Below are 288,358 nucleotides of genomic sequence, written 5' to 3' on the forward strand. Positions count from 1 at the left end.
AGTGGTTAAGGAGAAAAACAGGCAAGGAAAAACAGTGACTATAAGTGATGGAGGTTAACAAAATACATGTTAAAACCAACCACTAACACTCACACAGAAGAATAAAAGTAACCCAGCAGCAGTAACACATTACATGATATTTAATATTTGTGCAGAAACTTACTTCCAAACTCCAGTCTGGTTCCTCCACCAAAGTCAAACCAAAGTGATACAAACTCATTGAGCCACCGTACAAAAACCTCTGACTGTAGAGAGACACGGCTCTCTCACTTTGTCAGAGAAAGCAACAACTACAAGCCCTCAAGATGCCGCTTTAAAGCAATAATCTGGAATAAATGCCTTCTTTTCTGTTTCTAATGAACTTCATTTTAATAAAGTTGAAATGACCTCAAATTAAAGAAATTTAACCGATCATTTGGATTCAGTTTTTCATAGTCTGCTCTGATTTCATTACTTAGAGATCACTGTTGGCTTAAAATCAGATATTAACACGGAAAGTCAAGCACGGCAGTTTGTTTCATGAAGTGCAGATAATATGAAAAAGTGAATATTAATCTCACTGATTGGTAAGAACATGAAATAATTAAACTTACTTCCAAACTCCAGTCTGGTTCCTCCACCAAAAGTCCACCACAGTGATACAAACTCATTGAGCCGCCGTACAAAAACCTCTGACTGTAGAGAGACACGGCTCTCTCACTTTGAAAACAACAAACTCACTGAGATCAGCCTCAGGTTTTAAAACTTAATAAAAACTGACTGATATATTATTACTAGCCATCAAACTATGTCATGTTTTGGATGTTTTGTGTTGTTACTAATTATCAGACTATGAAAAAATGATCAATAATAATTGTAATATTTTTTTTTGGCAGCGGAAACTGATTTTTTCAACAGTGAAATATAACACAATGATTTCTCTCATACAGCCCTTTTCATCATTTTCATAATTCACAATTATGAAACTAAAACATCATATCATCTGCATACGGTGATATCTTATGAGTGTGATTTCTAATTTTCTTGCTTGAAATACTTTCATGTGTGTTTAAAGCCTCTACAGGGGGCTGAAGTACTGAGGCCAATAAAACAGATGACAAAGGACATGCCTGATATTTACACTATATTACCAAAAGTATTCGCTCACCTGCCTTTACTCATACTATGAACTGAAGTGCCATCCCATTCCTACCCATAGAGTTCAATATGATGTCGGTCCACCTTTTGCAGCTATTACAGCTTCAACTCTTCTGGGAAGACTGTCCACAAGGTTGAGGAGAGTGTTTATAGGAATTTTTGACCATTCTTCCAAAAGCGCATTGGTGAGGTCACACACTGATGTTGGTCGAGAAGGCCTGGCTCTCAGTCTCCGCTCTAATTCATCCCAAAGGTGTTCTATCGGCTTCAGGTCAGGACTCTGTGCAGGCCAGTCAAGTTCATCCACACCAGACTCTGTCATCCATGTCTTTATGGACCTTGCTTTGTGCACTGGTGCACAGTCATGTTGGAAGAGGAAGGGGCCCGCTCCAAACTGTTCCCACAAGGTTGGGAGCATGGAATTGTCCAAAATGTTTTGGTATCCTGAAGCATTCAAAGTTCCTTTCACTGGAACTAAGGGGCCAAGCCCAGCTCCTGAAAAACAACCCCACACCATAATTCCTCCTCCACCAAATTTCACAGTCGGCACAATGCAGTCTGAAATGTACCGTTCTCCTGGCAACCTCCAACCCAGACTCGTCCATCAGATTGCCAGATGGAAAAGCGTGATTCATCACTCCAGAGAACGCGTCTCCACTGCTCTAGAGGCCAGTGGCGGCGTGCTTTACACCATTGCATCCGACGCTTTGCATTGCACTTGGTGATGTGTGGCTTGGCTGCAGCTGCTCGGCCATGGAAACCCATTCCATGAAGCTCTCTGCGTACTGTACTTGGGCTAATCTGAAGGTCACATGAAGTTTGTAGCTCTGTAGCAATTGACTGTGCAGAAAGTCGGCGACCTCTTTGCACTATGCGCTTCAGCATCCGCTGACCCCTCTCCGTCACTTTACGTGGCCTACCACTTCGTGGCTGAGTTGCTGTTGTTCCCAAACGCTTCCATTTTGTTATAATAGAGCTGACAGTTGACTGTGGAATATTTAGGAGGGAGGAAATTTCACGACTGGATTTGTTGCACAGGTGGCATCCTATGACAGTTCCACGCTGGAATTCACTGAGCTCCTGAGAGCGGCCCATTCTTTCACAAATGTCTTGTTTCACAGTCTGCATGCCTGAGTGCTTGATTTTATACACCTGTGGCCAGGCCAAGTGATTAGGACACCTGATTCTGATCATTTGAATGGGTGAGCGAATACTTTTGGTAATATAGTGTATATCCAGAGAAGACGACATTTGACTTAACTGAGAGGTTTTTTAATCTACAGTGTTGAAGCTAAACAATCTGGGTGGCCATGGTAACTGTTGACGCACAGGCTACGTCATGAGTCATCATTCCTACAGGATCCTGGTGTGGACAAAATTGCTGCATTCATATGAAAGTGACAATGGAGCTGACATACAGTGTGTGTCAGGGCTGGGTGTCAGAGTTGGACCCAAAAGCACAATCTCGAGTCAGAGGTAAAAAAACTAGTCCTTTATTCCGAAAACGGGGTCAAAAATCACAAAAGCAGACAGAATCTAAGCAGAATATCCAAAAGGGCTAGGCAAAATCAGTGTCCAATAAACGAGAAGGAGAGTCAGAAAAAAACAGGACAAACACTGGGAAAAAAACGGCTTGAACGTGAAGGCACAAAGGGCTACAGCGAACTGGCACAGACAGCAGGGAACACACTGACTAAATACACGAGGAGAGGGGAGACAACAAGGCACAGGTGTAACACATTAGAGCGGGGCAGGCAATCACACAGGAGTGAAACTTGACAGGAAGTGATCTGAAATGAGAGGAGAGTTAGACAATAAAACAGGAAGTGCAGAAAAATAAAAATGAAACGAAGAAAACATAATTTAAGGTGCTGGGTGAGACATGACAGTGTGTGCTGTTCAGAGGGCGACGTGTGTACAGAGAAATAAGGAAAATCAAAGATATAGGAAAGTATTTCTCAAAATCTCCCAAATCCAGGTTTTTTTGTTTGTTATTTTTTTCTCCTCTGTGTGTGTTTCACTTCACACAGATCAGACCCACATTCTGAATGCGTTGTGTGTGACCCTGCCTGCTCTCCAAATTATTTCATCATCTGAGCTTGACAGGGTTTGGTTTGAGGATTATAATACAGCAGTACCTTAGCCAGTCTGCTGATTCCATGTGATGTCTGTCTGGAAGTGAGCAGGAAGTGACAGGAAAACACAGCTGTCAGCCAGACAAAGACGCTTATCCCTGGTAGGAGATAAGGAGACTTTACTGAGGTGTCTAAGAATACCAACAGGGCGTCCAACCCATGGGACCACAAGGTTGGTTTTTCCTCCCCTCTAACACACACAACAGGAGCATTTCCTAAATTAGCGCCCCCTAACAGCAGCAGGAGATATGCTGAGAGCCATGGTATGTTAGAGTCAGAGTGAGGCTGAGATTAAACACAGAGGGAGTAGGATTTTCCTATAAATCAATTTGTAGACTCACACAAAACTAATCCTTTCCATTATGACTTGTGAGCCACTAGCAGTGTGTGTGTGTGTGTGTGTGTGTATTAGTGTGTGTGTCAGCAGAGACTCTGCCCTCTGGCTCTCCCAGCCAATCACAGTGCAGCACAGTGCCAGATCAATAGCACCACGTCCAATAGGAAGCTGTGAAAATCATGAAAAAAGGAAAACTAGTGAGGCAAAACGAGTGGACAAAGCTGCTTCCACAGCGAGAGTGAAGCTGTGGTTGGCTTTCACCTGCTGGCCAGCACTGAGGGAGAGGAGGAGGATGAAGAGCAACACGCTGCTGGTCTGTTTGCTGTTAGACAGGAAGGAGCTGGCAGGTCAAATTTTTCTTCCACGATGGTGACGTTCAATTTTAGCGGATGTTTCATTCCATTGCCATCCAAGGAAAGGAAGACTGGCAACTGGTGCTTAGCTCAGCCAGGGAGGAGGAGCCAACTTTGAATGTTATGTTTACAAACCACAACCAAAAAATCCTACTCATTCTGCCTTTCATGGACTGATAGTTACACTTCTGCCGACTTTTCAGTCATTTTTAATCGAACAGGTGCCGTGACAATGAGTCAGCCAGTTGATCTTTATCTACAACCAACTTATATTAACAGTTCTATTTAAATACAGGCTACTGCTCTCCAGTGTCAGCGCCAGAACAAACATCTGTCTTTTCATAAACTCACTGGCAGATGTTTTATTTCGGCTGGGGGTGTGTCACTCCAATTTAACGTCAGCTCCGATTAATGTGGCTAAGCAGTAAAAGTAACAACAGTAACCAGTCACTTTAAGGCTGAACAGAGTTATATAATTTCAACCCCACCTTTCGGGGGCCAGTGCTAATCACCTTTTCAGGCTGTTATCAATTTACCTCTGAAATAAAGACGACAGTTTTCACAGATGTGTTGATTTATCAAATGTTCATTTCAATGTACAGATGCAAACAAATTCACAAATTAATTAAATCAATGGCCTAGGAAACTCAGAAAGAATAAACAAAGTAATAACGATTCATAAGCTAATTAATAACTGATAACATTAACACATTAATAACAAGAACAAAGTTATAGCCCGCACATTCATTCATTCATTCATCTTTGTTGGGCCTTAGGAGCGAGTTTGGTTAAATGGGGAGTAATCGATGATTATTAAGATAATTATTGATTACTCAGATAATGAAATGTTATCAAAAAAAAATCGTTTAACAATAACGGGGCACCACCCTGGAATCAGGGACCAATTAACCAAATAAAGAGCAGTCTCAACAAAAAGGGTGTTCCTTTAGGAATATGATATCTGAGAGATATCAGGTTCCTAAAGTGAACGCTGAAGGTTAAATTCGAACACTGACCCTCTCAACCAGCCCTTAAAACAGTACCTGTGCAAGAAAATGGCAAACAACTTCTCGTTGCAGTATAACAGAGTTTATTCACCTTCACAATATCAATCAAAATCAATAATGATTATGGGAACAAACATCTAATATCGGTTATTCTATGAAACAACTATGTACACCAAGCAATTGTGAGTGTGCGTATGTGTGGGCGTGTATATGTGTGTGTGTGTGTGGATGTGTGTGTGTGTGTGTGTGTGGGTGTGTGTGTGTGTGTGTGTGTGTAGTGGGGGAAGGTGTGAGAAAAAGGGAAAGGAAGATGGCGGACGTTGCCACCAAAGGGGGGGTGGTCAGAGGGAGTGACCACCAGGTTTGAACAGAACAATGGTTAATGGTGGCCGCCGGCTCAACACTCTCCTGAGCGAGTGTTCAACTTGAGGCTAGTCACCAAATTGTCTGTTACGTGCAGGGTTAGTAAAAGGGAAGAGATAGGGGACAGAAAAGTAGAAGACTCTAGTAGTAGGGGGAAGAGACGCAGTAGTTGCCTTTATCACTCAGAGAAACAGCAAACAAGCTATGCTCGATCTGCAGTGTCTCTGGCCTTTAGGGGATAAATGCAGCCCACTGGTCTCACCCACAGTGGCAAACTATGCTAACAAATGTGCAAGCAAAACAGCAGCAACAATACAAAACAAGTTTATCAACACTCTACTTTCGCTAACTCTGCCCAGACTTAAGCCTCTTACTTGGCTCGCTCTCCGGAGCGAGTGCGGTGTGTGTTGAAGTCCGTCCTGGGATCTGGCTCAGGTCCTTAGAGCACAGATGCTGACGGGCGTCTGCTCGCTCTCCCGGCGGGTAGACGGGGCTGGTCCTCGATGAAGTAGTGGAGGGAACAGCGGAGTCGACTTGGTTGAAGGAGCGGGGCGTCTGTGGTCCCTTCACTTCTGCAGGAAAATGAGAGCACTGGGTTGCGCAGTGGTCCTCTCGTGGATCCTCTTTGGAGCTCAAGGAAAATCTCTGCTCGTCCGGTGAGGTGGAGGTCCTGTGGCCAAGCCGACGGGTGTCCGTATGAAGTACTTCCGATAGATGCAGGAGCTGCAGCTGGAAGCACTGCCTGCAGGTCGTTCCCAGGCTTATATAGCCCAGGTGACATCATGGGACCCCCTGTGGTTTCAAGTGGGGTCTTGTCCAATGCAAGCAGGGAGTTTGAATTTGGGGAATTTCACACCTGGGTGTGAATACAGAATGGCCTGATGGGAAGTGGAGTCTGTAGTGGACTCCCATTGTTTGGAGTGAATGTCCTTTTGTTCCTTCTCAGGCTTTGGAGTTTACATGGAGGCCTCAATTTAGGCTTTGCCTTTGTGTGCAGGCCTGCCTTTGTCTGCGTCACGGAGGCATGCGGCCCAACATTCCCCCCTTTGGTTTGAAGGTGGGGTGCAGACCACAGTCTTCAGAGCAACTCAAGGGCCGAGTAGATCTGTCCATTGACAGTAACCTGAGGGTTACACAGTCCATGTCTCTGGGGAACACAAGGGCAGAACAGTCCATGTTTCCTGAGGAACAAAAGGGTCCAGCAGTCCATTTTCCTTGAGGAGCAAGAGTTAAACAGTTCAAGTTGTTCATTGAGTTCATAGAGGCTTTGTTGTCTGGGCAGAGGCAGAGGCATGGTCTGGGCAGCTGGCAACTACTTCTGAGTTCTATAATAGGCACACAATCATTTCCTAAGAAACAAGAAAATCAATTGGAGAAGAGGAAAAGGGAGAGAGAAGAGTTAGAGGGACAGATTGTTAGTAGGTGCCAGGCTTACCCCTGGAGGACATTGGGGTTAGCTGGTGGTATGGGCGCAGACTGGTAGGTGAAACGTGGCTGTACCACGAGGACGGAGTCCAGTCTGGCCTGCAGCTGTCGGATGTATTGGTACATGATGTGTGCGACGATCGCCGTGGCGATCCAACCACCAAGGAGGAGCCCAATGGCTATTAAACTGATGGGGAAGTGTTCTTGATAAGGTGACGACCTGTTCGGGTGACTAGGGATTGTGGTGGTAAGCCCAGTTGGTTTGATACTGAACTTTACCAGTTTCGTCCCTTCAGCCAGGAGCTGCTGTTGAAGGGGGTCGTCGATGGTAAGGTTGTGACCTCTGAATGCGTCCATGATCTCAATTTCTGCGTCATGTTTGTCAGGACTGAGATAATGGAGGATTAGGTCGTCTATGTGTATGGTGGCTCCCTGAGGGACCGTTAGGAACACTGTTTGGTTAGGAAGGGTTAGTTTGGTGGCTGTATCATGACGGTCGTAAGATATCAGGGCTTCAGTGGCAGGTGTGCTCACGAGCCATCGATCTCCAGCTCGCTCTACCTTGGTCTCTGTACCCTCGTCTTTTATGGACATGCTACCTTGGCACTTCTGCTCAGGGGACTCGGTTCTCAAACCACAAAGGTAGTTGTTCACATCTCTAACGAAGGGGTTGCCTGGGCAAACCCAATGAATTTCCTTCGTTCGGGTACACATGTCGAGGTTGGGAATAAGGTAGAGTGAGGGGTCATCGTCATGGTATGCGAGTGTTGGTGGTGTTTTGAGGTGTACATGGGTGTTGCCTTTCCAAAACCCAACATTTGCTACGGATTTTAGCCGATATATGTGTTGTCTCTCTATGATGGGTAGGTTGAGGATAAATCCTATTTCTAGGTTTTGAGGGTTTACATGGATTGGAACTGCGCTGCCAAGACTATATGCCAGATGTGTCTGTGAGGAGTGCACGGTAGTGGTAGTAGCGGATCTGAGGATTTGTTCGACAAGGTCTAAGGAAACCAGGTAGGCTGGGATCCTTCCGCTGCTCAGGCTGTTGACCGTGGAGCTGACTTCTCTGATGAGGTCCTGCATTAGGTCTCTGACTACTCTTACGTAGGTTATGTCATCCTTAACTACTTCTGACAATGTCTTTAAGGCGTGCAAAGTGTTATTGATGAGAGACGAGTGCATATTTACAGTTACTATGGTACCCTGGAGAGTTTTCCCTAGAGCCTGTAATTGTTCTTGCTGGAGGGCGAGCCTCTGTTGGATTTCTGGCATTTCTTCATCCAGTTCGCCCATGTGTCTCTGCAGAGCGCTGACACTGACAGAGTTGGCTGCTGAGAGGCCGACAGAGAACAGGGATCCAATGGCTGATGCTGCGGCGAGCAAGCCGCCAAGGAATCGCTTTGGTCGTTGTTTAATACTGAGATCTTCCTCAGTGACGAGGAACTTGTGCAGCTGTTGGAGGGTGTAGGCAGTGGTCTGCTTAGCATGTTCGACAGTGTCATATGTTTGGGTTCCACTGAGTCTACCCTCGGTCAGTTGTGGGGGTAGCCTAATGTGTTTGCGGTACACATCCCAGGGATCTAGGCGTACGTAGATCCTTTGGGTGTAGAGGCTACACCGAGTGATGAGGAGACCAGGAACCTTTTGTAGGATAGTACCGGTAGGCGGACCAAGTTCGACTATCTCGAGTGATAGGATGGCTTGTAGACTGAGGAGGGTGCCGAGGATCCAAGGGAGTTTCATCCTAAAAGACAGACCAGAGTTGATTACTTTATGGTGAAATTGGGGGTAGTGTTAGGGGTTGTTGCATGCTGGTAGTGTGAGGGGAGGCATGCAACTATTCCTATTGGTGTTATTTCATGCGTCCTCCTCCCGTTCGGGAGTGGAGGCAGCTTCATCCTCTGAGGGTGGAGGCTGCCCTCCATTTTTTTGGAGTGAGAACGGCTTGAAGGCTTTGATTTGGTTTGCATGGACCCATTTGTATGCTGGGGTCTGGCGTGGCTTGGATGTTCGGATTCGGTAGGCTACTGGGGAGAGTTTGCCTACTATCTCGAAGGGGCCTGCCCAGCTTGGTAGGAACTTTTTGGAAGTTCCTACAGGCCTGGCGAACCTGAAATACAGGACCTTGTCGCCTACTTGGTACTCACGGTGAGACGCTTTCCTGTCATAGTAGGCTTTAGCTCCTTTGACACTGGCTTCCAGATTTTGCTGGGCCCATGCAAATGTGACCCTGAGATGGTCACGTAGGTCTGCCACATACTGGTGTGCAGTATAGGCAGTGGTGACGCTGACGTCCTCTGGGCGATAGAGGAGGTGCAGTGGGAGTGTCATCTCCCTCCCAGTCATCATTTCAAAGGGTGTGACCCCAGTGGAGCGGTTCGGTGTGGACCTGATGGCCATCAACACCAGAGGGAGTTTGACGTCCCAGTCTTTCCCATTGCTGCTAACATACTTTTTGAGCATGTTGATGATGGTGCGATTGGTGCGTTCAACTTGGCCAGATGACTGGGGGTGATGGGGAATGTGGAAGCTGACTTTCACTCCCAAGATTTCGTACATGGTGGTCATGACGCTTGAGGTGAAGTGGGTGCCTCGATCCGAGTCAACGGAGAGGGGCAACCCCCAGCGGCTGAACACATGGTTCAGCAGCAGGGCTGCAGTTGTTACGGCTGTGTCGTTGGGTGCTGGGAGGCACTCGACCCATTTTGTGAACGCACAGGTCACTGTCAGAAGGTATTTGTTACCTCTGGAGGATTTGGGGACTGGCCCGATCCAATCGACTTGGATGTGGGACCACGGGAACGTGATTCCTTTGCTTTGCAAAGGAGCTCTACCCAGAGGTCGGGATGGCTGGAACTGGCAACAGACCAGGCATCCCTTGACATAGGCTTGGGTGTCCCGTGCCATGCCTGGCCAGTGAGCAACCTGTTGGAGAGTTTTTAGTGTGGCCTTGTAACTCCGGTGGCCCCCCACAGGGGAGTCGTGGGCGTGGGCCAACATTACCCCCCTATGGTCGGTTGGGACGACCCAGCGGGTCGGCCCCTGGCCATCGGGAACATAGACCAACAAACCTTTCTCCAGTCTGAGGTTGGGTTGGTCACGGCGGAGAGCCTGTAGCTCTCTTGATTCATCTGGTGGAGGAGATGATGCCCCTGGAGTTGGAGGGTTCGCTATGTGTTGCCGGATGGCTTGAATAGCTGGATCCCGCTCCTGCATGGTGACCAGGTCTGCATCTTCGGGTCTCCGGCCCAGGTGCACAGGTTGCGTGCACGCTTGTGGGTTCTCTTGCCTTTCCCTTGCCTGCCGGCGGGTAATGGCGTTCACTGTGTAGGTTTGGGCAGTTGGAAGCCAACCTTCTTGAAACTCCCAGGGCGTGCCCTGTTCGGCACCTAACTTGGCTAAGCGGTCGGCTTCGTCGTTGCCATCTTTGTCAGGACCGGAGGTTTGGGAGTGGCCCTTGACCTTTTTCCAGTACACGGTCATTCCGTGTCCCAACACCAGGTGGTCACAGGCCAGGAAGAGTTCTGAGTGTTTGACTTCCTTATTCCTAGCATTTCTCATGCCATTTGCCTTCCAGATGGGAAAGTGGGAAATGAAGCTATGGCGGGCATAGTTCGAGTCGGAGCAGATTACCAGCTGTGCAATAGCCAATCTGGCAGCTTGTTGGAGCGTGATAAGTATTGCAGCGATCTCTGCATACTGGCTCGTTTTGTTCCCCAGTTGGTAGTTGTTTGGCTCGTCAATGGCGTGGTTGACCCAAACGATGCCAACTCCTGCTCGGGTCTGGCTCTCGTGGTGAAACGAGCAGCCGTCGACATAGACCTTTGGGAGGTCTAGGCAGGCATTCTCCTCGTAATGGAGATGGTTGGAAGGGAGTGACGGCGTGGTGAGAAGTAGAGGCTGGGAGCTTGGCTGCCCCTCGCAGTCGCAGTGTTGGCATTCTGCCAGGCCTTGAACCAGACCCATCTTGTGGTTCTGGGCATACTTGACCTCAATGTCGTAACCTTGCAATGCCATCATCCAGGAGGCAACGCGGCTGTTGGATACGCGTCCCTCTCTCAGCCGTTGGCTGTTCAGGAAAGTGACCGGTTGATGGCAGGTTTCAATGATCACCTTTTGGCCACCAATGTAGCTGCGGAAGTGTTCCACAGCCCATACAGTGGCAAGAAGAGCCTTTTCGCAGTCCGAGAATTTCAGCTCAACGCTGCTCAGAGGTCGGCTCGCATAGGCGACCATTCGCCTGTCCATGTCATATTTTTGTGCCAAGGCGGCGCTGAGGCAGTGGGGGGAGAAGCTTGCCTCTAGGTGGAACTCTTTGTCCTTGTCTGGGTACGCCAGACAGGGTGCCGAGCAGAGTTTTGCTTTCAAGTGACAGAACGACTGTTCTTGGGGCTCTCCCCATTCGAATGGTCGGTCTTTGCGAAGGAGTTCGTTGAGGGGTCTGGCTATCTCCGCATAGTCCTCAATGAACTGTCGGGAGTAGTTGCAGATACCAAGAAAGCTCCGGACCTCTGACACGGTTGTCGGGGTTTTGATGTCTTGGATAGCTCGAACTCTCCCTGCTTGGGGCTCGATGCCATTGGCACCCACTGTCAGACCCACATACTCAACCTTCGTGCGGCACCATTGGCCTTTGGCAAGCGCCAACTTGGCCCCTGCCGTGGAGAGCTGGTTGAGCACGTGTCGGATCTCTGTCAGGTGCTCTTCAAAGGTTCTGCTCCTCATGAGGATGTCGTCCACGTAGATGAGGTTTCCACGGGCCGCAGCATCACTCATGGCTTTATGGAGAAAGATGTTAAACTCAGCTGGGGAGTTTGAGTATCCGAATGGGCAACGGTTCCAGGTATACTGGCGGTTGCCAAAGGAGAAGGCCAGCTTGTACTGGTCGGCTGGGTCGACGCGCATGGTCCAGAAGCCGTTGGCCACGTCGACAGTTGAGAAGAAGTGGGCTCCCTTGACCTTTGCCAGTTCCTGATCCAAATGGATCATGGGCCAGCGGGAGAGGGGAACTTGTTTGTTCAAAGGGCGGTAGTCAATTGTGAGACGCCATTTCCCAGTTGGTTTCAACACTGGCCAGATTGGCGAGTTGTAGGTTGAGTTGCATTCCCTGATGATCTGCTTCTGCAGTAACGTATCAAGGATCTCCTGGATCGACTCGTAAGCGGCCAACGGAATTTTGTATTGACGTACAAATGTTGGCGGCGCGTTTGGATCAGTGGGGATGCGGACTGTGTGGAGGTCAGTGACCCCACAGTCATGAGAATCTTTCGAGAACATTGGCTGGAAGTCGTGAAACAACCTCCGAAGCGCGTCTCGTTGATCCTCTGTCGTTAGGGCATCTGCTTTCGCCAGCTGCTGTTCAATCTCAGATTCGAAACCGGGGTAAGGTTCCTCTGGTGGGGGGCGGGTTTCGTCCCCCTTTGAGGCTGCACTCCCTGACTGAGCCGTGAGGGCATACACGACCATGTCGCCCGCGCTACTGAGAGTGGCACTGCAGATTGCCTCACTCTGTAGCGCTTCATGGCGAACGATGGTGATCATTTTGGTCGGGTAAGTGAAAAGAACATTGTCCAAATTGTCGTGCCTGGTTAGGGAAGGAGGCACTTCTCCTATGACGGGCACTGTCAGCTCGAAGTCATGAAAGGAGCTGTCGATCAACATCCCTAGTGGTCGCCGCGCTGCCACCTGGACTGGGGCATGCGTCAGGTTTTGGACCAACAAGTAGGTGGACCGGTTGTTCAGCTCAAGCAGGGGTGAGCCGCAGACGGTAAGGTTGAGTTCCCAGAAGTGGGGTAAGGGTTGGAAGAATGCCTGTGAGCTAGGCAGCCTTTGCCCCCTACAGACTATGAGTCGGATGGGGACACCTGCTGTTCGTGCAGGAATGGTCAGATCAACTTCACTGGCAACTTGGCATGCCTGAGGAATGGTTTGGCCCGACATCAAGTGTTCTGGCTCGGTGGTCAGGGAGTAGGTTTCAGCATTGGCCTGAGACCACAAAACTTGGTTAACTGTGTCCAGTTGGGCACCAAGCCTGACAAGGAGGTCCGCTCCTACAAGGAAGAGAGTGCGGAGTTGAGGGGCCACGCTCACGAAGTGAGAAACCCGTTTCCTCCCAATCTGTATAGAGAGGGCGCACACCCCAATCGCCTTGAGAAGGGTTTGCGGCGACTCTGCCGACAGGAGGCGGTGGCTTCGCTGTGCAAAAGGTGGTGGAGATTCATGCTGACAAAGTTGGTCGTACAGGTCCTGGCTGATGGCGGACTTCTCGGACCAGAGTGCTAGGAGCACGTCCGGGATTGGAAGGCTATTGATGCGCACTTCCCCCACCACAGAGGGGCTGTACAAGGATGGATTTGTGTTTTTCAGCAAACAAAGGAAAGACTCATGGTCCTGGAAGGAATTTTGACTACCGGCCTGCAGTGACGGTGGGCTTGCGGGTGGTAAAAGAGAGACAGGGCCCGGTTCAGGAAGGGGCATGAGCCTTGGCAAGGGTTCTCGGGTCTCTCGAATGACGGCGACTCGGCCGTCAGAGACTGATGGGTTGCCTTGTGGGCCAAGTGGCCTTGGTGTGTCCACCTGAGCCCAAATGTGCCCCCGGCTGCAGTCAATAAGTGGGGCTAGCCGGTCCAGGAGGTCTTGACCGATGAGCAGTGGTTCTGTATCGATGATACAGATGTAGATGGGGTGCACAAGAGTCATTTCTTGGAAGGTGAGGTCCACCCAAGCACGCTTTGTAATGGGTGACCTATCTTGAGTGTAGCTAGTGATGCTCACATCACAAGCCTCAATCTGCAGCGGCTTACCAAGGGAGCGCATGGCTCTGGCCACTTCTGCAAAGGTTTTAGAACACATCAAGCTGATTTCAGAGCCGGAATCAAGCAGTGCGAGGGCGTTGACACACCCCCCTACCACTACTGCAGTGTATATGCGTCGGGCATTGTCCTTGCGGACAAGATCACCCAAGAAGGTCAGGAACGGAGGGCGCGGACTGTCCAGGGTGGCGGTTTCAGGAAGTGCTCTGGCACACCTCGGCCCCTCACCCCAACCAACGAAGTAGACTTTGGCGGAAGGGGTGGAGCCATCCTGGCTCAGTCATGCCGACGAGGTGTCGTGGCCTGGCTTCTTTGGTGAGTCTGGGGGCCCCTGCTGATTACGGGGCAAGTCGAGCTGCCTTATTGTGTCTGTCAGGCACGTCCGAAGTAGGCTTTCCATCTCCTGTTTCAAACTTCCTTGTCGGTGGTTGAGATTTCTTTCCTTTTCCCTTCTTGGCCCCACTGTTTGGGGCCACGCTCAAAACGAACCCTTCCTTTGGTCTGGGAGGGGTTCTGTTGTCTCAGCTTACCTTGAGTGGGGGGCTGCGTCTGATTACTACCCCCCTGGTTCTGTTGTCCACCTTGCCGGTGGCGTGGCCGCTGCCCCTGGAACTCTGTCTTACCGTTCCCTTTGGTGCGAGGCATCTCGTTGCCCTCAAGCGTCAAGGTGGGATTTTCTGAGGTCTGGATCCCCAGGACTCTGGCGTCGCCCTCTTGCTTCCTAGCAGGGCGTACCCGTGTCTCCCATGCCAGCTGAGCATACCTTTTGACTTCCTGTGTGGTCCAGTTCTGCTCTCGGCATCGCATGGTGACGTCGTAACGCACGCTTTCATGGAGGTTGTGGAGGAAGAGAGACCTGAAAGGTCCGTCTTCTTCCAGACCCGGTGCATTCCGTCCTTGAAAGTACGCACTTCTCAGGCGTCTATAATACTCTCTCGGGGACTCGTTTTTTCCCTGCATGATGGCAAGAGCGCCTAAAGTGGCAGAGGTCTCATCTGTATACAGTGAGTACTCTTCACGCAAGGCCTTACAAAGGTCTGGATAAGAGTCTCGGACATCAGTAGGCAGGGTTTCCATGAACACATGGACACTCCTGGCCGTGGTTTTCCATATTAGCTTGAGACGTTCCCGTGACGAGGCATCGGGTAGGTCAGCAAGGCAGCGCCTCACTTCCCGGAGGTAGTCATCAATGCTGGTATCTCGACTGCTCGGGTCGAAACGCTCTATGTCTTTGGCAAGGGACTCTAGCTGTCGAGTGCGCAAGCCTCTCTGATGATGCGAATGTGGGGAGTCGGATTCATCCGACGTTCCATATTCCCTCAGGTCGCCATGGTGACGACTTCTCCTCCCAAGTGGTGGGGAGGGAGTTCTGGCATGGCGTGGGCGCACACTTCGTGACGCGTGCCGCTCGTCAGCCAGGGGTAATCCAAAGCTGTTTCTGCCGCTCGGGGCGTGAGGGTAGCACCTCTCTCTTTGCGGCGGGGACTCACTCTGCTCGAAGCGCCTCTCTCTTCGCGGCGGGGACTCACTCTGCTCGAAGCGTCTCTCTCTTCGCGGCGGGGACTCCCTCTGCTCGAAGCGTCTCTCTCTTCGCGGCGGGGATTCCCTCTGCTCGAAGCGTCTCTCTCTTCGCGGCGGGGATTCCCTCTGTTCGAAGCGTCTCTCTCTTCGCGGCGGGGATTCCCTCTGCTCGAAGCGTCTCTCTCTTCGCGGCGGGGATTCCCTCTGTTCGAAGCGTCTCTCTCTTCGCGGCGGGGATTCCCTCTGTTCGAAGCGCCTCTCCCTTCGCGGCGGGGATTCCTTGTGCTCAAAGCGCCTCTCTCTTCGCGGCGGAGATTCCCTCTGCTCGAAGCGCCTCTGCTCGAAGCGCCTCTCTCTTCGCGGCGGGGACTCACTCAGCTCGAAGCGCCTGGTGCTGTGAGCAGGAGTGGACAAGGGTAAGCCCCCGGAGGATAGAGCACCCGCCCCTCTTAAGGGGGTTGACGGGAGTGCTCGATAGGGGTCTAAGGGAACCAGGTCCGAGGCTGCATCACTGGATGTCCTCCGACTCCTCGCCTGCCCTTCTGGGTGAGTGAAGGTGTCCCGCTCCCTTGACCGAGCGTCATAGAGCTTTTGACGCAAGACGTCCTCTCGTATTTGAGAGAGTTCCAGTTCACGCTGCAGCTGGGCGGTGTCATCCCGGTCAGTTGGTTCTTCTACACGTGGTCTCGGAATGGCCGTACTGAAGAGGGGTCCTTCTTCAAGGTCGGAACATGCGCTGTGCACCTCCCGAGTGGCAGTTGTACTTACCTGAGGAGGTAGGGGTTCCTGGTACCAATCCTCTGCCCTCGGTTGAGTGGTCTGGCTTGGTGCACGCACGCTCAATTTCTCTGACCGCAGCTGGGTGACTTCTGCCTGGTATTCTGCTACCAGGAGTTCAGTCTTGCGGCTGAACAGCAGGAACATTTGGCCCACTAGATTTGGGATGGTGCGTTCGGGCTTTCCAGCCGGGTTGTTGGCATAGTCAACAAGTTTCTGTAACTCACGGTTACAGGTGTCAGCATCATAGCTGTCTAAATTATCCCTCTCTTCCATGGAGAGGCGGAGAAGGGCAGCGACTACATCCTGCAGGTCTGAGTCGCTAGGCCCCTGGGGAGCCTCAGCTCCAGCCACGTGGGGTGCCTGGTCATCCATTTACTGACGCAGTAAGCACACAGTGCACAGTGGCTCAATTAACTTGTTGTTATAGAAGTTGCAAGGTGCTGAAGCAAATGCACAGGTGAAGGGTTCTAACCTGTGGCTTACAAGCTGTATTGTTAGGTTAGTTGCTCTTCCTACTACTAGCCTATTCAGATGTTAATGAGGTGCTTCGGCACCTCTGTGTTTAACACCTATGTGAGGAGTTAGGAGTCTACCAACAAAGCTCTGAGTGGAACACAAGCTTTTAACCACTAATACACACTGAAGGCACTTCACAAACCACAACTACAGATATGCTTGGTGAGTTGCAGGAAAATTGATCAATCTCTTGGAATGGAACTCCCTGGAGAATGAACAATGACAATTGTACGTTTGGATTGTTGCACAGGTATTGCAGTAAGGCTGGTAATTTGAGGGCCTCACACGGGGCACCAGTTGTTGGGCCTTAGGAGCGAGTTTGGTTAAATGGGGAGTAATCGATGATTATTAAGATAATTATTGATTACTCAGATAATGAAATGTTATCAAAAAAAAATCGTTTAACAATAACGGGGCACCACCCTGGAATCAGGGACCAATTAACCAAATAAAGAGCAGTCTCAACAAAAAGGGTGTTCCTTTAGGAATATGATATCTGAGAGATATCAGGTTCCTAAAGTGAACGCTGAAGGTTAAATTCGAACACTGACCCTCTCAACCAGCCCTTAAAACAGTACCTGTGCAAGAAAATGGCAAACAACTTCTCGTTGCAGTATAACAGAGTTTATTCACCTTCACAATATCAATCAAAATCAATAATGATTATGGGAACAAACATCTAATATCGGTTATTCTATGAAACAACTATGTACACCAAGCAATTGTGAGTGTGCGTATGTGTGGGCGTGTATATGTGTGTGTGTGTGTGGATGTGTGTGTGTGTGTGTGTGTGGGTGTGTGTGTGTGTGTGTGTGTGTAGTGGGGGAAGGTGTGAGAAAAAGGGAAAGGAAGATGGCGGACGTTGCCACCAAAGGGGGGGTGGTCAGAGGGAGTGACCACCAGGTTTGAACAGAACAATGGTTAATGGTGGCCGCCGGCTCAACACTCTCCTGAGCGAGTGTTCAACTTGAGGCTAGTCACCAAATTGTCTGTTACGTGCAGGGTTAGTAAAAGGGAAGAGATAGGGGACAGAAAAGTAGAAGACTCTAGTAGTAGGGGGAAGAGACGCAGTAGTTGCCTTTATCACTCAGAGAAACAGCAAACAAGCTATGCTCGATCTGCAGTGTCTCTGGCCTTTAGGGGATAAATGCAGCCCACTGGTCTCACCCACAGTGGCAAACTATGCTAACAAATGTGCAAGCAAAACAGCAGCAACAATACAAAACAAGTTTATCAACACTCTACTTTCGCTAACTCTGCCCAGACTTAAGCCTCTTACTTGGCTCGCTCTCCGGAGCGAGTGCGGTGTGTGTTGAAGTCCGTCCTGGGATCTGGCTCAGGTCCTTAGAGCACAGATGCTGACGGGCGTCTGCTCGCTCTCCCGGCGGGTAGACGGGGCTGGTCCTCGATGAAGTAGTGGAGGGAACAGCGGAGTCGACTTGGTTGAAGGAGCGGGGCGTCTGTGGTCCCTTCACTTCTGCAGGAAAATGAGAGCACTGGGTTGCGCAGTGGTCCTCTCGTGGATCCTCTTTGGAGCTCAAGGAAAATCTCTGCTCGTCCGGTGAGGTGGAGGTCCTGTGGCCAAGCCGACGGGTGTCCGTATGAAGTACTTCCGATAGATGCAGGAGCTGCAGCTGGAAGCACTGCCTGCAGGTCGTTCCCAGGCTTATATAGCCCAGGTGACATCATGGGACCCCCTGTGGTTTCAAGTGGGGTCTTGTCCAATGCAAGCAGGGAGTTTGAATTTGGGGAATTTCACACCTGGGTGTGAATACAGAATGGCCTGATGGGAAGTGGAGTCTGTAGTGGACTCCCATTGTTTGGAGTGAATGTCCTTTTGTTCCTTCTCAGGCTTTGGAGTTTACATGGAGGCCTCAATTTAGGCTTTGCCTTTGTGTGCAGGCCTGCCTTTGTCTGCGTCACGGAGGCATGCGGCCCAACATCTTCTAAACCGCTTATCCTCACTAGGGTCGCGGGGGGGTGCTGGAGCCTATCCCAGCGCACATAGGGCGAAGGCAGTGAAACACCCTGGACAGGTCGCCAGTCCATCACAGGGCAGACAGACAAACACTGACATTCACACACACAGTCACACCTAGGGGCAATTTAGCTTCTCCAATTCACCTGACCTGCATGTCTTTGGACGGTGGGAGGAAACCGGAGTGCCCGGAGGAAACCCACGCAGACACGGGGAGAACATGCAAACTCCACACACAAAGGACCTTGGGTGGGAATCGAACCCAGGACCTTCTCACTGTGAGGCGACAGTGCTAACCACTGCACCACCGTGCCGCCCTAGCCCGCACATCTCCTTGGAAAATCGTACAGGTACTGTCCGTGGTGCTGAATCTGCCTCAGCAGGTACTGTCTGTGGTGCTGAATCTGCCTCAGCAGGCACTGTCCGTGGTGATGAATCCACTGAAGCATTTCATTCTCTTTATTATAGAAATTAAAGCTCGATAAAATTCACAGAGGATCTTGTTTAGCTCTTCTTTCCTTACAGCTGAGAAATCAGCTGTTTGCCCAGTGTTTGTCAGGTAGTCTTGTAGACATCTGACGGCCCAAGATGTTGACCGGGCCGTAGCGGCTTCATTTCCTGACCTCTCCAGCTGATCCAGCTCTTCACTCGTCACTCTCGTATATCTCTCCTTCTTCTCTTCTGTCTTGTCTTCCTCGTTCAGCCATTCATCCAAACTTAGGTCGCCAAAGAAATCAAAATTGACAACAAATGGTCCATTATGCAGGCGAACAAAGCTGACAGCGGCTTTTGATGCGGGTTTCAGTGAAACGTTTCTTGTTGCCATGGAAACCACACAGACTCGGGCAGTAAGATGTGGGTGGAGTGATATTTTCAGTGGTGCGGTATTTTTCATTTGAGCACAGCTAGCCGTGCTGTCATGCTAATTTTTTCACATTCTAAATGTCGGATTTTCTTGCATCCATGATAACTTTGAGAGATTGACTGCCTGGGGCACACCGGCCAAATTGGCCGTGAGGGGTACAGTTATTTTCAGGGCACTATGGCCAGAGTGAGGGGCAACGACGGCTATGGCTGTTGTGGCCGTGGTATAATTCCCACCCTGATGGTGACAATAACACGCAGAAAGTAATGAAACACCCGCAAAAGAATACAGGACTCGCTTCACATGGGGATTGAACACTGGTTGCCATGTTGAGGGTTCCGTGTAGTGATGATCTATTCAACTGTTAAGCCTGAGCTTTGGAGGAACTGAACCCACAATGTGGTATTCGGTTGAAAAAACAAAGTCCTTTTATAGAATTGAATGAGGCACAACACAACAACAAAAAGATGACGAGGTCTCCTCGGAAAGGCTGGACGCGGCAGGCAGGGCATGGAGGGGCAGGCAGGGTCTAGAGGCAGAGCAAAAGAGCCAAGAGTCAAAAATAGGTTACAACAGAGCAGAGCAAAAATCAAAAGTAGGAGCCGGGACGTTACCACGCACGATACAGGACGAACTGGCAAAGAAGGGAGAGCTGAACCGGGGTTAAATAGGCTGCAGAGCGGTGGAGATAATTAACAGAATGAGATCCAGGTGCGTGTGAGGGAACAGGTGAGTGGGAAGAATCCAATGAGCGCACCAGGCCCAGAGGGAAAGACTGACAACAGAAACACAAGGGGAGGGGAAAACACATACAGACAGAGACAGGACAGAGGCGGCTCCTAACATTCAACAATCCTAATTATTATTTAAATGAGCAGAACGACTCCAACCTGTGGAGTCGTTTTTTGGTGGAAGATGACACAACTTGTTTCAGGACCTATAACATAGATTCTGTAAATGATCTTACAACACGATGCAATAAATTGTCTGTGGTCAGTGCATATTGAATTTTTTGTGATTGAACGAAAGGCAATATTTCTGAAAAATAACAAGAACAAGTTTAAAAGTTCCTTTGACCACTTTGAATACTTCCTCAAAATCTCTCTGAAAAATATAGTTGCATAAGTACAAGCATGAAGTCTCTAGTGTTTTAGTGTCTCTGCAGCTGTTGAGTCAGATCAGTTCCTCTCCAGCTGAGGGAGGTTTTTGTACGACATTGTTTCACTGTGTGAACGGTGTGCTGCTACTCTGCTGACAGTAGTAAACTCCTGAATCTTCAGCCTGGACTCCACTGATGGTCAGAGTGAAGTCAGTCCCAGATTGACTTCCACTAAAACGATTAGAAACTCCAGACTGACGGGTTGTGGCATATCGAATCAGGAGTTTAGGAGCTTCTCCAGGTTTCTGAAGGTACCAGTTGAGGTAGCTCCCAACACTTGTACTGGCTTTACATCTGATCGAGACAGTCTGTCCTGGACTAACAGACTGAGATCCAGGAGACTGAGTCACAGTGATTTCTCCTGATGAATCTGGAAAATATCCAAAAGAGCAGAAGGGTTATTGAGACAAATACAGCTTGGAGAAAGATGAGGAATATGAAAACAGAAGAGGAGGATTTCTTTAACATGGAGAACAGATGGAAGAAGGTGAATGCTGCTGGTCTCAGTGTTTCTCCATCACAGCAGAAGACGATTGTGGTAAAGCTGGTTGCATCTTGAAGCCAAGTTTTCAGAAGAGAGTCTCACCCTGAACAAGGAGCCCCAGGGTGCCCAGCAGGAGAATCTGTGACATCATCATTGTGCTGCCGGCGTGTCAGTGGCTCTGAAAGGCCTGGACAGCCACTGATCAACACTGGCCTCTTAACGGGTGGAGAGCAGAGAGGCAGGACACATATGCAAACACACACAACTATTTGAATGATCCTCCAGGGAACAGCGGACCCCCAAAACCTTGCTGAGAAGATAGAGGTGACTGTGAATAACAAAGGTCTTTCACATCTGAGCAGCAACAGAGAAAAACTGCTGAAGACAAGTGACTCATGACGAGGATAATGTAAATAAATAAAGAGCAGGAATCTCAGATCTTTAAAGGGAGAGGCAGTTTGCCAGGCTTTCAGATGGACTGAGAGACGGATCCATCTGATGAATAAACATGAGGTGGGTGGGTTTGATTGGTTTCTGTCCATTTCAGTGAGAAGACCAGAACATTGTGAGGAGAACAACAGGTGGAATATGCAGGGGGAAGCAGACAGGTGGAACTCTATGGTTGAGGCTCTGAATATGGAAGATGTGAGAAAAGTGAAGGAGGCCAGCAGAAACTTGGCTTGAGTGTGTGGGCGTTATGTGGGTGGTGTCAACCTCAGGGAATGCTGTTGATAGAAATGGAGAGAAGAAGCAGTGTTGAGAGAAAGATGATGGGAAGGCAAAACGGACTCCTGATGTTGGAGGCCTCTATAGAGCAGAGACATTTTGGGCCGTCTGGATGAGGCTTGGAGCAGCAGTCAGCTGCTTGGAGAAGAAGCTGATGCTCCTGAAGGATCAGGCTTTAAGGAGTTTCTGTCAGATGGTTTTTCTGTTCCAGCAGTCACTCACTCACACACTGTTTCACTTCCCTTTAAGAAGCCTCTCACGCACATCAGCACACAAACATGATAGGAGCTGAAATACTTCGCATCACACTGGAAATAAATAGAACAAATATTAAACTTTCTTTTCCATATCAGTGAATAAATATATTTTATATTCAAAAGTGGGGCTAAAATAGAGGGAAATCTGATTTTTAACACATTTTAAATTACTTTTGTTGAAAGAAAAGTAAAAGTAAAAATAAATTGATATCATGGTTGTTCTGCAGAAGTCTGGAAAAAAGGAGTCATCATATATCATGTTAAATTAATGTACACATTTAGAAACAGCCTGATGAGAGTAATGTGTGTCCCTGTTGGAGTGGGTCAATGGCTGTAATAAAAGGGAGGATAAATGATATGTGAGTTCTTAAATACCACTGCTTGCTTTGGGAAAACATCAGCAGGAACATTTTGTAGATTTGACACTGAACATTCAGAGTCACTGGGATGGTCCTTTAAGGCCTCATGTCTACTTATGAGAAGTTGTGAGCTAAACTGGCCAACTGTAATTGGCTGATCTGTGGTTCCAGCCAGGTGATGTCACCACCTGTTGTGCTCTGCAGCAGATGACATCACCTGGAACCAGCCAATACCATGTCACCGATTCAGTGTCCTGATGTCCACCAGCAGATGTCAGGCCTCACACACATTTGGGTTTGGGGTTTGGGGACTTTAAGATTCATTTTTTTTCTTTCCCTCATCTTTATCCACATTCTGCTCAAGTTAGTTTTCATTGAGCTCAGAATTTCAGGTTAAAAAGTGAAATGTACCAATCAGTATAGTATAACACAGCAAAGGAAGTAATGCTCTTTTCACTCTTTTCTGACATGTAAGTGGTTGACTTTTCTCAGTTTGTCCACAATGTGTAAAGTAAAGTGCAATGAAGCAGCTGTGAGTCAGAAATCATGGTGAAAGCAGGAAACAGGATTTAATCAATCATATGATATTAAACATGTATGCAGAAACTTTTTTCCAACAATCAGTTTTGTTTCCCCACTAAAAGTCCAGAGAGCAACTGAGTCATTGAAAACCTCATGGTTGTCTCGATGACACGGCTCTCTCACTGTAAAAACAATGACCTGACCGACATTCAGTTTACTTTGTGAAATTTAACTGATACAATAAAGTTAAAAATCTATCAAACTGTGCCACAATAAAACAAAACAGAGGACATTCTTGGAGTAAACATGTCAAGCCAAATGTAAACATAAACTGTCTTCATTAAAATGTCAGTAAAGAGTCAATGGAGAATAATGTGTGTCCCTGTTGGAGTGGGTCAGAGCATTTCCATAGAGAGCCACTTTGCATCAGCAGCACCATGCTCCAGTGCTCTGGGAGAGTTTATAGTCCTGAGAGTTGAAGACTGGATGACTGACAGCTGTCCTTCATGACAACAGAAGCCCCAGAAATCCTCCTCATCCAAACATGACTTTGAGCTCCATCCTCATCTGGACTCTCCTCTGCTGCTGCTTGACAGGTAAAGTCCAGAGAATCAAAGTCCTCTCCTCTATGAAGATCCGTCCCTCTGAAATGAAGCGGAGAAAAGCATGACGCTGCTTTGTGTTTTTGTCTGTGTGTCCTCAGAGTCCAGAGGCCAGGTCACAGTGACTCAGCCTGGAGCAGTGAGCGCTGCTCTGGGAGCCTCCGTCACCATCACATGTAAAACCAGCCAGGATGTTGATAGTGTGTTTGCAGTAAATGATGATGGTGATGTTGTTACTGGAGAGAGTATATATTGGTACCAACAGAGAGACGGAGAAGCTCCTAAAATGCTCATTTACTTGACTAATAATAGAGCATCAGGGATTCCAGGTCGTTTTACAGGCAGTGGATCAGGGAGTGACTTCACTCTGACCATCAGTGGAGTCCAGGCTGAAGATGCAGCAGTTTACTACTGTCAGAGTTACCACAGTGGTGATGTGTTCACACAGTGAAAAAGCGTCGTACAAAAACCTCCCTCAGTCAGACTGAACAGAAACTGAAGTGACTGCTGCAGCTGGAAGCTACTGCAGGGACTGATACAGTTCACTGAGGACACACACACACACACACACACACACACACACACACACACACACACAGGGTTGATGAGAACATATCATCTTGTTCATAGTGTCAGTGTCAGTTTTCCCTCTGAGCTTCAAACAGCCACCTCCCACCTCAACAAGCTGAAAGTTCCCCCAAATGAAGAGGACAGTTCCAGTGAAGAAGCCCAATCAGAAACATTCAAAGCACAACAACATGGAGCAAAGTGAGCTGCCCTGATGCCAACCCCCAAACCACTGCTGAATGACAGCTTGAAGTCTCTGAAAGTCCATTTTCATGTCATAGTGGAATGAATGGAAACCAATGGCTGTGATCAAAGGGAGGATAAATGATATGTGAGTTCTTAAATATCACTGCTTGCTTTGGGAAAAGATCAGCAGGAACATTTTGTAGATTTGACACTGAACATTCAGAGTGACTGGGATGGTCCTTTAAGGCCTCATGTCTACTTCTGAGAAGATGTGAGCTCAACTGGCCAACTGTAATTGGCTGATCTGTGGTTCCAGCCAGGTAATGTCATCACCTGTTGTGCTCTGCAGCAGATGACATCACCTGGAACCAGCCAATAGCATGTCACCGATTCAGTGTCCTGATGTCCACCAGCAGATGTCAGGCCTCACACAGATTTGGGTTTGGGGTTTGTGTGTGTGTGTGTGTGTGTGTGTGTGTTTGCATATGTGTCCTGCCTCTCTGCTCTCCACCCGTTAAGAGGCCAGTGTTGATCAGTGGCTGTCCAGGCCTTTCAGAGCCACTGACACGCCGGCAGCACAATGATGATGTCACAGATTCTCCTGCTGGGCACCCTGGGGCTCCTTGTTCAGGGTGAGACTCTCTTCTGAAAACTTGGCTTCAGGATGCAACCAGCTTTACCACAATCATCTTCTGCTGTGATGGAGAAACACTGAGACCAGCAGCATTCACCTTCTTCCATCTGTTCTCCATGTTAAAGAAATCCTCCTCTTCTGTTTTCATATTCATCATCTTTCTCCAAGCTGTATTTGTCTCAATAACCCTTCTGCTCTTTTGGATATTTTCCAGATTCATCAGCAGAAATCACTCTGACTCAGTCTCCTGGATCTCAGTCTGTTAGTCCAGGACAGACTGTCACTATCAGATGTAAAGCCAGTACAAGTGTTTATAGCAACCTCGCCTGGTACCTTCAGAAACCTGGAGAAGCTCCTAAACTCCTGATATATTCTGCTACAACCCTTCAGTCTGGAGTTTCTAGTCGTTTTAGTGGAAGTGGGTATGGGACTGACTTCACTCTGACCATCAGTGGAGTCCAGGCTGAAGATTCAGGAGTTTACTACTGTCAGCAGGGTCAAAGCTTCCCGTTCACACAGTGAAACAACGTCGTACAAAAACCTCCCTCAGCTGGAGAGGAACTGATCTAACTCAACAGCTGCAGAGACAGCAGAAGTTTCACTGCAGAGACAGTCATCACTTTCTCGCTGCTCGTGTGTGGTCTGTGTTTGCTACCTGTCGCCTACCTGTGTGGGGGTTTGCTACCTGTTGCCTACCTGTGTGGGGAGCCCTGGTTTACTGTTTACTGTTCTGGATTAAAACTGCCGATCAGATCTTAAAGGTGCTCTTCGGATCTGATCCCTCCTCGCCCTGAGTCGCTATACTCTCCTTGCTGGCGGCTCGGAGGAAGTTTTCCACCTTCTTTCTGTGCCGCCGGTTTTGGGAGTTGTGCTGACGCGCTAGCTAGCTAGCTGTTCTTCCTGCCGGTTGACCTCACCGAGGTAAGTGGAGACTTGTCTCGTGTGGTCGATTTTGCGGGGAAACGGTTGCCGGCTGTGGCTGGATCTCCAGAGTCTGTGACCGGCTTCTCATAAATTATAATACGGGTTTACCCCTGGAGGTCCGGGTGCTACACAGCTACTCGCCTGCTTGCGTGGGACGTTATGTGTGTGTGAGCAAGCATTTAGGCTCCGGCTCACTTGTGGTTGTTAGTGTGTGCTAGTTTTAACACCGTTATGCCCTGTGAGGACTGCCGAATCGCAAATAGGAGCATCACTAACCTCCGAGAGGACATTAAACGGCTGTCAGATGAACTCCGGAAAAAAGACTCTCTCCTGTCTGATTTCATGGACACTGCAGCGACGCAATCCAAAATCATTTCCATCATGAACTCACCCACTGCAGATACCATCCTCTGGGATCCATCTTTGTCCCGCTCCCGGCCCTCCTCCTGTTCAACTCCCAGCGCTAAGGCTCTCTGGTCGGAGGTGGTGTGTGGAGGTAAGAGGGTAAAGTCCCGAGTCACCTCTCCTCCCCAACTCAACCTCACAAACCGCTTCTCCATGCTACCACCCGATGTCACAGTTCACCCTGTTGATGTCCTCATGGCCGAGGATGATGCTGCTCCGGACCGTGCTTCTGCTGTGACGGTCCCTGCTGTTGCGGCCGTGCCGGTGGCTGCGGGGTCAGCGGCTATGGCGACAGCTAATGTTATTCCACCTCCAGCCGCTGTGAGTGTGATGGGGGCTCCGCTGTCTCCCGCCGCGGTCACGGCTCCTATTGCGGCGGCGGCTACTGCATTGGCCGTCCCGCCTTCCGCTGCCGCTGCGGGTCCTCCTGGAGCTGGCCGGAGGAAAGGCGGCTCTGCTGGCGCTGTCACCCCTCCACCTGATGCTGGTGCCAATCGGGCGGCTGCCCGGTCCACTGCGAGACAGAAGAACAGCCAGCCGGGCAAATCCTCCGCGAGTGGGCTCCCCTCTCCGCAGCCTACCGTGGTGCAGCCTCCATCCAGCACCACCTGCTCACGGGCCACCAACAACCACCACCGACCGGCTTCACCTCTGGCCCCCTCCAGCCCCCATCTCCCCCCCGCTGCTCAGGCTGCTAGCACAGCTAATGCTAGCAGCCTTTTCCGTTCTCAACCTCCACAATACATCCTGATAGGTGACTCCATGGTTAGGTCTGTTCCCATCCCAAATGGCATTACATATTCATTTTCTGGCGCAAAAATCCTGGACATACACAAACACATCCCCGCCATCATCGACCGTCACCCGTCTGCCCACACAGTCATCGTACACTGCGGTGTGAATGATCTCAGGTGCAGACAATCAACCAAACTACACGCTGATTACGAGCTGCTGGCTGAGACCATCGAAAGGCTGGGAAAAATTTGCATTTTCTCTGGTTTAATCCCCACCCTTAGACGAGGATCAGAAATGTTCAGCCGCCTCTATAGTGCCAATCAGTGGCTGTCCAATTTCTGTGCAGCATGTGGCTATGGATTCATCAATAACTTTGACTCATTCTGGAAAAAAACTCATCCGTATAGGTATGATAATCTCCATCTTAACAATAAAGGAATCTCTGTTCTAGCCTCTCACCTTTCCATCCATTTCTCCAGCCTTGCTGACTGACGCCATCACACCACTTCTAACGCCACTTTGCAACCCACATTCATCCCAGTCATCACAAATAATGGGCCAATACACAACCACTGTTCTTTTTCTGTTAATCCTCCCCGCTTTTCCTGTCAAAACTTGATTTATGTTAATATTCAGAACAATTTTTTTTTAACTTATATTTTATTGTTTTCAACAATTGAAGGAAAGAAAGACTGAACTTATTTAATGTTTTGAAAAGAAAAGGCCATTCAATGCTGTCGAAAGCCTTTTCGGCATCCAAAGACACCGCAATTGTTGGGTTTACTGTTGAAGTGGCATAATGCATTATGTGAAACAATTTTCTCATTATCTGCAATTTGACGAGATCTTACAAAGCCAATTTGATCGATGTGAACAAGCTTGGGTAGGATTCCGTCCAATCTCTGTGCAAAATTTTTGCATATATTTTCCTTTCTGAATTAAGTAGTGAGATAGGACGATATCCTCCACATTGCAGGGAGTCTTTACTAGGTTTAGGAAGAATTGTGATAATGGAGAAATGTGTTGAGTTGGGTAAATGGCCGATACCTTTGGCCTCATTGAAAACCCTTTGTAATTTGTCAACTAATTTGGATGAAAAAGTTTTGTAGAAATTGATACTAAACCCGTCTTCACCTGGAGCCCTACCACCCGCCATGTTGTTAATGGCATCTAAAATCTCAGCTTGAGAGATTGGTCTTTCAAGGGATGAGACGAGAAATTCTAGCTTTCTGAAGTCTATGAGCCAACAATTTACCAGCCTTATCACCATTTTCAAACTATTTGGATTTTAAACGATATAAATCAAATTCTGTCTTATTATTTAATAAATTCCTAATTTCTAACTTAGCTTTCATCATGTCAGTATATAATTGATCATTCTTTGGATAAACTTTGTGGGCTGCTTCCAGTTCAGATAATTTTTTTGTGTAGTCGTCTAATTTTTTAGCTCTCAGTTTTTTCTGAGTGGTTGCAAAGCTAATTAACCACCCTCTGCATGTCGCTTTATATGCTTCCCACACTGTTGTAAATAATTTGACTGATTCATTGTTTGTTTCAAAAAAGTACTGTGTTTCAGTGTTAATTAGGGATGAGCGAGTACACCACGATCTGTATCTGTATCTGTATCTGTTTAACCATCTACATTATCCGTATCTGTATCCGTACTCGGAGTGGGCGGGGCCGGAACCGGAAGTGGGTGGGGTTTAGCCCGGAAGTCGGCTGAGTTTGACCGGAAATGGGTGAGGCTTTTCCGGTAGGTTATTTTAAGCCTGAAATTGATATGGGTTGATCAGAAGTTGCTATATTTATTGTTTATTATATTTACAGAACAGCCTCAGAAGCTTCAGATCAAAGTTTTTGAGCAGTTTTTGAACAGTAAACAAACAATTTACAGAACAAGCTTTTTATGAACACAGAACATGAATATTCTTAAGTGCATCAATGAATACAACACATGCATTAGGCAATTATGAAGTACTAGAGAGTGTATATATATATATATATATATATATATATATAGATAGAGATAGACATATTTATATAGATATAGATATATAGATAGCTTAATTTGTAATATTTATACTACTACTATATTTATTTTTTATGAAGTACAGTGAGAAAGTGTCAGACTTGCCAAAATAAAATCAAAATAATAATATACTTTGTGTGTCGAGCTAATGTGTGTGTGTAAGTGGTGTGTGTGTTAAGAATGTGACTCTGTACCGCGTCCGGTACGAGCAAAGTTTTCCAACTAACTTTATATCAGAAACCAGCCGGTAAGAGGGAGCAGACGGTAAAGAAAAAAAAAAAAAAAGCGCTGTGTCGGCAGTGAGAGACGCGACGCCAGTCGCATTCAGCCCCAACTCCTAAGCCTAACTCTGCTCAAAAGCAGCGCGTCTGTTACCAGTCAAGTTTAGTAGAAACTCTACTGACTATCAGTGATTACAGACCGAGGGAAGAGCGAGCTGGGAAAACACCTGACCGCTACTGAAGAGAGACGCGACTGACACCTGAGTGAGTGACAGCTGAGGTTGTCCCTGTGTGTGTGTGTGTGTGTGTGTGTGTGTGTCAGAGATGGGGACTCGAGTTTGCAACTCGGACTCGAGTCGCACTTAAGTCGCACACACAGAGACTTCAGACTTGACTTGGATTTGTGCCCAAAAGACTTCAGACTCGACTCGGACTCGTGTTTTGGGACTCGTGAACAATCTTTGTTTTCTTTTTTTGGTGTAAACGTCTGACGAGCTTAATGTCATTCCCTCCCTTCGTCATGGTAACCATGGCAACCTATTACGCGTCGGGTGCGCTCCTCACGCGCCACGGCGCCAGTACCTCACAGGCCTGGACTGTACGTCGGGAGAACCGGGCGACTCGCTTGTGTGTGCCTGACTGTGGAGGAGAGGAGAGGAGGCGGAAGCAGTGGCGGTTCTGCGTATGTTGCCGCCCAAGGCGAAATTAGTGGCTTGCGCCCTTCATGTCACTACTCCATGTTACTACTCGGCAAGAACAAAGTAAAAACAGCAGCGCACTGACATAGTTTGTGTAACAAGTTCCCACTCCGCGCTATTTTCACTGGCTAACAGCAGCACACTGGCTTAGCTTGTCTATTCAGAGAAGAGGTATCACTTCGTCTTATTTTTCAATCTGTGTTATCACAGGCATACTACTGCTCATTCATTGGTAGCTGAATTGTTACGTCTGTTTGATAAGTAATTTACATTTTTAAAATAATAATAATAATAATTTAACATATTGTTAAATTAAAAAAAAGCCAACATGATGCAGGTCAAAGACTAAAAAAAAGACTATTGACTAAAACTAGACTAAAATACTTTGGATTTTCTTCGACTACAACTAGACTAAAATGCCAAGCCTTTTCGTCAGTTAAAATGTGACTAAACAAAAAAGAATACAAGTTGACAAAATATGACTAAAACTAATAAGGGCATTTGACCCACCAACAATTTGCTTGTCACAATTGTTTATATTGAGTGGCGTTGACATGACGTAAAAAATGGTTGGGTAGCCTAATGCTTTGCATTATTCTTTAGCAGACCGGACGGCAGCAAATGAAGGCTCATTCGAACCAGAAGAGACATGGGACTTTTATTTTTTAAAGACTTGAGACTTGACTTGGACTTGTGATCAAAGACTTGAGACTTGACCAAGTCTCACCCCACAAAGACTTGAGACTTGACTTGGACTCGTGACCAAAGACTTGAGACTTGACTTGGACTTGCAAAAAAAGACTTGTGAACATCTCTGGTTTGCCAGGCTTTCAAATGGACTGAGAGACGGATCCATCTGATGAATAAACATGAGGTGGGTGGGTTTGATTGGTCTCTGTCCATTTCAGTGAGAAGACCAGAACATTGTGAGGAGAACAACAGGTGGAATATGCAGGGGGAAGCAGACAGGTGGAACTCTATGGTTGAGGCTCTGAATATGGAAGATGTGAGAAAAGTGAAGGAGGCCAGCAGAAACTTGGCTTGAGTGTGTGGGCGTTATGTGGGTGGTGTCAACCTCAGGGAATAATGTTGATAGAAATGGAGAGAAGAAGCAGTGTTGAGAGAAAGATGATGGGAAGGCAAAACGGACTCCTGATGTTGGAGGCCTCTATAGAGCAGAGACATTTTGGGCCGTCTGGATGAGGCTTGGAGCAGCAGTCAGCTGCTTGGAGAAGAAGCTGATGCTCCTGAAGCATCAGGCTTTAAGGACTTTCTGTCAGATGGTTTTTATGCTCCAGCAGTCACTCACTCACACACTGTTTCACTTCCCTTTAAGAAGCCTCTCATGCACATCAACACACAAACATGATATGAGAAGAAAACCTTTATTATACACTGGAAACAAATATTTTTAAAATTTCTGTTCCACATCAGTTCATATATAGGCAATTACTTTATTTAAAGAACTTGAAGTTAAAAATGTACTGAAAATTACTTTTTTTAGTACTGTAGTAGAAAATCATATTTTTTCACTTTGAGATATTGGCTCTTCTGTAAAAATATGGAAAAAGACACATTGCGGTATTGTACACAATTATGAATGAATAAATTGAGAAACGTCCTGATGAGAGTAATGTGTGTCCCTGTTGGAGTGGGTCAGAGCATTTCCATAGAGAGCCACTTTGCATCAGCAGCACCATGCTCCAGTGCTCTGGGAGAGTTTATAGTCCTGAGAGTTGAAGACTGGATGACTGACAGCTGTCCTTCATGACAACAGAAGCCCCAGAAATCCTCCTCATCCAAACATGACTTTGAGCTCCATCCTCATCTGGACTCTCCTCTGCTGCTGCTTGACAGGTAAAGTCCACAGAATCAAAGTCCTCTCCTCTATGAAGATCCGTCCCTCTGAAATGAAGCGGAGAAAAGCATGACGCTGCTTTGTGTTTTTGTCTGTGTGTCCTCAGAGTCCAGAGGCCAGGTCACACTGACTCAGTCTGGAGCAGTGAGGGCTGCTCTGGGAGCCTCCATCACCATCACATGTAAAACCAGCCAGAATGTTTATGCTGGGAGCTACCAGTATTTAGCCTGGTACCAACAGAAAGATGGAGAAATTCCTAAGCTGCTCATTTATCGGGCTAATAATCGAGCATCAGGGATTCCAGGTCGTTTTACAGGCAGTGGATCAGGGAGTGACTTCACTCTCACCATCAGTGGAGTCCAGGCTGAAGATGCAGCAGTTTACTACTGTCAAAGTCTCCACAATATCAACAGTCAGTGGCTGTTCACACAGTGAAAAAGCGTCGTACAAAAACCTCCCTCAGTCAGACTGAACAGAAACTGAAGTGACTGCTGCAGCTGGAAGCTACTGCAGGGACTGATACAGTTCACTGAGGACACACACACACACACACACACACACACACACACAGTTGATGAGAACATATCATCTTGTTGATAGTGTCAGTGTCAGTTTTCCCTCTGAGCTTCAAACAGCCACCTCCCACCTCAACAAGCTGAAAGTTCCCCCAAATGAAGAGGACAGTTCCAGTGAAGAAGCCCAATCAGAAACATTCAAAGCACAACAACATGGAGCAAAGTGAGCTGCCCTGATGCCGACCCCCAAACCACTGCTGAATGATCCAAACAGCTGATCCCCCACACATCAACATCCATTCACTGACCACACAGCAAAACGTCACATACACATCAGTAACAATGTATGCTGAGGATAATACCAATAGTGCAATCAAATGTCTGTTAAACAGATTACATGCTACATTAGTGTTGTGTCACTGTTCAGTGTGCTTATGGCTGTGGGATAAAAACTGTTCCAGAATCGTGTGGTGCGTGTTTTGATGGATCTGTATCTTCTGCCAGATGGCAAAAGTTCAAAAAGGTGGTGGGCAGGGTGGAAAGGATCCTTGATTATGCTGTGTGACTTCTGCAAACAGCGAAGAAGAAGATTAATAGTGCCATTCCTTTAAATTTATGTCATTGTTCAAATTAGCACTCCCATATGCTGATGATATATATTTTTTATTTTTATAATTGTGAATAATGAGCACAATGAGAGCAAGTTTTCTCCAGTAATAAAAGCAGTAACAAAGCATATGAAAAATGCTTGGCCTAATCACTATTATGCCTGGGAAGCATTATTCTGAATTAAATGAAGCTTTCCTGAAGTTTGACACCCTCATTTACATTTTGAAATCTTACAGTATGTGTGCCAGCTGAACCTAAAATCCACTCCTCCATCCCTGTGCTTTAATATCAGTGTTTATCAGGAATAAAGACACAACTTATTTGTTAAAAAGTTTTTTTTATTATTATTTTAACATATATAGAGTATCTGCATTACAGCAAGAAAAATAACTGATTATTTAAAGATTTAATGAGAGAGAGAGAGAGAGAGAGAGAGAGAGAGAGAGAGAGAGAGAGAGAGAGAGAGAAAGATGAGGCAGAGTGCAGAGTGAGAGCAGCTGCAGAGTGAAACCAGTAGCAGAAGTCCCAGTGAGTCAGGTCAGTTACTGGGGACACTGGTCTCTCCTCAGTGTCTCGGTCTGTGGAGACTGGGAGCCCTGGGTGGCCTCACAGGTGACAGAGCCCAGCTTCCTCCACTGGTCTGCAGTGAGCCTCAGGGTGCTGCTCCAGCTGTAGAGGCCGTCCTTCTCCAGCACCCCGGGGCTCCTGCTCTGCTCCCAGCTGCTGCTGCTGCTGCTGCTGCCGTCCACCTTCCAGGCCAGCCTCCAGTCTGAGGGGAAGCCCTTGTTGGCCAGGCACATGAGCGTGGCCTTCCCCTGCTGCAGCTCCTCTCTGGAGGGGGGCAGCACCGTCAGGGTGGGAGGGGCGTCACCTAGGAGACACCAATCAGCTTAGAGGGCGGGAAATAAGCAGCTGGCAGTCAGTCAGCGGGCGGTTGGACACCTTTACTGTGTGAGAGTCCATTTTCCCCTTTAAGGACTTTCTGTCAGATGGTTTTTATGCTCCAGCAGTCACTCACTCACACCCTGTTTCACTTCCCTTTAAGAAGCCTCTCATGCACATCAGCACAGAGAGTGCTCATATGAACACAAATACATCAATATACATAACAGATGAAAATAAAGATATTTTATCAATCATCCCTTATGCTATGTTTCTTCAATTAATTTTATGAATAGAAACAAACTCAAAATTTCACAATTTTCAAACTTACGGTGAATTTATTATTTGTTTTCAGCACAAATTGTGTTTTGTAAAAAGTTAGAATGAATGCACACTAAAATAGTGGCAGTATTGAAGAATTCTGAACGGGAGCATCTATAACGGAAATAAATTTTTTTTAATTATTTTCAGCCACAAAATTAGAGTTACAAAATTCTGTTTATCAAAACTGATTTCAAGCAGCAAACACACAAAGTATTATATCAAATTATTATCATCCCATATGTTAAAAAAAATACATGAGATGAAATTAAGAATCTGAAATTTGGATACATTTTCAGATTTTGATCTTAATCCCCACTCTGTTCAAATTAGTTTTCATTCAGCTTCACATGTCACGTAAAAATACTAAAATAAAATCAATGTGGTCAAACAGTTTGAAGGAACCAAAGCTTTGAATTCAACTTTTTTAACTTTGAAGCTGGTCAGTTTTAAACATTTTTCACAATTTATAATGAAAAGTCGAAAGAAGTACTGAGTCAAACTAAGTGGTTAAGGAGAAAAACAGGCAAGAAGAAATAATGACTGTAAGTGATGGAAATGAACAAAATACATGTTAAAACCAACCACTAACACTCATACAGAAGAATAAAAGTAACCCAGCAGCAGTAACACATTACATGATATTTAATATTTGTGCAGAAACTTACTTCCAACATCCAGTCTGGTTCCTCCACCAAAAGTCCTCCACAGTGATACAAACTCATTGAGCCGCCGTACAAAAACCTCTGACTGTAGAGAGACACGGCTCTCTCACTTTGTCAGAGAAAGCAACAACTACAAGCCCTCAAGATGCCACTTTAAAGAAATAATCTGGAATAAATGCTTTCTTTTTTTGTTCTAATGAACGTCATTGAAAATAACTTAAATTAACTCAATTAAAGAAATTTGATCGATCGTTTGGATTCAGTTTTTCAAATTCTGCTCTGATTTCACTACTTAGAGATCACTGTTGGCTTAAAATAAGATATTAACATGGAAAATCAAGTACAGGAGTTTGTTTCATTAGTTGCAAATAATATGAAAAAATGAATATTTTTCTAATGGATTGGTAAGAACATGAAATAATTAAACTTACTTCCAACATCCAGTCTGGTTCCTCCACCAAAAGTGTACCACAGTGATACAAACTCATTGAGCCGCCGTACAAAAACCTCTGACTGTAGAGAGACACGGCTCTCTCACTTTGAAAACAACAAACTCTCCTCAGTCTCAGCCACCAAAACTGACCAGCTGATGGAACAATCAGCTAAACTATCAAACTGGACCAATTTTAAACTCTAATCAATTTGATTTTTGCAGCATCTTGTTAAACTTGTAAAGTGATATTCATGTATCTCCAAGTCAATAAAACAGAAAAACATTTTGAAAACATCTTTAGAATCATCAAACTAAACTTCATTCATTCATTTATTCATTCATTTTTTGCCTCTTTTCTGGACTCGGGTTGTGGCGGCAGCGAGCTGAGAAGGTCAGCCCAAACGACCTTTTCCAGGGCCACATCCAGCAGCTCCTCCTGGGGGATCCCAAGGTTTTTCCTGGCCAGCTGGGATACATAATCTCCTCCCAGCATGTCCTGGGTCTTCCCTATGGCCTCTTCCCAGGTGGTCGTGCCCAGAACACCTCCACCGGGAGGTGACCAGGAGGTGACCAGGAGCCGTCCTGACGAGATGCCTGAACCACCTCAGCCAACTCCTTTCAATGTGGAGGAGCAGCGGCTCTACTGTGAACTCCTCACACTATCCCTAAGGGTGCACCCGGCCACCCTGCAGAGGAAATTGTGCCGCTTGTACCTGCGATTTCATTCTTTCGGTTACAACCCGTAGCTTGTGACCATGGCCTTGGACTTAGAGCTGCTGATCCTCATCCTGACCACTTCACTCTTGGCTGCAAACTGCCTCAGTGCATGCTGAGAGGTCACAGGCTGATGAGGCCAACAGGACCACATCATCTGAAAAGAACAGGGACGAAATCCTGTGGTCAACAAAGTGACTGTGCATTGAAATCCTGTCCATGAAGATCACAGACAGAAGACAAGGAGCAGCCCCAAACTAAACTAAACTAACTGAAACATCATTGTAGATGTATCATGTCTAAGAATTTGTTTGAATTGGTTTGAAAAATCCTTGGTTTGTTAATATGGGAATCCTTACAGATATTGTTTGTCATGTCTTTTCTCATGATGGTGAATTAGATCACAATAACATTTTCAACACAGTGAATAAAGCCTAAATTGATGGAATATAACTGGATGAATGTGACATGAATATTGTGCTAATCCCAGGGTCTCATGCCCCTTTTCCACCAAAAAGAACCTGATGCTAGTTCGGTTTTGGTGCTAGAGCCGGTGCTTAACTAGTTCCAACAAGAAGCAGTTTGCTTTTCCATCGGCCACGAGCCAAGCGGAGCCAAATCAGAGCCACGTCAATACGTCAGCGGAAAACGTGATCACGTGGGTGTGCGAGACACTCACTTGGAATAACAGTAACCAACATGGACGACAAATGGACGTAGCGATGCAAATACTGCTTGTGTCTTTACAAGCCTACACTGTAATCAAGAAGTGAAAAACACAATTATTGCTGCCTACCTGTCATATTCGTGGCCGGAACGAATGACGACGAAGTTTAGCGATACGTTTATAGTGTTTGCTGTTCCCATTTGGGTCTGTAACCCCGCCCACCAATGACGTGGTGGGCCGCGTCATTGGTTCTTTGTCTGGCTCCTGTTTAGCCCCTGCTTGAAGTTGGTGCTTGCCTGGAACCGGTTTGGAACCAGTTTGGCCGGTGCTTGGGCGGTGGAAAAACAAAGAACTGGTGCTAAGTCAGGCACTGGCTCTGAACCAGCCCTGGAACCTCTTTGGTGCAAAAGGGGTGAGAGTCTTCTTAAGATCAGAGAGTTCTGCTGTGCCTGGAAAAATCCTCATGGACAGAGTGTTGTTCAGCTTCCTGAACTGAGGCTGAATGGAGCACAGCAAGATGTGCATGTCTGTGTGTGTGTGTGTGTGTGTGTGTGTGTGTGTGTGTGTGTGTGTGTGTGTGTGTGTGTGTGTGGCCCTGGGTCGAGGGAGGGCCCTCTAACCTGTAAATAATGTGCTGGGGGCTTTGGAGATCATGTGGTCCTGAGCAGGAACAAGCCACATGGTGGCGCTGGTTGGGAAGTCGACTCTCAGCAGGTTGGAGGTCGGCATGAAAAGGTCAAATATGAACAGAACTGGGTCCTGAGTCACGGAGCAGGATCAGTGATTGAGCGAGCTGACTTGTAGCTTCAACCTGGTTTAACAGGGTCACGGACGAGGCTCACCTCAAGCCCAGCTGGGTTGCCATGGTAACTGATGTCACAGAACTAACCTGCTGCGGCTCGGTTTTTGTCCAGGCTTTCTGATCCAAACAGGTAAAGGCTCAACCAATCAGCTGACCATCTATGTATTTTCTTTTTTTCAGACATTAAGGTTTATTTATTTACCTGACATGTTTCGGCGTTTGACTTCCGCCTTCATCAGAGTGTCACTGGGTGTTGGTGTGACGCATCTTTATCAGCTGTTGTTTTTTGGAAGGCGTGACCAACCTGTCAGATTTTGACAGGTCGGTCACGCCTTCTGCTGACCGCTCGCCCCCTGCAGGATGCCGCTCCAGGTGTGGGAGAGCCAGTGACACTCTGATGAAGGCGGAAGTCAAACGCCAAAACATGTCAGGTAAATAAATAAACCTTAAATGTCTGAAAAAAAGAAAATACATAGAAGATCTAAGTAAGAGAAGACATAATGAACTCAATCAAACAATCAGCTGACCAATCAGCTGTTTGGAGAGATGCAGTGATCATTCCTACAGGATCCCAGTAAGGACAAAAATGCAGTTTTCAAATGGAGGCAACAGTTGACCTTCCATACGGTGTGTGATGTTCAGAGGAAGACGGGAACACACCAGGAGAATCACTTTTGTCTTTAATGTAAACTGAAATACTTTATCAAGCGCTGTGATTGAATTTTCCGAGTTTGACTGAACAACAGCATTTCTGAACTCAAAAAACAGCTAAAAAAAAAAAACAAACAAACAGAAAGTCCACTTTGTAAATGTGAAAAAATGGGGAAAAAGTAGGAATGTCTTAAATTTCAAATGATTACAAAAAATTAACAAAATTTGTTCTGAATTTGTATCTGTCTAACAAAGTCTCTAGTGCTTTACTGTCTCTGCAGCTGTTGAGTCAGATCAGTTCCTCTCCAGCTGAGGGAGGTTTTTGTATGACGTTGTTTCACTGTGTGATCGGGGTGTAACCCTGCTGACAGTAGTAAACTCCTGAATCTTCAGCCTGGACTCCACTGATGGTCAGAGTGAAGTCAGTCCCAGATCCACTTCCACTAAAATGACTTGAAACTCCAGACTGAAGGGTTGTGGCATAATAAATCAGGAGTTTAGGAGCTTGTCCAGGTTTCTGAAGGTACCAGTTGAGGTAGCTCCCAACACTTGTACTGGCTTTACATCTGATAGAGACAGTCTGTCCTGGACTAACAGACTGAGATCCAGGAGACTGAGTCAGAGTGATTTCTCCTGATGAATCTGGAAAATATCCAAAAGAGCAGAAGGGTTATTGAGACAAATACAGCTTGGAGAAAGATGATGAATATGAAAAGAGGAGGATTTCTTTAACATGGAGAACAGATGGAAGAAGGTGAATGCTGCTGGTCTCAGTGTTTCTCCATCACAGCAGAAGATGATTGTGGTAAAGCTGGTTGCATCCTGAAGCCAAGTTTTCAGAAGAGAGTCTCACCCTGAACAAGGAGCCCCAGGGTGCCCAGCAGGAGAATCTGTGACATCATCATTGTGCTGCCGGCGTGTCAGTGGCTCTGAAAGGCCTGGACAGCCACTGATCAACACTGGCCTCTTAACGGGTGGAGAGCAGAGAGGCAGGACACATATGCAAACACACACAACTATTTGAATGATCCTCCAGGGAACAGCGGACCCCCAAAACCTTGCTGAGAAGATAGAGGTGACTGTGAATAACAAAGGTCTTTCACATCTGAGCGGCAACAGAGAAAAACTGCTGAAGACAAGTGACTCATGACGAGGATAATGTGTTGAGAAACACCATGGTGAGAAGCTGGAATAGTGACTCCAATGCTGAAGGAACGGCTGGAGAAGCAGCTTGATTTAGGACGTGGAGGATTTGCCGTCAGTGTGAATGGAACCAGGGGCAGGTAGCTAGGTGAGCGCTTTCTGAGCTGAAGAGCAGATCAGAAAGAGCAGGAATCTCAGATCTTTAAAGGGAGAGACAGTTTGCCAGGCTTTCAGATGGACTGAGAGACGGATCCATCTGATGAATAAACATGAGGTCGGTGGGTTTGATTGGTCTCTGTCCATTTCAGTGAGAAGACCAGAACATTGTGAGGAGAACAACAGGTGGAATATGCAGGGGGAAGCAGACAGGTGGAACTCTATGGTTGAGGCTCTGAATATGGAAGATGTAAGAAAAGTGAAGGAGGCCAGCAGAAACTTGGCTTGAGTGTGTGGGCGTTATGTGGGCGGTGTCAGCCTCAGGGAATAATGTTGATAGAAATGGAGAGAAGAAGCAGTGTTGAGAGAAAGATTATGGGAAGGCAAAACGGACTCCTGATGTTGGAGGCCTCTATAGAGCAGAGACATTTTGGGCCGTCTGGATGAGGCTTGGAGCAGCAGTCAGCTGCTTGGAGAAGAAGCTGATGCTCCTGAAGCATCAGGCTTTAAGGAGTTTCTGTCAGATGGTTTTTATGCTCCAGCAGTCACTCACTCACACACTGTGTCACTTCCCTTTAAGAAGCCTCTCATGCACATCAGCATACAAACATGTTATTATCTCAAAAACCTTTACATTCCACTGGAAATGAATAGAGCAAATATTTGACAATATTTTTTGGAAATTGTAATCAGTATCAGTTGTGAAAACTTATTTTATTTCAAGATGTGGAAGAAAAATAGAAGAAAACCCGATTTTAAATACAGGTTTGGATTTGACTATGTTCAAGGAAAGGTCAAAGTAAATGTACACTAATAAAGTGTTTGATTGTTTTTTTAATCTGAAATAAGCAGCAATGAGGTAGTATGTTAAAATCACTGGTTATTGATTAACATCCTGATGAGAGTAATGTGTTTCCCTGTTGCAGTGGGTCAGAGCATTTCCATAGAGAGCCACTTTGCATCAGCAGCACCATGCTCCAGTGCTCTGGGAGAGTTTATAGTCCTGAGCGTTGAAGACTGGATGACTGACAGCTGTCCTTCATGACAACAGAAGCCCCAGAAATCGTCCTCATCCAAACATGACTTTGAGCTCCATCCTCATCTGGACTCTCCTCTGCTGCTGCTTGACAGGTAAAGTCCAGAGAATCAAAGTCCTCTCCTCTATGAAGATCCGTCCCTCTGAAATGAAGCGGAGAAAAGCATGATGCTGCTTTGTGTTTTTGTCTGTGTGTCCTCAGAGTCCAGAGGCCAGGTCACAGTGACTCAGCCTGGAGCAGTGAGGGCTGCTCTGGGAGCCTCCGCCACCATCACATGTAAAACCAGCCAGGATGTTCATGTTGGTACTGACTATGATGATGATGCTAATGCTTTTAAGGTAGACCTTCTATTTTGGTACCAACAGAGAGATAGAGAAGTTCCTAAACTCCTCATTTACTTCGCTAATACTCGAGAATCAGGTATTCCAGATCGTTTTACAGGCAGTGGATCAAGGAGTGACTTCACTCTGACCATCAGTGGAGTCCAGGCTGAAGATGCAGCAGTTTACTACTGTCAGAGTTACCACAATATCAACAGTCAGCGTCTGTTCACATAGTGAAAAAGCGTCGTACAAAAACCTCCCTCAGTCAGACTGAACAGAAACTGAAGTGACTGCTGCAGCTGGAAGCTACTGCAGGGACTGATACAGTTCACTGAGGACACACACACACACACACACACACACACACACACGGTTGATTAGAACATATCTTGTTGATAGTGTCAGCGTCAGTTTTCCCTCTGAGCTTCAAACAGCCACCTCCCACCTCAACAAGCTGAAAGTTCCCCCAAATGAAGAGGACAGTTCCAGTGAAGAAGCCCAATCAGAAACATTCAAAGCACAACAACATGGAGCAAAGTGAGCTGCCCTGATGACGACCCCCAAACCACTGCTGAATGACAGCTTGAAGTCTCTGAAAGTCCATTTTCATGTCATAGTGGAATGAATGGAAACCAATGGCCGTAATAAAAGGGAGTAAAAATGATATGCGAGTTCTTAAATACCACGGCTTGCTTTGGGAAAAGAGCAGCAGGAACATGTTGAAGATTTGACACTGAACATTCAGAGTCACTGGGATGGTCCTTTAAGGCCTCATGTCTACTCATGAGAAGTTGAGTTCAACTGGCCAACTGTAATTGGCTGATCTGTGGTTCCAGCCGGGTAATGTCACCACCTGTTGTGCTTTGCAGCAGATGACATCCACTGCTCAAAAAGCCCACACTTGACCCCAATGTCTTGGCCAACTACAGCCCTATATCCAACCTCCCCTTCCTATTTAAGGTGCTGGAAAAGGTAGTGGCGGCCCAACTCCACAACCATCTCACATCCAACAGTCTTTATGAGAAGTTCCAGCCTGGTTTTCGCCCTGGCCACAGCACTGAAACCACTCTGGTCAGTGTGACAAACGACAAACGACTTGCTGATGACGGCTGATGCTGGCCCACCATCTCTCCTCATCCTCCTCGACCTCTCAGCAGCATTCGACACCATTGACCACCAGATTCTCCTACATTGCCTTCACTCCACCATTGGACTTTCTGACTCTGCCTTGTCCTGGTTCACATCATATCTTACTAACCGTACGGAACACGTCTCCCTGGGTGCAGCAAAGTCGGACACTCTCCCTGTCACCTGCGGTGTCCCCCAAGGATCTGTCCTTGGCCCCACCCTTTTCACCCTCTACATGCTCCCCCTTGGCAGTGTCATCAGCCGACATGGAATATCTTTCCATTGCTACGCTGATGACACCCAACTCTACCTCAAAACCGACCCCACCCCCTCTGCAGCCCTGTCATCATCCACACTTAACACCTGCCTCGAGGAGATAAAGGCGTGGATAACGGCTAACTTCCTTCAACTAAACAGTTCAAAGACTGAAGCCATTCTAGTTGGCACCCCACACCAGATCCGCTCATCAGCTGTCATCAGCATCACCTTTTCCAGTCTTGACATTCACCTCTCATCCTCTGTTACCAACCTGGGTGTGAGAATTGATCCTCACCTCACATTTGAGACTCACATTAAACACCTGTGCAAGACCTCCTTCTTTCACCTCAGGAACATTGCTAAACTCCGCCCCACGCTCACTCTGTCAGATGCTGAAAAGCTGGTCCACGCCTTTGTCTCCTCTAGGTTGGACTGAGATTGACCACTTCTCATTGGGATCCCCAGCAAGAACATCCAGCAGCGGCAGTATGTTCAAAACAGTGCAGCCAGGATCCTGATGCGTGTGCAGAAGCATGAGCACATTACACCCACCCTCAAATCACTCCACTGGCTCCCTGTTCAGCAAAGGATAGAGTATAAGGTCTCCCTACTGTCCCACCAGTGCCTCTATGGCACTGTCCCCCTTTACCTCAAGGAACTGCTTACCCCTCACTCCTCCACACGCCACCTCCGCTCTGGGCAAGCCAACCTCCTCAAACCTTCTAGGACCAGACTCCGAACGATGGGTGACCGTGCCTTCTGCTCCGCTGCTCCTAGTCTGTGGAATGCTCTTCCTGACCATCTAAGGGCACCACAGACTGTGGATGCTTTGAAGAAAGGCCTGAAAACCTTTTCAGTAAAGCATTTGGTTAGACTGTCTCCTACCCTAGCCCTCTGTGGCCTGTAAATATTGTCCAGCTGTTGTTTAGCGTTGTATTTTTAAACCATGTTGCTCTCCAGCCTCCTGTGCTTTTTTCTTGTTTTTCTTTTGCTTTTGTTAAGTTCCTACTAAGTACTATGTACTGTGTTTCTATCTTAGTTTAAATGCTGTATTAGTTTAAATGTTTTTATGCACTGTAAGCACTTTGAGATCATTTGTTTGATATAAAGCGCTACAAAAATTATTATTATTATAATTATTATTATTATTATCATTAGTATTATTGTTGTTACCATTATTATTATTATTATTATTATTATTGTTATTGTTATTGTTGTTGTTGTTACATCACCTGGAACCAGCCAATAGCATGTCACCGATTCAGTGTCCTGATGTCCGCCAGCAGATGTCAGGCCTCACACACATTTGGTTTTGGGGTTTGAAGACTTTAAGATTGATTTATTTTTTCTTTCCCTCATCTTTATCCACATTCTGCTCAAGTTAGTTTTCACTGAGCTCAGAATTTCAGGTTAAAAAGTGAAATGTACCAATCAGTATAGTATAACACAGTAAAGGAAGTAATGCTCTTTTCACTCTTTACTGACATGTAAGTTGTTGACTTTTCTCAGTTTGTCCACAATGTGTAACGAAAAGTGTAATAAAGCAGCTGTGAGTCAGACATCATGGTGAAAACAGGAAACAGGATTTAATGAATCAAATGATATTTAACATGTATGCAGAAATTGTGTTTTCCAACAATAATCAGTTTTGTTTCTCCACTGAAAGTCTAGAGAGCGACTGATTCATTGAAAACCTCATGGTTGTCTCGAAGACACGGCTCTCTCACTGTGAAAGGAATGACCTGACCGAAATTCATATATGTTTGTGAAAATTGGCTGATATAATTAAGTTTAAAATCTATCAAACTGTGTCACAATGACACAAAACAGAAGACATTCTTGAAGTAAACATGTCAAGCCAAATGTAAATATAAACTGTTGTTATTAAAATGTCAGTAAAGAGTCAATGGAGAATAATGTGTGTCCTTGTTGGAGTGGGTCAGAGCATTTCCATAGAGAGCCACTTTGCATCAGCAGCACCATGCTCCAGTGCTCTGGGAGAGTTTATAGTCCTGAGAGTTGAAGACTGGATGACTGACAGCTGTCCTTCATGACAACAGAAGCCCCAGAAATCCTCCTCATCCAAACATGACTTTGAGCTCCATCCTCATCTGGACTCTCCTCTGCTGCTGCTTGACAGGTAAAGTCCAGAGAATCAAAGTCCTCTCCTCTATGAAGATCCGTCCCTCTGAAATGAAGCGGAGAAAAGCATGACACTGCTTTGTGTTTTTGTCTGTGTGTCCTCAGAGTCCAGAGGCCAGGTCACAGTGACTCAGCCTGGAGCAGTGAGGGCTGCTCTGGGAGCCTCCGTCACCATCACATGTAAAACCAGCCCGAATGTTCATGTTTCTGGAAGCACCCACTATTTAGCCTGGTACCAACAGAGAGATGGAGAAACTCCTAAACTGCAAATTTACTATGCTAATACTCGAGCATCAGGGATTCCAGATCGTTTTACAGGCAGTGGATCAGGGAGTGACTTCACTCTGACCATCAGTGGAGTCCAGGTTGAAGATGCAGCAGTTTACTACTGTCAGAGTTTCCACTATATCAACAGTCAGTGGCTGTTCACACATTGAAAAAGCGTCGTACAAAAACCTCCCTCAGTCAGACTGAACAGAAACTGAAGTGACTGCTGCAGCTGGAAGCTACTGCAGGGACTGATACAGTTCACTGAGGACACGCACACTCACACTCACACACACACACACACACACACAGACCCTATCATCTTGTTCATAGTGTCAGTGTCAGTTTTCCCTCTGAGCTTCAAACAGCCACCTCCCACCTCAACAAGCTGAAAGTTCCCCCAAATGAAGAGGACAGTTCCAGTGAAGAAGCCCAATCAGAAACATGAAAAGCACAACAACATGGAGCAAAGTGAGCTGCCCTGATGCCGACCCCCAAACCACTGCTGAATGATCCAAACAGCTTATCCCCCACACGTCAACATCCATTCACTGACCACACAGCAAAACGTCACATACACATCAGTAACAATGTATGCTGAGGATAATACCAATAGTGCAGTAAAATGTCTGTTAAACAGATTACATGTTACATTAGTGTTGTGTCACTGTTCAGTGTGCTTATGGCTGTGGGATAAAAACTGTTCCAGGATCATGTGATGCATGTTTTGATGGATCTGTATCTTCTGCCAGATGGCAAAAGTTCAAAAAGGTGGTGGGCAGGGTGGAAAGGATCCTTGATTATTCTGTGTGACTTCTGCAAACAGCGTGAGGTGAAGATTAATAGTGTCATTCCTTTAAATTTAGGTAATTGTTCAAACATACTAGCACTCATTCCCATATGCTGATGATATTTTTTATTTTTATAATTGTGAATAATGAGAATGACACTTTGGCTATATCAGAGCAAGTTTCCTCCAGGAATAAAAGCAGTAACAAAGCACATGAAAGATGCTTGGCCTAATCACTACTATGCCTGGGAAGCATTATTCTGAATTAAATGAGGCTTTCCTGAAGTTTGACACCCTCATTTACATTTTGAAATCTTACAGTATGTGTGCCAGCTGAACCTAAAATCCACTCCTCCATCCCCGTGCTTTAATATCAGTGTTTATCAGGAAAAAGGACACAACTTATTTGTTAAAAAGATTTTTTTTATTATTATTTTAACATATATAGAGTATCTGCATTACAGCAAGAAAAATAAATGATTATTTAAAGATTTAATGAGTGAGAGAGAGAGAGAGAGAGAGAGAGAGAGAGATGAGGCAGAGTGCAGAGTGAGAGCAGCTGCAGAGTGAAACCAGTAGCAGAAGTCCCAGTGAGTCAGGTCAGTTACTGGGGACACTGGTCTCTCCTCAGTGTCTCGGTCTGCGGAGACTGGGAGCCCTGGGTGGCCTCACAGGTGACAGAGCCCAGCTTGCTCCACTGGTCTGCAGTGAGCCTCAGGGTGCTGCTCCAGCTGTAGAGGCCGTCCTTCTCCAGCACCCCGGGGCTCCTGCTCTGCTCCCAGCTGCTGCTGCTGCTGCTGCTGCCGTCCACCTTCCAGGCCAGCCTCCAGTCTGAGGGGAAGCCCTTGTTGGCCAGGCACATGAGCGTGGCCCTCCCCTGCTGCAGCTCCTCTCTGGAGGGGGGCAGCACCGTCAGGGTGGGAGGGGCGTCACCTAGGAGACACCAATCAGCTTAGAGGGCGGGAAATAAGCAGCTGGCAGTCAGTCAGCGGGCGGTTGGACACCTTTACTGTGTGAGAGTCCATTTTCCCCTTTAAGGACTTTCTGTCAGATGGTTTTTATGCTCCAGCAGTCACTCACTGACACCCTGTTTCACTTCCCTTTAAGAAGCCTCTCATGCACATCAGCACAGAAAGAGTCCTCATATGAACAAAAATACATCAATACACATAACAGATAAAAATAAAAAATTATTTGGCTGCTCCATAAAAATTATCACACATCAATAATGGCGTGTGTCCTTAAATATTTTAAAGAATAGAACTAAAATCTAATTTTTACAGTTTAAATAATTTACTGATTTGTCAGCATTAATTTTTTTTTTTTTTTTGTTAAAAGTCAAAGTCAATGCACAATACATTGTCTGTTTTAAAGAAATCTGAACAAGAGCATCTATAACTGAGATAAATGTTTGTTGAGCATTTTCAGCCATAATGATTTTCAAGCAACATTATTCTGTTCATCAAAACTGATTTCAGCCAGCAAACAAATTATTTTCATCCCATATGTGAAAAAAAATATGAGATGAAATTAAGAATGAGAAATTTGGCTACATTTTAAGATTTTAATCTTAATCCCCACTCTGTTCAAATTAGTTTTCATTCAGCTTCACATGTCATGTAAAAATACTAAATTAAAATCAATATGGTCAAACGGTCTGAAGGAACCAAAGCTTTGCATTCAACTGTTCTAACTTTGAAGCTGGTCAGTTTTAAACATTTTTCACAATTTATAATGAAAAGTCTAAAGAAGTACTGAGTCAAACTATGTGGTGAAGGAGAAACACAGGCAAGAAAAAACAGTGACTATAAGTGATGGAAATTAACAAAATCCATGTTAAAACCAACCACTAACACTCACACAGAAGAATAAAAGTAACCCAGCAGCAGTAACACATTACATGATATTTAATATTTGTGCAGAAACTTACTTCCAACATCCAGTCTGGTTCCTCCACCAAAAGTCCACCACAGTGATACAAACTCATTGAGCCGCCGTACAAAAACCTCTGACTGTAGAGAGACACGGCTCTCTCACTTTGTCAGAGAAAGCAACAACTACAAGTCCTCAAGATGCCACTTTAAAGAAATAATCTGGAATCAATGCTTTCTCTTCTGGTTGTAATGAACTTCATTTTAATAAACTTAAAATTTCCTCAAATTAAAGAAATTTAACCGATCATTTGGATTCAGTTTTTCAAAGTCTTCTCTGATTTCACTACTTTGAGATCACTGTTCGCTTAAAATCAGACATTAACATGAAAAGTCAAGTATGGCAGTTTGTTTCATGAAGTGCAAATAATATGAAAAAGTATATATTTTTCTCATGGATTGATAAGAACATGAAATAATTAAACTTACTTCCAACATCCAGTCTGGTTCCTCCACCAAAAGTGTACCACAGTGATACAAACTCATTGAGCCGCCGTACAAAAACCTCTGACTGTAGAGAGACACGGCTCTCTCACTTTGAAAACAACAAACTCACTGAGATCAGCCTCAGGTTTGAAAACTTAATAACAAATGACTGACATATCATCACTAGCCATCAAACTATGTCAAAAATTATCATTATTGATTACATATATTTTGAAAATATATTTAATTTTTTGGCAGTGAATTTTTTTTTCTTTACCAGTAACGTAAAACATGACAGTTAACATTTTTGGAGAAAACATGCATGTATCAACCGAAAACTACATATGACATAACTATGATCATTTTTAAAACTATAGCTTGAGGCTTGACAACCTGGGTTGCCATGGTAACTGTTGCCACAGAGCTAACCTGCTGCGGAGCAGGTTTTGTCCAGGCTCACTGATCCAAACGTGTAAACCATCCACCCATTCAGCTGCTTCCCTACAGGATCCCAGTGTGGACAAAAATGCTGCATTCAAATGAAAGTGTCAGTCGACCTGCCATACAGATTGTGCTGTTCACATGGAGACGTGTGTGCAGACCTGCAGAAGCACTTTGCTCTCCATCATTTGTCATATCAGAGATGGATGTTTTGGCAGCACTGTACGGCGCTGTATGCCTCCTTAACATCAGCAGACAGGAAGTCCAAGGTCTCATCCCCTCTAATGTTGCAGGTCACGTACTGGATGAAGTTCTTCAGGGTCTTGCAGCTTTTGACATGATTCAAATCTCCATTTATTATGAGGAGTGCTCTGGGATGCCGTGTCTGAAGGTCCGTGACGGTGGACTGAGTGACATCACCACTGCCGACGGTGAAACGTACACAAGTAAAACAATGGCGGCTGAAAACACCTGAGGCAGATAGTTTGGCCTCAACCCCACAGCCAGCAGCTGAACATCAGGCATACAGATGTTTCCATATCAACATGCTCTGGATTGGACCATTTGGAGCCCACTGGCAATAAAACAGGGCTTCTTGTAAACTTTGTGGTGTAACGTCTCGCCCTGCTTCCCTACATACATCTTTCTTTTTTCCTTCATTGTTTTATTGTTGAAATCCTTTCAGACAACTTGACTTCCTGCCCTGTGTGTGTTTGCTCCACTGTGATTATGCTGCCACGTCCTGATGAGTTTCACCTGTGTCCCATTACTTAGTGTATTTAGTCTCTGTGTTTCCTTTGCTTTGAGGCAGTCAGTCTTTGAATATTGTGTCAGTCACACCAGCTTTATCTGTACTGTGTTATTCTCTCAGTGTATTTTTGACCTGGCTTTAGTCATGGCCTTGCCAGACTCTGTTTCCCTGATGTTCTGCCTGTCAACCTGTGTGATGAACATCTGCAAGTAAACACTGTTGGCTGACTTTGCTGAGTCATGTAACTGAGTCCTTGCCTGCCATCAGTCTAGTCGCTATAAGGAAAATCCTGCTGACAAAAGGAATAGAAAATGAATATATATACAGTATAAGTAAAGATCAATGTAATCCCACAAATAAACCTATTTACTATGGCTTTTATTGTTTATATCCCTGTTTTTGTATTGCTGCTTGTCATACTGTATTTATATTTTCAATGTCCTAGTCCTTGATGAATTACTTTTCCTGCTGCAGTGATCTAATTTTGCTTCAGGGATCAATATTTTTATCCTATTTAACCGTATCTGGATCTGTCCATACGACATGTGATGTCTTTCATATGAACCCGCTCATGAATATATTAGAAAAACCTGGTTTGATGGAGCAAGTTGACAATGACCCTCACACTCCAGAGGCCTGTATCATGAAGCGGGATTGTTAGCGAGATAACTTCAGGCTCAACTCCGGATTTTCTGTATCACAAAGCTGGTTCACCTCTGATCGGGATAGAAAACCTGTCCTAATCCTTTCCTGAATGCTAGCCTGCTCCAGGACAGGCTAACTTTCAGGATAGGATTGAATCCTACATAAAGCACCGCCCCCTGGCCAATCAGCTGTATGCCAAACCGTGGCCTGTCCAATCATTGAGGATCCCGGAGAGCATTACGGCGTGAAAGGATTTTCCTTGACCGATGAAACACGTTAGATTTTGCCGACAACTCTCTGTATGAGAGAGAGGCTGTGATGCTGATGTGAAGCAGCACTTCAGCCTGGCTAACAGCTGCCTGCTATACACAGCTGACACTCTGTAGGAGAGGAAAACACACATGAGAGATCATTAAAGGAAATTTGATAATTAAAAGCATTTTTAGAGGCGTTTCACAACATTTTAGGGACATTTAAAATGGCACAATAAATTTGCTCTAAATATTTTTGGGGGGCAAATTATTCCTGTGTGAGAGAATGGGCCTGATTGGCAGCTGAGGGGTTACACCCGGGGGAATTCAACTATATCGGTCATACACGCAACACATCTGTGCAGTACAGTGCAGTGCAGTGCAGTGCATGGGTTTCAGCGTCAGATGTGGACTTGAGCCACTGATGTGTAATTTGCGCATTTATGCAGTTGGCAACTCGTTGCCAAGCATTCCGCCTTCTCTTGGCGGCAGCCGCGGTGTTCGATTTAGTGTGTAAATGTTGTTTTCCTCCTCATACTTTTACAGTAGGCTATAATACGCTGCTCCTCCGCCGTGACATACGCTGTGCTTTTTCCCCTTGTGGTTCATGTTTGTGATTGGTCTGCTGCCTCAGACTCCGCCCCTTATACGTGCGCGTTCACGGCTCTTGATGAGGCAAACCTGGATCGAATGAGCGAGTTTATAACCAGCGTCGTGATACCGGTTATCCCTGATCACCAGGATCTCGATTAGTGTAGTCGGATAGGTCTGGCGAATCCAGCGAAAACTAAGCTTGCTTCGTGATACAGGCCTCTGGTTTGCTGTGATCATGTTTCTTAGGTTTTGTGAGGCCAGCTGACGAGACGAGTTTGACTGATTGAACAAGAATCAACATCTCTCCTTCAAAGCTGATATCAAATTAAACTCACAGGAAGAAGCTGACATCACATCTGTGTTAGGGTTAGGTTTTACTAAAGAATACTTTGTATGTCTGAACTTAAATATAGTTTCCAACCTGTGCAATTCAGCGCCACAAAAACATTTTTGGGGGTATCTGTAGATCCAATGAGTTGAAAAACACGCAGGTTGTTTGAAGAACTAACATAGAATGTGTAAATGCTTTTAACATTAAAAAAAATAAATACTTTGTTCATTTGATAAAAGTTTTGTGCACCGTGTATGGGTTATTTTCTGATGTCTGAAAAGTATTTCTGAATAGAAAAACAAATAAAAGAGTAAAACGCGACATTTGACGTTAAATTACACACTCCACTTCTGTTCACCTCTGACAGATCAGTTCCTCTCCAGCTGAGGGAGGTTTTTGTAAGATGTTGTTTCACTGTGTGAACGGTGTGCTGCTACCCTGTTGACAGTAGTAAACTCCTGAATCTTCAGCCTTGACTCCACTGATGGTCAGAGTGAAGTCAGTCCCAGATCCACTTCCACTAAAACGACTTGAAACTCCAGACTGAAGGTTTGTAGCACCATATATCAGGAGTTTAGGAGCTTCTCCAGGTTTCTGAAGGTACCAGGCGAGATAGCTACGAACACTTGTACTGGTTTTACATCTGATAGAGACAGTCTGTCCTGGACTAACAGACTGAGATCCAGGAGACTGAGTCAGAGTGATTTCTCCTGATGAATCTGGAAAATATCCAAAAGAGCAGAAGGGTTATTGAGACAAATACAGCTTGGAGAAAGATGATGAATATGAAAACAGAAGAGGAGGATTTCTTTAACATGGAGAACAGATGGAAGAAGGTGAATGCTGCTGGTCTCAGTGTTTCTCCATCACAGCAGAAGATGATTGTGGTAAAGCTGGTTGCATCCTGAAGCCAAGTTTTCAGAAGAGTCTCACCCTGAACAAGGAGCCCCAGGGTGCCCAGCAGGAGAATGTGTGACATCATCATTGTGCTGCCAGCGTGTCAGTGGCTGTGAAAGGCCTGGACAGCCACTGATCAACACTGGCCTCTTAACGGGTGGAGAGCAGAGAGGCAGGACACATATGCAAACACACACAACTATTTGAATGATCCTCCAGGGAACAGCGGACCCCCAAAACCTTGCTGAGAAGATAGAGGTGACTGTGAATAACAAAGGTCTTTCACATCTGAGCAACAACAGAGAAAAACTGCTGAAGACAAGTGACTCATGACGAGGATAATGTGTTGAGAAACACCATGGTGAGAAGCTGGAATAGTGACTCCAATGCTGAAGGAACGGCTGGAGAAGCAGCTTGATTTAGGACGTGGAGGATTTGCCGTCAGTGTGAATGGAACCAGGGGCAGGTAGCTAGGTGAGCGCTTTCTGAGCTGAAAAGCAGATCAGAAAGAGCAGGAATCTCAGATCTTTAAAGGGAGAGGCAGTTTGCCAGGCTTTCAAATGGACTGAGAGATGGATACATCTGATGAATAAACATGAGGTCGGTGGGTTTGATTGGTCATTTCAGAGAGAAGACCAGAACATTGTGAGGAGAACAACAGGTGGAATATGCAGGGGGAAGCAGACAGGTGGAAGTCTATGGTTGAGGCTCTGAATATGGAAGATGTGAGAAAAGTGAAGGAGGCCAGCAGAAACTTGGCTTGAGTGTGTGGGCGTTATGTGGGTGGTGTCAACCTCAGGGAATAATGTTGATAGAAATGGAGAGAAGAAGCAGTGTTGAGAGAAAGATGATGGGAAGGCAAAACGGACTCCTGATGTTGGAGGCCTCTATAGAGCAGAGACATTTTGGGCCGTCTGGATGAGGCTTGGAGCAGCAGTCAGCTGCTTGGAGAAGAAGCTGATGCTCCTGAAGCATCAGGCTTTAAGGACTTTGGGCTCTAGTTTCGCAGACCAGGCGAGGCGGGGGCGTAGCGCAGATGCGCTTCGCCAACTGGGTGTGGCCAGGCGGATTTTCCAAGTTTGGCACGCCGTTCTCGGTGGCGCAAGTACTCCGCCGTCCCTCCTACCGGCGGAGGGGAGGAGAGAAGGCATGGAGTGGGTTTGACACAGCCGATTCACATTTAACCAATCAAATGAGCCCCTGTCCTTGCCTTTAAAATGCGCTGCGTGAAGGCGTAATGAAAGTTTACACAGCTGACATGGAGGTCTATTGCCGCAGGCGGAGCGGAGCTCAGGAGACAGGCGCGGAGCGGAGACCGGCGAGCAGTGCGGACACGTCACCAAAACCTCACAGGCAGGCTTCTGGAATGTCAGACACATGAATGATGCAATAAATACCGAAAAAAACACTATTCAATGCTACGATCACAATCAGCACAAACATACCGTTTGTGCTGATTGTGAGGTTTTGGTAATGTGAGGCAGGCAGCCAAACTTCCACTGCGCCGGCTCCGCTCCGCCTTGCGCTGAAAGTAGACGTGGTTTCAGACGGCGAGCTTTTGGCGCACCTCGGCGAAGCCTTTTGGCACGAAACTGTCACTGCGCCAAGCCGAATCTGTCGGCACCTCCCCCCGCTACGCCGCCACTCCCATCTCGGCGCAAGTCCGCCTGCGAAACTTGGAAACTGTCCGCCTCTGCAGCTTCGCCGGTCGAAACTAGCTCTGCGCGGGGTTCGCCTCACTGCGCCACCCCGCGCTGCGCCGGGAAACTAGAGCCCTTTCTGTCAGATGGTTTTTATGCTCCAGCAGTCACTCACTCACTCACACACTGTTTCACTTCCCTTTAAGAAGCCTCTCATGCACATAAACATGATATAAGCTGAAAACCTTTACATTACACTTGAAATAAATAGAGCAAATAGTTGAAGATATTTAAAAATGTTCCTTTCTACATCAGTTAATATATAGTACTTTATTTCAAAAAGTGGGGCAAAAATAGAGGAAAATCAGATTTTTAACACATTTTAAAGTACTTTTTTTTAATTTCTTGAAAGAAATGTTAGTAGAAGTACATTAATATAGTAGTTGTTTTGCAGAAGTCTGGATAAAGAACATCCTGATGAGAGTAATGTGTGTCCCTGTTGGAGTGGGTCAGAGCATTTCCATAGAGAGCCACTTTGCATCAGCAGCACCATGCTCCAGTGCTCTGGGAGAGTTTATAGTCCTGAGAGTTGAAGACTGGATGACTGACAGCTGTCCTTCATGACAACAGAAGCCCCAGAAATCCTCCTCATCCAAACATGACTTTGAGCTCCATCCTCATCTGGACTCTCCTCTGCTGCTGCTTGACAGGTAAAGTCCAGAGAATCAAAGTCCTCTCCTCTATGAAGATCCGTCCCTTTGAAATGAAGCGGAGAAAAGCATGACGCTGCTTTGTGTTTTTGTCTGTGTGTCCTCAGAGTCCAGAGGCCAGGTCACAGTGACTCAGCCTGGAGCAGTGAGGGCTGCTCTGGGAGCCTCCGTCACCATCACATGTAAAACCAGCCAGGATGTTTATGTTGATACTGACTTTGATGATGACGGTAATGAAGTTAATATAGACCTTCTATCTTGGTACCAACAGAGAGATGGAGAAGCTCCTAAGCTGCTCATTTACTATGTTAATACTCGAGAATCAGGTATTCCAGGTCGTTTTACAGGCAGTGGATCAGGGAGTGACTTCACTCTGACCATCAGTGGAGTCCAGGCTGAAGATGCAGCAGTTTACTACTGTCAGAGTTACCATTATATCAACAGTCAGCGTCTGTTCACACAGTGAAAAAGTGCCGTACAAAAACCTCCCTCAGTCAGACTGAACAGAAACTGAAGTGACTGCTGCAGCTGGAAGCTACTGCAGGGACTGATACAGTTCACTGAGGACACACACACACACACACACACACACACACGGTTGATGAGAACATATCATCTTGTTGATAGTGTCAGTGTCAGTTTTCCCTCTGAGCTTCAAACAGCCACCTCCCACCTCAACAAGCTGAAAGTTTCCCCAAATGAAGAGGACAGTTCCAGTGAAGAAGCCCAATCAGAAACATTAAAAGCACAACAACATGGAGCAAAGTGAGCTGCCCTGATGCCGACCCAGTTGTTGACATTTTAGTTTACGTCAGTACTTGAGCCCTGTGTAGAAGAGACGTGCATATTTTAGTTTCTCATGGGTCAAAACCAGAGATCAAAGTCATGTTATATTGCTTTATGCTGATGATATCCTCCTGTTTTTTTGTCATCCTGAAATTCATTTCCCCAGTTTTCCAGGTGTATAATAAAGATCTCAGCATATTTTCTGAAGACACAACAACCTGCAGTAAACCAGAAGTCTGTCAAGTGACAGACTTTTAGTGACAAGTAATCACTGTGCATGTTTGAACAACACAACTTATCAGGATTTAAAAGTGATTTTTACAAATAAAAAAGCTTACTTTAAATAGTGAGAGATATCAAAATAAAAATAATAAATTAATCATAAAAACATAATAACATAATAACAGAATTTTTATTGTTTAATCTAGAGAACGCTGCATTATACAAAAGGTAAATTAAATTGAAAACATAATTCTTGAAACATTTTTAGAATCATCAAAATACATATATATCATCAACATGAAACATGGAATATGAAGTTAGTCACATTATCGTGAGGTTATTAAAATTAATCAATTGATGAACATCCTGATGAGAGTAATATGTGTCCCTGTTGGAGTGGGTCAGAGCATTTCCATAGAGAGCCACTTTGCATCAGCAGCACCATGCTCCAGTGCTCTGGGAGAGTTTATAGTCCTGAGAGTTGAAGACTGGATGACTGACAGCTGTCCTTCATGACAACAGAAGCCCCAGAAATCCTCTTCATCCAAACATGACTTTGAGCTCCATCCTTATCTGGACTCTCCTCTGCTTCACTCAGGGTGAGGAAAATCATTTTTCTGTGATGTGAAAATCATTTGGAGTGCAGCTGAGTTTCACCTCAACATCTCATGTCCAGTGTTTCTTCTCTCTCTTCAGGGTCTTTTGGACAAAATATTGTCTTGACTCAGCCAGCAGCCAAATCAGTCCAGATTGGTCAAACTGTCTCTACTGACTGTAAGGCCAATCCAACAGTTACTCACTACTCTGGCCCAAAGTATTACCTGGCTTGGTAGCAACAGAAACCTGGAGAAGCTCCTAAAGCACTGATCTATGTAACATCAGTTAGGTTATCAGGAATTTCCTCAAGATTCACTGGAAGTGGAGGAGGAAATGGAGTCGACTTCACTCTGACCGTCAGTGGAGTCCAGGCTGAAGATGCAGCAGTTTACTACTGTCAGAGTCTCCACATTATCAACAGTAAAGCTCTGTTCACACAGTGAAAAAGCGTCAGTCAGACTGAACAGAAACTGAAGTGACTGCTGCAGCTGGAAGCTACTGCAGGGACTGATACAGTTCACTGAGGACACACACACACACACACACACACACACACACAGATGCACACACATCACACACAAAGTACACAAGGACACACAAAGGACTGGATTGGTAGTGAGAATTTAGAATTATTTTCTTCTCCAGATTGCTGGAGGATGACATCAAGCACAACAAACAAAAGCTGAAGATGAACACAGAGAAGTTTCTGCTTCTTTGTGAGCCTTCTAGCACAATTTGAAAGGTTTTCAACAAAAAAGGAGTGGAGACCAATAGAATTTAAGAAAAGTGAGTGACCTTTCCCCACATAGCTGCCCCTTGTGAGGCGTCCCTGTGGATCACCTGGTAGAGCTTGTACTTCATATTGTTATTGCAGTGGTCTGGGTTTGATTCTGGCTCAGGCCCTATGCTGCATGTCCTTCCCTGCTATCCTTCTGGATACCAGGTAACCATTACCAAATCAAATACTTCAAACACGGACACTTGGATTACTTTCAAAAGGATCAGTGATTTTAGATTGGTTCAGATACACCTTAAAACAATCTTAATCAACTAAGATTTCAGGTACAAGGTAACGCCGTCCTGAGGGCATTAAACATAATTCCTGACTGAGAATGTGGTGAGGATGACTTATGACCTGTCTGGCTTTCTGGACTACTCCTTTTTTTCCCCACAGGGAGCTCAGGTCTGTCAGCTGAGCTCCAATGATCTTGGAACAGACTTTGATAATGCTGCTGAGGCTATTCTTCTGCTTCACAGACAATCCAAAAAAACAAGCAGATAAAAGAAAATGTTAGCAGACATTAAATAAACAAATGATAAAAATGACATAAAATGCTCTTAGAAATATTAATAGAATTAATTTTCCTCAACAAGTAGATCCTTTGTTGACCCTGTTTAAGAATAGACTCCTTTTTTTTCATCAAACTTGTGGCTGGAGTCAAACATGGTTCCCAAGTACTTGCATGTCTCCACAATTTCCACATTTTCCCCAAGGATGATGTTGGTTACAGGATGAGGACGGTTCCTCCTGAAGTCGATGATTGACTCCTTAGTTTTTGTCATCACACCATTTCACAAATGAAGATAATGTGCAGCCATGGTCTGATTGGGCCCCCTGAAGAAGAGATAGTGGGGCCGTGTCATCAGAAAATTTTACAAGGTGGCTGTCCACATGGGAGGACCTGCAGCTGTCAGTGTACATAATAAATACCAGAGGAGAAAGGACACAGCTTTGTGGAGAACCTGTATTTGAAGTGATAATGTTGGACATATGACCATTCACAAATACTTATTGGATTCTAAAGATAAAGCAACAATAAAATCTGATCTGGTAGATAAAAGTAAGAATCAAGATGTTCAATTAAAATATGAGGCTGCATCTTATTAAAAGCTGAAGATTTATTTGTAAAGCTTCTTTGACTGTCAGTACAGTACAGAGAACTATGCAACAGCATTTAAAATGAAATAAACTAGAATAAACAAACTTGTAATAAATGTATAGTTACACTTTCACCAAAATTCACACAGAGATACAAGTAAATTCACATACATGCACTTGATCAGCATAATAATCTTGTAATCTCACAATCTCACGTACATGAGGATCATTTAGTCAACACTGAGCACTGAGGTGGAAACATCACGGTATGATGTGGACATCTACACCTCACTGACTGTGTGTGTGTGTGTGTGTGTGTGTGTGTGTGTGTGTGTGTGTGTGTTTGCATATGTGTCCTGCCTCTCTGCTCGCCACCCGTTAAGAGGCCAGTGTTGATCAGCGGCTGTCCAGGCCTTTCAGAGCCACTGACACACCGGCAGCACAATGATGATGTCACACATTCTCCTGCTGGGCACCCTGGGGCTCCTTGTTCAGGGTGAGACTCTCTTCTGAAAACTTGGCTTCAGGATGCAACCAGCTTTACCACAATCATCTTCTGCTGTGATGGAGAAACACTGAGACCAGCAGCATTCACCTTCTTCCATCTGTTCTCCATGTTAAAGAAATCCTCCTCTTCTGTTTTCATATTCATCATCTTTCTCCAAGCTGTATTTGTCTCAATAACCCTTCTGCTCTTTTGGATATTTTCCAGATTCATCAGGAGAAATCACTCTGACTCAGTCACCTGGATCTCAGTCTGTTAGTCCAGGACAGACTGTCTCTATCAGATGTAAAGTCAGTACAAATACTGGCTCCCTCGCCTGGTACCTTCACAAACCTGGAGAAGCTCCTCAACTCCTGATATATTCTGCTACAACCCGTCAGTCTGGAGTTTCAAGTCGTTTTACAGGCAGTGGATCTGGGAGTGACTTCACTCTGACCATCAGTGGAGTCCAGGCTGAAGATGCAGCAGTTTACTACTGTCAGAGTTTCCACTATATCAACAGTCAGTATCTGTTCACACAGTGAAACAACGTCGTACAAAAACCTCCCTCAGCTGGAGAGGAACTGATCTGACTCAACAGCTGCAGAGACACTAAAACTCTAGAGGATTGGGAATGAAAGCACAATATCAATTCTTAAACCGGTATTTTATTACACCTTATAAAATACTTAGAATTAATTAAAACGTATAATACTAAACTTAAAATATTGAATTTATTTTGGAAAACATAAAAAAATACATTTCCCTGTGTTATTTTTTTTTGTTCAAACAGTTTTATGAACATTCATATAAATCAAACAACCAAATTCAAATTTAAGAAAAAAATGATTCAAGTATTTGAGAGGTAATTCACATTAATAATGCTTATAAATGACATATTGAGTAATCTTCTACCAAATGATTCTTTTAAGTTTAGAGTAAAATTGATTAATTTAAACTTCTGAGTTAGTCTGAATGTAAAATTTAAAAAAAATTTGTTTTGTTTTGTTTGTTGGCGGTTTGGATTCATGCATTTTATGTTTAACCATCCCATGCTGACCTCCAACCTGCTGAAAGTCAACTTCGACTGCGTTCAGTTGTTCCCTCTTCACTCTGTCAAACCAAGACTGGGAAGACTGGGGAAACTGGTGCAGTCCATACACAAGCACACACTGAACTTCTTGTGCTTCATTCAAGCTAAAAAATTACAATATGCTGTCAGTGATGATGATATACTGTAGCTGACATAAGGAATATGGTTTTATATATATTTTTTTTTTTAAAAAAAAATAGAACTTTTATACCATTCCTTCAAAGCCTTTGTATTCAAATGGGTTTGCCCTCTTTCTTTATGTAAAAAAAAGGGGGCAACATCAAGGCCGTCCCTCTTCACCACTTTGATTCACCTCAGTGCTTGAGCCCCTTTCCGTAAAGGAACACACACACATTAAAATAATTTAGAGTTTTGTCACTTTATGCTGATGATATCCTGCTTTTAATTAGTATTTCATGAATTTCTATTGATTTATTATTTCATGTAGGTTATGTGAAGCTCTCACCTGAGATACATGGTTTTGTCTGATTTTGAAGATAGTAAATAAGATTTTTGCAGAGTGAAAAAACAAACCAAAGGAATATTTTATTGAACACTGACAAACTGTTTGGCCATAAACATTGGAGATTGGCCTTTTGTTGACAATGACATGCATATAAAAATTTTGGGTTTTTTTAAGGTCTTTTGAAACTGGCACATGTTGTATGAATGATCAGGCAGATTTAAAAGTGACAGACACTTCTAATTTCTGGAAATACAAAATCTCAGCCAGTGACATTTTCATATATCATGTTTATTTTTTCATGAATTAGTTTCATATATCATATTTTTTCATGAATTCGAACCAGTGAGACAAATGATGTTGATGAAATGTGTGACACTCATTTTTCAAGTTTGATTTTTCTACATACATAATTTTGGCTTTTTGGTGAAATTCGAACTGCTGCAAAATACTGAAAAAACAAACTCTTATAAGTTTTAGGAATCATGAACGGCTGTGAAGTTATGTTTCAGTTCAATGAACAAATGTTATGTTTGAAAAGACTTCACTGGCAACAGCAAAAACTAACTAACATAAACCTGTGAACTACACTCAGCACTTGTAATGATGTTCATGGAAACCGAGCTGAATTGGTGAAACTGTCTTTATTTTCTTAACATAGAGAGAATACTGACATGAGTGCAGGCAAGAAAACATTATGATTTGAAGATATAATGATGCTTGTAAAAGAGAGGCATGAGGCAGAGTGCAGAGTGAGAGCAGCTGCAGAGTGAAACCAGTAGCAGAAGTCCCAGTGAGTCAGGTCAGTTACTGGGGACACTGGTCTCTCCTCAGTGTCTCGGCCTGCAGAGGCTGGGAGCCCTGGGTGGCCTCACAGGTGACAGAGCCCAGCTTCCTCCACTGGTCTGCAGTGAGCCTCAGGGTGCTGCTCCAGCTGTAGAGGCCGTCCTTCTCCAGCACCCCGGGGCTCCTGCTCTGCTCCCAGCTGCTGCTGCTGCTGCTGCTGCCGTCCACCTTCCAGGCCAGCCTCCAGTCTGAGGGGAAGCCCTTGTTGGCCAGGCACATGAGCGTGGCCCTCCCCTTCCGCAGCTCCTCGCTGGAGGGGGGCAGCACCGTCAGGGTGGGAGGGGCGTCACCTAGGAGACACCAATCAGCTTAGAGGGCGGGAAATAAGCAGCTGGCAGTCAGTCAGCGGGCGGTTGGACACCTTTACTGTGTGAGAGTCCATTTTCCCCTTTAGGGACTTTGTGTCAGATGGTTTTTATGCTCCAGCAGTCACTCACTCACACCCTGTTTCACTTCCCTTTAAGAAGCCTCTCATGCACATCAGCACAGAAATAGTCCTCATATGAACACAAATACATCAATACACATAACAGAAAAAAATAAAAATTATTTGGCTGCTCCATAAAAATTATCACTCATCAATAATGGCGTGTGTCCTTAAATATTTTAAAGAATAGAAATAAAATCTAATTTTTATAGTTTAAATAATTTACTGTTTCATCAGCATTATTTATTTATTTTTTTTATTTTTTTTTGTGAAAAGTCAAAGTAAATGCACAATACATTGTCGGTTTTAAAGAAATCTGAACATGAGCATCTCTAACTGAGATAAATGTTTGTTGAGCATTTTCAGCCATAATCATTTTCAAGCCACAAAATTCTGATCATCAAAACTGATTTTAACCAGCAAACAAACAAAGTAATGCATCAAATTATTTTCATCCCATGTGTTAAAATAAATTATGAGATAAAATTAAGAATCAGAAATTTGGCTACATTTTCAGATTTTAATCCTGATCCCCACTCAGTTCAAATTAGTTTTCATTCAGCTTCACATGTCATGTAAAAATACTAAATTAAAATCAGTTTGGTCAAACAGTCTGAAGGAACCAAAGCTTTGCATTCAACTTTTCTAATTTTGAAGCTGTTCAGTTTTAAACATTTTTCATAATTTATAATGAAAAGTCTAAAGAAGTACTGAGTACCAAGAAAAAACAGTGACTATAAGTGATAGAAATGAACAAAATACATTTTAAAAACAACCACTAACACTCACACAGAAGAATAAAAGTAACCCAGCAACAGTAACACATTACATGATATTTAATATTTGAGCAAAAACTTACTTCCAACATCCAGTCTGGTTCCTCCACCAAAAGTCAACCACAGTGATACAAACTCATTGAGCTGCCGTACAAAAACCTCAGACTGTAGAGAGACACGGCTCTCTCACTTTGTCAGAGAAAGCAAGAACTACAAGTCCTCAAGATGCCACTTTAAAGAAATAATCTGGAATCAATGCTTTCTCTCTTTGTTCCAAATAAACTTCATTTTAATAAACTTAAAATGACCTCAAATTAAAGAAATTTGATCGATCATTTGGATGCAGTTTTTCAAAATCTCCTCTGATTTCACTACTTAGAGATCACTGTTGGTTTAAAATCAGATATCACGAAAAGTCAAGTTTGTTCATAAGGTGCAAATAATATGAAAAAACTAGACTTTATAAAGTTTCTGAAGAAACTTTGATGTGCTTGCCTTGCGAGCGCCTGGACATGTGCAAAATCGCCAGCCCTATGCTGTTTGTGGGTTGTGTAGTGTTGTTGCTCTTGCCCAGGTGGGGAGTTGAACCCTGGTCTCCTGCATGGCAGGCAGAGACACTATCCACTGTGCTACTGGGGCTTGTGTGGGCGGAGCCAGAAATGAGGCTCTATGAAGCACACAGCATGAGTGACAGTGCTGCTTCTGTGAAAAATCACCTAAAAGTAGTGGTCAAACAAATGCTTTTTTTATCAATGATAGTAAGTCCGAGCAGAAAATAAATTATACCATGAGAAAGGCAAGGCTTTGGGCTTTCAAAGTGTGTCAAAATTATTTTCCAACTCCCAAAAATGCCCACCCTACAGCGAGTTGGAAAAGTGTGTCTTTCTGCTTCTCTCCTGAGACTTTGCATTCCAGATATAATGGGAGTCTATGGGGGAGAGAGCTGGCACTCCTGCCTCGTTAAGGGTCACAGTTTAAAAAGTTGAAGCTACTTTGCTTTTGTATTTACATTTTTCAAAGCAGAACTAGTTTTCCTACTACTTTCCAAAAAATTATGCATGTGGAGTGAAAATTGTGGCCAGGAGAGCAAGTAAAAGACAAAAGTTTTAGGCGAATTTTAAGGGCTGCTCCACTCTAGCCCTCAGGAATGCCACTCTAGCTCACGCAATACACACTCATTCAAAAGTTAGAGGCGGCTCAAAAATAACTCCAAACTTAAACTGTGTTTTATGCCAAACTAAAACAGACATGAAAAATTGAAGATGACACACATAAAGTTGAACATCTGCTGAGTCATTTAAGCTTTGAATGGAGTCTGTGAGCCAAAGAATGAGGGAGCTGTGAGGCTTTGAAAATGCATGAGTGTCTGCCGATTTCCCATTCTTTTTCTATGAGGGCAAAATCGTGATTTAAATCATGAATTATGAGAAATCGCAAGGTCCGATCGGTTTGAAAATTGACACACCTCTTCTTCTCCACAAGACGCACATTTTTCGTATTTGGTGCGTGGACGCAGGTCCAAAGCTCTGGGCCCTGGAGCCTTCTGAAGTTTTGGCCATTCATTTCGGATGGCTGGAATTTTCAGGAAAATTGGAATTTTGAGAATTCCGTGGGTCGGATTCCTTATAAAAGTAATAGCACACTTCTCCCAATGGGGCCGCACATTTTCCCAATTCATTGTGTGGGCCTAAAACCAAAGCTGTAGGAGGAGTAGCGCGCCGAAAAAAAGGTGGAATAATAAAAATAACTAGACTTTATAAAGTTTCTGAAGAAACTTTGATGTGCTTGCCTTGCGAGCGCCTGGACATGCGCTAAATCAGCAGCCCTGTGCTGTTTGTGGGCTGTGTAGTGTTGTGGCTCTTGCCCAGGTGGGGAGTTGAACCCTGGTCTCCTGCATGGCAGGCAGAGACACTATCCACTGTGCCACTGGGGCTTGTGTGGGCGGAGCCAGAAATGAGGCTCTATGAAGCACACAGCATGAGTGACAGTGCTGCTTCTGTGAAAAATCACCTAAACGTAGTGGTCAAACTACTGCTTTGTTCTCAATGACAGTAAGTCCGAGCAGAAAATAAAAGGTATCATGAGAAAGGCAAGGCTTTGGGCTTTCAAACTGTGTCAAAATTATTTTCCAACTCCCAAAAATGCCCACCTTAGAGCGAGTTGGAAAAGTGTGCCCTTCTGCTTCTCTCCTGAGACTTTGCATTCCAGATATAATGGGAGTCTATGGGGGAGAGAGCTGGCACTCCTGCCTCGTTAAGGGTCACAGTTTAAAAAGTTGAAGCTACTTTGCTTTTGTATTTGCATTTTTCAAAGCACAACTATTTTTCCTACTACTTTCCAAAAAATTATGCATGTGGAGTGAAAATTGTGGCCAGGAGAGCAAGTTTAAGACAAAAGTTTTAGGCGAATTTTCAGGGCTGCTCCACTCTAGCCCTCAGGAATGCCACTCTAGCTCACGCAATACACACTCATTCAAAAGTCAGAGGCGGCTCAAAAATAACTCCAAACTTAAACTGTGTTTTATGGCAAACTAAAGCAGACATGAAAAATTGAAGATGACACACATAAAGTTGAAGGTCTGCTGAGTCATTTAAGCTTTGAATGGAGTCTGTGGGCCAAAGAATGAGGGAGCTGTGAGGCTTTGAAAATGCATGAGTGTCTGCCGATTTCCCATTCTTTTTCTATGAGGGCAAAATCGCGATTTTAAAATTGAATTATGAGAAATCCTAAAGTCTGATCGGTTTGAAAATTGACACACCTCTTCTTCTCCACAGGACGCACATTTTTCGTATTTGATGCGTGGACGCAGGTCCAAAGCTCTGGGCTCAGGAGCCTTCCAAAGTTTTGGCCATTCATTTCGGATGGCCGAAATTTTCAGGAAAATTGGAATTTTGAGAATTCCGTGGGTCGGATTCCTTATAAAAGTAATAGCACACTTCTCCCAATGGGGCCGCACATTTTCCCAATTCATTGTGAGGGCCTAAAACCAAAGCTGTAGGAGGAGTAGCGCGCCGAAAAAAAGGTGGAATAATAAAAATAACTAGAGGATATAAAGTTTCTGAAGAAACTTTGATGTGCTTGCCTTGCGAGCGCCTGGACATGTGCTAAATCAGCAGCCCTATGCTGTTTGTGGGCTGTGTAGTGTTGTGGCTCTTGCCCAGGTGGGGAGTTGAACCCTGGTCTCCTGCATGGCAGGCAGAGACACTATCCACTGTGCCACTGGGGCTTGTGTGGGCGGAGCCAGAAATGAGGCTCTATGAAGCACACAGCATGAGTGATAGTGCTGCTTCTGTGAAAAATCACCTAAAAGTAGTGGTAAAAAAAAACTGCTTTTTTGTCAATGATAGTAAGTCCGAGCAGAAAATAAAATGTACCATGAGAAAGGCAAGGCTTTGGGCTTTCAAACTGTGTCAAAATTATTTTCCAACTCCCAAAAATGCCCACCTTAGAGCGAGTTGGAAAAGTGTGTCTTTCTGCTTCTCTCCCGAGACTTTGCATTCCAGATATAATGGGAGTCTATGGGGGAGAGAGCTGGCACTCCTGCCTCGTTAAGTGTCACAGTGTAAAAAGCTGAAGGTACTTTGCTTTTTTATTTACATTTTTCAAAGCACAACTATTTTTCCTACAATTTGATCCTAAATTTATGCATGTGCAGTGAAAATTGTGGCCAGGAGAGCAAGTTTAAGACAAAAGTTTTAGGCGAATTTTCAGGGCTGCTCCACTCTAGCCCTCAGGAATGCCACTCTAGCTCACGCAATACACACTCATTCAAAAGTCAGAGGCGGCTCAAAAATAACTCCAAACTTAAACTGTGTTTTATGGCAAACTAAAGCAGACATGATAAATTGAAGATGACACACATAAAGTTGAACATCTGCTGAGTCATTTAAGCTTTGAATGGAGTCTGTGAGCCAAAGAATGAGGGAGCTGTGAGGCTTTGAAAATGCATGAGTGTCTGCCGATTTCCCATTCTTTTTCTATGAGGGCAAAATCGTGATTTAAATCGTGAATTATGAAAAATCGCAAAGTCTGATCGGTTTGAAAATTGACACACCTCTTCATCTCCACAAGATGCACATTTTTCGTATTTGGTGCGTGGACGCAGGTCCAAAGCTCTGGGCCCTGGAGCCGTCCAAAGTTTTGGCCATTCATTTCCTATGGCAGAAATTTTCGGGAAAATTGGAATTTTGAGAATTCCGTGAGTCGGATTCCTTATAAAAGTAATAGCACACTATTCCCAATCGGGCCGCACATTTTCCCAATTCATTGTGGGGGCCTAAAACCAAAGCTGTAGGAGGAGTAGCGCGCCGAAAAAAAGGTGGAATAATAATAATAAAAAGAATAAATATGCAAGATTTTAAGATGTGTTGCCTTTTCAAGGCAAGCACATAATAATAAAAAGAAGAAATATGCAAGATTTTAAGATGTGTTGCCTTTTCAAGGCAAGCACATAACTAGAAGATTGTGCAGTTTCTGGGGAAACTGCGTGGGCAAGCTGGAAGCGTAACCGCGGCGCGCGGTTTCCGAGCAGAAAATAAAACGTATCATGAGACAGGTAACGCTTTGGGCTTTCAAACGGTGTCAAAATTATTTTCCAACTCCCAAAAATGCCCGAGAAACGGCAAGTTGAAAACGTGTGTGTTTCTGCTTCTCTCCCGAGACTTTGCATTTCAGATATAATGGGAGTCTATGGGGGAGAGAGCTGGCACTCCTGCCTCGTTAAGGGTCACAGTTTAAAAAGTTGAAGGTACTTTGCTTTTGTATTTACATTTTTCAAAGCACAACTATTTTTCCTACAATTTGATGCCAAATTTATGCATGTGGAGTGAAAATTGTGGCCAGGAGAGCAAGTTAAAGACAAAAGTTTTAGGCGAATTTTCAGGGCTGCTCCACTCTAGCCGCTCAGGAATGCCAAGAATGCCACTCTAGCTCAACTCCATTAGTGTGTATTGCGTCTGGAATTCCAACTTCAAACCGGAATTGCGGAAAAATGGAACGTCGGATCGGTCTGAAAATCGAAACCCTGCTTCTTCTCAATAAGACGCACGTTTTTTGTATTTGGTGCGTGGACGCAGGTCCAAAGCTGTGGGCCCTGGAGCCTTCCAAAGTTTTGGCCATTCATTTCCTATGGCCGAAATTTTCAGGAAAATGGGAATTTTGGGAATTCCGTAAGTCGGATTCCTTAGAAAAGTAATAGCACACTATTCCCAATCGGGCCGCACATTTTCCCAATTCATTGTATGGGCCTAAAATGAAAGCTGTAGGAGGAGTTACGGTCCAAAAAACGTACGGAATAATAAATAAAGAAAGAAACTAGAGGATTGTGCAGTTTCTGGGGAAACTGCGTGGGCAAGCTGGAAGCGTAACCGCGGCGCGCGGTTTCCGAGCAGAAAATAAAACGTATCATGAGAAAGGTAACGCTTTGGGCTTTCAAACGGTGTCAAAATTATTTTCCAACTCCCAAAAATGCCCGAGAAACGGCGAGTTGAAAACGTGTGTGTTTCTGCTTCTCTCCCGAGACTTTGCATTCCAGATATAATGGGAGTCTATGGGGGAGAGAGCTGGCACTCCTGCCTCGTTAAGGGTCACAGTTTAAAAAGTTGAAGCTACTTTGCTTTTGTATTTACATTTTTCAAAGCACAACTATTTTTCCTACAATTTGATGCCAAATTTATGCATGTGGAGTGAAAATTGTGGCCAGGAGAGCAAGTTAAAGACAAAAGTTTTAGGCGAATTTTCAGGGCTGCTCCACTCTAGCCACTCAGGAATGCCAAGAATGCCACTCTAGCTCAACTCCATTAGTGTGTATTGCGTCTGGAATTCCAACTTCAAACCGGAATTGCGGAAAAACGGAATGTCGGATCGGTCTGAAAATCGAAACCCTGCTTCTTCTCAATAAGACGCACGTTTTTCGTATTTGGTGCGTGGACGCAGGTCCAAAGCTGTGGGCCCTGGAGCCTTCCAAAGTTTTGGCCATTCATTTCCTATGGCCGAAATTTTCAGGAAAATGGGAATTTTGGGAATTCCGTAAGTCGGATTCCTTAGAAAAGTAATAGCACACTATTCCCAATCGGGCCGCACATTTTCCCAATTCATTGTGTGGGCCTAAAATGAAAGCTGTAGGAGGAGTTACGGTCCAAAAAACGTACGGAATAATAAATAAAGAAAGAAAGAAATAAAGAAAGAAATAGTAGGAATAACATAAGTGTGCAAGCTGCAGCTTGCCCACTAATAAAGAAATAAAGAAATAAAGAAATAAAGAAATAGTAGGAATAACATAAGTGTGCAAGCTGCAGCTTGCCCACTAATAAAAAGATTAAATATGCAAGACTTTAAGATGTGTTGCCTTTTCAAGGCAAGCACATAATAAATATTAATCTCATGGATTAGTAAGAACATGAAATAATTAAACTTACTTCCAACATCCAGTCTGGTTCCTCCACCAAAAGTCAACCACAGTGATACAAACTCATTGAGCCGCCGTACAAAAACCTCTGACTGTAGAGAGACACGGCTCTCTCACTTTGAAAACAACAAACTCACTGAGATCAGCCTCAGGTTTTAAAACTTAATAACAACTGACTGATATATTATCACCAGCCATCAAACTATTTCAAAAATGATCAATATTGATTACTTTCATCTGCAATATTTTTGGCAGTGAGACTGATTTCTTCACCAGTGAAATAAACACAATGATTTCTCTCATACCCATTTTCTTCTTTTTCATAATTCACAATTATAAAAGTAAAACATGATATCATCAGCATACGGTGATATCTTATGAGTGTGACTTCTAATTTTGGTGATTGAAATACTTTCATGTGTGTTTAAAGCCTCTACAGGGGGCTGAAGTACTGAGGCCAATAAAACAGATGACAAAGGACATGCCTGATGTTTATATCAAGAAAAGATGACATTTGACTTAACTGAGAGTTTTTTTTTTTTCATCTACAGTGTTGAGGCTCAACAATCTGAGTTACCATGGTAACTGTTGCCACATCGCTAAGCCATGAGTCATCATTCCTACAGGATCCTGGTGTGGACAAAATCTCTGCATTCATATGAAAGTGACAATGGAGCTGACATACAGTGTTCAAAGGGCAATGTGTGCACAGACCAGCAGAATCACTTTGCTTTCCATGATAATTTATTATATCAAGATTTAAATGTTTTATTTATGTTATGTTATAATGTTATATTAATGTTCTAATAAATATTAATAATAATAATATTAATGTTATATTTTCATGCAGTAACTATTCCTACTGCATTTTTTTCAAATTTCAGTTTTCTTCTTATATTCAATGACCTAGTCCTTGATGAATTACCTTTTCTGCTGCAGTGATGTAATTTCACCCCAGGGATGAGTAGTTTAATATTATTTCATCCTAAAATGTCCAATCTGGATCTGACCATGTGGCATGTGATTGGCTGTTTGTTACAAACTCTGCCTCTTTCATGCAAACATGCTCAGAAATAAATGAGAAAAAAACTGGTTTGACAGAGTTGATAATTCCCTTCATGATACTGGTTAGTTATGATCGTCTTTGTCAGGCTTTGTGAAGCAATCTACATCTCTACTTCACAGCTAATATCAAACTGAACACAGACTCGCTTCATGCAGGAATCCAATTCCAATCTCAGAGGTGAAAGTCCTGTTTCATTGTGACCCATCCACCACAACAACCATCTACCAAAACATGGATTTTTTTCACCACCTATACTACGGCACGTCACCTCACTTCCCGACACACCACATACGACTGGCAGAGGTCGCTTATTGTTAAAGCCACAGTTCATAATGAGCTGCTTGTACCTAAGGGATTGTTTTTGGTGGAAGACAGTCTCAAAAATACACAAATTGTTTGAGTTACTATAAATTATGTAAATTATCTTATAACACCATGCAATGAATTATCTTTGGTCAGGTGGTGTACTGTTTTGTGCCCTGTGTTTGAGTTTGTCTGAAAGTCAATAAGAAATAACAGTAACAAAAAGGACAAAAAAAATCCCTTTAATAAACACAATTTGTCTAATGAATGTAATTACATTTATACCTATAAAATCCTATAAAAAAAAAACCTATAAAATAAAATTATGACTTTGTGTCTTTCTAACAAAGTCTCTAGTGTTTTAGTGTCTCTGCAGCTGTTGAGTCAGATCAGTTCCTCTCCAGCTGAGGGAGGTTTTTGTACGACGTTGTTTCACTGTGTGAACGGGAGGCTGTTATCCTGCTGACAGTAGTAAACTCCTGAATCTTCAGCCTGGACTCCACTGATGGTCAGAGTGAAGTCAGTCCCAGATCTACTTCCACTAAAACGACTTGAAACTCCAGACTGAAGGTTTGTAGCATAATATATCAGGAGTTTAGGAGCTTCTCCAGGTTTCAGAAGGTACCAGTCAAGCTCATTGCCAACACTTGTACTGGTTTTGCATCTGATAGTGACAGTCTGTCCTGGACTAACAGACTGAGATCCAGGAGACTGAGTCAGAGTGATTTCTCCTGATGAATCTGGAAAATATCCAAAAGAGCAGAAGGGTTATTGAGACAAATACAGCTTGGAGAAAGATGATGAATATGAAAACAGAAGAGGAGGATTTCTTTAACATGGAGAACAGTTGGAAGAAGGTGAATGCTGCTGGTCTCAGTGTTTCTCCATCACAGCAGAAGATGATTGTAGTAAAGCTGGTTGCATCCTGAAGCCAAGTTTTCAGAAGAGAGTCTCACCCTGAACAAGGAGCCCCAGGGTGCCCAGCAGGAGAATCTGTGACATCATCATTGTCCTGCCGGCGTGTCAGTGGCTCTGAAAGGCCTGGACAGCCACTGATCAACACTGGCCTCTTAACGGGTGGAGAGCAGAGAGGCAGGACACATATGCAAACACACACAATTATTTGAATGATCCTCCAGGGAACAGCGGACCAAAACCTTGCTGAGAAGATAGAGGTGACTGTGAATAACAAAGGTCTTTCACATCTGAGCGGCAACAGAGAAAAACTGCTGAAGACAAGTGACTCATGACGAGGATAATGTGTTGAGAAACACCATGGTGAGAAGCTGGAATAGTGACTCCAATGCTGAAGGAACAGCTGGAGAAGCAGCTTGATTTAGGACGTGGAGGATTTGCCGTCAGTGTGAATGGAACCAGGGGCAGGTAGCTAGGTGAGCGCTTTCTGAGCTGAAGAGCAGATCAGAAAGAGCAGGAATCTCAGATCTTTAAAGGGAGAGGCAGTCTGCCAGGCTTTCAGATGGACTGAGAGACGGATACATCTGATGAATAAACATGAGGTGGAGGGGTTTGATTGGTCTCTGTCCATTTCAGTGTGAAGACCAGAACACTGTGAGGAGAACAACAGGTGGAATATGCAGGCGGAAGCAGACAGGTGGAACTCTATGGTTGAGGCTCTGAATATGGAAGATGTGAGAAAAGTGAAGGAGGCCAGCAGAAACTTGGCTTGAGTGCGTGGGCGTTATGTGGGTGGTGTCAACCTCAGGGAATAATGTTGATAGAAATAGAGAGAAGAAGCAGTGTTGAGAGAAAGATGATGGGAAGGCAAAACGGACTCCTGATGTTGGAGGCCTCTATAGAGCAGAGACATTTTGGGACATCTGGATGAGGCTTGGAGCAGCAGTCAGCTGCTTGGAGAAGAAGCTGATGCTCCTGAAGCATCAGGCTTTAAGGAGTTTCTGTCAGATGGTTTTTATGCTCCAGCAGTCACTCACTCACACACTGTTTCACTTCCCTTTAAGAAGCCTCTCATGCACATAAACATGATATGAGCTGAAACCCTTTACACTGGAAATTAATATTTTTAAAATTTCTCCTCCAGTTGAGGTCATATAAAGGCTATTATTATTTTTTAGTATTCTAGTAGAAAATCGTATTTGTTTACTTTGAGAGCTCAGTGTAAATGCACATTAATATATTGGAAGTTCTGCAAAAATCTGGAAAAAGAAACATTGACGTATTATAATCAATTATGAATGAATCAATTTAGAAACGTCCTGATGAGAGTAATGTGTGTCCCTGTTGGAGTGGGTCAGAGCATTTCCATAGAGAGCCACTTTGCATCAGCAGCACCATGCTCCAGTGCTCTGGGAGAGTTTATAGTCCTGAGAGTTGAAGACTGGATGACTGACAGCTGTCCTTCATGACAACAGAAGCCCCAGAAATCCTCCTCATCCAAACATGACTTTGAGCTCCATCCTCATCTGGACTCTCCTCTGCTGCTGCTTGACAGGTAAAGTCCAGAGAATCCAAGTCCTCTCCTCTATGAAGATCCGTCCCTCTGAAATGAAGCGGAGAAAAGCATGACGCTGCTTTGTGTTTTTGTCTGTGTGTCCTCAGAGTCCAGAGGCCAGGTCACAGTGACTCAGCCTGGAGCAGTGAGGGCTGCTCCGGGAGCCTCCGTAACCATCACATGTAAAACCAGCCAGAACGTTTATGTTGGTACTGCCTTGGATGATGATTTTAATACTGTTAATGTAGACCTTCTATCTTGGTACCAACAGAGAGATGGAGAAGCTCCTAAACTCCTCATTTACTGGGCTAATACTCGAGAATCAGGGATTCCAGATCGTTTTACAGGTAGTGGATCAGGGAGTGACTTCACTCTGACCATCAGTGGAGTCCAGGCTGAAGATGCAGCAGTTTACTACTGTCAGAGTGAACATGAAATCAACAGTCAAGCTGTGTTCACACAGTGAAAAAGCGTCGTACAAAAACCTCCCTCAGTCAGACTGAACAGAAACTCAAGTGACTGCTGCAGCTGGAAGCTACTGCAGGGACTGATACAGTTCACTGAGGACACACACACACACACACACACACACACACACACACAGACACACACACTCACAGAAACACACACACACACACACACACAAACACACATAAACACAGAGGATTGGGTTGGCGGTAATTTAGAATTTTGTGAATATTAGTGTCAGTAACAGCCACCTGTAACCTTAACAAGGTGAAAGTTCCCCCAAATGAAGAGGACAGATGTGTCTGTTCGTGGTGTGATCTCTAACTGTCCTCACTGAAGTCCTCCATTAAAAACAATGGTAGTCAGCTCTGAACTCCATGTGCCAACTGGCAAAAAGTTTTTGGACTCAGAGTCACTATACAGGACATCCAGAGGTGAAAGTGGGCCGACACAGTCCAGTACTTTGTACCACTAAAAGAGATGTGACACCCAGAGTCTTTTCACACATAGAAAAACTCTTTAGCTTTAATACTTTTAAATACCACGTATTATTCCTGCAAACAAATCAAACATCTTTAGATTTTGTCAACCCTAAGTGAGACTGTGTCATGTTAGTAAGATTTCAATGCATATTTTAGTGTAAACATAATGAACTTCCTCGTTACAATAACTCCACTTGCTCCCGGTTAAATTCAGAATTGACAAGAAAATCCTTCTATATACCTTCAAGGCCATCCATAACCTCGCCCCTCCCTATCTGTCAGACCTCCTCCACATTGCCTCATCCTCCCGTTCCCTCAGATCCTCCTCCTCCATCCACCTCACTGTGCCCTCCGCCCGCCTCAGCATCATGGTGAGCAGAGCCTTCAGCCGCTCTGCTCCCAAACTCTGGAACTCACTCCCTCCGGACATCCGTATCATCGACTCTCTTCCTCAGTTCAAATCTAGACTCAAAACTCATCTGTTTAAAACTGCATACTCTCTGTTATTGCACTGTTTCCATTTTATTTCATACAGTTTTGTTTGCCTGTGTTTTTCTGTTTGTTTAATTTTTTGTAAAGTGTTTTTGAAAGGCGCTTATAAATAAAATGTATTATTATTATTATTATTATTATTATTATTATTATATTCTCTCACCATCTTAGTTGATCATACCTGATTTAAACTACTTTAACTATTTTAGATTATCTAAAATGCACAGATAAAAATTCTTCTGCTGTGTTTGTATGTGCACAGCTGTGTTTATGTTTGACCTCTGACCTTCTCAAAGTCTGTTTTCCATCCACTGAGCTGTTCCTTCTCAACCTTCAAGATTGTGATGACTGATTCAGTCCAAACACAGGCACACACTTTCAATCATTTTCTTTGCTTAAGTTATTTTAGAGCAGCCTTTATAAAATGGATAAAAGTACTATATTGTACACAACAGGTATTCATATTTAGAAATGAGTCACAGTCTTCAAGCTTCTATTTGAAATAGGGACACTTAAAGGATGTCCACTGTCACCACTTGGTTCAGGTCTTCAGTGGTTTGTAAAGATCCCTTTTATGTTGAATCCCTTTATGCTGATGACACTCTGCTTTTTATTTTGGATCCTGGTATATTTTCCCCTCACCATTGCAAATATGTCTTAATGTCCAAAAGGGGAATCTTCAGTTTCTCATTTCCCTCCGACTTCAGTAACCATGGCAACAGATAGGCATCACTGCTGAACCATGGCAACAGACAAGTTTCACGAGTGAAGATAAATGATGAAAGATTCTTTTGCTATAAACGGACTTTTTGTATTTATCAAGCTATGATTTCTGTTTTATAAAAGTTGTACAGTAGTGTCATGACAACAAGAAACATTCTTCAGTCAGTCACAGCAAAAATTTATCAAACTCTGCCACAATAAAACAAAGGAGAAGAAATTCTTGGAGAAAAATGTTAACACAAATCAAACTGAATAAAACAACTTCAGTGACATCTGAATCAGACAGTTTGTCAAAATGATTGATCTATGAATTAATATCATGATGAGAGTATGTGTTTTGCTGTTGGAGTGGGTCAGAGCATTTCCATAGAGAGCCACTTTGCATCAGCAGCACCATGCTCCAGTGCTCTGGGAGAGTTTATAGTCCTGAGAGTTGAAGACTGGATGACTGACAGCTGTCCTTCATGACAACAGAAGCCCCAGAAATCCTCCTCATCCAAACATGACTTTGAGCTCCATCCTCATCTGGACTCTCCTCTGCTGCTGCTTGACAGGTAAAGTCCAGAGAATCAAAGTCCTCTCCTCTATGAAGATCCGTCCCTCTGAAATGAAGCGGAGAAAAGCATGACGCTGCTTTGTGTTTTTGTCTGTGTGTCCTCAGAGTCCAGAGGCCAGGTCACAGTGACTCAGCCTGGAGCAGTGAGGGCTGCTCTGGGAGCCTCCGTCACCATCACATGTAAAACCAGCCAGAATGTTTATGCTTCTGGAAGCACCCATGTTTTAGCCTGGTACCAACAGAGAGATGGAGAAACTCCTAAACTCCTCATTTACTATGCTAATCGTCGAGCATCAGGGATTCCAGGTCGTTTTACAGGCAATGGATCAGGGAGTGACTTCACTCTGACCATCAGTGGAGTCCAGGCTGAAGATGCAGCAGTTTACTACTGTCAGAGTTACCATGAAATCAGTAGTCAAGCTCTGTTCACACAGTGAAAAAGCGTCGTACAAAAACCTCCCTCAGTCAGACTGAACAGAAACTGAAGTGACTGCTGCAGCTGGAAGCTACTGCAGGGACTGATACAGTTCACTGAGGACCAACACACACACACACACACACACACACACACACACAGTTGTGGTAATTTAAATAATTTAACATTTTGTGAATTTTAGTGTCACATACAGCCACCTCTAACTTCAAAAAGTTCCCCCAAATGTAGAGGACACGTGTCTGTTCGTGGTGTGATCTCTAACTGTCTTCACTGAAATCCTCCATTTAAAACAATGGTAGTGAGCTCTGAGCTCCATGCCAACTGTGAAAAGGTTTTTTGACTCAGAGTCGCTACACAGGACATCCAGAGGTGAAAGTGGACTGATACAGCCCAGTACTTTGTACCACTAAAAGATTCAGAGCCAAAACAGGGGAAAGCAGCTCCCGAAAATACAACAAATTAAAATCAACACACTAAACAAATAATAATTTAGTGTAACATTAAAGACTTGATAATTTTGCATCCTTAAAATATAAAACTGCATCTGTAGGCAATGTTTTGAATCTCTAAGAAGATGAAAAAAGCTTGCTGGCTCAGTGTCACTCATGTGTGTGTGAGAGTATGTGTGTGTGTGTGAGGGTGTGTGTGTTTGTTTGTTTGTTAGTGTATTTCTGTGAACATCCCACAATCGCTGCCTTTTACCTTTTGACAAAAGTCCGCAAGGAACTGAAAGACAACCCTCCCAGCAGGCCTGTCATTTCAGCCAGTGGCTCCCTGACTGAACCAGCCTCCCAGTATATTGACTACTTCATAAAACCCCTGGTCCCATCACTCCCGTCCTACATCAAGGACACCAATCAGGTTCTGAAGAAAATAGATTCCCTCAAAACCATCCAGTATGATTTTCTGGCCACCTGTGATGTACAATCTCTTTTCTCCAACATTGTACACACAGCGAGTCTCCATGCCGATGTGAGGGCTGGCCTCTGTGTGGGGAGCACCGCCCCTAGTAGGCAGGGTTACATATATATATATATAAGCCCAGGTGGGCTTATATATATATATATATAGGACAATTATTCTTTGTTTGAAGCCTGGTGGCTGCAGGGAGGGTTGTGTGTGCAGGTAAGCTGGTGGGTAACTGCATGTTGGCAGGCATTTGTGGCTGATGTTAAATTAGTATTTTTTTTGTATGTAGAGTGGTGTTGCAGCTGAAACATCAGTGTTCTTGAAGCGTGCTGCTTAGGCCAACATTGGACAGGTAGGCCGCAGTCCCCTAAATTTGTTTTATGTTTGGACTCATGAAATGTAGTGAGTGATCTTTTTTTTGTTCTCTAGGAGCTGACCGTGTGCCGTTCCCCAGTGTGGGACAGGGCAGCCATATTATTTATTGGTGGAAAATTCCCCAAGGTGGAAAGGTATTACAATTTTGAATGGTAAAATAGGAGGTCTAGTCCCTCTTTTTGCTACTGTCATGTTTACACTGTCAATTCCCCCCTCTAGCCTGGTTGCCAGACTGCTGCTTTGCCTGGATGAAATTTAACACTGTTTTGCCGGGATTAATGCTGGAGGGTCTTCCTGTGTTTCCAGCCAGATTGTGGTGAATTGTGAAAATGTACCTGCGACCCTTAAGACTGTTCCGGGACTGTCAGTGTTGAACTTTGTACTGTTTTGGATTGGAAGATGTCTTTTTAACTAGTGTATTATCAACTGACTTTTATTGTAGTTTTGCTTTGTGTTTCCTAGGCAGTGTGGAGACCTGCGGGGAGCACTTGGGCCCCTCTGGCTTGCCGTGTGATTGTGGTTTATGATTTGATGGTGGTGGTCACTTGGTTGTGTCTGTTTTCTCTTTTTTATTTATTCTTAGGACCGTGTGGCGTGCAGTGTGCGCATGTGCATGGGTGTACCCTGGGCTGCAATTGAACCTCCCTGCAGGAGACCCACTGCCCCCTTTTCTTCTCCCCTGTAGTTTTTAGGGCAGATGCCTTATCTCGCAGTTGATATTGTCTTTTAGCTGGTGTTAAATAAAACTTTGACTGTGGTTCTTTTGGCTTATTTCACCGACCCACCCAACTGAAAGTGTCTCCTTCTCGTTTACAATAAAATTCTAATTGTGAACCGAATACACGTCTCTCCGCTCTCTCTGAACTTTAAATTGTTTGTGTCCACCCTTTGGGCCGGGTCACACCATGGAACATTTCCTCAACTAACATGAAGATGATCATTTTCATCTGGAAAGGCAGGGAATCGGACGTTCTACATTTCCATAATTATATGAATTCGATCAATAACAATATCATATTGTTCCTAGAATACTCAACAGATAAAATCAACTTCCTTGACCTCACTATCTTTATAGGAGAGGACCAACAGCTGCACACCTCCATCTACAGGAAAGCCACAGACAGAAACACCATCCTACACGCTGACAGCTTCCATCCTCCTCACTTAAAGAAAAACATTCCACAGGGCCAATTCTTACGTCTCAGACACATTTGTGATCAAGATCAGGATTTCATGGCACGGTCTCACAACATGGCAGAGAGATTCACTGAACGCAAATACAAACCCAGCATCATCTCAGAGGCACGCCGGAAAGCCACCACACTGGACAGACACTCCATGTTGCATGGCACCAAGCCAGCTAGAGAAAACACCAACAAGGTCTGTTTCACTGCCACAGACAGCACTTTGGCACCTCAGATCAACAACATCATTAAATCTAACTGGAACATCATCACCTATGACAGCACACTCACCACCCCCATTACCTCCTACAGAAAAGCCCCATCCATCAGGGACAAACTCGTCCACAGTTCTCTGCCTGCAGACCAGAAACAATCTTGGCCCAGGAGACCAAGGGGCAACTGCAGGTGTGGTAGCTGCAATCACTGTAACAACATCACACACACACAAACATTCATGGACCCGAGAACAAACCATACCTACCAACACAGACACTTCTTCACCTGCAATACCACCTTTGTTGTAGATCGCCTCACCTGCCCCTGTGGATGTTTTGACATTGGTCGCACTAAACGCAGACTCAGGGATCGCCTCAGTGAACACAAATACACCATCAGAACAAAAAACCCGGACTACCCCATGGCCAGGCACTTTAATGAATCCCACAACAGCAATGACTCCCTGCTCAGAGTAGAGGGGATTGAACATATCCCCCTGACCACAAGAGGGGGTGATCGCCTCAAGAAACTTCTCCAGAGAGACTTTTTGGATTTTTAAATTTGATGCCATGACATTTCCTGTCTCAAATGAAGAAATAGACTATAGACCTTTTCTATGAAACACCTGATCCCATACCTATACTCACATTCACATATACATACGTACATACATATACACGTTTTTTTCCTGTTTCTACCCTCACCTAAAATACTTTATTTTGAAATTTGCATTTTATTTTTCCAACCAGAAGCACCTAACTCTTTAAGTTGACTGCATACCTGTGCATACAGACTCTGCCCTGACGAAGGCCAACAGGCTGAAACGTGTCGGCAAACTCTACCACTCTACTCTCTTTCCTACTTTCCTTTGTCTCTTTCCTTCTCCACGAGTGTCGCCTTGGACCTGCCATCAGACCACAACCACACAGTAAGTGGCCTCTGGCACCGTTATCACAGTGTTTTGAATCTATTTCAAGCTGACAAGGTCCAAACCCAATCATGTGATATAATTATGAAGTTCAGGTTTTCCTCTTGAAGGCACATCAGGAGGATCAATTCAGAGCAGATGGAAATATTTTTCTGACATTAATAAATCAAAGCATACTGAGTACATAAGACTTCTCAAGACAGACTAAATGACAAAAACATCACAATGAATTACAATGGAACATTTTCAACGATAAACATGTGAACGAAAAATAGTTGAATAAAAATGCCATTGAAATCAAGTGTGTAATAAATAGATTTTCTGTACTGATGAGAGTGTGGGAGTGTTCTCTTCCAGGATGACATCACCCCCATACTTTTATTAAGACCTTTTATTAATCTCATGTACATGAGGATCATTTAAATAGTTAATGCTCCCAGCACTGTGTATGTGTGTGTGTGTGTGTGTGTGTGTGTGTTTGTGCATCAGCACAGAAAAATTATATGAATATAAATAGTTTACATTATATTGGAAATAAAAAAGGCAAATTTACTTTTTATTATATATATATATATTTTTTAAATTAATAATAGTATTAGTTAACATGTTATTGAATATCAAGAAGATGAAGTAAAATGGAAGAAGATTGGATTTTTAATGCATTTTCAGCTACAATTTGGCTTTTGGTTTTGTTGAAAGAAAGGTCAAAATAAATCTACATAACTATAATGGGTTATTTTGGACATTTTGAAAAGAAACCATCAGGTACATTGTAAACTAATATCAGTATAAAAACGTCCTGATGAGAGTAATGAGTGTCCCTGTTGGAGTGGGTCAGAGCATTTCCATAGAGAGCCACTTTGCATCAGCAGCACCATGCTCCAGTGCTCTGGGAGAGTTTATAGTCCTGAGAGTTGAAGACTGGATGACTGACAGCTGTCCTTCATGACAACAGAAGCCCCAGAAATCCTCCTCATCCAAACATGACTTTGAGCTCCATCCTCATCTGGACTCTCCTCTGCTGCTGCTTGACAGGTAAAGTCCAGAGAATCAAAGTCCTCTCCTCTATGAAGATCCGTCCCTCTGAAATGAAGCGGAGAAAAGCATGACGCTGCTTTGTGTTTTTGTCTGTGTGTCCTCAGAGACCAGAGGCCAGGTCACAGTGACTCAGCCTGGAGCAGTGAGCGCTGCTCTGGGAGCCTCCGTCACCATCACATGTAAAACCAGCCAGAATGTTTATGTTTGGAACAGCTACCAACGTTTAGCCTGGTACCAACAGAGAGATGGAGAAATTCCTAAACGCCTCATTTACAATGCTAATACTCGAGCATCAGGGATTCCAGGTCGTTTTACAGGCAGTGGATCAGGGAGTGACTTCACTCTGACCATCAGTGGAGTCCAGGCTGAAGATGCAGCAGTTTACTACTGTCAGAGTTACCACTATATCAACAGTAAAGATGTGTTCACACAGTGAAAAAGCGTCGTACAAAAACCTCCCTCAGTCAGACTGAACAGAAACTGAAGTGACTGCTGCAGCTGGAAGCTACTGCAGGGACTGATACAGTTCACTGAGGACACACACACACACACACACACACACACACACACACACACACACACAAAAGGGACTGGGTTAGTGGTAATTTAGAATTTTGTGAATTTTAGTGTCACTAACAGCCACCTCTAACCTCAAAAAAGTGAAAGTTCCCCGAAATGCAGAGGACAGTTGTGCCCGTTTGTGGTGTGATCTCTAACTGTCCTGACTGACATCCTCCATTAAAAACAATGGTAGTGAGCTCTGAGCTCCATGTGCCAAATGGCAAAATGTTTTTTTGACTCAGAGTCCATCCCGAGGTGAAAGTGGGCTGGCACAGTCCAGTACTTTTTACCACTAAAAGACTCTGTGACACTCACAATAGTTGCTTTTATCCAACTTGTACACACGTACAACCTGTATGATCACAGAGAGAAAACACATCTGCTGGTTCAACACAATCATGGGTAAAAACAGGCTGGCAAGACACACAGGTGAATCCAGTGGGACAAACTGGCAAAGATTACAGAGAACTGACAGGGATTAATACTGCTGGGTTAGTTAGCAGATTAGATGATTGGAAGAAGAGCGGTGCAGAAAGGCGGAGCTGGACATGTGGAGACAGGTGAGCAGGTGAGGTGACAGATGACTGGATGAGGTTTGGGGCAGGAAGGTGGAGACAGGGGAGAGCAGGAGAGGTGAGGCGGATGACAGGACTGACACAAGGAGGGCTGGGAATACAGGAAGTGCAGGGAGACAAACACAACCAACAGACACAAAAGGCAAACACAAAAATAGAGTCAGGGGATGACTGGTGAACAAAAGAGAAACAGACAAAACTGATCCAAAACCAGGAGATGTGACACCCAGAGTCTTTTCACACATAGTAAAACTCTTTAGCTTTAATACTTTAAAATAACAAGTATTATTCCTGCAAACAAATCAAACATCTTTATATTTTGTCAACACTGAGTGAGACTGTGTCATGTTAATAATAAGATTTCAATGCAGATTTTAGTGTAAACATAATGAACATCCCATTTACAATATTTTCTTACCATCTTAGTTGGTCATACCTGATTTAAACTACTTTAACTGCTTTAAATGATCTAAAATGAACATAAATATTTGCTGTGTTTGTATGTGTACAGCTGTGTTTGTGTTTGACCTCTGACCTTCTTAAAGTCTGTTTTACATCCACTGAGCTGTTCCTTCTCAACCTTCAAGACTGTGATGACTGATTCAGTCCAAACATAGGCACACACTTTCAATCACTTAATTTGATGAAGTTTATTTTATAGCAGCTTTTATAAAATGGATAAAAGTACTATATTGTACACAACAGGTATTCATATTTAGAAATGAGTCACAGTCTTGAAGCTTTTATTTGAAAAGGAAACACATGAAGGTTTTCCATGGTTACCACTTTTATTTGGTTCAGGTCTTCAGTGGTTTGTAAAGATCCCTTTAATGTTGAATCCCTTTATGCTGATGACACCCTGCTTTTTATTTCTGATCCTGATATATTTTCTACCTTAACATTTAAAATTTGTTTTAATATCCAAAAGGGGAATTTTGGGTTTTTCATTTCCTTCTTAGCTCAGTAACTATGGCAACAGATAGGCATCACTGCTGAACCATGGCAGCGGACAATTTTCACGAGTGAAGATAAATGATGAAAGATGTATCCTCTTGCTATAAACGGACTTTTTCTATTTATCAAGCTTTGATTTCTGTATTATAACGTTTGTATAGCAGTGACATGAGAACAGGAAACATTTTTCAGTCAGTTACAGCAAAAATCAATCAAACTCTGCCACAATAAAACAGCAGAGAAGAAATTCTTGGAGAAAAATGTTAACACATATTAAGATAAATTAAAAAGCTCAATCAACAGTTTGTTAAATTGATTGAATTGATCAACTGATTAACATCCTGATGAGAGTAATGTGTGTCTCTGTTGGAGTGGGTCAGAGCATTTCCATAGAGAGCCACTTTGCATCAGCAGCACCATGCTCCAGTGCTCTGGGAGAGTTTATAGTCCTGAGAGTTGAAGACTGGATGACTGACAGCTGTCCTTCATGACAACAGAAGCCCCAGAAATCCTCCTCATCCAAACATGACTTTGAGCTCCATCCTCATCTGGACTCTCCTCTGCTGCTGCTTGACAGGTAAAGTCCAGAGAATCAAAGTCCTCTCCTCTATGAAGATCCATCCCTCTGAAATGAAGCGGAGAAAAGCATGACGCTGCTTTGTGTTTTTGTCTGTGTGTCCTCAGAGTCCAGAGGCCAGGTCACAGTGACTCAGCCTGGAGCAGTGAGGGCTGCTCTGGGAGCCTCCGTCACCATCACATGTAAAACCAGCCAGAATGTTTATGCTTCTGGAAGCACCCACTATTTAGCCTGGTACCAACAGAGAGATGGAGAAATTCCTAAACGGCTCATTTATGATGCTACTACTCGAGCATCAGGGATTCCAGGTCGTTTTACAGGCAGTGGATCAGGGAGTGACTTCACTCTGACCATCAGTGGAGTCCAGGCTGAAGATGCAGCAGTTTACTACTGTCAGAGTTACCACAGTGGTGGAGTGTTCACACAGTGAAAAAGCGTCGTACAAAAACCTCCCTCAGTCAGACTGAACAGAAACTGAAGTGACTGCTGCAGCTGGAAGCTACTGCAGGGACTGATACAGTTCACTGAGGACACACACACACACACACACACACACACACACACACCCACAAACACAAATTCACAAATACACACTAAGGACTGGTAGTGAGAATTTAGAAATTTGATGATAGAGCACCATAACAGGAATGCTGCAGGATGAAATCCAGTTAAACAAACAAAAGCTAATAATGAACATAGTAAAGTTTCTGCTTCTTTGTGAGCCTTCTAGCACAACTTGAAATGTCCTCAACAAAAAAGGTTTGGAGAACAAAAGAATTTAATTATAGTAAATAAGTGACCTTTCCTCCCATAGCTCCCCCTTGTGGGACATCCCTGTTGATGCCAATGATATCCGGCTTTATACTTCATGATTATACTAAACTTGCTGGTCCTGCTCTAGTAGACCTCTTTCTAGGATTGTGGCATATTTTCAAAAGCTGTACAACAAGAATTTCTTAAGTCAACAGGGATCAGTGCCTGATTTTCTGATGAATCAAAGTCTAAAAACTCAGTTGAGACTTATTTATTTTTTATTTACAGTGCTCTCCATGACATAAATTAACCCAGAAAAAAACAGCAAACTCAAAGAAATGAACTTGGAAATAAAGTCATGGCCAAACGGACAAAAAGACACATGCTCACAGCAGCACAGCCTCACCTCCTTCTTCTTGAGAGACTAGAGCCCCTCTGAATTTATAGGAAGACTAATTCTCACCTAGGCTATCACATCCAGCACCAAATCACTTGAAGGTAAACTCTCAATACCAAGTCTCAAAGACATCAACGATCCTTCATAGAAATATACACAAGCTCATTTACAAAACTAAATGACTTCATACCAGATAAGCATGCATCATACATGACATAACAACACGTCAAACAAACAGAAAGAAACATTGCAACTAAAATGAAAAACACTCCACATGTTTTGGCCCAATGATGTCAGTCATGACATCACAAACTCCATAAAAGTCAGGAAATGCTGGGCGGCGCCCTCCCAACACCAATCCTGCATAAGTGAGAGTAATTGTAAGTGAGATTATTATTGTTGTGTAACCCTACAACAATAATAAAAGTAACTGACACTAACTTAAGGTGGTGTGTTTGCTTTAATCTACTAATGTACTTTGATGTAAATTATGACATAATGCCAACACAAACAAACACGGGGTAGTGAGTGCTGCAATGTTATGAGCAATTGGTAACTTATAGCAAAATGAACACATGTATAAAGTAATATGGTGTAATGTATCAGATGCAACTCTCAGTGACAAATGGTGAGTGCAGGACAGATCTCACCCACTTTGTCACAAGCTCCTCTAACAGCGTTGGTGCAGTGCAGTGACAGCACAGTACAGTTAAGGACAGTACATTGACAGTACAGAAAGGTAAATAGAGACAACACATAGGGATTTAAAATTAAAAGAAGAATTAAAATAAATGAACACATGAATAAAAGTCGATCTTTAACCAGCATTCACAAACACAAGTATAAGTAAAATTAAATTCATTCACATGGTCAGCATAATAATCTCACAATCCCATGTACATGATGATAATTTAGTCAATGCTCTGAGCATCGAAGTGGAAACACCATGACATGATGTGGACAGCTGCACTTCACTGACTCTGTGTTTTTCTGTGTGCGTGTGTGTGTGTGTGTGTGTGTGTGTGTTTGCATATGTGTCCTGCCTCTCTGCTCTCCACCCGTTAAGAGGCCAGTGTTGATCAGTGGCTGTCCAGGCCTTTCAGAGCCACTGACACGCCGGCAGCACAATGATGATGTCACAGATTCTCCTGCTGGGCACCCTGGGGCTCCTTGTTCAGGGTGAGACTCTCTTCTGAAAACTTGGCTTCAGGATGACACCAGCTTTACCACAATCATCTTCTGCTGTGATGGAGAAACACTGAGACCAGCAGCATTCACCTTCTTCCATCTGTTCTCCATGTTAAAGAAATCCTCCTCTTCTGTTTTCATATTCATCATCTTTCTCCAAGCTGTATTTGTCTCAATAACCCTTCTGCTCTTTTGGATATTTTCCAGATTCATCAGGAGAAATCATTCTGACTCAGTCTCCTGGATCTCAGTCTGTTAGTCCAGGACAGACTGTCTCTATCAGATGTAAAGTCAGTACAAATCCTGACTACCTCAACTGGTACCTTCAGAAAACTGGAGAACCTCCTAAACTCCTGATATATAACACTGCAAACCGTCAGTCTGGAGTTTCAAGTCGTTTTACAGGCAGTGGATCAGGGAGTGACTTCACTCTGACCATCAGTGGAGTCCAGGCTGAAGATGCAGCAGTTTACTACTGTCAGAGTTACCACTATATCAACAGTCAAGATGTGTTCACACAGTGAAAAAGCGTCGTACAAAAACCTCCCTCAGTCAGACTGAACAGAAACTGAAGTGACTGCTGCAGCTGGAAGCTACTGCAGGGACTGATACAGTTCACTGAGGACACACACACACACACACACACACACACACACACACACACACATACATACAGTTGATGAGAACATATCATCTTGTTCATAGTGTCAGTGTCAGTTTTCCCTCTGAGCTTCAAACAGCCACCTCCCACCTCAACAAGCTGAAAGTTCCCCCAAATGAACAGGACAGTTCCAGTGAAGAAGCCCAATCAGAAACATTAAAAGCACAACAACATGGAGCAAAGTGAGCTGCCATGATGCCGACCCCCAAACCACTGCTGAATGATCCAAACAGCTTATCCACACTGCTGCTGGAACATCTGGACTGTCAGGATCCAAACAGATCAGGATGATCATTCAGTCAGCTGGATCAGGAAGCCTCATTTAGACAGAGGAAAGGCAAGAGAGACAAGAGCCGACTGAACCTGAATCAACATGTTAGACTGTTTAAGGACAGGAAATGTATAAAAGTAAAGAGGCAAATTAAGACAAATTTTACAGTTAAGCTCTGTGTCTATACAGTTATACACCCAAACACAGAAACACACACACACACATGCAAACAAACACACACATTTAGAGGTTTCAAAACAGCTGATGATGAATGTAGAATACTGAATCTCCATGCACCAAAAGAAATTCAAGTCTGATTGTAATTTCACTTATATGTTGTGTGTTATTGATGGTAAAAGAAAAGTTTCTATTAATATATGCCTATATATTTATGGTTAGAAATGTCTTGTAGTGGCATATTGTTGATAGTGCAAAAGGCCAAATCATGAGAACTGAGACCTGAACTGAAAAGCCTTTGTTGTACAAAATGTTACCTGACTCACTAAGAATATATATTTTGTGCTGTGTTGCATTTCAAACAGAATGGGAAGATAAAAATGTTGCTCAGTGTGAGTTGCTGGTCAGTCAGTTCACACTGGACCAGGTCTACTGAGCGGCTCTCCTTGCAGCTTCTCTTTGCCAGAACTGAAACGGGTAAAACTGCTTTCATGCTCCACATCCATGGAATTATACTCTTTAATCAACAACCTGATATGTTTTGGTCATTTCAAATCACTGAGCAACCCAAACCCCAGTTTACAACAGCTGTCATGACTCAGCAGAATACCACACATGGATTTATCTGACATTTGAAAGAGCACTGTTTTCTGTAAGGATGAGGAAAATGGAGAAAACATTCAACTAAAATGAGACAATAAAAAAGAACGCATTGGAAAAGGAGAGGAACATCAAGAGGCCTTCAAACTCACACAACAGGGATTGAGGTGACAGTATTGAACCTGTGGGGGGCACTAGTGAGTTTCCAACAGAATGTGGAACAAACAGTGAGCAGGGAAGTATGCTGGTTCCACATGGATTGAAAAGCCAGTAATTCATCTGTTGTACAGACACTGAGTCACAGCAGAAGAGGAGAATGTGGTGGAAGACTGTAGAAGGAAACCTGAGCATCAGAAAATAAAGCCAAGCCACTGAAATACAGACAAGCAGCAAGAACAAGGAGACTGCTGAGGAAAATAACAATATGGAAAGCAGATCAGAGCATTTTACTGACAGGTTTTAAAAATAGATAATATTAAACTTCACTGAACAGCACTTTTCTACACTTTATTAAGACATGATAGTAACCACATATACATGAGGATTATTCAAATAGTCAATTCCACCAGCACTGTGTGTGTGTGTGTGTGTGTGTGTGTGTGTGTGTGTGTGCGCGCGTGTGTGTGTGTGTGCGCGCGTGTGTGTTTGCATATGTGTCCTGCCTCTCTGCTCTCCACCCGTTAAGAGGCCAGTGTTGATCAGTGGCTGTCCAGGCTTTTCAGAGCCACTGACACGCCGGCAGCACAATGATGATGTCACACATTCTCCTGCTGGGCACCCTGGGGCTCCTTGTTCAGGGTGAGACTCTCTTCTGAAAACTTGGCTTCAGGATGCAACCAGCTTTACCACAATCATCTTCTGCTGTGATGGGGAAACACTGAGACCAGCAGCATTCACCTTCTTCCATCTGTTCTCCATGTTAAAGAAATCCTCCTCTTCTGTTTTCATATTCATCATCTTTCTCCAAGCTGTATTTGTCTCAATAACCCTTCTGCTCTTTTGGATATTTTCCAGATTCATCAGGAGAAATCACTCTGACTCAGTCTCCTGGATCTCAGTCTGTTAGTCCAGGACAGACTGTCTCTATCAGATGTAAAACTAGTACAAGTGTTAGTAGCTACTTCGCCTGGTACCTTCAGAAACCTGGAGAAGCTCCTAAACTCCTGATATATGATGCTACAAGCCGTCAGTCTGGAGTTTCTAGTCGTTTTAGTGGAAGTGGATCTGGGACTGACTTCACTCTGACCATCAGTGGAGTCCAGGCTGAAGATTCAGGAGTTTACTACTGTCAGCAGCATTACAGCACACCGTTCACACAGTGAAAAAGCGTCGTACAAAAACCTCCCTCAGCTGGAGAGGAACTGACTCAACAGCTGCAGAGACACTTAATCACTAGAGGATTGGAAATGAAGGCACAATATAAATTCTGAACACATTTTTGTTATAGATCATCAAACTAGGTAATTTATCACAAATTATCAAACACTGATAATAAATTATTCTGCCTCCCATGGTAGTGAGGCAAACAGAGGGGACAGTGAGGTTGATGGTGGAAGATGATCTGAGGGTGCGGCTGGGGAAGCTAATGGGGAGTAGGTCAGAGAGGTATGAGGCGGCCAGCTTGTGGATAATTTTGTATGTTAAAAGTAGGATCTTGTATTGGATGCGGTGGGTAACGGGGAGCCAGTGTAGCTGTTAATCATATAAAACAAAAAACAAAACAAAACAAAACAAAACAAAACAAAACAAAAAAAAACAACAACAAAAAAAAACAAGGCCCAAAATAATTAATTTTGATATAATTAATTAGCTTTTTAAAAATGTCCTGTTTTATCTATTCTTTTAATTTTTTGTGTGGGGGGTGGATAAAATTTTTTAAATGTTACATTTTAAGCAAACATTTTGTTTAACTTTCATAAAAATATAATAACCATATTCAAATTTCACAAAAAAAGTGTATTCATCCCAGACCCCGAGGGCCGGTCATAAGACTTGTACTGCTCCTCTCATTTTGTGGTGATGTCAGTATAGATATCATACTGGTCAGAAACAGAAATTTGACGGATGATATAATCCTTTATGCAGATGATATCCTTCTTTATTGTCTAATCGTGAAACTTCCATTCCCACTGTTCACTTGTGTAGTTTTTTTGGAAATAATCTGGAAATGAACTTTATTAGGCCTAAATCCTAACATGCAGGTTTATTTTATTTTATTTCATTTTTTCACAAGGAATCACTGGCTGTTTTTGCAGTCATAGGGTCACAGCATGGATTTTGCAATTCAGACAACAATGTAAAATATGTGAATCAGGGCTGTGCAGACACCTTTAGAGAGGAAGGTGCTCAAAGTTGGAAAAGGGCACATGGATCAAGATTTTCCAAACACCAACTACAGACCTGCTGAACTATAGCAACCTATATTTATAGACAAATACTGTTCTTTGTGAATGATATTTGAAATTGAGGTATGTTGATGAATAAGAACCAGTTAGAAAAAAGGACGTCTATGAAATGTGACACAAATTTTCAATACTCCAAACAATTCAAAGAGGCACTCTGACATGTTTTAGAAATCACAGATAGCTGTGAAGTTATTTCTTGTGAATTAATGTTAGGTTTGAAAAGACTTAACGAGAAATAACCAGTCTAACATACAACTGTGAACTAAACTCAGCACTTGTAAAGATGTTCATGGAAACAGAGCTGATTTGGTGAAAATATCTTTATTGTCTTAACATAGAAAGAATACTGACATGAGTACAAGCAAGAAAAGATTATGATTAGAAGATATAATGATGCTTGTGAGAGAGAGGCATGAGAGTGCAGAGTGAGAGCAGCTGCAGAGTGAAACCGGTAGCAGGAGTCCCAGTGAGTCAGGTCAGTTACTGGGAACACTGGTCTCTCCTCAGTGTCTCGGCCTGCAGAGCCTGGGAGCCCTGGGTGGCCTCACAGGTGACAGAGCCCAGCTTCCTCCACTGGTCTGCAGTGAGCCTCAGGGTGCTGCTCCAGCTGTAGAGGCCGTCCTTCTCCAGCACCCCGGGGCTCCTGCTCTGCTCCCAGCTGCTGCTGCTGCTGCTGCTGCCGTCCACCTTCCAGGCCAGCCTCCAGTCTGAGGGGAAGCCCTTGTTGGCCAGGCACATGAGCGTGGCCCTCCCCTGCTGCAGCTCCTCTCTGGAGGGGGGCAGCACCGTCAGGGTGGGAGGGGCGTCACCTAGGAGACACCAATCAGCTTAGAGGGCGGGAAATAAGCAGCTGGCAGTCAGTCAGCCGGCGGTTGGACACCTTTACTGTGTGAGAGTCCATTTTCCCCTTTAAGGACTTTCTGTCAGATGGTTTTTATGCTCCAGCAGTCACTCACTCACACCCTGTTTCACTTCCCTTTAAGAAGCCTCTCATGCACATCAGCACAGAAAGAGTCCTCATATGAACAGAAATACATCAATACACATAACAGATAAAAATAAAAATTATTTGGCTGCTCCATAAAAATTATCATTCATCAATAATGGTGTGTGTCCTTAAATATTTTAAAGAATAGAAATAAAATCTAATTTTTACAGTTTAAATAATTTACTGTTTTATCATTATTATTATTATTATTATTATTATTATTATTATTATTTGTTAAAAGTCAAAGTAAATGCAAAATACATTGTCGGTTTTAAAAAAATCTGAACAAGAGCATCTATAACCGAGATAAATGTTTGTTGAGCATTTTCAGCCATAATCATTTTCAAGCCACAAAATTCTGTTCATCAAAACTGATTTCAAACAGCAAAAAAACAAAATAATGCATCAAATTATTTTCATCCCATGTGTTAAAATAAATTATGAGATAAAATTAAGAATCAGAAATTTGGCTACATTTTCAGATTTTAATCCTGATCCCCACTCAGTTCAAATTAGTTTTCATTCAGCTTCACATGTCATGTAAAAATACTAAATTAAAATCAGTTTGGTCAAACAGTCTGAAGGAACCAAAGCTTTGCATTCAACTTTTCTAACTTTGAAGCTGTTCAGTTTTAAACATTTTTCATAGTTTATAATGAAAAGTCTAAATAAGTACTGAGTACCAAGAAAAAACAGTTACTATAAGTAATGGTAATTAACAAAATACATGTTAAAACCAACCACTAACACTCACATAGAAGAATAAAAGTAACCCAGCAACAGTAACACATTACATGATATTTAATATTTGTGCAGAAACTTACTTCCAACATCCAGTCTGGTTCCTCCACCAAAAGTCAACCACAGTGATACAAACTCATTGAGCCGCCGTACAAAAACCTCTGACTGTAGAGAGACACGGCTCTCTCACTTTGTCAGAGAAAGCAACAACTACAAGCCCTCAAGATGCCACTTTAAAGAAATAATCTGAAATAAATGCTTTCTCTTCTGGTTCCAATCAACTTTATTTTAATAATCTTAAATAAACTCAAATTAAAGAAATTTGATCAATCATTTGGATTCAGATTTTCAAAGTCTCCTCTGATTTCACTACTTAGAGATCACTGTTGGTTTAAAATCAGATATTAACACGCAAAGTCAGGCATGGTAGTTTGTTTCATGAAGTGAAAATAATATGAAAAAATACATATTTTTCTCATGGATTGATAACACCATGAAATAATTAAACTTACTTCCAACATCCAGTCTGGTTCCTCCACCAAAAGTGTACCACAGTGATACAAACTCATTGAGCCGCCGTACAAAAACCTCTGACTGTAGAGATACACGGCTCTCTCACTTTGAAAACAACAAACTCACTGAGATCAGCCTCAGGTTTTAAAACTTAATCACAACTAACTGATATATTATCACTAGCCATCAAACTATGTCATGTTTTGTAAGTTTTGTATTATTACTAATGATCAGACTATGTGAAAAATTATCAACATTGATTACCTTTATTTGTAATATTTTTGGCATTGAGACTATTTTCTTCACTAGTGAAATAAAACTCATTAATTTCTCTCTTACAGCCATTTTCATAATTTTCATCATTCACAATTATAAAAATAAAACATGATATCATCTTCACACGGTGATATCTTATGAGTGTGCTTCAAATACTTTCATGTGTGTTTAAAGCCTCTACACGGGGCTGAAGTACTGAGGCCAATAAAACAGATGATAAAGGACATGGCTGATTTTTATGTCAAGATAAGACGACATTTAAGTGAACTGAGAGGTTTTTTAATCTACAGTGTTGAGGCTCAGCAATCTGGGTTGTCATGGTAACTGTGGCCACATCGCTAAGATATGAGTCATCATTTCTAAAGGACCCCAGTGTGGACAAAATAGCTGCATTCATATGAAAGTGACAATGGAGCTGACATACAGTGTGTGCTGTTCAGAGGACGACGTGTGTACAGACCAGCAGAATCACTTTGCTTTCCATGATAATTTATTATATCAAGATTTAAATGTTTGTAGCATTTTCATGCAGTTTGATCCCTGGCAATAAAACAAGGCTTCCTGTAAACATCAGAGTATCTACCTGAGAATAAATGTCGACAATGAAAATATATTCAATATATTGAAATCCAACAAATAAGCCTCTTTACAATTTATAGGTTTTGTTGTTGATCTTTTTGTTGTCAACTATTTCTACTACATTTTTTGCATATTTCAGTTCTTATACTCAATGACCTAGTCCTTGATGAATTACTTTTTATGCTGCAGTGATGTAATTTGACCCGGGGCATCAATACTGATAATTCCCTTCGTGCTCCTGGTTAGTCATTATCGTCTTTGTCAGGTTTTATGAAGCCAGCTGATGAGGTTTGACTTGGTTGAACTCCTTTTGTGACCCAGGCTCCTGGACTGACATGCATGGAAACCAAGAATCTACATTTCTAGTTCACAGATAATATCAGTGAACACCAGCTTATTTCAAATTGAACACCAGACTCGCTTCACGCAGGAATCCAACTCCAACCTCCGAGTGGAAAGTCCTGTTTCGTTGTGTCCCATCCACCACAACAGCCACGCACCAAAAAAAAATTTTTATCACCAGCTATACTACGGCACGTCACCTCACTTCCTGACACACCACATTGTTCTTATTTATACGACTGTTCGAGGTTGCTTATTGTTAAAGTCAGAGATAACTATAGTTCATAATGAGCTGCTTGTACCTAAGGGATTGTTTTTGGTGGAAGACAGTCTCAAAAATACACAAATTGTTTGAGTGACTATAAATGATGTAAATGATCTTATAACACCATGCAATGAATTATCTTTGGTCAGGTGGTATACTGTTTTGTGCCCTGTGTTTGAGTTTGTCTGAAAGTCACTGAGCTACAACAGTAACAAAAAGGACAAAAAATCCCTGCAATAAACACAATCTGTCTGATGAATGTAATTACAATTAAACATATAAAAACTGTGAAATTATGACTTTGTGTCTTTTGTGCGCAATCTCTAGTGTTTTAGTGTCTCTGCAGCTGTTGAGTCAGATCAGTTCCTCTCCAGCTGAGGGAGGTTTTTGTATGACGTTGTTTCACTGTGTGAACGGTGTGCTGCGAACTTGCTGACACAGTAGTAAACTCCTGAATCTTCAGCCTGGACTCCACTGATGGTCAGAGTGAAGTCAGTCCCAGATCCACTTCCACTAAAACGACTTGAAACTCCAGACTGAAGGTTTGTAGCATGATATATCAGGAGTTTAGGAGCTTCTCCAGGTTTCAGAAGGTACCAGTCAAGCTCAATGCCAACACTTGTACTGGTTTTGCATCTGATAGAGACAGTCTGTCCTGGACTAACAGACTGAGATCCAGGAGACTGAGTCACAGTGATTTCTCCTGATGAATCTGGAAAATATCCAAAAGAGCAGAAGGGTTATTGGGACAAATACAGCTTGGAGAAAGATGATGAATATGAAAACAGAAGAGGAGGATTTCTTTAACATGGAGAACAGATGGAAGAAGGTGAATGCTGCTGGTCTCAGTGTTTCTCCATCACAGCAGAAGATGATTGTGGTAAAGCTGGTTGCATCCTGAAGCCAAGTTTTCAGAAGAGAGTCTCACCCTGAACAAGGAGCCCCAGGGTGCCCAGCAGGAGAATGTGTGACATCATCATTGTACTGCCGGCGTGTCAGTGGCTGTGAAAGGCCTGGACAGCCACTGATCAACACTGGCCTCTTAACGGGTGGAGAGCAGAGAGGCAGGACACATATGCAAACACACACAACTATTTGAATGATCCTCCAGGGAACAGCGGACCCCCAAAACCTTGCTGAGAAGATAGAGGTGACTGTGAATAACAAAGGTCTTTCACATCTGAGCGGCAACAGAGAAAAACTGCTGAAGACAAGTGACTCATGACGAGGATAATGTGTTGAGAAACACCATGGTGAGAAGCTGGAATAGTGACTCCAATGCTGAAGGAACGGCTGGAGAAGCAGCTTGATTTAGGACGTGGAGGATTTGCCGTCAGTGTGAATGGAACCAGGGGCAGGTAGCTAGGTGAGCGCTTTCTGAGCTGAAGAGCAGATCAGAAAGAGCAGGAATCTCAGATCTTTAAAGGGAGAGGCAGTTTGCCAGGCTTTCAGATGCACTGAGAGACGGATACATCTGATGAATAAACATGAGGTGGGTGGGTTTGATTGGTCTCTGTCCATTTCAGTGAGAAGGCCAGAACATTGTGAGGAGAACAACAGGTGGAATATGCAGGGGGAAGCAGACAGGTGGAAGTCTATGGTTGAGGCTCTGAATATGGAAGATGTGAGAAAAGTGAAGGAGACCAGCAGAAACTTGGCTTGAGTGTGTGGGCGTTATGTGGGTGGTGTCAACCTCAGGGAATAATGTTGATAGAAATGGAGAGAAGAAGCAGTGTTGAGAGAAAGATGATGGGAAGGCAAAACGGACTCCTGATGTTGGAGGCCTCTATAGAGCAGAGACATTTTGGGCCGTCTGGATGAGGCTTGGAGCAGCAGTCAGCTGCTTGGAGAAGAAGCTGATGCTCCTGAAGCATCAGGCTTTAAGGAGTTTCTGTCAGATGGTTTTTATGCTCCAGCAGTCACTCACTCACACACTGTTTCACTTCCCTTTAAGAAGCCTCTCATGCACATCAGCACATAAACATGATATGAACTGAAATCCTTTACATTAAACTGGAAATGAATAGAGGAAATATTTGACAATATTTAAAAGCTTTCTTTTCTATATATAGTATTTTATTTCAAAAAGTGTGGATAAAATAGAGGAAAATCAGATTTTTAAAACATTTTAAAGTACTTTTTTTAATTTCTTGAAAGAAAAGTCAAAGTTAAAGTACATTAATTAAAAAGAAGCCATCAGATATAATATTAATTAATTAATTTACACATTTACAAAACATCCTGATGAGAGTAATGTGTGTCCCTGTTGGAGTGGGTCAGAGCATTTCCATAGAGAGCCACTTTGCATCAGCAGCACCATGCTCCAGTGCTCTGGGAGAGTTTATAGTCCTGAGAGTTGAAGACTGGATGACTGACAGCTGTCCTTCATGACAACAGAAGCCCCAGAAATCCTCCTCATCCAAACATGACTTTGAGCTCCATCCTCATCTGGACTCTCCTCTGCTGCTGCTTGACAGGTAAAGTCCAGAGAATCAAAGTCCTCTCCTCTATGAAGATCCGTCCCTCTGAAATGAAGCGGAGAAAAGCATGACGCTGCTTTGTGTTTTTGTCTGTGTGTCCTCAGAGTCCAGAGGCCAGGTCACAGTGACTCAGCCTGGAGCAGGGAGGGCTGCTCTGGGAGCCTCCGCCACCATCACATGTAAAACCAGCCAGGATGTTTATGTTGGTACTGACTTTGATGATGATGGTAATGAAGTTAATGTAGACCTTCTTTCTTGGTATCAACAGAGAGATGGAGAAGCTCCTAAGCTGCTCATTTACTATGTTAATACTCGAGAATCAGGGATTCCAGATCGTTTTACAGGCAGTGGATCAGGGAGTGACTTCACTCTGACCATCAGTGGAGTCCAGGCTGAAGATGCAGCAGTTTACTACTGTCAGAGTGTCCACTATATCAACAGTCAGTTTCTGTTCACACAGTGAAAAAGCGTCGTACAAAAACCTCCCTCAGTCAGACTAAACAGAAACTGAAGTGACTGCTGCAGCTGGAAGCTACTGCAGGGACTGATACAGTTCACTGAGGACACACACACACACACACACACACACACACACACACAGCACTTTGTAGATGAGACGTTATAATCTTGTTCATAATGTCTCTACCAGTTTACCCTCTGAACTTCAAACAGCCTCCTCCCACCAGCAGCTGCCTTCCAAAAAGTTGCCTTTCCACAACTTGTTCACACATACAACCTGTATGTGAAACCACTGTGACAAACTGGCAAAGATTACAGAGAACTGACCAGGATTAATACTGCTGGGTTAGTTAGCAGATTAGATGATTGGAAGAAGAGTGGTGCTGAAAGGCGGAGCTGGACATGTGGAGACAGGTGAGCAGGTGAGGTGACAGATGACTGGATGAGGTTTGGTGCAGGAAGGTGGAGACAGGGGAGAGCAGGAGAGGTGAGGCAGATGACAGGACTGACACAAGGAGGGCTGGGAATACAGGAAGTGCAGGGAGACAAACACAACCAACAGACACAAAAGGCAAACACAAAAATAGAGTCAGGAGATGACTGGTGAACAAAAGAGAAACAGACAAAACTGATCAAAAACCAGGAGATGTGACACCCAGAGTGTTTTCACACATAGAAAAACTCTTTAGCTTTAATACTTTTAAATACCATGTATTATTCCTGCAAACAAATCAAACATCTTCATATTTTGTCGACACTGAGTGAGACGATGTCATGTCAATAATAAGATTTAAATGCATATTTTAGTGTAAACATGATGAACATCTCAGAATATTTTCTCACGGTCTTAGTTGATCATACCTGATTTAAACTACTTTAACTATTTTAGATTCTCTAAAATTCACAGATAAATATTCTTTGCCTTGTTTGTATGTGTTCAGCTGTGTTTATGTTTGACCTCTGACCTTCTTAAAGTCTGTTTTCCATCCACTGAGCTGTTCCTTCTCGACCTTCAAGACTGTGATGACTGATTCAGTCCAAACACAAGCACACACTTTCAATCATTTACTTTGCTTAAGTTTTTTTAGAGCAGCCTTGATAAAATGGATAAAAGTACTATATTGTACACAACAGGTATTCATATTCAGAAAATAGTCAAAGTCTTCAAGCGTCTATTTGAAATGGGGACACATGAAGGGTGTCCACTGTCACCACTTGGTTCAGGTCTTCAGTGGTTTGTAAAGATCCCTTTTATGTTAAATCCCTGTATGCTGATGACACCCTGCTTTTTATTTTGGATCCTGGTATATTTTCCCCTCACCATTGCAAACTTGTTTTAATGTTCAAAAGGGGAATCTTCAGTTTTTCATTTCCCTCCGACTTCAGTGACCTTGGCAACAGATAGGCATCACTGCTGAACCATGGCAACAGACAAGTTTCACTAGTGAAGATAAATGATGAAAGATGTACCCTCTTGCTATAAACTGACTTTTTCTATTCATCAAGCTTTGATTTCTGTGTTATAAAAGTTGTACAGCAGTGACATGATAACAGGAAACATTCTTCAGTCAGCCACAGCAAAAATCAATCAAATTCTACCACAATAAAACAACAGAGAAGAAATTCTTGGGGGAAAATGTTATACATATCAAGATAAATAAACAGCTCGATCAACATTTTGTTAAACTGATTAAATCGATCCATTGATTAACAGCCTGATGAGAGTAATGTGTGTCCCTGTTGGAGTGGGTCAGAGCATTTCCATAGAGAGCCACTTTGCATCAGCAGCACCATGCTCCAGTGCTCTGGGAGAGTTTATAGTCCTGAGAGTTGAAGACTGGATGACTGACAGCTGTCCTTCATGACAACAGAAGCCCCAGAAATCCTCCTCATCCAAACATGACTTTGAGCTCCATCCTCATCTGGACTCTCCTCTGCTTCACTCAGGGTGAGGAAAATCATTTTTCTGTGATGTGAAAATCATTTGGAGTGCAGCTGAGTTTCACCTCAACATCTCATGTCCAGTGTTTCTTCTCTCTCTTCAGGGTCTTTTGGACAAAATGTTGTCTTGACTCAGCCAGCAGCTAAATCAGTACAGATTGGTCAAACTGTCTCTATTGACTGTAAGGCCAATCCAACAGTTTATCACTACTCTGGCTCACAGTATTACCTGGCTTGGTACCAACAAAAACCTGGAGAAACTCCTAAACTACTGATCAGACTAACATCAGAGAGATTATCAGGAATTTCCTCCAGATTCACTGGAAGTGGAAGAGGGAATGGAGTCGACTTCACTCTGACCATCAGTGGAGTCCAGGCTGAAGATGCAGCAGTTTACTACTGTCAAAGTTACCACAGTGGTGGAGTGTTCACACAGTGAAAAAGCGTTGTACAAAAACCTCCCTCAGTCAGACTGAACAGAAGTGACTGCTGCAGCTGGAAGCTACTGCAGGGACTGATACAGTTCACTGAGGACACACACACACACACACACACACACACAAAGTACACAAAGTACACAAGCGCACACAAGCGCACACACATACACACCCACACACACACAAAGTACACAAGCACACACAAAGCACACAATGACATATATAGGACTGGGTTGGTAGGGAGAATTTAGAAATTTGATGATAGCACCATTACAGGATTGCTGCACAATGAAATCTCATCAAAAAGCTCATCATGAAAACAGAGAAGTGTCTGTTTCTTTGTGAGCCTTCTAACGCATCTTGAAAGGTCTTCAACAAAAAGGAGTGGAAACCATAAGAGTTTACAGTTTTGTATGATTGCTTAATCACGATTTTCAAAATAGGGCCCAGATTTTCAAAACCCTACATACCTCAAATCTTGTGCATTCTGAGGTACATTTAAAAATTAAAAATAAAATTTATACACTAATTTATAAAAACCATCTTATGTTACCATATGAAACACACACATTTCATAAGGCTTAATTATGTTTGAAGCAGTTACACACAGCTGTGTTTAACTTAAAACACTTTTAGCAATTCTACTTCTCAGTGATTCGCCTGCTGTAAGTGAAGTACACAGAGAAAGTGCAAATATACAATGTGGTAAATTCACAAAACACAAGATCAATAATGCAGACTATTGAAAATATGATTTATTCCTCTTCATATACTCAAAATCAGTCAACACCGACAATCACAACAAAAACATGTCCCAAGATTTATGGGTTACAAGTTTGTGGGTTACAGTGATTTTACAACGGCTGAGGCGCGTTCTAAGGCACGAAACCCGAAGAGGTCAAACTTACACTTTACATTCATACATTCATACAGTGACTGCGTTGTGTCCCATACCCTTCATAAGTCACCAATATGCTGCATTAAAAATTACAAAAAACAACAGTGCATGTCACCCTAACCTACTACCATTATTCACACCGGAGTCGCTAAAGACTCAGTTAGTCAGTTTAATGGTAGCAGTTGGTTATGAATCCAGAACAACTGAAGCCCTAAAAGGCCATGTAAGGCCATTTAATCAGTTTCCCTTGGTAATAATTAATGAAACAGCCTGTCTGGTCCTGTGAGAGGGAGGGGACAGAGAAACACTTTTTTGGGTTTCATTATGTTTTCTCAAGATCTCGAGTTAATCAGTAAAACAGCATTCTGTTATCCTGTTATTTCTTTTGAAAAGTCGTGTTTTTGCGTCAATACACGACACACACACACCATCGTTTCAATGAGCACCAACTATACACTGATCGTAGAAATGAAAAACACTCGTGGCTTTTGTTTTTTCTGTCTGCTGGACAGCAGGTTGCAATAAAGTTTTGTCCTACATGTTGTAAACACACACACACACACACACAGGTATCCACAAGTGTAAAGTTTGGATGATGTTTAGGCCTCCCCTAAAAATTCAGCGATAAAACAACCTGAAAAAGGCGCCACTCTTCAGGAGGTCACGCACCAAAAAGGTTGAGAAGCTCTGGTCAAAGATATAAAACACCAGTACTGTGTTGATACTACTTAATACTCCCAGAAGTACTATTAATAATCAGTGACAATATACAGTGTGCAGCACAAGTGTTTGTTTCTGGTTTCAAACTCTGCTGGAATCAGAGCTGCTCTCCCCACCAGGTACTAACACACTGGTCATACTACGAGTACTATTAGAAAACTAGTAGAACTGAAGCTCAGTAGTGAGAGCACAAATATTATCATAAGTAGTTGTAGTACATGTAGTGCTTTTTTGCAGTAGCAGCAGCAGTAATAGCAGAGGCAGCAGTAATAGCAGAGGCAGCAGTAGCAGAAGGTGCCACAGCAGCAGTGGTAGTAGTAGCCTAGTAGTAGTAGTAGTAGCAGGACTGGTAGTGGTAGTGATGGTGGCAGTAACAGTGGTTGTAGTAGTACTACTAGTGGTAGAAGTGATGGTAGTAGTAGAAGAGAGAGAGGTTGTAGTGGTAGTAGCAGTAGTGGTTGCAGTGGTAGAGGTAGAAGTAGTAGTGGTAGTAGTGGAAGTAGTAGTGGTGGTAGTTGTGGTAGTAGTAGTAGTAGTAGTAGTAGTGGGGGTGGTAGTAGTAATCGTAGTGGTAGTGGTAGAGGTAGAAGTAGTAGTGGTAGTAGTAGTAGTGCTGGTGGCAGCAGGTACTAATAGTGGTAGTAGTACTAGTGGTAGTTGTAGTAGTGATAGTAGAGGTAGTAGTAGTGGTGGAAGATGTAGTAGTAGTGGTAGTAGTAGTGGTGGAGGTGGTAGTAGAGGTAGCAGTTGTAGTGGAGGTGGCAGTAGTAGAGGTAGTAGTAGTAGGAGTAATAGTAGTAGGAGTAATAGTAGTAGTAGTAGTAGTAGTAGTAGCACCAGCGGTTTTGGACAGTAATACTAAACAAAAACATCAAAGATAAAGTGTCACACCATTATTGGTTATGGATCACTCGAGGACTATAATAATGGCAGTTTTATAATGAAATCTAATTATTGTCATTGCTGTAGGGAACCAACAAGTTCAATGCAGTCTCCAACTGAACCACTAGGTGGCAGTAAAACACCTGACAATGCTTTGCCTCTGACAACTGCATCTGAATGGCGCCGCTGTAAGAAGCTGCACAATTTGCACATACCCACACATGTTTTTGCATGTTTGTTTTGTACCACAAAATCATTTTTTTTTTTCTGTTGCTTGACTATTTATGTAATTTTTTTTTTTTTTTTTTTTTTTTTTTCAATGGGCACAGTCTCGGTCACAAATGAAAGATCTCACTGGAAACGGGAATGGAACTCGTGTGAAGGTCCTTTGACATGCATTGACGTCCATCCTCCCTGTCCATCTCCCTGCATGGACTTTCTCACTTTTTTTTTTTTTTTTTTTTTTTTTTGCCTTTCTGCTTTATTTGATAGGCACCGTAGAGAGAGACAGGAAACGGCCTGTGCTTGGGTTCGAACCCGAGGCTGCTGGTTCTGAGGATCTTTCTCAGATGATTCAGCAGTGGGAGAGATTTGATGAAACTGGTCTTTAAGGTTTCTCCTCCCTCTCTGAGCTCAGTAACCGCGGCACCAGACAGGCATCACTGCTCAACCATGGCAACAGAAAAGTTTCACTGTTAAAAATAAAGGTTGAGAGCCACATGACCTTCAAAGTACCAAGGTTTTACTTACCCACTGAAAAATGTAGTTGACATTTACGCACTGGGGCAAGAATGTGAGGCCATTTAGTCTTTATTATCAACATTTTTTTTTGTGTGTGTGCTGAAACCAACATCTCACAATGGTTTACTGTAGTTGTATTTGCCACTGAACGACACCAACAACCAGGTTTCACAACTGAAAACATGCACCAACTGAATATATTCTGCTTCTACTACAGCAGGCTGTTGAAATTTTGATCAAAGAAAATCTTTATTTTCTATGATCCATTTCCATCGTCTTTAGTCTTTATTAAGAGCTTTGGAAGACATCAGTTATCACATATAAAACCATCTTGGAAACATATTTAGAATCATCAAACTAAACCAATGGAAATATAACTTAGGAATATTATTTATCAGGAGTTTATTGAAAATTATCCATTGATGAACGTCCTGATGAGAGTAATGTGTGTCCCTGTTGGAGTGGGTCAGAGCATTTCCATAGAGAGCCACTTTGCATCAGCAGCACCATGCTCCAGTGCTCTGGGAGACTTTATAGTCCTGAGAGTTGAAGACTGGATGACTGACAGCTGTCCTTCATGACAACAGAAGCCCCAGAAATCCTCTTCATCCAAACATGACTTTGAGCTCCATCCTCATCTGGACTCTCCTCTGCTGCTGCTTGACAGGTAAAGTCCAGAGAATCAAAGTCCTCTCCTCTATGAAGATCTGTCCCTCTGAAATGAAGCGGAGAAATGCATGACGCTGCTTTGTGTTTTTGTCTGTGTGTCCTCAGAGTCCAGAGGCCAGGTCACAGTGACTCAGCCTGGAGCAGTGAGGGCTGCTCCGGGAGCCTCCGTCACCATCACATGTAAAACCAGCCAGAATGTTTATGCTTCTGGAAGCACCCATGTTTTATCTTGGTACCAACAGAGAGATGGAGAAACTCATAAACTCCTCATTTACTATGCCAATCGTCGAGCATCAGGGATTCCAGGTCGTTTTACAGGCAGTGGATCAGGGAGTGACTTCACTCTGACCATCAGTGGAGTCCAGGCTGAAGATGCAGCAGTTTACTACTGTCAGAGTTACCATGAAATCAACAGTCAAGCTGTGTTCACACAGTGAAAAAGCGTCGTACAAAAACCTCCCTCAGTCAGACTGAACAGAAACTGAAGTGACTGCTGCAGCTGGAAGCTACTGCAGGGATTGATACAGTTCACTGAGGACACACACACACACACACACACACACACACAGTTGTGGCAATTTAAATAATTTAACATTTTGTGAATTTTAGTGTCACATACAGCCACCTCTAACCTCAAAAAGTTCCCCCAAATGCAGAGGACACATGTTTCTGTTCGTGGTGTGATCTCTAACTGTCCTCACTGAAATCCTCCATTTAAAACAATGGTAGTGAGCTCTGAGCTTCATGTGCCAATTGTGAAAAGGTTTTTTGACTCAGAGTGTCTACACAGGACATCCAGAGGTGAAAGTGGCTGATACAGTCCAGTACTTTGTACCACTAAAAGATTCAGAGCCAAAACAGGGGAAAGCAGCTCACGAAAATACAACAAATTAAAATCAACACACTAAACATATAATAATTTAGTGTACATTAAACACTTGATAATTTTTCATCCTTAAAATATAAAACTGCATCTGTAGGCAATGTTTTGAATCTCTAAGAAGATGAAAAAAGCTTGCTGGCTCAGTGTCACTCGTGTGTGTGAGGGCATGTGTGTGTGTTTGTTTGTTTGTTAGTGTCCTTCTGTGAACATCCCACAATCGCTGCCTTTTACCTTTTGCCAAATGTCCACAAGGAACCGAAAGACAACCCGCCCGGCAGGCCTGTCATTTCAGCCAATGGCTCCCTGACTGAACCAGCCTCCCAGTATATCGACTACTTCATAAAACCCCTGGTCCCATCACTCCCGTCCTACATCAAGGACACCAATCAGGTTCTGAAGAAAACAGATTCCCTCAAAACCATCCAATATGATTTTCTGGCCACCTGTGACAAACAATCTCTTTTCTCCAACATTGTACACACAGAGGGTCTCCATGCCATGGAACATTTCCTCAACTAACATGAACATGATCATTTTCATCTGGAAAGGCAGGGAATCGGAAGTTCTACATTTCCATAATTATATGATTTCGATCAGTAACAATATCAAATTGTCCCTATAACACTCAAAAGACAAAATCAACTTCCTTGACCTCACTATCTTTATAGGAGAGGACCAACAGCTGCACACCTCCATCTACAGGAAAGCCACAGACAGCAACACCATCCTACACGCTGACAGCTTCCATCCTCCTCACTTAAAGAAAAACATTCCACAGGGCCAATTCTTACGTCTCAGACACATTTGTGATCAAGATCAGGATTTCATGGCACGGTCTCACAACATGGCAGAGAGATTCACTGAACGCAAACAACCCAGCATCATCTCAGAGGCACGCCGGAAAGCCACCACACTGGACAGACACTCCATGCTGCATGGCACCAAGCCAGCTAGAGAAAACACCAACAAGGTCTGTTTCACCACCACAGACAGCACTTTGGCACCTCAGATCAACAACATCATTAAATCTAACTGGAACATCATCACCTGTGACAGCACACTCACCACCCCCATTACCTCCTACAGAAAAGCCCCATCCATCAGGGACAAACTCGTCCACAGTTCTCTGCCTGCAGACCAGAAACAATCTTGGCTCAGGAGACCAAGGGGCAACTGCAGGTGTGGTAGCTGCAATCACTGTAACAACATCACACACACACAAACATTCATGGACCCGAGAACAAACCATACCTACCAACACAGACACTTCTTCAACTGCAATACCACCTTTATTGTAGATCGCCTCACCTGCCCCTGTGGATGTTTTCACATCGGCTGCACTAAACACAGACTCAAGGATCGCCTCAGTGAACACAAATACACCATCAGAACAAATAACCCGGACTACCCCATGGCCAGGCACTTTTATGAATCCCACAACAGCAATGAGTCCCTGCTCAGAGTAGAGGGGATTGAACATATCCCCTTGACCACAAGAGGGGGTGATCGCCTCCAGAAACTTCTCCAGACAGAGACTTTATGGATTTTTAAATTTGATGCCATGACATTTCCTGTCTTAATTGAAGAAATAGACTCTAGACCTTTTCTATGAAACACTTTGTCCCATACCTATACTCACATTCACACATACATACGTACATACATATATATGTTTTTTTTTTCCATTACTACCCTCACCTAAAATACTTTATTTTGCATTTTATTGCATTTTATTTTTCCAACCGGAAGCACCCAACTCTTCTCACAATGTTTTGAATCTATTTCAAGCTGACAAGGTCCAAACCCAATCATGTGATATAATTATGAAGTTCAGGTTTTCCTCTTGAAGGCACATCAGGAGGATCAGTTCAGAGCAGATGGAAATATTTTTCTGACATTAATAAATCAAAGCATACTGAGTACATAAGACTTCTCAAGACAGAGTAAATGACAAAAACATCACAATGAATTACAATGGAAAAATTTCAATGTTAAATGTGAACGAAAAATAGATGAATAAAAATGCCATTGAAATCAAGTGTGCAATAAATATATTTTCTGCACTGATGAGAGTGTGGGAGTGCTCTCTTCCAGGATGACAACACCCCCATACTTTTATTAAGACCTTTTATTAATCTCATGTACATGAGGATCATTTAAATAGTCAGTGCTCCCAGCACTCTGTGTGTGTGTGTGTGTGTGTGTGTGTGTGTGTGCATCAGCATAGAAAGATTAAATGAATATAAATAGTTTACATTATATTGGAAATAAAAGAGGCAAATTTACTTATTAGTATATATAATTTATTATTAGTAGTAGTAGTATTAGTTAAGATTTTATTGAATTTCAAGAAGAGGAAGTAAAATAGAAGAAGACCAGATTTTTAATGCATTTTCAGGTACAATTTGGCTTTTGGTTTTGTTGAAAGAAAGGTCAAAATAAATCTACACAACTGTGATGGGTTATTTTGGACATTTTGAAAAGAAACCATCAGGTACATAGTAAACTAATATCAATATAAAAACATCCTGATGAGAGTAATGTGAGTCCCTGTTGGAGTGGGTCAGAGCATTTCCTTAGAGAGCCACTTTGCATCAGCAGCACCATGCTCCAGTGCTCTGGGAGAGTTTATAGTCCTGAGAGTTGAAGACTGGATGACTGACAGCTGTCCTTCATGACAACAGAAGCCCCAGAAATCCTCCTCATCCAAACATGACTTTGAGCTCCATCCTCATCTGGACTCTCCTCTGCTGCTGCTTGACAGGTAAAGTCCAGAGAATCAAAGTCCTCTCCTCTATGAAGATCCGTCCCTCTGAAATGAAGCGGAGAAAAGCATGACGCTGCTTTGTGTTTTTGTCTGTGTGTCCTCAGAGTCCAGAGGCCAGGTCACAGTGACTCAGCCTGGAGCAGTGAGCGCTGCTCTGGGAGCCTCCGCCACCATCACATGTAAAACCAGCCAGGATGTTGGAACTTGTTACGGGAACCCGTGTATGTGCTGGTACCAACAGAAAGATGGAGAAACTCCTAAACTGCTCATTTATGAGGCTAATACTCGAGCATCAGGGATTCCAGGTCGTTTTACAGGCAGTGGATCAGGGCGTGATTTCGCTCTGACCATCAGTGGAGTCCAGGCTGAAGATGCAGCAGTTTACTACTGCCAGAGTTACCACAGTGGTGGAGTGTTCACACAGTGAAAAAGCGTCGTACAAAAACCTTCCTCAGTCAGACTGAACAGAAACTGAAGTGACTGCTGCAGCTGGAAGCTACTGCAGGGACTGATACAGTTCACTGAGGACACACACACACACGCACACACACACACACACACACACACATATATATGTAACGGGGGTTAAAAACCTTGAACTCTAATGCTGTCCCACTGAAGAGCCCTCTGTCATTATCAGCACACAGACAATAACCAATAGCTAAAATCAAAGTTGTTTATTCACAATAAAAAGGTTAAAATGGTTAAAAAGAGTCCAGGCCTGCAGTCCAAGTAAAAGCCAAGGTCTAAAATGCTGGTGCTGAGTGTCCAGGCTTCACTGGGGGTGGTGTCCTTGTCGCTCACGTCCGCGGGTCCGGTGGCAAAGGGCAGCCTGCAAAAAAAAATGGCTACATTCAGGGGTGGACGGTTCCTTTTTGTAGCCCAGTGGCTACTCGAGTCTACGCTGTTGTACTCGGGCTATGGCTTAGAACGAGTACCGTGGGTCTAGGTGGTTTTCACTACAACACTACAAGCAAGTCCACTTAAGGCACCGGCGCGAAATTCACAAATAAAGCATGCACACTACAAAACAGTCCCCACGTCTCTCGAGCAATTATAGCCTGTTAGCTGCATAATATAGTTAATTTAGACTACTCCGACATCAGCAGTGCAATGAAGAGAGGTACTTAGCTGGGAGGAGGGATGAAGCGTACGTCACCCCTCCACAGATCCCACAGCGCCTCTTCTCATCTCCCCCTCCACTGGTGGCTACGACGCCGGCGCTCCTCGGCTAGACGGCCTCTCTTTGGACCCACGCCGGCTCTTCAGCAGTGGCTGCACCAGACTCTTGCCCGTCTCGTCTTCTCCAGGCTCACCGGGCGGCCGCGTGCTGCTTTGTGCTCGTCGCCACATCTCTTCCTGCAAAGCAAACAAAACCCTGAAAAAAGAACCCACTCTTCCCCCGTGGGCCAATCGTTCCTCACCTTTGACTGCCCAGGTGTCCCGCAATCAACAATCCCCACCACCACCACATTCTCACAAGGGAAAACTTAGACCTAGCCCCCTGACACACACACACATACACACACACACACACACACACAACCCTGTGACACCTACACATGGTTAATGAGAACATATGATCTTGTTGATAGTGTCAATGGCAGTTTTCCCTCTGAGCTTCAAACAGCCACCTCCCACCTCAACAAGCTGAAAGTTCCCCCAAATGAAGAGGACAGTTCCAGTGAAGAAGCCCAATCAGAAACATTACAAGCACAACAACATGGAGCAAAGTGAGCTGCCCTGATGCCGACCCAATTGTTGACATTTTAGTTTACCTCATTGCTTAAGTCTTGTGTAGAAGAGACATGTATATTTGTTTCTCATGCGTCAAAACCAGAGATCAAAGTCATGTTATATTCCTTTATGCTGATGATATCCTCCTCTTTTTTGTTATCCTGAAATTTATTTTCTTAGGTTTCTAGATGACAAAAGACCACAGCATACTTTCTGAAGACACAACAAACTGCAGTAAACCAGAAGTCTTCAAGGTGGCAGAGTTTTGGTGACAAGTGATCACTGTGCACGTTTTCCATTCAAACATGACTGAAATAGTGTTTCCATGTATGTGTATCTGTACAAGACTATTTGCAAGGGCTATGACAGCAGTTCTGGTCCAGCAAATGAAAGCAGCGATGAAGAGTATAAAACTATCAAGGTCATCATGTCAAATGAGACAGAGAGAGAGAGAGAGAGAGAGAGAGAGAGAGAGAGAGAGAGAGAGAGAGAGGTTTCTTCCAGGTTTCTTTCACTTCCTTTTCTGAACTCAGAAACCGTTAGAACAGCCAGGTGACAGGAGAGCATGGACATTTTTTACTCATCTAATTGAAGCATAGGAATTTCATTATTACAAATGTATTATAAAAAGGATTTTGATGACTAAGCCAACATCATAAGAGACAATTTACTATGGCAAAGACTTGTCGTCATTACATAAAGAAAACAAACAAACAAAAAACTTAAAATAATTAGATTTCAATGTTAAAAGTCTTTCTAGATCAGTAACTCCTACAGTGGCAACATGTGGATTTATCTCCATAATATCATTGTCATCATTATCCTTATAATTATTGTTGTTATTTTTTTTCAGCATTACTTGACTTGACATTGCATTAAAGTGGTTTATGGAACAAATTGTTTCTCTTATTGTGTGCCTGCATTTGTTTACTTTCTCAGTCTGAGACAAAGAGAAAGTCTTTGTCAAGAGATTTAAACTATAATGTCTACATGAACAAAATGTGATTAATTTGAAATTTGGAAAAAGCATGAAGAGAATGTACCAAGTCCCTATTGGAGTCACACAGTCAGAGCATTTCCATAGAGAGCCACTTTGCATCAGCAGCACCATGCTCCAGTGCTCTGGGAGAGTTTATAGTCCTGAGAGTTGAAGACTGGATGACTGACAGCTGTCCTTCATGACAACAGAAGCCCCAGAAATCCTCCTCATCCAAACATGACTTTGAGCTCCATCCTCATCTGGACTCTCCTCTGCTGCTGCTTGACAGGTAAAGTCCAGAGAATCAAAGCCCTCTCCTCTATGAAGATCCGTCCCTCTGAAATGAAGCGGAGAAAAGCATGACGCTGCTTTGTGTTTTTGTCTGTGTGTCCTCAGAGTCCAGAGGCCAGGTCACAGTGACTCAGCCTGGAGCAGTGAGCGCTGCTCTGGGAGCCTCCGTCACCATCACATGTAAAACCAGCCAGGATGTTTATGTTTCTGGAAGGACCCATATTTTAGCCTGGTACCAACAGAGAGATGGAGAAACTCCTAAACTGCTAATTTACTATGCTAATAATCGAGAATCAGGGATTCCAGGTCGTTTTACAGGCAGTGGATCAGGGAGTGACTTCACTCTGACCATCAGTGGAGTCCAGGCTGAAGATGCAGCAGTTTACTACTGTCAGAGTGTCCATGAAATCAACAGTCAGTTTCTGTTCACACAGTGAAAAAGTGTCATACAAAAACCTCCCTCAGTCAGACTGAACAGAAACTGAAGTGACTGCTGCAGCTGGAGGCTAGTGCAGGGACTGATACAGTTCACTGAGGACACACACACACACACACACACACACACAGATATACACACACACACACACACACACACACACACAGATACACACACACACACAGACACACATACACACACACACACACACCATGTCAGTAAAATGCTCTGATCTAGTGATGGGTCGGTCGTGAACGAACCAGCTCTAAGAGCCGGCTCTTTGAAGTGAACGACGGGAGCCGGTTCCTGATTGGGAGCCATTTTTTTTTTTTTTTTCGGGAGCCGATTGGTTATTTTTTCTGCGAAAGCCACATGTGATTGGTCAAGATGTGGGGTACCGTCTCTGTGTCCAATCGTAGCCTATATGTCTGCACTGAGCGCTTCACCCCAGAGCGGCAGTTACACACACACACACACACACACACACACACAAACAGGAGAACAGAAGGGAGGGAGACGAGAGAGAAAGAGAGCAAGGGGCCGCAAGAAGAGACAACACGAACGCGCTGGAAAGGTGGAGTTAAGAAAATGAGTGACAGCTGCAGCAAAAGGAGTACAATCTGGACCCATTTCAAATTTAATGACAATAGAAAGGCAGAGTGTAGGGTCTGCAAGAAAAAAAATCTTATCGAGCCGCTCCACAAACAACCTGCACAGGCACGTGAGAACTGTCCACCCATCAGTGCAATTTGGAAGAAAAAACACAAGCAACTGAACCTGATATTGATGAAGGTGAAGTGTGTCTACTGCAACTGTTGATGCTGCTGTTGCTGCTGCAGTGTGTACAGCAACTGAAATCAACTGTAAATAGTTAAAAGTTTGTTTTGTATTTTATAATTTATTTTTTGTAGCACTATATAGAGTGAATAAATAAAGGCATATTTATATAATAAACATATATAAATAAAAAAAAATAAATAACATGTTTTTTTTTTTTACATTAGTAATTCATTTTGCACATAATTTTACATTATTGTTGGTAATAAATTAATTTAAGCAACAAAAAAATCTTAAGAGCCGTTTGGGAGCTGAAAGAGCCGGCTCTTTTTAGTGAGCCGAGCCAAAAGAGACGGTTCTCTAAAAAGAGCCGGAATTCCCGTCACTACTCTGATCTGCTTTCCATATTGTTATTTTCCTCAGCAGTCTCCTTGTTCTTGCTGCTTGTCTGTATTTCAGTGGCTTGGCTTTATTTTCTGATGCTCAGGTTTCCTTCTACAGTCTTCCAGCACATTCTCCTCTTCTGCTCTGACTCAGTTTCTGTACAACAGATGAATTACTGGCTTTTCAGTCCATGTGGAACCAGCACACTTCCCTGCTCACTGTTTGTTCCACATTCTGTTGAAAACCCACTAGCGCCCCCCCACAGGTTTAACACTGTCTCCTCAATCCCTGTTTAAATTTTAAAGGCCTTTTGATTTCCTTCTTCCTTGCAGACAAACATGTTCCCTCTCATATCTTCACAATCAAAGACAGATCCAGCTCCTGTTGTTCTGCTGAGTTTTCAGATCTGCTGTCATTTAGAAACCTGTCCAGGGCTGAAGCTGGGAGGACCGACTCTGCAGCTGTTTGGCCGTTTATCAGATGTTTGAGAAAGGATCCACTTTTAAGAAAACAAAGTAAAGATACTTTGGAGATGTAACCTCAGATTATTATTGATTTATTCATGGTTTATTTGATAGGGATTGATACAATGTATACAGACAAACTGAAAATATATATTCAATATTAGTATTATAGTGTTTGTAGTGGATGCTGATTTGCAACACCTGTCCCTCCTGTAGACCCTAAAAAATCTGGAAAAACATTGAACTTTGATTTTTTGAGTCTTCTTCATCTCTGCCTAAGAAGATTATGACAGATGCTGCTCTTATTACTGAGAAAACTGGAACTGGGGAGACTTTCTGGAGAAAAGTAGCGGTTTAGCTGTTAATAATAAGCCTGTGAACCATTACTGGATTGTTAGGAGGAGTTGAGTCAGATACTAGCAAACTAAGAAAATGTAAAAATCACAGAGTAAATAAATAATGATAATAATAAATAATTTGAATCTAATAATTTTCTCCCTCAGGTTTGGAGGGCAGCCCATGTGCAGAGACAGAGAAAAACATTTGTAACTTTCCATGCTGCTTAAAATGCATATCAGCAGCAAGAGATTTGGACAAAACACAATATTATGGATTTCTGCTTCATCAGATAATACAAAACAGGTCTAGATGAGGCTTTTGGTGGATGGCGATGCAAAACACAGTGGTATCTCCAATACTGGATGTGTGAAAACATATTATCTTAGAATTATAAATGGGGCTTTTCAAGGATGATTCACATGAATTCAGGCAATAATTTTCTCATTTGTGCTATTTGCAGTTGGACGTGTTTCAAATCACAAATATCTGTTCATTGATATTGACCATTAGCTTTCTTTTGAGGGCCACACTGATAGTCTTATTTCAGAAAGTAGAACCAGATTGTGATTTCTGTAGAGGAACAAATCCTGTCTCTCCAAAGAAAGAACTCTTCAGTCTTTTTGTCCATTCTGGAGGTTGAAGATTCAGGTCAGAGACAAGCATCATTAATGGCTTTTAAACTTTTATATGTGTGTGTGTGTGTGTGTGTGTGTGTGTGTGTGTCCTCAGTGAACTGTATCAGTCCCTGCAGTAGCTTCCAGCTGCAGCAGTCACTTCAGTTTCTGTTCAGTCTGACTGAGGGAGGTTTTTGTACAACGCTTTTTCACTGTGTGAACACATCACCACTGTGGTAACTCTGACAGTAGTAAACTGCTGCATCTTCAGCCTGGACTCCACTGATGGTCAGAGTGAAGTCGACTCCATTCCCTCCTCCACTTCCAGTGAATCTGGAGGAAATTCCTGAAAAGCTATCTGATTTTCTTTAGATCAGTAGTTTAGGAGCTTCTCCAGGTTTCTGTTGGTACCAAGCCAGGAAATACTGTGAGCCAGAGTACTGACGGACTGCTGGATTGGCCTTACAGTCAATAGAGACAGTTTGACCAATCTGGACTGATTTGGCTGCTGGCTGAGTCAAGACAATATTTTGTCCAAAAGACCCTGAAGAGAGAGAAGAAACACTGGACATGAGATGTTGAGGTGAAACTCAGCTGCACTCCAAATGATTTTCACATCACAGAAAAATGATTTTCCTCACCCTGAGTGAAGCAGAGGAGAGTCCAGATGAGGATGGAGCTCAAAGTCATGTTTGGATGAGGAGGATTTCTGGGGCTTCTGTTGTCATGAGGGACAGCTGTCAGTCATCCAGTCTTCAACTCTCAGGACTATAAACTCTCCCAGAGCACTGGAGCATGGTGCTGCTGATGCAAAGTGGCTCTCTATGGAAATGCTCTGACCATCTCCAACAGGGACACAGATTACTCTTCATTGACTCTTTACTGACATTTTAATAAAGACAGTTCATATTTACATTTGGCTTCCCATGTTGACTCCAAGATTGTCCTCTGTTGTGTTTTATTGTGGCACAGTTTGATAGATTTTTAACTTTATTATATCAGCTAGGTTTCACAAACTAAAATGAATGTCGGTCAGGTCTTTGTTTTCACAGTGAGAGAGCCGTGTCATCGAGACAACCATGAGGTTTTCAATGAATCAGTCGCTCTCTGGACTTTTAGTGGAGAAACAAAACTGATTGTTGAAAAAAAGTTTCTCCATACATGTTAAATATCATATGATTCATGAAATCCTGTTTCTTGCTTTCACCATGATGTCTGACTCACAGCTGCTTTATTGCACTTTTCTTTACACATTGTGGACAAACTAAAGTCAACAACTTACATGTCAGAAAAGAGTGAAAAGAGCATTACTTCCTTTGCTGTGTTAAACTATACTGATTGGTACATTTCACTTTTTAACCTGAAATTCTGAGCTCAGTGAAAACTAACTTGAGCAGAATGTGGATAAAGATGAGGGAAAGAAAAATAAATCAATCTTAAAGTCCCCAAACCCCAAACCCAAATCTGTGTGAGGCCTGACATCTGCTGGTGGACATCAGGACACTGAATCGGTGACATGCTATTGGCTGGTTCCAGGTGATGTCATCTGCTGCAGAGCACAACAGGTGGTGACATTACCTGGCTGGAACCACAGATCAGCCAATTACAGTTGGCCAGTTGAGCTCACAACTGCTCATAAGTAGACATGAGGCCTTAAAGGACTGTTTGGCCGCATGCCTCTGTGACTCCAACAAAGGCAGGCCTGCACACAAGGCAAAGCCTGAACTGAGGCCTACATGTAAACTTAAAAGCCTGATAAGGAACAAAAGGCACCAACTCCAAACAATGGGAGTCCACCACAGACTCCACTTCCCATCAGGCCACTCTGTATTCACATCCAGGTGTGAAATTCCCCAAATTCAAACTCCCCGCTTGCATTGGACAAGACCCCACTTGAAACCACAGGGGGTCCCGTGATGTCACCTAGGCTATATAAGCCTGGGACTGACCTGCAAGCCCTGCTTCCAGTTGCAGCTCCTGCACCTATTGGGAGTATCTCCATACGGACACAAATTGACTTGGCCACAGAATCTCCACCTCGCTGGACGAGCAGAGATTTTCCTTGAGCTCCAAAGAGGATCCACGAGAGGACCACTGCGCAACCCAGTGCTCTCATTTTCCTGCAGAAGTGAAGGAACCACGGACGCCCCATTCCTTCAACCAAGTCGACTCCGCTGTTCCCTCCACTACTTCGTCGAGGACCAGCCCCGTCTACCCGCCGGGAGAGCGAGCAGACGCCCGTCAGCATCTGTGCTCTAAGGACCTGAGCCAGATCCCAGGACAGACTCCAACACACACCGCACTCGCTCCGGAGAGCGAGCCAAGTAAGAGGCTTAAGTCTGGGCAGAGTTAGCGAAAGTATTGTGTTGACGAACTTGTTTTGTTATTGTTGCTGCTGAACGTTTTGCTTGCACGTTTGTTAGCATAGTTTGCCACTGTGGGTGAGACCAGTGAGCTGCATTTATCCCCTAAAGGCCAGAGACACTGCAGATCGAGCATAGCTTGTTTGCTGCTTCTCTGAGTGATAAAGGCAACTACCCGGTCTTTAAGTCGTGACGTAACACCTTTTCAAAATACTATTTCCGGGTCCAATCCTCGTCATTTCAAGCCGCAGTGCTGTGTTCCTGGTTGTTCTAACAGATCTGAGTCTAAAAAACAATACCATTGTCATTCTACCGCTTTCCTAGCGACGAGAAAGAGAACATATATAAATATTAAGTTTTCCATCTTCATTCACGTCAAAAAGTTATAGCAGTCCTGGGGTCCGTTTCATGAAGCAGGTTCAACAAACTGCGAGTCTTACCCTGAACTCTGAGTTGATCTACTCTGAGATAGGAAACTCTGAGTTTTCGGTTCCAGAACAGCTGATTTGAGTTAGTTTTATCAACTTAATAGTTTCACCTGGAGTTAGCGTGCACCACAGCTATAAAAAGAAATGACAGCGTCAATGCAGCCCCGATTTGACGAGTCACCATGGCAACGGGGAAGCGTCGGGCTGTGTTTTTCACCCCAGTTGAATTGGAAATCTTAATGCATTCATACAGCGAGTTTGAAAATGTTAAAAAAAAAAAAAAAAAAAAAAAATGCAACACCGCTGCAGCGGCAAAGGAGAAGGAGATGGTGTGGGAGAACATTGCTGCTCCGGTCAATGCGTAAGTTTAAATGTAGCCCGTTGCAATCACAATAATATTTCTGGGGAAAACTGCTTGAATGGTAGCCTATTAATTTATTTGATTTAGGTGCAATCCCGCGGGGGAGAAGCGCACTTGGCGGCAGTTTAAGATGAAATATAAAAACATTGTTCAAACAGGTAAGACCTCGGCATAAACATCTATGCGCAGTCTTATAACCATCTCCAGATGAATATTTAATTCTCTGCGCAGTAACACTGCACCTTCATCCACGGGATCGCTGTCGAAAGGACATGCCATGTTCGTGAAAAAAAAGTCTCCACCTAACTTCTAATGAACTTCTAATAAAGGCCCTCTGACTGTTTTTTTTAATTATTTTTTTTAAATAATAGACGGCAGAACAAATATGCCACACGAAAACTGGCCTGCTGACTGAATGAATGAGGAAGTTAAATACGGTGTGTGGCTGAAAGAGGGCGGACACAGAGAGAAACTCGGGGTTTCATGAGAAAAACCTGGTCCAGACCGGGTTAGTTTAATGGAGTCTGTTACTGCAGTAACTGACCGAGAGCTTAAGTTACCTCCCTCGGTGAAACAGGCTGGAGTTAGCCCTCTTTCTCTCAGTTTCCCTCATTTCAGGGTTAACAGACTCAGAGTTTTCACTAAACCTGCTTTGTGAAACGGACCCCTGTACGTATTTTTTTGGCATATCATCTTAAGATGTTAACTAGCTAGCTAGCTTACTGCTAACTTCTAACTCACCTCAACCTCATAAACTCTCTTTTTTGTTGGAATTGAAGGAGTTTTAGCCTTTTTTCACTCTTGCAGGTACTTCACTGAAGAAAGAAGTGATTGTAAACAAGTTCACCGGTTAAGCCATTGTCGTTTGTTTTGAGTATCTGTCAGAGCGTTTGGACCCGGAAACAGTATTTTGAAAGGGTGTTCTGTCACACTTAAAGACCGGACTGCGTCTCTTCCCCCTGCTACTAGAATCTTCCACTTTCCTGTCCCCTATCTCTTCCCTTTTACTAATCCTGCACGTAGGGAGACTGGGGTAAGTTGAGCCATTTTTCATATTTAGGATCACTACATCAAGGTGATCATAGTTTTGTCGCTAATTAATATATCTGCATATATTTCAGGATGTTGTGCATCTCTTCAAACAAACAGAATGAGTGTAAACATAACTGTTTCTATAATATAGCATGTCCAAAAAAAGTGGTCTCGTGGCACAACTTACCCCGTGTATGGGGTAAGTTGAGCATAGGAGCGGGGTAAGTTGAGCCGTATCCCTACTCACCCCCCACCTTCCTCCCCACCTCCATCCTACCCAACCCTCACCTTCTCCCTCCCTAAATAACAGTCACTTCTTCACATTCATGTGTATTTTTATGTATTAAACACAATTCAACAGGTACAATAAACAGCTGTTTTAACATGCCTTAAAGTGCGCTTGGGAAGAGAACATTAACAGCTGTGTTTTTGGAAAGAAAACACTAGAACACTAGTTTCTTGGTGTCCTTGCTGACAGTAAGGTCAGTTATGAACATATGAACATAACACATTTGAACACTGAACCAAAATACACTTACCCCATACACTTAATAAGTAATTAATATTTATTATTTTATTTATTTATTTATTTATTTATTTATTTATTCATTCATTCAATATTTCATATTTATTTAATATTTAAGACATTTAGGCTACAGCCAAAATACACTTATTAAGTGTATGGGGCTCCGGCTCAACTTGATTTACTTGATTTAAGCCCTTTGCTCCTCTTGGGTGCTCAGGCCACTGACAAATATCCTCCATTTCACTCTGTTCGTGGCTTTTTGCTCAAGCTCTCCCCAGTTGAGCCCACTCTCCGACATTTCTGCCTCTACACTTCTTCTCCAGCTGTTCCTGAGGCGGCTCAACTTACCCCTGGCCAAGTGGCTCAACTTACCCCAGAGCTACCATTTTGATTTTTTAGTCCCCACAGCTAAAATGGTGCACTTTGATGCTAGGTTTATGACCTCATGTTGTAGCTCATAGATACCACAACTGATGTATAAAACAAATTTAAAATGATCTGTTTTAGTCTTAACACAATTCTCATGAAACTGATGATAGACTGAATTCACTTTCAAGAGTAAAAAATGTTTTTTTGGAAATAAATGTCTAACCAATTTACCCATGTGGCTCTTACCTTCACAGACTCCATGAAATGATGCCTTCCTCCTAAATATTTGGTCAAATGATCAATGTTTTTTACCGTTTCCTAGCAACAGGGGGTGGCTCAACTTACCCTTTGGCTCAACTTACCCCAGTCTCCCCTAACAGGCAATTTGGTGACTAGCCTCAAGTTGAACACTCGCTTAGAAAGGTGTGGAGCCGGCGGCCACCATTAACCATAGTTCTGTTCAAACCTGGTGGTCACTCCCTCTGACCACTCCCTTTGGTGGGACGTGCTCCTCCCCGTGGGCAACGTCCGCCATCTTTCCTTTCCCTTTCTCTCACACCTCCCCCGCTACACACACACACACACACACACACACACACACACACACACACACACACACACATATACACGCACATACATACGCACACTCACAATTGCTTGGTGTACATAGTTGTTGTGTTCATAGAATAGCCGATAATAGACGTTTGTTCCCATAAGCATTGTTTATTGATATTATGAAGGTGAATAAACTCTGTTATACTGCAAAGAGAAGTTGTTTGGCATTTTCTTGCACAGATACTGTTTTAACGGCTGGTTGAGAAGGTCAGTGTTCGAATTTAACCTTCAGTGTTCACTTTAGGAACCTGATATCTCTCTTTGGTTAATTGGTCCCTGATTCCAGGGTGGTGCCCCGTTATTGTTAATAACAATTTTCAGTTAACATTTTGTCATCTGAATAATCAATAATTATCTTAATCATAATTGATCATTTCCCCAAATAACCAAACTCGCTCCTAAGGCCCAACAGGACCATCCCAGTGACTCTGAATGTTCAGTGTCAAATCTACAAAATGTTCCTGCTGATCTTTTCCTAAAGCAAGCAGTGGTATTTAAGAACTCACATATCATTTTCCTTTGTTTTATTACAGCCATTGGTTTCCATTCATTCCACTATGACATGAAAATGGACTTTCACAGACTTCAAGCTGTCATTCAGCAGTGGTTTGGGGGTCGGCATCAGGGCAGCTCACTTTGCTCCATGTTGTTGTGCTTTGAATGTTTCTGATTGGGCTTCTTCACTGGAACTGTCCTCTTCATTTGGGGGAACATTCAGCTTGTTGAGGTGGGAAGTGGCTGTTTGAAGCTCAGAGGGAAAACTGACACTGACACTATCAACAAGATGATGTGTTCTCATCAACTGTGTGTGTGTGTGTGTGTGTGTGTGTGTGTGTGTGTGTGTGTGTATGTGTGTGTGTGTGTGTCCTCAGTGAACTGTATCAGTCCCTGCAGTAGCTTCCAGCTGCAGCAGTCGCTAAAGTTTCTGTTCAGTCTGACTGAGGGAGGTTTTTGTACGACGCTTTTTCACTGTGTGAACAGAAGCTGACCGTTGATATAGTGGTAACTCTGACAGTAGTAAACTGCTGCATCTTCAGCCTGGACTCCACTGATGGTCAGACTGAAGTCACTGCCTGATCCACTGCCTGTAAAACGACCTGGAATCCCTGATGCTCGAGTATTAGCATAGTAAATGAGGAGATTAGGAGTTTCTCCATGTTTCTGTTGGTACCAGAATATGCACTGGTTTCCACTACAAGTTGCAACATCCCGGCTGGTTTTACATGTGATGGTGACGGAGGCTCCCAGAGCAGCCCTCACTGCTCCAGGCTGAGTCACTGTGACCTGGCCTCTGGACTCTGAGGACACACAGACAAAAACACAAAGCAGCGTCATGCTTTTCTCCGCTTCATTTCAGAGGGACGGATCTTCATAGAGGAGAGGACTTTGATTCTCTGGACTTTACCTGTCAAGCAGCAGCAGAGGAGAGTCCAAATGAGGATGGAGCTCAAAGTCATGTTTGGATGAGGAGGATTTCTGGGGCTTCTGTTGTCATGAAGGACAGCTGTCAGTCATCCAGTCTTCAACTCTCAGGACTATAAACTCTCCCAGAGCACTGGAGCATGGTGCTGCTGATGCAAAGTGGCTCTCTATGGAAATGCTCTTACCCACTCCAACAGGGACACACATTACTCTCATCAGGACGTTTCTGAATGTGTACATCATTTTAACATACTGCCTCATTACTACTTTCCCCAGATTTCTGCAGAAAAAAACACTATATTAACGTACTTTTACTTTGGCCTTTCTTTCAACCTAATAAATAAAGTAATATATACAGTACGACTGTATCTCCACCCTCCCTTCAGACACCATAATAAAGTTTGCTGACGACACGACTGTGGTGGGGAAGATCGCCTACAGAGACGAAGTCGACAGGCTAGTAGGATGGTGTAATTAAAACAACTTGACCCTAAATGTCAAGACAATAGAAATCACTGTGAATTTCAGTATTTCAGGAGGCACAGAGAAGAGCCCTCCCCCCTGCACATTAATTATGAGGAAGTGATGAGACATGGATCACAGAGGACCTTAAATTGGATGTCAGCACAACTGCCATAATTTAAAAAAAAAAAAAAAAAGCACACCAGCAGCTTTATTTTTTAAGGACTGTAAAAAACATCACAGAGCTCAGCAAGCAGCAGGGACTCTGTGCATAGAAGACTGTTACAGAGGCTGTGCAATATAACGGGGGCTGTGCAATGTGCTGGAGTGATGGGAGGCAGAAGGGGTTGGGTTGTGCAATATTTTTTTACTGTTGTTGACGATGTTTTATTTATTTGTGTATGGATATGTGAGATGAATGTTGATGATTATGATGATGGTGGTAGGGCTTCTTACTCGTGTGTATGTGTGCACATGTAAGATATGCTTGTTTGGAGGCTGTTAGAGGTTGCACTTGTATGTCTCATTGTGCTGTTTTTTAAACTGCATAATGACAATAAAAATTATTTGGTTTGATTTGATTTTTTTACTTTTATAATTGTGAATGATGAAAAAGACTGTATGAGAGAAATGTATGTGTTTTATTTCACTGGGGAAGAAATCAGTTTCACTGCAAAAAAAAAATTACAAATAAATGTAATAAATATTGACCATTTTTCACATAGTTTGAATGTAAGTGATAATATATCAGTCAGTTGTTATTAAGTTTTAAAGCCTGAGGCTGATCTCAGTGAGTTTGTTGTTTTCAAAGTGAGAGAGCTGTGTCTCTCTACAGGCAGAGGTTTTTGTACGGCGCCTCAATGAGTTTGTATCACTGTGGTACACTTTTGGTGGAGGAACCAGACTGAATGTTGACTGTAAGTACCTTTAATTTCTCCATAAACTCAAATTCAGTTTCTGTTCTCTCTTTATGATTTTTATTCTTTGATTTTTATTCTTCCATTCTTTCGGTCCTTAGTCTTTAGCCTGATATTAAAATTCAATGGTGCTTCAGTAACAATGACGTCTTATATGTCTGTTAATATGGATGAAAGATAATGAAAAGGAAAAATAGAATAAGTTTGCTGTTTGATTTTTATGGAAAATTCATTTTACAGTTTATGGAGTCAGGTAATTTTATTGTCTGCAAAAAAAAAAAACAGTTTTATATATTTATTTTTAAAGTTATTCTGACAATCTGACTGTTTGAAAAACTCTCGAATGTGAACCAATATCATTACAAAAAAGCAAAAAAAAAAGAACACGGGTGTGCGTTCTGCCTGACAATTTGTGTATTTTTTTGGTTGTTTTATCGGTGTGATATATGAAAGTATTTAATCTGTTTAACTCGGCCATTCTACAAGACTAATGCTTTGAACAGCATGCCATCTTAATTGGTGCTTATTATAATCCTCTATCATCAATATCAATTCTCAACGAAATACTGAAGTGGTTTAAATCAGCGAGTTAGAAAAGTTATTCCTGTCAGTGAACTTGATCTTAATTTTATTTTTTTTCGGTTATGGAGTGTATTTGTTGCCGTGTTTCAGTCGTGAACACAACTGTAGTAAACTGTCTGTCATAACATGTTGTCCTCCACAAAGAAATCTTGGTGGTAATAAGATTTAACCTCCAGTGGATAATTTGTAATTATCAAACACTGATGTTTTAGGTTAATAAAACTTTGTACATCGGAGCAAGAGTGTACAGCTTTCAGCCTTTATTTTTAACAGTGAAACTTGTCTGTTGTCATGGTTGAGCAGTGATGCCTGTCTGTTGCCATGGTTACTGAGCTCAGAGAGGGAAGTGAAACCTTGAAGACCAGTTTCATCAAATCTCTCCCAGTGCTGAATCATCTGAGAAAGATCCTCAGAACCAGCAGCCTCCTCTGTCCTCCATGTTCTCCTCCTGCAATCCACAGGATGGACTTTATTTTCCCTCAAAGTAACTTGTTTTATCCTCTCTCTCTCTCTCTCTCTCTCTCTCTCTCTCTCAGTGGGTAACACCCCTCCCACCCTGACGGTGCTGCCCCCCTCCAGCGAGGAGCTGCAGCAAGGGAGGGCCACGCTCATGTGCCTGGCCAACAAGGGCTTCCCCTCAGACTGGAGGCTGGCCTGGAAGGTGGACGGCAGCAGCAGCAGCAGCAGCAGCTGGGAGCAGAGCAGGAGCCCCGGGGTGCTGGAGAAGGACGGCCTCTACAGCTGGAGCAGCACCCTGAGGCTCACTGCAGACCAGTGGAGGAAGCTGGGCTCTGTCACCTGTGAGGCCACCCAGGGCTCCCAGGCTCCGCAGGCCGAGACACTGAGGAGAGACCAGTGTCCCCAGTAACTGACCTGACTCACTGGGACTTCTGCTACTGGTTTCACTCTGCAGCTGCTCTCACTCTGCACTCTGCCTCATCTCTCTCTCTCTCTCTCTCTCTCTCTCTCTCATTAAGTCTTTAAATAATCATTTATTTTTCTTGCTGTAATGCTGATACTCTATATATGTTAAAATAATTATAATAAAAAAATCTTTTTAACCAAATAAGTTGTTTCCTTTGTCCTGATCTACACTGATATTAAAGCATGGGGATGGAGGAGTGGATTTTAGGTTCAGCTGGCAGACATGCTGTATTACTATGTTTTCAAAATGTAAATGAGGGTGTTAAACTTCAGGAAAGCTTCATCTAATTCAGAATAATGCTTCCCAGGCAAAGTAGTGATTACCCCAATCATTTTTCATATGCTTTGTCGCTGCTTTTTTATTAGAGAAAACTTGCTGTCATATAGCCACAGTGTCATTCTCATGATTCAAAATCATCAAAATAAAACATGACATCATCTGCATATGGGAATACTTATGGGAATTTAATCCTTGGTATATTTTTTGTGCGTTTATAAAGTCTCAGTCTTAACTAAAGTCTCAATTTTATGAAGGCATGTTTTAAAGTATTCTTGTTGTGAGAAGATGAAGGAGCAGCATTTGAATGGATGAGAAGCTGAAGGGTCAGAAAAGTGTCACTGAGCTGAGGGATCACATTTCTGAATTAACATCTGCTTCTAAAACATTAAAAATTGTAATTTGATTGATTCATTGAAACGTACTGTTTAATTTCTCTGAATGACTGATAATACCTGAGTGCTAGTATGTTTGAACAACGATGATGATGTTACAACCTATAGTCGATGTTTCTGCAGTGATATGGTGCCCGATTGGCTAGACTGCTCAAGGACAGCCGGGATTGGGTTAGGGTTAGGGCTAACCCTAACCCTAACCCCCCCAAAGCTATCATTTAGTACCTGACACTGTAAATACTTCACTGCTGTAAATAAACGTGTTTCACTGACTATCATCGTATCACTCACGTGTTATTTGGCTTGGGAGTGGAGGAAGCTGACTTGTTCATCTTCTGTCCCCGGTTACCCCTAGACAAGGTCAGAAGAATGATGATGATGATGATGATGATGATATTATGGAGCCACTGTAGGAGTTACTGATGTCGAAAGACTAAACACTGAAATATAATTATTTTGAAGTTTTTTTCTTAAGTAAAAATGACTGTCCTTTGCCATGGTAAACTGTCTCTTATGATGCTGGCTTAGTCAACAAAATCCTTATTACAAAACATAATTTCTAGTAATGAAATACCTATGTTTCAGTTAGATGAGTAAAAAATGTCCATGCTCTCCTGACACCTGCCTGTTGTAATGGCTCCTGAGCTCAGAAAAGGAAGTGAAAGAAACTTGGATTATCTCTCTCTCTCTCTCTCTCTCTCTCTCTCTCTCTCTCTCTCTCTCTCTCTGTCATTTGACATGATGACCTTGATCGTTTTATACTCTTCATCGCTGCTTTCATGACCGGGCACAAAACTGCTGTCATAGTCCTTGCAAATTGTTTGGTACAAATTTACATGTATGGAAACCCTATTTTAGTCATATTGGAATGGAAAACGTGCACAGTGATCACTTGTCACCAAACGTCTGCCACTGGAAAGACTTCTGGTTTACTGCTGGTTGTTGTGTCTTCGGAAAATATGCTGAGGTCTTTATAATGCACTTAGAAAACTGGGAAAATAAATTTCAGGAGGATAAAAACAGAGGAGGATATCATCAGCATAAAGGAATAAAACATTCCTCTGATATCCACTGGTGACCTATGAGAAACTAAAATATGCATGTCTCTTCTACACAGGGCTCAAGTGCTGACGTAAACTAAAATGTCAACAATTGGGTCGGCATCAGGGCAGCTCACTGGGCTTCTTCACTGGAACTGTCCTCTTCATTTGGGGGAACTTTCAGCTTGTTGAGGTGGGAGGTGGCTGTTTGAAGCTCAGAGGGAAAACTGACACTGACACTATCAACAAGATGATATGTTCTCATCAACCGTGTGTGTGTGTGTGTGTGTGTGTGTGTGTGTGTGTGTGTCCTCAGTGAACTGTATCAGTCCCTGCAGTAGCTTCCAGCTGCAGCAGTCACTTCAGTTTCTGTTCAGTCTGACTGAGGGAGGTTTTTGTACGACGCTTTTTCACTGTGTGAACAGACTCTGACTGTTGATTTCATGGAGACTCTGACAGTAGTAAACTGCTGCATCTTCAGCCTGGACTCCACTGATGGTCAGAGTGAAGTCACTCCCTGATCCACTGCCTGTAAAACGACCTGGAATCCCTGATGCTCGAGAATTAGTCCAGTAAATGAGCAGCTTAGGAATTTCTCCATCTTTCTGTTGGTACCAGGCTAAAGAGCTCCCAACATAAACCCTCTGGCTGGTTTTACATGTGATGGTGATGGAGGCTCCCAGAGCAGCCCTCACTGCTCCTGGCTGAGTCACTGTGACCTGGCCTCTGGACTCTGAGGACACAGACAAAAACACAAAGCAGCGTCATGCTTTTCTCCGCTTCATTTCAGAGGGACGGATCTTCATAGAGGAGAGGACTTTGATTCTCTGGACTTTACCTGTCAAGCAGCAGCAGAGGAGAGTCCAGATGAGGATGGAGCTCAAAGTCATGTTTGGATGAGGAGGATTTCTGGGGCTTCTGTTGTCATGAAGGACAGCTGTCAGTCATCCAGTCTTCAACTCTCAGGACTATAAACTCTCCCAGAGCACTGGAGCATGGTGCTGCTGATGCAAAGTGGCTCTATATGGAAATGCTCTGACCCACTCCAACAGGGACACACATTACTCTCATCAGGACGTTTCTAAATTGATTCATTCATAATTGACTATAATACCTCAATGTATTTTTCCAGATTTTTGCAGAACAGCCAATATATTAATGTACATTTACACTGAGCTCTCAATGTAAACAAATACGATTTTCTACTTGAATACTAAAAAACGTTATTTTCAGTACATTTTTAATTTCTAGTTCTTTAAATAAATTAATAGCCTTTATATGAACTGATATGGAGGAGAAATGTCAACAATATCTATTTCCAGTGTAATATAAAGGTTTTCAGCTTATAGCATGTTTGTGTGCTGATGTGTATGAGAGGCTTCTTAAAGGGAAGTGAAACAGTGTGTGAGTGAGTGACTGCTGGAGCATAAAAACCATCTGACAGAAACTCCTTAAAGCCTGATGCTTCAGGAGCATCAGCTTCTTCTCCAAGCAGCTGACTGCTGCTCCAAGCCTCATCCAGACGTCCCAAAATGTCTCTGCTCTATAGAGGCCTCCAACATCAGGAGTCCCTTTTGCCTTCCCATCATCTTTCTCTCAACACTGCTTCTTCTCTCCATTTCTATCAACATTATTCCCTGAGGTTGACACCACCCACATAACGCCCACACACTCAAGCCAAGGTTCTGCTGGCCTCCTTCACTTTTCTCACATCTTCCATATTCAGAGCCTCAACCATAGAGTTCCACCTGTCTGCTTCCCCCTGCATATTCCACCTGTTGTTCTCCTCACAATGCTCTGGTCTTCTCACTGAAATGGACAGAGACCAATCAAACCCACCCACCTCATGTTTATTCATCAGATGTATCCGTCTCTCAGTCCATTTGAAAGCCTGGCAAACTGCCTCTCCCTTTAAAGATCTGAGATTCCTGCTCTTTCTGATCTGCTCTTCAGCTCAGAAAGCGCTCACCTAGCTACCTGCCCCTGGTTCCATTCACACTGACGGCAAATCCTCCATGTCCTAAATCAAGCTGCTTCTCCAGCCGTTCCTTCAGCATTGGAGTCACTATTCCAGCTTCTCACCATGGTGTTTCTCAACACATTATCCTCGTCATGAGTCACTTGTCTTCAGCAGTTTTTCTCTGTTGCCGCTCAGATGTGAAAGACCTTTGTTATTCACAGTCACCTCTATCTTCTCAGCAAGGTTTTGGGGGTCCGCTGTTCCCTGGAGGATCATTCAAATAGTTGTGTGTGTTTGCATATGTGTCCTGCCTCTCTGCTCTCCACCCGTTAAGAGGCCAGTGTTGATCAGTGGCTGTCCAGGCCTTTCAGAGCCACTGACACGCCGGCAGCACAATGATGATGTCACACATTCTCCTGCTGGGCACCCTGGGGCTCCTTGTTCAGGGTGAGACTCTCTTCTGAAAACTTGGCTTCAGGATGCAACCAGCTTTACCACAATCATCTTCTGCTGTGATGGACAAACACTGAGACCAGCAGCATTCACCTTCTTCCATCTGTTCTCCATGTTAAAGAAATCCTCCTCTTCTGTTTTCATATTCATCATCTTTCTCCAAGCTGTATTTGTCTCAATAACCCTTCTGCTCTTTTGGATATTTTCCAGATTCATCAGGAGAAATCACTCTGACTCAGTCTCCTGGATCTCAGTCTGTTAGTCCAGGACAGACTGTCTCTATCAGATGTAAAGCCAGTTCAGGTGTTAGTGATGACCTCGCCTGGTACCTTCAGAAACCTGGAGAAGCTCCTAAACTCCTGATATATGAGGCCACAACCCGTCAGTCTGGAGTTTCAAGTCGTTTTAGTGGAAGTCAATCTGGGACTGACTTCACTCTGACCATCAGTGGAGTCCAGACTGAAGATTCAGGAGTTTACTACTGTCAGCACTATTACAGCTGGCCCTTCACACAGTGAAACAACGTCGTACAAAAACCTCCCTCATCTGGAGAGGAACTGATCTGACTCAACAGCTGAAGAGACACTAAAACATTACAGACTTTGCACCAAAGACTCAAAGTCTGAGGTCAACAGAACTAGAGTGTGTAATTTTAAATTTTGATGTTTTATTTTTGTTTGTTTTTGTATCCACAAATAACTTTCAGACATCACAAAATAACTCAAATACAATGCACAACATTTTTTTCAACTGGCATGACTGACACAATATTCAAGTGTGACCCTTTAAATGTACTCTTTACTCTGTAGTGTGCAAAAGAATGCCCCTTTAACTTTACAGATAAAGTGCAACAGTGCAATGTTTAAAATACCTTTAAAACCCAACAATGCCACCCTTTGCTTTAGAAGAGGAAAGGGTCTTCTCATTAAAATACATAGGCTAACAGGTTCAAACACAAATTTAAGAGCAAAAGGTCATTAAAATGGCAGAGTGGAAGGTACACCAGTTTTTTTTTTTTTTTTTTTTTTTTTTTTATAATAATAATAATAATTAAAAACCATTGTACATGGCATCTAAAAAGCCCAGCAAAAATAAAAACAATCCTATTTAGTATGGCACCAAACTAACTAATAATGAAATAGTTTGCCCCTCCCAGTCAGGAAGTGTCCGACATACAACACCTTTAAAACTCACTTAAAACAGTGGCTCATAGAAGACTAGAGGTGTATTCACTATTAACTACAACACATTTCATCATTCATACACATTCACTGTTAATTTGAATGCAGCAAGATGTGGGTGAATAATGTCCTTGTCATCATCCTGTGTCTCTTTTTTTTTGTTTTTGTTTTTCTGTCTGTTTTGTTCTGTTTGATGTCTTTGTCACTATTATGTGTCCTTGCAGGGTGGGAATTACACAGTTTTAGGGGCGAGGCCATTTGGCCTTTGGTGTTGCCACTTTTTTAGGGCATTAAGGCCACATGCCAGGGCACTAAGGCCATTGAGTAAAATGCATGGACTTGTAACCTATGCTATGAATAAACATCATGACTTCATACAATTAAACAAAAAAACATCACACAAAATACAATGTGATTATACAACTATTACCAACAAAATAAAATGTATAATCAAAATGTATTGGCATTTCACTCTCAAAATATGAAAATTTTTTGCCGTTATTCTTTCTGTTTCAGTGGAAATACATGAGATCTAACGTAAACTAGTCCTTGTCAGCCAGTCAACTTGGGTTATCATGTTTTCTAGACATCGTTATTCCCCAAAACTGAATAAATACCACACATAGCAACACAAAACTGCTCTGCTAAACTAGAATATTTGCTGGAAAAAATATTTTTTTCATGGACTGACAGATATATTTCTGCTGACTTCTCAGTCATTTTTAATCTAACAGGTGCTGTGACAACGACTCACCAACACGGCTGATCTTTATCTACAACCAACTTATATGAACAGTTGTATCTAAATACAGGCTACTGCTTTCCAGTGTCGGGGCCAGAACAAACTATGCTGCTCCTAAAGACTAAACAAATTAATAACAATTAATAGGCTAATTAATAACTGATAACATTAACACATTAATAACAAGAACAAAGTTACAGCCTGCACATCTCTGTGGAAAATCTGACAGGTACTGTCCATGGTTCTGAATCTGCCTCAGCAGGTACTGTCCGTGGTGCTGACTCCGCTGAGGAATTTCATTCTCTTTATTATAGAAATTAAAGCTCCATAAAATTCACGGAGGATCTTGTTTAGCTCTTCTTTCCTTACAGATGAGAAATCAGCTGTTTGCCCAGTGTTTGTCAGGTAGTCTTGTAGACATTTGACAGTCCAAGACGTTGACTGGGCCGTACCGGCTTCATTTCCTGACCTCTCCAGCTGATCCAGCACTTCACTCATCACTCTCACGTATCTTTCCTTTTTCTCCTCTGTCTTGTCTTCCTCGTTCAGCCATTTATCCAAACTTAGGTCGCCAAAGAAATCAAAATTGACAACAAAACGGTCCATTATGCAGACTAACAAAGTTGACAGCGGCTTTTGATGCAGGTTTCTGTGAAATGATTCATGTTGCCATGGAAACCACACAGACTCGGGCAATAAGATATAGGCCGAGTAATATTTTCAGTGATGAGGTATTTTTCATTTGAGCACGGCTAGCCGTGCTGTCATGCTCATTTGAGCACATTCGAAACATCTGATTGACCAATCACATTGCTTGGTTGGATCTATGTGTTGTATAATGGTTGTGCAAGCATGCAAAACATTGCTTTGCTTTAAAGCCACCAACATGAGCAGAAATTCAATTCATTTTGGGTCGGGATTCGCTTTTTTTTCCCCTCAGGATTTTCTTGCATCCATGATAACCTTGAGAGATTGATTGGTTGGGGCACACCGGCCAAATTGGCTGTGCAGGGTACAATTATTTTCAGAGCACTACGGCCTGAGCGAGAAGCAATGATGGCCATGGCCGTCATGGCAGTGGTATAATTCCCATCCTGGTACCTTGTTAATTTACAGTGAACAAGTGCTGTATGAGTGTAAGATGCCTCTATGTTAGTCTTTATGTCACCAGCCAAGGGACTACAGATGAAAAGTAGTTGTTTTTACTAATTCTGGCATATTTATATGGGTGTATCTCTCAGACTAATGTTCATAAATATGCATTGTCCCTATTAAATAAACCAATAAAATAAAAAAGAAAAGAAAAGAAATTAAAATCAACGATGTCAAAATTGAAAATACTAAATAAAAAACATCAGCAGAAAAACAGGCATGTGCAAACAGCCTCGTCCATGGCCCCTGTGGAGGAGAAAGGGCTCGGCAGATCACCCGTCCTTCAGTTTACTAAATGTTCTCGTAGCAAGCATGTCACCCAACTAGTTGTGCTGTTTAATGGAAACTCACCAACCAGGCAGGATCAAAGACCCTGACGCTGTGGTTGCTGCGTGCACAGCACTCGTGGTGTCTCCTTTCAGAGCTGCTGGTCGGCTCGGCACATCTGTGCAGTTCTGCTGTCTCCGTCCATGTTCTCCTCTACTGGTCGGCTGCTGTTCCCCTCATGTTTGCTGCCCTTCTCTTCATCTCTCACTTTGTCTGTTCTCTGTCTGTTCTCTCTGCTGTCTCCAAACATTCTCCTAAAAAACAGTCTTTCCCCTCACCAGGCCAACCCAATTGTCGGTGGAATGTCTCTCACTTTCCGGGATTGGCCAAGAGCCAAATTGACCAATTCTCACAGCTGCAGGTCCTTGAGTGTTAATGTTCAGTCTGAAATCAGTCCGGGCTCAGTGGCAGAAAACAGAAAAAAATCATACACACAACACAATACAAATGAATAAACAGAATAAACTCAAATGCAACCCATGCAATATAAAGATTAGTAATCAAAAAAACACTTATAAGAAAATAATCGAATCACACAAAGAAATAAAAATCACATATATATTGAAAATAATCATAAAGAAAATCATAACACATTTTCCTGCCAACCGACTCAAAGACTGACTGCCTCAAAGTGAAGGGAACGCAGAGACTAAACACACTAAGTAATGGGACACAGGTGAAACTCATCAGGGCATGGCAGCATAATCACAGTGGAGCGAACACACACAGGGCAGGAAGTCAAGTTGTCTGAAAGGATTTCAACAATAAAACATTGAATGAAAAAAGAAAGACGTAAGTTGGGAAAGCAGGGTGAGATGTTACACCACAAAGTTTATAAGAAGCCCTGTTTTACTGCCAGTGGGCTCCAGATGGTCCAATCCAGAGCATGTTGATATGGAAACATCTGTATGCCTGATGTTCAGCTGCTGGCTGTGGGGCTGAGGCCAAACTATCTGCCTCGGGTGTTTTCAGCCGCCATTGTTTTCCTTGTGTACGTTTCACTGTCGGCAGTGGTGATGTCACTCAGTCAACCATCATGGACCTTCAGACATGGCATCCCAGCACACTCCTCATAATAAATGGAGATTTGAATCATATCAAAAGCTGCAAGACCCTGAAGAACTTGTTCCAGTACGTGACCTGCAACATTAGAGGAGGATGAGACCTTGGACTTCCTGTCTGCTGATGTTCAGGAGGCATACAGCGCCGTGCAGTGCTGCCAAAACATCCATCTCTGATATAATAACTGATGGAGAGCAAAGTGCTTCTGCAGGTCTGCACACACGTCTCCATGTGAACAGCACAATCTGTACGGCAGGTCGACTGACACTTTCATTTAAATGCAGCATTTTTGTCCACACCGGGATCCTGTAGGGAAGCAGCTGAATGGGTGGATAGGTTTACACGTTTGGATCAGTGAGCCTGGACAAAACCTGTTCAGCAGCAGGTTAGCTCTGTGTCAACAGTTACCATGGCAACTCAGGTTGTCAAGCCTCAAACTGTATTTTTAAAAATGATCAAAGTTATGTCATATGTACTTTAAGGTTGATACATGCATGTTTTCTCCAAAAATGTACTTTCATGTTTTATTTTACTGATAAAGAAAACAATTTCACTGCCAAAAATTAAATATATTTTCAAAAATAAATCTAATCAATTTTGATATTTTTTTACATAGTTTGATGGCTAGTGATAATATATCAGTCAGTTGTTATTAAGTTGTAAAACCTGAGGCTGATCTCAGTGAGTTTGTTGTTTTCAAAGTGAGAGAGCCGTGTCTCTCTACAGTCAGAGGTTTTTGTACGGCGGCCTCAATGAGTTTGTATCACTGTGGTTGACTTTTGGTGGAGGAACCAGACTGGATGTTGGAAGTAAGTTTCTGCACAAATATTTAATATCATGTAATGTGTTGCTGCTGCTGGGTTACTTTTATACTTCTGTGTGACTGTTAGTGGTTGGTTTTAATGTGTATTTTGTTAATTTCCATCCCTTATAGTCTCTGTTTTTTCTTGCCTGTTTTTCTCCTTAACCATTTAGTTTGACTCAATACTTCTTTAGACTTTTCATTATAAATTATGAAAAATGTTTCAAACTGACAGGTTCAAAGTTAGAAAAGTTGAATGCAAAGCTTTGGTTACTTCAGACAGTTTGACCATATTGATTTTAATTTAGTAATTTTACATGACATGTGAAGCTGAATGAAAACTAATTTGAACAGAGTGTGGATCAGGATTATAATCTGGAAATGTAGCCAAATTTCACATTCTTCATTTCATCTCATATCTTTTTTTCACATGTGGGATGAAAATAATTTGATATATTACTCTGTGCGTTAGCTGCTTAAATCAGTTTTGATGAACAGAATTTTGTGGCTCCAACATCTTTTGGCAGAAAATACTCAACAAAATTTATCTCAGTTATTGATGCTCCTGTTAAGATTTCTTTAAAACAGACACTAATTTAGTGTGCAGTTACTTTGACTTTAAACAAAACACAATTTGACAAAAACTGTAAATTATTGAGACTGTGAAGTTCCATGTTTTTTTTTTTTTTTGTTTTTTTTGTTGTTTTTTTTTTTTTCTATTCCATAAATTGTTTAAGAAACATAGCATTAGTGTTGAGGGATAATTTTTATGGAGTAGCCAAATCATCTTTATTTTTATGTTTTATGTGTATTGATGTAGTTGTGTCCATATGACAATATTGAAAAAAAATTGAACTGAGTGCCGCGGACCTTGGGATTATATCTGCTCTCGGCATCTTAAGACCCGACGACCAGGGCGTTCGGATCGGACGTCATCGCGGGCGGTGTAGTCGACGCAGGAGGAGGGGGAGGCGAGCCGGGGTGCGACTGAGGCTGAGTAGGCTTGGGCCCAAGGCTGTGCCGCTACCCAGCCTACTCCTGGCTAATGTCCGATCACAGGAGAACAAAATGGACAAGATACGGCTCAGGCTGACCCAGCAGGGAGAGATCAGACACTGCGGCGTTCTCATCCTAACAGAGACGTGGCTCCATGAAAACATACCGGATGAGGCTTTAACACTGGACGGGTGGAGCCTGTTCCGGGCCGACAGAACACAAGACTCCGGTAAGACGAGAGGGGGCGGGCTCTGTGTATACATCAATGATGCTTGGTGCACAGGTGCAGTCAGAGTGGATGGAAAATGTTCACCTGACATTGAGTTTTTACTGCTCAGATGTCGGCCATATTACCTGCCTAGAGAATTCACCAGTGTGTTTGTTGCTGCTGTTTACATTCCACCAGATGCAAATTCAAAAAATGCACTCCAGGAATTGTATGAGGTCATCAGCAGCCAGATGGCAAAACAGCCAGATGCTGTTATTATTGTTGCTGGGGATTTTAATCAAACAGACCTCAGAACTGTTCTGCCAAGATTCCACCAGCACGTCCACATCCCCACCAGAGGAAACAACACACTGGACCATGTCTACACCAATGTTCCTGGCAGCTACAGAGCCCTCTCTCATCCTCATTTTGGCCAGTCAGACCACATCTCCCTGCTTCTCCTGCCTACCTACATCCAGCTGACAAAAAGGGTCAAACCAACTGTAAAAACAGTTAAAGTGTGGACAGATGAAGCTGCTGCGGCTCTACAGGACTGTTTTGAATGCACGGACTGGCAGATGTTCAGGGATGCTGCTACCCAGGAGAACCATATTGACCTTGAAGAATACGCATCATCAGTGACATCATACATCAGCAAATGTGCTGATGATGTGGTAAAAACAAGGACAGTTAAATCATTCCCTAATGAGAAAGCCTGGATGAATGGAGAGGTGAGAGCTCTATGTAGAGCCAAAAAAGCTGCCTTCAAGTCAGGTGACAAAGAAGCCTACAACACTGCCAGAGCAAAACTGAAAGCTGGCATCAAGGAGGCAAAGCGAAGGCATCAGCAGAGACTGGAGAGAGACCTCAACACCAACAACAGCAAAGACTTGTGGCAGGCGGTCAAAAATGTGACAGGCTACAAAACCAGGAGCGCTCCCATCATGTGTGAGGCCACGTTACCAGATGAGCTGAACACATTTTATGCTCGCTTTGACCTCCTCAACAGGGAATCAGCTGTAAAGTCTACTCCGCCTCCAGAGGACCGGCCACTGTCAGTATCCACAGTGGATGTGAGGAAAGTCCTGCTGAAAGTGAATATGAGTAAAGCTGCTGGGCCTGACAACATCCCTGGCCGTGTACTAAAAACATGTGCCAACCAGCTAGTAGATGTCATTACCGACATTTTCAACATATCACTGTCACAGGAGAGTGTTCCCACCTGCTTCAAGACAGCCACCATCATCCCTGTGCCTAAAAAGTCTGCAGTGTCTGATCTAAATGACCGCCATGTGGGACTCACCCCCACCCTGATGAAGTGCTTTGAGAAACTGGTTCTCCAGCACATAAAGAACAACATCCCTGCCAGTCTGGACCCTCAGCAGTTTGCATTCAGAACCAACAGATCCACAGAGGATGCCATATCCACTGCTCTCCATACAGTCTTCACTCACCTGGAGAAAAGCAGCACCTACATCAGAATGCTGTTTGTTGACTTCAGCTCAGCTTTCAACACAATCTCCCCCATGAAGCTGATTGGAAAACTGAACACTCTGGGCATCAGTACCACTCTCTGCAACTGGATACTGGACTTCCTCACAAACAGACCCCAGTCAGTTCGGATTGGCAGTCTCTCCTCCTCCACTCTAGTGCTCAACACCGGAGCGCCCCAGGGCTGTGTGCTCAGCCCCCTCCTGTTCACGCTGTACACCCACGACTGCAACCCCCGACATGGAGAGAACTCTATTGTGAAGTTCACAGATGACACCACCATCATCGGCCGGATTTCCAACAATGATGAGTTTTCATATCGGGAGGAAATCAACCATCTTGCAGAATGGTGCATAGACAACAACCTTCTGCTCAACGTCAGCAAAACCAAAGAGCTGATAGTTGATTTTCGAAAAAAAGAGGCAAAGACACACAACCCTGTCTACATCAATGGAGCTGAGGTGGAGCAAGTGAGCAGTTTTAAGTTCCTGGGAATCAACATAACAGAGAACCTAACATGGACTTCACATATCTCTGCCCTGGTTAAAAAAGCCCAGAAACGGCTGTATTTCTTAAGGAAACTTAAGAAAGCAAAATTCCCACGCCAAGTTCTTGTCAGCTTCTACAAAGGAGCGATTGAAAGCATCCTGACTGGAAACATCACAAACTGGCATGGGATGTGCACGGCCCAGGACAGGAAGACTCTGCAACGAGTGATTAAAACTGCCCAAAACATCATTGGCACCCATCTACCAAGCATCAGTGATATCGGGGAGGTGAGGTGCCTGCGCAGAGCCAAAAGGATCCTAAAAGACAACAGCCACCCCAGCCACAGCCTGTTCACCCTGCTGCCATCAGGCAAAAGATACAGAAGTATTCGCTGCCGTACAACCAGACTACAGAGCAGCTTCTTCCCTCAGGCTGTGAGACTACTAAATGCACCATCTGCACTCCTCCATGTTTAATAATTTTATTTTCTATACAATCAATTAATCAATCAAGAGGGAACCACACTTTAATTTCATTATTCAACCTGTTGTATAATGACAAATAAACTTCCTTGTATCCTTGTATCCTTGTATATGAGGACTCTTTCTGTGCTGATGTGCATGAGAGGCTTCTTAAAGGGAAGTGAAACAGGGTGTGAGTGAGTGACTGCTGGAGCATAAACCACCATCTGACAGAAAGTCCTTAAAGGGGAAAATGGACTCTCACACAGTAAAGGTGTCCAACCGCCCGCTGACTGACTGCCAGCTGCTTATTTCCCGCCCTCTAAGCTGATTGGTGTCTCCTAGGTGACGCCCCTCCCACCCTGACGGTGCTGCCCCCCTCCAGAGAGGAGCTGCAGCAGGGGAGGGCCACGCTCATGTGCCTGGCCAACAAGGGCTTCCCCTCAGACTGGAGGCTGGCCTGGAAGGTGGACGGCAGCAGCAGCAGCAGCAGCAGCTGGGAGCAGAGCAGGAGCCCCGGGGTGCTGGAGAAGGACGGCCTCTACAGCTGGAGCAGCACCCTGAGGCTCACTGCAGACCAGTGGAGGAAGCTGGGCTCTGTCACCTGTGAGGCCACCCAGGGCTCCCAGTGTCCGCTGACCGAGACACTGAGGAGAGACCAGTGTCCCCAGTAACTGACCTGACTCACTGGGACTTCTGCTACTGGTTTCACTCTGCAGCTGCTCTCACTCTGCACTCTGCCTCATGTCTCTCTCTCTCTCTCTCTCTCTCTCTCTCTCTTATTAAATCTTTAAATAATCATTTGTTTTTCTTGCTGTAATGCTGATACTCTATATATGTTAAAATAATAATAAAAAAAAATGTTTTTACCAAATAAGTCGTGTCTTTAAGTTTATTATTAGAAAAATAACAGTTGTCTCATGATGCTCTGTCCTTTGAATCCAAAGGTTTAGGATCATCATACATTATTTTACTCGTGGTCCGTTTTAAAGAATTCTTGTTGTAAGAGGGTGGAGAGGAAACATTTGAATGGATGGGGAGCTGAAAAGTCGAATGAGAGTCTCTGGGCTGAATGATCACATTTCTGAATTGATGTCTGCTTCACAGATCGTGGAAAATTTTATTTAAATAATTCATTGAAAAGTGTTGTTTAATTTATTATTGTTATTTTCTTTCTGATGGAGTGATAACACTTGAGTGTTGGCATGATTGAACAACACCATACATTTAAAGGAATGCCACGATTTAAAAAGATTACCTACATTTTGAATGTTGTATAAGGGTCTTATAATATATATTCAAATATAGTTTTATGGAACATTTCAAATGAAATGTTGTTGTCAACTCTCAGTTTCACTGAAGTGTTACACTAACCTTTTATACACTGATCCTGTTTCAAACTCTAATTTAATCTTTCTAAAACAAAAGGGGGGTTGTGCGTACTCTATATTATTGATATATGTTTAACTGAAGTAATTATAATATTTTCATGAAGAAAATACAATCATTTTATCTGATTACTGTCTCTCCAGTGAAACCTCTGCTGTCTCTGCAGCTGTTGAGTCAGATCAGTTCCTCTCCAGCTGAGGGAGGTTTTTGTACGATGTTGTTTCACTGTGTGAACGGATAGCTTTGGTGCTGCTGACAATAGTAAACTCCTGAATCTTCAGCCTGGACTCCACTGATGGTCAGAGTGAAGTCAGTCTCAGATCCACTTCCACTAAAACGACTTGAAACTCCAGACTGAAGGGTTGTGGCAGAATATATCAAGAGTTTAGGAGCTTGTCCAGGTTTCTGAAGGTACCAGTGGAGGTTGCTATTAACATTTGAACTGGCTTTACATCTGATAGAGACAGTCTGTCCTGAACTAACAGACTGAGATCCAGGAGACTGAGTCAGAGTGATTTCTCCTGATGAACCTGGAAAATATCCAAAAGAGCAGAAGGGTTATTGAGACAAATACAGCTTGAAGAAAGATGAATGAATATGAAAAGAGAAGAGGAGGATTTCTTTAACATGGAGAACAGATGGAAGATGGTGAATGCTGCTGGTCTCAGTGTTTGTCCATCACAGCAGAAGATGATTGTGGTAAAGCTGGTTGCATCCTGAAGCCAAGTTTTCAGAAGAGAGTCTCACCCTGAACAAGGAGCCCCAGGGTGCCCAGCAGGAGAATCTGTGACATCATCATTATGCTGCCAGTGTGTCAGTGGCTGTGAAAGGCCTGGACAGCCACTGATCAACACTGGCCTCTTAACGGGTGGAGAGCAGAGAGGCAGGACACATATGCAAACACATACACAGTTCTGGGGGCATTGACTATTTGAATATCTTAGTGTACATGAGGTTAATGTTATGTTTTAATAAAATGTAGAAGGATGGTGTTCAATAAAGTTAATGTTATTAATTTTTAAAACCTGTCAGTAAAATGCTGTGATCTGCTTTCCATATTGTTATTTTCCTCAGCAGTCTCCTTGTTCTTGCTGCTTGTCTGTATTTCAGTGGCTTGGCTTTATTTTCTGATGCTCAGGTTTCCTTCTACAGTCTTCCACCACATTCTCCTCTTCTGCTCTGACTCAGTGTCTGTACAACAGATGAATTACTGGCTTTTCAGTCCATGTGGAACCAGCACACTTCCCTGCGCACTGTTTGTTCCACATTCTGTTGGAAACCCACTAGCCCTGCAGTTAAATCCACCATTTAAAAAGCAATGCCAAGCTGCTGATTAAATATCTGAAAAGCCTACTAAATTCTAGAGGACCATGAAGGAGTTTCAGTTCTTCTGCATCTCTACAGGACTGTAGTGAGAGTGGAGGTGGATGTATTACTTGTTATGTGGGGAGATCACGGAGGTGGAAGTGAAGTGGGTTAACTACTTTATACTATCTCAACGGCTATTTGGCTGACAGGTAACACAAAACAAAACAAGCAAACAAACAAAAAAGACATGTATGAAAGTTGGTAAGACTCAATATCCCTGTGTAAACCCTCCACTACAGCACTGCATTAGCAAGTTATGACAGATGGCCTTGTGACAGAGGTAGCTCTCATTAGAGATGCTCTCATTCAGCATTTTACCTCAGCAGGGTTATGGTTTGAGAAAAAATACCAGTTTAGCTCTCAGTGGTCAGCCTGTTGATCACTGGATTGTTAGCAGTTCAGTCAACTCAGATACTAGAAAACTGTTGTTTCTATTTGAGAAACTTTCTATCTGTGAGGTTTTTGATGCTGTACTAAAGACTGATGTACAAATATCTACCACGGCTGATGTGGCTGATCATTAATGTGATTGATTGGATGTTGGCATTAGAATGGATTATGTGTTCTCATCAGTTCTCTCTCTCTCTCTCTCTCTCTCTCTCTCTCTCTTTCTCTCCCTGTGTGTGTGTGTGTGTGTGTGTCCTCAGTGAACTGTATCAGTCCCTGCAGTAGCTTCCAGCTGCAGCAGTCACTTCAGTTTCTGTTCAGTCTGACTGAGGGAGGTTTTGGTACGATGCTTTTTCACTGTGTGAACAGACGCTGACTGTTGATAATGTGGAGACTCTGACAGTAGTAAACTGCTGCATCTTCAGCCTGGACTCCACTGATGGTCAGAGTGAAGTCACTCCCTGATCCACTGCCTGTAAAACGACCTGGAATCCCTGATTCTCGAGTATCAGCCCAGTAAATGAGGAGTTTAGGAGTTTCTCCATCTTTCTGTTGGTACCAGGCTAAAAAGTGAGTGCTTCCAGCAGCATAAACATTCTGGCTGGTTTTACATGTGATGGTGGCGGAGGCTCCCAGAGCAGCCCTCACTGCTCCAGGCTGAGTCACTGTGACCTGGCCTCTGGACTCTGAGGACACACAGACAAAAACACAAAGCAGCGTCATGCTTTTCTCCGCTTCATTTCAGAGGGACGGATCTTCATACAGGAGAGGACTTTGATTCTCTGGACTTTACCTGTCAAGCAGCAGCAGAGGAGAGTCCAGATGAGGATGGAGCTCAAAGTCATGTTTGGATGAGGAGGATTTCTGGGGCTTCTGTTGTCATGAAGGACAGCTGTCAGTCATCCAGTCTTCAACTCTCAGGACTATAAACTCTCCCAGAGCACTGGAGCATGGTGCTGCTGATGCAAAGTGGCTCTCTATGGAAATGCTCTGACCCACTCCAACAGGGACAGACATTACTCTCATCAGGACGTTAATCAATAGATCAATCATTTTGATGAAGTGTATATTGACAAGTTATCAAAGGTCTTTCACATATGGACGTGGCTTGATGTCTTTAAACATTTTAATTCACAATAGCTGATGTTATGATTCATTTTACTTTCACAGAAATCATTTTCACAAGGGAGCAAATTCAATAATACACAAAATAAAACAATTAAAGATAGAAATTTGTGGCAGAATGTGATCGATATGTAGCAAAATCTCATTATCTAGTTTGGTTCCACAAAGTCCACACTGATCTCAGCAGGTTTGTATATTGATGTATTTCTGTTCATATGAGGACTCTTTCTGTGCTGATGTGCATGAGAGGCTTCTTAAAGGGAAGTGAAACAGGGTGTGAGTGAGTGACTGCTGGAGCATAAAAACCATCTGACAGAAACTCCTTAAAGTCCCCAAACCCCAAACCCAAATCTGTGTGAGGCCTGACATCTGCTGGCGGACATCAGGACACTGAATCGGTGACATGCTATTGGCTGGTTCCAGGTGATGTCATCTGCTGCAGAGCACAACAGGTGGTGACATCACCTGGCTGGAACCACAGATCAACAAGTTACAGCAGCTGATCATCTTGCTTGCATTAATCTTAATTTTCACTATATATGTATCTATCTATCTATCTATCTATCTATCTATCTATATATACATATATATCTATCTATATCTATCTATCTATCTATCTATCTATCTATATATATATATAGATAGATAGATAGATAGATAGATATAGATATAGATATATATATATACAGTACAGGCCAAAAGTTTGGACACACCATCTCATTCAATGCGTTTTCTTTATTTTCATGACTATTTACATTGTAGATTCTAACTGAAGGAATCAAAACTATGAATGAACACGTGGAGTTATGTACTTAACAAAAATAGGTGAAATAACTGAAAACATGTTTTATATTCTAGTTTCTTCAAAATAGCCACCCTTTGCTCTGATTACTGCTTTGCACACTCTTGGCATTCTCTTGATGAGCTTCAAGAGGTAGTCACCTGAAATGGTTTTCCAACAGTCTTGAAGGAGTTCCCAGAGGTGTTTAGCACTTGTTGGCCCCTTTGCCTTCACTCTGCGGTCCAGCTCACCCCAAACCATCTGGATTGGGTTCAGCTCCGGTGACTGTGGAGGCCAGGTCATCTGGCGCAGCACTCCATCACTCTCCTTCTTGGTCAAATAGCCCTTACACAGCCTGGAAGTGTGTTTGGGCTCATTGTCCTGTTGAAAAATAAATGATGGTCCAACTAAACGCAAACCGGATGGGATGGCATGTCGCTGCAGGATGCTGTGGTAGCCATGCTGGTTCAGTGTGCCTTCAATTTTGAGTAAATCCCCAACAGTGTCACCAGCAAAACACCCCCACACCATCACACCTCCTCCTCCATGCTTCACAGTGGGAACCAGGCATGTTGAATCCATCTGTTCACCTTTTCTGTGTCTCACAAAGACACGGCGGTTGGAACCAAAGATCTCAAATTTGGACTCATCAGACCAAAGCACAGATTTCCACTGGTCTAATGTCCACTCCTTGTGTTTCTTGGCCCAAACAAATCTCTTCTGCTTGTTGCCTCTCCTTAGCAGTGGTTTCCTAGCAGCTATTTGACCATGGAGGCCTGATTGGCGCAGTCTCCTCTTAACAGTTGTTCTAGAGATGGGTCTGCTGCTAGAACTCTGTGTGACATTTATCTGGTCTCTGATCTGAGCTGCTGTTAACTTGCCATTTCTGAAGGGGTGCTCACACTGAAAGCGTCAGAGGCGACTTGAGCGACGAGCTGCCATTCATTTTCAATGTACGCTGGCGACGAGGGGCGACGAGGGGCGATTCGGGCGACAGCGGCAACGAGCGACGGGCGACGAGCGAATTGGGCGATGAACGACATGAGCGAGAAGCGAATTGAGCGACGCGATGCGAGCGAAAAAAGTTGAGAAAATCTCAACTTTATGCAAATGAGGAGCGACGCGACCGAGGCGACGGCCAATAGCGAGCCGATCTGGATTCCCACAGCGGCAAAAGTTGACCGGAGTATGAGAGAGGAGGAGGACGGATGATGGAGGAGAAACTGATAACTGTGGTCTCCGGTTTTCCAGAGCTCTATGATCCAAGCTTGCTTATATACAGGGACAAAAACAAATAGGGACAAAAACTAAAAAACCTCCACACCTCCGATTTCTCACGCTGAAGTGCTCATTAAGAGCCTTTTTTTCTTGACTAAAAACGATTCTGTTTATCTGTGATCTATCGGCTGGGCCACTTTTACAAGAGGCCCAGCCAATCAGAAGAATCTTTTCGATCAATCAGGGACTTCCACTCATCCCACCGGCATATTATCCAATGAAATGAATGAGTTAGAGGCTACTCACATTACAAAGTTTGTACCGCGCCCAAGCGTTCATGCACGAGCACATGCACGGTCACGCACGCAGCGCGAACGTGGATACGGTGTAAATCATGCAACTTTCCCCCTGCCTCCGCAAAATCGTTTAATGCGCGCAGTGCGATTTCCGGCGAATGGCCGCGTTGCGCAATCAATAATGAACCATGTTGTCTGTGTTGCTGTCCGTTGTGCTGCTGCAACCGCATATAATCAAAAGTCGGTTTATAATGAAAGCACGGCAGTCTGTATGCACGGCGCACCTGTCAGATCCGGCAGACCACGTGCTGGCCGGCACCGCACAGTGCGCGGCAACCCGGTCCGGTCAGGTCTTCCAGATCTGACAGGTGCCGCTCCGGCTGTCAGCTGGACCTTTCTGAAGGAGGAAGTTACCTCCGAAACTTAAGGTAAATAAACATCCCTATGTCTGATTACAAGGTAGCCTACAAAAACGTCATTTAGTTAAAAGGAAAAAGTCATGTATACAGCACCTACATATAGTCTATACTCCCGCTGACACACCTGCCCCACCCCCTCCGTCGCTTCTATCGCTTCCATCGCGCCTGCGGAAAACTGCAAAGAAAACTGCAGGCGACGCGAAGGAAGCGAATCGAGCGACCACAGGCGATTTTGTCGCTGTCAGTGTGAGCGCACCTTGAGGCTGGTGACTCGGATTAACTTGTCCTCAGAAGCAGAGGTGACTCTTGGTCTTCCTTTCCTGGGTCGGTCCTCATGTGTGCCAGTTTCGTTGTAGCGCTTGATGGTTTTTGCGACTCCACTTGGGGACACATTTAAAGTTTTTGCAATTTTCCGGACTGACTGACCTTCATTTCTTAAAGTAATGATGGCCACTTGTTTTTCTTTAGTTAGCTGATTGGTTCTTGCCATAATATGAATTTTAACAGTTGTCCAATAGGGCTGTCGGCTGTGTAGTAACCTGACTTCTGCACAACACAACTGATGGTCCCAACCCCACTGATAAAGCAAGAAATTCCACTAATTAACCCTGATAAGGCACACCTGTGAAGTGAAAACCATTTCAGGTGACTACCTCTTGAAGCTCATGGAGAGAATGCCAAGAGTGTGCAAAGCAGTAATCAGAGCAAAGGGTGGCTATTTTGAAGAAACTAGAATATAAAACATGTTTTCAGTTATTTCACCTATTTTTGTTAAGTACATAACTCCACATGTGTTCATTCATAGTTTTGATTCCTTCAGTGAGAATCTACAATGTAAATAGTCATGAAAATAAAGAAAATGCGTAGAATGAGAAGGTGTGTCCAAACTTTTGGCCTGTACTGTATATGTTTGTACGTATGTATGTGTGAATGTGAGTATAAGTATGGGACCAGGTGTTTTATAGAAAAGGTCTAGAGTCTATTTCTTCATTTGAGACAGGAAATGTCATGGCATCAAATTTAAAAATCCAAAAAGTCTCTGTCTGGAGAAGTTTCTGGAGGCGATCACCCCCTCTTGTGGTCAAGGGGATATGTTCAATCCCCTCTACTCTGAGCAGGGAGTCATTGCTGTTGTGGGATTCATTAAAGTGCCTGGCCATGGGGTAGTCCGGGTTATTTGTTCTGATGGTGTATTTGTGTTCACTGAGGCGATCCTTGAGTCTGCGTTTAGTGCGGCCGATGTCAAAACATCCACAGGGGCAGGTGAGGCGATCTACAACAAAGGTGGTATTGCAGTTGAAGAAGTGTCTGTGTTGGTAGGTATGGTTTGTTCTCAGGTCCATGAATGTTTGTGTGTGTGTGATGTTGTTACAGTGATTGCAGCTACCACACCTGCAGTTGCCCCTTGGTCTCCTGAGCCAAGATTGTTTCTGGTCGGCAGGCAGAGAACTGTGGACGAGTTTGTCCCTGATGGATGGGGCTTTTCTGTAGGAGGTAATGGGGGTGGTGAGTGTGCTGTCACAGGTGATGATGTTCCAGTGAGATTTAATGATGTTGTTGATCTGAGGTGCCAAAGTGCTGTCTGTGGTGGTGAAACAGACCTTGTTGGTGTTTTCTCTAGCTGGCTTGGTGCCATGCAGCATGGAGTGTCTGTCCAGGGTGGTGGCTTTCCGGCGTGCCTCTGAGATGATGCTGGGTTTGTATTTGCGTTCAGTGAATCTCTCTGCCATGTTGTGAGACCGTGCCATGAAATCCTGATCTGGATCACAAATGTGTCTGAGACGTAAGAATTGGCCCTGTGGAATGTTTTTCATTAAGTGAGGAGGATGGAAGCTGTCAGCGTGTAGGATGGTGTTTCTGTCTGTGGCTTTCCTGTAGATGGAGGTGTGCAGCTGTTGGTCCTCTCCTCTAAAGATAGTGAGGTCAAGGAAGTTGATTTTGTCTTTTGAGTATTCTAGGGACAATTTGATATTGTTACTGATCGAAATCATATAATTATGGAAATGTAGAAGGTCCGATTCAGTGCCTTTCCAGATGAAAATGATGTCATCGATGTATCGTCCCCACCAGATGATGTTTTGTAGATATTTGTTTTTGACTGCGTTCAAAATGTGCTCCTCCTCCCACAGGCCGAGGAACAGGGTAGGCATAGTGGTACAAAGTACTGGACTGTATCGGCCCACTTTCACCTCTCCATGTCCTGTCTAGCAACTCTGTGTCAAAAAACCTTTTCACAATTGGCACATGGAGCTCAGAGCTCAATACCATTGTTTTTAATGGAGGATTTCAGTGAGGACAGTTAGAGATCACACCAATAACAGACACACCTGTCCTCTGCTTTTGGGGGAACTTTCACCTTTTTGAGATGGGAGGTGGCTGGTAGTGACACTAAAATTCACAAAACTCAGCAACCCACTCCTCTGTGTGTGTGTGTGTGTGTGTGTGTGTGTGTGTGTGTGTGTGTGTGTGTGTGTGTTTGTGTGTGTGTGTGCTCAGTGAACTGTATCAGTCCCTGCAGTAGCTTCCAGCTGCAGCAGTCACTTCAGTTTCTGTTCAGTCTGACTGAGGGAGGTTTTTGTACGACGCTTTTTCACTGTGTGAACACTCCACCACTGTGGTAACTCTGACAGTAGTAAACTGCTGCATCTTCAGCCTGGACTCCACTGATGGTCAGAGTGAAGTCACTCCTTGATCCACTGCCTGTAAAACGACCTGGAATCCCTGATGCTCGAGTAGTAGCATCATAAATGAGCCGTTTAGGAGTTTCTCCATCTCTCTGTTGGTACCAGGCTAAATTGTGGTACTTGCTATCATAAACATAAACATTCTGGCTGGTTTTACATGTGATGGTGACGGAGGCTCCCGGAGCAGCGCTCACTGCTCCAGGCTGAGTCACTGTGACCTGGCCTCTGGACTCTGAGGACACACAGACAAAAACACAAAGCAGCGTCATGCTTTTCTCCGCTTCATTTCAGAGGGACGGATCTTCATAGAGGAGAGGACTTTGATTCTCTGGACTTTACCTGTCAAGCAGCAGCAGAGGAGAGTCCAGATGAGGATGGAGCTCAAAGTCATGTTTGGATGAGGAGGATTTCTGGGGCTTCTGTTGTCATGAAGGACAGCTGTCAGTCATCCAGTCTTCAACTCTCAGGACTATAAACTCTCCCAGAGCACTGGAGCATGGTGCTGCTGATGCAAAGTGGCTCTCTATGGAAATGCTCTGACCCACTCCAACAGGGACACACATTACTCTCATCAGGATATTAATTCATAGATCAGTCATTTTGATAATCTGTAGATTAACAAGTTATCAAAGGTCCTTCATATATGGACATGGCTTAATGTCTTAAACACATTTTAATTCACAATAGCTGATGTTATGATTTATTTTACTTTCACAGAAATCATTTTCACATGGGAGCAAATTCAATAATACACAAAAGAAAAACAATTAATGATAGAAATTTTTGTAGCAAAATGTGAACGATATGTAGCAAAATCTTATAATCTAGTTTGGTTCCACTAAGTCCAGACTGATCTCAGCAGGTTTGTGTATTGATGTATTTGTGTTCATATGAAGACTCTTTCTGTGCTGATGTGCATGAGAGGCTTCTTAAAGGGAAGTGAAACAGGGTGTGAGTGAGTGACTGCTGGAGCATAAAAACCATCTGACAGAAACTCCTTAAAGTCCCCAAACCCAAATCTGTGTGAGGCCTGACACCTGCTGGTGGACATCAGGACAGGAATCGGTGACATGCTTTTGGCTGGTTCCAGGTGATGTCATCTGCTGCAGAGCACAACAGGTGGTGACATCACCTGGCTGGAACCACAGATCAGCCAGTTACAGTGGCATTTTGATATAAAAGTTAATCCTTAGTATCCATGTGCAGTGCCTTGCAAACACCAGTTTAATGGCAGTTTACACTGTAAACTGGCATTTAACCCGTGGCCTCATGGTACTGCAGTGAAATACAAACTGTTAATGATGTTGTTTTGTGTATATATACACTGCCTAGACCAAAAAAAAAAAAAAAAAAAAAAAAAAAAATCACACACTCTAATATTTCATTGGACCGCCTTTAGCTTTGATTGCAGCATCGTTTTGATGAGCTCATGCAATGCCATGACATTTTTTCCCTACAGAGTTACATTAATTTTTCTCCAAGATCTTGTCGGCCTGCTGTGTGAAGTCTTCTCCAGGACGTCCCGCAGACTCTCAGTGGGGTTCAGGTCTGGACTCTTTGTGTGAAAATGATGAACCAATCTTTCACAATCTGAGCCCGATGAATCCCAGCGTTGTCATCTTTGAATCTGCCCGTGCCATCAGGGATGAAAAAATATGAAAAAACCTCGTCCTTCAGTACATTCAGGTAGTTGTCTGTGTCTGTCAAAGCAAAGTTGTGAACTCTGTTTCTACAGGTGCTGAATAAATAAACATTATTATTATTGTTATAAAACATAAACAAACAAAATGTGCATTCATTTACAAATGTGCTTGCAGAGCAGCCTTGAGTCCAATGTGCACTACGTGTCAGAATACCATCACACACAGGTTATTGTCATAATATATTTATTTATTGGAGCAGCTGTGGTCCTGCAGGGAAAGTGGCTCTGAAAGGCCTGGACAGCCACTGATCAACACTGGCCTCTTAACGGGTAGAGAGCAGAGAGGCAGGACACATATGCAAACACACACACACACACACACACACAGAGTGCTGGGAGCACTGACTATTTAAATGATCCTCATGTACATGAGATTAATAGAAGGTCTTAATAAAAGTATGGGGGTGATGTCATCCTGGAAGAGAGCACTCCTACACTCTCATCAGTACAGAAAATCTATTTATTACACACTTGATTTAAATGGCGTTTTTATTCACCTATTTTTCGTTCACGTTTATCATTGAAATTTTTCCATTGTAATTCATTGTGATGTTTTTATCATTTAGTCTGTCTTGAGAAGTCTTATGTACTAAGTATGCTTTGATTTATTAATGTCAGAAAAATATTTCCATCTGCTCTGAATTGATCCTCCTGATGTGCCTTCAAGAGGAAAATCTGAACTTCATAATTATATCACATGATTGGGTTTGGGCCTTGTCAGCTTGAAATAGATTCAAAACACTGTGATAACGGTGCCAGAGGCCACTTACTGTGTGGTTGTGGTCTGATGGAGGGTCCAAGGTGACACTCGTGGAGAAGGAAAAAGATAAAGGAAAGTAGGAAAGAGAGTAGAGTGGTAGAATTTGCCGACACGTTTCAGCCTGTTGGCCTTCGTCAGGGCAGAGTCTGTATGCACAGGTGTGCAGTCAACTTAAAGAGTTGGATGCTTCCGGTTGGACAAATAAAATGCAAATTTCAAAATAAAGGTTTTTAGGTGAGGGTAGTAACGGGAAAAAAACGTATATATGTATGTACGTATGTATGTGTGAATGTGAGTATAGGTATGGGATCAGGTGTTTTATAGAAAAGGTCTATGGTCTGTTTCTTCATTTAAGCCAGGAAACGTCATGGCATCAAATTTAAAAATCCAAAAAGTCTCTCTCTGGAGAAGTTTCTGGAGGCGATCACCCCCTCTTGTGGTCAGGGGGATATGTTCAATCCCCTCGACTCTGAGCAGGGAGTCATTGCTGTTGTGGGATTCATTAAAGTGCCTGGCCATGGGGTAGTCCGGGTTATTTGTTCTGATGGTGTATTTGTGTTCACTGAGGCGATCCCTGAGTCTGCGTTTAGTGCGGCCAATGTAAAATCATCCACAGGTGCAGGTGAGGCGATCTACAACAAAGGTGGTATTGCAGTTGAAGAAGTGTCTGTGTTGGTAGGTATGGTTTGTTCTCGGGTCATGAATGTTTGTGTGTGTGTGATGTTGTTACAGTGATTGCAGCTACCACACCTGCAGTTGCCCCTTGGTCTCCTGAGCCAAGATTGTTTCTGGTCGGCAGGCAGAGAACTGTGGACGAGTTTGTCCCTGATGGATGGGGCTTTTCTGTAGGAGGTAATGGGGGTGGTGAGTGTGCTGTCACAGGTGATGATGTTCCAGTTAGATTTAATGATGTTGTTGATCTGAGGTGCCAAAGTGCTGTCTGTGGTGGTGAAACAGACCTTGTTGGTGTTTTCTCTAGCTGGCTTGGTGCCATGCAGCATGGAGTGTCTGTCCAGGGTGGTGGCTTTCCGGCGTGCCTCTGAGATGATGCTGGGTTTATATTTGCGTTCAGTGAATCTCTCTGCCATGTTGTGAGACCGTGCCATGAAATCCTGATCTGGATCACAAATGTGTCTAAGACGTAAGAACTGGCCCTGTGGAATGTTTTTCTTTAAGTGAGGAGGATGGAAGCTGTCAGTGTGTAGGATGGTGTTTCTGTCTGTGGCTTTCCTGTAGATGGAGGTGTGCAGCTGTTGGTCCTCTCCTATAAAGATAGTGAGGTCAAGGAAGTTGATTTTGTCTTTTGAGTATTCTAGGGACAATATGATATTGTTATTGATCAAATTCATATAATTATGGAAATGTAGAAGGTCCGATTCCCTGCCTTTCCAGATGAAAATGATGTCATTGATGTATTGTCCCCACCAGATGATGTCTTGTAGATATTTGTTTTTGACTGGGTTCAAAATGTGCTCCTTCTCACACAGGCCGAGGAACAGACAGGCGTAATCTGGGGCAAAGGAAGGGTTTTTCATGTGGGCTGAGGAAATGTTTACTTTAAATTATTTAAATGACCACAACTGTGTGTGTGTGTGTGTGTGTGTGTGTGTCCTCAGTGAACTGTATCAGTCCCTGCAGTAGCTTCCAGCTGCAGCAGTCACTTCACTTTCTGTTCAGTCTGACTGAGGGAGGTTTTTGTACGACGCTTTTTCACTGTGTGAACACTCCTTTACTGTTGATAGAGTGGAGACTCTGACAGTAGTAAACTGCTGCATCTTTAGCCTGGACTCCACTGATGGTCAGAGTGAAGTCACTCCCTGATCCACTGCCTGTAAAACGACCTAGAAACCATGATGCTCGAGTAGTAGCATAGTAAATGAGCAGTTTAGGAGTTTCTCCATCTCTCTGTTGGTACCAGGCTAAACAGTGGTAGCTGCTAGAATAAACATAAACATCCTGGCTGGTTTTACATGTGATGGTGACGGAGGCTCCCAGAGCAGCGCTCACTGCTCCAGGCTGAGTCACTGTGACCTGGCCTCTGGACTCTGAGGACACACAGACAAAAACACAAAGCAGCGTCATGCTTTTCTCCGCTTCATTTCAGAGGGACGGATCTTCATAGAGGAGAGGACTTTGATTCTCTGGACTTTACCTGTCAAGCAGCAGCAGAGGAGAGTCCAGATGAGGATGGAGCTCCAAGTCATGTTTGGATGAGGAGGATTTCTGGGGCTTCTGTTGTCATGAAGGACAGCTGTCAGTCATCCAGTCTTCAACTCTCAGGACTATAAACTCTCCCAGAGCACTGGAGCATGGTGCTGCTGATGCAAAGTGGCTCTCTATGGAAATGCTCTGACCCACTCCAACAGGGACACACATTACTCTCATCAGGGCGTTTCTGAATGTGTATATCATTTTAACATACTGCCTCATTACTACTTTCCCCAGATTTCTGCAGAAAAAAAAACACTATATTAATGTACTTTTACTGTGGCCTTTCTTTCAACCTAATAAATAAAGTAATATATACAATACGACTGTCTCTCCACCCACCCTTCAAACACCATAATAAAGTTTGCTGACGACACGACTGTGGTGGGGAAGATCTGCAACATCAACGAGACCGCCTACAGAGACGAAGTCGACAGGCTAGTAGGATGGTGTGATGAAAACAACTTGACCCTAAATGTCAAAAAGACAAAAGAAATTGTAATAAGGCAGAAGTGATGGTTTTTTTTATTGTGTGGTGTTGCAGTTTTATGCTTGTTCTTAAACTTATTTATGCATGATTTTATTTATTTTAACTTAGTTTTTATGCTTTGGGTTTTATTGTGTTACTGTTTTTTATGTGCATGCTACTGTACATCCTTCTAGCCTTAATTGGACTTGATTAGGAATAACCTACACGTGTAGCGGACTTGATCGACAGCGTGACCGGCCACTCAGGGAAAGAGAGGAGGACTCCCTCGGCCAATCCGTGGCGGGAGGAGGGCTAAACAGCGGGAGCACAGGAAGAAGAGGCCCGACAGCAGAGGGAGAGATAGATAGATAGATAGATAGATAGATATGTACTTTATTGATCCCGAGGGAAATTCTGTGGACTCTGTTGCCTGCATACATACATCCACACAATGACACAGAGAACAAACATATGTACAATAGTGTGCTACATAAAATAAAATAATATAATAACATAATAAAGTGGCATGTCCAGAAAAATAAATAGCTGGCCTATAAAATAGAATAAAAACAGATAGTCAGTCAGACCAGAGCCACTAGAGTCACCAGCCAGTGCAGTCATCAGAACTGCCATCTCCATCACCTCTCCACCCTCCTCACCACCGCCCTCCCTCCCCTCCCAAGTGCTTCATTGTACCTCCTGATGGCACGGGGCACAAAGGAGGACCTGAATCTCTCGGTGGAGGAGCTCAGTGACAGCAATCTGCCACTGAAGGAGCTCCTCTGCTGGGAGAAGGCTGTGTGCAGGGGGTGGCTGGTGTTCTCCAGGATTGCTTGGAGCCTGGACATGGTCCTCTGCTCCAGTACTGTCTCCACAGAGTCCAGGCTCCGTCCGACCACAGAACCAGCTCTGCGGATAATTCTGTCCAGTCTCTTCTTGTCCTTTTTCCTTGCCCCGCCTCCCCAGCACACGACAGCATAGAACAGCACACTGGACACGATGGATTGATAAAACATATGAAGGAGCTTAGAGCAGATATTGAAGGAGGCCAGCCGCCTTAGAAAGTACATCCTGCTCTGCCCCTTCTTGTATACACAGTCCATGTTGGTCGACCAGTCCAGCTTGTTGTCCAGCTGCAGTCCCAGGTACTTGTAGTTGCTGACCACCTCCACCTCCCTGCCTTCGATGACCACCGGCAGCGGAGAAGGGGGTGCCCGTCGGAAGTCCAGCACCATCTCCTTGGTCTTGGTGATGTTTAGCTGGAGCTCATTCTGGTGACACCACGCCACAAAGTCCGTCACCAGGCTCCTATACTCCCCCTCCTCACCCTCCCAGGGTCCAGGTGGAGGAGAGAGGGAGGCAGAAGGAGGAGAGGAGATATGATGGTGGTGGTCCAGAGGGCTGGGGGAGGACTGGGAGGAGGAGCTGGATGTGGAGGGGGAGCCGAACCTGTTAAAGAATAAGTTCAGTTCTTTAGCTCGCTCCATGTTCCCCTCCACTGCACCGCTCCCCCTTCTGCAGCCGGTGATGGTCTTCATGCCATTCCAGACCTCCCGCACCTGGTTACGACCCAGCTGGTTCTCCAGTTTCCTCCTATAGGCCTCCTTGGCCTCCTTCAGGCAGATTCTTAATTCACGTTGTGCCTCTCTCAACTCCTCCCCATTCCCGCTCCTAAACGCCTGCTTCTTCCTGTTCAGGACAGCCTTGACCTCTTTGGTCACCCAGGGCTTGTTATTGGCAAAGCACCTGACTGTCCTGACAGGGACCACCGTGTCCACACAGAAGTTGATGTAATCCGTCATACACTGCACAGCTCCCTCGACATCCTCCCCATGCAAGCCCACAATAACATCCCAGTCCGTGATCTGGAAACAGTCCCTGAGAGCCTCCTCCGCGTGTGGGGACCATCCCCTTACCTGCCGAGTTGTAACAGGCAGTCTCTTTACCAAGGGGGTGTAAGTGGGCTGCAGTTGCACCAGGTTATGGTCTGATTTGCCCAGTGGGGGGAGGGGGGTGGCTGTATATGCCTCCTTGGCATTAGTGTACAGCAGATCGATGGTTCTGTTCTTCCTGGTAGGGCAGTCTACATACTGATGGAGTGAAGGAAGTGTGGAGTCCAGGGTGACATGATTGAAGTCCCCTGAGATGATGATGAGAGCCTCCGGGTGCTGTGTCTGGAGAGCAGTGGTAGTGGTGCAGATGGCCTCACGTGCAGTCTCTGGGTCCGCCCTCGGTGGAATGTAAACACCCAGGACGATAACATGTGAAAACTCACGTGCCATGTGGTACGGTCTGATGCTAATAGCTGTTAGCTCCAGATCCCGACCAGAAAGCACTGATTTAACAGTCAAATGTCCCGGGTGGCACCATCTCTTGTTGACATAAATGATCAGCCCACCTCCTTTGCTCTTCCCAGTGGTGTTCGTGTCCCGGTCAGCTCTCACAGTGGTGAAACCGGGCAGCTCCACGTCAGCGTCTGGCACAAAACTCGTCAGCCACGTCTCGGTGAGCACAAACAAACTGGTCTCCCGGTAGCACTGGTCGTTCTTACACAGTGCCGTCAGTTCGTCCAGCTTGTTCGGCAGGGAGTTCACATTCCCCATGATGACGGAGGGAATGGAGGGCTTGAAGCGCCTCCGGCTAACAGCGTTAGCCGTTAGCTTAGCCCTTCGTGCCTTACCGGCTCTGCAGCCACGGTAGCTCCTCCACAGATCCGTGGGGATAACATCCCGAATTCCGGGTCCTCCTCTGGTCTTAAGCGATAGCATCTCCTCTTTGGTGTACACCAGTCCACAACTGCTGGATTGCAGTAGCAGACTGGAGTGGAGGTTATCCATAGTGCGTATCAAAAAGCACAAACAAACAGGGACAGCACTCGCTCAGCAACAGAAACCTGCAGCAGCTCACGCATGCGCAGTAGGAGAGCGGGTTGGCGCGTGGTAGAAACGAACACACCTGTCCTGCACGGGGTAGCGACGGTAGCGTGGCGGCGACGGAGGAGACAACCAGCCGAGACCGAGACCAGACGAGGGGTTTCCCCCGGACAGCGCAACGGAGCTGCAAGACTGACCGCCAACGCCATTTTTACTCCGGCCTGGGTCGCCAGTCGTACTCGCGACCCGGGAAAACCGTGAGTATTATCGTTGCCTTGGCGGTCTATGTGTGTCTTGACGTATAGAGCTACCCTGCGCTTGTAATTGCGGACTGCTACTCGCCGAGTCCTTTGTGCCCGTAGGTGCCGTGTCGGAGCTGACCCTGTGGCGGTGGTGTGACGCGAGGACCCGCAGATCGGTGCCGAGACTCTGCAAGAAGCAAGAGACTTTATAGACTCCTGGCGTCTGTGGTGACTGTGGGTTAGGGCAAAATAATTGTTTAATTAAATCTCTTCGTACTCTCTGTCCTGGTGGTAATTTTAAAAACTCTGCTGCTTGATTTCACGAACCTGTTTTTAGAGTCCTAGGCTCCCTCCTAGGTGGCGTTGTCATTTTTAGTCCTTTTAAAATATTATTATTACGAAGCCTGGTTTTATTAGTTTTAGTTTTTAGTTGTTTTAAGCCCTACGGCCTCCGGGTTTTACAAAATCACTGTGGATTTCAGGAGGCACAGAGAAGAGCCCTCCCCCCTGCTCATTAATTATGTGGAAGTGATGAGAGTCTCCAGTTTTAAGTTTCTGGGGACATACACTATATTGCCAAAAGTATTCGCTCATCTATCCAAATCATTGAATTCAGGTGTTCCAATCACTTCCATGACCACAGGTGTATAAAATCAAGCACCTAGGCATGCAGACTACTTCTACAAACATTTGTGAAAGAATGGGTCGCTCTCAGGAGCTCAGTGAATTCCAGCATGGTGCTGTAATAGTAATGTAATAGGATGCCACCTGTGCAGTAAGTCCAGTTGTGAAACTTCCTCGCTACTAAATATTCCACAATCAACTGTTAGTGGTACTATAACAAAGTAGAAGCGATTGGGAATGACAGCAACTCAGCCACGGAGTGGTAGGCCACATAAAATCACAGAGCGGGGTCAGCGGATGCTGAGATGCATAGTGCGCAGAGGACGCCAACTTTCTGCAGAGTCAATAGCTTGAGACCTTTAAACTTCATGTGATCTTCAGATTAGCTCAAGAGCAGTGCGTAGAGAGCTTCATGGAATGGGTTTCCATGGCCGAGCAGCTGCATCCAAGCCTTACATCACCAAGCACAATGCAAAGCATCGGACGCAATGGTGTAAAGCACACCGCCACTGGACTCTAGAGCAGTGGACACGTGTTCTCTGCAGTGATGAATCACGCTTTTCCGTCTGGCAATCTGATGGACGAGTCTGGGTTTGGTGGTTGCCAAGAGAACGGTACTTGTCTGACTGCATTGTGCCAAGTGTAAAGTTTGGTGGAGGGGGGATTATGGTGTGGGCTTGTTTTTCGGACGTTGGGCTTGGCCCCTTAGTTCCAGTTAAAGGAACTCTTAATGCTTCAGCATACAAAGACATTTTGGACAATTTCATGCTCCCAACTTTGTGGGAACAGTTTGGAGATGGCCCTTCCTCTTCCAACACGACTGCGCACCAGTGCACAAAGCAAGGTCCATAAAGACATGGATAAGCGAGTTTGGTGTGGAAGAACTTGACTGGCCTGCACAGAGTCCTGACCTCAACCCGAGAGAACACCTTTGGGATGAATTAGAGCGGAGACTGCGAGCCAGGCCTTCTTGTCCAACATCAGTGTTTGACCTCACAAATGCACTTCTGGAAGAATGGTCAAAAATTCCCATAAACACACTCCTAAACCTTGTGGAAAGCCTTCCTAGAAGAGTTGAAGCTGTTATAGCTGCAAAGGATGGGCCCACATCATATTAAATCCTATGGTTTAAGAATGGGATGTCACTCATGTTCATATGTGTGTGAAGGCAGCCGAGCGAATACTTTTGGCAATATAGTGTAGATCACAGAGGACCTTAAATTGGACGTCAGCACAACTGCTATAAAAAAAAAAAAAAAAAAAAAAAAAAAAAAAAAGCACACCAGCAGCTTTATTTTTTTAAGGACTGTAACAAAGAACAACCTGTCAGCAGATCTGCTTAAGACTTTTTATCACTGCTCTATTGAGAGCATTTTAACTGACTGCATCACTGCATGGTACTCAAATTGCACGGACAATGACAGGAAATCACTAAAACGAGTCATCAAAACAGATGGAAAAATCATCCGTCTTCCCCTGCCCTCCTTAGATGACATCTTTCGGACTCGCTGTCTCCGCCATGCAAACAGCATCCTGCAGGACAACACCCACCCACTGCATCACCTCTTCTCCCTGCTCCCATCTGGCAGGCGCTTCTGGGCCTCCAAAGCTCAAACCTCCAGCCTGCAAAACAGCTCCCAGGGCCATCACAGAGCTCAGCAAGCAGCAGGGACTCTGTGCATTGAAGACTGTTACAGAGGCTGTGCAATATAACGGAGGCTGTGCAATGTGGTGGAGTGATGGGAGGCAGAAGGGGTTGGGTGGTGCAATATTTTTTTTACTGTTGTTGACGATGTTTTATTTATTTGTGTATGGATATGTGAGATGAATGATTGATTATGATGATGATGGTAGGGCTTATTACTCGTGTGTATGTGTGCACGTGTAAGATATGCTTGTTTGGAGGCTGTTAGAGGTTGCACAAGTAATAATAATAATAATACATTTTATTTAAAGGCGCCTTTCAGGACACTCAAGGTCACCGTACAAAAGGACAATAAAAACAATCAATAAAACATAATAATCAATGAAAAACAAAGTGCAATACATAAAGCAACAGTAAGGTGCAACAGTAATGTCATTCCAGATTAAAGTGCATAGGCTTGTCTGAAGAGGTGAGTTTTAAGGCGGGATTTAAAGGTAGTGACAGAGTCTGAGTGTTGTATGGTCTGTGGCAATGAGTTCCAGAGGCGGGGGGCCGAGCGGCTGAAGGCTCTCGACCCCATGGTGGATAGGCGAGCAGGTGGGAGGGTTAATTGGATGGAGGAGGAGGACCTGAGAGTACGAGTGGGTATGTTAATGTGAAGGAGTTCAGCAAGATACTGAGGGGCGAGGTTGTTGATAGCCTTGAATGTGAGAAGAAGGATTTTATAGGCGATGTGGTATTTGATAGGAAGCCAATGGAGCTGCTGTAGGACAGGTGTTATATGACTGGAAGAGGGGGTTCTAGAAATGATTCTGGCGGCGGAGTTTTGAACAAGTTGCAGTTTATGGATGGATTTATCAGGGAAACCAAAGAGCAGGGAGTTGCAGTAATCGAGACGGGATGCAACCAGAGTGTGGACCAGGATAGCAGTGCTGTTGGGTGTGAGGGATGGGCGGAGGCGTGAGATATTCTGTAGATGGAAGTAAGCTGACCGTGTGACATTATTAATGTGAGACTGAAATGATAGAGTACTGTCAAGGATGACACCCAGACTCTTAACCTGTGGGGAGGGGAAAACTGAGGACTTGTCAAAAGAGATGGAGAAACTATTTATCTTTGAAAGGGTGGATTTGGTGCCGATGAGAAGGAGCTCAGTTTTGTCACTGTTAAGTTTGAGAAAATTGTAGGAGAAGCAGGAACTGATCAGAAAGGGAGGTGGGTGGAAGGGAGGAGGTTGGTTTAGTGGACAGGTAGAGCTGGGTGTCATCCGCATAGCAATGAAAATGAATGTTATATTTACGGAAGATACTGACAAGGGGGAGGAGGTAGATGATGAAAAGGAGAGGTCCAAGCAATGAGCCTTGGGGTACACCAGAGGAGAGGGGGACGGGTTGTGATGTAAAAGTTTTCAATTGAACCTGCTGAGTGCGACCAGAGAGATATGATTTAAACCAGTCCAGGGGTGTGTCGGATAGACCAATGGCAGCTAATCTGTCGATGAGGATGGTATGGGAGATTGTGTCAAAGGCCGCACTCAGGTCGAGGAGGATGAGGATGGTAATGAGTCCAGTGTCAGCAGCCATGAGGAGGTCATTGGTAATCTTCACCAGAGCTGTTTCTGTACTGTGAGATGGACATAAGCCAGATTGGAATTGTTCATAGAGGTTATTGAGAGAGAGGTGATTATGAATCTGAGATGCAACAGTTTTTTTCCAGGATTTTGGAAAGGAACGGAAGATTGGAGATGGGACGAAGGTTGTTGAGATTGTTAGGGTCAGCACCAGGTTTCTTGAGAATTGGGGTGACTATGGCAGATTTGAGAGATGATGGAACAAAACCAGAGGTGAGAGAAGAATGAACAATAGCAGTTATCAGAGGGCTCAAGGACTGGATAGAGGCTTTAACCAGAGAGGTAGGGAGAGGATCAAGCTGACAGGTAGAGGGTTTAGATTTATGGATGAAATCCGATATGTCAGCAACAGAGGGAAGTTTGAAGCTGGAGAAGGGGTGGGAGAAAGGGGTTTGGAAAACTGGAAAGGGTGAAGGGGCTGAAATGAGAGGGGCTAGTTGCTGATGAATACTGTCGGTCTTTGTGCTGAAAAACGCCACAATGAAATTACAGAAGTCCGTTGAGTAGAAATGGGGAGGGAAACAGTCTGGTGAATGTAGAGTTTTGTTAACAGGGTGAATAATGCCTGAGTGTTTCCATGGCTTTGTCTGATTAACTCTTCGAAGTAGGTGGATTTTGCTGTAGAAAGTGAGTCCTTATAGAAGAGGATGTCATTCTTAAACATGTCCTTATGAACAGTAAGACCTGTTTTTCTGCTGAGGCGTTCCAGTTGACGACATTTGGCTTTGATCTGGCGGAGCTCAGGTGTAAACCAAGGTGCAGATTGGGTGAAGGAGACAGTCCGTGTTTTTAAAGGAGCCAGGGTGTCCAGGAGATTGTGGAGGCCATTATTGTAGTGGGAGAGCAGTTCATCTGGAGTGGATGTGGGGTTGATGCAAGGAAGATTAGCGATACCAGTGTCTAATGCAGTTAAGTTAATGTCCTTAATGTTACGGAAGGAGATGGTGCGAGACAGTTTGGTTTTGGATAGATTGGCATTAACTTTGAATGAAATGAGCATATGGTCAGAGATGGGAAGCTCAACTGCTGAATAATCAGAAGGTGAAACACCTGAACAGCAGATGAGGTCCAAAATATGGCCTTTTGAGTGGGTAGGAAAGTTGATGAACTGCTGTAATCCAAAGCTGTCCAAGCAAGATATGAAGTCTTTGGTGAGGTAGTTATTAGGATTATCTATATGTATATTGAAATCTCCAAGTAGAATTATGGTGGAGGAGAGGGAGGAAATTTGGGTGGGAAAAGCAGAGAATTCACTGATGAAGTCAGTGAATGAGTATGTCTCATTGTGCTGTTTTTTAAACTGCATAATGACAATAAAATTATTTGGTTTGATTTGATTTGACTTTTTAACTTTTATAATTGTGAATGATGAAAAAGACTGTATGAGAGAAATTTATGTGTTTTATTTTACTGGTGAAGAAATCAGTTTAACTGAAAAAAAAAAAAAAAAAAAATTACAAATAAATGTAATAAATATTGACCAGTTTTCACATAGTTTGAATGTAAGTGATAATATATCAGTCAGTTGTTATTAAGTTTTAAAGCCTGAGGCTGATCTCAGCGAGTTTGTTGTTTTCAAAGTGAGAGAGCCGTGTCTCTCTACAGTCAGAGGTTTTTGTACGGCGCCTCAATGAGTTTGTATCACTGTGGTACACTTTTGGTGGAGGAACCAGACTGAATGTTGACTGTAAGTACCTTTAATTTCTCCATAAACTCAAATTCACTTTCTATTCTCTCTTTATGGTTTTTATTCTTTGATTTTTATTCTTCCATTCTTTCAGTCCTTAGTCTTTAGCCTTATATTTAAAATTAAATGGTGCTTCAGTAACAATGACATCTTATATGTCTCTTAATATGGACGAAAGATAATGAAAAGTAAAAATAGAATAAGTTTACTGTTTGATTTTTATGGAAAATTCATTTTACAGTTTATGGAATCAGGTAATTTTATTGTCTAGAAAAATAAACAATTTTATATATTTATCTTTAAAGTTATTCTGATAATCTGACTGTTTGAAAAACTCTCAAATGTGAAGTAATATCACTACAAAAAAGCAAAAAAAAAAAAAAAAGAAAAAGGGTGTGCATTCTGCCTGACAATTTGTGTATTTTTTTTTTATTATTTTTTTTTGGTTTGCTTTATCGGTGTGATATATGAAAACATTTAATCTGTTAAAGTCGGCCATTCTACAAAACTAATGCTTTAAACAGCATGCCACATCTTCATTAGTACTAATAATAATCCTCTATTATCAATATCAAGTCTCAACAAAATACTGAAGTGGTTTAATTCAGTGAGTTAGAAAAGTTATTCCTGTCAATGAACTTGATCTTAATTTTATTTTGTCGGTTATGGAGTGTATTTGTTGCCGTGTTTCAGTCGTGAACACTGTAGTAAACTGTCTGTCACAACATGTTGTCCTCCACAAAGAAATCTCAGTGGTAAAACGATTTAACCTCCAGTGGATAATTTGTAATTATCAAACACTGATGTTTTAGGTTATTAAACCTTTGTACATAGGACCAAGAGTGTACAGCTTTCAACCTTTATTTTTAACAGTGAAACTTGTCTGTTGCCATGGTTGAGCAGTGATGCCTGTCTGTTGCCATGGTTACTGATCTCAGAGAGGGAAGTGAAACCTTGAAGACCAGTTTCATCAAATCTCTCCCACTGCTGAATCATCAAGATCCTCAGAACCAGCAGACTCCTCTGCCCTCCATGTTCTCCTCCTGCAGTCCACAGGATGGACTTTATTTTCCCTCAAATTAACTTCTTTTATCCCACCTCTCTCTCTCTCTCTCTCTCTCTCTCTCTCTCTCTCTCTCTCTCTCTCTCTCTCTCTCTCTCTCTCTCTCAGTGGCTAACACCCGTCCCACCCTGACGGTGCTGCCCCCCTCCAGCGAGGAGCTGCAGCAGGGGAGGGCCACGCTCATGTGCCTGGCCAACAAGGGCTTCCCCTCAGACTGGAGGCTGGCCTGGAAGGTGGACGGCTGCAGCAGCAGCAGCAGCAGCTGGGAGCAGAGCAGGAGCCCCGGGGTGCTGGAGAAGGACGGCCTCTACAGCTGGAGCAGCACCCTGAGGCTCACTGCAGACCAGTGGAGGAAGCTGGGCTCTGTCACCTGTGAGGCCACCCAGGGCTCCCAGTCTCCGCAGGTCGAGACACTGAGGAGAGACCAGTGTTCCCAGTAACTGACCTGACTCACTGGGACTTCTGCTACTGGTTTCACTCTGCAGCTGCTCTCACTCTGCACTCTGCTTCATGCCTCTCTCTCACAAGCATCATTACATCTTCTAATCATCATGTTTTCTTGCTTGCACTCATGTCAGTATTCTCTCTATGTTAAGACAATAAAGACATTTTCACCAAATCAGCTCTGTTTCCATGAACATCATTACAAGTGCTGAATTTAGTTCACAGGTTGATGTTAGGCTGGTTATTTCTGTTTTGTTCACAGTCACATCAAACATAACATTTTTTAATTTAACTGAAATACAATTTAACAACCGTTCATGATTCCTAAAACATATCAGAGTTTGTCTTTCAGTAGTTTGCAGCATTTCAAATTGCCCAAAAGGCCAAAATTATACTGACAGTGGAAAAATCAAACTTGAAAAATGAGTGTCACACATTTCATCAACATTTGAACATTTCTCTCACTGGTTCTAATTCATGAAAAAAACAACATATATGAAAATGTCACTGGCTGAGATTTTGGATTTCCAGAAATTAGAAGTCTCTGTCATTTCTTAATCTTTCTGATCATTCATGCAACATGTGCCAGTTTCATAAGTCCTGAACAAAACACAATTTTCTTATATCCATGTCATTGTCAACAACAGGCCAATCAACACTATTAATGGCCAAATAGTTTGTGAATGTTCAGTAAAAACTTGCTTTGGTTTGTTTTTTTGTTTTTTTTTCTTTGCATAAATATTATTTACTGTCTCAGCTAAGAGCTTCACATAACCTACATGAATTAATAAATTAAAAGAAATGTATGAAATAGTAATAAAAAGCAGGATATCATCAGCATAAAGTGAAAGAACTCTAAAATATTTCAATATGTGTATGTTCCTTTACAAAAAGGGGCTCAAGCACTGAGGTGAATCAAAGTGGTGAAGAGGGACAGCCTTGATGTGGCCCCTTTTTTACATAAAGAAAGAGGACAAACCCATTTGAATACCAAGGCAGGGAGTGAATGATATAATAGTTTTGTTTTTAATAAATTATAAAACCATTTTCTTATATCAGCTATGTCATTATCACTAACATCATACTTCACTTTTTAGCCTGAATGAAGCACAAGAAGTTCAGTGTGTGCTTGTGTTTGGACTGCAGCAGTTTCCCCAGTCTTCCCAGTCTTGGTTTGACAGAGTGAAGATGGAACAACTGAATGCAGTGGAAGTTGACTTTCAGCAGGTTGGAGTTCAGCATGGGATGGTTAAACATAAAATGGATGAATCCAAACTGCCTAAGATAATCATCTGTACTTGGAAACTCAGAAGTTTAAATTAATCTATTTCACTCAAAACTCAAAAGAATCATTTGGCTAAAGATCGCTCAATATGTCAGTATATAAGCATTATTAATGTGAATGACCTCTCATAAATAGTTTAGTTTTAATTTATTTGCACATTATATGACTTACATAAAAACAGTGAAAATAATAAATTTAAACATTGTGCAGGAGAGGTAGAAGCCAAAAGAGGCTTATAAAAATACCTCCCCTATGTAAAAATTGAACTGAAAATAAAAACAACAGCAGTGGTCTATAATACAAATAATACAGAAATTCATGTCACAGCAAATAAAAGAAAGAATAAGAGAAAGAAGAAAATAATAATAATAATAATAATAATAATAATAATAACCAATTTGCACAAAAAATGAAAAATAAAGATTGAAAATCCAGAAGTGCTACAACTTGTGACTAAAAAATGATTTTTTCAGTTGTTTTTTGAACAAAGCCAGTGTAGATATTGATTTAGGTGATGTAGGTAGATTGTTCCATAGAGATGGTCCTCTGTACTTTAAAGTGCGTTGATTGTGAGTAGTCCAACAATAGGGGAGATGGAAGTCCTTGAGAGGAGTCTAGCTGCAGACCTCCAGCGTGAGGCGTCTTCAGGTGCAGGCTCCCGTCTCAGGCCAACCTCCAGCGTGAGACCAGAAATAACCGGAAATAACAAACTTTTTTCACACCTGCTGAGCGAGTCCGGCATTGTGGCCAACCACCAGGCCACAAGGAGATGAAGGAGATTTTCAACACCGTGTACAACCGACAGTTGTGACAGTAAGTGAAAGTCCAAAAAATGACGATAGACGAGTTATGTTTGCAGTTGAACTAGCGGCCATCTGTACTCAATCTACCCAATACATTACATATATTTTATTGTATATTGTATATTTAATTGTTTACAATTGTTTACAAATAGGTTAACTGTGTTAAGTTGGGGGAAGTTGGGCGGTAGCGACAATTTGTTTGAAATAATTAATTTGAGACATAGCCTAACGTTGATCAAAACACGACTTTTATAGACTTGAAGGCTAAATTGCACTCAGCATCTACAAGTCAAGTTTGTTTTTTTTTTCTTCTCTCTCCATGTTCTATGTGCCCAAACTACGTGTTGTATGTACACGCACGCAAACACACACACACACACACACACACACACACACACACACACTCACACACACACTCTTCCTCCCCTTGGTTCTCTCTCTTGCTCAAGCACACCTGCACACACTCATTCCAACCCTCTCTCTCTCTCTCTCTCTCCCTCCCTCTCTCTCTTTTATCTCCCCCTACTTCTCATTCAAGTGAAGACACCAGACACATCTAATACACAATCACACAAACTCTTAATTTAGTAACATGGAATGTACGTGGCATTCGAACTCAGACTAAACGAATTAAAATAATCAATCAACTCATAAAATTAAAGGCTGATATATGCTTTATACAAGAAACACACTTAACAAAGTCTGAACTACAACATTTCAAATTTAAACAATTTGATAAAATTTTTTCATCCACATACAACAGTAAACAAAGAGGCGTCTCAATTTTGATAAATAAAAAGATTCCATTTACCCATAACGCATCTATCATTGACCCAGACGGAAGGTTCATCATTATTACTGCATCCATACATAACCATACATATACACTCGCAAACATATATGGCCCTAACAATGATGATCCATCCTTTTTCCACAACTTCTTCTCCCTTCTGCATAATACGACAAACATCATATTAGCCGGTGACTTCAATACTGTTCTCAATCCCACAGTTGACCGCTCAAGTACCTCTGGCAACTCAAGAAACTGGCACTCCTCCCATATAATAAAACAATACATGGAAGATTATGGACTTGGCGATAGCTGGAGAATGAGAAACCCATCCCTAAAACAATACTCATATCATTCCTCTGTCCATCACTCTTTGTCTAGAATTGACTTTTTCCTCATCAGTAATTCCTTCAACCAGCATATCAGAGAAAACACAATTCACCCAATCATGATCAGTGACCATGCCCCAGTCTCCCTATCAATAAATGTCCAGACAATAATCAAACCTCACACAAGATGGCGATTCAACACATCACTGCTAGAAGACCCCAATTTCAACACAATGATTAAAAGAGAGTGGGCATCCTTCCTGGAGATGAACCACTCTCCAGAAATCTCGCCATCGGTTCTATGGCAAACAGGCAAAGCAGTAATGACAGGAAAAATCATATCATACTCATCATACAGGAAAAAACAACAACAACAATTTGAAAATATTTTAGAACAAAAGATCAAACAATTAACAATTCAATACTCTAATAACCCTAGCGAAGAAATACAGAAAGAATTAAGCCAACTTAAAACCCAAATGGAAACTATTATACACAACAAAACACAATTCATTATTCACCAGCTCAAATATGAAAAAATTCACTACAGTAATAAATCAAGTAAATATCTAGCAAACCTACTACAACACAAAAAAGAGAAAGCAATTATCCCTTCCATCCGTAACTCAGCAGGCACAATCACCCAAAATCCAAAGGACATCAATAATATATTCCAAGAGTTCTACAGTAAACTATATTCCTCAGAACAGGACCCTAATCAATCGGAAATAGACACCTTTCTGAATAACCTGAATCTGCCAACATTATCAACAGACCAAGCTAATACTTTAGATGCACCCATTACCATAGAAGAACTCACAAAATCCCTAAACACCATGCCTAACAATAAATCACCTGGACCAGATGGATTACCAGCAGAGTATTATAAACACTTCTGGGATATCTTATCACCACTATTCTACAGAGTCACAACAGAAATTAAAGCCACCTCTAACATACCCACACATATGAATACTGCTGTAATGTCACTTCTATTAAAACCCAATAAAGATCCAACCTACTCCTCCAGCTACCGTCCACTCTCCTTAATCAATACCGATTTAAAAATAATCACCAAAACATTAGCAACAAGAATAGAGATAGTCACTCCTACGTTAATCCACCCCGACCAGACAGGCTTTATCAAAAATAGACATATCTCAGACAACATGCGGAGACTCTTTAATTTAATTAATATATCACAACAACAACAAAATAAAACCATTATTGTATCACTAGATGCAGAAAAGGCTTTTGACAAAGTAAACTGGACATTTCTTTTCACCACCCTACGCAAATTTGGTTTTGGAGAGTCGTTCATCCACTGGATTAACGATCAGTACTTCCCATCACCCCCACCGATAAATGGTTCCAGACTCTCAACTCACTAACAACTGAATTTTATTGGAAAAACAAGAAACCCAGAATTGCAGTCTCAACTTTACAGAACGGAAAATCACAAGGCGGTCTTGAAGCACCAAACTTTTATTATTACTTTCTATCTAACCAATTACAGTATCTATTCAAATGGACCAAAAAGCACAATTACAATAACTCTTGCTTAGAATTAGAACAAAATCAATGTAATCCGACCTCAATTGCAGACCTTCCCTTCCTTCCACAATCAATCAAGAAACTAGACTACTGTAACAATAACACAAGCTCCTCAACTCTGACAGCCTGGTGGAGAACTCACAAAATCACAAAATCATCACTAGCACCATGTAGATACACTCCAATCTGGCATAACCCGAACTTTGAACTGCACAACACCACTGTTCACTTTCCATCCTGGCAACAAAAGGGAATTACCCATCTCCATCACTTATTCCAGAATAATCAATTTATATCATTCAACACCTTAATCCAGAAGTACGGGGTTGGGAGAGACCAGTTTTTATTATACCAACAACTAAAATCGGTTATTAAATCCAAAATCAACATATCCAACAACACGCTACAACCATCTGAACTAAGCACAGAAATTATGAAAATTACTAATTCAAAAAAAATAGTCTCCAAATTATACAAACTCATATTGATTTCAGATGCCCAAATAACACTCCCATCCACAAAATGGGAGAGGGTAAGTAAGTAAGTAAGTAACATTTATTTGTATAGCACTTTTCACAGAGAAAGCTCACAAAGTGCTTTCCAAGGTTAAAAGGAAACACAACAAAACAAGATTGCATTCAAACAACAAACATGAATGCATACAAACATGAACATAAATAAAATAACACAGTGGGCTCTAGTTTCGCAGACCTGGCGAGGCGGGGGCGTAGCGCAGATGCGCTTCGCCAACTGGGTGTGGCCAGGCGGATTTTCCAAGTTTGGCACGCCGTTCTCGGTGGCGCAAGTACTCCGCTGTCCCTCCTACCGGCAGAGAGGAGGAGAGAAGGCATGGAGTGGGTTTGACACAGCCAATTCACATGTAACCAATCAAATGAGCCCCTGTCCTTGCCTTTAAAATGCGCTGCGTGAAGGCGTAATGAAAGTTTACACAGCTGACAAGGAGGTCTATTGCCGCAGGCGGAGCGGAGCTCAGGAGACCGGCGCGGAGCGGAGACCGGCGAGCAGTGCGGACACGTCACCAAAACCTCACAGGCAGGCTTCCGGAATGTCAGGCACATGAACAATGCAATAAATACCGAAAAAAACACTATTCAATGCTACGATCACAATCAGCACATACATATATCTCCATATCAACTGTCCCGTCACAGCTGATGTCAGATCAAAGGAGACTGGCACAGTTTGTGCTGATCGTGAGGTTTTGGTAATGTGAGGCAGGCAGCCAAACTTCGACTGCGCCGGCTCCGCTCCGCCTTGCGCTGAAAGTAGACGTGGTTTCAGATGGCGAGCTTTTGGCGCACCTCGGCGAAGCCTTTTGGCACGAAACTGTGACTGCGCCAAGCCAAATCTGTCGGCACCTCCCCCCGCTGCGCCGCCACTCCCATCTCGGCGAACCTCCGCCTGCGAAACTTGGAAACTGTCCGCCTCTGCCGTTTCGCCAGTCGAAACTAGCTCTGCGCGGGGTTCGCCTCACTGCGCCACCCCGCGCTGCGCCGGGAAACTAGAGCCCCATAACGTCAGGTGTCAGGTCAACAGGAACGCCTGCCTAAACAAATACGTTTTAAGGTGCTTTTTAAAACTGACAACAGATGCTGCAGCTCTCAGGGTCTGGGGGAGAGTGTTCCACAGTTTAGGCGCAGCTGACTCAAAGGCTCGATCTCCTCGAGTTCTGAGTCTAGTGCAGGGAACTGTCAACAGGTTGTGGTCGGCAGACCTGAGTGTCCTGCCAGGAGTAATAAACATGGAGGAGTTCGGACAAATACTCCGGTGCCTGACCATGCAGAGCTCTAAAAGTTAAAACCAGAACTTTAAACTGGATCCTATAACGCACCGGAAGCCAGTGTAAAGATGCTAGAACAGGAGAAATATGACGGTCTTTTGATGTTTTAGTTAATAGCCTAGCAGCGGCATTCTGCACAAGTTGGAGGCGATCAATAGAGGATTTACTAAGGCACAGAAACAGAGAGTTACAATAATCCAAGCGGGATGACACAAATGCGTGAATAATCATTTCAAGTTCGGCATTTGATACAATAGAACTCAGTTTTGCAATATTTCTCAAGTGAAAGAAGCATGTGCGGGTCAGGGTCAGAATATGTTTATCAAGGTGCATGGCCTGGTCAAAAATAACTCCAAGGTTTCTCAGACTAGAGCGAACATTAGAATTCAGTGATCCAATACGACTAGACACTTTATGGGCAGTGCCTTCAGGGGCGACAATCAGGACCTCAGTCTTAGCCGCATTAAGCTGAAGGAAGTTGTTAGTCATCCAGACATTGATTGCAAACAGACAGTCATGCAGTACGTTCAGATCGTCGGTACTGTCAGGATCAAAGGAGAAATACAACTGAATATCATCGGTATACATATGATAAGAGATACCTTTAAACACATTAATAATGTTGCCGAGAGGCAGCATATACAATGCAAACAGAATCGGTCCTAATACTGACCCCTGAGGCACACCACATGACAAGGGGACTGACTCAGGGGTGTAAGGGCCAGCAGCAACAGAGAAATTTCTACCAGTAAGGTAGGAGGCAAACCAATTAAGGGTGCTGCCGGAAATACCTATGTGGTCACTGAGCCTATCAAGCAGGATCTGGTTGTTACGAGCCAGGCTCTTATTTTGTATGTGCAACCTGTTTTGTGTGACGTGCCACCAGGGGGTGCTGGTCAGTCAGTCAGTGTCAGTGTGTGTGTGCATCCGAGGGGAATGGAGGTGTGTGCCATAGAAAACCGCAGCCACAGTGAGAGTTACATTAGACAGTGCCTCATGTCTCTCAAGACCGTTTATTTTATGTTTTCCGTGTACACAGTGTTTGTTTTTGTTGCCAAATAAAGTGTCGGTCGCCACGGCAGAGTTGACCCGCTGTTGTTGTGTTGTTGCCACTGCGAGCCAGGCTAGTTTAAGTTAGGGTTAGCTAACTAGCCATCCAGAGGATCCTTACTACGGTTCGGACCTGAGGCTGGAGAGGTAACATGGTGATCCACTGTATCAAAAGCGGCGCTGAGGTCGAGCAGAACTAAAATGGTGGATTTGCCACTGTCGGAGGCCATCATGATGTCATTAGACACTCTAAGAAGCGCTGTCTCAGTGGAGTGCATCTGACGGTAACCTGATTGAAATTTGTCAAAGATGTTGTGTCTGTTTAATACAGTGACTAGCTGATTTGCAACCACCTTTTCTAGGACCTTAGATAAAAAGGGTAATTTGGAAATGGGCCTAAAGTTGCTGGGCAGTGAAGGGTCAAGGTTGGGCTTCTTGAGAAGTGGTTGAACGATCGCCTGTTTAAAATAAGAGGGAAAGCAGCCAGACACAAGTGAAGTGTTGATAATGTGAAGCAGAGAAGAGCCAATGGAACCAGTAACTTTTTTCAGTAGTGATGTGGGTAAGATATCTAACGGACAGGAAGAGGATTTTGTGCTGCTGACTAGCTCAGTTAAGTCATGTAGGGAGATTGGTGAAAAGCAGTCCAGTATTGACTGACGTTTGGGACAGGCTGGGGGAGGGGCTGAAAAGGGGGTTATACTTGCGCTAACACAGGCCACTCTGCCAACAAAAAATGATAAAAATTTATTACAGTCTTCAACTGAAGAGACAGGTACTACAGAGGGCTGAGAAGCCACAAGATTATTTATAATATCAAAAACGACCTTGGGATTTCGCTTGTTGGAGGAGATGAGGTCAGCAAAATAAGTGGCCCGGGCTGCTTTGACCATGGAGTTATACTCAGTTAAAAGTTCTCTAAAATGCAGGCGATGCACCTGGAGCCTGGTGGACTTCCACAGGCGTTCAGCACGCCGCCATTTGCGCCTCAAACAACGAATGTCATTGTTGATCCAGGGGGTGGAATTGACAGTGGCAACTGTGCGAATTTTCAGGGGAGCAATTCTGTCTAAACTAAGTGAGCAGAGTAAGTTAAAAGAATCAACTAGGGAACTGACATCACCTTCCTCACAGAGAAGTTGCTTTGAGTGGTCATTATAAACAGAAGCAAACTTCTCAGCAGACAGATCATTTAACATACGTGAACAAATAACACGCTTACTAACAATACAGTCAGTGTTAATACATACATTAAAAAGAATGCAGTTATGATCAGTCACGGGCAGCTCCTCAGAGCCAGTGATGTCCAGGTGTAGTCCAAATGTAAAAACCAAGTCCAAGGTGTTGCCCTTAATGTGAGTTGGGCCTCTGACATGTTGAGTAAAATTCAAAGAGTCAGTGACCTTTAAAAAGTTTACAACAAAACTGTTCGTGATGTCATTCACAGGCACGTTAAAATCACCAAGAAGGAGAATTTTCTCAAATTTGATAATGGATGCGAGGAGATCACTAAAGAAGAAAAAAGGGCCATTAAAACCAGGAGGGCGGTAAATCAAAACACAGTAAAATGGGTTAGCACGCCCAACTTTAGTCACTAAGAGATCAAACGAGGTGTAAGTTCCCAAGGTCACCCCGCGGGTGGAGAGACAGTCCTTATACACCACAGCTAGCTCCCAGTTCCCAGTAACTGACCTGACTCACTGGGACTTCTCCTACTGGTTTCACTCTGCAGCTGCTCTCATTCTGCACTCTGCCTCATGCCTCTCTCTCTCTCTGTGTCTCTTTCTCTCTCTCTCTTATTAAATCTTTAAATAACCATTTGTTTTTCTTTCAGTAATGCTGATACTCTATATATGTTATAACAATAATTTAAAAAATCCTTTTACCAAATAAATTGTCTTTACATTTATTATTAGAAAATTAGCAGTTGCCTCATGATGCTCAGTCTTTTGTCCTAATCTACACTGATATTATAACATGGGGATGGAGGAGTAGATAGATTTACAAGGATACAAGGATACAAGGAAGTTTATTTGTCATTATACAACAGGTTGAATAATGAAATTAAAGTGTGGTTCCCTCTTGATTGATTAATTGATTGTATAGAAAATAAAATTATTAAACATGGAGGAGTGCAGATGGTGCATTTAGTAGTCTCACAGCCTGAGGGAAGAAGCTGCTCTGTAGTCTGGTTGTACGGCAGCGAATACTTCTGTATCTTTTGCCTGATGGCAGCAGGGTGAACAGGCTGTGGCTGGGGTGGGTGTTGTCTTTTAGGATCCTTTTGGCTCTGCGCAGGCACCTCACCTCCCCGATATCACTATTTTAGGCTCAGCTGGCATACATACTGTTTTATAAAATTTCAAAGTGCACCAGAAAAGGATGCTTCCTGGGCATAGTATTGTGATTGCACCAATAATCATTCCATATTGTTTATTCCTGTTTTTTTTTTTTTTTGTTTTGGTTTTTTTGGTTTTTTTGGCTGGAGCAAAAATCACTCTCATATAGCGAAAGTGTAATTTTCATGATTCAAAGTCACAAAAATAAAATACAGTATCATCTGCATATGGGAACATCTTATAAATTTGATTTCTAATTTTCATGCTTGAAATACTTTTGTGTGTGCATAAAGCCTCTACAAAGGGCTGATGTACTCAGGCAAATAAAAGGGATGACAAAGGACGTCACTGATGTATTCCCATTTCCTAAGAAGTATCTGGAAAATGTGAATACAAAGGTTTAAGATCATCATATATTATTGGACTTGTGGCCCGTTTTAAAGAATTCTTGTTTTAAGAGGGTGAAGAGGAAACATTTGAATGGATGGGGAGTTGAAAAGTCAAATGAGAGACACTGGGCTGAATGATCACATTTCTGAATTGATGTCTGCTTCACAGATCTTAAAAAAAAAATCAAATAATTAATTGAAAAGTGTTATTTAATTTTTTATTGTTATGTTTTTCTGATGGAGTGATAACACTTGAATGTTGGCATGATTGAACAACACCATAAATTTAAAGGAAGGCCACAATTTAAAAAGATTACTTAAATTCTGAATGTTGTATCAGGGTTTCATGATATATATATTCAAATAGATAGATAGATAGATAGATAGATTTACTTTATTGATCCCAAACTGGGCAATTCCCATATATATACACTACCGGTCAAAAGTTTTAGAACACCCCAATTTTTCTAGTTATTTATTGCAATTCAAGTCGTTCAAGTCCAATGAATAGCTTGAAATGGTACAAAGGTAAGTGGTGAACTGCCAGAGGTTGAAAAAAAATGGAAGGTTACCCAAAACTGAAAAATAATGTACATTTCAGAATTATACAAAAAGGCCTTTTTCAGGGTACACAAAATGTGTTAACAATTTAAAGCTGTTCTGCAGCAATGGAGGTTGATCAAGCCTTGAAAGCTGGTGCTACTAATTACTACAGGTGTTCCAACTTTTCTTGATTGCTTACAACCCCTTCTGTCTGCCTAAAAGCAGTATTGGAACACACTGTGGTACCATACCCTCATGAGCATCATTTGAACAGTATTGTACTGCAGAAAGTTAGTGTGTTGCTACAAAAATGGCGAGAAAAAGGCAATTAACTATGGAAGAGAGACAGACCATCATAACACTTAAAAATGTAGGTCTTTCCCACAGAGAAATTGCAAAGAAAGTCAAGTTGTCAGTGAGTACAGTTTCCTTCACCATCAAAAGGCACTCAGAAACTGGGGGAAACTCTGACAAGAAGAGGTCTGGCAGACCCAAAGCCACAACTGAATTAGAGGAAAAGTTTCTGAGAGTTAACAGCTTGCGTGATAGGCGGCTCACAGGACAACAGCTTCAAGCACAGCTTAATAGTGGTCGTAGTAAGCAAGTCTCAGTTTCAACTGTGAAGAGAAGACTTCGAGCTGCAGGTTTAACAGGACGAGTTGCAGCAAGAAAGCCATTGCTAAGACGTCAGAATAAGACAAAGAGGCTTGCCTGGGCCATGAAACACCGCCATTGGACTACTGAAGACTGGAAGAAGGTATTATGGACTGATGAATAAAATTTAAAATCTTTGGTTCATCACGCAGGATCTTTGTACGCCATCGAGTAGGCGAAAGGATGGTTCCACAGTGTGTGACATCAACTGTCAAACATGAAGGAGGAAGAGTGATGGTCTGGGGCTGGTTTGCTGGATCCAGGGTCGGTGACTTGTACAGAGTGAGAGGCACCCTGAACCAAAACGGCTACCACAGCATTCTGCAGCGCCATGCAGTACCCTCTGGTATGCGCCTAGTTGGTCAGGGGTTCATCCTACAGCAAGATAATGACCCAAAACATAAGTTCAAGCTATGCCAGAACTACCTCAGGAAAAAAGAAGAAGATGGTAAACTTGAAAACATGTAGTGGCCAGCACAGTCTCCAGACTTAAACCCCATCGAGCTAGTTTGGGATGAACTGGACAGAAGACTGAAAGCAAAGCAACCTACAAGTGCCACACATTTATGGGAACTTCTGCAACAGATTTGGGAAGAGCTTTCTGAAGAATATCTGATTTCTATTGTAGAAAGAATGCCTCGAGTGTGGTCAGCTGTTGTATCTGCCAAAGGTGACTACTTTGATTAGTCAAAAGTTTAGAATACATTTTGGTCTATAAATTGATTCCATGATTTCTTTTTTAACTCCAGTTGCTTATTTGTACTATGCTTTCATTTCAGAGTGCAATGAGACATTAAACTGAATAATTTTCATTAAAAAACTGGAAAAATTGGGGTGTTCTAAAACTTTTGACCGGTAGTGTATATATTCCCAAATATAGTTTTCTGGTAAATTTCAAATGAAATATTAAAAAAAAAAATTCAACTCTCAGTTTCACTGAAGTGTTACACTCACTTTTTATACACACTGATCCTGTTTCAGACTCTAATTTAATCTTTCTAAAACAAAGGGGTGTGGGGGTTGTGCATACTGTATATTTTTGGTATATGATTAACTGAAGGAATTATAATATTTTCATGAAGAAAATACAATTATTTTATGTGATTACTGTCTCTCCCATGAAACCTCTGCTGTCTCTGCAGCTGTTGAGTCAGATCAGTTCCTCTCCAGCTGAGGGAGGTTTTTGTACAACGTTGTTTCACTGTGTAAACGGGTAGCTGTTACGATGCTGACAGTAGTAAACTCCTGAATCTTCAGCCTGGACTCCACTGATGGTCAGAGTGTAGTCAGATCCAGATCCACTTCCACTAAAACGACTTGAAACTCCAGACTGAAGGGTTGTAGCATCATATATCAGGAGTTTAGGAGCTTCTCCAGGTTTCTGAAGGTACCAATGGAGGAAGCTAAAACTTCTACTGGCTTTACATCTGATAGAGACAGTCTGTCCTGGACTAACAGACTGAGATCCAGGAGACTGAGTCAGAGTGATTTCTCCTGATGAATCTGGAAAATATCCAAAAGAGCAGAAGGGTTATTGAGACAAATACAGCTTGGAGAAAGATGATGAATATGAAAACAGAAGAGGAGGATTTCTTTAACATGGAGAACAGATGGAAGAAGGTGAATGCTGCTGGTCTCAGTGTTTCTCCATCACAGCAGAAGATGATTGTGGTAAAGCTGGTTGCATCCTGAAACCAAGTTTTCAGAAGAGAGTCTCACCCTGAACCAGGAGCCCCAGGGTGCCCAGCAGGAGAATCTGTGACATCATCATTGTGCTGCCGGCGTGTCAGTGGCTCTGAAAGGCCTGGACAGTCACTGATCAACACTGGCCTCTTAACGGGTGGAGAGCAGAGAGGCAGGACACATATGCAAACACACACACACACACACACACACACACACACACAGAAAATCACACAGAGCCAGTGAAGTGCGGCTCTCCACATCATGTTTTTCCACTTCAGTGCTCAGAGAAGTGACTAAATTATCATCATTTAAATGTGTTTTTTAGATTATGCTGATCATGTGAATGTATTTAAATTTACTTATACTTGTGTTTGTGAATGCTGTTTAAAATTGACTATTATTCATGTATTTTTTTTAATGTAATTAATTTAATTCAATTTGAAATCCTTATGCATTGTCTCTGTTTACCTTTCTGTACTTTAAATGTGTTGTACTGAACTTTACTGCACTGTCCCTGCACTGTACCAACGTTGTTAGAGGAGCTAAATAAATAAGTCGTACCTCAGTTTTGATTAATTTAAAGTCAATTGATTAATCAGAAAATGAGGCACTGATACTTTTGACGTAATGAATTCTTGTTGTAAAGCTTTTGAAAATCTGTCACAATCCCAGGAAGAGGTCTACTAGAGCAGGACCAGCACTCTGAAGTTTAGTATAATTATAAAGTATAAGGCAGGATATCATCGGAATAAAAAGATGTAACATCATGTGATCTCCAGTTGCAAACCATAAAACAATTTGATTTGTCCTCAGTTTCTGGCTCAAACACTGATGTGAATAAAACACCCTTGATGTGTCCCCCATCCAGGTAACACAGAAACCACATCTGACCTGAGCAGGTGATTGCCTGATGTCATCGCCTCGGGAGGCGTCCTGGCAAGATCCCACTGTGGCCAAAGTCACAAAAACAATAAACAATTATCTTACAGAGTGGACCTTTACTCATTTTGTGTTCTTTCCCCACCTTTTCCCAGTTTTTCTTTGGCATTTCTGCTTTGCTGGACAGTGACAGTAGAGACTGGCAAGAAAGACAGAGGAGAGAGGGGGTGGGACATGCAGCATAGGGCCTGAGCCAGAATCAAACCCAGACCACTGCAATAACAATCAAGTACGTGCTCTACCAGGTGATCCACAAGGATGCCCCACAAGGGGGAGCTATGGGTCATTGGGGCACTCACTTGTTATTTTTTTTATGATTCTTTTGGTCTTCACTTCTTTTTTGTTGAAGACTTTTCAAGTTGTGCTAGAAGGCTCACAGAAGGCTAGACGGCTCTTTGTGTTCATTATTAGCTTTTGTTTGTTTATCTCAGTTTCACCCAACAGCAATCCTGTAATGGTGCTCTATCATCAAATTTCTACATTGTCACCACCAAAACAGTTTGTTTGTGTGTGTGTGTGTGTGTGTGTGTGTGTGTGTGTGTGTGTGTGTGTGTGTGTGTGTGTGTGTGTGTGTGTGTGTTTGTCCTCAGTGAACTGTATCAGTCCCTGCAGTAGCTTCCACCTGCAGCAGTCACTTCAGTTTCTGTTCAGTCTGACTGAGGGAGGTTTTTGTACGACGCTTTTTCACTGTGTAAACAGACGCTGACTGTTGATTTTGTGGCGACTCTGACAGTAGTAAACTGCTGCATCTTCAGCCTGGACTCCACTGATGGTAAATGTGTAGTCACTCCTTGATCCACTGCCTGTAAAACGACCTGGAATCCCTGATGCTCGATGATTACCCAAGTAAATCAGTCGTTTAGGAGCTTCTCCATCTCTCTGTTGGTACCAGGCCAAGAAGTAAACTGTACTGCCATCTGTAGAATTACAGTCATTGCAATAAGTAACCACAGGATTGGTTTTACATGTGATGGTGATGGAGGCTCCCAAAGCAGCCCTCACTGCTCCAGGCTGAGTCACTGTGACCTGGCCTCTGGACTCTGAGGACACACAGACAAAAACACAAAGCAGTGTCATGCTTTTCTCCGCTTCATTTCAGAGGGACGGATCTTCATAGAGGAGAGGACTTTGATTCTCTGGACTTTACCTGTCAAGCAGCAGCAGAGGAGAGTCCAGATGAGGATGGAGCTCAAAGTCATGTTTGGATGAAGAGGATTTCTGGGGCTTCTGTTGTCATGAAGGACAGCTGTCAGTCATCCAGTCTTCAACTCTCAGGACTATAAACTCTCCCAGAGCACTGGAGCATGGTGCTGCTGATGCAAAGTGGCTCTCTATGGAAATGCTCTGACCCACTCCAACAGGGACACACATTACTCTCATCAGGATGTTAATCATTGGATTAATTTAATCAATTTAACAAACTGTTGATTGAGCTGTTTTTTTTTTTTATCTTGTTATGTATAACATTTTTCTCCAAGAATTTCTTCTCTGTTGTTTTATTGTGGCAGAATTTGATTGATTTTTGCTGTGACTGACTGAAGGATGTTTCCTGTTCTCATGTCACTGCTGTACAAACAGAGATATCAAAGCTTGATAAATAGAAGAAGTCCGTTTATAGCAAGAGGGTACATCTTTCATCATTTATCTTCACTAGTGAAACTTCTGAATCTTCAGTGTTTCTTAATATGGATGAATGATAATGAAAGATAATGAAAAAAGGGGGAAAAAATAAGTTTGCTCTTTGATGCTTATTGAAAATTTATTTGACAGTTTTAATGGTCCAGTCACTTTATTGTCACTTCTTCTGTTGAACGTAGACAAAATGTTCTTTTTTTACATTCATTTCTTTTGTAATTTTTCTGATTATCTGACTTTTTTTAAAAACCCTCAAATGTGAAGCAATACAGTTTTTTGTTTTTAAAAACAACTGCATATTCTGCCAGTAAATTTTGTAACTTTTTGTTGTGAAAAAATGTAAACTGTTTAACTCACCGATTTTACAAGACTAATGCTTTGAACAGCATGCCAAATCTTCATTAGTACTAATAATAATCCTCTATCATCAATATAAATTCTCAACAAAATACTGAAGTTGTTTAATTCAGCAAGTTAGAAAAGTTATTCCTGTCAGTGAACTTGATCTTAATTTTATTTTTTCAGTTATGGAGTGTATTTGTTGCCGTGTTTCAGTCGTGAACACAACTGTAGTAAACTGTCTGTCACAACATGTTGTCCTCCACAAAGAAATCTCGGTGGTCAAACGATTTAATCTCCAGTGGATAATTTGTAATTATCAAACACTGATGTTTTAGGTTATTAAAACTTTGTACATCGGAGCAAGAGGGTACAGCTTTCAACCTTTATTTTTAACAGTGAAACTTGTCTGTTGCCATGGTTCAGCAGTGATGCCTATCTGTTGCCATGGTTACTGCAGTCAGAAGGAAATGAAAAATTGGAGATTCCCCTTTTGGACATTAAAACAAATTTGCAATGTTAAGGGACAAAATATATCAGGATTAGAAATAAAAAGCAGGGTGTCATCAGCATAAAGGGATTAAACATAAAATGGATCTTTACAAACCACTGAAGTCCTGAACCAAATAAAAGTCGTAACAATGGAAACCCTTCAAGTGTCCCCATTTTTAATAGAAGCTTGAAGACTGTGACTCATTTCTAAATATGAAGACCTCCTGTGCACAAGATGGTACTTCTATCCATTTTATAAAGGCTGCACTAAAATAACTTCAGCAAAGTAAGTGATTGAAAGTGTGTGCTTGTGTTTGGACTGAATCAGTCATCACAGTCTTGAAGGTTGAGAAGGAACAGCTCAGTGGATGGAAAACAGACTTTAAGAAGGTCAGAGGTCAAACATAAACACAGCTGTACACATACAAACACAGCAAAGAATATTTATTGGAGCATTTTAGGTCATTTAAAGCAGTTAAAGTTTCAAGTATGATGAACTAAGATGGTGAGAGAATATTGTACCGCAGATGTATGAGAGAAATTTATGTGTTTTATTTCACTGGTGAAGAAATCAGTTTCACTGCAAAAAAAATAAATAAAAATAAATATTGACCATTTTTCATATGGTTTGAATGTAAGTAGTGTTGCAAAGGGGTGGAAAGTTTCCGGTAAATTTCCCGGAAAGTTTCCGAAGATTCCCATGGGAATTTTTGCTCTGGAATATTGGAAATTTTCAGAAGATTTTTGTTGTCACTTTTTTTTCAATTTTTCCGAAAATTCCCGGGAAAATTCGGCTCGGGAATTTTGGGAATTTTCGTTTTTCTTGTCATCAATTTGAATGAGGTTTTTAAAAAGTTTCCATGGAAATTTAAGCTTGGGAATTTTGGAAATTTTAGTTTTTGTTGTTTTTAACTTAAGGTGAATGGGGCAAAAATAAACAATAATCAATGAAATGAATGTCAACATCAATATCACCATTTTGGAAATGGAAACCCTAATCTCCTGAACTCACGACTCACCTCTAACCCAAAGACCACAATACCAGCATACTGTAAAATCATCATCCGCATACCCAAGTGTGTGAAATAAAACTTAAATATAAACAGTCAACTTTGCATTTTGGTGGAAACAAATGACAAATGTAGCATGATTCAATGCAAATTCAACTGTCCACCATGATTCACATATGCAAATAATTTCGAGCACATCTGATCATCATCAATCAGTAGCCTATACTCCACTAGGCTACAGCACTTCCACTGAGACAGACGATCATCACATCAGCATCACGATTCAATTTCCTGCATTTCTATGCATTTTAATGGGTAGTTGAACCACTTCATATGCACACCTTAACAATAGTACTGCACACAGTCCTATGCCTGAATTAACACAGTTTGACTCAGCTAGGGAAAATTCCCGAAAATTCCCTGGAAATTCATTATAATGTAACATGTTTGCATGCATATCTGCTTATAACAAACCAAAATGTTTATTATGTATACATGTATATGACCAGGTGAATGCAGTGAATATAAATTCCCCCAAAATTCCCGTTTATTCCCGTTAATTCCTGTTAATTTCCAAAAATTCCCATGGAAATGTTCCAACTTTGAAAATTCCGGGAATTTTGCAACACTAAATGTAAGTGATAATATATCAGTCAGTTGTTATTAAGTTTTAAAGCCTGAGGCTGATCTCAGTGAGTTTGTTGTTTTCAAAGTGAGAGAGCCGTGTCTCTCTACAGTCAGAGGTTTTTGTACGGCGGCTCACTGAGTTTGTATCACTGTGGTACACTTTTGGTGGAGGAACCAGACTGAATGTTGACTGTAACTACCTTTAATTTCTCCATAAACTCAAATTCAGTTTCTAGTCTCTCTTTATGGTTTTTATTCTTTGATTTTTATTCTTCCATTCTTTCGGTTCTTAGTCTTTAGCCTGATATTTAAAATTAAATGGTGCTTAAGTAACAATGACATCTTATATGTCTCTTAATATTGATGAAAAATAATGAAAAGGAAAAATAGAATAAGTTTGCTGTTTGATTTTTGTGGAAAATTCATTTTACAGTTTATGGAGTCAGGTAATTTTATTGTCTACAAAAAAGCAGTTTTATATATTCATCTTTAAAGTTATTCTGATAATCTGACTGTTTGAAAAACTCTCGAATCTGAAGTAATATCATTACAAAAAAGCAAAAAAAAAAAAAAAAAACATAAAAAGGGTGTGTATTCTGCCTGACAATTTGTGTATTTTTTGTTTGTTTTATCGGTGTCATATATGAAAACATTTAATATGTTTAACATTCTACTAATGCATTAAACAACATGCCAAATCTTCATTAGTGCTAATAATAATCCTCAACAAATTCTCAACAAAATACTGAAGTGGTTTAAATCAGCAAGTTAGAAAAGTTGTTGCTGTCAGTGAACGTGATCTTAATTTTATTTTTTTCAGTTATGGAGTGTATTTGTTGCCATGTTTCAGTCGTGAACACAACTGTAGTAAACTGTCTGTCACAACATGTTGTTCTCCACAAAGAAATCTCGGTGGTAAAAAGATTTAACCAGTTTCATCAAATCTCTCCCAGTGCTGAATCATCTGAGAAAGATCCTCAGAACCAGCAGCCTCCTCTGCCCTCCATGTTCTCCTCCTGCAATCCACAGGATGGACTTTATTTTCCCTCAAATTAACTTCTTTTATCCTCTCTCTCTCTCTCTCTCTCTCTCTCTCTCTCTCTCTCTCTCTCTCTCAGTGGTTAACACCCGTCCCACCCTGACGGTGCTGCCCCCCTCCAGAGAGGAGCTGCGGCAGGGGAGGGCCACGCTCATGTGCCTGGCCAACAAGGGCTTCCCCTCAGACTGGAGGCTGGCCTGGAAGGTGGACGGCAGCAGCAGCAGCAGCAGCAGCTGGGAGCAGAGCAGGAGCCCCGGGGTGCTGGAGAAGGACGGCCTCTACAGCTGGAGCAGCACCCTGAGGCTCACTGCAGACCAGTGGAGCAAGCTGGGCTCTGTCACCTGTGAGGCCACCCAGGGCTCCCAGGCTCTGCAGGCCGAGACACTGAGGAGAGACCAGTGTCCCCAGTAACTGACCTGACTCACTGGGACTTCTGCTACTGGTTTCACTCTGCAGCTGCTCTCACTCTGCACTCTGCCTCATGTCTCTCTCTCTCACAAGCATCATTATATCTTCTAATCATAATGTTTTCTTGCTTGCACTTATGTCAGTATTCTCTCCATGTTAAGAAAATAAAGATATTTTCACCAAATCAGCTCTGTTTCCATGAACATCATTACAAGTGCTGAGTTTAGTTGACAGGTTTATGTTAAACTGGTTTTTATTTTCTTCATAACACAACATAACTGAAACATAACTTCACGGCTATCAGAATTTGTCCTTCAATACTTTGCAGCAAATATACTGACTTTGGAAAAATTAAACATGAAAAATGTGTGTCACACATTTCATCAACATTTGTTCATTTGTCTCACTGGTACTAATTCATGAAAAAAAATGGATTTCCAGAAATTAGACGTTTCTGTCACTTCTTAATCTTTTCGTTTTGCAGACCTGGTGAGGCAGGGTGTGTCCAAGTGGATTTTGCAAGTTTGGCACGCCATGCGCCTTGGCGCAACTACTGCGCCGTTCCTCCTACCGGTGCAAAGGAGGAGAGAAGGCGTGGTGTGGGTTTGACACAGCCGATTCACTTTAAACCAATCAAATGAGCCCCTGTCCTCGCCTTTAAAATGCGCTGCGCGAAGGCATATTGGAAGTCTACACAATTGACATGGACGAAGAGAGCAGCCACATCACACACTCATTGAGGCCAGTCTTGGCTGCTGGAATGTTGCTGGAGCTACCTGCCATCCATCTGTCCACCCATCCATCTAACCACCCATCCATCTAACCATCCATCCATCCATGCATCTATCCTTACATTCGTCTTCCTGAGTCCCCTGTCTTTCCATTACCTACCTGCCTCGCATCTCTCTTTTTCCAGCTCTGTCACCGTCTGTTAAAGTTATTGATTTTTACGAGCAAATATAAATTTTACTGTGAAGCCCCCATTTTTAATGAATGTTTTTACCTCAAAGGATAATCCTCACCATATTCATATAAATAGCCTACATATTTGTTTTGCAACTTTCGACTCCATCACTTACTGATGCAACAACACACTAGAGATTAAAACAAAATCCGGTTCATGAAAGCTTTTACATTTGCTGTTCTAAATACCCAGTGTCTGGCAAGGAACTGATGCATTTTACATTTTCGATTTGTGTGGAATCACGGCTAGCCGTGCTAAAATGAAAAAAAAAAACCTCTTCACTGAAAATATTACTCCGCCCGGCAATGTTATTGCCCGAGTCTGTGTGGTTTCCATGGCAACAAGAAACGTTTCACTGAAAACCCGCATCAAAAGACGCTGTCAAATTTGTTAGTCTACATAATGGACCGTTTTGTTGCCAATTTTGATTTATCTGGTGAACTAAGTTTGGATAAATGACTGAACGAGGAAGACAAGACAGAAGAGAAAAAGGAGAGATACACGAGAGTGACGAGTGAAGAGCTGGATCAGCTGGAGAGGTCAGGAAATGAAGCCGGTACGGCCCGGTCAACGTCTTGGACCATCAAATGTCTACAAGACTACCTGACAAACACCAGGCAAACAGCTGATTTCTCAGCTGTAAGTAAAGAAGAGCTGAACAAGATCCTCCGTGAATTTTATGGAGCTTTAATTTGTACAATAGAGAATGAAATGCGGAGTCAGCACCACGGACAGTACCTGTAAGATTTTCCACGGAGATGTGCGGGTATAGCTTTTTTCTTGTTATTAATGTGGTAATGTTATCAGTTATTAATTAGCCTACTAATCGTTATTAATTTGTTTAGTCTTTATGAGTTGCCTAGGCCATTGATTGAATTAATTTGTCAATTTGTTTGCATCTGTACACTGAAGTGAACATTTAATAAATCAACACATCTGTGAAAACTGTTGTCTTTATTTCAGAGGTAAATTGATAACAGCCTGAAAAGGTGATTAGCAAAAGCCCCTGAAAGGTGGGGTTGAAATTATATAACTCTGTTCAGCCTGAATGTGACTGCTTACTGTTACACTATATTACCAAAAGTATTCGCTCACCCATTCAAATGATCAGAATCAGGTGTCCTAATCACTTGGCCTGGCCACAGGTGTATAAAATCAAGCACTCAGGCATGCAGACTGTGAAACAAGACATTTGTGAAAGAATGGGCCGCTCTCAGGAGCTCAGTGAATTCCAGCGTGGAACTGTCATAGGATGCCACCTGTGCAACAAATCCAGTCGTGAAATTTCCTCGCTCCTAAATATTCCACAGTCAACTGTCAGCTCTATTATAACAAAATGGAAGCGTTTGGGAACAACAGCAACTCAGCCACGAAGTGGTAGGCCACGTAAAGTGACGGAGAGGGGTCAGCGGATGCTGAAGCGCATAGTGCAAAGAGGTGGCCGACTTTCTGCACAGTCAATTGCTACAGAGCTACAAACTTCATGTGACCTTCAGATTAGCCCAAGTACAGTACGCAGAGAGCTTCATGGAATGGGTTTCCATGGCCGAGCAGCTGCAGCCAAGCCACACATCACCAAGTGCAATGCAAAGCGTCGGATGCAATGGTGTAAAGCACGCCGCCACTGGCCTCTAGAGCAGTGGAGACGCGTTCTCTGGAGTGATGAATCACGCTTTTCCATCTGGCAATCTGATGGACGAGTCTGGGTTTGGAGGTTGCCAGGAGAACGGTACATTTCAGACTGCATTGTGCCGACTGTGAAATTTGGTGGAGGAGGAATTATGGTGTGGGGTTGTTTTTCAGGAGCTGGGCTTGGCCCCTTAGTTCCAGTGAAAGGAACTTTGAATGCTTCAGGATACCAAAACATTTTGGACAATTCCATGCTCCCAACCTTGTGGGAACAGTTTGGAGCGGGCCCCTTCCTCTTCCAACATGACTGTGCACCAGTGCACAAAGCAAGGTCCATAAAGACATGGATGACAGAGTCTGGTGTGGATGAACTTGACTGGCCTGCACAGAGTCCTGACCTGAACCCGATAGAACACCTTTGGGATGAATTAGAGCGGAGACTGAGAGCCAGGCCTTCTCGACCAACATCAGTGTGTGACCTCACCAATGCGCTTTTGGAAGAATGGTCAAAAATTCCTATAAACACTCTCCTCAACCTTGTGGACAGTCTTCCCAGAAGAGTTGAAGCTGTAATAGCTGCAAAAGGTGGACCGACATCATATTGAACTCTATGGGTTAGGAATGGGATGGCACTTCAGTTCATAGTATGAGTAAAGGCAGGTGAGCGAATACTTTTGGTAATATAGTGTACTTTTGCTGCTTAGCCACATTAATCGGAGCTGATGTTAAATTGGAGTGACACACCGCCAGCTGAAATAAAACATCTGCCGGTGAGTTTATGAAAAGATTGTTTGTTGTGGTGCCGACACTGGAAAACAGTAGCCTATATTTAAATATAACTGTTCATATAAGATGGTTGTAGATAGACTAAAGATCAGCTATGCTGCTGTGTCGCTGTAACGGCACCTGTTAGATTAAAAATGACTGAGAAGTCGGCAGAAGTATAACTATCAGTCCATGAAAAAAATATTTTTTTGCAGCGGATATTCTAGTAACATGATTGAGCTATCAGAGCAGTTTTGTGTTGCTATCTGTGGTATTTATTCAGTTTTGGGAAATCACGATGTCTAGAAAACATGATAAGCCCAAGTTGGCTGGCTGACAGGGACTAGTTAACGTCAGATCTCTCAGATTTCCACTGAAACTGAGAGAATAGGCCTACTAGCAAAAAAAAACGTTTACATTTTGGCAGCGAAATGCCCACAGTATGAATACATTTTGATTATACATTTTATTTTGTTGGTAGTAGTTGTATAATCGCATTATTACACTCGAGGGTGTGCTTGAACGTTATTATTGTCACTTCAGTGACAATAATAGAGAGGGTGACACTTCACCCTCTCGTGTAATAATGCTTAAATATCTACCACGGCTGATGTCGCTGATCATTAATGTGATTGATTAGACTTTTTCATTGGAATGAATTATGTATTCTCATTAGCTGTGTGTGTGTGTGTGTGTGTGTGTGTGTGACATGAGGCCTTAAAGGACCATCCCAGTGACTCTGAATGTTCAGTGTCAAATGTGATTGATTAGACTTTTTCATTGGAATGAATTATGTATTCTCATTAGCTGTGCATGTGTGTGTGTGACATGAGGCCTTAAAGGACCATCCCAGTGACTCTGAATGTTCAGTGTCAAATCTACAAAATGTTCCTGCTGATCTTTTCCCAGAGCAAGCAGTGGTATTTAAGAACTCACATATCATTTTTCCTCCCTTTTATTACAGCCACTGCTTTCCATTCATTCCACTATGACATGAAAATGGACTTTCAGAGACTTCAAGCTGTCATTCTGCAGTGGTTTGGGGGTCGGCATCAGGGCAGCTCACTTTGCTCCATGTTGTTGTGCTTTGAATGTTTCTGATTGGGCTTCTTCACTGGAACTGTCCTCTTCATTTGGGGGAACTTTCAGCTTGTTGAGGTGGGAGGTGGCTGTTTGAAGCTCAGAGGGAAAACTGACACTGACACTATCAACAAGATGATATGTTCTCATAAACTGTGTGTGTGTGTGTGTGTGTGTGTGTGTGTGTCCTCAGTGAACTGTATCAGTCCCTGCAGTAGCTTCCAGCTGCATCAGTCACTTCAGTTTCTGTTCAGTCTGACTGAGGCAGGTTTTTGTACGACGCTTTTTCACTGTGTGAACAGACGCTGACTGTTGATTTTGTGGCGACTCTGACAGTAGTAAACTGCTGCATCTTCAGCCTGGACTTCACTGATGGTCAGAATGTAGTCACTCCTTGATCCACTGCCTGTAAAACGATGTGGAATCCCTAATGCTCGATGATTACCCCAATAAATCAGTTGTTTAGGAGCTTCTCCATCTCTATGTTGGTACCAGGCTAAGAAGTAAACCTTACTGCCATCAGTAGAATTACAGTCACTGCAAGAAGGAACAGCAGGATTGGTGTTACATGTGATGGTGACGGAGGCTCCCAGAGCAGCGCTCACTGCTCCAGGCTGAGTCACTGTGACCTGGCCTCTGGACTCTGAGGACACACAGACAAAAACACAAAGCAGCGTCATGCTTTTCTCCGCTTCATTTCAGAGGGACGGATCTTCATAGAGGAGAGGACTTTGATTCTCTGGACTTTACCTGTCAAGCAGCAGCAGAGGAGAGTCCAGATGAGGATGGAGCTCAAAGTCATGTTTGGATGAGGAGGATTTCTGGGGCTTCTGTTGTCATGAAGGACAGCTGTCAGTCATCCAGTCTTCAACTCTCAGGACTATAAACTCTCCCAGAGCACTGGAGCATGGTGCTGCTGGTGCAAAGTGGCTCTCTATGGAAATGCTCTGACCCACTCCAATAGCAACACACATTACTCTCATCAGGCTGTTAATCAATGGATCAATTTAATCAGTTTAACAAATTGTTGATTGAGTTTTGTTTTGTTTTGTTTTTTTTTTTCATCTTGAGATGTATAACATTTTTCCCCAAGAATTTCTTCTCTGTTGTTTTATTGTGGCAGAAATTGATCAATTTTTGCTGTGACTGACTGAAGAATGTACAACTTTTATAAAACAGAAATCATGGCTTGATAAATAGAAAAAGTCTATTTATAGCAAGAGGCTACATATTTCATCATTTATCTTCACTAGTGAAACTTGTCTGTTGCCATGGTTCAGCAGTGATGCCTATCTGTTGCCATAGTTACTGAAGTCAGAGGGAAATGAAAAACTGAAGATTCCCCTTTTGAACATTAAAACAAATTTGCAATGGTGAGGGAAATATACCAGGATCCAAAATAAAAAGTACGGTGTCATCAGCATAAAGGGATTTAACATAAAATGGATCTTTACAAACCACTGAAGTCCAGAAACAAATTAAAGTGGTAACAGTGGACACCCTTCATGTGTCCCCATTTTCAATAGAAGGTTGAAGACTGTGACTCATTTCTAAATATGAATACCTCCTGTGCACAACTTAGTACTTTTATCCATTTTATAAAGGCTGTCCTAAAATAACTTAAGCAAAGTAAGTGACTGAAAGTGTGTGCTTGTGTTTGGACTGAATCAGTCATCACAGTCTTGAAGGTCGAGAAGGAACAGCTCAGTGGATGGAAAACAGACTTTAAGAAGGTCAGAGGTCAAACATAAACACAGCTGTACACATACAAACACAGCAAGAATATATATTGGTGAATTTTAGGTCATTTAAAGCAGTTAAAGTATCAAGTATGATGACCTAAGATGGTGAGAGAATATTGTACCGCAGATGTTTATTATGTTTACACTAAAATATGCAGTGAAATCTTATTAACATGACATAGTCTTACTAAGGGTTGATAAAATATAAAAATATTTGATTTGTTTGCAGGAATAATGTTTGGTATTTAAAAGTATTAAAGCTAAAGAGTTTTCCTATGTGTGAAAAGACTCTGGGTGTCACATCTCCTCGTTTTTGATCAGTTTTGTCTGTTTCTCTTTTGCTCACCAGTCATCCCCTGACTCTATTTTTGTGTTTGCCTTTTGTGTCTGTTGGTTGTGTTTGTCTCCCTGCACTTCCTGTATTCCCAGCCCTCCTTGTGTCAGTCCTGTCATCCGCCTCACCTCTCCTGCTCTCCCCTGTCTCCACCTTCCTGCACCAAACCTCATCCAGTCATCTGTCACCTCACCTGCTCACCTGTCTCCACATGTCCAGCTCCGCCTTTCTGCACCGCTCTTCTTCCAATCATCTAATCTGCTAACTAACCCAGCAGTCTTAATCCCTGTCAGTTCTCTATAATCTTTGCCAGTTTGTCCCAGTGGTTTCACCTGTGTGTCATGCCAGCCTGTTTTTACCCATAAGTCCATTTCTGCTGTTGATCTCTGCTGCCTGTCTTCTGGTGGTTGATTTGTCCCCACTGCTCCTGTGCTGTTGCCTGGTCAAATACAATCATCACATTTCAAAGGTATTGATCATTCATGTTATGTGTAAAATCCCACCACACTTTCAAAACCACATTATATGTACTAATTATACTTTCTTATTGTTGTTGATGTTAGAAATTACAAGTTAAAGAAGTGACAACAAATGTGATAATGTTTCAAACTTAATGAAACATGTAGTTTAAGCCAATTTCATGATGTCCTCAGTGGTGAGAGCAGAGTGGAGTTCTTGCTGGTCCTCCTCAAACTCTCCTCCTTCCTAACATGCCGCCCCCATCAGTCCAACAGCCCACAGCTCTGACCTGGGCACACACACACTGGAACCCAGAATCAACACTTCATAAGTAACCGAAGTGTTGACTGTGTTGAACTAGAAGATGTGTTTTCTCTCTGTGATCATACAGGTTGGATGTGTGTTCAGATTGGGGAAATGCGACTTTTTGGAAAACTGGTAGAGACACTGTGAACAAGGTTATAACTTGTAATCTACGAAGTGCTGCTTGTGTGTGTGTGTGTGTGTGTGTGTGTGTGTGTGTCCTCAGTGAACTGTATCAGTTCCTGCAGTAGCTTCCAGCTGCAGCAGTCACTTCAGTTTCTGTTCAGTCTGACTGAGGGAGGTTTTTGTACCACGCTTTTTCACTGTGTGAACAGCGTTTTACTGTTGATAACATGAGCACTCTTACAGTAGTAAACTGCTGCATCTTCAGCCTGGGCTCCACTGATGGTCAGAGTGAAGTCACTCCCTGATCCACTGCCTGTAAAACGACCAGGAATCCCTGATGCTCGATTATTAGCCCCATAAATGAGCAGCTTAGGGATTTCTCCAACTTTCTGTTGGTACCAGGCTAAATCATGGTAGCTCCCAACATGAACATTCTGGCTGGTTTTACATGTGATGGTGACGGAGGCTCCCAGAGCAGCCCTCACTGCTCCAGGCTGAGTCACTGTGACCTGGCCTCTGGACTCTGAGGACACACAGACAAAAACACAAAGCAGCGTCATGCTTTTCTCCGCTTCATTTCAGAGGGACGGATCTTCATGGAGGAGAGGACTTTGATTCTCTGGACTTTACCTGTCAAGCAGCAGCAGAGGAGAGTCCAGATGAGGATGGAGCTCAAAGTCATGTTTGGATGAGGAGGATTTCTGGGGCTTCTGTTGTCATGAAGGACAGCTGTCAGTCATCCAGTCTTCAACTCTCAGGACTATAAACTCTCCCAGAGCACTGGAGCATGGTGCTGCTGATGCAAAGTGGCTCTCTATGGAAATGCTCTGACCCACTCCAACAGGGACACACATTACTCTCATCATGATATTAATTCATAGATCAATCATTTTGATAAACTGTTGATTCAGATGTCACTGAAGTTGTTTTATTCAGCTTGATATGTGTTAACATTTTTCTCCTAGAATTTCTTCTCCTTTGTTTTATTGTGGCAGAGTTTGATACATTTTTGCTGTTACTGACTGAAAAATATTTCTTGTTGTAATGTCACTTTTGTACATATTTCATAATACAGAGTATAAATCTATATAGTAATTAAAAATTGTCCGTTGTAGCAAGAGGGTAAATCTTTCATCATTTATCTTCACTAGTGATACTTGTCTGCTGCCATGGTTCAGCAGTGATGCCTGTCTGCTGCCATGGTTACTGAAATCAGAGGGAAATGAAAAACTCAAGATTCTCGTTTTGGACATTAAAAAATTTCCAATGGTGAGGGGAAAACATATCACGATTCGAAATAAAAAGCAGAGTGTCATCAGCATACAGGGATGTAACATTAAATGGATTTTTACAAACTACTGAAGACCTGAACCAAATAAAATTCATAGCCTAACAGTGGACACCCTTTATGTGTTTCTGTTTCAAATAAAAGCTTGAAGACTGTTACTCATCTCTAAATATGAATACCTGTTTAACACAACATAGTACTTTCATCCATTTTATGAAGGCTGCACTAACAAAAAACTTCAGCAAAGTAAGTGACTGAAAGTGTGTGCTTGTGTTTGGACTGAATCAGTCATCACAGTCTTGAAGGTCGAGAAGGAACAGCTCAGTGGATTGAAAACAGACTTTAAGACGGTCATAGGTCAAACATGAACACAGCTGTACATATACAAACAGCAAAGAATATTCATCTGTGCATTTCGATCATTTAAAGTAGTTAAAGTAGTTTAAATCAGGTATGATCAACTAAGATGGTGAGAAAATATTGTAACCAGGATGTTCATTATGTTTCCACTAACATATGCATTGAAATCTTATTATTAACATGACACAGTCTCACTCAGTGTTGACAAAATATAAGGATGTTTGATTTGTTTGCAGGAATAATACTTGTTATTTTAAAGTATTAAAGCTAAAGAGTTTTTCTATGTGTTAAAAGACTCTGGGTGTCACATCTCCTGGTTTTGGATCAGTTTTGTCTGTTTCTCTTTTGCTCACCAGTCATCCCCTGACTCTATTTTTGTGTTTGCCTTTTGTGTCTGTTGGTTGTGTTTGTCTCCCTGCACTTCCTGTATTCCCAGCCCTCTTTGTGTCAGTCCTGTTATCCGCCTCACCTCTCCTGCTCTCCCCTGTTTCCACCTTCCTGCACCAAACCTCATCCAGTCATCTGTCACCTCACCTGCTCACCTTTCTCCAGGCGACTTTGGAAGGCAGCTGCTGGTGGGAGGTGGCTGTTTGAAGTTCAGAGGGGAAACTAGTAGAGACATTATGAACAAGGTTATAACTTCTCATCTGCAAAGTGCTGTGTGTATGTGTGTGTGTGTGTGTGTGTGTGTGTGTGTGTCCTCAGTGAACTGTATCAGTCCCTGCAGTAGCTTCCAGCTGCAGCAGTCACTTCAGTTTCTGTTCAGTCTGACTGAGGGAGGTTTTTGTACCACGCTTTTTCACTGTGTGAACAGCCACTGACTGTTGATATAGTGAGCACTCTGACAGTAGTAAACTGCTGCATCTTCAGCCTGGACTCCACTGATGGTCAGAGTGTAATCACTCCTTGATCCACTGCCTGTAAAACGATCTGAAATCCCTGATGCTCGATGATTACCCAAGTAAATCAGTCGTTTAGGAGCTTCTCCATCTCTTTGTTGGTACCAGGCTAAGAAGTAAACCGTACTGCCATCAGTAGAATTACAGTCAGTACAATAAGTAACAACAGGATTGGTTTTACATGTGATGGTGACGGAGGCTCCCGGAGCAGCACTCACTGCTCCAGGCTGAGTCACTGTGACCTGGCCTCTGGACTCTGAGGACACACAGACAAAAACACAAAGCAGCGTCATGCTTTTCTCAGCTTCATTTCAGAGGGACGGATCTTCATAGAGGAGAGGACTTTGATTCTCTGGACTTTACCTGTCAAGCAGCAGCAGAGGAGAGTCCAGATGAGGATGGAGCTCCAAGTCATGTTTGGATGAGGAGGATTTCTGGGGCTTCTGTTGTCATGAAGGACAGCTGTCAGTCATCCAGTCTTCAACTCTCAGGACTATAAACTCTCCCAGAGCACTGGAGCATGGTGCTGCTGATGCAAAGTGGCTCTCTATGGAAATGCTCTTACCCACTCCAACAGGGACACACATTACTCTCATCAGGACGTTGATTCATAGATCAATCAATCTATAAAACTGTAGATTATCAATTTATTACCATTAAGTCATATGTATTTTTCACACCCACTTTTTTGATTCATTCATTTTATTTATTACTTGTTTATGTTTCTAAAGATATCTAGTTTTTTAATATCAGTTATGAAAATGTCCACAAAATGTCATTAATTTTAATCATTTGTATGACTGTTTGTTATTGGTGATAATATCCAGTTATTAATTTCAGTTACAAATACAGTTCACATCTTGCAGATGCTCTTATCTAACGTGACAAACATATGAGGTTTTAATTCACCACAAGCAAAAATCTATTGAACACAGAAAAACAACATTAAGTGCCATAAAGTTTATGTTCTGATCCATAATGTTAATTAGAGTAATTAAGTTCCACAAAGCCAAGGCTGATCTCAGTGAGTTTGTTGTTTTCAAAGTGAGAGAGCCGCGTCTCTCTACAGTCAGAGGTTTTTGTACGGCGGCTCAATGAGTTTGTATCACTGTGGTACACTTTTGGTGGAGGAACCAGACTGAATGTTGACTGTAAGTACCTTTAATTTCCCCATAAACTCCAATTCAATTTGTAGTCTCTCTTCATTGTTTTTATTCTTTGATTTTTATTATTTCATTCCTTTGGTCCTTAGTCTTTAGCCTGATATTTAAAATTAAACGTTTCTGAAGTTACAGTCACCTCTTCAGTGTTTCTTATTATGGAGAAAGATAATGAAAAAGGGAAAAAATAAGTTTGATTTTTACTGAAAATGTATTTGACGTTTTAACAGTCCAGTCACTTTATTGTCTTAAATATACAACACTTCTGATTAATGTAGACATAATGTTTTTTTTTTAATCATTTCTCTTATAATTTTTCTGATTTTCTTACTTTTGTAAAAATTCCCAAATGTAAAGTAATACAGTTTTGGTGGTTAAAAACAATTGCATATTTTGCTAGTTAATTTTTTAATTTTTTGTTGTGAAAACATTTAATCAGTTTAACTCGGCCTTTCTATAAGACGAATGCATTAAACAGCATTCCACATCTTCATTAGTGTTTATAATAATCCTCTATCATCAATATAAATTATCAACAAAATTCTGATGTGTGATGATGTGTTTAATTCGGCGAGTTAGAAAAGTTATTCCTGAACTTGATCTTAATCTTATTTTATCAGTTATGGAGTGTATTTGTTGCCGTGTTTCAGTCATGAACACAACTGTAGTAAACTGTCTGTCACAACATGTTGTCCTCCACAAAGAAATATCGTTGGTAAAAAGATTTAACCTCCAGTGGATAATTTGTAATTATCAAACACTGATGTTTTAAGTTATTAAAACTTTGTACTTCGGAGCAAGAGTGTACAGCTTTCAACCTTTATTTTTAACAGTGAAACTTGTCTGTTGCCATGGTTGAGCAGTGATGCCTGTCTGTTGCCATGGTTACTGAACTCAGAGAGAGAAGTGAAACCTTGAAGACCAGTTTCATCAAATCTCTCCCAGTGCTGAATCTTCTGAGAAAGATCCTCGGAACTGGCAGCCTCCTCTGCCCTCCATGTTCTCCTCCTGCAATCCACAGGATGGAGTTTATTTTCCATCAAAGTAACTTCTTTTATCCCCTCTCTCTCTCTCTCTCTCTCTCTCTCTCTCTCTCTCTCTCTCTCTCAGTGGGTAATGCCTCTCCAACCCTGACGGTGCTGCCCCCCTCCAGAGAGGAGCTGCAGCAGGGGAGGGCCACGCTCATGTGCCTGGCCAACAAGGGCTTCCCCTCAGACTGGAGGCTGGCCTGGAAGGTGGACGGCAGCAGCAGCAGCAGCAGCAGCTGGGAGCAGAGCAGGAGCCCCGGGGTGCTGGAGAAGGACGGCCTCTACAGCTGGAGCAGCACCCTGAGGCTCACTGCAGACCAGTGGAGGAAGCTGGGCTCTGTCACCTGTGAGGCCACCCAGGGCTCCCAGTGTCCGCTAGCCGAGACACTGAGGAGAGACCAGTGTTCCCAGTAACTGACCTGACTCACTGGGACTTCTGCTACTGGTTTCACTCTGCAGCTGCTCTCACTCTGCACTCTCCCTTTTGCCTCTCTCTCAAAAGTATCATTATATCTTCTAATAATCATGTTTTCTTGCTTGCACTCATGTCAATATTCTGTCTATGTTAAGAAAATAAAGACATTTTCACCAAATCAGCTCTGTTTCCTTGATCATCATTACAAGTGCTGAGTTTAGTTCACAGGTTGATGTGAGGCTGGTTATTTCTGTTTTGGTCACAGTTACATCAAACATAACATTTTTTTCATTTAACTGAAACGTAGAGTTTGTCTTTCAATAGTTTGCACCACTATTAATGGCCAAACAGTTTGTGAATGTTCAATAAAATCTTGCTTTGGTTTTTTTTTTTTTTTTCACTCTGCATAAATATTATTTACTACCTTCAAAATCAGACAAAACCATGTATGTCAGGTGAGAGCTTCACATAAGCTGCATGAATTAATAAGTGAATAGAAATTCATGAAATAGTAATAAAAAGCAGGATATCATCAGCATAAAGTGACATAACATCTGTGATGACCTCTAAAATATTTCAACGTGTGTGTGTTCCTTTACAAAATGGGGCTCAAGCACTGAGGTGAATCAAAGTGGTGAAGAGGGACAGCCTTGATGTGGCCCCTTTTTACATAAAGAAAGAGGACTAATCCATTTGAATAGCAAGGCTGGGAGTGAATGATATAATAGTTTTGTTTTTAATACATCATAAAACCATTTTTCTTATGTCAGTAATGTCATCATCACTGACATTATATTACACTTTTTAGCCTGAGTAAAACACAAGAAGGTCAGTGTGTGCTTGTGTTTGGACTGCACCAGTTTCCCCAGTCTTCCCAGAATTGGTTTGGAGTGAAGAGGGAACAACTAAATGCAGTGGAAGTTGACTTTCAGCAGGTTGGAGGTCAGCATGGGATGGTTAAACATAAAATGGATGAATCCAAACTGCCTAGAATAACCATCTGTACTTGGAAACTCAGAAGTTTAAATTAATCTATTTCACTCAAAACTCAAAAGAATCATTTGGCTAAAGATCACTCAATATGTCAGTATATAATCATTCATTAATGTGAATTACCTCTCATAAATAGTTGAAATTTTTATTCATAAACATGAATTTAGTTATTTGATTTGTGTGAATGATAGTGAACCTGTTCGTGATAAAATATAGCAGAGAAATATATTTGTTTCCAAAGTAAATTGAATACTACAAGTGTTAATTAATTCTGTAATACAATACCAATTTAAGAACTGATATTGTGCCTTCGTTTCCAATCCTCTAGTGTTTTAGTGTCTCTGCAGCTGGTGAGTCAGATCAGTTCCTCTCCAGCTGAGGGAGGTTTTTGTACAACGTTTTTTCACTGTGTGAACAGACGCTGACTGTTGATTTTGTGACGACTATGACAGTAGTAAACTGCTGCATCTTCATATACACAAGTTTTTCCTTTGTTCAGACAAAAATACAAGATAGAGCTGTTCATACCTGCTTGACAGTTTCGACTGTGTCTCCAGTCTTCCTCAGAAGCGTCATCTGACCTGTTGCTGACGTGTCATTTATCAGCTGATCGGCCCGACAGACCTGTCAGAGTCTGTTGGGCCGACCACGCCCCCTTCTCCCTGGATGGTTCTTGGAGCACTGAATCCCAGGTGTGCGAGAGGGTGTATGCCCCCTCGTCCCGGTTGATGGTGTCCTTTGCCCGCTTCCTAATTTCGATGGCCTCCTTTATCCACCGTTTAAATTTGTTGGCCTCAGATGTTATTATCTTTCCCTTGTCCCAGTCCATAATGTGGTTATTCCTCCTGCAGTGGTCTGTGACGGCTGATTTTAGGTTTTCTTGCTCTGCTTTGTCCTTCTGTGTTCGTGTGAATCGAACCAGAAAGAAAGAACACAAAAAAGAATGTAAAAGGGAGACAGCAGGACGATTCACACGACGATTCACACAGGTCTGTCGGGCCGATCAGCTGATAAATGACACGTCAGCAACACGTCAGATGACGCTTCTGAGGAAGACTGGAGACACAGTCGAAACTGTCAAGCAGGTATGAACAGCTCTATCTTGGATTTTTGTCTGAACAAAGGAAAAACTTGTGTATATGTCAATGAGAGACAAAATTAACTTAATCAATTGCTGCATCTTCAGCCTGGACTTCACTGATGGTCAGAGTGAAGTTACTCCCTGATCCACTGCCTGTAAAACGATTGGGAATCCCTGATTCTTGACGATTGACCCAGTAAATCAGTCGTTTAGGAGCTTCTCCATCTCTCTGTTGGTACCAGGCTAAGAAGTAAACTGTACTGCCATCCGTAGAATTACAGTTATTGCAAGAAGTAACAACAGGATTGGTTTTACATGTGATGGTGGCGGAGGCTCCCGGAGCAGCGCTCACTGCTCCAGGCTGAGTCACTGTGACCTGGCCTCTGGACTCTGAGGACACACAGACAAAAACAGAAAGCAGCGTCATGCTTTTCTCCGCTTCATTTCAGAGGGACGGATCTTCATAGAGGAGAGGACTTTGATTCTCTGGACTTTACCTGTCAAGCAGCAACAGAGGAGAGTCCAGATGAGGATGGAGCTCAAAGTCATGTTTGGATGAGGAGGATTTCTGGGGCTTCTGTTGTCATGAAGGACAGCTGTCAGTCATCCAGTCTTCAACTCTCAGGACTATAAACTCTCCCAGAGCACTGGAGCATGGTGCTGCTGATGCAAAGTGGCTCTCTATGGAAATGCTCTGACCCACTCCAACAGGGACATACATTACTCTCCATTGACTCTTTACTGACATTTTTAAATAAAGACAGTTTGGGCTCTAGTTTCACAGACCTGGCGAGGCGCGGGCGCCAACTGGGTGTGTCCAAGTGGATTTTGCAAGTTTGGCACGCCGTGCGCCTTGGCGCAACTACTGCGCCGTTCCTCCTACCGGCGCAAGGGAGGAGAGAAGGCGTGGTGTGGGTTTGACACAGCCGATTCACTTTAAACCAATCAAATGAGCCCCTGTCCTCGCCTTTAAAATGCGCTGCATGAAGGCGTAGTGGTAGTCTACACATTTGACATGGACGAAGAGAGCAGCCGCATCACACACTCACTGAGGCCAGTCTTGGCTGCTGCAATGTTGCTGGAGCTACCTGCCATCCATCTGTCCACCCATCCATCTAACCACCCATCCATCCATCCATGCATCTATCCTTAAATTCGTCTTCCTGAGTCCCCTGTCTTTCCATTACCTGCCTGCCTCGCATCTCTTTTTTTCCAGCTCTGTCACCGTCTGTTAAAGTTATTGATTTTTACGAGCAAATAAAATTTTTACTGTGAAGCCCCCATTTTTAATGAATGTTTTTACCTCAAAGGATAATCCTCGCCATATTCATATAAATAGCCTACATGTTTGTTTTGCAACTTTCGACTCCATCACTCACTGATGCAACAACACACTAGAGATTAAAACAAAATCCGGTTCATTAAAGCTTTTACATTTGCTGTTCTAAACGCCCAGTGTCTGGCAAGGAGCCGATGCATTTTACATTTTCGATATGTGTGGAATCAGGGTTTCATTCATTCATTCATCTTCTAAACCGCTTATCCTCACTAGGGTCGCGGGGGGGGGTGCTGGAGCCAATCCCAGCGCTCATAGGGCGAAGGCAGTGAAACACCCTGGACAGGTCGCCAGTCCATCGCAGGGCAAATCAGGGTTTCCGTTAGAAAAAATTGGCACCGGACAACGTGACCGGCAGGTTTTCAGTTTACCGGACAAATGTTTGAAATTCCGGTCAAATATTATCTGAATTTACTGAGCTTAAAATTATATGCAGGCTATATAAGAATGATATCAAGGCATGTCAATTTATAGCATAATCTTTTTATTGAAAAGAGGCTGTATCAAATTAAATGAGTGCCGTCAATTGACTCACGTGCGTAACGTCTAAAATAAATAAATAAATATTGCACAAGCCTGTGCTCTTTTAACATGAACATTGCATGCAATTGCAACTACAATTTGCAAACAAAAAAACGGGCTCATATCATTTTAATAACGCGGCGTGCTGCCAACTTGAAATCAAATAGATGCAATAAAAACTTAATTCAGCAGCTGAATTAAAATCAAAAGTCTCAAGTGTCTCTCCACAACTTGCAATGCGCATCAGTCTTGTGACCTTGTTCTCCGCTAGGCGACTTCGCTGCACTGTTTTGATCCGGTTCTGCAGAAAAAAACCCTCTCTCTCCCTCTGGTACACTGGAGATAGGGATCACGCAGTCTATTTTTTTTTTAAATTATAAATAAAATTACGTGGAAATTGACTGTTTTAATAAAATTCAAATTGTGAATATTTTCACCGGACATTTAAAAATTACCGGACTTTGGCAGATTTTACCAGTCATAGTCCGGTGATTACCGGATAACGAAAACCCAGAGTGGAATATTTAAATATATATGGAAGAAAAACTGTGTAGTTAACAGGGGCAGCGCCAGACACCATAACTGGAAAAAAGACATCACTGTATGGGACACACTGTTTGACTGACAGGTGCCAATCTCCTTTGATCTGACATCAGTTGTGACGGCACAGTCGATATGGAGATACATTTATGTGCTGACTGAGATAGTAGCATTGAATAGTGTTTTTGTGGGTATTTATTGCATTGTTACTGTGCCTGACAATCTGTGAGGTTTTGGAGACGTGTGCGCACTGCCCGCCTGTCAGCCAAACTTCCACTGTGCCAGCCCCGCTGCGCCTTGCGCTGAAAGTAGACGTGGTTTCAGGAGGCGAGCTTTTGGCGCACCTCGGCGAAGCCTTTTGGCACGAAACTGTCACTGCGCCAAGCCGAATCTGTCGGCACCTCCCCCTGCTGCGCCGCCACTCCCATCTCGGCGAACCTCCGCCTGCGAAACTTGGACACTGTCCGCCTCTGCCGTTTCGCCGGTCGAAACTAGCTCTGCGCGGGGTTCGCCTCACTGCGCCACCCCGCGCTGCGCCGGGAAACTAGAGCCCTTTATATTAACATTTGGCTTGACATGTTTACTCCAAGAATGTCCTCTGTTGTGTTTTATTGTGGCACAGTTTGATAGATTTTAAAATCTATTATATGAGCTAGGTTTCACAAACTAACATGAATTTCGATCAGGTCATTCCTTGCACAGTGAGAGAGCCGTGTCATTCAGACAACCATGAGGTTTTCAATGAATCAGTCGCTCTCTGGACTTTTAGTGGAGAAACAAAACTGATTGTTGAAAAAAGTTTCTGCATACATGTTTAATATCGTATGATTCATTAAATTCTGTTTCCTGTTTTCACCATGATGTCTGACTCACAGCTGCTTTATTGCACTTTTCTTTGCACATTGTGGACAAACTGAGAAAAGTCAACAACTTACATGTCAGAAAAGAGTGAAAATAGCATTACTTCCTTTACTGTGTTATACTCTACTGATTGGTACATTTCACTTTTTAATCTAAAATTCTGAGCTCCGTGAAAACTAACTTGAATAGAATGTGGATAAAGATGAGGGAAAGAAAAATTACATCAATATTAAAGTCCCCAAACCCCAATCTGTGTGACGCCTGACATCTGCTGGCGGACATCAGGACACTGCATCAGTGACATGCTATTGGCTGGTTCCAGGTGGTGACATCACCTGGCTGGAACCACAGATCAGCCAATTGCAGTGGCATTTTGATATAAAAGTTAATCCTTAGTGTCCGTGTGCAGTGCCTTGCAAACACTCTGTAAACTGGCATTTAACCTGTGGTACTGCAGTGAAATACAAACTGTTAATGATGTTGTTGCCTACTTGTCAGAATACCACCACACACAGGTTATTGTCATAATATATTTATTTATTGGAGCAGCTGTGGTCCTGCAGGGAAAGTGGTACATCTCCAGGACTCCTCCGTCAAAGTCACTGTGAGCTGAGGCAGGTGGTGTCTGTGAGCCCCCTGCATCCACCCACCTCCTCACAAACCACTCTGACAGCACGGACATGCTTTACAGACACACACACACACACACACACACACACACACACACACAGTTTCTACAATAAACTGATCCTGATGTTGTGATGGGTTTCCCCTGACGTGGCCAGGAGGTGAAAGGGACACAGCCGCCGCATGAGGGCATGACGGGGTGACTGGTTGGGGCGTTTATGTGGGGCGCTCCCTGGGGCGGGTGACAAACTGCCACCACAGAGGGGGGAGCTCGCCCTCCTTGCGGGCCGGAGGGAGAGCTTCGGTCCTGGGGCCGTCGGCTGGAGTCTCGGCCTTCAGCTGGGCGACCTGCGACCGAGAAGAAGAGACCAAGATTTAGACCATGCAGTGACAATATATATTGAATTATATATATATATATATATATATATATTTTTTTTTTTTTTTTTAAATTCCAACTTTTTTGTAAATGCTCTGCTGCTTCTGCTAAATTCGACATCATTTCCAACAGTTTTTATAATCTGTTACTAGGTCTACTTTTTCGCTGGTCCATGTGAAAGGCTCCCCTTTTCTTTATCATCTGAGGTGTGGACACAGTTGTGAATTGCATTTTTAAGTCAGCGAACATAATGGAAAATTAATGCTGACTTGGAGATGAGCTGTTCATTTTTATTTCTTTAAGTTTAAGCTAAGAAAATTCCATAGAAACCCACAGGTTTTCCAGAGGATTTATTAAATTCCCTGCCTTTCCCTGGCTGGAACAGACTTCTCACAAGAGCCTGACAGCCTGCAGAAACCCTACACTGAAACTGTGGCGCCATCTGGTGGGTTAAAACACAAACTGTCCACTGTCTGCCACAAACTGCAGTCAACACAGCGGAGAGTGACAACAAAATTACTTTTAGTATTGTTATTTATTTATTTTTTAACTAAATCCTCAATCTGTTGTGCACTTGCTTCATGCCTGTAAGAGCTGCTAACACCAGAATAATTTCACAGTCGGTGTCAGTGGAGAGTTTTAGTGTTTCATGATGTTCTAACATGCTGTTTCAAAAGCTTTTCCTCCCCGATGTGAAGAAAATTCTCAGAGAAATGCTGAATACTGAATATGAAAACATCAAGCGTCAGCATGCAATATTGGCCGCCAGCAGCTTTAAAACTGTAGTATCGGCATCGGCTTTCAAAAACCCACGTGGTCCGACCCTGGTGTGTATCCCAGGCGCACTGCAAAAACTCAAAATCTTACCAAGAATATTTGTCTTATTTCTAGTCAAAATATCTCATTACACTTAAAATAAGACATGATCACCTAAGAAATAACTTGTTTTTAGACAATTTTCACTTGTTTCAAGTGAATTTTCACTTGAAAATGTGCTTGTTTCATTGGCAAAATTTGCCAGTGGAAAAAGTGAAAATTCACGTCTTATTTTACGTGTAATGAGATATTTTGACTAGAAATAAGAGAAATATTCTTGATAAGATTTTGAGTTTTTGCAGTGTGGTGTGTGTCCCAGGTGGTGTGTGTCCCGGGTGGTGTGTGTCCCGGGTGGTGTGTGTCCCAGGTGGTGTGTGGAGAGGTGCCCGGCTCACCTCTCTGTCCCAGCTCTGCTCCCTCAGCTTCTTCCACTGCTCCCTCTTGGCAAAGTAGTCGGGGTACATGGCCTTCTCCGAGGGGTGCCAGAAGTCCAGGACCCACTCCGGGACCTGCAGGGAGACAGCTCAGCTTAGAGGTTTCTACAGCTGTGGTAGAGTTTAAAAAAAAAAAAAAATGCTAATATATTGTGATCAATATGATGAGCGTCTCAATACAGATGGTCCAATATCGATACAATTCAGTGTTTAACGTCTCTAAATACATAATTAACATTGTTTTCTTTTGTTTTTGTTGGCCTAATATTTCTTGGCTTTTCCTAATTTAGTGGGAACGAGTGGGTAAAACTAAAATTAACATATTTTCAATGTCCTGGACACATTTTGTAGCTGTAGGTGTTACTAGGCTTTACACACATTTGCTTCAGCTGATCTGGATGACACTGAGGAGCTATACTGTGCCATTTATATAAAAAAAAACTGACCTTTCTCAAATTTTCTTTAGGGCCTCACCTGACATCAGCACACCTGTAGCAGCACCACAACCACTGATAGTTAATGTGACGTTTGGGGGAGAAACACCTGATTCCCACAAGAACTTAGGTTATGTTTTGTGTAAGGGGCTATTTAGATAGTCAACAAGACACATAAACTCGAGTAACAATTTTTACTATAATGCTTTTCAGGAGGTTTAAGATACTGGAGTTGGTAAACCTGAAGCTAACAGGAGGGATAAAGATGAGTGAACGTGCATTATTGTTGCACTGAAAGAGAGAACAGAAAAGGCCCAGTTTTAGTTAAAACATTTTTTTTTGCTTTCAAAAACTCAAAAAACAATATTTTATTTTACTTTAAGATCTTTGTGGGCCTTAATTGTTCTTGTTCTGCTTAACCAGTAAACAGTTTATAATAATCAGCAGTCGTACTAAAGTCTGTGTAGGAGATGATCAATCTACAATATGTATTCTGATGAGTAACACTTTGTGAAGTTGTTGGCAATATCCCTGCCCTGGTAGTTTCACAGCTTTGCGACATAAAACAGAAGGTTATAAACTCCTATGCACCTCACAGTTTATTACAGGACAGCTACAGCAGGCAGCTGTCATTCTTTGAGATCATGTGAAATAGTTTTTATCATCTGATGAGAGATTCTGGCATAACAGGCTGTTACTACTGTCATCAACACGGCTGTGGCAATGAAATGACGGCATGCAGGTACTATGAATATTCCCTGTGACTCGCACATGACCGAAAAGGACAAAAGTGCCACAAGGAAACACAAAAATATATTCGAAAATTGCCACACAACTACAGGAAAAATGCAGTAAAATCTCTGACCAAAAACAAAAATGCAGCGTCTGTATCTCATCAGGAAACTGGATTCATGTGATATAAGTGAGGAAATGTGTTCACAGACGTTTTGTTCAAAGTGTTTTAATATGTGGACACGGTGCGGTCACCTGGGCGCTCAGAATAAAAAATAGTCTCCAGAGTTATAAACATGGCCAGGCAAATTATTGGCAAAGAGCAGGAACAACTGGGGTGTGTATACTGTAAAATGCAGGTGAAACAAAGTGTGTCTGATCCTGTTCCTCCCCTCTTTGAAGAATTCATTAAACTGCCCTTGGGAGGGCGCTATAGAGCCGCTGCAGCAACTAAGAACCATTACAGAAAGTCTTCCATACCAAACGCAGTGACTGTGCTGAGCTGGGAAACAGCATGAGACTGAAGCCATGTCTCTTACTGTTGTCTGTACCCGGCAGGCTGTGTTTTTAATTATTTATAGATGGATTGTGATTTACTGTGATGTGTTTTAACTTGTGAAGCTGAAGGCAAAAACCTGCATCTGTGGACAATAAAGATTATCGATCCAACTATCTTTTTATAAAAATCATCTGGTCTTTTTTCCAATGTGCCGCCCACCTTGTAGCACTCATATCTCTCGTAGGACGTCCCGCCGGGAGAGTCAGGGAAGAGGTAGGGCTGAGGGTGCTGGTTGGCCCAGAACTCCTCCTCTCCGGCCTTCAGCATCATGGTGGCCTTCACCATGTCCTTCTCATTCTTGTTCTCCTCGAAGCGAGCGCGCAGCAGGCAGGCGTAGAAGCGGTACTTGTCCCTGTGACAGAAACACAAGGCACTTCAGTTCTATTATTAATAGCACTGGGGAGGGGGGGGGGTATGTCTCCTGTAACCACACATACACTGAGACACGATCAGATAAATATAGGCAAGCAGGGCTTTCAATTGTCTTTTTTTTTCAACTATCTGATTGATCATTTTGTCAATGAATTGTGAAAAACAATCACCAAATCTGACGGGAAGTGATCAGAGTCCAAAGTGATGTCTTCAAATGTCTTCCTTAGTTTGACCAGCAGCCCAAAAAACTCCCAAAGTATTCATTTTTTAATGATATGAAGACAATCTCAGCATGTTAGTCAAACTGCAATCAGACCTTGTTTTGGCTTTTACGTGATAATGGACTGTAATCACTAAAGGAACACACAGAAAGTGAAGAAACATTAAGTTATGCATGTATGCATTAACAAAATTTCAGAAACACAAAATGCAGGTCACAAGTTGAACCATCACACTCACTGTAAACAGTTTCTGACACTTTTAATATCTCGTGTTGTGATGTAGATATCCTTGAGACAGCACACTCGACCAACACAAGATTTTGGATCCAGTAACAAGAACTGAGAAGCAACGTTTTAGTCCTTTATCTGCTAAAAAAAAACAAATACCAAACATTTTCTGGTTAAAGCCTCATAAAAGCTAATATTTGTTTGCTCTTCTGCAATATGTTTCTTATGATTATAAATCCAAAGCTTTCAGTTTTTTATAGCAGCTGATCAGACTAAGGAAGCAATTTTAAGACCTTATTTGGGCTCTGGTAACTTGTAGTGGCATTTTTTAGATGAAATCAACAACTGAGTAATCAAAAAATAATAAACAATGAAAATTAGCTACAGCCCTAATATTTACATGTTCACTCCAGTTCCTCTGTGATGGCTTAGGCAGAGCCAGTGGAGTCTGACATTATGCTGACCCAATGCAAGAATCAGGGCAAAAGCCGGCAGATCATAGGGGTGGGGAAAAAAATTGATTCACTTAAGTCTAGCATTTTTACCCCCTTTTTTAAATCAATTGTTTAAGTTACTGCACTGATTTAAAGTAAAGATATTGGTATCACATGAAACTGGGCAACCTAAGGTTTGGCAACAGAAAAACTGTCATTTCCTGCAGGGTCCCTTGACCTCTGACCTCCAGCTGTGTGAATGAAAATGGGTTCTCTCCCCTTTGCAGACACGCCCACCTTCTGCTAATCCCATGCAGTTTGGGCCCCAAAGCCTGCAGTCCACATGTGTTCTTGTGGCCTGTTGTAAAATGGTGTGTGTGTGCAGACTGGGGCCTAAACAGTCTTGGAGCTGCATCAGTTGCTTTGACTGGAAAGCTGAGACTCTTGTGGATTCAATGAGCCACATTTGATTCCTGTGTGATGATGTTGGCCCCCATAGCAGCCATTTCACTGCAGGCAGAGACTTTTGTCAAAACTGGACCTCACAGTATAAAATGCCCAGTGGTGACCTTTAAATTAATCACAGCCTCATGAAACTTTCCAAACACAAACTAGGCACCCGTGTATCGTGATAGCATCGACTCTGGATATGAGCATATCATCCAGGGTTGCCAAGTCCGCGTTTTTTCCGCCAAATTGGGCTACTTTTTAAGTGTTGCCGCGGGTAACAAAGTTTGTCCGCGGGTTGGGCTTGGGCAGACCTGTGGCGTACAGATGATGAATAATGCCTATGAATAAAGATTTATATTCTGAATGACTAATGAAATCTGCTGCCACGAGTTTGAGCCCACCAGAGAGATGCGGGCCTTGTTCAATACAGTTCTGTATGACAGGGACCAGGGCGAGGGATCTCAACATGTCGAAAAAGAAACTGAATAGTTCAAGTTAATGGAGTTTTTTCCCGTTCTTTTTTATGTTGGAGACAGCCAGCAATTTAACAGGTGAGCTGAAACGATTTCCAATTGCCTTTGCCTGGGAAATTGCCTTTAATGTTTATGATGTTATTTTATAGATATTATAGTGCATTTTGCAATTATAGCAATGCTGTTGGACTTTAAAAGCAACATATATGGATTTTTATGGGCATATTTTTAGTTCTGGGATTGGGCTGATTTTTGGGCCGTTTTTATACCAAGTTGGGCGGGTTTGGGGCTGGTTTTGAGTTGCTGTTTGGCTGCTTTTGTCTCACAGATCTGGCAACCCTGATATCATCCCAGCCTTGGCAGATGACATTTATATACAGACAGCCACAGTCTAAAACACCAAAACAGTGAATTAGAGCAGATTATGTGGATTAAACTGCTTTCATATTCCACTGTTAATGAAGCGGCTGTACACTTTGAACTGGGCAACAGGATGAACAGCTGAAATATTATTATCTCTTTGTGTTTTGTAGGGTTACATTACAAATCGATCAAAAAAAAAAAAAAAAAAAAAGCTGCTGTGTTGTTATTCATTGATCCGCAGTAAATAAACGTTCGGTAATTATAACTCCTATCTTTATTATTATTGTTTTGTTTACCATATCATTATATTTACGTTAATAGAACCATGTTAAATTACTTTTTGACGGGATTCAGTGGCTGTTTTTGCCACTTTTCTCTTGACTTGTGGGATGAGTGACCTAGCGGCTAGCCGTTAGCATTTAGCATGCAGCTAGCCGGGGAGAGCGGCGTTGCAAACTGACTCCACCGAGACGCTGTGTGTGTTTTTTATTTTTATTTTATTGAACTCGCAGGTAAAGTGTAACGACTAAAGGCTCCACTCACCTAAAGATGCACCAGGACTCCAGGTGCCGCAGAGACTTCTTGTAGAGCCGCAGGACTTTCTGCTGGTGAGTCAGATACGCAGACGCCATCTTTGCCGTCCCCTGTCACCTTCCCACCGAGCGCGGGGGATTGTGGGAGCTCGGCGTGTTGACCGTTAGTAGTTTGACAGCTAAAAATGCGCAAAAAATATTTAATCGTGTGCCGCTCTCTTGGGCCACATTATGATTACAAGTGGCAGCGATAATGACTGAAAAGATTATTTTCCCATTTAATAATGTCGATTATGCTTTAACCCTCTGAACCCCAAGCAGTTTGGGGTGTTTTCTGCTCCCCCCACATTTTGGCTCACTGTGGGCTTGTTTTTCTGCTGCACCTCTATGGAAGCAGCACAGCTGTGGCTATCACCTGAAGCCATTAATAAAAAATGTCTTTCACACTGTATGAAAGAGTTATAGTGCCATAAATAATAAAAAAATAAAAAGGGCAAACTGATTTTTTTGGATAATTTATTTTACAAAAATCGAGAAAAACTGGAATAAATGTACAGAACATTTTTTCAGGTGCCCACAAGTGTCACTGATCCAGGAAAAAAAAAAGTAGGGCTTCACATGATTTATTTCCTGAAATATTAACATTTTTCCAACCTGTATAAACCTAGGCGTTTTTACTGCCTGGTGCCCTTCCATGTTACTACTGTTGCCTACACACTGACATTCAGTGAATTTTTGTTACGCGACTGTTGGGCTCACCTGAATCAATCAAGATGTCTCAGATCCGCTGAAGACCGCAGAATTTTCTGTTTTTTGAATGATCTGGATTGAGTAAACGTCTATTTTTTGGCGAATTGTTGAATGAAGCATGTATAATAAAATGATTCGAATGTAAAAATCACTTTTTTAGCCTTAGTTTCGTCCTTTTTTCTACCGCTAAACGGTAGTCGGACATGTTGCATTCAGGGACCGTCGGAAAATTCAAATTCCGACGAAAAAATGGGTTTTTAAAGCTTCCAGCTATGATAAACGGTTGAATTTTGGCGATTTTTAAAAAAAATACATGTCTTTCTATCGGGTTTGGGGTTCAGGGGGTTAAATGCACGGATAGTAAATAATTCAGAAAGTTGATGCCCTCATAGCGCAGTTAATACGGTAGCCCAGCAGCATGGGTTTGGCCAGAGCAGCGGCGTGTTTATCTCTCGTCAGGAGCTTCAGTCAAACAGCGATGGCCCAGTACAAATTCATCGGTAAGACACACTCACATGGAAATATTTTGACGCCGATAAAGGCAGCAACAAGGCGCATGACTGTCAAATGTGCAGCTGCAGCCGGTGGCCTCCTGGAAACAGAGCAAGCTGCATGTTTATTAGCCGGTTAGCTGCTTTGCTAACAGTGTGATAGTGACAGCACAGCACTCAGTGAGGCAGGGAGCTGACATGTACTCCTGTCTGGCCTTTAACACTGTTAATATGTTGATCTTTTTTTTTTTTTTTCTCAGACCAAGTGCAAAAACCTGCCAGTGGGATGAGATAAACCCACTTGTCTCCAATGCAGTTTGACTTGTTTCAGGAATTTCAGTATAAATGTGTTGAATCAAGGCAGAAGAAAGAAGAAAATGACACTTGATTCATGAAAATTGTGGAAACAAGTTGATTAGCGTTGGAAACAAGTGGGATTATCTCATCCTAATGGCAGATTTTTTTTCCTTGTTTGAAGAAAAACTAAATTTGAGCACTTAATGAATTCTTTAGGTGGAGTTTTTTGTTTGTTTGTTTGTTTGTTTGGCAGTGTAATGTATGATCCATTTAGGAATCAAATCCTTAACCCTGTGGTGTAAGTGTCTTGCTTGCATCAGGGAGTTGAACCCCAAACCCTGGCAGTGCCGCCCTGCACACAGGCAGCATCACAGTGATGATGATTATCATGGTGAGGGGAAAAAAATGATTCTCTTAAGTATTGTTGTGCTTTTTTATGTTTTTTAACACTGGCCGTTTCCAGCAGGGTCCCTTGACCTCTGACCTCTGACCTCCAGATGTGTGAATGAAAATGGGTTCTCTCCCCTTTGCAGACACGCCCACCTTCTGCTAATCCCATGCAGTTTGGGCCCCAAAGCCTGCAGTCCACATGTGTTCTTGTGGCCTGTTGTAAAATGGTGTGTGTGTGCAGACTGGGGCCTAAACAGTCTTGGAGCTGCATCAGTTGGCTTTGACTGGAAAGCTGAGACTCTTGTGGATTCAATGAGCCACATTTGATTCCTGTGTGATGATGTTGGCCCCCATAGCAGCCATTTCACTGCAGCCAGAGACTTTTGTCACACTGGACGTCGCTGGAGAAAATGACCTCTAGTGACCTCTAGGAGAATCACAGCCTCATCAGACTTTACAGACACAGACTGGAGGAGGATTCAATAAACAAAAAGCACAATAAATCATAATATTGAATCACAATACATGTCGAGTTGGTACCCAGGTGTTGTGATGGTATCGAACCGGGAGATTGGCACCTTGTCCCAGCCTTAATGGTGCTGATGGTGACGCGGCTGTCCCTCCACAGATATCGGTGTGAACCTGACAGATCCCATGTTCAGAGGAGTCTACCGAGGGAAACAGAAACATGACGGTGAGCACAGCTGGACCGATTTCTCTGCTCTTCTATCATTTCTCATGTGCAAGTTGTTGACGCTTGTCTGAGAAGACTGTGGGCTTTTTATTTTCCCACAGATGACTTTGATCAGATCATCGACAGGGCTGTGAAAACCGGGGTCCAAAAGGTAAACCACACGCGTATCAGTTAAATGTGATGTTTTAAGCATTTTAACAAGCAGAGAGAGAAATAAATTCATCAATAGATCTGACATGGGAGGATTTAGTTAATGAAACTGTTTAATATAGAGACTAATGCAACCTTATATTTTTTGCTGTTGGTAGTTTTGTAAATTGAAAGGATTCCTCAATTGGTGATTTTTTTTATTTGAGGTTGTTTTGAGTTACAGATCAAAAGCCTACATGGTAGCATGGACATGAATGTAGGTAATAACAGCAGCAGCAAACAGGGTCAGCTGACCAAAAAAACAAGCAAAAAAACATTTTAAACTCAATATAAAACGCCCACAATAGCCATAATGTCTTCCCTCTTTATTTTCTGTTGCTGAGTCTCAGACGACTACTTGAAACTGTTCTGTTGGTTGAAGAAAGCCACCAGTCAGAAAAACTCTCCAAACTGTCCCTTTAATGGTTTGCAGTCGGCACATGTAACGCTGTGACGTCTGCTGCTGTGTTTCAGTTCCTGATCACAGGAGGAAGCCTGGAGGACAGCAGGGAGGCTCTGAGGCTCGCTGAGACCCGAGGTGAGGCTGGGTTTGTGGTACGTGTACGTGGGGTTTGACTCTGAAGTGTCCAGATTCTTACTGCAGATTCTTACTGCAGAGGGAATACTGCTGCTGGTATTTTACTGCAGTAGAGGTAGAATACTGCTCCAGGAAAAAAAAAAATTAAAGGAAATCTCCAATGTTTTTGGCAAAATCCCCTTTTCCCGACTTCCCCAGACTGAGACCAGATGTTGGACACCTTTTTCTTCTCTGGACGTCCACTGGTTCACTTCCTATGGGCAGCATTCCCTGTTAGCTTAGCATAAAGACTTGAAGTCTATGGGAAATGTTAGCCTGGCTCTGTCAAAGTGCAAAACTTAAAACAATAAGCTTCAGTTTGTGTGTGTGTGTGTGTGTGTGTGTGTGTGTGTGTGTGTGTGTGTGTGTGTGTGTGTGTGTGCTGTCAAATGCAGACACATTCACATTCACTGTCACTGTCTCTCTGTCTCCTTGCCTCCCCTCCTCCCTCTCTCCTCCTCCCTGCCTCCCTGTCACCCCGCCTCCTGTCTCCTTGCCTCCCTGTCTCCTCCTCCTTGCCTCCCTGCCTCCTTGCCTCCCTGTCTCCCTGCCTCCCTCTCCCCTCCTCCCCGTCTCCCCGCCTCCTGTCTCCCCGCCTCCTGTCTCCCTGCCTCCCTGTCTCCATGTCTCCTTGCCTCCCTGTCTCCTCCTCCCTGCCTCCCTGTCTCCATGTCTCCTTGCCTCCCTGTCTCCTCCTCCCTGCCTCCCTGTCTCCCTGTCTCCTTGCCTCCCTGCCTCCCTGTCTCCCCTCCTCCCTGTCTCCCTGCCTCCCTCTCCCTCCCCATGCAGAGGAGTTCTTCAGCACGGTCGGGTGTCACCCCACTCGCTGTGTGGAGTTTGAGCGGAGCGGCTCTGAGCTCTACCTGTCTGGTCTGGGCGAGCTGGCGGCGGCTCACCGGGGGAAGGTGGTGGCTGTGGGAGAGTGTGGCCTCGGTGAGTTTTTAAATCTCTCTGATGTTTCCTGGTATTTCCAGTGGAGTCGTGGTGTCAAAACTGTTAAAACTTTTCTTTTTGCTGTTCCAGATTTCGACCGCTTGGAGTTTTGTCCCAAAGAGACTCAGCTCAGGTGAGTTTCTTCTCTCAGCACGGGGAAGTTAAAGCTGCACTGCAACGTTTTACTCAACACGAAGAGAATTGATCAAAGTTAACACAGAAACCAGAGCCGATCACGTCTCAGATGCACTTTTCTGATGAGACTTAGTTTTTTTTTTTTTTTTGCGTTCCCCATCGATATGTTTTGGGTTCTCTCGTGATACTTTCATACTTCGGTTCCCTCTGAGCCGTCTGTGTACTTCGCTCCAGTCGGGATCAGCTGATTGAATTTGGCTTTGAGCCGGACGTTTATGTGATTAATGAGAGGAAACTTAAACACATTCTCACATCAAGACACTTCTACAGAACGCAGGTAGAAAAGTAGAAAATCACTGCAAGAGAGCGCAAAAGTTATCCGAATCAGAATCAGCTTTGATTCGCCAAGTGTGTATGCACACACAAGGATTTGACTGATTATTTTATTTGAGTGTCATGCTTTAATTACAGAAGCCCAGCCCATATGGACTCGCAAGACACACATTGCAAACCATGCTCAAACATACAACAACAACAACAACAACAACAACAAAAATAATCATCAGAATAAATCAGGAATTCAAAGTCAAATCCAAATCCAGACACCTTAATTCAACAAAATATGCTGCCTTCTGTTTGCCGTCTTAAATACTTCAGTTTCAAAGAGCCATTTCAGTTTCTGGCCATCATCTTGATGTGGAAAACTTCGGTCCAAATCAGGCCAGATTGGCTGCAAAAAACTTCTTAAACTTGGTACCAAAAACACCAATAAAAATCTTGGAGGCTTCCAGAAATCAAGACTGAGAATCAGGCAGAATCTTAAGCAGGCAGGTTTATTTTCATCCGAGATCTCAAATGGAAACAAACAGTGAGTCAGTCACCGAGGAAGACGACTGACATATTCAGTTCCTTCACCTGTTCATATGTTTTCCGATTCCTGGGTGCCCACCCTTACTATTTTTCTTTGTCAGCAAGTTTGTTCACTCAAAGAGCTCCTCTGTTATCCCAGGGTGTCAGCGCACGGCCAGTCGGTGAGATAAAAGCTCCTAATTGGGCCATATTTACCTTTGGGCTTGTAGATTTTGGATGCCGGCCGATTCTTTATGGCCACTTTTCTAGATAAGAAGAGGGCTAATTGGCCACACTCAAAATAGGTTAGGCTTTGAATTGACAAAGCCAAGAAAGACATTTTTGTGATCAGTGCAGGTGGATGTCTATTCATTTAAAAGTATAGTCAGGCCTTCTTAAACCTCGCTACGGCCCTGCTCAAGCTCATTAAAAGAGCATAGTCCAGCATGCTACTGTCCTGTCTGTGCACCTTAAAAAAGGGATAGTCTAGTCTTTCAAGGCTTACTGATGTGATGTCCATGCAGATTTAAAAAATACAGTCCAGTCTTCTAAACATTAGTACTGTGAGGTCCGTCTAGATTTATGTTGCTCATTATGAGTTTTCTTACTTTTGCTACCCTCTACAGTGTGGATATTTTTAGGCTCAGAATTACTTCTACAATCTGCCCAGAATACCACAGCATCATCATTGTTATTTTTGTGAGACAACAACAAATTTAACGTGACCGAGCGTAAAAGTAACACGAGAGAATGCAAAAAATAAATCTCATCATGACCCCACGGGGGCTCTGTATGACTGTGATGACCACAAGAAGAAGAAAATCTCATTAATGTCGCATTCCTTGTTTTTTTTGTTTTTTGTTTTTTTTTCCCTATAATATGCATCCTGTCACACTGATGTGATTCTGGGTTCCTCTCAGGTTCTTCGAGCAGCAGTTTGACGTGGCAGAGGAGAGCCGGCTGCCCATGTTCCTCCACTGCAGGAACTCCCATCAGGCCTTCGTGGGTTCGTCAGATCCAGCCTGAAGGATTTTACAGCAAAGCATCGATCTGAGTTTGATTTTATTGATTTATTTATTTTTTTCTGTTTCGGCAGACATCATGAAGAGGAACCGAGACAGATGTGTCGGAGGAGTGGTGAGCACATTTTTTCATTTCATCGTCATCATCACTGACATCACCTCATTATCATCAGCTTCATATCTTTAAAAGCACAAAATACATGAAGAGTATTAATCCAAAACAAAATGTGCAGAACAAACAGAAAACAGAAAAAAAAACATTAAATTAAGGAACTGGTTGAAGATTTGCTGTTTTTGAGGACAACAGTTTTTAGTCTTTTGAAACTATAATCACTTTTTAAAAATTTCTTCCATAAATATCGAAACAATCGCCACTTTAGCAAACACATATTTTAATATATTTCGTATTTCTCCTCTATTTCTTTTAATTAAATTCTTCTGTGAATGAGAGCAGCTGCAGCAGACCCAGTTTCCCCTCAGGGATCAATAAAGCATTTCTGATTCTGATAACAAAGATGCAGTTTTTATATGTATGTGTATATATCTTTTTTTTTCTTTCCTACATGTGAAAAGCAGCATCCTCCTAACGCAAACTCATAAAACGTGAAATGATCGTGTTGTTTTGTTCCCCGACAAGAAACTGAGATGAAACAAAGACAGAAATATTGTTTTTACGGGAAACACATTTTGGTTTTTGGAGTGGTTTGTGGAAATAAAAACACAGCATCAACATGCTGAGTTATTTTTCCTGTCAGGTTCACTCGTTTGATGGAAGTGCAGAAGAGGCCGCTGCGCTCATCGAGCTGGACCTTTACATCGGAATCAACGGCTGGTGAGGAGACGCTGACGTGTGGTGATGAAACACAAAATATAGTCCCACCTGTCTCCAGTGCAGTTTCACTTGTTTCAGTCTAAATGTGTTGAAACGAGGCAGAAAAACTCAGATCAGCCTCGAGGATCAAGGAAATGATGCTTGATTCAAGAAAATCCTGCAAACAAGCTGATCAGCGTTGGAAACAAGTGGGATTATCTCATCCCGCTGGCAGATTATTTTACCCTGTTTGAAGAAAAACCAGATTTGGACACTGAAGATGAGACTATCACTTCATAAAACAGATTTTTGTTCTGTCTTCAGCTCCTTGAAAACGGAGGCCAACATTGAAGCCATGAAGTCGATCCCCACTGAGAGGCTGATGATAGAAACAGGTGCGTTTCACCCAACCTGACACTCACCTGCACTCCACACTCTGCTAATTAACTCTTGTATAACTATATAATTATATTATATTATAGTGCTGTACATTTTTACAACTTTATGTTTCTCATTAGGTTTTAACTTGACATCTGAGCCAAGAGAAATTCATTATATGTTGTATTTGGTGAATAAAGGTTTTGATACGGTTTTTGTGGTAACTGACCAAATATGTTCATTAGCAGGTAAATCAAACAGGAGTTCTGTTTGAATTGAAGTGATATTATGACTCTTCCTTTGAAAAAACAAACACCAAACTGCTCTTGAAAGGACATTTTGGTTGCTTTATGATCTTGTTCTGGTGCTGCTCAGACGAAGAAGGAAAGTTAAGGTTAATTGATAAATCAAAAACACAATTTATCAGTTAAGGAGTGATAATTGGATAATTGGCTGCTAAATGGTGAATCAAATAGAAACTCCATCAGAGCCTGAGTGATAAACTGGGCCATCCTGTTGAAAACCAGCGCTTGTTGGAAAGACCTCGCAGCCCGTTCCAGAGCTGCAGCTAACGATTATTGTCATTATTGATTAATCCTCCAGTTATTTTCTTGATTAATCGATTAGTTCTTTGATCTGATGTCGATCACATTTTCCCACAGCCCAGGGCAACGTCCTCAAGTGACGACTAAGCAGCTCACAACCCAAACATATTTAGTTTATGGTCACAAAGGACTAAAGAAAACAGAGGATATTCCCTTTTCACTTTTGAGAAGCAGGAATCAGAGAATTTGGAGAATTTTTAATTAAAAATGACTCAAAACGATCACTCAAATTATCAAAGTAGTTGGCGATTAATTTAGTCGTTGGCAACTAATCGATTATTCGAGTAACCGTTGCAGCCGTAGCTTGTTCACAGGTCTGCAGCTGTAGTGTGTTGGATGTTATTATTATTATGAAAATTAGATTTGCTAAATTGCGTGAGACTCGTCAGACTTCCTGCTGATTTCAGACACGTGGGATAAATAAATAAAAATCTGTCTTGTTTCGTCCCAGACGCTCCGTGGTGCGGCGTGAAGAACACGCACGCCGGCTCCAAGCACGTCAAAACCACATTTCCCACGAAGAAGAAGTGGGAGGCGGGGCACTGCCTGAAGGACCGCAACGAGCCCTGCCACATCGTGTAAGCAGGAGTTATATATTTCTTTTTTTTTCTAATTCCTCACTTAGGCCAAGTTTCTGCCGATGTAATAAAGCTGACAGAGCGCCAGGTGTTAGAGCTGAGATCATTTTTTTAGTTTTTAAACAGTTTGTCATCAGTATACCACAAACCTGGACCCGTATTCAGAAAACATCTTATTTTACCACTAAGAGCTCTCTTACATGTCACTAAAGCCACCTAAAGATCTGAAAATAAAACATGGAACCTTCACACAGAACAACTTAAAGACCGATCAAGCAGATGTTCAGCCTCTAACACATCTGTATCTCATTGAACAATTAGAAAATATGTACATAAGCAGCCTTTTATTATCCAGATACTGCAGCAACCGTGGCTGATAAAACATCTGAAATCATAAGACCTTAAGATGTTTTTGAAAGCTCAGTATCAGGGTCATTTATCATATCGAAAATTAGGACTGACACAGCCGGGTTTTTTTTTTTTTTTTTTTTCTAAGAGTTTCTCCTAAATCGGCAAGTCAGGAGCCACTTTTACCCTTAAGGTGTTTTGTGAATAAGGGCCCTGAAAGATAGATAGATAGATAGATAGATAGATAGTTTATTGATCCCATTGGGAAATTCAGGTATCTCGCAGCTCACAGTCCATACACACATTGACACATTCATGAATACACATAAATACATACACACCAAAAGACAAACAGATAACCAACAACTTAGTTAAAAATCTTAAAATAGTAAAAAAGAGATAAAAAATGTGAGCACTAATGTTAAAAAGTGTGTGTAGTGCAGAATAAATAATAATAATAATAATAATAATAATAAAGATTGTGATGCAGATGAGTCAGGAAAGTGTCTGACTCCAGTTTGTGAATGAAGGAACCAAACGCAGCGTCTCTGCAGCTCCTCGGAGACTTTCACAGTCTTAAACTGTCTGAGGTAATCACAGGTAAAAATGAAACGCATTCTCATTATAGCAACACAACACAACCATATGTACATCCAATACAATAAATAAAAATTACAAATATAAAAGAAATCAGCATTGTCAAAGTCAATACAATTAATCAGAAAATGCATGAATACATACTGATTGAATGTGACATGACAATCTACATGAATGGCCAAAAGATGCAAATTAACTTTACAATTATTTGTAAAAGTATCAACGAGGTGAAATTATTAATTGGCAAGAACTGATTAACGTCACAAGACAGAAAAGTTCAAATAACGGGTCAATTGCTTGACTCACAAAGACGGTTTTAAAACCAAACTGAACTTTGGTAGAAAGTTTCCTGAGTGTGACATGGAGGTGAAATCTCCTCATCAGCTGATCCACAACACTGGGTTTGTATCCCTCCGCTCAGAATCACACCTTTAACACAGAAACCAACGCCAGCAGAGAGGATTATGACGTTTTAACAAAACAACAAGTCCCGGTGCCCATTTTCTGTGTAATTAGAAATTATTTTTGAAAGTACCATCAGGTATCCTTCAGACCCTCTCTGTCGGATCTACTTTCCAGCTCACATAGGAAAATAACATGAAAACAGCTGTATTTTTTCCTCTAAAAATATGAATATGAATATAGATGTTTTTGTCTAAAAGTGGACCAAATCTGTGGTGCTTTTCTTCATGCACACCTGAGTTGTGTTGCGTAATGAAAACATGTGATCCTCTGCCCTGTCCTGCAGACAGGTGCTGGAGGTGATGGCGGCGGCCAGGGGAGAGGATCCGGTCGAGCTCGCCAGCGCCATCTACAGCAACACCCTCAAACTGTTTTTCAGCTCCAGCTCATGAAAACCTGCTGATTTTTGTTGTTGCCTTGCTGTCGCCGCTCTCTGACGCTCCACACGGACTGACAGAAGTGTGTGTCAGCGCCGCCTCGTCCCTGTAAAATAAAGATTTCCATTTTACACGTGTTTTCTTCTTTAAGCTCCACTTTTTTTTCCTGTGGACTTCGGCTGATCAGGTCGCAGCCGGATGCAGCGCTGAAACAAACAGCAGATTAATCCACTGACAGAGAAGAAATAGATAAATGACAGATTAAAGTCTTCATCCCCAGCCGAACGTGACGAGAACTCTCCATTCTCTCCACACATTTGCTTCAATTCAATTTTATTTATTTATATAGTCCAGAATCACAAATTACAAATTTGTCTCAAAGGGCTTTACAGGAAAAACAACATCCTCTGTCCTTAGACCCTCACATCGGATGAGGAACAACTCCCTAAAAAACCCTTTGTTTCATCTGCATCAAACTAAAACCAACTGAATAGATAATATACAAGATTTTAAAGGAAAGCTCCAGGATTTTATTTGTAATACACTCATTTTCTCTCACTATAATTCAGTATATATTGCTATAATTTAATTGCCATAGTGTTCTACACCCAGAGATAACTGGCTGTCATTTCCTGATGTATCTGTAAGTACATTTAAAACAACATATATATTCATTCTAATATCTACTGACTCTCTAGTTAAATTCCTAATATATCTATAAGTGCATTTAAAAATATATTTCTATTCATATCTACTCTATCTGGAGTAATAATGAGTTTAAAATCCAGAATTGCATATTCTTTGACAAATGCCAAGTTTGTTTAAGAATTAATGAGATAAAGGTGTTTTGTTTATATGCTAAGTAAATAAATGTATTTCATAAACCTGTGGGGAAAACAGTATCAAAAGTGTGTATGTAGGTCCTGTTGGTTATGGACAAAAAGATCATTTTTAACTTTCCTACTAATTATCTTTGGGGTCAGTTTGACCCATTTAATGTTTAGCATCTCTAAATACATGATTAACACTGTTTACTGTTTAATGACTTTTTCTAGTTTAATGGGGACAGCCAGGTAAACATGAACATGATGATATGTTTTCAATGTCCTGGACACATTTTGTACCCACAGGTGTTTCTGTGTGTATTATTCGACCTCCAGGCTGTTTTAGCTGCATAAAACATAAGAAATATCAACATTTTAGTCTTTACACTTACACTCAAGTATTTGTTTTAGTAGTTTTGGACACTGGGGAAATATAAAATGATATTTATAATCTTCAAAAAACTTACCTCTGCTTTAGGGCCCTCACCTGCAACATAACCACACCTGTAATAACAAAACACCTGTAGCATTGTGAGAACCACTGAAAATCAATATTTATTTGGACTGAAAATCAATATTTCCACACAAACTTTAATGTATGGGGGTGGGGATGGTTATATTTTATTTAAAGGGCTATTTAGGTCAACAAGACAACATAAAACTTCCTCCAACAAAGTGCGTCATTTCAGATTTCACAGAGTTGAATGAGCTCTCAAAATTAAAAAAAAAAATACTCCTAAGACAAGTCATTGTTTTGCAAGTCACAAGTAAGTATCAAGTCTTTGCCCTCAAGTCCCAAGTCAAGTCCCAAGTCAAGACTGACAAGTCTCAAGTCAAGTCCCAAGTCCTGCAGTTTGAGTTTCAAGTCCTTTCGAGTCCTTTTAACAACAGAGTAATAAACATATCATGTATGCTTTTAAAATCTGTATTTATTTATAAAAACTTTTTTTTTTTTTGCTCCATTCTTATTTTGTTACTGTCTTCTAATTTAACAAAACACACTACCTGGGAAAACGTTTTTGATCCTGCAGTCATAAAATCAAATTGTAAAGCAGAATCACCGTCTGGTAATGTAATGTAATTAATGTAAATTAAGACTTTATGACTCGAGTCTGACTCGAGTCCAAGTCATGTGACTCAAGTCCACACCTCTGGTATCAACACACCACAACTTGACGGACAGTGAGTGACCCAGACACACACACACACACACACACACACACACACACACACACACACACACACACACACACACACACACACATATGCTATACACTCAGTGTCACTTCCTCAGCTCCAGCTGTCCAGTCTGATGCAGTTCAGGTCAGCTGCTCTGCCATAAATTCTCCCTTTTAATAAAGTTTATAATGTTCAGTTTGTGTTGACATTGTGGAGAATGTGTCACTTGAATTCTGTGTTTATTACTGAGGTTGTAGTTTGCAGAGGTCTGCTACTGGACTGCATTATCTTGAGAGCTGTTTCTGATTTTTTGTCCCTCCATATTTACATACAGTGATAATGGACAGAATAGTGGAAACAGCTGTCAGTAAAGTGCAGTCCAGTACAACAGCAGCACTAACTATGAGCTCAATGCCAAACACAGAAGTGAATGAACACCTCTGTTACTGTGGCATGTGAACACATTGTACTTTGTTGCTTTGGCACAATTGTTTTTGTCACTTTGATGCCAATAAAGCCTTTGATTTGAATTTAATTGCAGTACCTGACACATAAACTTGGGTAAAAAAAAAAAATAGTTACAATCATTTTTTCGATGATTAAATTAGTAAATTTGAGGTTTGCAGGAGGATTAATGGTTTGATTTTAGAAAATATCTGAGCTTTTTTTTTTTTTTTTTTAATGAAGAAATATTATTTATTTATTTTAATGAAAACAAAAGGAAGACGTCCTTTAGCCTTTTTTTTTTTTTTTTTTCAAAATCTTTATTGACAATTCAGATTAATACAAACACGTTTGGATAGAAACAAAAACAACAACAACAACAACAACAACAACAAAAACAAACAGACAAAAATATAGAGTATTACTCAGTGTCATGCAATTACAATAAAATGCTGGTAGTAAATAAATAAGTAAATAAAAGGACGTAAAATTAAGTAAAGAGGGAAGGAAAAGAGTACATACATTGGTCACGCAAAGAACAAGATTACATTCATTAATTGTAACAAAATTCCAGGCTGTGGTAATACTGTAAGAATAGTTCATTTTTTTATCGTTTATAATTCTTAGAGACTTTAGATTAAAGTTGAATTCAAGCAAAAAGACTTTAAGTATCTCTCAACTTAGCAGAGAGCCCAGACGTGCCTCTTACGTAACGCCACACCCTCTGACGCCGGCACACGTCACGACGGAAGAGGCTCGGGACTTCCGCGTTCCTCGCGTAGCAACAGGAGGGTTGGAGCGGAGCGGAGATGGCGGACGTCAGGTTCCCCGTTCAGTAAAAACACAAACGAGACGGGAAGACGAGCGACGGCGGTGGCTGCGGATTTCTCCTCCATCGTTTCATGGAGACACGGAGCCTCCGGGACTGAAAGCCGCCCCGAGGCCGCATGGCGTCCACTCAGGTCCGGATCGGCCAGCAGGCCTTGGTCGTGCTGGATGTGGCGCTGCGAGTCCCCTGCATCTTCATCATCGACGCCATCTTTAACTCTTACTATGACCCCGGGTCGGGATGGGCCGGGGCAGCGGGGAAGGTGTTTGTCCGAGTCATCGGTAAGCATGACAGCGACCCGGGCGGCGCGGCTCCGGAGCCCGCAGCCCGGCCGGCCGCGGCGCCCGGCGGGGGGAGAGGGCAGAGCCGGGTTAGCTCACACCGTGTCAGCTGTCAGGGCCACGGCAGGCTGACCGACTCACACCGGGGAAAGCCGATTTAGCAAGGCACACACACACACACGCACACGCACACACACACGGCTGTCTGACTGCTTAACCGTTTAAACTCCCGGTTTGCTTTATATTTAACCCGCTCTACTTTCCTGCTATCCGGCTAATATTGCCTGCCTCTGTGACCCGGTGCCTGCAGAGGAAGCCTCCCCTGACCACTTCACACACACACACACACACACACACACACACACACACACACACACACACACACTCTCTCTCTCTCTCTCTCTCTCTCTCTCTCTCTCTCTCACACACACACACACACACACACACACACACACACACACACACTCGTGTTTCCATCACTTCAGAGGACATTACATTGACTTACATTCATTTCCTGGAGACTTATCCTAACCTTAACCCTAACCCTAACCCTAACCCTAACCTTAACCCTAAAGTTATCTTAGCTTTAAATCAACCCTGCGTTCCAATACCCATACTACCATACTATTTAGTAGGGAAAAAAAGAATTAGTATGTCCCAATACATACTAAACTACATACTTTGTAAGGGCAGCTGCAGTACATACTAAAAGTAAAAAGTATAAGTATGCGATTTGGAACGCAGGGCAAGTCTTCACCCTAAAATTAATGATTTTCACTTATGAGGACTTGCTTTTTGTCCCCACAAGGGAGGCGAGTCCCCACAACGTGACTGTGTAAACAGATTTATGTCCCCACAACATTAGCAATACCAGGTACACACACACACACACACACACACACACACACACACACACACACACACACACACTTCATCAGCTCCCCCTGCACCCCCTTTCAACAAAGTTTATAATGTTCAGTTTGTGTGCAGAATGTGTCTCTTTAATTCTGTGTTTATTCCTGAGGTTGTACTTTGCAGAGGTCTGCTACTGGACTGCATTATACTGAGAGGAGTGTTTCTGATTTTTTGGTCCTACGTATCTATTTACAATGAGGTGGGACAGAATAGTGGAAACAGCTGCCAGTAAAGTGCAGTCCTATGAGCTCAATGCCAAACACAGAGGTGAATGAACTCCTCTGTTACTGTGAAAACAAGACAAGCTGAGCATTACAGGCCGCAGGACAGGAAACTTCATGGCACAACAGTTGGTTTGGATTCGATTGTGCAGGCGGAGCTGATACTTACCGGCCTAAAATATTAAGCCGACAACATCCTTTACTTATGTAATGAACCAAACTTTGATTAAATAGGATAGACAGGTACGGCTGGTTTGGTTTGATGTGTTGTCAAATATTGTCTCCCCTGTTTATTCTGTGCAGCCCGTGATGCACCAGTCAAACACTGTGAAACAACACAACACATATCATATAATGTTGGCAGTTGTCTTAATATGTTTTTTTTTTTTTTTTTTTTTTTTTAAGAAACTGCCAGTGACACACTGATAAAAAGAGACATTTCTGTTCTGCTGTTTACTGGGATTTGTCTGATTGGTGCATCATGGTTTTAACATGGTCAGCCAGATGACTTGTTCTGGTAAAACATTACCAACATACTGACTTCTAATGTGCAACGCAAATATTAGCTGTTGATTTGGAATGACTGTACGCCCGCGGCAAGGTTATTACAGTTAACTAAAACTTAATTAAAAACTAATGCTAAGCTTGAAAAAATAGACTTAAGAGAAAAAATGAAAATGAACCGAAACAGTGTTGTGAGGCTACAAAACTAACTAAAGTAAAGTAAATACATACAGAAAATGTGTTTGGTTTTTAGTCTTTGTCTAATGAAAATTAATGAAAAATACAAAACTTTACGAGGGGGGGTCAGTCAGTCCAAACTCTACACAGCTGGACTCCACAGATGCAGCTTACATGTTTGTCTTTTCCTCTGCATTAGTTTCATTTCGTTCCCTTCTCAGTCAACGTTTGCGGCCGCGGTGTGAACACACTCCCCGGCAGGCCAACACCGTGCACGGATAACAAGCAGCGGGTTGCATAATTGCCAGTTAGTGAGGTTTCCAGACCTTTGGACGTTTGCTTTTCTCAGCTGGTTGGTAGGACAGGAGGCCGGAGCAGACGCCTTCAAACTGGGTCAGACTGCAGCCCTGTTAGGCTCCTGTTTCCTCAACCAGGTGAACCCGTAAAGACGAGCGCAGCTAAAACTCACCGTGTAGCTGCCATCAGTCACATTATTCAGCACTTTAACTGCATTATGTTTAAGATTTAACCCACTGAAGCTCCATCACTCTGACACTGAGGGAAATATTCAAAATCAAGACGCTGTTGTTTTGTTTTATGGCTGCAGAATCACATCAGATAGAAAAGATCTGCATGCCCTGTGCATCATTTTAGACTCATTTCTCCCTGGAGTTCAGCAGCTCATGTTTGGGATCACTGTTAGAATTTCAAAATAAAGTAGATTCTGTGGATTCGAACAAACCCCGGCTGCACAGTGAGGACGTAGAGGAGTGGCAGAGGTTAGTGCTGATGTTAAAGACGCCATGAAATGCAGTAGAGGACATGTGAGGTCATTTCACGGGGACTTGAAACTGTTCCTCAGTTCCCCCGGGCGTTCCTCAGGGCCTCATCAGGGTTCCTCGGGTTCCTGTGGTAGAACAGGTGACAGGTGTGTTTCCGACTCTGTTGATGGCCGTGCTCCCAGCATGCAGTGCTTTATTTGTGTGGACAAGAAGGAAACTGTAGGAAGTGTTTGAAACTTTGGAGTTAAGGTGTGAAGATTCATGCTGGAGTTAATGTCAAAACTAAACAAGAACAACTTTAGGAAATGTCCGACGATTTGCTTTTAGACCTTTTTTTTAGTGTCTCACCTCCGAACCCCTACATTTTTTTGCCCTTATTATAAAAATAATTGTTTTCTGAACCGTATTCAGAGTCATGTGCATCAGAAAAAAGTTGCAGGATTTGCCTTTAAAACTAAGAGCTCAAACTAACACCAACAAAAAGGATCCCAGTCACATTTTGTTTTCTTGCACTTTTAACAGTTTTCAAAATGAAACTTCAGTTTGGCCTCATTTGTGCTGAAATAATCTCGTATAAAACTTTAAAAATCATCAAAATATCGATTGTATACGCAGCTTCAGTGTCTCTCCTGACCTCTTTCCCCATAACGTGCCGTGTTCCCTCAGCTGCTGCTTACCTGACGTGCAGTTACACGTGTTCATGTTTGTGAACATCGCAGCAGCGTCTCCCTCTTGATGACAGTGTTGCCATGGCGATAGCGCCGCGATTAAAAAGCTGCCGTCGGTCCGACCGGTTGAGCTCGTCTGCAGCCGCTCGGTGTCACACACACACTCGCTTCATGTGGAAAGTATGCTCACACTTGCTATGTAATTACAGCCACGTGACCTGAACACGCTTCTATATGGAGCTGTGGGTTCGTCATGTATGTTCTGCACAGCTGGAAGACGTGTCTCTTAGTTTGCTCTGTGTCTGTCTGTCTTTTTGTCACTGTTGTGTTTTTAATGTTGAAACTGAGCGTTATCATTGGCTGGTTTTGGCGTCTGCTTCCCCCCGTTGCGTGTTCCTCTGCGGTGATGTCGGGATCATGGCGCCGCAGAACGTTCACATGGACTCTTTAACCGCTTTAGTCCCAAACCCTTCAGCGTTTCAAAATTCACCTAAAATTCATTAATTTATGGATTGACTGAAATGACCTGCTCTGACCTGCCAGATGTTGTCAGATCCTTTCAGCATGTTGTGCCTCGATTTCAGGGCTTCAGCTGATGATTATTTCATTGTCATCAGTTTTTTCCATTTAATCGGTTAATCATTTAGTGTATAAAAGTGCCAAAAATGAAAACAAAAGTCTGGTGGGAAGTGAGCAGAGCCCAAAGTGGTGCCTTCAAATGTCGTCCTAAATCTGACCAGCAGCCAGAAAAAGAAAAAAAAACAAAACAAAAAAAAAAAAAACACAAATCCATGACACAATCACACATGAAAACAAACACGGCTGCTAATCCATCAGAATGTCTTTTTCCAATCAGCTAATTTATTTGATTCAGTCTGAAAACGTATGAATCATCATTTTCACACCTCTTTCAGCCCTGGGTGAAGATCTTCTCACACTTGGAGCTTAAAATGTTGGAGATCCCCTCTCTGTTGTGAGCTCGCCCAGAGCTGCTCCAGGTCAGGGGCCCTGAGCTTTTAGGAGTCTCTCCAAAAAGCCACGGTTCGGCTCTGTAGCGTGAATCAAGGTTGCGACAAAGCCAATAGAATTTTTATTGTCCAATTGAAACTGTGCTGCAGGTTTTCTGAAGACATGACCCCTGGCTTTCAGTGTCAGTGTGAGTCCTGAACCCAGAGCTAGCTGCAGGGCCGGGTTAATGAGTAGCAGAGAGACTCGAGGCTAAACAAAGTCCTGTGCTGGCTGCAGCCTGTGCAGTGTGAAAGGGCTTCTGGGTGTGGAAGGTGTGAGACAAACAGCCAAGGCCTGATGGGAAGTGATCGCAGCCCAAAGTGAGGTCCTCCTTAGTCTGACCAGCAGCCAAAAAAAACAAACAAATATTAATTTTAAAATATATTGATCATGAACCATGCAGACAGTTTTCTCTCTGTTGAATGATTGATTACCAGACCAGTGGTGTTGCTCTGATCTGTTTGTTTGTCCTCTGTTTGCTGCAGGCATCCTCGTCTCCAGCGTGGTGCTGGTTCTCTCCCAGAAGGCCTTGTTTAAGTTCTACACGCTGTTCTTCGCCGTTCTCCTCGGCATGGCGGCCGTCCTCATCAACTACTACGCCACCTCGCACATAGACTTCTACAGCGCCTACTACAAGGCGGCGCTGGGCTTCAGGCTGCTGCCCAGGAACGGGCCGACGCTGTGGCTGGGCATGGCCGCCGTCCAGCTGCTGTTCGGCGTCGGCTACGTGTTCCTGCTCAACCTGCAGTCGGCGTTCGCCGCGCTGGTCGTCCTGGACATCATGATCCCTCTGTGGGGGCTGATGATCGAGCTGCCCACCGACGTCCGGCAGCTGGTGGCCGTGTTCTCGGGCCTGGCGCTGGCCCTCAACACGGCCGTGTGCCTCGCCATGAGGCTCAAGTGGTTCTACTACTCGTGCCGCTACGTCTACCTGCTGGTGCGGCACATGTACCGGATCTACGGGCTGCAGCTGCTGCTGGAGGACACCTGGAAGAGGATCCGCTTCCCCGACGTGCTGCGGGTGTTCTGGTTGACCCGGGTCACCGCGCAGGCGCTCATCCTGGTCTACGTGGTGAGGGCGGTGAGGAGGGAGAGCGGCGACGCCACAGGAGGCGCTGCAGACGGCGGCTCTGACCCGCAGGTAAGATCTGAAACAGCCAGGTGATGATCAGGATAGGTTTACAAATATTATGTGAAAGTAGATCTGCTCTGGGGTTTTGGATATTGTAATATGTAGGGGTGCAACAATCCATTGATCTGGACTGAAACATCAATATAATGATCAACGATTCAATATAATTGATATTTAGTGAATCAATCCATATTAGAGATACACTTTTATTTTGAAATTCCCATGGTATGGCTCTGTTGCTATTGTGTTCCAAGCACAGCACTTTCCTAAACGCTCAGACAGTGACGGCACCAGGCAGAAAACAGAGCCAAGAAACAGACCATAAGGATTATAAGGAAATCTGTTCCCCTTTTGCAAATAAATCAGCATTGTGGAAATATTTTGGATTTGGGAGAGAAAAAAATGGGTCAACTGACAAATCGCACGCCGTATTCAGACAGCACCAGAAGATAAAATACTCAGGAAACATGACGAACCTGGACAAGCAGCTAAAACAGGAAAACAGCATTTTGATGTAACTGATTCAAATGGACATGGTGACACGGTCTCATTTTGATCATGTGCCCCTGAATTGAATCAGAACAAAATCAAATCGTGGCTGACTTTGTGATGTCAGCAGTTATCGCATCGCTGTCCAGAGAATCAACCTAATATCAAAACGGTTTTCTGTTGCAGCTGCTCCTTCATGTGCCTCTGCTTGGTCGGCCATCATATCCACATCCCTGTTTATTACTGTTATTACTGTTTATCAGAAGTCTCTTGTTTGTCAGAAGCACCAATATTCATCCCCACAACATCATCTCAGTATTAAAACTGAGCTATTTGCTCAGAGAGAGTTTTGACATTTGCATTGGGTCATTTCTCTTGCCTTTGTTTGGGAGGCAGATCGTACAGAGAACAAATCTTCAGATTCACATTTTTATTTTCCAAAACCTAAGAGCATCTGCAAAAATGAACTGGTTGAAATAATAATAAAAAAAAAAGGCACGCTGTTGCTCACAGGAAAAAGAAGTGTGACTTGCGTGTGTGTGTGTATTTGTGCGACTAAGCCGTCTCCATGGTTACCTGCAGGGCTACCTGCTGAGCTGGGACGTCTTCTGGGATCTGTCCAGCAACCTGATCATCTCCGGCTGCGACTCCACGCTGACCGTGCTCGGCATGAGCGCCGTCATCTCCTCCGTCGCTCACTACCTGGGCCTCAGCATCCTCGCATTCATAGGTACCCGAGTGTGTGTGTGTGTGTGTGTGTGTTCACTAGGACTATGATACCTAAGTATGCAGTTAAGTGTCTAATATAACAACTATAATGAACTCGATTCGTTAAAGTGTTGCATTTTTTGTAAACAATTTTTCAATTTTTTAATCACTGAATTGATTTAAAGTAAAGATTCTGGTATGGCATATGAAACTAGACGACCTCAGGAATCTGTTGGTACCAAGCACGTCATGCTAGGCTGTCACAAGGAGGCTAAATATCGCTCCAAAGTTCGGTGAAATTTTGCGAGTGATAATCTGGCATGTCTGTTTCCAGCGGGGTCCCTTGACCTCTGACCTCCAGATGTGTGAATGAAAATGGGTTCTCTGGGCAGCCACGGCTCTCCCCTTTGCAGACACGCCCACCTTCTGCTAATCCCATGCAGTTTGGGCCCCAGAGCCTGCAGTCCACATGTGTTCTTTGTGTTCGTCGTGTCGTCGTGTCCCTGATCTGTCCGTCTTGTGTCCATCAGGCTCGACAGAGGAGGAGGACAAGCGTCTGGGCTTCGTGGCTCCGGTTCTGTTCTTCATCCTGGCTCTGCAGACGGGCCTCAGCAGCCTGGACCCAGAGGAACGCCTGGTAATTATGACAGCATTTGATTGATTGATTGATTGATTGACTGATTGATTGATAAGTCCTCAGTCTGAGGTGACAACATATACAAAGCCTCCACAGCTGATCTGACGCTGATGTTCACTGTGTTTCTGAACGTTTAATAATCATATCAAGAATAATAACACTTTATTTATATAACACCTTTCATACATAGGGTGTGGCTCAAATTGCTTTTATTATAAAGTGAAAAAAAAAAACGAGAATAAAACAAAAACAAGTAGTTTAAAGTGCAAATACAAAAAAAAGCAAAACAAAGTGATCAATTGAAAAAATAGAGGCAGCAAAAAACAAATGTCGATAACATTAATAAAAGATGGAGATAAAACAAATGAAGAAATAGAATCAGTAAAAGATTTAGAAACAAAGGAAGACAAAACATGTAAAGCAAAGGAAGACAAAAAACAATAAAATATGGAAAAGAACAGAGTAAAGGAATAAAACAAAGGAAGTGTGACAGTTAAAAGCAATGTTTTTTTTTGTGATCAAGTATTTTTATTTTTTGTATAACACATAAAACAAAGTACAACATGTATGAAACATTCAACATAAGCACATTGACATAAAGCAAGCACTCAGACAATTTCCAGACAAACTCAATTCAAACCCTTCCCTCCCACCCCCCAGGACCCCTCAGCTCATCCTAGCCATTAAACAGGGTGTAAATATTTGCCCGTATGCATGGGTCTAACATCGAAAACATTAACTCATGGTCTTTGTTCATTGAGGCCATGCAGAGAGGTGCAGCACAAGGGCATAAATAGTTAAAAGCAATATTGAATAAATAAGTTTTCAGTTGTGGATTAAAAACGTTCCTGCAGCTCTTACAGCGTCGGGCAGGGAATTCCATCATTTTGGTGCGGAGCTAAAACGCTTTGCCGACGATTCTCTGATTTATGTGACAGTTTGTATTTTAAAACACCAGCAGCCGAGGATCATGAAGGATTATGAAACGACACAGAACTAGTTAATGTAGCTTCGCTCCCCTTTGTTTTCTTTCTTCTTTACTCTGTTGTTGTTGTTGTTGTTGTTGTTGCTGTGTCTTCCTGCTCTCTCATGTCACTTCCTGTCCCTCCATGTCGAGGGACGTTTAAAGAAGGAAGGGACAACATCACATCGTCGGCGTTACAAATTCAATTAAATTCATTAAATTTGCTCTGCTATAATGTGATAATTAACACAGAAGTCAATGGGACGGAACTGGAAAATCCACCTTTAAACCAACACACACACACACACACACACACACACACACCGCTGCTGTTTGAACTCTGACGGGGCAGAGATGAAACTTTTTAGCAAAACACACTTTACATAATACAGAGGATTCTTTTTTTTTTTATTTAAAGGAGTGCACGTTGTCCTTGTTACTGGTCTGAACCCAGTAACAAGCAGCCGCAGCTCCAGCCAAACAAAGCTAATGTTAGCCGCATGCCAGTTTAACATGTACAGTAGGGTGCATCAAAAAATAAAATTTTTGAATTTTGATATGGCTGGGTGCTAAAAGTGTTCCAATATATGTTTTAACAACACATGCAAAATATTTTTCCAATACATGAAGGTTTAGGGGTGCCAGCTCACATGTGTTTCTGTGGATAAAGGGGCAACAGTGCTAACCGGTCACCATAGAGCTCTGATGTAAAAAAAAAAAAAAAAAAAAGACTGCACCTCAAGAAAACTGAGGAGATATTTATATTTTTGTGTTAGGTATGTATACACTTACTACATGTAATTACCATATCTGCAGTTGTTTCTTTGTATACTGAAATACTTTGAGTGAAATGTAGTCATATTTAGAGGTATTTGGTGCTCATTACATCTAAGGTTAACTTGCTAGCCACAGTTAGCTAGCTATGTTAGCTAAGCTATTAAGCTTATCATCAACAGTATTTTAGAGTAGGCAATATCCTATTCAGAGTATTGATGTCTCATCTTTATTGAGTGTAGCATTGAAGCTGTTCAATTAACATTTTAAAGAAAGGTTTATTTGAGTGCAGCTAGTCACTCTGGTAGTGATGTTACTGTAAGTTCTCATTGTAATGATGAAGTTAGACGATGTAGAGCTTAGATTTGAGGCTTATGCATGCATGGTACATCATAATTGAGTGATGTTAGGTATGCTAAGATATGATTGTAAACCCTATCCTTGTCCTTGTATCCTTTTCATTCTCAGGCACTGTACAACACAACAAACCCCAGGATCCAGCTAAGATGCTGTCCTCACCAACTGTAGGGTTGCCAACTTTCACGCAGAAAAGAAAAAAAAAAGTTAGTCCTAGTTTGCTCAGAGGTTAATACTGAAATGAGGCCATATCACACTTCTTTGGAAAATTACAAAATAAACAGGCTTCAATCACAAAATGTTAACAGTGGTAATGCACTGACTGTAACACTGCAATTATTCATTATTCGTTTAAGGGGCTTTCACACAGCACGCGGTTTGGGCCGCACGCTATTAATTATTATTCCCTCCTATTGGATGCACCGAGGTGTTGTCACTGGGTGCTGCGCCCAAGTTAAAATATTTTCAATTTGGGCGCTGGCACCAGCCTCGCGCTGCGCTCAGCCCGGCGCAGACTGGTGCGCCTTTGTCTCCTGGCTCCCGGGTACCTGCTGCTGTTGCTATGGGCAGGCACTTTGTAGCTTAGCAACTGAGTGACAGCGCTTCCACCAATGAACGAAGTGTACACTCACTGACGTGTGTGAATGAGCTCCGCTCATTGGTCAAACAGCGGGAGAGGGGGCAGACTCTCAAAAATAAGGGACAAAGTACATCCCTTATTGGTTCAATACGGGACGTGTGTTTTGGTTGCCAAATATGGGACGATTCTGTATTTCAAGGGACGGTTGGCAACCCCTGGTCCCAGCCAGACTAGCTGGAGACATTTTGGGTGGGATGCACCAGCTAGGTTCAAGGTACCATTTCCATTCCCTCTCTCTCCCTGGTGATGTTGCTCAGTGGGGCGGACTCTGGCACAGACTGAGCATTTACGTTTTGTCAGTTCTTATCATTAGGTTGTGTGAGTTTCCACTAGGGTTTGTTCTTTTAAGTGTCTCACTATTGTCCCTTGTGTGTAACAGTAAAGTCAGTTAAACTTTATATTTGTGTCTGACGTCCATCTCTGCTGCACAAACATAAAGAAAAAGGTGAAGCATTGGCCAACCTAGAAACCCTAAAATGTTGGTGTGGATCCAACCCACAGGCAGGTCCACAGGCCACGCAAAGTTGTCCTATTGCCCTCCATTCATTTGTCTATAAGCTGTCGTAAATGAAGAATCTTGAAAGGTGAATTCTAAGAAATCCCCAAAGTTATCCAAAGGGCAAACAAACTAATTTTGCTTGAGTTACCCTATAGAACATGTTTCTGTATAAAAGTTCACCTTATTTAACCTTTCTGGGTCAACCATTTGGCAAATAGACTAAAAAATGCACATTTTTTGACATTTCACAGAAGTTCGCGTGTTAGCTGGTACCCCTAAATCTCAATGGATTTCCACAAAACTTTGCAAAAGTCATTTGTACATGAATAGGAACAAAATGCAATGCCAGCCAAATTGATATTTTGGAATTAAAATTTCACCATGTTAATTTGATGCACCCTAATGTACAGTTGCATTAATCAGATACGAGCCGGTTCTCAGCAGACGAATGAGTCATAACTCCGTCGGCGCCCGGGGCTCCGACCCGCTCGGTGAGGCGTGAAACCCGCTGAAAACACACTGGAGGCTGTGTTTTCCCCTCATCACAGGCTTTGTGTCTCCGTGTTTTTGGCCACGCCCCGGCACACAGGAGGCTTCAGGCCCGAGGACACACACTCACAGTGTTCAATATATTTTGTTTACTTAGGGCCAGGTACCGGCAAAGACCTCACGCTATGATTTTAATCGTGATGCCTTACAGTGCTGGACAGAAAATAAACAGCTTAAACTACAGCCTGCTGCATAACACCTGGATCAACCAATAAATTATTAACCAGCATAGGATCAATCAGGTGACTGACGGTGTGTTAGGGCCACTGTAGGGAGGAAAAACATTATGGAGCCTGGGGGGCGGGGGGTTTAGTATTGTGAGAAAAAAAAAAAACTCTGAATTTCCAAGAGTAAAGTCGTACATTTATGAGGAAAAAAGCTTGAAAATTCTGTGATTTATAAAGTCACAAATATACGAGAAAATGTTTTTCCCTTTACTCTTACAGTTATAAAGGAACCACATGGCTCACTAGTTGGATCAGCTGCACACTGCAAAACTGAAGAAAACTTTTTTTCACAGTTTTTTTTCTCTTAAATGTGTGACTTTATAATCTCAGAATTTCTGTTTTTTCACAAATTTTTGAGTTTTGTCTCTTATAAATTTACAACTTTAATCTCAGTCTTTTCCCATTAATCTGTGACATTATAATCACAGAATTTTCTATTTTCTCCCAAAACTTTGATTTTTTTTTTCTCATAAATCTATGATTTTAATCTCAAAATTTTAGTTTTTTCTCACAAATTTGCAGCTTTATAATCTCATAATTTTTTTTTTTTCGTAGATCTATGATTTTAATCTAAAAAATTCTGAGTACCCCTGCCTCTGTAAATTTCTTTTCCTCCCTGCGGTGTCCTCAGTGTGTCGTCGTAGGTGACACACCGACTCAGAACAGCTGAACAAAACATCCATACAAGGAGCCTGAAAACTGAGTATCGTAAAAAGTAATTCTGCGACCCTCAGCTGTATAGTTTTTGTGCAGTTCTGTCATTGAAAGCGACAGAACTGCAGCTTGTGTTTGTAAAAGCAGATGTGTTGATTTGGCAGTTTTATCTGAGCGACCTTTCGCTCTGTGGAGGTGAGCGACTCTGCAGATTTTGCTGATTTTTTTTTTGTTGTTGTTGTTGTTGTTGTTGTTTTTTTTAATGGGGAAATCTCGTCCGGTGTCGCCCCCCGCAGGTCCGCCTGAGCCGCAACATGTGCCTTCTGCTGACAGCCATCCTGCACTTCATCCACGGCATGACCGACCCCGTCCTCATGTCCCTGAGCGCCTCGCACGTCTCCTCCTTCCGCCGCCACTTCCCCGTGCTGCTGGTGTCGCTGGCGCTCTTCGTGCTGCCCGTGGCGCTCAGCTACGCCCTGTGGCACCACTACGCCCTCAACACCTGGCTGTTCGCCGTCACCGCCTTCTGCGTCGAGCTCTGCCTCAAGGTGAGGACGGGGAGCTTCGGCTTTTACCCATTCAGTGTTTCAAATCTGTTCGATCGTAGAGATGAAACCAGGGTGGCTGCGGGTCATGTCATTTCTGGAATATCATGAAATATAAAGACACGTGACGCCTCGTAGTTCCTTTATTATACCTTTATAATAAACCCCGGTTCCCTGCAGGTGGTGGTGTCGCTGACGGTCTACGGCCTCTTCATGGTCGACGGCTTCTACAACGTGCTGTGGGAGAAGCTGGACGACTACGTCTACTACGTGCGCTCCACGGGCAACGTCATCGAGTTCCTCTTCGGCGTCATCATGTTCGGCAACGGCGCCTACACCATGATGTTCGAGTCGGGCAGCAAGATCCGCGCCTGCATGATGTGCCTGCACGCCTACTTCAACATCTACCTGCAGGCCAAGAACGGCTGGAAGACCTTCATCAACCGCCGCACGGCCGTCAAGAAGATCAACTCGCTGCCGGAGGTGCGCGGCGAGCAGCTGCGGGACATCGAGGACGTGTGCGCCATCTGCTACCAGGAGTTCGCCACCTCGGCCCGCATCACGCCCTGCCACCACTACTTCCACGCGCTGTGCCTGAGGAAGTGGCTGTACATCCAGGACACGTGTCCCATGTGCCACCAGAGGGTTTACGTGGAGGAGGAGAGCCGAGACCGGGCCGCCTTCTCCAACAACAACGGGGGCTACGCCGCGCCGCAGGACGCCGCCGCCGCCGCCCCGCCGCCGGGCGAGGACGAGCGGGGCCAGCCCGACGCCGAGCTGCCGGCGGAGAGAGCGGACGCCGCCGCGCTCGCCGCCGCGGGGCCGGAGGCGGAGAACGAGCTGCTGGAGGACAATGACAGTATAGAGTACGACGAGGACGAGTGGGGGACTCAGAACGGCGGCACGCCGATAGAGGAGGACTACATCAACGATGACACAGACTCCACCGGAGACTGACCGCTACAGATCTATAGAGAAATTAATAAATATATCTTTATTATATAAGTTAAAAAAAAAAAGATATTAAAAAAAAACAACAGCATCTTAATTTGTTCTTGAAAAATGTCAGGGATGTCATTTCTTTTTCTTTTTAGTTTCTTTTTGTTTTGCTTTTGAGTTTCGGGTTTTTGCTCAATAAGGGCTTGTGGAAAGTGAAACTGCTGCTCTTATTCAATGTGTGTGTGTGTGTGTGTGTGTGTGTGTGTGTGCTGGGGCTGCATGATGTAGACCAAAATCTTTTTTTTTTTTTTTTTTTTTTTTTAAATACCTCCTCAATTTTAAGATTAAGATGCAAGTCTTGGCACAGCGTGGCTTGTTCGACTTTTTTTTTCTTTAGCATTAAAACTGATGCACATTGTTCAGTTTAAATTAGAGTTTAAATAACAGATTTTCTCCAAAACGTTGTCGCTGCCGGGGATTCTGCACAGCTGCGCCTTTCTGAGGAAGCTGTGAGATACAACTGTGACAAAGAACTGACAGAAGATTTTAGAGTTTCAATAGCTGTTTTTTTCTTTTCTTTTTTTTTTTTTTGAGTATTGGTTTTCTGTCAGTTGTGCAGCCCATGCGTGTGTGTGTGTGTGTGTGTGTGTGTGTGTGAGCATGTGCGAGCATGCGTGTGTGCCTGCCGACATGTAATGTGCTTTAGGTGATGTCTTAAAGATGCAGTTCACGTTCCCTTGTGTTTTGTAGGGGAGGCACTGGTGAGCTCGCTGCTTTCCTGACAGAGAAACAAAGAAAAGATGAAGAGAGAGAGAGAGAGAGAGAGAGAGATGGAAGACAGACAGAAATTTGGAAGGAGAATAAATGAAGGCAGAGGAGTAAACTTTCTGTCGGCTCTGCACCAGCGAGCGAGAGAGGAAGAGAGAGAGAGAGAGAGAGAGAGAGAGAGAGAGAGAGAGAGAGAGAGAGAGAGAGGTCTGTGTGATTAAAAGTGACTTGCTACTGTAATCACTGATATACCTCTGTCATTACTTACTACTGGTCTCTTGTGTGACCTCGCTTACATTTGTGTACGTTTTTGTACATGGAATAATAAAACAAACACGTGCACACTTTTTCCCTTAGACTAAGAGAAAAGGTTGTTTTCAAATATGTGTTTTTTTTTCCCGCCCCTCTCTCTTCGCGCAGATCGGCGTTGATTTTATTTAAACTGTTTGTCTTGGACTCAGAATTGAGAAGACACGATGACGGTGCTGGTGTGGGAACAATCTGATTGCATGGTGTTGAATGCAGGGTTAGGCTTCACAGACAGGAGAAAGAGAAAGTACACCCTCCTTCAGTTCTATGGCTTTACGTGTCAGGACATAATAAATAACTGACTGATCCTCAGCAGCTCCTAAAACGAGGTAAATCTAACCTCAGGTGTGGAACAACACACACCAGATTCCACCAGGTCACGAATTTATTGAGCAAAAATTCAGCCGAAAATGCAGGAGCCGTGTGTGAGAACAGCCCGTGAGTCAGTCACCAAGTTTCGGGTGATTTTTTTTTTTTTTTTTTTTTTTTATTACGTCCTGAAGGTGAAACCATAAAACTGGAAGAGGGTTCACTTTCTGTTTCTCTTGACTGTATAATGATCATCAATGTTCCTCATTTATTCTCCCTTAAAACAGTAGGGGATCCAGTATGGGAAATTGTCAATCAGAGACTTTAAGTTCCTTTAAAAACAAACAAAAAAAAATAAAAATTTGTGCTATCTTTTTTTTTTTTTTTTTTTTTTTTTTTAATAATGTCGTAGCATAACTTTTCATTTCCGAGGTGAAAGCAAAAGCAGGGGGCTCTTGTTCCATCGACATCCAGAATCGAACCACTGCACCTTCCTGAATTCTCAAACTACATTTCTAGTCTCAGGGTTCCTTCGCAGGCCTGGAAGAGTGTGAAAAAAAAGATATATAAATCTATATATATATGGGAAGATGCTGCTCGGCTGCAGCAAACTCATAATTACCCTCTTGATGCTGATGCAAAGCCTCTGTCATTTCATACATGTGCTGGTGTTCAGCTGCAGAGAGTCTTGAGCGGCAGACAGAGGCAGGAAGCTGTGGAAACTGAGGGCAGAGCGGCTCAGTCTTTCTCTTGGTTCTGCGTTTCTCTTGTTAATGAATAAGCTTTCAAGCACAACTCTGAGTATTACCGTGTCAAGACCCCCGCGGCCCCGAGCGGCTCCGGGCTCCTCTGCTGGAAACGAGCCGCTGGTGCTCCCGGCGGCTCGGGGCTCGGGGTCTTCACCCGACTGAGAAGCTGTGCTTTTTGGTCACGAAGCCATGAAGGACTTTGATCACTGGGCCGGTTGTTCTGGAGCTTTCTGAGAGGTCAAAGCTGTTCACTTTGCCTTTTGTTTTAAAAAGAGATTTATGTAAATAAAATCATCTTTGATATTGCCTTTGGCCTGTATCTCCAAAATCAGCAACACCTCCTTTAAACGAGCCTCCGAATAAACACAATACACACAGGTTAGTGCGTGTGACACACACAACACACTTTCAGAGTCAGACTGTCTCTGTAGGAATAATCCATAATAAAAAGTGTGATGTTTATTTCATTCAGCAGTTTGACAGGAAAGGGAAATGCTGATGATGACCAGTGGATGGCGCCGTTTCATCATTTTGGAGAAGTACAGTTTCTGTTGTGACGCATCTCTCAGGGTTACTGCTCATCAAATCTTTAAATAATAACAGTGAAAAATGTTTCCTGATCATTAAACAAGGTATTAAACTTGAAAGCATTTTTTAGTATTTTATTTTATTGTATAGATTGACTGATAGATTGGGAGGGGTGGGCTGCGGGGGGATTTATACTTTTTGTTATGAGCATAAAGACACAAACAGCAAAGACACTTTAACAGGCTGAGCTGTGCAAACTCACAGTAAAGCAGTGCCCATCCATTAAAACATCCATTAAACTAACAAAGTCCTCAGCATTCTGAATTTTTTCTTGTATATTTGCAACTTTACAATGTTTTCATTATTTTACAGCTTTAATGTCAGAATTTCCAAATTTATATATATATATATATATATATATATATATATATATATATATATATATTACAGCTTTAATGTCAGAATTTCTGAGTTTTTTTCTCATAAATTTACCACTTTAATCTCAGAGAATATCCAAGTTTTTTCTCATATATATATATATATATATATATACATATATTTATTTATTTTTTCAAATTTTTCCTCTTACAATGGCCCTGATATGCCACTGTAAATAAATACACGGTTGTACAAAACAAATTACTGGGACTTTTCACTGTCAGCTCTCTGTGTTAAAGCTGCAGGCAAAATATTCTATGACACTGTTAACTTTTTTAAAGAATCTGTTTTTTCCCAATAGACTTTTTTTATATTGAACATAATTATGAATATACAAACACTCCAAGTTAATAAACCAAAGAAAAAATGAAGGAAAAAAAATGAGGTGGGGGTTTTATACACTATGCAAAAAACAAGGCAGAGAAAAAAAATACACAGGAGCAAAGGCATAAAAAACATAAATCAAAGCATACATCCCTACACACCTTTCTTATGATTCTGCTAGAATGTATTTTTTAGAGTGATAAAAAAAATAAAAAAATAAATTAAAATCATTAATAAACCAAAAAAAGGAAAGGTTGTTATTTTCTACTCACAACAATGAATTTTTTACCCATTATAATAATATTAATTAAATCTGAAACTGAAGCACTAAGATTGTGTATTTAAAAAAAAATATAAGTGACATCAAAAATTGGGAAGTCGTCAATTTCAAGTGATAGCAATTTTTTAATATCTAATGGAAATTTCCTGGACATCGGGCATGAGAAAAACAGGCTCAGGTTGCAAAAAAATACAAGGGTCCACTTCAAAATGTAATCATGTTTTAATAAAGTCTGCAGCGCGTGGACTCTACTATGGAGGACGAGAATATCATGAAGCACTGCAACACCGGTCCATGAAATAATTAATTAAATAGTGAAATAATTATATATATGTTTTTACATTAAATGAGCTGGTATTTTAATGAATTAATGGCACATTTAATGACACATTTATTTATTTAATTCCCATTTTAATTAATTAATGACACTTTTAAGTATTTATTTAAAGATGTATTTATTTATTTCATTCTGTCCCTTTTAGTCCTCCATACTCAACAGGTGTAGTTACCCGAGTCCACCTGCCCTCTGCCTGCGGGGCCGCTTGCTGTACACGCCTCGGGCCAGCTGGTGGCGGTAGTGCGCCTCTCAGCCGGATCAAACACCACCGAGGAAGAAGAAGTAGTTCGCTGTGTGTTTGCGAGGCGTCAGGTCGCTTCCCAAAACTCCGGAGCGGCGAGCCGAGGGACCGGGAGCCAGCCGGGCGGCGGGCGGCACCACAGCGGGACATGGACGGCTGCTTTAGCGCTGAAACGAGCCTCGGAGAAACACACGATAAAAGTAATCAGCTTTCTATTTGTTAGAGAAGCGAGAGCGGAGAGGAGAGGAACTTCTGCGGGGCGGCGGCGTCGCTGGCACGGGGAGCGGTGACGGCGGTTGGCGCCGGGAGAGCCGACAGTTTGACACTTTTATCGGATTTTTTTTGGATTAACTAACGTTATCTGTTGAGGTTTCCGCCACGATAATGATCCGGCTTTGCCTACAAAGAGCTTTCCGACCGGTTTTCCAAAAGTCAACGCCGGGAGTCCCTCGGGTGGCCGCAGCGCCGCGGCCGCCGGGCTCGGAGCGCCGCGCCCCGGGCCGCTGGATGGGGACGCACCGGCGGAACGAGCCGCGGGAGCCGCTGAACTCCCCGAAGAGAGCCAAGGACTTCATCTACCGGCTGCAGCCCGCAGAGAGGAGCTGCCTGCTGCGGGAGCTGCAGAGCTTCGAGTCCATAGCCATCGCCCAAGGTGAGGGACACACATGTGACTTCTGACCCGGGCCGAGGGCTTGTCACCCGGGTGGGAAGTTTGCAGGGTCCGACCGATATGGGCTTCCAGGGCCGATACAGACATTCATCAGGCTGAAGTAACAGTCCGTTTTTAATTTAACCATTTTCATGCCGATTGATGATTTTTGATCTTGTCCTGGTGGGAAAAGTCACATAGGTTCAATAGTAAGTCATATATTCAATATCAAGTACAAACAAACAAACAAACAAACAAACAAGCATCGCCTGATTCTAGTTTAACTAAGATTACTAACAAATTCAGATTAGATTAGCTGCACAGCATGGAATTATTAAATTATTATTATGTGTATTACTATTATTAAATTGTTGAAGAAATTAAGAAATTAAAAATAGCCCCAGTGGAAATTAAGCCTCCTTAAAATAAAATTAAAAAAAAAAAAAAAAAAACTGGATGTAGGAGATGCAGTTACTTCAGAAAGTTTTTTATTGATCAGAACAGATCAATCACTGCCTGAGGCTAACCCTAGCACTAAATCTGATTTTGTCCATATCTAGGCTATTCCGTTTCAATTATTTAATATCACGCAACAATATGATAACCACATATTGTTCAGCCCGAGGATTAAATAATAGTCTTTTTTTTTTTTTTTTTTTTTTTTTTTAACTTAAACATTTTCATGCCAAGAAACCAGAGCTGGGTGATATTTTCGATATCTTATCAATACCGTGATGTGAACCTAGATATCATGTGGGGTTTCAGTCTGAAACCCCACATGATATCTAGGTTCAGCTAGCTGTCTGGGTTTCAGTGTGTTGAGGGAGACTCCTTTGAGTCAGATGTTGTAATATGGTGATATGGCATTAATCATGTCCTTTCCTGGATTTAAAGGCTGCGTTACTGTAAAGAAATGCACTTTTCTGAACTTATTAGACTGTTGTTCCTCTTTATTTGTCTGCACCTGCTTGCCCATCATATCCACATCACTGATGATTATTAAGCAAAAATCATCATCCCTGCTGTATCGTCACAATATAAACATCAGTGTATTTGGTTAAAGATATTGTCATATTAGATTTTGTCTGAATCGTCCAGTCCTAAAACAGATGATTTTTTTATTCTTCTCGTGGTGGAAAAGCAGCTGAGATGCATTTTCCAGATCCTCATGGGACACAAAACCATTTCTACTGAAGTGCTGAAGCTGTTGGCTGATGAATAGGAAATTAATCACTTATAATTCTGACGGTTGAGTTATCATTTGAGTCATTTATCAAGTATATTTGTCTTGGATTTATGGTGTTTATGCGCGCTTCTGGAATTTCTTATTTAAAAAAAATCTCACAAGAAGAGACCTGAAATAAATCATGGGTTATTATCAGAGGTAAAAATGTCAGATTAATCTTTGCAGCTCAGCGCATCCGTGACAGTTGGATTATGCAGCATACAGTTCTGCATGTGATATATGATGCATAATAATTAGTTTGGTCCATATCACCCTGACTGAGATATTAAAAGTTACATGAAAACATTATTGAACAGTTAGATGGATCAAATAAATGAATAAAAATAGCTGCAGGATTTCTAGATTCTGTCAGAATCAGGAATACTGTATTGATCCCTGAGGGGAAATTGGTTATTGATTGGGTATTGGGTCGCTGTGATCAGAGGAGAAACCTGGATTATGTCTTAAATATTTGACAAAGTCGATATCGGCACATTAATATATCAGTCTAGTGCTGTGTGTGTGTGTGTGTGTGTCTGGAGAGAGAGCTTGATTTTTCCACTGTGTGTGTGTGTTGAGGGAGACTCCTTTGAGTCAGCCTTCATTATCCAAGACTTTTTTTTTTTTTCTTTCTGTCTTGTCAAAACACATTTTTCTCACAGTGGAAATGTTTTGACTGGAGTCAGACAGGAAGCTGAAATAACGAGGCGGGAGCGTCGCTGCCGGGCTTTTAGTCGAACGAGCCGAGCCGAGCCGGGCCGAGCCGCTGAAACGGTGGAAGCTGCTGCCGAATCGAGAGGAAAACGAGTCCCGTGCTCACAGAGTCAGGACCAGAGTCTCTGGAAACACCCGGAAAAGCTCTTTCACAACTTTTGGGCTTGGATTAAAAATCTTAGCCACATTTTGTGCAGCTGTCATGTCACATGTTTTTGTGGAAAAACCAGTGCAGCTGTAGGTTTATACAGCCAGCTGGCAGAAATGCAATATTAAACATGATACTGGACACTGAAGCCTAGAATATCCGGTCAAAGCCATAAAATAAAATGAATGAGAAAAATGTTTGGGAGCCCTGCAGGTTGGCAGTTTGAGTTTCTGAGGTCTGATGTTTTAAGGCTTAAGTGACTTTTTTTTCTTTGCCAGTAACCATCACCTTTAAATCTTTAGATGAATATGCAGATTTCTGCTTTTCATAGTGAAGAATTCATTCACAGGGCGCATAATTTGATCATTAATCTGTGATAAAATCTGCAAAGTGGTGCCAAAATGATGAGTTGCTTAATCGATACGTCAGTGGACGGGAACTTAATCAATCCTAATTTTGATAATAGACGATGCTTGGTGTTTATACCTCATAAATGACTAAGACTATTCATCAGATTCCAGCTTCACGGCGATGCTGAGGCTCCCTCCCTTTTCTCCGTTCATGTCTTTATGAAATTAATACTTTGTGGGGGGGTTTGGCTGTGAGTCGGACTAAAAAAGACAATCAGACTTGAGCTTTAATTTTATATGCTAAACGATTAATCAAAAATCCAGTGAGCAGGTTAATGCACAGTGAAGATAATGAGCTGCAGGCCGGGTGAGGAGGAGCTCTGAGCGGCTGATGTCTGCTGTTTAATGAAAGATGGAGATCGGGGTTCAGGCTCCTCTGTTTGGCCCGTCAGCGTCTTCCCGTTTCCCGTCAGACGCTGAAGATCTGACCGTCTGCCTTCAGATCGGCTCCTCAGCTCTTTGTCCTGTAGCTCCGCTCTCATTAGCAGTGCAGAAACAGAGAAAACTCCACTGCTGCATCCACACTGTTTTTCTAGAGGAATTTAGTAAAATGTCCCTTTTTTTTATTGCTGCTCTGCTGCGTACAACACACCAGCATTTACTCCAGCCTTTATTACACGAGAGAGGGTGGAGGAATGTGATTGCCTGGATAAATACATGAAAAAACACACAAGAATCAACCCAAATGCAGTTTTATAATTTGTTCACCACCGCTGAATGAGCTGGACTTTTCTCTCAGCTCTGTCGTGGCTTCTTGTCCTCGTTTCGGAGGTTTTTTGTTTTTTTTTCAGCTGCTGGCCGTCTTTCAGCCGTGACTGGCACAAATCCTAATGCATGAAAATCAGAGAGCGCCCAAAAAGTTTCTGTGGGTGTCAGAAAACTGTGAAAAAGGTCATGCAAGTCTCCTCGTGTTGTTTGATGTCGATGCAGCCGAGCTCAGAGCTGAACCTCAAACTGAATCGCGGGTAAAATAATGATTTAGTGATTAAAATTGTATTTAACATACTTTTTTCTTTCATGACTATCATCAGGAACACAGTGGGCTTTTCTAAGTGAAACGACAGTAAAGTGTGTGAGGGTGTTACTGGTTTCGTGTTTTATGTTCGCCTCCTGCTGTGCCATGAAGTAACCGCTAAAAGTGTGTAGGAAGTAAAAGCGTCTGGACTGAGATACGACAATATGCACAGAAAAAAGCAGATCCTGGTGCAAAGGATCACAAAAAGCTTTAAAAATGTGTGTGTTTGTCGAAACTCGAAATGATATTTGAGACATTTTGCTCTCGGTCATATTTATCGGCTTGCGGCGTTGAAGGCCGCCTGTCGTGTGTGATGTGAGATTATCTGACCAATCACAGCGAGTCTCATCAGGGCCAGGATTGGCCGCCTGTAAAAAGCTGTTATTCCCATTTTACCACATAAACCAGTGACTTAGTTGAAGCACCTGTTTGAAATCACTGGAAGGGTAACTGGTTGACTTATAAATACAATGGAGGTCCATGTAATTGTAATTCAGGATATGTACATATTAAATAATAATACCTCAGCAACATATAATAGGTATCAATAAGCAAAATGGCAGCATAAACAGTGACCTGCACACAGTTACAGTGACATGTGGAGCGTCTTCACACCATAAAAACTTTGGGCGGAGATAAGTGACAGAAGGATCTTTTATTTTATTTTTATTTTTTTTTTGGCCCAGGAGCACATTTACAATAAAGTTTTTACAATAAACAAAACAAGAGGTTTCTCATTTTAAAGTGATGAATTAATGATGAATGATAAGTTAAGCAGAATTGGCTGGAAATAAAGGACAAACCCGCCATGAGTTGCTGCTCTCTTCTGCTTGATGTAATTCTACATGATCTGTTCTTTTCATGAGCCCAGCGTTGAGTTGTGCATATTTAAATCACAGAGACTGTGTGTCTGTTCCACTTCATTTAACAACCGTCCGTCAGAGAAACTAAACTCATATTGCTTGATTAATCTCATAATTAATTTCGCCGCCCCGGTCGTACCAAAGTTGCGGCCGCGGCTGCGTGTTGAAACGAGGCGCGGGACGTCGAAGCTGTTTGAAGACGCGCGGTGATGCTGATTGGTGATGGGAGTTAGCCGAGGGAGCGGAGCGGTAAAAACGTGCAGGACCTCAGCCGGTTAGATAAGGTTTGTTTGGTGGAACAGAGGAGGATCTCATTAAAACAGCACGTCTCACTCTGCTTTACCGAGCAGCAGATTAATGAGACGGCCCCGGCTGAGGAGACGCCTGCGGTGAAATCATCACGTCTGACAGCGAGCCGCTCCAGCCTCCACAAGGCAAACCAGTGCAGCTTTCCTTTCAGGCGTTCATCTACAGTGTGAGACACAAAATGCATCTGTGGTGGACAGCTGGGAGTCCGTCCGTCCACACCTGGCACCAACCTGCGTCTCCACAGGCGTCTCACCTGCACACCTGTGACCGGATCTCACTGTCCCGCTCACAGAGAGAGAGAGAGAGAGAGAGAGAGACTGTAGAATCAAACTCTTACTTCGCCAGTCCTCCTTCCATGTGAAAAATAAAAATAAAATGTCCTTTAACAGGCAGCAGGTGTTAAACAAAAGGAGACGTATTTCACCTCTGTTACAGCTCAGATTATTGAATTAATCCAGCCGGTCTGAGAGGGTCGGGTTCTCCGCTCAGGTGGATAAATCAGCCTGTGATGTTTCTGTGCTTTTTCTGTAGTGACTGCAACACACACATACACACGGCTGCTATAATATTCCTGTAGTAACTCTGTTGTGTCCAGGGCTAGAGAGAGTGTGTTTAACCACGGTGGGGCATGAAATTTAAAACCTGAAGACAAAACCCTGCATGTTGTCAATACATACACTACTCACAGAAAGTTAGGGATATTTGGCTTTTGGGTGTAATTTATGGAAAATGTAAAAAGTTCACGCTACAGTGATATTATATCATGAAAGTAGGGCATTTAAGTAGAAGCATGCACTGGTGATTTCCTCATCTCAAACAATTTCTTGAAACAAAAGCCAACAACAGTGGTGGATATACCACAACAAAAAATGTCAGTGTCAATAACTTGTCATGTGCCCTTGAGCATCAATTACAGCTTGACAGCGACGTCTCATGCTGTTCACAAGTCGACTTATTGTCTGCTGAGGCATGGCATCCCACTCTTCTTGAAGGGCGGCCCTCAGGACATTGAGGTTCTGGGGTACAGAGCTCCGAGCCTCTACACGGCCACTCAGCTGATCCCATAGGTTTTCTATGGGATTCAGGTCTGAGAAAGTGCAGGCCACTCCATCTGAGGTACCCCAGTCTCCAGCAGCCGCTCCCTAATGATACGACCTCGATGAGCTGGAGCATCAAACACCTGATGTGAATTTTGCTGTTAAACTCCTTGTTAGAGAACAGCAACTTGTGCAAAAAGTACTGAAACATTGAACAGTTGGACATGTGCATTCAAAAGTTTACAGAAGGTCACATTAAGTTCACCTGTAAAGGTTAGAATGCATTTTAGGTTCATCCTGAAATTTCACCCGAAAGCCGAATATCCCTAACTTTTTGTGAGTAGTGTATGTTAGAGACCCCCCAAAACTTCTCACATCATGTTTTTAGGGGAGCTCATATCTCATTAAAGGGAGTTTTTATTCGTTAACCAGCTGCTTTACAGCCGACCTGCTCTTCAGTTTGCATTTAGCCAATCAGCTGACAGTCCAGCTGCTGGCCACGGGACGATGGGCTGGACCGGAGCATAGAGACTCTGTCCTGAATCCGTCCTGGGACACATGTCTGCTTACACCTCTAATGTGATGTGGATGATCACAGCCTCATGAAAGGTTACGACCACAAACTAGAAGATGATTCAAAAAACAAACATTGCAATAAATCAGGATATTGAATCGCAATACTTGTAGAATCGCAATATATATCAAATCGGCACTTAAGTATCGTGATAATATCAAATCTGGAGATAAATAGGCACTCGCTGCTGTATCGATATGTTCATTCGTCACATATCGTCTTTTTTTTTTTTTAGCAGAGTCGGAGTCGTGTTATTGGCTGGAGTGCCAGCAGTCCCTTGTCTGAAGTGTCCTGCTGAGGCTCTGCTCTCTCTGTATTTACCTCCACATCCCTCCGGTCCCTCGTCGTTTACCTTGTTTTCACACAGACCTGCTTATTGCTGCCAAAGTAAAGATGTAGAATAACTATTTATAGCCCCCCTCCACATTCCTATTAGTTTAGACAGGATCTCCCACTGTGTCCAATTAAAACACCATGAAAGTCTGAATCTGACGCGCCGTCCCGCTTTGACAGGACGGGAGATGCAGACGGGCCGCCGTGCCGAGCTTTTCAGAAACGTGGGCGCTCACATCGCCGGCTCAATTAAATTGGTTCCCCAGGTGATTCCACAGTAATTACCAGAGGAAGTTAACAAATATTTAATGTGGCAAATCCCCAAGTCGCAGAGCAAGGTAGGCGTACTCAAACACCACGAGATTGTAGATAAATAACTTGAAACAGGCTGTTTGTCTTCAGCAAAAAAAATTTGAAAAATTGTTTTTGGTTTAATGAAAAAAAAAAAAAAAGAAAATGTTTTTTTTTCCAGAGGCAACAAATGAAAAACCTCAAGTCTGCAGTGCTAATGATGCCTCCCACATTAGCAGATGTTCAGGATTTGTCTACATCAGCAATACGCAGAGCACAGCTGAGCAATTATGATTATTATTATTATTTATTTATTTGTGGATGGTATTTACCTTCCTGTTTCCCTCAGAAAAGTGTCTTGTCAAGATGCTATACACCTTTGCAAGCACTCGAAATGTTAAACTGCTGAACTGCAGGCAGGTGTGTTTGTGATTTCCAAACACAAAGCAAACTCTTATGAAATATGAGAGTTAAGACGCCGCCGTCTCACGTCAGGATGTCCCAGCTCAGCACGTCTTAACGGTGTTGGACTCAGTATTTTTCACTGTATGATCAATACTTTTATTGGCACGGTGGTGGATGGTGCAGTGCCAGCGGCTTCCTGTTATTGAGAATTTGTGCTACTTCAAACTGTGTTGGAACCAAAGTATTCCCCTAAATGGATCACTGGTGCACCTGTTGTACTAATAAACAAGTGTTTTTGAAATAAGAAGAAAGTGTTGCTATCCCTTGTGCTATAATCCAGGATGATAATCTCACACCTTCTGTATTGACAAATCCTCACAATAGGAGCAAATTCTATGTAGAATAGCTACATTTATACTCATTTTTTTTATTTACTGGGACATAAATGCCTCAGTCAGATATTTTCTAGTGACTTCGATTTTTTTTTTCTTTTTTTTTTTTAAACAGTTGACAACATGGGGCAGAGCTGACAGGTTACTGTAACTGAGAATTTGTGCTGCTTCACACCATGTGACCAGTGGAGTTGAAGGATTTCCCTAAAAACGGATCACTTGTGCACCTGAAAGTTAAAAAAGTGCTTCTGATGTGGCATAAAAAGTGTTTAAACTCACCACCGCAGTGATGTGATGAGCCCAGTTCTGACTTCACTGCAAAAAGTCAAAATCTTACCAAGATTATTTGTCTTATTTCAAGTAAAAATGTCTTATTCCTCGTCAAAATATCTCATTACACTTAAAATAAGACATGATCAGCTCAGAAATAACAACAATTTTCACTTGTTTCAAGTGAAAATTGAACAAGCTTGTTCCATTGGCAAAATTTGTTTCTTGTTTCAAGCTAATTTTCACTTGTTTCAAGTGGATTTTCACTTGAAACAAGTGAAAATTGTCTAAAAACAAGTTATTTCTGAGCTGATCATGTCTTATTTTAAGTGTAATGAGATATTTTGACTAGAAAGAAGACATTTTTACTTGAAATAAGACAAATAATCTTGGTAAGATTTTGACTTTTTGCAGTGTTTGTGAAGGGACACACGATCTGTCGGCTGTGCAGCTTTAATCCCAGCTGGTCAGAGGGTCAAACGCCCGACCCAAACCCCCCCGAGCTGATTATTAACCCCCTGCACTGAAGTGAAGCCACACCCGGTGAACCTGCAGGAGGATCAGAGCCTCGCACTTTGATCTTTTACCTCAAGAGAAGCTGTTTCCTTTACAGCCGCCACAGTATGCACAGCTCAGTATAATCCGTGCTGTGATTTGAATCACAGTCGTGATGGAGCCAGTAGGTCAGACGACACGAACACCTCTGGCTTTGACTCTGGTGTCCTGCAGCGAATCAAAGTCCCCGGAGATCCATTTCCAAAGGAAGAAGTCAGACTTTCTCAGCTCTGCACTGGAAATAAATCAATGCAGAGGTGAAAAAAAAAGTGTGTGCAGGAACTGACTTCGTTCTTTGGAAAGAGGTTTGGTGTTTCTTCCAATCAGCCGGTCCAACGTCTCCACTGAAAGAAGGAACATTTTGAGGGTGAGCGTGAGACGATAATGTGTTTTAAATTGCTCACTTTGAATGAGATGAAAGATTTCCTCCTGTGCCAGAACGACTTTTTAAAATGTCTTTTCCTGATGGAGGTGAAGGTGTTCAGGCCGTCTTCTCTGAATGCAGAACTTACCGCTGTCCAAGAGGCAGTTTTAGATTTTATTGGAGTTCAGAGTCTCTGCCTCGTGCGCGCTGTTTCCCAGATTAATGGAGATTAATAGTTCAAATCTACAGGGTGTTAATTAGTGGCGAAGTGACGCTCTGGCCTTTTGGCAGCACAGATCACATTACAGTAAATCTATTTTAGGCGACGGCTCGGAGAAAGTGGAATGAAGCCACTGTTGATGGATAAATTGTTGAACAGCCTGCACGTGCGTTTTTAAATGAACAAAGAGATAAAGGATTGAATCGATGGAGAGTGAGCCAACGCCTGCAGCTAATGATTATTTTCATTGGCAGTTATTCTCTTTATTCATCATTTAATGTGGAAAGTGTGAAAGTCAAAAGTGATGTCTTCAAATCTCTTAAGACTGATTTTATAAAGATATTAATGTGAATCTTAGAGATGTGAGTGAGTGAGTTGGCGTTTTTACTTGATAAATATCAAACAGTCGGCACTGGATGAGTCTCAATCAGAGATCTGGACTCTTCACTGCCAGCAGTTTGATTCCCCTCTTGGCTGTAATAAATGAGGTGTCACCTGCCAGCAGAGAACAAGGTGGAGGACTGATGAGCCGGTTCCTCAGGGACTCGTCAGGCCCGTCCCGCGGTCGGATTACAGCTGTTAGCGAAGCGCGGTCGGAGATGAAGCCATTATTTCCTCCGCGCCCCGAGGCACAGATGAAGGATTTGGCGAGGGAGGCGCTCGGCGGCGCCCGGCGGGTTCAAGTAGGAAGGAGCGCGGCTGTTTGACTGACACACAGACAGGATCTCCATCTCAGGAGTTAAACCGCTCCTTTAAATCACAGCTCAGGCAGACTCCGTCTCACACAGCGCTGCTCCCTGCCTGGAGAGAAGGGTTGAAGTTAAAAGTGGAAGAAAAGAACCTGAGTCAGAGAGAGAGAGCAGATTCAGAAGAGGGATTCTGCATCATGGAGATCATAGAGCTGTACGCTGTGATGCTGATGATTTAACCAGAGTATGAGCAGAGTCAGGGCGTGGCGCTCAGGTTTTGGAGCACGGCCAGGGAAGCAAGCTTAATCCCACATGCGTCTGCAATCCAACTAAAACTGAACAGTTTCTTCATGAATTGTATCTCAGTGGAAGTTCCTGCCAGGGTTGGGACCTGTTTGGATTTTAACGATTCCCTCTTAAGGATTCCGGTTCCTGCCGGTTCCGATAACAAATATATACGTTTTTGTATTTCTTTTATGACACCATTATACTTAAAATAAACAATTACATAAACACAAATTCTAAACACCCCCCCCCCCCCAGCTGGGGCTCTGCGGGCACGGACCTCCGTAGACTCTCAAACACAGAACATGTGCCTACGTTAACGTCGTGTGTTTTTAGATGCTTCCTCATAATGGACCTGCTTCCACTTTTGCAGGAAATGAATGCATCACATTTATTGCACTTTGCGTGCTCATTTTGAGCTCTCTTAAAGTACAACCACACTTTGGAGCGTTTCAGTGTTTGGTTCTGCTGCGGGGCTGCGCTCCTCCTCCTGCCTCGCTTGATAATGACGGTCCGTCAGTCTTCATAGCGGTGCAGTGGGGGGGGCGTATCCACCCCGGCCTGCTCAGTCTTGTAGGTGACGTGACGTCACCACAGTCACTTCAGTGCCACAAATGAGCAAAATTAATGCAGATGAGAAATTCCAGGAATCGTCATGGGAACCGGTTTTGTGAAAATGATGGATCCGGCTCCAAATGAGCAGTAATGAACAGAGGCTGCCTTTATCTGAGCCGTCACAGCACGGTGCAGCCTCACACCTGTGACACGGTGTGTGATCACTCTTGACCTTTGCTTCTACTCAGGACACACACCTTTTGAGCGGAGTCAGGTGTGTGTGTTGCCATCGATCCCTCCATGCACACGTCTGCATGTCGTATGTATTCTTTCACACGTCTGGACTCTCACATGCTGTTCCATGTTTCCAGACGCCTGTCCTCCTGTCCTCCTGTCCTCCTGTCCTCCTGTCCTCGTCCTCAGAGGCCTGTTGGATCTGTCGGCCGTCCTCTGGTGGCAGAAACCTGCTGTCAGCCAGACGGGACGCAGCAGAACCACAGCCCGTCCAAGTCGTCCCGCTTTCCTTTCCAAGCAGGGAAAATGAACGGGACTGGCAATTTGAATTTTGCATTTCGTCCTCTGGCATGAAGCTCTGCTGTCTCCTGCCTGCTGTGTCTGTCAGCAGACATCTGGCAGCTGATAGGCAGGCAGCTCTGTGTGTGTGTGTGTGTGTGTGTGTGTGTGTGTGTGTGTGTGTGTGTGTGTGTGTGTGTGTGTGTGTGTGTGTTTGTGTGTGTGTGTCCAGCAGGCAGCAGAACTCTGTGTGTGTGTGTGTGTGTGTGTGTGTGTGTGTGTGTGTGTGTGTGTGTGTGTGTGTGTGTGTGTGTGTCATGGCACAGTGGCCCGGCAGCACCATGTGACCGCACGAATGTGAAGGCTCTCAGTGAGACAGGCCTGTACCCGTCTCAAAATCTCCTAAAGCTCCTATTTATTTATTTATTTATTTATTTATTCATTCATTCATAGCCTCTCTGGCAGTGGGAAAATGGCACAAATCTCTGTGTTAATAGTCCATGTTGATAATAATCAGTGCAGTCATCGTCATCTGTAATCAAATGCAACATATTTTGGAGAATTAAAATTCATGAAATTCATTAAGCTCGCTGCATGAAGATTGTGATTGCCGGCCAATTTGAGTCACTTTGCCGTTTTGTCAGAGCGATGAGACGACGAGACGTTTGTGAATCACATGAAGCTCATAACTTCACCGTCATTCATCACTGATCAGCACTGGAAGATACAAACAAATGATCAGATGAGCTCACAGCCTCTGGGTCAGCTCGGCCTGCACAGATGTGTCCGATGTAAGGCAGGAGTGTGTCTGTGTCGTTTTCGTTGTTAGGCTGCATCTCAGCCAAGAAAAAAAAAAAAAAGGTTTATGTGAAAGAGTCTCTGTGGACTGAGGAGGTTTGTGATGGATGCACCACTTTCAAGTTTATTTTTACTCCTTAATCACCGTTTAGATTCTCAAAAGGCTTTGCAGGCCCAGAAAATGGGACAGGCCTATGAAAAGAGAATTTCCTCTGCAGGTTTGGAAAGGAGACTTAATAATAATAATAATAATGATAATAATAATAATAATAAAACTTTATTTGTATAGCACCTTTCATACAAGAATTGCAGCTCAAAGTGCTTCACAATAAAAAGAAGAACATTTGAAAACCTTAAAATAAAACATTAAAAACAGCCCAGGGTGGAATTAAAAAGAAAAGGCTAAAGACGAGAACTTTGAAATAAAACAAAAGATGCAAATAAAACTTGATGAGTTCCAGGTGTTGGGAAAGTTTTGGAATTGGACAAAAAAAAAAAAAAATGTGGAAAAGTGTGTAAACGGTGTTGTGTTTGTTTTGTGGTGACAGAGGAGTTTCTAATGAAGAACAGCTTGGAGCTGCTCGGTGTCACGGACTAACCAGACTCCTCAGATCTAATGAGGAAACGTCTGCAGTGTGTGTGTGTGTGTGTGTGTGTGTGTGTGTGAGACAGCCTGAGAGAGCACAGTGCAGAACATCCTCAAAGTGATATTTCCAATTGTTGTTTTTTTTTTTTTTCGTTGCCGTGTGGAGGGTGTGTGTCTGCTGGTTTGTGTGACGGGTTGCCAGGTTGGCAGCAGAGAGGCAGCGTTTCCGTCCCTGCAGGCGGAGATGACATAAGATGAGATGACGGCCGCCGTCGCCTGGAGAGCCGGCGGCGTTTCTGCAGGACAGACGGCGTCCTCAGGCTCCAGCCTCAACACACACACACACACACACACACACACACACACACACACACACACACACACACACAGCTGTGCAACTCATAATGATCAAAATAAACCCGGTTTGATGGCGTCTTGCAAACAGAGGTTGCTGGCATGACAGTAAAGCTCATTGTGAATTACTTTAGCTTATATAAACTTCTTAACTCATTAATGTGTCGCGGAGTTGTGAGGTTTTCCCTCCCTGCGCTCGTCTCTTAGCGACATAACCTTTAAAATAAAGGATGTGGCTGAAATTAGGCGGACAGCTCGCTCTTTGTCCGGGGATGCACTTTGTTTTCTCAGAGGAGCGCATGGAGAATCTGGATGAGGCCGTCTGCCGTCCCTCTTTCAAACAAATGAAAGCAGAAATGGAAATGGAGACCGTTGAAATCTCAAAAAAAGCCTCTGAAGCAGCTGTTGGCTCCGTCTGCGGCGGCACACCAGGTTTCTGTTGGACTCGCTCGGAGTAATTACAGCCCGGGCTCTCCGATTAATGTATCGCAGTCGTGTTAGGTGAATTTCTGCCATCACCGAGCGTGTTAGTAACCATGGTAACGGTGTTTGTGATGAGGAAGTGGATGCTGAGCGGTTAACCGAGGTCATTTGCTCTTAACCGGCTGAGCCACGGCCACCTGAACGACGAGGCTTCGCTTCACTTCACTTGGACGTTGCTGGTGTGGATCAAACCTCCAGCCTGATGCAGCGTCGAATACACTACTCATAAAAAGTTAGGGATATTTGGCTTTTGGGTGAAATTTATGGAAAATGTAAAATGTTCATGCTACAGTGATATTATATCATGAAAGTAGGGCATTTAAGTAGAAGCATGCACTGGTGATTTCCTCATCTCAAACAATTTATTGAAACAAAAGCCAACAACAGTGGTGGATATACCACAACAAAAAATGTCAGTGTCAATAACTTGTCATGTGCCCCTGAGCATCAATTACAGCTTGACAGCGACGTCTCATGCTGTTCACAAGTCGACTTATTGTCTGCTGAGGCATGGCATCCCACTCTTCTTGAAGGGCGGCCCTCAGGACATTGAGGTTCTGGGGTACAGAGCTCCGAGCCTCTACACGGCGACTCAGCTGATCCCATAGGTTTTCTATGGGATTCAGGTCTGAGAAAGTGCAGGCCACTCCATCTGAGGTACCCCAGTCTCCAGCAGCCGTTCCCTAATGATACGACCTCGATGAGCTGGAGCATCAAACACCTGATGTGAATTTTGCCGTTAAACTCCTTGTTAGAGAACAGCAACTTGTGCAAAAAGTACTGAAACACTGAACAGTTGGACATGTGCATTCAAAAGTTTACAGAAGGTCACATTAAGTTCACCTGTAAAGGTTAGAATGCATTTTAGGTTCATCCTGAAATTTCACCCGAAAGCCGAATATCCCTAACTTTTTGTGAGTAGTGTATGTCGATGAACAAATGTCATGAACACACAAACAGGTGGAATTCGTCGTGTTTTCGTGGGTCGTTCAGGAACGGCTCCTGAAGTGACGAGGCGTTCGCTGAATCCAGAAATCTGCACACGGCCCGCTCAGCTGATCACACAGCAGCAACACGCGACTTGTGGGATTTTTGGCTCACAAGTCACGATGGAGAGGATTATTTGAGTCTATACAGTGTGTGTGTGTGTGTGTGTGTGTGTGTGTGTGTGTGTGTGTGTGTGTGTGTGTTTTAGGAAAATCCAACTTATTCTGCCTTTAAGACACATTCTTTATATCCCCAGTGAATTAAAAATACTGTGTGTGTTGGACTGGAAATTGAGTCTGCTGCATCTCTCTGAAAGCCTGGATGAAAGGTGCTGTGTGTGTGTGTGTGTGTGTGTCAGGTGTGTGTGTGTGTGTGTGTCAGGTGTGTGTGTGTGTGTGTGTATCTGCTGCTGATAGCACTTCCACTCTGTAAATCAGCAGTGTGACAACAGACAGGTGACGCAACATCTGCTGGTGTCTAATTACACACACGCAAACACAGTCAGCCGACTGTATGCTTGATTTAATCACACACACACACACACACACACACACACACACACACGCTGACATGCGAGTTGGAGAGACTCCTGCTGCTGTCGATGAGCTTCATGAGCTCGCCTGCAGCCGAGTGAGACGGGCCAGCTGAGCGGACCGCGATAACACACACACACACACACACACACACACACACACACACACACACACACACACACACACCGTCATCTTCCCCATTTATTCCTCAGACCTGAAAATCTGCTGCTATTGGCAGATCTCAGAGTGAAGTTCCTTGTTGTGTCTATTTCCGGCCGCCTCGTCCCGGGAGACGCGGCGTTTGTTCTCGCTGTGCCGTCGTTAGTGAGTCAAATCAGACGCCGGGAAAATGGGTTATTCCCTCCGTGTGGCCTGGCTATTTTCAGCAGCGCCATCCCAAATTAATCAGTTCCTTTCTAAAAACAAAAATAAGTTTTGCTCGCTGAACGGTAAGAAGCTTCCAGAAGCAAAGCGGCTGCGTGTCGGCGCCCGTGGCGGCTGAGAGCGCCGCGAGCGAGTCAGGCGCTCGGCGAACTTCAGCGCAAAGTTTGGAAGATTTTCATCTCAGCAGAGCGCCGCCGCCGCCGTCACCCCCTCAGGAGCTCACCAGGCAGGTTTCAGTTATGACTTTACTCTCAGGTCTGCACGGCTTCACTGGCCCTGTGTGTTTTATCCAGACGTTTAAATAACGTGACCCTGCAGGAGGATGTGCAGGAAACATTTCCACCTCTGTTAACGTCTGTTAGACGCCCAAATGTGTCAAAACACAAAGACTGAAGGGGCTCAAAGGACCAGAAAAGCTCACAGTTTGGACTCTGCTCCAGTTTCGAGTCAGGGATCGGATCGTTTTTCTGACCAGTGAAAAAAATAAAACAAAAAAAAACATAAAAGGAGATAAATCTGTCTCATTAACAGTGTGGGTTCAGTTTGTTCTGTGGTTTGTGGTCACAGTTTCAGTTTCAGTCTGTTTGTAAATGAGACATGAGACATGTTGACTGTGTGACTGTGGATTGAAGGTTTTTTGGTTTTACACCCCTGATGGTAACAAACATCTTTGACACAGCTCTCCCTGTGAGTTTCTTTGTTTCTGTTTTGTCAGAGACAGGAGAAAAAAAAAACCTCTTTCTCCTCGTTCCTCGTGCTGCTTCCTCTTCCTCATCTCCTGACATCGTCATGGTAACGGGAACAGCCGTCCCATCAGCGGCAGGGTGGCTGTGATCACACACTGACCCGCCTGTCAGATTCAGAAGCCGTGTGAGAATCTGACAGTCGGTTGTGTCAGTCGGGTTGCAGGAGTTCAGTTTGCGATGCGGGCGGCCCGTCAGGTCCCTCCCTCCTCTTCCTCCTCATCCTCCTCCTCCTCCTCCTCCTGCCTCTGCAGCGTGAACAGCAGCCGCTTTCTGAACGAGGAGCGTTCATGTTGCACTTCAGAGGAAAACGCAGCGTGCACTAGCGCTGCAAAATTCCGGGAATTTTCAAAGTTGGAAACTTTCCATGGGAATTAATGGGAATATATGGGAATTTACAGGAATAATCTGGAAATTTGCAACATTGCATGTTAGTCTATGAGCGGGAAATTAATGTAGTTGAAGAAAAACCATCTTGCAGCATAATCCTGGTTAAAACAACCAGATTTAATGCAAATTCAGTTGAATTTCTGCCCTGCACTGCGTTCCTCAGGCCCATGCACAATTATTTCTAGAGTCCTGCACACGGCAGCAGGACGACTGAGGCCACGACTCGACCTCCATCTGAGCCCACAGACGAGCTCCAGGCAGGAAGGTTTTGATGATGTGACTGGGCTAAATATATTTGACCTGTGCTATTAAAGTTTAACTGGAAAAAATAAGTCAAAATGTGTTTATACAGCAGCTTTTTAAGAGGCTGTCTATCATGGTGCCAGCGAGCTCAGCTGGGATGCTGGTTCTTCTGCTCAACAGGTTTCATACAAATACAGTTTTCATACAAGAATGTAGGTTATAGTTTGATTCAGCTGCTGACTGTTCATCTGTTCATTGAGCCTGTTTCTGTTCGTTTATCCACCATCAATCTTGAAGGACTGAGAAAAAAAATCTACTCAAAATAAGTCAAAGTCAAAAATGTCATTTGTTTGCACGCATGTCTGCTTATGACAAAAGAAAATTTCCAAAATTCCCCAGCTGAACTTCCCATGGAAAGTTTCCGGAATGCTTCCCGAAATTCACCAGAAATGTTCCGCCCCTTTGCAACCCTAGGGTGCACCTCTCCCGTTTGTCTCTTCTCTGCAACCCTGCATGCATCCAGATTTAAGGAATTACTGCCTTAACGGTGGTAGTAGAGATTGAATAATGACAGATTTACAGAGCAGTGACTCTGATCCATGGGAGGATCAGAGTCACTGCACCTGCACCATCAGGCCGACATGAAGCCAAAGGAAGGGGAGACCTTCCTGATGTTGGTCTGTCCGGCCTCCAGGTGAGAAATGTTGGTCTCCCAGTCTGCTGTGTGGGCGTTATGGTCCTCCTGGCTGTGCTGTAACCCCGTGGCCGTGTGTTTGATCTCCAGTGTGGCCGAGGCTTCGATCGCAGAGCACATACAGTGAGGGCTGCAAGAAATAAAACAGAGCACATGAGCTGCACTCTGCATCATAAAGTCAGCTTTACTGTTAACTCTGCAGAACGTACAGGATCAGACCCTCGGTGCAGACATTAACATTTAAGACATAAAGAAACATTATCTACAAAAAAAGGAAAATATATATGTATATAAATAATGGCATGTAAAAAAAAACAACTAAACTAAAAAGAAAGTTAAATGGCAGTTTTGTTGAGTTTTTTTCTATTTTAGTTAAATCATTGATCCGTTTTTCAGTTCTGACGCTTTTCCATCAGACATTAATTTATATATTTTGATTTTTGAGTCTTTGGCCCTTCCTCATGAGCCCTGACCTGCTGCCTGCTCGTTGGTGTTTTTTGGGTCAGGTTGTCTCTGAGATGCAGCTGTAAAGAGGTCAGAGTGTTGTTCCTCTCCATGTTTGCAGACGGGAGGAAGCGTCTCGAGCGAACCGCTGCAGCGTTCGGAGGCGATGGACGGATGTTTTAGCGTTTCACTGACGGCTCGTCGTGATTGATGTGTTTTCCTGTGGCCCGCTCCGAGATTCAAAGTGTGTGTCCTGAGCGGGTGGGACGTGGCGTTGTTGGCCGGCTGCAGGGATCGATGGGGGCTTTAAGACTCGACCAGCCGGCCGCTGCATCGATGTATTTTTCATGAGATGATCGGCAGTGGGAATCTGATGCGCTCATCACTCTGAATTTGTAATGCAAGACGGCGCTGCACAAAGTCCTGCGGCTCAGACGGATGAAGATGAAGCTGATCAGGTGTGCCGAGGCCCGTCACGGTTATTCCACATTCACCTGGTCTCAGGGATCTGAGCCGACGGCCATTATTTAGCTGATTTTTCCACAGTCACAGAGTCTGGATGGGAAAACCAAGAAACGTCACAGCAGATGGAAAGCAAGTCAAAAATGTCTTATTACTAGTCAAAATATCTCATTACACTTAAAATAAGACATGATCACCTCAGAAGTAAATTGTTTTTAGACAATTTTCAAGTGAAAATTTGCTTGTTTCATTGGCAAAATTTGTTTCTTGTTTCTAGCTAATTTTCACTTATTTCAAGTGAATTTTCACTTTTTCCACTGGCAAATTTTGCCAATGAAACAAGCAAATTTTCACTTGAAAATTGTCTAAAAACAAGTTACTTCTGAGGTGATGTCTTATTTTAAGTGTAATGAGATATTTTGACTAGAAATAAGACATTTTTGACTTGAAATAAGACAAATAATCTTGGTAAGATTTTGCGTTTTTGCAGTGCAGCTCCGTTAGTCAGTGTGGAGAATTTATTATCATTCCCTCGTTCTGTTAAACAGTCTGTTTTAGGGTAAAAAGGAATAATCCTCATTATTCACTGCAGCTGAGGTGTGAAATGTGCTGATATTTTTACTGACCTCACGTCAGCCGTCGTAGTTTCAGGGCATTTTCCCGCCTGTCTGCAGCCTCTTATGTGGAAAAGTCAATTTTTTTTTTTTTTTTTTGCATCTCTTCATTTGCTTCGGTTTGATTCTCAGCACAAGTTACGAGGCGGTGTGCGTGCAGGCAGGCCGTGTGGGCGGGGCCTGCTTGCATATTCAAAGATCTGCGCATATTTAATGAGCGCAAGGTGTAGAGTTGCATTACAGCCGTTTTCAGACATGAACTGATGCTTTATCATGGCAAAAAACTTGTAAAAACGTAGTATTGATAAAGAGAGATGATTTTTTTTTTTTTTTTTTTTGGGTCAGGGTGGTAGGCGGCCTGTTCGGAGCCGTCGCTGCTCTTCCTCGTTAAGAGCGCCCGTTAAGACCGAGCACCCGGCGGCTCTGTGCTCCTTCACGAGGACAAAATAGCAGCTTGTAAACGTCGGCCTGGCGTGCCTCCTCCCTGCTGTCGCCTCCGTTTACTCCTCAGAGTTTGTCTGCCAGCTTTAAAAATGCATTTGGGCCAAATAGGACACGATGGGAAAGAGGGACCATCTGCACCCAAAGCTGCTTTTTCTCAGTCGTTGGACGTTGACATTGTGGAGATGTGAGGTTTTCACTGGACAGAAGAGAACAAGCAGAAGAAGAAGAAGAGCAGGGAAGTCTCAGCCTCAGTGCCTCTCGTCGTGTCTCTGTCCTCCATGTCAGCTCCGCCCTGCAGCCTCTTCCTGTCCCTGATGAAGAACACTGAGTTTGTAGTTTGATGCTGTTTGGTTTCTGTGTCTGTCTTTTGGAAGATGTGCTGCCTCTGCTCTCTGTGACTGCGCCGACACTTTATGAAACTCATGTTTTTCACAGAGTACGAGGTCTCGCCTTTGTTTATTCTCTCCATCCCTGCCGGTCCCGGGCCCCTGCTCCTCCAAAATGATCCTTGAATTTCCGCTGTTTTCACACGGATCCTCAGATTTATGCTCACACATGACGGAGCAGCAGTGTGAGCCTTCACTCCTCTGCAGCATGTGGGCTTTGTGAAGGGACCTCCACACACACCTTGGCAGGTGATGTGACTGGATGTGCCGTTTCACATTGAAGTGACAGTTTTATATTAAAATGAAACCTTACCTGTTGCATCTGCTGCTCTCGTGCAAAAAAAAAAAAAAAAGTGTTCATTTTACCAGCGGCCCAGCTGTGATCCAGCTGTGAACTGTGGCTTTTATACTTCACACCTTCAGATGAATGGCGTGTGTGTGTGTGTGTGCGCACCCTCTCTCGGTGTGTCCTCTGGCTGAATTTTGAGGAAGTGGGAGAGAGCTGGGCGATATGGACAAAATCAGATATCACAACAACTGATGAACAAATGAACAAAATGATAGATAGATAGATAGATAGATACTTTATTCATCCCGCAGGAAATTCGCAGTTTTTCAGCAGTATCCACAGATTACAGATTAAATAAATAAAAAATAAAAAATAAAGAATAAGATCTAAGTACAATAGAATGAATGAATGAATAAATGAACAAATACTGTGACATTGTGAGGATATTTTTTTGGATGATTATTTCTGCTCTTTAAGTTCAGAAAGTGACGTCACGCTGCAGTCCAGATGCTTTTATAACCAGAAAAAGACAAAACATGATAAGACAATATCCACAAACCCCGACAACATCTAGTCTGAAATCACAGTATTGATATAAGATCAATAAATTGTCCAAACCCATGTCCCTTCATCTCAGTCTTTTTGTCGTCGAGACCAAAAACCAGCCGTTTATTAAACATTTGTGAAACCGTCTGATTTGTGCAAATTCCTTTTTTCATTTTTCCGATTTGAACTGACGAAGCCAGACAGGTGACACAGAAGTAAGTATATCAAAATAAAAGCCGTTTTATAAAAGTATAACATTATGCAAGCACAGGAGCGACACCAGGGTTAGAACGTATAAATGAATAATAATGTATAATGTTTAATATAAATGTATAGAACGTATAAATGAATATGATTGATGCACAGATAATTAAACAAACAAACAAATCTATTTGATTTAGTTGTTTTTCCTTGATTCTGAATCGCTCTGTTTCTCTGTGTTTGGTTTCAAATGATAAAACGGAAAAAAAACTATTTAAATTTCTTCCGTATTTGGTTTATAACGATATAATAATAGCGATAAAACCACTGAGCTGAAGGTGCACAGGTGAGTCGTCATCAGATGTGCACCTGGACAGATTTCCAGGTGAGGCTGCAGCACAGAGCTGAGAGACGAGCATCAACAAACTCCATCAGCAGCAGAGACAGAAGAAGCCCAGGAGACGGAGGATTCATCGATTCCTCGCTTCACCAAACAAACAAACCTTTAATTACAACGAGCCCAAACCGCTCGGCTGACCTCTGACCTCTGACCCCCGGCTCTCAGATCAGCTGAGGGCAAAGGTGGAGCTTCGACACCTTGAACTCAGTGGAAGCCTCCCGTGAGTCACCTCGTCACTTCCTGGATTCATGCGGTTGCTAAGCGATATCGGCTCGATGCCGCCGGCTCACTGGCTGCGGCCGAGAGTCGTTGCCTGGCAACTCGAGCTTATTGACGCCGGATCAGGAGGCAGGAGGGAGCGCCAGGACTCGTCTGTCCGAGAGACGAGCTCTGCTTATTAAAAACAAAACAAAAACAGGCGGGGCTTCCTCCGCTCTGATGTCTCTGACAGAGGCACAGCGGGAGGACGATGCTCTGCAGACGGGTTTAATCCTTCAGATTGTTTGGAGGTTGTTTTTTTCTCCTGGATCAGTGACTGACAGGTGTGTCTGTGTTCAGCTTGAAGGTCAAATAGTGACGGTGAGCAGCAGGTGTGAGACTGAGGTCGCAAACGTCTGTGAATTTTCAAAGTTGGAAACTTTTCAATGAGAATTAACAGGAATCAACGGGAATAAACTGGAAGTTTAATAAATTTGCGTTGAGCCGGTCAGAGGGAGCCGGTCAGAGGGAGCCGGTGAGAGGGAGCCGGTGAGAGGGAGCCGGTCAGAGGGAGGTCAGGGGGAGCCGGTCAGGGGGAGCTGAAGTGCAGCGTGATCGTGTTTAAAACAATCAGATTTCATGTCAATTCAGTCGAGTCCTGCTCACCAAACCCGACAGGAACGACGGGACGTCCTGCAGAAAAACACAGAGACCAGAGAGAAAACGCTTTCATGTTACATTTTGAATGGGACTGTGTGTGTGTGTGTGTGTGTGTGTGTGTGTGTGTGTGTGTGTGTGTGTACTCAAATAAATCAAAGTTAAAAGTGTCATATTTTAAATTTGTATTGGTTTGCACGCCTCTCTGCTTATGACAAAACAAAATGTTGATGTTTGTATCTGATACAGTTTGTATGAATTATCCCAAAATTCCAGTTGATTCCCATAAATTCCTGTTTCTGGAAAGTTTCTGGAAAGTTTCTGGAAAGTTTCTGGAAAGTGGCGGCGCTGTCCCGCCCTCTGCGTGCGGCTCTTTGGACGAGCGTTTTCTTCTCCGTCCTGAAATAGAAACGTGTCCAAACAGCCTCGACCTTTCTTCAGCGTGTGTGTGTGTGTGTGTGTGTGTGTGTGTGTGTGTGTGTGTGTGTGTGTTCACTGACCTGCCGCCTGTGTGTGTGTGTGTGTGTGTGTGTGTGTGTGTGTGTGTGTGTTTACTGACCTACCGCCTGTGTGTGTGTGTGTGTGTGTGTGTGTGTGTGTGTGTGTGTGTGTGTGTGTGTGTGAAACATGAGGCTGCTGTGTCGGCTGCTCTCTGCACACACACACACACACACACACACACACACACACACACACACACACGCTTCACATGTGTTGTGCTTTTTTTCCTGCTCCAGGCGTCTCTTTCTTTCTTCCCACCTCTTTTTCTTTGTTTTTATTACTTCAAGTCAAGAGGCTGCACACAGAATGAATGCATTCACACACACACACACACACACACACACACACACACACACAGTGCCATCCCAAGACATTTGGTTGGCCAGGGCAAAGAAATCATTAATCACTAAATATTTGATTTCACCCTATGATCAATTTTTTGGTCTCGTAAATTATTTTACAGTTATTTTGGTTAATTTAATGGTAAAACACACACACACACACACACACTCACACACACACTCACACTCACACACACACATACATACACACACACACACACACAGGTTTCCTGCTCCTCTGGTCTCTGACCTGCGTCTCCTCACCTGAACCTGCTTCTTCTTCTTCTCTGCTTTTTCTTTCCTCCTGAGCGTCTGACAGAGCGAGGGAAGCCAAACAGGAAGTTACCTCTCTGTCTCCACTAACGTCTCAGTTTCCCTCCTCAGTCTGAACATGTAGTTTTGTGTAAATGCAGTGATTTTGGTCAGTTATTGATTATTGATTCAGCTGCTATAAGGTTTATCTTTTCACTTTGATGCAGCCAGGCTAACAACTCCCATAGGCTTCAAGTCTTTATGCTAAGCTAACAGGAAATGCTACCCATAGTAACCTAAAATCTTTCTTAAGTTGCTATTTTACCTAATTTATTGATTTATTTAGGTATTTATTGTTATGTTCATTTATTCATTCATTCTATTTGGCCTCAAAACTGCTGTTTCCTGATATTGCATCTTAACATTTGGAGGAAACGGTGCATGTATGTCCCTTTACCTGCTTGGGAACATATATGTACCTTTTGGCTGTGAAAAAGGTCACATGATCACCTTGAGGTCCGATCATCAGGCCTGTAGGAGGGACTTGTGGGTAGATTGTAGCTTGGGGGACAGAAATGGACTGAACCCTGATTTCTGACAGAGCAGTTTACAGTGAAGAGAGAAGGGAGTGATGCACTTTGGCACCGCGCCCTTTCTTTCTTTCTTTCTTTCTTTTTTTTTTTTTTTTATTTGTAGAAATGAACTGAACTGACGGAGACGTCGTGACTCAAAGGTCAGGCCACACGGCTCCATGTTTTATTTCACTGAGACTCTGGGGGGCTGATGGATGTTCTCCCTGATTGGCCCGTGGGTTTCCCGTGTCGTTCAGGCGGTCGGCGTGTCGGTCGGCGTCCTGGCGGCGGTCGGCGTGTTGGTCGGCGTGTCGGTCGGTGTCCTGGCGGCGGCCGGCGGCTGAACCTGCGACGCGGCTGAGCGCGAAGCCTCTCCTCCGTCTCACCGGCTGTTTTGTTGTTTCCTTTCAGAGACTCTGGAGCCGTCGCCGCCGTCTGCTGCTCAGATCAGATACGGTGAGAGATTAAACCTGCCTGTCACCACACACACACACACACACACACACACACACAGGTTGTGCTCACCCACAGAGAGGAGCTCTGTGTCTCCTGACTCCCACAGGCTTTTCTCTGGTGTCAGCAGGCGTTTGGTAAAAGTGCACGTTCACTCATTTTTACTGATTTATTCATTTATTTATATATTTTTTCCTCTTCACGTTTTCGACATGTTGTGTAGCAGCGAGGCTCTTTTGATGTTCCCCGGCAGATCAAAGCGTCTGGCTGGCGGTTTAATGAGACCTGTTGTTGATCTGTGGGCTCAGAAAACATCGTCGCTCCGCAGAGATTCAGCGAAAACCAACAGCCAAACTTCATCAGTCAAATCACCTCCCATCATTTTTATTTATTTATTTATTTAAAGGTGCACTTCACCTTTAACTGAGACCCTTTAGAGTCGACTCACAGAAAACACAGAGGGTCGTTTTTGTTTTCCAGCTGAGTCTACAAGGTCCTCATGTGAGCAAACTCTGAGCAGTTTTGCGTAATGCACCTTTAATTTTACGTATTTAATTTATTTTTTCACTTATTAAAATGCAATGCAATGTGCTTCAAATGGGAAAAAAAATGGCAAAATACAGAAAACTACACAAAAAATATTTTAGAAAGTAAAAAATAATAAATAAAATTATTATAACAGGTGAAAATAAAGCCAAATAAAATAACTGCTGACTAAACTGATCATTCACAATGTTTCACCAACAGAGGATGCAGCCTTATCATTTTTATTTTTATCTTGTGTTCCCGCTCATGCACAGGAAGTGATGTGTTTCCAGTTAGTTTGGCATTAACAGAAGAAGTTGGCAGTTATTATGAGCAGAAAAGAAAAGAGAAAAAGAAAAAAAGAAAAAATTATATACATGAATATCAGGTTTTGCTGTGTGACTTTGGTTTTATTCATTCGTTTCCTGTGTTTGCAGTTCTGCTCCACAATGGCATCCCCTTCGTTGGATTTGGTTTCCTCGACAACGCCATCATGATCGCCGCAGTAAGTGACAGGCCGACCTCGGACCGGCCGCAGTTTCTGCATCTGATCGATTAGACGGTCGGCCCGTTCAGCTGCATCGATCCGAGCCGCTCTCACCTCGGCAGTTTGAATCAAATCATGATTCTTCAAAAAAAAAAAAAAAAAGTTGATCTAACAGAGTACTATGATATGCAACTTCTTTGGCTTTTTCTTTTTTATAGAATTAAAAAAAATAATAATTCTGTTGCCTTTCCTTAGTGCACATCAGGGGTGTAGCTGCGGTTCAGTTTGTGTTGCAGATTTTGGGTCATGATTTCAGATCTCGGTTCAGTTTCTCCTGTAAACTGGTGAGAACTGTGCAGGGTGTGTGTTTACACCCCAACTACAAATTAAAATTAAATTAAATCACAAAGTATTGAAAAATGAACGGATCTGAGGTGATGTTAAGGCACAGATTCACGCCGTTTTGAAGCTGGAATGGAAAACAGGTTCTTGTCAAACTTCTTCTTCTGTCAGGTTGTTGTTCGCTGAGTCTCATCACGTTGTTGTACCTCTTCTGTCCACCAGGGGACTCAGATTGAGCTTTCCATAGGAGTCACGCTGGGGATCTCCACCATGGCCGGTAAGACGTTCGATAAATCTGCTCGTCGGAGGCTGAACCTGTTTACTCAGGAAATTACCTCAAAAATATGTTTCTTTAATCTCTGTATCAAAATCTCACGTTCTTTTAAAGGGGCATTACGCTCAACTCTTATTTTTTGTGAGTTGAGTCTAAATGGTCCTCGCTGCAGTTTTCCATCATGCAGCTTTTATTGTGAAATTTGGAAACGACAAAAAAAGGAGAAGCAGGTTCCTCCTCTCGGGTTTGCTCACTGAGCTTTTATTGTGAAAGGTTCCACAGTCTGTCATTGATCAGCTGTTCTCTGTAATGGATCTGATTTAAAATGTAGTGAAGGAAAAAAAAACTCGAGCAGAAATGGACCGAAGGAAAAGTCTAATCACTGACTTAAAAAAAAAAAAAACTCAATGTGAGCAACGTGAATAAATGTAATTAGTTACTTCCACCTCTGGTTTTTAGTGATTTCCTCAGGAAACACCAGCAGACGTATCAAACGTTTCCAACTAATAAAATCATCTCAGGGTTTCTGCAAATCAAACCAGTACAGGGAGACAGGTGAGATTACTGAAGCAGCTGAAAACAGGTGTGTGATGACGGTGAGGATGGCTTGTGTCGACGCCATAACATTATTAATTAGCAGATTCATAGTTTTTCAGCTCCTTGCTTTAATAAACACTGATCGTGCAAACATGAGCCGTACTTTGATCTGGATTTCTTTTTGCGGAGGCTCCAGGCCGGTGGCATTTTAAATCATCCGGTCATAAATTAGCGGCGCTGCTGGCTGCATGATTAATGGAGTGTGATAAGGTCACTTCATCAGTAATTGCTGTCACGTTCACTGACAGAGGGTTTTTTTTTTTTTTTGTCCTGTTTCTGCTCCTTAATTTAGCCACTTTCCTTACACCCCAGCTTCTTGTTAGTGAAGTCTGCAAAGTGCTGCTCTGTCTGCACCTCAGTGAATGTACATCGCTTTGTTTTTTGAGTGCTGGAAATTCAATGTTCAAAAATGAAAGGGATCGTTTACTGTCGTTTAAATCGCTGCAAAAGAGGTGAAGTTTCTAATCTTTGACGTGCTGCCGTTCCTTTTTTTGAATTTCAAATTCCACTAAAATACTAAACACTAAAATAATTTCCTCAGTGTGTGTCCCATGATGCTCTAAATGCTGTTTCAGAGGCGTTTCCACCCTGATGGGAAGAAAAACTGCATAGTCTGGAACATTAACAGGTTAAATTTTAAGATATTAAATATTACACTGGTGTAAAAGTTTTGCGTCAACATAAAAAATCCCTTATGGGCAAAAACCTGGTACTGATCTTTTATTAGTTATTCCAGGCCTCATTTTTTTTCCCGTTGTGTTTATATTTCTTGGCTTCTGTTGCTTCTTTCTTTCTGCTTTTGACTGTCTTTTTGTTCTGATTGGCACCTCCGTAAAGCAGCTTGTTACTGAGTTTTGAGGCGTGCTGACATACACCGCTGTCACAGTCGGGCCCTCGGGGTGTTTCGGCTTTTATTCGGGGGGTAACGAGCACACGCTCCGTCTGAAAAGAGTTCCTCGCACCGCACAAGACAACACAAACCAGGAGGGGAGGATCTCAGCTGGCTTCAGGTCACCACAAGAAACAGCACTGCAGAATTTTCTGCTTGGAAGCTTCGTTTCATCTACAGAGCTCTACACAGCGGCTTGTGGAGCGCAAGGACGGTAATTACCCCGACACAAACATGATTTGACTCTGCTTGTTGCAAACTATGGTCGGCAGAGAAAACACAAGCAAAGAGTGAGAAGAGGCAGGCTCGTCACAAAGTGTGTGAACTTTGGGACGAGTTTCCACGACGGGCTGACGACACCCAATGGTCCAACATCAAAGAACTAGCGGCGACAAAGGCCGACTCTTGCATCGCGTCACATTACCTGACCAGATTCAACGTTCTCAGTCGACCAAAAGCCACTGAAGGTCTGACTCGTGCCGACAGTGAGACCCACCGCAAAAAACTGTGAGTGGAGGCTCTCAGTCTTCTAGGTCATGGTTCTCCACTCAGAGATGAATCGAGGGTTTGGGTTGTTTGTAGATTCTTGAAGACGTTTCTCTTCTCATCTAAGAAGCTTCTTCAGTTCTGACAGAAGGTGAGGAGCCCCAGGTCCACGTCCACATTACACCTACAGGAGCTTTTCCGACCTCCAATTCTAAATCCCCAGTCATTGATATGGAGTTGGTCCTTTGCAGCAGAACAGCTTTGGCTCTTCCAGCCCACAGTGTGACCCCTCCTCCAGCAAACTGCACAGTCGGCACAATGCGCTCAGGCAGGGAACGTTCTCCTGGAGGCAGGCAACGTTCTCCTGGAGGCAGGGAACGTTCTCCTGGCGTTCCCTAAACCCAGACTCGTCCATCAGACGCCACATGGAGGAGCCTGATTGGTCACCATGAAGCTCCCGGCGCTCAGTTTCTGTGCTGATGTTGATGCCAGAGGAGGTTTGGAGCTCTGCAGGTACTGAGGCGGCAGAGCGTCGGACTCTTTTACGCACTATGAGCCTCGGCGCTCGGCGACCCCGCTCTGTAACTTTACGTGGTGCCGCCCCCTGGTGGCCAAGTCGCTGTGGTTCCTAAACGCTTCCACTTTGCAATAATCCCACTTCCAGCTGATGGTGGAATATCTAGGAGGGCAGAAAGTTGAGCAGCTGACTTGTTGCAGCGGTGGCTTCCTGTTCCATCACTATTCCAGCAGCACCTGAACTCAGTGAGCTCTTTAGAACCAGACGCTCTGTCTCATGTTGGTAAAAATGTTTGTATGGTGTGTTGACGTCCCCACACAGGTTTAATATCTGGGACTCCTCAGCAGCCTGTCAGAACTGAAGAGGCTTCTTGGGTGAGAAGTGAAACGTCGAGAATCTACAAACAAGTCCGGCTGCCCGATTCAACTCCATGTGGACGGCGAAAACTAGAGGCACAGACGCTCACCAAAGGCCAACCATCACCAACATAATGATTCTGAAATATCCCTGAGGTGCAGTGAGACAGGACTATAACTGGATCCGGGTCTCACTGAGCTGCCCTCATTTGCTCCATTCAGTGAAGCTCTATTAATCGATTAATCAGTAGAATACTCGATTACTAAAACGATTAATAGCTGCAGCTCTTCTGCAGACATTTGGTCACATCCTTGTCTCTCAGATTGATTGATACCAGTTTAACTATTATTATTATTGTTGTTATTATTGTTATTATTATGATCCTGCAGTTCAGGACACATGAATGTGCCCCGGTGTTGTGGCTCTCAGTGTGCGAGTGTGAAAGCAAGCAGAAAATGTTGAGTTTGACTCTTCATTAGTCTGTGAAACCCATGAAAGCGGCCGAGCCTGCCTTCCCCTCTCCGCTCGCCGCTAAATTATTCTGTTTCCATGGATACTTGGCTCCAATTTCCTCTGCGAAGTGCATATCAGAGCCCGTCGACAGCCACTAGATCAATAGCTCTGGTCCAGTGCCTTTCGGGTAAATACAGAAAATGTTCCCAACCAGTCGGGACGGGCGGCGAGTCCTCTGCTTCGGTTCGGGGGGAGGGCGGGGCGCGGGGATCTTTACCACCTTTTTTTCCTGGTTTTTGTCACTTGTACGTGTACCTATCGCCCGCCGCAGGTGCCCGTGAAATGAGCAGAGATGGTATCGCTGCGGGTTTTCACTTTAAAGTGACTCGGAGTGGACTGAGATTGCAGCCCTCCCTCCAGCGTTTCATGTGAAATGAGTTTCCAGCTCGGCCGCTCCTTATTCCTCCAGAGATCGCAGCGAGGAAGACGAGCACGCTCACTCACTGACAGCTTCCACCTCATCATACAAACACACATCTATACATATATATTTACCACCCTGTCAGCCTTTTCCTTTTTAAAATAATAACCGGCAAAATGAACTATTAATAGCTCTCTAACATCGTGTGTCTGTTCCTCTGCTGGCTCTCACAGAAGCAGGAAAAGTGGAGAATAGAAAAATAATAACTGTAATAATAACGTGACTGGTGCCTCGGTGTGTTTCTGACAAAGTATTTTACACAGCAGGCGCTTTGATGTGAAGGAGGGGGGGAAAAAAAAAGGAAAAGTTTCTCACCTTCTCTCACTCCCACTAACTCTCATGTTCTCCTCTCCCGCTTTGATCTGTTGTTTTCCTGCCCTCTCCCGGCGTTTCATCTCGTACGTGGGCTAAAGGCACTGGAGGCTTTTTTTTATTTATTTATTTTTTTTGCTTGCTTTTTGTTCTGCTTTTTGCTGTTAACGTGTGGGAGAGGTTTAAGTTTTTTTTTGTTTTGTTTTTTTTCCTCAAGCCGGGTACAGCGGGGCTCAGAGGAAGCCCGTCTGTCTGCGCTCCCATTAAATTCTACCTTGAAGTGCAGATTTCCGACCGCGCCTCCGTTTTGAATTGTCCTCGGCTTACAAGTATTCGGCGCATTTCCAACGAATAAATGGAAATCTGAAACAAAAGGAGAAAAAAAAGTAAATACCAGGCGCTCACAGCTGTACAGCAGCAAACTCCAGGTGAAGTCAAGCTTTAGACAAGAGGACTGACTTTAGGAAACACTCGCGTTGAGCCGAGGTTGTGAGTTAAAATGCCTTTATTCATTCAGAGCATTTCAAAAGATAAAGATAAAGTTTCCAGCCGACACTGGGACGCCATCAGGACGAGGCCTGAGAAGGGAGCCAAACAGAGTGGAGAGTTGTGATTCCTCATATTTGCCAATAGTAAAATACCGTATTTCACCATTTAATCGCCCGGGCGTTTAATACGCAAAATCAACTTGGACCCCGGGCGTTTAAGAGAACCAGGCGGCTATTCGCTGCAGGCCTTTATTTATTTTTGCACAGACCTGCACCAGGCCATTATTGTGATGACAGTTACTGTCCAACAGATTTACAGTCGGTCGATTTAAGATTACGGTGCACCCTTTTTTTCCCAAACGTTAGCTAGCGCTCTTATTTTGACAGAAAATGGAAGTGCTGCACAGTTATTGTGCTGATAACTGTTTACTTCTGCAAAAATAAGGTGAGTAGCCTTATTTTGGGTTACCTCAATATAATGCAAATAATCTTTTGCATTTAATACGCAAAATGGGTGCCAGGCGATTAAAAGAACCTGGCGGCTATTTGCGGCCGGGCGATTAATTGGTGAAATGCGGTATAGATATACAACAAGTAGACTGTATGAAAAAACAAATTGGTAGCCATTGGTAGTAGTGATTAAAACCATGACCACAGACCGCCTCAGTGACCATAACTAACACAAGAAAGCACTAAACCTGTTTAAAAAAAAAAAAAAAAAAAGTCTGAAATCTGTTCATTAAGACCTGCAGCATCAAACCTGAAAACCCAAAGTCTCTCTCTGAAGTCATTTCTCAAGACGATCACCACCCCCAGTAGACGGATCAATACACTGCAGGGTTTCCTCCAGGATTTTTTGAAACTGTGGTGCTGAGGTTGGCTTGTCCCCCCCCCCCCCCCCCCCCCCCCCCCCCCCCCCCCCGGTGGGGACATTATGGTTTGGGGGGGCAAGCCAACCGGACCAAATGTGTTAGAATGTAACAGAAACACAGAGTTTAGATCGGACCAAAACACACTTTATTTACATTGCTACATATTGCAAGACTGTATTATTGGCAGTGTGCAGCCTGGCTGAGAGCACTTCATCTTTCTTTTTTTTTTTCTTTTTTGAAAAAGAGCTCTAAGGCTCTATTGTAGTTCAACTCAGCCAGAGGTGGCCCATTGATGCTGAGCAGCATGCATGCTAACAGTAACAACACACTTTTTAGCCGGCATTTTTAGGGGCGCTAACGTTTGCTTTAGGGAACGTTAGCTAACGCTACAACAGGCTTTTTTTAACAACACGCATTTTGATGCCCCGGTCATGGTCGCGCAACCGCCCGGTAACTTTACAGGAACCTTCGTCCTACTCGGCCCTCTGGAGACACGGCAGGTGAGAGGGCCGAGCGAGAGGACGCTCCTGTAGCAGCTCCTGCCCCCCAAATACTACCAGGAACACTGCAGAAGCCCCAGCCACAAGCCATCCACAACCCGAAAAAGCTCCAGCCCCGTCATGTCATATTTGGCTTTGACTTTGACTGAACATTTGCTCTCACTTTAAGGAAAAAAATTCGGGATATATATCGTATATCTATATTCAGCCAAAATATATCGGGATATGACTTTTGGTCCATATCGCCCAGCCCTACTGTCGGTCGCAATGCAATGTTAACATTAATAACATTAGGGTCGTTTTCACAGGCTTGAACAAAAAATGGATTAAACTTAATCTTGCTTAGGTACCTTGCTCTCGCCCTTTTCTCTCCCTCTGCTTTTTATCGCCTCCACTCTTGAGCGTGCAGCAGTAGCACAAAGCAGGTGGGTGATAACTCCGGTGCGTTTTCAAAATAAAATTAATTGCGGCGTAGTGTAACATGTCGTGATATTTAATTTATCATTTAAAACTCTGATCATAGTAAGTATATGTGCGCAAATATATGCTATGTGTGTATGTAGGGTCGTTTTCACAGGTCATTCATACAATATACTTTAAATTGTGTTAACACCCGAAAAAAAAAAAAAAAATCATCATTCCCAAGCCGTGGCGGCTTTTATTTAGCCGTGGCGGTGCGCCACGATCAATTACATGTAGCGGAAACCCTGCACTGATTCCCTCTGTTGTGTAATGCTGACTTCAGGTGGTTTGTGTGTGTTAAAGTCTCAGAGCGGTTTACAGACTCAGTCTCAACAGAGCGCCGTCGTCTTTTTTTATTTCGTAAAACGATTCTTCTCTTCATTTCGCCTCAGCTGCTCTACCTGCTAACACGTGTTCACTTTAACATTTTTACACACTGACGCCATCAAATTAATACAAAATATTATGTAAATGCTGATTAAAAATTAACCATTTAGAATATCCGGTTGATTTGAAGCGAGTTGTTAATTTCCCAGCTGGACGTCTGTGCACATCCTGCAGCTCCTGTGAGGCTGGGATTAAAACTTTTAGTGAATGTTGCTGCTCACTGCCTCGCCTTTTTTTTTTTTTTTTCCACATGATGCCCACTTTCCCTCAGCTCTAATAAGTAATCTATGTGACTTTTATTGTTTTTGTTTTTTTTCCAGAGCTTATTAATGCACACTGCATCACTTTGCATATTAATCCACATCGCCTCACAAGAGCAGAGGAATCAGCTTCACAGTGAATTGTTTGATTCTCTGTGCTGCTTAATTGTTGAATGTGAGCAGATTTTCATGAGAGGGGTGAACAGGTTTGCACCGACTCTGAAGATCCTAAAGATATTTGTGGTTTTGTGGAGGAAAAAAAAAAAAAAAAAAGGTCGTAAAAGTTTGTGCAGCCCGGTGGCTCACCTGGTAGAGTGTGAACCACATACCATCAAGACGCTCTTCCATGCAAAAATACCTTAAAAAAATCTTAAAAAAGGTTTTGCAAATGAATGGATGGCCTTGAAAGAATTTGATTTTTGCCATTAAAATTCATAGAACTGCCTCAGTTGTCTGCGTCCAAATCAAATATTCATATCCTCCAGGGAAACCCCGGAGATGTGTGGGTTTAAAAATATAATAAATGGTAATCTTTATTTATAGAGCATTTTTCAAAACCTGCGTTACAAACTGCTTCCCAAAGGCAGCAACAAATAAAATAAAATAAAATGAGGTTTAAACTAAAAAAAAAAAACAAAAAAAAAGAAGAGGAGGTTCATCAGGATTGGACAAGATGAGGAGTCTGTCCAATATATAGTAATTATAAGGTTACTATATTATTATATAATATAGTAACCTTTTAATTTACTGTTTAAATATCTCTTCTGGCATTTATTCCTTATATTCCTTATTAGTGCATATCAAATCAGATAATGTGTGATATGCATGTGTAAACAGAATAATTCACAGAACTTGTAATTGACTTTTTTTCTTGTCTTTGTGTGTGTAATCAACTTGTGAATTTTTATAGTGATATCTGAAAGTAAAATGTTGAACCCCTTTCCCCTGTGTGTTAAAAACAGTGTTTTTTGGTAATATGTGGTCATAAAGAGGTGATTTTCAAAACTTTCCACCAGTGGGATTCCTTGAGACTTTTTTTCCCCTCACTCAGGACAAACTGAGGATACAGAATCAGTTGAGTTTGCTTCTCTTGCAGTTGACCCCAATTTTGACCTAAAATGACTGGACTACGGTTCTCTGTTCCTCTGCTGTTCTCTGGTTGTGTTTCCTTGAAGAACACCGGCTGATCGTGTCTCTCTCTGTTGCAGCTGCCGCTCTGGGGAACATGGTGTCTGACTTGGCGGGTCTCGGGTAAGAAAAACCGTCTCGCTGTCGTCGTCGCCTGACTCCACACTTACCGTTTCTTCCCTTTTTCCACCTAAAAATGTGAATTAATGCCCTGCGGCGGCTCGGTCTGTCTCTTTGTTCCCTCCTGCTTGATGTTTTAAACCGCTCCTGTTTGTGTCACCGCCGGCTGGGTTTTGAGTTGAAAGTGTGAAATTTGCTTTGTTCCTTTCTGCATGTATTACCGGGTGGATAATTAGCACCCGACACACACCTGCTGCAGGTAAATACCACAGCTGTGTGGACCGCCGGAGCTACAGAGACAGCAGACAATGAAAACAATGCAGAAACAGCTCACAGAATGTTGTCTAATGAGAGAGGGATAAAGAAGGATGAGAGGAAAAGGACAAAACATGTGGACGTAGCGTTCGCTTTAGAGGCGGTTCAGTTAAAGTTAAATGTGTTTGTCAGCTGGACAAAACACTGACAACCGGGAGCGATTAACTCTTTGAAACCTGAGCTGATTCACTTGATTTCTTTTCAAAAACGAGAGAAAAAAAGATGATTAACACAACATCTTTTTACATATAAATATCTTTTTTTATCAGTGAGCATGAAAAAATGTGGCACTGTAGGTGGAGCAGAAAGTTAATTTACCACCCCGGTGCATTGTATCTGCCTTTTCTCACCCACAGTATATTTGTGTGTGTGTGTGTGTGTGTGTGTGTGTGTGTGTGTGTGTGTGTGTGTGTGTGTGTGTGTGTGTGTGTGTGTGTGTGTGTGTGTGTGTGTGTGTGCAGTCTTGCAGGCTACGTGGAGGCGCTGGTGGCCCGGCTGGGGATGCAGGGCGCAGATCTGACGCCCAAGCAGGTGGACATGTGGCAGACCAGGCTGAGCTCCCACATGGTGAGCCTCCCGTCGGCCTCGCCAGAACAAAAACTCAAAACTAAACTTCATTTATGTTTCTGAGGCACATTTTTATACAAACAGACGCCATGCGGAGCGATGTGCACGGTGAAAACCTGAATCGGGTCGGTTTAAGGGAGGAGCATTTAGACTGACTGGTGGAGTCGAACTGGTCGTTCCTTGTGTTTTACCAGACGAGTCCTCAGTCCTCCCTTAAGTTAACCCTTGACAGGTTTGTGCAACAGAAAATAAATAAAAACACAGCAACTCACCAATAAGCTTCATCATACTGCAGCACAGGAACAAGCTTAATATTCTCAGAATGGAACAAACATCAAATAAACAAATAGAAAAGCAAAAAAGAATTTAAAAAAAGAGGAAGAGTAAAAAGAGACAGAACTAAAGCGACTCGGGAAGCTGTCATTCAGGCTTTTATCTCCTCCTGTAATTTCCTCTCTTCATTAATCTCCTCGTGCCGCTCGTGCAAAACACCGCTGGAATTCAAAGAGGAAAGAAAACAAGTCAACACGCCGTCGCCCGCCGGCGCTGAGGCAGCTGGAAGTGCTGGCAGAGAGTTTTACATCACGTTAGACAAACACATGAACTCATGAATGAACGACAGTCAGTAAAGCTCATGTCTGTTTACTGGAAGCAGTAGTAAAGAGCATAACCAGAAGTGGGCGTGGCCAACGTGTCGGCAGCTACGCACCGAGTTAAAGGACACCTCACAAGACCCCCTTTGGAGAAACTTAAAAAAAAAAAAAAATGTGGGCGTGGCCTTTGATGACATGGGTGTGGTCAGTAGAAAGTAGGCGTGGCCCAGTCAGAGTGAGAGGTTAACATGTTCCTTAACCCAGGACAAACCTTAAAAAAAACGTTTGTGGTGTTACGGTAATGTGGGAATTTATGCTACTTTTTGTGATAAGCCACGCCCACTGCCACGCCCCCTTCTGGCCAAGGGGCGTGAACAGTCTGCCGCTCTCCGTCAAGCCCGCCCCGTCCCGACTCAAATCCCTTTTCTCTTTTCTCCTTCACTTTTACATTCCACATAAGGTTTGTCCCAGTTTGGTTTATTTTTGCTGCCATCTGTTCACATGATCACCTGATTATTATTATTATTAGTCACTTATCAATAAACATAATCGTTATTTATGAGGGTTCCCACGGCTCATGGCCTTTTGAAATGTCTGTTCCTGTTCCTCCACTGTGTTCATGTTGTGTTCAGTTCTCCTGCAATATAAATCACCTTTAGAATAATGAACTTAAGTAAGACGTCTGACTCTGTGGTGGAGAAGGTATGAAAATTCAGTGTTTTAGTCATGAAAGAGTTTTTACAGGCGACAGGTGATGATTTTTCTGCTGTTTAACCACGTTGAAGCTATACGAATCTATTTTTGGCTCACCTGCTGAGCTTAATATGTGCACAACTGGGCACAGGATTTTCCTTTTTTTATTTTCTTACTTTATTTGCTCACTTGATTGTTGCATAAGTCAAATAACTACGGTGGCCTGTGATGATAAATCAGGCAAAAAGGCAAAACCAGATTTTTACTGTCTCAGTTTTAGCTGGCAGTGGCTGCATTACAGTAAAGGGGTGCAGTTTTCTGAACATGTTAGAGTGCCGTAGCTGCTCCTCCATCATCATCATCATCATCATCATCATCATCATCATCATCATCATCGTCGTCTTGATGTTTATGTCTCTGTGTGTGTGTGTGTGTGTGTGTGTGTGTGTGTGTGTGTGTGTGTGTGTGTGTGTGTCCTGCAGGGTAAAGCCATCGGCGTGGCCATCGGCTGCCTCCTGGGAATGTTCCCGCTGCTTTTCCTGAGCGACGACGAAGACGAGAAGAAAGAGAAAGAAGCACAAGCAGCTGCAGACGCAGCGTCACACTCCTAACAGCCCCACACACACACACACACACACACACCGTGCAGACAGGTGGTGTCGATGTTATGAAGGTGTGCAGGCGGGGAAACGATCAGCTGAGCCGTCAGACTCTCCTGCTTCACTCAGTTCAGTGACGAGGGAGAAGCTGCAGACCCAGAACAAAAATAAATTTCACTCTGAGCAGAGCGGGAGCCGGCGGACGGGCTGGAGTCCCTGAGGGGGGCAGGGGGGGGGAAAAATGAATTTGAATCTGAAACCTGAATAAATTTACTGGCTGCTGTTCAGAAACACGGGCAATTAGTGAATGAGCCCAAAATGACCTGCAGCTTTAGTGAAGAAAAACATTTGAAAAAAAAAAACAATATACATGGAAGTTTGGAAATAATACAAAAATGACAACATAAAAGTTATATAAAAACTATATTTATAATAATTGAAATATTATATTTGAAACTTGATACACACCAAAACGTTTGGTTTGGGTCAGCTGATCGTTTCCCGGCAACAGCGGCCGACTCTCTGGGCTCGGACAGCGTGAGGCTTTTATTTTGTTTTTTAATGACTCCAGTTTACTCTTGTCATACGCACACGGACGACCGCGCTGATGAAGAGGAGGACGACCGCGCTGATGAAGAGGAGGACGAGGAAGACGATCATGTTTTGAATCATCGTCGTATTTTCACATCCGAAACACTAAAGACCCTTTTGGGTGAAAACGACGTCGACCTGAAGAAAACCAAATTAGTTCTCCACTTTGTGTCGTCGTTCTCTGTCAGCCGCGCACTTCAATGCTTCAGTTATATTAATATGCTTGTTTTTCTCTTAAAGGTTTTTTTTTTTTTTTTTTTTTTTGGCCTTTAAAGTGACGGGAAGCGAGGGCAACGCTCGTCTCCAGCACCCGGTGTGATTTCTTTTAAAAACTTTACTTATCTAAAATTAAAGTGCAAGAAAATTGCAAACTAATTAATGAAGAAAAAAGGTTTTAAAAAATCCATTAATTCAACATTACAGCAAAAAATAAATAAAATAAAATAGGAAATGAGACACAAAAAAATCAGAAAAGTACCACGAGATTAGCCAAAAAATTGTGAAACCCTTCCAGAAAATGACATTTAGAATATTAATCAGCATTAAATGGCAATAAATAAATAGATAAATAAAATAAGTTAAGAGAAAATAAAAAAAAAAGGAAAGAAAAATCTGCCAAAATGGAAAACAAGTGAAGATGAAGTTTTTTTTGTTTGTTTGTTTTTCAGAGCGTGTTTTAAAACCTTTCAAAATAAAAGCCTGTCCATGGGTTTGATTCTGTCTCTGCTGAGGGAAACGGTTTGCCTGTTTGGTGTCTTAACAGTGAACCTGAACTTCAGCGAGCAGGCAGGACTCAGTGTGCTGCTCAAGGGCACTTAGGCAGCACACAGTGGCCATGGGGTCCAACTAGATAATTGTCATTGTCAGTTAATCTCGTGTGTTTTTGATTGATTTAATAATCTGTGTGTTAAAGTGGTCGTGTCCTGGATGACGACATGAACAGAGAAACGTAAACAAATCTTCACATCTTAGACTTTAATCCGACCATGTTTAGCATTTTTCTTGCTGCAGATTTTTAAAACTATATATTTTTTCCTGTGATCAACTAATTAATCAACTATTTAATCAATTAATTAACTAACTGCTTAAGCTGCATGAGGCTGTCCCGCCTCTTTAAAGGAACACTCCGTCCAAAATCCCCTTTTGTCTGACTTCCCCAGACTGAGACCAGATGTTGGACACCATGTTCACCTCTGGTCGTCCACTGGTTCAGTTTCTATGGGTAGCATTTCCTGTTAGCTTAGCATAAAGACTTGAAGTCTATGGGCGTCGTTAGCCTGGCGCCGTAGAAAACTAAACAACTTCATGTCTTGATGCTAACAGGAAATCAGAGTCTGAGTGAAGGGGGTTGTTGGAGTTTTCCTTTCAGTAAAGATCCACGTTGGAAACACTAAATCCAGTCGCATCGCAACAAAGTTTACTGACATCATCAAGACTTTGAAAATTCAGTTATCGCCTGCTGCCACTAGGGGCCGCCAAAGTGCAAAATAACCCGGTGCACCTTTAAGTTACCACAGATTTTTTAAAGAGCGAAAAAATAAAGAAAGAAAAAGAACAAAAGGAAGAAGAAAAGAACAAACAACTGCTACCTCGATGGCGATAGTGTAGTTGTAGTTGCATGAAGAGTTGAGTTTTTTATTTTATTTTATTTTTTTCCGTCTTGCTGCTGGCGAGTGTGTCGGTGTGTGAGATGAATCCGGCGGCGCTCAGTCCCCGGAAACTCCTATCACTGTTTTTAGGTTTTGGCTCAACACCGACGTTCGCTTTCCAAGGTCTCTCTCTCATCTCTGTGTCTTTATCGTTCTCTTTGTCACACACACACACACACACACACACACACACAGCAGAGCGGCGTCCAACAGGCTTTGGAATTAATTGGGGCTTCGACTTGAGAGAGGAAAAAACTAAAAAAAAAAAAAAAAACGCCGGCAGACCGTGCAGCTCCTGAAAGTTTGGGCAGCGACAGGAAAGAGTTTTGAAAGTCTTTTTCTCTGCCGCCTCCATCTGCTCGTCCAAGAACAAAAAAAAAAAAGAGAATAAGTGGCACACACAGAAGACTCTTAAGAGAAACTTCACTTCAGCTGAACGTTTGCCAGAAGCATGAGGCCCCTGAGCTCCTGATGACACAAACGGCTTTTAAAAATGTTTTAATGAACTCGAGTTTGGATCTGATCTCTGGATCAGAGCGCCGATCGGGACGAGGGGTTTTGTCCGAACCCGAGCGCAAGGTTTTACTCGTCCTCCATCGCTAGCTTATATTTGTGTTTACGTGTTGCCTTCAGTGTCGTCACGTAAACTCCAGCTACAGCTACTACAGGAAGGCACCCAGAACAGACAGCAGGTCCGCCGACGTGACCGAACACAAACGTGACTTCGAAATATTTGTTTGAACCCGAGCCGGACACGTCAGGGCGGGTACCCACCCTCTGCTCTGGATGTTATTTTAGTGTTTTAAAAAAAATTAAAAATGGTGCTTAGACTCCTCGCTGTTCTCTGTGGGAAATGATGTCACCTGGTAAACAAGCCAATCAGAATCAGCACCTGTTGTTTTTTTTTTGTTTGTTTTTTTAAACAACTAAGCCTCGTCTTAAATCAGCGGCCTCTTGATGCTTGCTTTAGAAACCCTGTTGGGCAGCAGGGAGGAGGGCGGGGCCACCAATATGAGCAGCCAATCAGCAGCAGGCGGCTCATTAATAATTCATGACTCTCTTTCCTGTGAATTGTATCTTGTTTATTGTATTTCTCCTTAAAAAAAGAATAAAAATAATAATAGTAATAATTCATGACTGTCTCCAAAACGGCTCTTTAGATTCAAGATGCACGAGAAGCCCTGGGAAATAAATTACCAAAATGATTTCCTTTTTAATTTAAATGTGAGAACATTTCTTCAAAAAGGGAAAGACAGTTTAGTTCTGTTTTTTTTTTTTTTTTTTTTTTTTTTTCAGTCTGTCAATGTTTTGTTGTGGAGGATGAAGGCACATCTTTAACATCTCTCTTTACCGTCTTGTGAATACGCATACACACTTCAACTCTGTTATGTTCTCAACATGTTACAGTAAATGAGCTGAAATCTTGTATTTGCATCATCTCGTGTTTATTTCATGTTTGTGTTTGTGGAAGGCTGGAAGGTCAGTCTCCTCAGCCGACGATTTCATGTTTCAGTACTTTTCTCTTTTGTCTGCTCCTCTCATGCTGCGATGCTCTGAAAAATAAGAAGAAGAAGAAACGTGCCGGTGTGTTTATGAACAAAGTGTCTGCCTCTGTTGTGTTGTGCTGCCATCTTGTGGCCGCTCACAGCAGCTGCCAGACGTGTTGGTGTGTGTGAGAGAACAGTCCAAGTGTCAAAGGATTGATTGTATATTGTATTTTACAAAACTCTTCCTCTTAACCAAAAAAAAAAAAAAAGCTTGACAATGTGTTTTGTTTGTGTTCTGGAATCAGGATGATGGTTGAAACTCTAATAAAACAGAAATCTGATTTTCTCTGAGCTCAGTCAGTATTTTTTTAAACCACTCGCACCCCAGCTCACTTTGTTTTTTTTCCCCCTAATAATTATGCAACTTGATCTCAATGAATTTTTATTTCTCATAAATTTGTCAGTTTTTACCACTTTAATCCCAGAGAATACTGAAGTTTTTTGTTGTTTTTTTCTCACAAATCTACAATTTAATCTTGGAAATTGAGTTTTTTTCCCTCATAATATTGTGCAAATTCAAATACACACTGACAGCAGAACTGAAAATGTGGAAAAGAAAGAGAAAATAACTGCAGGTAAAGAAACACACAGGTTTTCTCAACGCGTCAGACGCACATCGTATGCTTTATTATTTAGCTGAAACAACCGGTATACATAGAAAATATGAGACAGAAACGGAGGAACGGAGCGCATGAACATCCTGATCAGAGGAGAGGAAAACAGTCAGTCGGTGTGAAACAGGCTCTCATCCCCTCTGCGGAACAGGCAGCAGCCACACGTGTCAATCACAAATAATCAATAAGGAAGTAACTCGTCAAAATGTAATAAAACGTCTGGAGATGCAACAGAACCTGCAGTCACGACATTTCAGGGTTTGTGAGCAGGAAATCTCAAAAAGCTGAACGGATTTGGATGAAAGCTGCTCAACTCACAGCCTTTAAAGCTGCAATAAATATAAATTAATTTCAACTCACTTGCTTTTTTTTATGCCAGAACATTCACCTGTTTAACAAAAAAAAAAAAAAAATCCAATTTTTCTTAATTTTTCCAATAATCCCGCCCCCTACTATCAAAAATCAACCCGCCTCTCTGTCTCTAATTGATCTGTTGTTTTTGTTTACACTTTTGAAAGACGCCTCTCTGTTTAGCCCCGCCCACAACATCCTGTTTCAGCAGGAAATGCGTCAAATTAAAGAAGCGAGAGGCTGTTTCACTGAGACTTTTAACTACAAGAGTCAGATCAGGGATTTCCTTTTATCCACAGATGCAGCTCAGGTGGTGAAGTCCGACGTACGAGGCCTCCGGGTTACATTTTAGGATATTTTATCTGAAAACTAAAACCAAATTAATTAAATGTCACAGAAGCTGCAGCTTTGCAAGTTGGAGGAAAGTTGAGGACGATGGAGGTTTGAGTTCCGTGATGAAGAAAGACGACCGACTGATGACGTAAAAACACAAATTATTGTATTCTAACTATTCTCACAGGTTATCACATCAAAAACAAAAACCTGTCGCACCTCCACTGACGCATCAGTCACCAGTTCATGTGGTAATGTGATGTCATTTAATACTGAATTACATTAAAGTGTTTCTGTTTAAAAAGACATTTGATTATATCTGGACGAGTTAATACAGAGCTTTCCCATTCAGCCTCAGACAGGCTCATTCAAACAAACTGGTATCTAAACCCAGTGATTTCTGCATTTTAATAGAATTGGCCACAAATGTCTCGCAATTTAATAATTTTCTGTGTTAAAAGGAACAACCAGCGGGTCAGGAAACTACCCAGCAAACATTTTGACATTAAAAAGACGCTGATGTGCTGCAAACCTGTGAGGAAAACAACTCAGGACCTTAAGATTTCATCTGTCAGCACAAAGCAGTTTCCAAAGACGTTTAATTATGAATTTTCATCATTTTGTGAAAATGTGGTTTGTTGCTGGGTTTTTTCTTTATTGACCAGGCTGACTGTTATAAATCAGATTTCCTGTTTTTGTTTTATTATGTACCTGCTGCAAGTTGTAAGACCAGAACAGGACGTCAGACACCTCAAACCAAATTGTGTATCGTCCTGTTTCCTGCAGTTGGTGCTGATTTCCTGTTCGTGTCCAAACAAGCAGAGAAGCAAACATATCATCTGTTTTCTTCATAATTTATTTTAAGTATGATCCATGTTCTCTCATTCTCAAATGGTTTCCCTGCTTAGATACTGCACAAACTGGAACAAACTGCAGTTTTACCTTTACTAACTAGTATTTTGAGGGTTTTTTGGGGCTTATTTAATTGTTCTAAGTAGACAGAGCTGGAAAGGGCCGTGGACCTCGATAGCTGAATCTCCACTGTCGTGCCAAGGCCGGTTTCCATCGTCACCTCCGGTCTTTGGTCGTGCCTCGGTGGGGGTGTCGGGTGCTAATGTCCCACCGAATCCCCCAGACAGGACTAACCGAGGGCTGAGGCGGAGGTAAGGGTCATAGGCGGGGCTTTCCTGGCTTTGGACGGGTGCCGCTGATAAACAGAGCAGTCAGAAGAATAACAGATGAATGAAAAATGGCCACAAATGAAGACATAAGGGCTCTGCTCGCTATCTGAGCAGTGGAAAATGTCCAACAACAAATCGAAGGTGTTGCCAATGGCAGATTGAGGCGATGAGTTCTTTGGCGTGAATTTAATTTGATTGCGAAACAGCCAAAGTGATTCAGCTGAGCACATCTCAACCCACTCGTGCTGAAGAAATGCTCCAACGTTTTAGGCAAAAACTGTTGTAATTCACAGGAGTCTGGTAAGTCTGGTTTTGTTATCTGAGATGTGCAAAAACAGGGCTTGGGCAGTACTTTGGGGATGCTGGCATGTGACTCGAAGCGCCAATGGTTTTTGTTCCGTGGCCTTGAGGCTGTGGGACATTCACACCATCTGGCTCACATTGGCACAATGGTGGAAAGGCGGCTGAGGAGGCCCGTCTTGGCCCTGCAGTGGGAAAAGGACCTGATGACCACCTGGGCCAACATGGAAGAAGTAAATGTTGGGTAGAACGATCGAATTCCTAAATGGGACATTGAGAGAATAAAACTCACTTCTGAATGTCCGTACAGTCAATACATGTTTTCTACTCCTGCCTTATCAAACGGTCACATTTGAGAGAATGAGATCATCTGCATCAGGAGGATTTCCTTCTCTTGAAATTTTATTTTAACTTAGGAAAAGATCCAGGGAAACCATTTGAGATCAGCAGGATCTCCAGTCAGATCACCGTCAACCCTTCAGCAGACGGGAAATCTGGTCTCTCATCTCCAAAAAAAAAACACACTTTGGGATTTGGGAAACACCAGCAGCTGCTGTCACCTGCAGCTCAGGGACAAAACACTGTCACACACACACACACACACACACACACACACACACACACATACACACACACACTGAGGACGGACATGTGATTCAGGGTCAAACTGCCGTCCAGAACAAGTTGATTTAGCAGAAAATACGTCTTACTGAGAGTTTATTACATCAAACTGCAGTCTGAGGATGGATGTGATTCTTAATACACATTATTTACCAAAGTAAAAGCAGTAATGCCATAATGGGGGGAAAAAAACAACTTCATTACAAAATAAAAGTCCTGCATTCCTTCATGAGTCTTCAGTAAAAGTACAGCAGTATTATCAGTAAAAGTAGCTCATTTTGACAAATGGTTCCTCCCAGAGAGTTAAATTCCTGCTGCTTTAATTTCTATGAGGTTTTTTAATGTTGTAGCTGTAACTGCTCCACTTCCTGTTGGCTGGTTTCCTCTCTAACATGCAGCTCATCTGATGTTCTGCATGGAGAAAGCAGAAGATTTCCCTCTGAGAAGCTGGAGGTCTCACTGAGGAAGAACCTCGAAACTGGACTTTATAGTCACTTTACTCCTCTGGGAACGACATCCATCCGTTTATAAATGTTTTCTTTCCATTCGCCTCGTTCTCATTCAAAATATTTGTCAGATTTTTGTTGCTACATGACATCTACTCTTTCAAAATGGGATTACGCTCAAATTAAAAGAAAGTACAGCACTTTTTAGAGGCCAGCTGGCAAATGAAAGTTTGATTTTGAGGGTTTTTTGGGGTTGGGTCATGGCACAGTTTGTGTTGAAATCACCCGTCCCGTCCTCAGTGTGTGTGTGTCCCTCCACCCAGAGCACCGACAGCACACACACACACACACACACACACACACAGGATCCTCACAGGTTTGAACTTTCAGCTTCATATGCACGTGGTGGCATCAGCTACACGTCTGCGTTCGTACAACCTGCGCCGGAAACGCCACAGAAACAAAACGGACACAGACACGACGGGCTTCAGTCGTCATACGGGACGTCAAACTGCCGCCACACACACACACACACACACACACACACACACACACACACACGCACAGATGGTGAGAACAAAACAGTAAAGAAAAATAATGTGACACTGTGATGATCCTTGTGGGAGGAAATGAATAAGAATAAAATGGATTTAAATCTGGATTGCAGTCTGGTCCAACAGCGACAGGCCAAACGGGGGAATAAATAGTTCTAGTACAAAAAAAAAAAAAAAAGACAACGTGCATTTTAAATAGATCTATATGTTAACATGGTTTTACATTAAAATGATGAATGCTCGACAGCACAGCTGAGGGTAGTTTAAAAAGTCAGAACACCACAAACAAAACGGATAGAGACATTTAAATGAACTGGGGGGAAATTAAAAAGATGAATATTATTGGACAGGATCTAAGTGTTACGCAGCAGTCGGGGGGGTTTGTGGTGCATCTCTAGTTAACTCTGTTACTAGCTGGACTATTATTCCACACTGACTAAATACAAGCACTCAGTGGTTTGTAAATGTGTTGTCGTACAGGAACAGCACTGGACCCGCCCGTCGTAACCCCCCGACCGTCCCGACCGAGGCTCGGGTCTCCCAGTCGGGTTTGAAGCCGTCATGGAGCTCCAGTGATCAACCGGATTTTTGTATCGTCAGCCAATGCAGCCACTGGATTTTTAAAGTTACCTGTCAATCTGAATTATTTGGCCTAAATAAACAAGGTTGACACCCAATGTGTATTCATACCAGTAAAAGATGAATATTATGATTTCCACTTTCCAATTGTTTTCTACAGAGGCCTTAAAGGGACATGCAGAGGGAACCAAAAAAAGAAATTAAATACTTCTGAATTGTCTTGAGAAGCTTTTGCCTTCTCCCGAGCAGCATTATAATTTTTTTAGACTTGTGCTGAAATGTCAAAGTAGCTCCGGACCAAATGTTCGAGAGAGAATGCAAAGGTTTAGCGATATGATGCAAAATTACTTTATTTCTTTGTGATTTTTGTCTCCCTCCCCGTGTCCCTTCACGGCTTCTGTAGTTTTCCTCGTCAGTTCATGTTAGAAGAGTTCGGGTCAGGCCTGTTGATGGCTGCGCTTTTGAAACCTGTCGAAACAAAACCAGCTGCTCGCCGTCGCCTCCATCATGGCCACCAGAGGCTGAAAGCTTCTGAGAGCTGAGAGCACAAACAGTTTAGGACTAAAGCTCACCGTCACTGGACAGAAATGACCCCAGATCAGATTATTATTAATTGATATAACATTGTGTACTTGCTATCTTTTCCAATTATTAGCACATTTCAGTGGAGACGCGTACACTTGAGTTATTCTCCATTTAACAAAGCAGAACATTTACATTTGTACGTATTGGGACAGTGAACAGGGCAGTTGTTAAATCTCCATTTTTCACCTTCCAGAGTCATTTTGATGACTCTTTCACCATCTTGCTCAAAGATCCACTGGGGAATCAAACCTGTGACCTCTCGTGTGTGAGACAGTCTAACCACTGGGTCGCTGGGTTTTCCTGCGACACGGTGGCCTGGTAGTTCAATTCTTAGTTTTGGATGCTAGCTAACAGTTCTCTTTCTCCTATACCCCATACCACCCAGTCTAATATGACTTTTAAAAAACAAATGGTTCTTTGGCTCAATCAATGAGATTGTTCCAGCTTCCAAGTAACGGCTGAGGGTGAACTTTGACTTCTGGGAGTTTGGAAACTTTGGCTTGAGCCCTTGCTGTTCACTGATTTTCATTTGGTCACAGGTTTATGACTTCATAACTGAGAGGGAAAAGGCCTCGATGTCAAACCTGCTGAAATCAATCAAATCATCAGTGCAAAATAAGATGCGCCGGTTAAAGAAAAGGGTTATACATTTTCTTCATAGTGCGCTGGATCGACAAAATCAAAATACTTAGACTGGATCCTCTGGAGTTTATGATTATAAACTAACTGCAGCCCACTGTCCCAACACTAATGCTCATAGATCAAGTCCACAACTGTATTTTTTTTTTTTTTAATCTGTGCCTACTAAACACAGCCTAGCATCACCAGACAGGCTTCACAACAACAGATCAATACACTTATCCACATTACTCCGATTACTACAGCTAAGTAGTAACAAGCAATTTGTAGTAACAGCCTCTATTACTACCATGGACTTGAAGTGTACGCTAACACTTGCAGCCACTGCAGCTGGGAGGCAGACTGGCAGCGTGTCAGTGGTTGTAAAGGGAAATGGGACGAAGGTGGACGTGGAACCCGGAGGCCGACAAACTCAGAGATCAAGTCTGCGATGTCGACGCCGATGATGATAATAGAAGTCGGTGTCGTCGACATAGCGGCGGATTTCGCTTTTGTTTTTCTTTATCAGTTTTCCAATTTGAATCTTTGTTGTTTGAAAACTTTATTATTTTTTTTTCAAAAGCGCTTTACAGAACATAAATGCAATGATAAAATGATAAACTTTATTTGTGTAGCACTTTTCAAAACAGTGTCAAAGTGCGCTACAGAAAAAAAATGCTGTGATTAAAAAAAAAAATGCGGTAAAAGAACAAAAAATTTAAAAAATAAACAATGAACCATCAACTCCCAGCCCTTTATAACAACCTTTTTTTTCTGTTTGGTTTGGTGAACTGCAGGCTTGATCTGTCAGGTTGTTGGTGTCCTGATCCTCCACTGCTGATAGTCAGCCGGTGCTGTGGGTTATTATGGGCTGTTTTCACTTAATACTCTAATTCATGAGCCACAAGTATTACTTATATTGGGCAAACTCCTTTCAGAACATGCAGGTTACTCTATGTGGCATTAAATACTGTATATAAAAAAACTTTGTTGCTATATAAAGGGTTACACACCACTCTTCATATTCTACCCTACATATACAGATACTTTTTTCCTCAGTCTGCCTTTATTCTCTTTCAGTTTCCTTGAAATATTTTGTCTTAGAAACACCCTACTCTATGGTTTCACAGAAGAAGAAAAAAAGGAATCGGCATCATTTCAATAAAATAAAGGATATTTAAGTTGATTCCAGCACAAAGGCTTTTGGCACCTTTTGTGAAAATGGGAGAGTAAATGGATGCGAGAGGAGCGTATGACAACGAAACGTACAAACACATCAAAATATAAATACGTATGTACATACAAATAAAGAGTTTTGAAAAATACTCCATCCTTCTCCCCTTCATCCAGCATTTTTCCCTCATGTCGTCTTCTCTACTCGCATCATCGATCCCTCCGAATACAGCACAAGCTCACATCGAGTTTGATCTTGCCATTTCTAGTTCTAGAGCAACCTTGTGCAAACCTCTGAAGGTTGGTATTTTGCACCCTCTCCTGGCTGAAGTTGCCCTGAAGAAATGACCTCGGATCAGCGTAAGTGTGACCAAAATGGCTAAAAATTATTCAAGTGCAAAAAGGTGGAACTGTTTCAGTTTCCCAAACGAGAAATTTCTGGAGCTGGAGCGTCCCTTGACTGACTGAATTGGCTTTCCGACCAGGAATTTTCAGAAAATACATCATCTCACATTTCATTTTGGTGCATGTTTGTCATTGTCAAGGAAGCTCACCTAAACAAAAAAACAACCAAGAGTCAAACTGCAACACCATCAAAGATTCTGCTCAGCAATTTCAAACACGCAAAATTACTTCACTTATAAAAGAAATTAAATACTGTCTCGAATTGCTCACTTCAGTTTATATCATTAAGAAGAAGTGAGATTTTCAAACTGTGAAGGACAGTATATGATACCATGAAATATGAGAATGACATCACTACAAGCCAGGGCAGCCAATCATGTTCACAAGCTCACATGATCGGATTCAAGTAAAAACCAAAACTGAAGGTTTGTTCCAAAATGGAGAGATTTTATACAAGTGCCACCTGATGAAATGTTGGCAAAAAATGAAGGCAAATGCTGGTACCTTTTAAAGGAAAGAGGTAACTAAAGTCCTTGGTTGGCAGAGTGATGGCATGTTTACAGACCGGGTTCTTTACGTTTTAGAGACTTTTAACCTGAAGTCAAAACAGCATTTTTTGAAATGATCTCGCGCGACACCAAAATGGAACATCCCTTCAACATTTAGTGAGGAAATTTAAAAACTGATCCTTGATCAAAGTCTTAGGGCAACTTCCTCTTATGATCGGCATTCGTTTGGTGTCACAGCTCCCATTCGCAGCTACTAAGCAGCGAATTTTGAAAATCACCCGGGGGTGCGAAGCGGCGTGAGTCACAGCGACCCGCTCCTCAGTGAATCCTCGGCGCTGAACGGTCATTGGTCGTCGTCTTCTTGAGCCTGACACCTCGCCGGATTGCCACCAGAACGTCCTCCACCTCGCCACACTCTGTCTCCTCCAGCAGCTCCGGGAGAGGCCGGCGCTCCCACTCCGACACCCGGCCGCCGGGCTGTGGCGGCGGGGTGGGAGGGTCCGACCCCTCGCCCTGGGGCCCATCCCAGGGGCCGGTCTTGGGTGACAGCGACCCGCTGCTGCCCGGGGAGAACGGGGCGGTCTGCGGGCTGAGCGGACTCCGCGGGTTGTCACTGTCCTCCGACGCTGCCCTGCCGGGGAACGGCGCACCGCCGCCGGGGTGCTCGGGCACGGTGGGCGTCTTGACGGGGATCATGGGGGGCTTGATGGGGATAGGGCCCAGGCCGAGGCCCCCCGAGGGCCGTCGCAGGTTGGGTTTTGAGGAGGGCGTGCGCCGGATGGTGGCGACGCCCGGGGTGATGATAGAGGAGGGGTTGGAGGGCAGGCCCGCCGTGGAGGCGGGACGTTTGGACTGGAACAAGCGGCGGTAGGACTGGCCAATGTCGCTGTTGCGTGGGATGGTGGAGGATTTATCAAAGTCTGCTGACTGCTGATCGCCGTCCTGATCCGCTCCCACGGAGAAGTAGTCACAGTCTGACACTTGGGGAGCGAGAGGAAACAGTTTCACAATATTATTAATGTCCTTGCAGCGGTAATATGCATATTTTTCACATTAAAGAACTAAATGAACAGGATATATTACACACTGTCAGTCTGTGTCTGTTCGGGGGGGAACTTGACCGATTGAGGGGGTGGGATTAACACCACCATTTAATCCCTCAAAGTCAAAAGTTCCAGAGTGCAGTTTTGAATGGCCTCAAATGACTTCTACTTCCTGTAAATAATGCATTAAACAGTGACATCATCCTGAACCAGAGTGTGTAAATTAAATAAAATGTTCACAAATCTTTAAACACGCTCTCTCTTCCAGCTATCCCCTTAAATAAGAGCAGGTTTCTCTCCTAAACTGAGATCCTGTGTGTACCTTGTGACGGGATGGCGTCCTCGGAGCAGCACGGTGTGTTGGTCTGGCTGCTGTAGCCGCTGGAGCCCTGCAGCGAGTCTCTGCTGGAGGCCTGGATGTCCAGCTGCAGGCCGCGGGCCAGCGCTCGGGCCAGCTCCTCATGGGCCTCCCTGTCCTCCTTCGCACGCACACACACACACACACACACACACACACATACACAGAGGTCTTACAGCCACACTCCTTACAAGGTCAAAGGTCATTAGACACGTTCAGAATGAGGCCTGTGTCTGTTATGAGGGAATGTGGACGGGAAATTTCACCAATAAAGATGAAGACTGTATATTGTTATTACACTGTTTATGGATCATTACTGCTGTTGATTTGGTTCCTTTAACACACTGCAGGTTAGACTGGAAACCACCTGCCTGCCTGTCCGTGTTGCTTGGAAAAGTCAAATTTGTGTATCGGTCAGTCCTAAAGTTAAATGAGGAGCTCAATCCCAGATCGAACGTCCGCTGAAGCTCCTCGATATCTGCACTTTGATGCTCTGTGACTGTGATGTTATGTAGCTGTATGTATTTCTCTGATGTTATGTGCTGTGACAAATGGAGCTGCTGTTGATGCATAAAAAAAAAAAAAAAATCAGCCCTGTAAATCATTTAATCGATCAATAATCACAGCTCTGTAGCTGGTGATATTGCAGGAGGCGTGTCTGAGAAATTCAAATAAAGACGCCACCTTCTCAGTTTGGTGCAAGCAGCCGATGGAGAAGTGCCTTAAAGTGCTGTTCTTCCTAATGGCCACTAGATGGCACCTATGAGTCTCAGTGTGTAGATTTCAATGGGGAAGAGCTCTATTTCTCTCCTGATTCATTACCTCAGTGAACATTTTCATTTGATTTTTTTTTTTTTTAACAGACGTTTTTGGTGTTCATAGCATTTCTTAAAACAAAGCCACTCTTCTTGGACCAAAAATAATGATAATAAATTAATAAAATAAACAAATGTTTATTCTACTCTGAACTTGCAATATCATAAATGTTTTTTTTTTTTTTTTTTTTTTTGTCACTGGTTTAAGACTGTCTACATTAAAGTGTACATTTAAATGAACTTGTTTTTTTTTGTTTTTTTTTTTTTGGCAGTGTCCATTCCTCTCTCAGGAGCTGGTGCTTTGTTTCTATTATTTATGGGGTTTTTTTTTCTTAATATTTTAGCTCCTACCAACGGACCCTCTAGTGAGTCTGTTCTTACATTTTTCTTGATAAATTTGAATCTTCAGTTGGCCTGTCAGCTCGCCCAAGAAATCACAAGACAGGCCTTTCAGAAACTCAGTGCATTAATATCTAAATCCATTTATTTTATTTTATGGTGATTTCAGTTCTGTGTTCCTTTATTTTCCATGTAAAGTGCCTTCTATGCACATTTTTCCACTCTGGTTCACACCCCAGATTTATCTTCACCAGATTTCAGATCCGCTCTCTCACCTTCGTCGCCGAGTTGCCGCCTTTCACCCTCTGAGGCTCCTCCCCCGGCGTGGTGACATCACCGCCCTGGTGGCTGCTGGGATCTGTGGTCTCCCTGCGCTCCTTGCCCCTCCTCAGGGTGTTGGCGGCCGGCTGGTCGTACGGGCCCGGCTTGGCCCAGTCCTGCACACACAACCACACGTTAACCCTTTCCGCTCGGGTCGGCCCCGTCCCACATTCATCACAGGTGATCAGTCTAAACCTGCCCAGGTGAGCAACACACACTCACATCACTGCTTTAAATCTTTACAGCAATGTGCAACTACCAGTAAAGACCATTATCATTACAGCACAGAGTTCTTCTAAAGGGTGTGTGTGTGTGTGTGTGTGTGTGTGTGTGTGTGTGTGTGGATTATGAAGCTGACAGATGAGGAGATGAGATGAGAGAAAACAGACGGCTGAAGGTTTTACTATAAACTGAAACAGAAGTGAGCAGTCTGCTGAGGAAAGACAGAACAGGAGGCAAAGGAAGGAAGGAA

At 43.1% G+C, this 288,358-nt stretch overlaps 5 protein-coding genes, 1 long non-coding RNA gene and 18 gene segments (V, D, J or C); 13 read left to right on the top strand and 11 right to left on the bottom strand.

Annotated features, from left to right (window-relative positions):
- Positions 1-20,453: 20,453 nt before the first annotated feature.
- On the bottom strand, positions 20,454-21,029 carry LOC115368118 (immunoglobulin kappa variable 6D-21-like). The segment is given in 2 exon segments: positions 20,454-20,761; positions 20,978-21,029. Coding segments are annotated over 2 exon segments (360 nt in total).
- Positions 21,030-24,674: 3,645 nt separating this feature from the next.
- On the top strand, positions 24,675-25,250 carry LOC115368070 (immunoglobulin kappa variable 1D-12-like). The segment is given in 2 exon segments: positions 24,675-24,726; positions 24,943-25,250. Coding segments are annotated over 2 exon segments (360 nt in total).
- Positions 25,251-31,545: 6,295 nt separating this feature from the next.
- Positions 31,546-32,033, top strand: LOC115367933 (Ig kappa chain V region 3381-like). The segment is given in 2 exon segments: positions 31,546-31,597; positions 31,705-32,033. Coding segments are annotated over 2 exon segments (381 nt in total).
- A 1,200-nt stretch (positions 32,034-33,233) lies between these two features.
- Positions 33,234-38,762, bottom strand: LOC115367891 (Ig kappa chain V-III region MOPC 63-like). The segment is given in 5 exon segments: positions 33,234-33,593; positions 34,594-34,628; positions 37,652-37,660; positions 38,199-38,499; positions 38,711-38,762. Coding segments are annotated over 5 exon segments (726 nt in total).
- Positions 38,763-45,664: 6,902 nt separating this feature from the next.
- Positions 45,665-51,456, bottom strand: LOC115367348 (Ig kappa chain V-III region MOPC 63-like). The segment is given in 4 exon segments: positions 45,665-46,034; positions 47,462-47,496; positions 50,893-51,190; positions 51,405-51,456. Coding segments are annotated over 4 exon segments (714 nt in total).
- A 2,210-nt stretch (positions 51,457-53,666) lies between these two features.
- LOC115367934 (immunoglobulin kappa variable 4-1-like) lies at positions 53,667-54,184 on the top strand. The segment is given in 2 exon segments: positions 53,667-53,718; positions 53,826-54,184. Coding segments are annotated over 2 exon segments (411 nt in total).
- A 5,728-nt stretch (positions 54,185-59,912) lies between these two features.
- Positions 59,913-70,074, bottom strand: LOC115367350 (Ig kappa chain V region Mem5-like). The segment is given in 4 exon segments: positions 59,913-60,378; positions 67,708-67,745; positions 69,512-69,806; positions 70,023-70,074. Coding segments are annotated over 4 exon segments (714 nt in total).
- Positions 70,075-71,484: 1,410 nt separating this feature from the next.
- Positions 71,485-71,990, top strand: LOC115367353 (immunoglobulin kappa variable 4-1-like; the record flags this gene model as incomplete). The annotated part of the segment is given in 2 exon segments: positions 71,485-71,536; positions 71,644-71,990. Coding segments are annotated over 2 exon segments (399 nt in total), but the record flags the coding sequence as incomplete, so codon positions are not given.
- Positions 71,991-75,814: 3,824 nt separating this feature from the next.
- LOC115367357 (uncharacterized) lies at positions 75,815-76,688 on the top strand. Its single transcript, XR_003928902.1, has 3 exons — positions 75,815-75,954; positions 76,032-76,111; positions 76,197-76,688. It is a non-coding gene; the product is annotated as an uncharacterized LOC115367357 (long non-coding RNA).
- Positions 76,689-84,287: 7,599 nt separating this feature from the next.
- LOC115367352 (Ig kappa chain V-III region MOPC 63-like) lies at positions 84,288-121,029 on the top strand. The segment is given in 5 exon segments: positions 84,288-84,339; positions 87,072-87,375; positions 99,647-99,660; positions 105,902-105,910; positions 120,678-121,029. Coding segments are annotated over 5 exon segments (711 nt in total).
- On the bottom strand, positions 88,765-123,667 carry LOC115367349 (Ig kappa chain V-III region MOPC 63-like). The segment is given in 4 exon segments: positions 88,765-89,271; positions 90,704-90,747; positions 123,204-123,510; positions 123,616-123,667. Coding segments are annotated over 4 exon segments (732 nt in total).
- Positions 123,668-125,132: 1,465 nt separating this feature from the next.
- Positions 125,133-134,775, top strand: LOC115367356 (Ig kappa chain V region Mem5-like). The segment is given in 4 exon segments: positions 125,133-125,184; positions 125,401-125,699; positions 130,430-130,463; positions 134,447-134,775. Coding segments are annotated over 4 exon segments (714 nt in total).
- A 937-nt stretch (positions 134,776-135,712) lies between these two features.
- Positions 135,713-136,289, bottom strand: LOC115367354 (immunoglobulin kappa variable 1-8-like). The segment is given in 2 exon segments: positions 135,713-136,020; positions 136,238-136,289. Coding segments are annotated over 2 exon segments (360 nt in total).
- A 21,285-nt stretch (positions 136,290-157,574) lies between these two features.
- Positions 157,575-159,241, top strand: LOC115367355 (Ig kappa-b4 chain C region-like; the record flags this gene model as incomplete). The annotated part of the segment is given in 2 exon segments: positions 157,575-157,608; positions 158,780-159,241. Coding segments are annotated over 2 exon segments (366 nt in total), but the record flags the coding sequence as incomplete, so codon positions are not given.
- A 12,607-nt stretch (positions 159,242-171,848) lies between these two features.
- Positions 171,849-172,423, bottom strand: LOC115367673 (immunoglobulin kappa variable 3-11-like). The segment is given in 2 exon segments: positions 171,849-172,155; positions 172,372-172,423. Coding segments are annotated over 2 exon segments (357 nt in total).
- A 5,118-nt stretch (positions 172,424-177,541) lies between these two features.
- Positions 177,542-178,923, top strand: LOC115368132 (Ig kappa-b4 chain C region-like; the record flags this gene model as incomplete). The annotated part of the segment is given in 2 exon segments: positions 177,542-177,572; positions 178,499-178,923. Coding segments are annotated over 2 exon segments (363 nt in total), but the record flags the coding sequence as incomplete, so codon positions are not given.
- Positions 178,924-183,552: 4,629 nt separating this feature from the next.
- Positions 183,553-184,067, bottom strand: LOC115367937 (immunoglobulin kappa variable 3-20-like). The segment is given in 2 exon segments: positions 183,553-183,908; positions 184,016-184,067. Coding segments are annotated over 2 exon segments (408 nt in total).
- A 2,356-nt stretch (positions 184,068-186,423) lies between these two features.
- LOC115367938 (Ig kappa chain V region 3381-like) lies at positions 186,424-186,911 on the bottom strand. The segment is given in 2 exon segments: positions 186,424-186,752; positions 186,860-186,911. Coding segments are annotated over 2 exon segments (381 nt in total).
- Positions 186,912-188,826: 1,915 nt separating this feature from the next.
- Positions 188,827-191,402, top strand: LOC115367939 (Ig kappa-b4 chain C region-like). The segment is given in 3 exon segments: positions 188,827-188,838; positions 189,876-189,927; positions 191,047-191,402. Coding segments are annotated over 3 exon segments (396 nt in total).
- A 5,826-nt stretch (positions 191,403-197,228) lies between these two features.
- Positions 197,229-203,934, bottom strand: ndufb9 (NADH:ubiquinone oxidoreductase subunit B9). Its single transcript, XM_030064241.1, has 4 exons — positions 203,778-203,934; positions 200,853-201,045; positions 198,930-199,043; positions 197,229-197,687 (listed from the first exon to the last, which is right to left on the bottom strand). Exons 1-4 carry the CDS (start codon positions 203,864-203,866, stop codon positions 197,556-197,558), a joined length of 528 nt encoding a protein of 175 aa, XP_029920101.1. The 5' UTR covers positions 203,867-203,934; the 3' UTR covers positions 197,229-197,555.
- Positions 203,935-204,878: 944 nt separating this feature from the next.
- tatdn1 (TatD DNase domain containing 1) lies at positions 204,879-214,383 on the top strand. Its single transcript, XM_030063793.1, has 12 exons — positions 204,879-205,017; positions 206,324-206,389; positions 206,491-206,540; positions 207,053-207,116; positions 207,945-208,088; positions 208,179-208,221; positions 209,993-210,078; positions 210,169-210,209; positions 210,850-210,926; positions 211,230-211,300; positions 212,340-212,466; positions 214,160-214,383. Exons 1-12 carry the CDS (start codon positions 204,936-204,938, stop codon positions 214,263-214,265), a joined length of 957 nt encoding a protein of 318 aa, XP_029919653.1. The 5' UTR covers positions 204,879-204,935; the 3' UTR covers positions 214,266-214,383.
- A 3,033-nt stretch (positions 214,384-217,416) lies between these two features.
- On the top strand, positions 217,417-233,638 carry rnf139 (ring finger protein 139). Its single transcript, XM_030064006.1, has 6 exons — positions 217,417-217,807; positions 222,568-223,223; positions 224,286-224,433; positions 224,942-225,048; positions 230,009-230,260; positions 230,438-233,638. Exons 1-6 carry the CDS (start codon positions 217,645-217,647, stop codon positions 231,212-231,214), a joined length of 2,103 nt encoding a protein of 700 aa, XP_029919866.1. The 5' UTR covers positions 217,417-217,644; the 3' UTR covers positions 231,215-233,638.
- Positions 233,639-235,529: 1,891 nt separating this feature from the next.
- Positions 235,530-280,950, top strand: tmem65 (transmembrane protein 65). Of its 2 annotated transcripts, XM_030064145.1 has the most exons (8): positions 235,530-236,131; positions 260,209-260,253; positions 261,213-261,280; positions 261,827-261,881; positions 270,148-270,190; positions 270,964-271,069; positions 272,838-272,998; positions 280,922-280,950. In XM_030064145.1, the coding sequence occupies exons 1-7, from the start codon at positions 235,864-235,866 to the stop codon at positions 272,964-272,966; spliced, it is 714 nt and encodes a 237-aa protein (XP_029920005.1). In that variant the 5' UTR covers positions 235,530-235,863; the 3' UTR covers positions 272,967-272,998; positions 280,922-280,950. The 2 variants fall into 2 exon arrangements, with proteins under 2 accessions (XP_029920005.1, XP_029920004.1); XM_030064144.1 differs by lacking the exon at positions 280,922-280,950 and having other exon boundaries at positions 272,838-275,620.
- A 386-nt stretch (positions 280,951-281,336) lies between these two features.
- Positions 281,337-288,358, bottom strand: part of LOC115368133 (protein MTSS 1) — an 89,593-nt gene continuing 82,571 nt past the window's right edge. For all 3 annotated transcript variants that reach the window (XM_030064128.1, XM_030064129.1, XM_030064127.1), the window contains 3 exons: positions 287,841-288,002; positions 286,376-286,532; positions 281,337-285,990 (listed from right to left, as the gene is read on the bottom strand). In XM_030064128.1, coding sequence (XP_029919988.1) covers positions 285,329-285,990; positions 286,376-286,532; positions 287,841-288,002 — 981 coding nt within the window. In that variant the 3' untranslated portion in view covers positions 281,337-285,328. The remainder of the gene's footprint in view (positions 285,991-286,375; positions 286,533-287,840; positions 288,003-288,358) is intronic.

The sequence above is a fragment of the Myripristis murdjan genome, chromosome 11 (assembly GCF_902150065.1).
Source record: "Myripristis murdjan chromosome 11, fMyrMur1.1, whole genome shotgun sequence".
Lineage (NCBI taxonomy): Eukaryota > Metazoa > Chordata > Actinopteri > Holocentriformes > Holocentridae > Myripristis > Myripristis murdjan.

Coding starts and splice junctions, on each gene's coding strand:
- tatdn1 (XM_030063793.1), top strand. CDS start 204,936: ATGGGTTTGGCCAGAGCAGCGGCGTGTTTATCTCTCGTCAGGAGCTTC. Junction 205,018..206,323: donor GGCCCAGTACAAATTCATCG/GTAAGACACACT, acceptor GTCCCTCCACAG/ATATCGGTGTGAACCTGACA. Junction 206,390..206,490: donor AGGGAAACAGAAACATGACG/GTGAGCACAGCT, acceptor ATTTTCCCACAG/ATGACTTTGATCAGATCATC.
- rnf139 (XM_030064006.1), top strand. CDS start 217,645: ATGGCGTCCACTCAGGTCCGGATCGGCCAGCAGGCCTTGGTCGTGCTG. Junction 217,808..222,567: donor GGTGTTTGTCCGAGTCATCG/GTAAGCATGACA, acceptor TGTTTGCTGCAG/GCATCCTCGTCTCCAGCGTG. Junction 225,049..230,008: donor TGGACCCAGAGGAACGCCTG/GTAATTATGACA, acceptor CGCCCCCCGCAG/GTCCGCCTGAGCCGCAACAT.
- ndufb9 (XM_030064241.1), bottom strand. CDS start 203,866: ATGGCGTCTGCGTATCTGACTCACCAGCAGAAAGTCCTGCGGCTCTAC. Junction 199,044..200,852: donor AGAGATATGAGTGCTACAAG/GTGGGCGGCACA, acceptor GTCTCCCTGCAG/GTCCCGGAGTGGGTCCTGGA. Junction 197,688..198,929: donor AGCAGAGCTGGGACAGAGAG/GTGAGCCGGGCA, acceptor TCTCGGTCGCAG/GTCGCCCAGCTGAAGGCCGA.
- tmem65 (XM_030064145.1), top strand. CDS start 235,864: ATGATCCGGCTTTGCCTACAAAGAGCTTTCCGACCGGTTTTCCAAAAG. Junction 236,132..260,208: donor GTCCATAGCCATCGCCCAAG/GTGAGGGACACA, acceptor GTTTCCTTTCAG/AGACTCTGGAGCCGTCGCCG. Junction 260,254..261,212: donor TGCTGCTCAGATCAGATACG/GTGAGAGATTAA, acceptor CTGTGTTTGCAG/TTCTGCTCCACAATGGCATC.